The sequence below is a fragment of the Argopecten irradians genome, chromosome 2 (assembly GCF_041381155.1).
Source record: "Argopecten irradians isolate NY chromosome 2, Ai_NY, whole genome shotgun sequence".
NCBI lineage: Eukaryota > Metazoa > Mollusca > Bivalvia > Pectinida > Pectinidae > Argopecten > Argopecten irradians.
The window spans coordinates 17679162-17927378 of NC_091135.1; the positions used below are offsets into that span (position 1 = coordinate 17679162).

Sequence of the window (248217 nt, forward strand, 5' to 3'; positions counted from 1 at the left end):
CTGAAATTTATGCATGAAACTTTAACACATGAAGAAGCTGAAATTTATGCATTTTTCTCCGTAATATTGGTTAAAATCCCTACGTTATCAGAGACAACTTTATCGTATTAATAAGATAGTATAGAGAAACCTACCCAGTGAACTCTGTAACATCATATGTGATGTTGTACCCCTTCGGTGTAGGTACGATATCGGCGTTTGTTAGTGACTCGATGACTATTTCGTCCTCCTCCTTCCAGTGTAAACCAATAATGTCGTACTCCCCAGTCCATGCACCTTTAGGTACTACCAGGTCCAGGCTCAGTCTGACTGGTTTGGACAGTTTGAATTTCTTACTGTGTCTCACCTGTACACAGTCACTTAGTGCCAGGATTGAAGGGGCGCTCTCGTTTTCGTCATTTATCTGGGACATGTCAACAGGAACGATCTGAAACATACACGTTCACAGCATCAAGGAGATTCAGAGTAGACTAGGACACACTTCCAGTTGAGTATATCGATTATACTGGTATAGAATGTTGTAAGATATTGATTTTAAATGATTATCTTTTTTCAAATAATGTTACTGATACATTAGTCGTGTTGTGAAATGAAAAGAACACAATGTAAAGAGTGCGTATTTTCATTGAAATTGTCTCAAATCTGACTGAAATCAATAAAAGTAGTCAAAAATCAAGCTTGACCTGTTTATTCTTTATTCCATTAGAAAAGATCAGTTAAATCACACTTGTAAAATAGTATGTTAAGTGTCCTTTAACCATTAAATTTCTTGATGCACACTTACCTGAATGTCTATCTTCTCTTTTGTTTTCACGGAGTTTCTAGGGAATCGTATCTCCACATTAGGATTTTCTTTCGATTTAAAACTCCCGCCAGTTGGCAAAACGTCAAACGCCTCCACGAAAGGCATACAGGATACACAGAATGTGTCTATTTGGACAGCGTGGAATGTCACAACACCACTCTACAATGTTGGAAAATGGAACATGATCTGCATAGTGTTAAGAAATATCGCATTATTATCAACAGTATAAACTGTTCAACAAGAACACCATATCAGATTAGGAAAGTGCCAAACACAGGTGAAGTATTAAGACGGAATACCAAGAAACTGTAGTAACTGTAAATTGCTGTACCGTTTGATAGGCCTGTAATCTTCCCCCACAATATTTGCAATATCGAAACTTTAACATAAACGTAAAGTCCATAAAATCAATAAACCAAAACTTCTTGTGAAACGTACACACTTCGTGGGAGACGAAGTCCTGTATAACAGTAACATTTATTCTCCAGATAGATATTCCATTTTCTTACATCTCAAGTATGTTTATTGCAATGTTTCTTGGAAACTACATTATTTCAGCGTATTCCGTATTTGCATATTACAGAGTTATAGGGTACATGTAGGTATTGATTGTGATGTCATGTTTTTGCGAGCGTAACGTCATATCTTTTCGAGAAAACGATGTGAATTGGGCTCACAAAATACCTACCTGCAAGGGAGCTAACTCTGTAATATGCAAAGACGGAATACAATATGTCGCGTCTGCATTATTTTCAACAGATCCGCTAATACATCAATTCGTGATCAAAGACTCTGACTAACAACCATGCTTTCACATGTACGCTTTAAGCATTTCAATATATTTTTCAATTCGAGTTCAAACTATCTCGTGAAAATACAGCTGTATGCAAAAATTGTATCTCGTGACATTAATGTTGTTTTCAGAATATAAAATTAAAATGAAATGGTTATTTTCACGATTAGGAATTCTATACCTTGTGTGAAGCTGGTATACGTTTCCATTGGCTGCCAACTTTAACATTTGCCATGTAAGATTGATTATCATGTAAAAGATTTAACTCATTCAGATTTACACCAACTATAACATCATCCAGGTCTTCAGGGTTAAACCTGAATGCGCCGGTCCTGCTGTCCGTTTCCAAACAGATATCGTAAATATTGCCAAGTATGATCTCATGAGGCCTCAGACAAAGTGAGTCGTATTCTGTCTGTAGCCGGGAGTTGTGTCCCTGTATCACAGGAGTTGAGACCATGCTTTTGATAGATGGGCGCTCTCTATATTTACATGGGTACCGTACCCTGATCCCATGCCCAAGTAGGTGGTCTGTTATTCTAAAACATAATATAGTTGTTATATTGTGAGTGGATATTTAATTATCTATGTTAAATTCGTGAACTGATACTGTTGAATTAATTTGCCATAGTACACTAGCAGCGTACATTTTCTTCATTATGTAAAGTACCAGGTACGCGTTTTGGCATTTTTACTAACTGAATGAATTTTACAGCTTGATCTGCTTTACATATAATTTTCCTCTATGAAATAGAAATGTACCGAGAATGATGTCTTTATTTTCCTTAATTTTCTACAGATGGCTGCAAATGAAATGAAACTTTGGCCCTATATAATAGACTAGGACCTACCTGTTCGGCCTATGGACTGTACATACACCTACCTATTTGGCACGTATCTTACAGGACTCTTAAACTCAGACCTGATAAAAAAACATCTAGCATTACCATATTAGTCAATTCAACAGTGTATTCCATATTCCCATAATTCTAGTAAAGGTTAAAGCATACTCTTTTGTGTGGGTCCGCTAATGCATAAACGCGTCTTGATGCATCAAAATATGACAGTGGTACATAAATATTTCCAAACAAATTTCGGACTTTTATAAACGGACTACGGATAATACATCGTGTAAAATGTTTCAAAATGTATTTCAAAGCTAATTTTTGTATTCTTTCAATGATTGCTCTATGAAGTTTGAAATATTGCCAATATTATATTGTTTCCGTATTAGGTAGCAGGCTTCTGACGAAAACACAGTATGGTATCTATATACTGGGAAACAATGGGGGAAACCCCTTACCGAGTTTAAGCTATCTGAGAAATGGGATAGAAAAATTAAATGCATGACTTTGAAGTTATGAAAACATAATACATGTATCTCTATCTAAATTCAACGAAGACAATATTTTATTTATATCTTTCCCCATTTCAATCTTGAAGTTAATGAAAGGTAGGGCATAATATAGTTTTTTACCACTCTCAGAATATTAACTATAAATATTGAGTCATTCAGATATTTTATCTTTTTTTTTTTTTTTTTTTTTTGCATTTTTTTTAAAAATTAGCTGTTTGGTCTCATTGTTTTTTTCTTTTTATGAATTCTGCTAAGTTACATTTTGCTCAATACGTTTTACATATTCTACCTAATACTTTTGCTGTATATACAGATTACAAATACAAATTAAGTGTTTGTTAATTGTTCTATGAATTATACATGCATTAGGGTTAACAGCCAATAATCTCACCTAAGCCGTGGACTTCTCCTTTCCGGAGAACTTCCCCGATGGTCCCCGAGACTATTCATGCTCCGGCAGGAATCTTCAACATCACAACGGATTGGTCGCCTAAACAAATGTTTTAAGTAAGCAAACACTACTATCTAATTGATAGATTCCACATTTCTTTAGTAGATACAAGACATGACCGCAGTTGATATAAAGCTACGGATTATCAATCGTTTAAAAACAAACAAATCGAAAAAGTTGACCCGTGCATAAAACCAAGATAAGATACTTGACAGCAGATTAAACAATAAAAATGTTTAACGGAAATAATTCATTAATTTGAGCGAGAATAATTCACAAAAAAGCAATGTTATCGTAATGCAAGTTTAATATTTGTCAAACATTAAAATAGTGTTGAATGAAATTTACAATCATTTAAAATATTTATTTTTTCATTCAACTCTTTGTTGTTACATTCATCAACATGTGGTCATGATGTTTTCATTAATATATAAGCAGTCACTGTAAATATACACTACATCCAAACAACTGTTTCTATTAACATAGTTTGTACATATCAACTTTTAACGAGGTCTTTTCCATATTGTCAATATAATAAAAAACCATCAAAAAATGTAGATACAAAATTCCGTTTTTGGCTTATTTTTTCTCTTTTCTTTACTGGATACGAATTCAAGTCGAAATCTTCATTTTTTTGTAGAAAAATAGATAGGTTTTCCACTCTTCAACTGAAGGAATTTTTTATTTCAATTTACAATGATATATATAATATTTCAATGATAAAATAAAAAAAATCAATTGATCCTCAAAACAATTGTCTACAATACCAAAGACCATTATAGTCGGGTCTCTATATAACTCTATATCATAATTTTTAAAGTAAAAACATAAAGGATAACCATATTGACTGTGAATGGCAACATTCCCAAAATAAGTGCATTTGTGTTTCTCTACAATCTTTACAAAAAGTACACCTTTCTGTTTCACTCAGTTTAAATTGCATTAGTTTAGTGTTGGTATAAATTATTTTATGAAGAAATTTGAATTGAAAGTTCTGGAGTTTTGTGTCATCCATCTGTGACATTCTGAGGTATGAGAACAATTGTCTGCCAAACTTCTTTGTGAATGTTGACATGAATTTTGAATTTTATATGGGGGTTCGAGTATAAATTTTAACATATGAAAATAAAAATACTTTGTAACTTAATCATACTTTTTTTTAAATATTTGATAAATATGTTTTGTTTTGACTCATTTTCAGGATTCTGTTGAGGCACTATATTCTTGCATTGCAATGTTATTGAATTGATTACTCCATAGAACTCAATAAAATTAGTTCTCAAATTATATTTTTCACATATTTTTTCAAAAGTTAAGAAAACATTATCTTCTACTAAATCCTTAATGGAACATTTGTTAATAAAAAATTTGTTATCAATTTTAATAGAATTGTTTAACCATAATCATTTAAAACATTGATGACGTATTTGATACATAACGATTATTGGGGAATCTGTTGGCATACGAATACAGCAATATGGAACAAAGACAAGAATGATAAATTAAAAATGGGAAATCGATTCATTGATGCATAATTTCAACACTATGCTAATATTGAAGTAATACAACAAGTCTAGGATTAATTTCAATGTGTTTCATTAAATCTTCAAACAAGACACAGCCACATACACGACATTTATACGACACAAGCGTTCAGATATCAATTATTTCTACTGATATAAACTTAATGTTAAAGTGTCCCATTACCTACCTACCAAGCCACCTCGACAGATCCCTTGATTTCTGATGATCTAGTATCTAGTCAGTAGTTTTACAGAACACGATCAATGGACCGTATACAGATCAAACCGTAACAATAGCACTATGTCTGGTTGTCAGAATGCTCGAGATAATGCTGAGTTATTTGTTTCCACATGACTGCACAAAGCAACATGACTCCACACATCTCAATGTATATCTTATATATAACATAAATATGTATCCTCAATTAAGACAAACGGACACAATGAGCCTTTCAACACCTATAAACACAGAGGTATCAGGTTGCGGGCATACACAGATTACAGGTAGATAGCTGTATTTTAGAATTAATTATGACGTATCTGTTCATCTACTTTGTAATTCCCACTGTGCTTTGTCACATCCATATATGAAACTGCATTGTTTTATATCTTACTATTATTAAAATATGGGACAGGGAAGTAATTCCAACCGTGTGGACAAAATAAAATTGTCAAATTTTCGAGGTGATTTGCCCCTTTATCAAGTTATACGAAACAAACACGATTACATAATAGGATACGAACAGTAAATACGATTACTATTAAATGTAGTAATAATACATATTATTAAAATATGTATTATTACTAATAATAATCTGAATTCATTTGAAAAATACAGGGTGTCCCAAAAGGTTATAATTTTTGTGATGCTAAACCATTTTTGAAAATTCAAAATACTTTTTAGAGTATGGGTATCCTAATTTAACTTACTTTAAATAAAAAACTGACTTTTTGGGACACACTGTATGTCATAATTATGAACGCATTTTAACAATTATTTTCGAGAGATACACATAAATGATTCAGCATTTTTATTAATCAATACAACTGAATTTTGTAAAGATACGATACTTATAGTCATATTAATTTCCTGATATATTTGGGAATAGCTTTACATATTTATGCATGTATATTAAAAGTTGAACACACACTGATAAATTATACCCAACAGATATTGTCGAATCGACTGGCTTATTTCAATCGTAAGGCTGCAGGAGAAGTAAACCCGCCATGATAATATATATTGAAGTATTGAATAAAGCAAATGATTATGAGGATACTATTTTGCATTTTGTTTGCGCAAAGTCATAAATGAATATGAGATATAATGTAATTTCAAAGTACCATGATAAAAGCATTGTGCTATGATAATCTGGTGGAAATAAACAGAACCATAAAATATAAGAATTTAGTATTTTGAATGAACATTACGATCTCTCAGATTTCGCCAACATATCATTTTTTCAATTGTAGAGTTAAAATGGTGATATCCACAGAGAATATTTAATTAAGTATACTTCTAATTTTACTACTTTTAACACTTTCTGATTTTAAATGTAATATAAAGTATTTAATATTTGGTAAACAATCTAACGTATTTTTGTTTCTATTCACTTTTGTTCAGAAACTCCGGTTACATAATAACTATACAATTTTGGCATCATTGATTGTCAAATGTATGTTCTGAAATTTAAAATGATAGACGCACAAACTCAAGTACTGACCGTATACATTGATGTTTGTCGTTATGACTTAGTATAACTGGATGGACGATGACCAGTTTGATAAAGAAGTAGAATGGAATGAATTGTTTTAAACATGGGTATGGTATGGTATATTTGTATGAATATCTCTTATTTGTCTAAAGATAATCGATACATTATAATGTTTGTAAAATATACTCTGCAAAGAAGATTATATAGAATGGAAAGGCAGCTAATATGCTTTATTTTGGCAAGGTGACAATATATTGGGTATTCACAGAACCGTAAGTAACGACCCCGACAAAAATGAAAGATAACAATTTAATCAATATCGACACCAAGGAATGGAAAATGACAGATAAACTCAGTAAATGTTTGGGTTGGCTCCCCTTGTCCAATGAAACAAGTTAAGCTTACAACGACTGAAGGCAAGGCCTTAAAGATCTCAGCCAGATGTTTCTCAGCCAGATGTTTAATTGTATGGAAATAATGGAGCCGACTGATGCATTTCACATTCTATCATTCGTCCCCCACCACCATTTAAGAAGAAGGAAAGGACATTTCAGTAAGTAAAAGATATTTCGTTTTTGGTCATTTGGTTATACCGGGAGCAAGTAAAGAAAGTGTATTATACGAGTACTACCCAGGAACATACTCCTAGAAAAGGGAATTTTAAAAATGTATTTCTGAAGCATAAAATAGTTTTAAACAACATGCAATTAATAGAAAGTATAATTTTCTTATCAAAAAGAATGTAATATATATGTCAAGTGTTCCTTCTAAATTACTTGAACGTTTGGAAATCAAATATCAAAGCTTTTGTCGGATTTATAATCACTAGAATCACAAGAGCATTTGAACCGTTCAGTAATATAATGAGCTTACTGCAAAGTATCATAGATATTTTATCAACAGTCTTTCATATGAATCCAGAATTGTCCCCGAAAACTTGAGCTCTTAGTGTGTAGGCCGGGGTGTTGAAGATGGTGGTTTCTTATATTTTCACGAATGTATACCTTATAGTAATTCGCACTTCGGGCACGAATATATTATGTTATATACAGATATTATCCTGCCTTTTCAAGGTCTCTTCTTCAGAATACTTTTGATATGGGTTTGATATTTATACCAAATTGGCTTATATGTGAAAATGCTATAATAAACAATTTTGAACAGTTTCCATTTTATCTGTTTTGTGTTAACTTATGCTTATGGATTCTGTTCTTTTATATATTTCATACAGTATTCGAGAGCTTCCGTTGAATATAACAGAAGTATACCTGGACGCATTTAATCTCCCAAAATGTCGTTTAGTAATTTGTGTGTCATACAACAAATTCTTACAACAAATGTATTATCGGTTTCGACAATAATTTGAATAATGTAAATTGTTTTTTATCATATTCTGTGTTTAAATTACAGAATAAGCGCTGCTCTGATGAGAATAGAGAAGTAGCTCCAGTTTAGCACAATTCCGGCTGAATGTTGATAATGACTCTCTATCAGAGTGTTATATGAAACCACCCTTCATGTATCCATACAAAGTAATCTATCTGATCAATATAGCGACAAACCTTTAAGATCAGTTGTACGACCTGTGATGCCAGTCCATACGATCCTGACTAATGACCAAGTAATCGTCTAGACTTAAGTATATCTGATCATCCCCGTCGTGCGTAAAATGGTGAAAACTGAATGAACATTACGATCTCTCAGATTTCGCCAACATTACATTTTTTCAATTGAAGATTACAAATGGTGATATCCAATAAGAATATTTAATTAACCACACTTGGGTAAGGATGGCAACAGGCTATCTACATCCACGGAAAAATAATTATTGCTCGTTTAACAACAGAAGTTGGATGCTGTGAAGACCTGAAAAATCTTATTTTCTTTCTAACGCAATAATAAAACCATTTCGTATCGTGAACCTTCATCTTATTAAATTAAATCGTAGTTACTTTAAGCAACATAACTGATGGCCTGTTTAAACGATTTGTGGTAAAAATAAAATAAAAATGTTACCATTTACAACATAATCCGCCTGATATCCAGTGCTTTCAGCCGTGTAATATTTTTACATATGTCACTAGTGTAGTATAATCTTGCGCTATTTTCCGCGGCTTTGTCAAGCAGGAAATCAATTGCGAGATGTCATTATATAAACAATGAAATGACACCAGGAAAAATGAACTTACGTCAGGAATTCGAGGACAGCGGGAAAAATGGCTGCCTCCACCGGAGTTTTGCAATACATTTCTATTTGAAAAGGTTACTGTAGTTAACCAAGGCTTAAAGTAAAATAAAAAACCAACTTTGTATTATCTCGTATGAAACGAATACTCATTTAGATCCTGTATATATCATACATGTAAATATATGGTAATATAAAGTTTACACTTTGTTGATAAACAAATAAACAACCGTGCATGTTTATGATTCTATGCTATAAAACATTTTAGTAAATAATTACGTTATCAATTTTATAAATTGTAAGAATTTTTTTCAGTATTTTCAACCATTTTGATGTTTTGCACGTTAGGTCGTGATTTTAAGACTGATTATTTCTTTTAAATGTATGCAAACTTCCTAAATCAATTTATAATAAAATTCTTGCCAGTGTGACATATATTTGCATGAATTAACTTTCATTTAAGTATATAAATAGTGTGCCTTTAACATAATTTCATTCATCATCCTTTTAGGAACATTTGATGTACTTGATTAAGACATGTTTTGGTGGTAAGGTGGTTGTTTAATGTTAAGAATATTCTTAAGTGTTAAGAAAAATCATGCAAGCCACTTAACAAGATAAGCAATATACTTAGCACAAAAAATAATCTGCTTAGCAGAATTTTTAACTTAAGCATATTCTTAACCATTTAAGATTTTTTATGCATACGAGTCATGGTGTTTATAATATTGAGGTTATACACTTAATGATCAGGAGGTTCATAAGATAAATGCGAATCGTAAGACAAGAATTTATCTTAAAATGATCTATTAATGTCTTCTATACAATTCTGACAGTAACCAAATGTTTAAACACATTCGAAGAAATTGTATCATTTCAACTTTAAAGGCCCACTACCTTTCCGGGGCAAAACACAAAGGTTTCTTAAAACATTGATAACATCAGAAAATATATACCGATGGCCTAAGATGAGGTTACAAAACCAAACATACGCAAGATATGCTGCGTAATATATGATAACAGTGGAGAGTCATTTCACTGTTTTGCCGTCTAACGCAATGATTATCAACTACCGCACGGTATTTAGGACGACGGCGGGAAACATAAGACGACCCGCGTTATGAAAATTAACATTTTATTTATCTTAATCACATTGTTCAGAAGGTGATGATACGTGTAGTATTAACGGTAAATTAATAACTTTTGCAACTCTACAAAATTATCAATCTCGTTTTACATTCCCATTTTAAAAATTAAAAGCCGTTTCGGAAAGGTAATGGGCCTTTAATGATATTGGCGGTGATACTGTAAAAAGTATAAATGGAGATGTAGCTCGAGAAGTGTTCAGTATTCTGTCTGACAAACATAGTTTGTAGATAGAGTATAGATGAACATTAAATGAAAATACATTGTAATCGTTTTGGACACCTAACTGATATTCCGAGAAGTGGTCACGTATAATGGTTTCTAATGATAGATAATTGTCTTTATTTTGAAACATGTTTGTACTTTATACATATAAGATGTTATTCTGTCGGAATCTTTCGTTATCACTTAAACTGATATTGTGAGCATCAGCGCCAATATACAAACTACACGCTTTCTTTAACGGTAAATGGACTTATGATCAATGCATATATATATATATCTTGATTTGTTTTATGTGTTTTTCCCATGTTTCGTTAATTGTTTTCAGTACACTTTTCGATGTTGTGGTATCAGCATTGATGCTACACAAAATGAAAGGCTTTTATTTTATAAAGATTTAAGAAGAAAACATTGGCGGATAAAATCAATGTGTTTAACACAATTTGTATGTCTGTCACAGCAATACAGTCATAAGATTGTCAACGGATATATGTGACCAATTTTCTGTCTGTTTTCACTCTTCACAACGATGCATCAAGATACTCTACAGTTATTTATTTTTTATGTTTTTCCCCTTCCTGTTCTTGAATCTAATGTTGATTCAAAATGCTTGTTTATATCTTTGCTGTTGGTTTCAATTTAACAAAATTGCACATTTGTCTTATAACAGTTCCATAGTTGATCTAGCAGCATCACACAAGGCCTGGCACTTTGGTTAACCATGTACCTTTATTTCCTTTAGAAAGCTGCGAGATATCTGCAGAATCATTTTCCTGTCTAGGCATTTGATATACAGTATGTATGTTATGATGTCGTTTGGTTTGATGATACACTGGAGGTGTATAAAGCACCAGAATTTAACCCCATATTGAATACTGCCAGGTCCTTTATGAAAGCAAGTAAACATAAGAACATGTGTCTCAGTCAGAATGTGATGCTTTCGAGGAGTATCGTAGAACGAATCATCATACATTGAGCATTCACAAGTGAAATTTGCTGTCGGTTTTCAAAGTAACATGTCCGAATTGGTCTCTACCAAACAACCATCAATAACATAACTGAAAATTAGTTTAGGAATTTAATAAAATTATATCAACATGCGGTCTGTATTGTACCGTAGATGTAAAATAGCAGAAGTAAACAAATAACAAAATGTCAATGATTTACGAGTATAACTTTAATTAACATTAGAATGGTTACGTTGTCTTTAATTACATCTTTATTGATAATTCAATCCAGACAACTGATCTGATAAGGCGCCGTTCGCCGATCCCAATCTGGATGATGTATATGGTACATTTTAAAACATTGGTTGGACTGACTTGCTGAAATACAATTATCTTGAACAAACATGTCATAACGAATGAAAACATAAATGAATCTCTACCTTAATTGATATCCGTATAGTTATTTGAAAACGCAATATCGGGTTTTCTTCGTCCTAATATATTACTGAAGCATCTATGGAAATGTGATAATGTTACTTAACGCTAGCTTTATAACATACTCAGTGAGCCTCTACAATCGCCACCTGAAGGGAGTGGTCATTAAAGAAGCAATGTATTTATCATGTGTTAGATAACGAACGGTGCTCACTCCATGATTGGCCTAAGAAGGTAGCTGTTCACAGTCGATTCAACATCGATAAATAACTTTGCACTATGTTAAGTATTCGAATCTGAACACATTAACACTGATTAAGATCTCCTGATATTAATCATCGTATGGCGATCTAATTAGGGGTCTCCTTAACAACGGGGGTCGGAGACCCATCTATGTTACTCGAGTACATGTCACTTGACCAGGGTTGTACAGACACACTTTCACCTCATTTCAATGAATTCCTGTCTGTTGGAATCTCTTTGTGGAAGACCAAGATAACAATTCTTAAACTCTGCCTCCCCAGGACGGGTTCTCATCGAACCATTCGAGTCCACAGCTGGGTCTCGTTTCCAGGACGACCTGGCATTATAGGGCTGTGCTCCTTTTTTGGCTGCATTGAAGTTGCCGCTTTTTCGCGATGAAAATAACAGTCGGCCGTTGACCGACGATTCACTGTTTTGACCGTTATTTGAAGGTACACGTGACACCTGCGATCCATGTCTCCATGACGACATGAATGCTGTTCTAGTGTAGACGTAACTATCATGGCGACCAAGAGCGTATCTGTGCCAAAAGCGCTGGAGTTCGAGGTGGACCTGGAATTAGATACCATACATTTAGACTTTAGCTACAAAACTGTATCAGCATTGACTTATCAAAATGCTGTCCAGAAATTAAAGGAAACATTGTAAGATTGGTAATAAATGCAACATTTCAAATCCATGGAGTAAGGTATGTTATAATGTTTACAAACATTTTAAACGATTTATGATAAGTGTGCTATATCTAGAAAGCAGTAGATTCGACGCTGTATATATTGATTTTTTTTCATTGGTTACTTTTAAGCATTGCTCTAGGAAGATTCCATACGATTTGAACACACACCGCAATGCTCAAACATGAAATTGTCACGGACAAAGAATGTTCAATTCTCGTTTGGTTGCAAAAAAGACAATTCATTTAAAATGTGGGTTATGTGAATGATATTATATTGAAATCAATTCTTCTTGTTATGCAGATAAATGTGTTATCCAACAAGTAGTATATGAAAGAAATTCGAGTATTGTACATTGACAACTGCCAGCAGTTCAAATTTAAACCAGCTAGTAAGAAAATTAAGGAAAGAGAAGGTTCAATTCCTAAAATTGAACTTCACATCAAATGTTTCTAGAACCTCCGGAAATTAGCCTTTTTCAAATCCTAGTACAGGTAAGTAAACTTGTCGTTGACATTATCAGTTAAAATATGAATAAAACATTTGTGCATTGGTTGTATAAGCTTTAAGCGCAACGAATGTCGTTAAGGGTAACATAACACGATGAATAGATAAGGATCCTATATTTGCTTTTACTTCTCTAATTACTTCTCCATTACAAAAAATAATATTTTCTTACAAAATATCGGCATACCACTTGCACGTCTGTGCTTCATGCAAGTAACAGTTAATATTCAAAACCTTTAATTAACTCTTACTGCTTGTGCAAACAAGTAGTTTCAAAATGCAGAGTTAAACAGCATAGAACGTAGAACGAAGCCAGGTAAACAGTATAGAAACGCAGAATAGAGTTAAGAGAGAGATGGTAAAACGAGAGACCACGGCCTAAATCAGAAGTAATACAACCTCAGATCACACCTCGATCAAAATTATGATTGATGAACGTTTATGTCAATGGCAAAGGAACGTGAAAAGGGGTTTATATAGAGATGTTAGCGCTACATGTAGAATATGTCTGTATCCCATTGCGTTCATACCACCTTTAACGCAATCAAAACACTATTCAATATTTATATTTACATAAATAAGTCTACTTTTACGTCAAATTTAAAACGGTGATGGTTTCTAAGTTGGTTAACTACGGTAGTCAGGATGACCGAAGATATAGTTCCGATTGCTGAATGTTATAGCTGCAGTTTGAATTGAAATATAACAATGATACCTCTAAATTATTATTAAATTATGTTGTTTTTTATTTGATGATATATCAATAATGTCCATTTCGAATAAAAATTGAGATAACCGAAGCGGAACGACTACCGGTATGTATCGTTGTCAGGGTAGTGATGCGGTCCGAAGTGGAGCGAGCCGCCATATTTGATTTTCAACCGAGGAAAGTAACTGTGATATATCCTATTGATGGTATGTCCATTGAGCTTCTGAATGTTTGTCATGTATGTTTCGGTCTACGAACGCGATATAGACTAAATTCTTTATAGTCATGACTATTATTTTATTGTACGGAGGATTGACAAGTGTTTGCATGGTGTGTGTAGGCCTATTTTGAATGCAAAGACGGGGGTAAAGCTGATGATACTGTTTCGGATAGGGTATTACCTGTAATTTTGTTTTTTCTTCTGGAAACCTGTACATGACCTGTTTACCTATTGTTCCCTTAGACGATCCCAGAATTGTTCTCCGACAATCAGATGTTCTGTATATTTAGGTTAAATGAGGGACCGTACACACATACTGACGTTACTACTGTAATGGATATGAAATTTCCCCGAGGAAAGCCTATCGGTTGTAGCTCCGACCAGCTATTCATTTTGTTGTTTATTACCGTTACAATGCTTGAATACATCTTTTGTTTTGATGTCAAATACATATATTTAATTGGATCTTATAGAAACTCTTTATTGCTATTTTGAAATCCGTCAAGACTCAACTTATGACGCAAAATCTTATCGAAGCGTGAACTAGAAGTAGTCCGAACCTGCACTGCGTTTGTATTCATACGTCATTGCGATTACGCTAATATGAACGCAACACCCCTTCCATTGACTATATAGGGGCATATGTAAATATCAGTATCTTACTTAGTTGAGGTAAGAATTCTGTCGTGTTCTCGTTGTGCTATTACTTTTAATAATAGTTCTATTATAGGCATTTAAATCAGTTCCATGTCAAATCTATGGCATTACATAAGTCCCAAGATTATCCTAAAATAGAAACTTAATTTAGTACTTTATCGTGAAATCGCATATCCCAGTGTATATATCTTTTTGGTATGTGGGTCACCGTGACGTTATGTCCATTCATTTACATATAGACAACATGGCGACTAGACGTTATCACCATTCCGCTACTATTGGTGTGGACTGGGCACTATATTTATTGAAATTCAGAGATCTAGTCACTTTTATTGTGTGAGATTTTATCAGCATATGCTCCGTAAATCCTGTGGGTAATGCCTATTTATAGGAACACATCGTCCTTTTTACATTGGTCTTGTAGAACCGATTCCTAAGCTCCTAAATAAGGGTCTCTTTTATTTTAATCAGCTTCAGCTTCAGATATAAAAATGTTGATGCAAGGCTTTACAAACTGTTGCATTAATATTAACCTAACATGCTAATACAATGCCAACGGTAGTATTTCGCAAAAAAAAAAAAAAAAAAAAAAAAAAAAAAATCGCATTCAAATTTTGTCATGAACCAAGACTTGGAAATACCATTTCGATTTACTGTAAATACGATACGTCCATTTGCAAACAATTTTGCAAGTTTTTGTTTTTTGTTGTTTTTTTTTTTTAATATCACTGCGGCATTTAACTGTAATCATTCGTTTGCGGTGATAATGTTGCGTTTAGTTTTAAAATTTTACGAAAGCTTACATTGGTTGGTATCCTTAGTTTGTGTACATCATAGCTAATATCTTTCTCCGCAGGAAATATGTATCTATGTTAACCATATGATTGATTCATTTTCATCGTTTTATTTTTTAATTGAAATAATGAATTCCCTAACATCTACAACGTAAGCAGCTGCAATATTTTGCTACACATTTCAGTATAACAAACTGATAGTAGGAGTATAATTCAACTTACAAGACAGATAAAATGATGGAGAAGTTAGACACTTACTACACATGCAAAACGAACAAGAGAGACAATGATACTTACCTCTTCATTCAAAAAGCAAAACAATATGGCTAGAATAAATCCCTGAAACATAAAGTCAATGGATATCAAAAGTTTAATGCACTTATGATAACTAGGGGATATAACATCATTTTTCTGGAGATACATGTAAGATCATGCATTTTAGTTTTAACACGAGACATAGTTGAGTGCTAAAACGGCAATTTTTTTATTACCATTTATTTCTTAAATTAAATATTGCTCAGTGAATTAACTGATAAGTCATCATTTAAAGGCTGTCTAATATTCAATAATTGATCCATTACAATAGATATCATACTTAAAAGTCTCAGAGTGCGAATAAAAATTGAAAATTGCAGCTATATCCAAATCAGGAACACCACGGGTGTCAAGTTATTTACCTGGAACGAGTTGTAGAACATCTCACCGTACAGGTACGGTATGTCTAAGTCTTCGTCCACTTCTATCCTTACCAACAGCACGGCAAACACAATGTAACATACTCCAAACAGCGGGATCAACACGCCGATAAACTTAGCTAGTTTCCTTGAAACAAAATACGAACAGGCATAGTATAACGAAAATTAAAATAAGATAAAATAATTTCCAGTATAGAAACTTTTCCAGGATTCTGAAGAATTATATTCTTTGTCTACTTACAGATTCTAGTGAAGATACAGCCACATATTTCGCAGTAAAGTTTGCTAATGACGAGATCAAGCTCTTCTTTTAAAATATATAATAATGTAATATATTATAATCAACATACCGTATACCAAACACGGCATTTTAAATGTTGATAGTAGGCTAGGAGGACTTACCTTATCTTTCTTGCACCGGACACATTTCTGTTCGTCTTCACTCGAGTGAATAACACACGCACAATATTTATGAAGAAAATGAAATTTATCTGAAAAGAGAAAAGTAATACATCCGTTACTATGTACAATATTATTTATTTCTGCTACTGAACATGGAGGCATAACACGATGTTTTGCAAATTTCACAAACCACCACATACTCGACACACGCAGCGCATCGTATAAGGTGAGTGTTATAATAAATTTTTGCGCAGTTGATCTGATATAAACCAATGCCAAACCTTACTAAATTCTCCTCAAATTTCATATTTTGTATAATATCCTATTAGCGAGTATATATAATTTAGTGTAATTTGTTCCTGGTGCTGTTGACGACCGTCATTACGAATGGACATAAAGAGCTACTAATTGCTCTTCACTCAGTTGTCGTATCATATTCCAGTTCTCTGTTTCCTTCCGTCGCGACCTACAGACCCAGATTATAACGTATAAATTTGTTATCATTTCGTAATTGCTACAGTAATATGTTTTGACATATATCCCTTACCACACAATATTTTATTTTATAACATGTCAGGCCAGTTTTTTGGTCATATACAAAATGATATAATTTAGATAATATAAAAATATATGTACTACGTAACATTAACATTGGTTCATCTTTAAATTGGAACTCTCCATACAGATATAAATGATCTTACTACAGTACTAATGAGCACAGGCCCCGTGATTATCCACATAAACTCCTTCGTAGGACTGGTGTTCCAGCATCTGAAACGAAGAAAACAGTCTTATATACGGTATGAAGACTTCACAAACATATTACATATCTTCACGGCATATTCTCTCTCGACATCAGTTGACAAAATTATCTAAATGCCAATGTTACATTATCATGAATGATAAACATCGAGATAAAGTACATATTTTTAATACCAAGTTTATCCTAATAGTGATTTATCTAAGTACAGTGTACTTACAGGAGATCCTCCTCCATGATCCGTACAATGACCCATGGTACTAGGAAAACAATCGGTAACACTGTAAACAAAGTACAACCATTAATGATTCGTTAATAATAAAATGGAAATGTTGTGTAATAACAGTCATACTTTCGTTATCCATGTTCTCGCAGAGGGTGGGTGGGGGGGACTGTGTATTGGTTGACAAGAAGATGTCAGATATTATTTCATTAAAACCACGAATATATCATTACGATTTGATGTAAATAACGTGACCAAATATCGCATAATTACATACCATATTAGGTTCACGAGATTGAAGTACAGTATACGTTCTTTTCGGTGTATACTACATATAACCTCCGCGTCAACCATGTTTTTGTATAGATTTATAATCAATTAGAAACTGTGAAAAAGACACTGTTATCTCATATTGAATTGATCACGTTGTTCAGTTCTTATTAGGACTACAATAAATACAGACGGGTAGAAGCAACCTAACAAACAACGATGTATGGAGTCAACCCTAATGTTTAAATCCATTAAATTGAAAAGTGCACGTCTTTAATGTGATTTTATCTAAAGATAATTTTCTTATAAAAGCAATATTTCACGGTTTAGGTAAGAGCTTTACATGTTGTTTGTAGCTCCAAAAGAGTATGATTAGGTATATTTAGCCTCGATATATAAAACATGCGTGTTTAAGGACACGTAACTGCCATGATGTATATATTTGTTCAGAAATAGATAGTGTTGAAGTAATACAGCTTCATACGTATCAGTGAGTGATAGATTGGCATTATTGTAACACATTGGACCTAAAGATAAGATGTACATATCAATAACACGTAGGGCCCTCTGACACTCAAATTGATAATAAAAATCCAGAGTGCACTTATTTTAAGACATGGTCAGAATTTAAGAATATACATTGTAGAGTATTGTCTTTATTTAAATATATTCATAATTAGGATGATTTCGCCTCATGCTTTCATAACAAATATTGACAAGTCCCATTTCCTTTCATTAAATGGACAAAATAAAAGAAACACAAATCATAGCATCCGACAACGCCTAAATGCTTTTGTACTGCTGTCAAAGAAAAAAATATATTTTTGTTGTTTACTACAAAATGGCACCGCGGTTGATAATCACTTAAAATAACAACTTATCTCTGTTTTCTAACTATAAGATATTAGATACAGCCACAATCAGTACATTATGTTTGGATTATAATTTATAGAAAGCCAGTGTAAATGACGATAATTTTCCTAGACATTGTAAATGCTTAATTTATAACATATATTAAATAAACAAACTGATTTTACGTATTTAAATGGTATAAGTATGAAGGTTACCGAGGATGTTGTCAATAACATAATGAAGTATATTGTATACTCACGCCAGCCGAGAAATATATACATTTTGACGCCGTGTCTTTCAGTGAAGAGGGTTCTATATACCAAAACATGTAAGTACAAAGCTTCCATGAAGATCCACATGCTGGAGGCCATCACGCCATACACGAACAACGTGAACAGCAGCTTACACTCCCAGTGCTAAGAAACAAAACAGTAGATACCTTACTCAAACGTCACAGCACTGCCATAATAATAAAACACATATCTTATATCAACTTATATTTTAATTTAAAATGTGTGTCAAATGTAGCTAAATCAATGATACGGTGCTTGCAAAATAGAGTTTAAGAAATCTGAAATTTGGCGCTTACATTAGATGTGTGATATTTATACTTTCGGCGATATTGTTGTCGGTGAGTTGAATTGTCTGATAAAGTAAATATTTTAGCCAATGGAAATGTTTGTTACAAGCAAAATTGAATATGGTCATACAACGTATACATGTACTGTGTATAAAATGTTCAATATTGAGTTTCGTTAATTTCAATATCGCCAAACAAATACTTCCTAGGCGTTCTATATGTATACTTATTCCTTACCATTTCACAAGTGCCACATAACATTGAACAATATTTATGATGTAAATATCGTTTATTTTCTTTGCGTGAAGTGTTCGAGACACTTGTTAATGTCTAGTATATTTTAATTTTACAGTTGGTATTTGACAGTAGTAATGTTGATATTATGTCCTCTTATCTAATGTTTATTACTTCTTTGAACTTTTATCGCGATATTTTGCAAATACACATCTAGACCTTGCCTTGATAGCATGTTTTTGAGTCTAGATTCATTGTGTTATAGTGTTGTGTGACATGTACGTACAAGTTTTATTATACATATTGGTGTTTTATGGGTAAATGCACTACATTTTATATTTCCGTATGTGCATTTTAATGTCGATGTTTTCCTGTTACGTACCGTACTACCATCATTCCGAAACATGATCCCCTCATCACCTCGGATTATATCCTTCTCCATTCCCAGTCCTTCCACAAATAAACTCTCCTTCAAGAAAGACATCAAGGCACGGAATATGAATGCAAGGAATAGGTTGATGTGTAGAGTATTGCTTTTCGAATTCAAACGCCTGTAAAATAGACCAGATCGCCCTTAATTAAGCTTATCATCATTCCTTTGATTTCATTAGTCACATTACTATAGAGAATTTAAACAAAATTGATATTTAGAACATATATATACATTTACTATCAGGTGTTGCAGAACAATGCCTCAAAGATGTGTTGGCACTTAGATCCGTCAATATTTTGGATATGTTATTTCGTGATAAAGTTGTTGAATTTCAAACATTGAATACATCCGCCAATACAATTTTTATGATATTTATGACATATACATGTATAGCAGCTGCTATCCTTAACATGCATCAATTATAAAAATGCATACATTTTGTCATTTTTAAGGTATATCTGAAGAAACTATATATTCCCAGTAAACATCAATATCATATTAGATAAAAAATGTAAAAAAGATCAACAAAGTTTCAAAATTCGCTTAATTTATGCATATGTTCGATGGTTACTATGGCAACTAAAGCTGCAAAATAAAACATTCATTACAATTTAAAGTGAATAGTCGGGCAAAGAAAACCAGTCTAAATGCGTTCATAGGCCTTCCAAAAGTTCTCACATAGTTAATACGACGGCCAAGTTCTGCTTAGTTTCCCAGTTCTGACCATTAAAGTAAAGGAAAGTTGAAAGCATTGAAAGCGAGGCTGCGTTGAAATGTAACCACGGACAAAGTCAGCCGGGAGGACGTTTTAGGATTCCTATACTTTAAATTAATTTCTTCGTACGAAGACAGATTTTGGCGAGATATTTTATTTTTCTATTTCATAAGAAATTATACTGGATACATTCACACCATTTTTACCGACTTTAGCCATCCTTGCCCGACTGTTCACTTTAATCAGTGGAGTTCTAAATGTTTCAAATACCACAACTGAATTTCTTAGCATTAAGTTTAACAAAATATGGATTTGGGAGCCACAATCTGTCCAAACCGTAGATAGTCCGTATATAAATGTCTGGTAATTTATATCCTACGTAGTAATGTAATATCATAAATTTTGATTAAGTTTGAAAAATAATGTCTACATGATGTGGTTTTGTTAAACACTGATAATTATCGTCGAGATGGTTATCATTTTCCTCTTGAAAAGAAATAAAAATGAGATTAAAGGCTTTTTGACAATATTGTCTATTAATTTCCATAGATTGTTCTATTTTTGGATACATGCTGTCGACAACAATTGTTATATCCTGTAATATCTCTTCATGTTTTACAAACATTTCCGGCATCGTTACATGTAATGTTGGTGCAAGTGGTATTAAAGGTTTCAGTTATTATAGTCTTAATTATAGATGATAGCGAGCCAGTGGTACTGAACTATAGATGGATTTGTAACACGAAATTCACACCAGTAAAGCAACATCGTGTGTCTTTAAACCAATTATATCTGCATTTCTCCTTTCCATGACGAAGTATGCCGTTCAGAGAAAATCACGAAGGCATGTTGATTCCCACGTTGTTTCAATTATCTTTAAAAAAACTATTAAAACATAAACGTTTTAGAGTATGTCATTGACATTTTCGCACCCATCAACATTATCATCACCTTTGAATGTTAGTATTCTCACAAGAATGAAACGTCCATGTGACTGGTAAAACCATTCATTATAACTATCTATGCGGTATGTGATATATTGGCATACCTGTCAACATCAGTTACTTACCTAGTTAATTACAATATCTAAATAAACGCGAGAAGGTCACTTATGCCGAAATACGTCAGTATTTCAAACTCCTATTCCTAAATATGTTTCTTTTGTTTATACCACGTGTTTAGTACTTTCTATAACATTCGCCCTTTTGATAACCAAAGAACAGAGAAACTTGCTTAATGCGACTTCCTATTAGTAGTGGTTTGGACAGTTTTGTCATTGGTGTTTCTGCTTTTACAACGTTTCAATATAAGAAGCAGTTGCACAAGCCATTCACGTTTTTCCCCATTCGCCATCTTCTTATTGTGACAGGCAATTTACTAATTTTCTAGAAATTTCGATCGTCTAGGAAATACTCATCAGATGCACCTTGTTCAAGTTGATACCTTTCATTCTAACCACGTTCGACCAATGGCAAACAAGTTCCAGATTAATTTAGAAGATGCCGTTACCTATAAAGATCTCGTCTTTTCATTAGTTCTTGAACAAAAGTGTGTTGTTCCCGTAATATGTTCTAAAAGTTTATTTTTTAGACAGTCTGGCATATGTATCGAGAATTGGTCCACTGGTAGTACCAGATTTGAAATCCTGGTGACACATTAAATCCTGATTGTGTTTATCAATGATTGGGCGATATGCGATGTTTGTTATTATTGCTGTCGTTGCCTGTTATCTATATCGAATATCTTCCAATCAGAAGTGTTCTGTCCGAACGCATATCATGTATATAAAGAAATAGCGCCTAAAATACAGCACATATAATGACTAAATATGATTATCAGTTAGAGGTTGATGATTACTCTGCCTCGGCATAATTGGTCGTACGTTTTAATAGTGTTATGACAATAAATGATCGTAAGATGTGGTCATTATGATATGGCTGATCAGAGGAAAAACATCTGTATCCCTATACAGTACCATGCACATGGCCATTGTCTTATACACTCATCACAGATCAATTGAAAAATCAATCAGGTCTTCACAATCATAAGACCTCTGTCTATTGAATGGAAATTTCCGTATTACATAATGGTACACACATAACATATGAGTGTCCATTCCGTATGCTTGTGTATCTTATATAGTACCTTATTATTTACTCGTGATAGTCCTCATCACGTGGAGTGACTTACCTGCAGCACAGCATTATGAAGACAGCGATGACTAAAGAACACAGTGATATGCCGTAACCTATGTTGTACATCAGTCTGATTCTCGGCAGGTGCTCCTGTGCATTAGAAATATCAAATATGTATTTTAATCAAATTACTTATTGCAAAAAAAAGAAACTTAATAGTAACACATAAATTGACAAATGCATCAATCAAGAACGAATTATATAAGCAAAAACTGTTTTTGTACAGGGAGCGTATAGAGCCAGGATATCACAGAAAACGTTATTTACTTACATATATTAAACATATGCAAATGAACAAAACATTTAGTGTCTACGTTATTATGATAACACAGTTTATTCTGTCAATCTTTGCTTTAAAAAGTTGTATTAAAGCTATGCATGATGATAATAATACAACTTACACCTATGGTTGTAAGCCCTTGGACTGGGACACATGGAGTAAAATCTGTCCATGTCTTGTTTGTCTTTGGGTTGATGAACCATGTCCCGTTTTCTGTACAGTGTCTGGTGGCGTACGCTGAAACGTTAATAAGGACAAACATGATCAGCACCATGATAATGGTCTAAATTTAGCTTTCTTTAGATATGAACAATCAATGATTTCGTTACAAAAGGTAAATACAATGTATTAATTTGATTCACTTTGCGAAAATTTAAGTCATTGTTCATGATCTCGGATCAATATACTTCAACACAACAATAAAACGTTTTCTTGGTGTTTTACCAGACTTCCTGAATCCGTCAATATAGCTGGCACAGCGTTGCTGAGCGATAGTTCCGGCAGGGGTAGCGTTCCAACACATCACATTATCCCACACCACACCACAATAAGGACCTATAGTATAGGCACAAAAGCGAACAATTATGATATTATCTCATGCAATAGAGAAGGCATTGTGTTTAGTTTCGACTTATTTGTATCATGTAACATAAAACATTCCAAGTGTCTTATGATGTCCATATCGCCATTTTAATAATCATCAAGAAAGAGTAAGTGTTTTCCGAAGTATATGTATTGATAAAATCAAATCCGTAACATAAATATTTTGATTCAGGTTAAAATAAACTTATCTTTAGCAACATAACCACCAGACATTTGGGGACCATCAGGATGATTTATCAGGAATTATCAGGAAGCCATTTTATTTACCTCCACTGGGGTTATGGTAACTCTCGTTACTAAACATCCTTTCAAAGCATTCAGCCTTCGCCTGTAGCAGTCGGAGCTTCTGTTCCCTGTGTGTCGCTATTGAATGTGTCTGAAAAGATACAACCGATACATACACTGTAATCATCTGACTTAGATAATAACAAACTAGGATAAAACTACGGTTATTTACAGCAAAACGCGTATAAGTAATGGTTACTCTGCAAATAGAAAACATGTTTTTGGTTTTCTTTTTAATGACTAATGTATTTTGTTTTGTTTTTGTAGACATGTTGCAGACGAATCCTATTCTATGTGCTTTGTTATAACTCTAAGTAAACACTAAGATAGGAACCACTATGAAGATTGCAAATTGCAAGAACGACAGACAGAAAACTCTCTTTCGCTGTACCTTACGAAATACACAGATCAGTGGGCTAATGACCAAACGTCCAAGCTTTTAGCCAAGGGAGTTTGACACACAGGATTGCATGTACTGTACGTTATTACAACATCGCAAATGTATTGTCGTGTTTTTATGATGGGTATTGATTAATAACTGTAAAAATGCTTTACAGCTAAATATTGATCATGCTTCATCTGAGGCTGAGAATTATTAGTTCGAAAATATTACATGGCATATCTTTTGGCTCCAATGATTCTTGTGCCCCAAGATTTATCATCGGGATTTAGATAGTATGTTCAGCAGCAATTATTAAAGAAAAAAATATGATATTCATGGTTAATACGTTAGATATCTATTATATTTATGTACGTTGGCGGATAATGAATAACCTTTAGTAAATCATCCGTGAAGTGTCTATCAATGTGAGGTTGTAGGCTCTTTATGGGAGAGTAACTTATGACAATGAACCACCAGATTTATTAGATGCATTAATAAGATGTTTATGAAGATAATACCAACACGAACAGGGTGATAAACATAAATATAATTAAATTGTCTTATACGTCAAGGAAATAATGACCAAACAAGATAAATGTCCTGAGTATATTGTTTATTGTCTTGCAGGCGCCACTCAAAAGGAATTAACTGTTGTAATCACAGACAGATGATGTCGAAAGGACCCCGTCATGTCACCCTATAGCCCGTACTATTAGATTCGTATATAATAGGCTATAGGACGATACGATAGTCTTAAGTCTTCGTAGCTGATTATTTGTCGCCGAATCTCTATAATCGTGTGAACTGTAACAGTGTAAATTATATTACCAATACTGTATCCTACCCAGTGATGGCCAGTAGTATTTCACCAGCATGTTGTGACCCATCTATACGTATTAGAAATCCATCTCACTACTTTGTTTCAATACCATTAAAATAAATTTCTTTCCTCATTAAATCACAATTAAGCCAATATGTTTTAATAAAACTTATATTTTCCATCGATCAATGAATTAGTAAATCAATATGGCTTTAAATCCAGATGTTGAATACAGATCCTGTTTGGTCATTTTCTAGTCGTGATAGCTATATTGTACAATATTCTTCTGTTTGATGCTTAAAACAACATTACTTTAGTGGTGAACAAACCGAGTGAGAGAATAGAGAAGTATGCAGTAAAAATCTTGACTTGATAACGTTAAACCAAGATTATATTCTTTAGCGTTTCAATTTCCCCCAAAAATCATTGATAGTGCATTATATAATTGTTTAATAAGTATTTTAAATATCGTCGGCGTAAATGAGCAAATCCTTGGTCACGCGCAAAAGTAACAATTAATACTAATGCTGATTGGCATCGCGTGTATTGAATGTTTGTTGAGAGCAAATAAACAGATCGGTAACATCTGTTAGCTTGATTGCATGAAATATGTACGTTTGACGCGCTGAGTAACCATGTAAACATTTCAGTGGCATACGCTTAGATTGCATCGTTAATTTAGATATTTAAACCCACTATAATAGACGCTCAAATACATACCATTTGTCATAAATCGGGAGTGGGTAGGGTTTGTCCGTACAGTTTGGTCTGGTTTACGTTCTATTAACACCAGGGTCATGTCAGGACGGCCTACATGCATGTGATGTCTTGTGTGTGCGAGGTGTGTGTTTCGGGAGACAGAGGTATATTTGTGGTGTGTGTTCTTGTATAGTGGAACTGTTGCCCTTTTTATTGTGCTATATCACTGAAGCATGCCGCCGAAGTAACAAGGAAAACACCCCATACGGTCACATTATACTGACAACGGGCGAACCAGTCGTCCCACTCACGGTATGCTAAGCGCTAAGCAATAGCAGAAACTACCACTTTTATAAACTTTGGTGTGTCTCGGCCAGGGGACATAACCCAACTGCCCCTGCTGCATGATCGTAAAAGGCAACTAAATTAAGGATCTTATCTGTTCTCTTCCTCTGTCAGTGTCCGTACGGACACTGCTGGTGTCCATATAAAATGTTCGCCATTAAAACTGTAATTTTAGATTTTAAACAATATCGTGTACGTGATTGCAGTCAATATATAGCTTTGATCATTATTTCCTCTCCAAAAGGCATAATATATTATAAAATTATTATTAAATTTAATATTATTAAGTCCTTGTGTAACACTTTTGTCGGTTCCATTGTCGTACAATTGTAAACTGCCCCGAGAAAACAATTATTGGGTTAACTTAAGAGGATTCCTGAATGAAAAAAAATTTGGCACTACTCAAGGCAGAAAAAAACATATAGAAGATGGATATAACTGCTTTCCGTCTTCTATTACTATTAATTTTGCAGGATAAAAAATAATAACAACTCTGTGAGTTGAATGAGTTTTGTCCACGATTAGTGTTATGATATGGCGACGACCCGATGTAACATCAAACAGTCCACGTGATTTCAATGACAAATATCAGACTAGACTGTAAACTAAATTCATCTTCAAGTTTGAAATGGCGTGATCAATGACATATATAGATTTTGCTCTTTTTATGATATCGATTTAGATTCCGGAAACTTGATTTTGCTTAATGTTCATGTGAAATCCATAATAGGTTGGCATTTGTGAATTTTTTTCTTAAATATTTCACTTTAGATTATTTATATTTGTGCAAAATAAGATACAATTACTACACAAAAAGATATTGTAAACGATGGCGACGAAAACAGAAATGAATTCAACATATTTTTATGTTACGATTTGAAAGCATGCCTTCTTAAGCACATCCTGATATAACAGTAATTGTACTGTTCACCAGTACCTGTACAGCGATTCCTATATTTTGTGCTCCTATTATCAAGGAAGTTTGTATAATGCTTGTATTTCTGTGTCGATATTGGTTATTTTCTGTACAAACTCCAGAAATTGCATGAATCTCCATTCAGTCATGAAGTCTTCATTCCACAGCCTATTTTCGTTAGCAGACTAGGTTCAAGAATATCTGCTATTGGCTACGGCTACGGCGTCTGTCAAAGTCTGTGTTCAGGCATGCTGGGTATGTTTTAGGATTAAAAAAAGAATCGAACACTTGTTGCATCTTTCGTCAAAAACTACTTGCAATTTGTGATCTCAACGTTTATCGATAGGCTGTGAAAGACATGTTGCAAACATATAACGTACTTGAACGTTATGTCTTATAAAAACAAAGGTGCATGTTAACAAACAATTGTCCCTAAGGCTGTGCATAGTATGCATGCAACAAATACTGTAATAACATCTAAGGCTGAATAATGTGCAGTTTTTCTTAATAAATATAAAATCTTGTAAATGTCATATATAAAAGAATTGTTTCTATAGATTTTTTTTTATAATTTATAGTTTATACAATTCTTCTATTAATGCAATGTACAATGCAGATGACAGTCATACTCACTTATCAAACTAACTAGTCGTTCTTACTCAATTACTAGACATGTATTGGATGTCATTCATCCATGCACATACATTCACAGAAATGAACGCAATCAATCAAACAACAGCATACCAACAATTTTTTTTATTTTTATGCAAAACAATGCGACCAATCAAGAAATGTGTACTACACGATCAGAACATACAATAAACGGCATTACTTCTACACAAACACGCAAACCACGATATTTTATCTACACAGAACAAGCTATCTATGGAATCACATTACCGCAAACATACACACAAAAAACTAAATCCCCATGTATTTGTATATTATATACATCCATTGACACATATGATCGTAGACAATGGATCTGCATCCACATCTGCATCCACATCATGACCATAGCTGTTAATAGGACGTTAATCAATCAAACAAACAAATAAACAAAGCATCCACATACCAAATATATGCACACATCCAGACATGCACACGTGTTATACATAAACTATAAATTACTTCTACTTCTATTAAGCAATCGGAAAAAACCCACCATCATATACTTTTGGAATTTCAATAATGGTTAGGTTATGCTAAATCTGCTACTTCAAGTGTGATTGGGACAGGAAGCAATTCATACAGATGACACATGTGTCACCGATTAGAGAAAAAGAAACATGTAATTATGTCATTTGACGAACACGCCATGCTGGCATTGTTCATTTGATATTTCAAGGGCAAATGTCATCTTTGATTAAGCTCTCGGTGCAAAAGTCATCATTAACATGAAAATAATGGCCATTCGGTAAAGCGTGAACTGGAGAGAAATGGAAAGTTCTGAACACAAATAAATTCAGTATTCATTAATGATCCTAGGCCAAGTTACCGAAATGAACACATTAATGTGCATTGTTTTACTTGTTACATGTAGCACCAAATTTTAAAACATATCATACGATTTACACTTTTATATGTGGTAACTTGACGATTGTAAAACGTGCCACTTGGTCGTGTTTATCATCGAGTAATGGTTTAATACTACCACACGCCGATAGCCAGTCATTCACGCGAATCAAAATCCATAATTAGAAGTGATAACGATAAAAATTAATTTAAAGCGGTTTTAAATTTTTGCGCTATTAATTTCAGGGTTAATATAGATGAGCCATTTTTCAATATTTTTTCCACAATTTCTGCGCTCATACTAATGTCGCGAAAATCGCATTGATATCATTACCGCTAAAATAACCAACTATACAGTATGTTGATGGAATAATATTTTAAAATATATTGGAGCGACCTCTGACTTCCAATATCACTTTAATACATCGACGCCTGATTCAGGGTATCAGAACTGTTTGATAAACACTCTGTCCGCACTGTCGACCTCTACTACCTTCTGCGCCTTCATGAATGTTAAATGCTTGATTGAAGGTTTGAAGCGCGAAAGGAAAAAAGAGAGAGTTTGAATGACATTTCTACAATTTTGAACAAAAAAAATCACAACGGAACACATCATTAAGAACACATGGAGCGCATGATAATTTATACTCCAATATGCTGTTGTTATGTGTTTCTGTTGTCAGAAATAACCTTAATAAACGTGATCAATATGGCTTTCCTTCGTGCACAAATGTCCTTTGATTTTGACAAGATCATTGCTAACCACCATGGGGAAATTCATCACCACCATAAAACCAGCCTTGTAATTTCAATTAGATTTGTAGTCCCAAAAATATTTTACTAGTATTAAATTCACAAGGATGTTGACAAACGTTTAAAAATAGCAAATTTAAACGAATGATTCTATTAGCAAATGCGATCTTTTATATTTTTCTTTATCCAGAACACGCATTCATTAACTGTCCTTCAACTGTCAGTAATAGTGTAGTGAGGACTTAACAGAACATCAGAAAACTTTTATGGAACAAATAAATGTAGGATCTTTTTTCTTAAACGCTAGTATTTTACTCAAGGGTATGAACCTCTTTTCCATGTACAGATAAATTTAAATTAACATCAATGAGCACAGTACAGGAGGACATAAGCATTTTCAGAATGTTCCTTGATTCGGTTAGATGTTTGGTGTTGAAATATATATATATAGAACAGATGGTGCAAGTGATTGCTGCATGTACTTAATTGGATCGGATTGCTGAAATGATATAAACAATCGTCAAAAAGTGAATTTTCTCCTTCCATATCTCTATTATACATAGGATTAACTATCTTTGCTTTTGATAAGAAAGATTAACAAAATGCAGCTTACATTCATAATTTTAAATGTGAAATACCTGTGAAATCGGCCTAACGCAAAATCATTTATTCTGAATGTAATCATTTGGCATGAAATACTTTCCCTAGAAATGCAATGTGAACTAGCTTACTGATGATTTTTCCAAATGACATCTGCCAAGGAAGTATGGTGTTCTTAGCTAAGCGAGGTATGCTCTGAAATTGCTTGACACGATTACTTTTGATCAATGATGTACCAGGATAAATAGGTCTGTCAACTGCTGAGGATATAAGATAATAGACTATTTGATCATTTGAATGTACGTAACGTAAGGTTACCAATCTATGTTAAACCTAAAATTAATACAAAACCTCCGCGTTCTTTACTCAAACGATGTAATTATTCTATTTGTACAGTCGATCAGGCGATAGGAAATGACATGGTGTTACTATGTATCGTCAGAAATACACGGAAAGTACATTACGGTTAGAATTTCTGGAATCCGTCGGTGATACTTTATTATCAAATCATAGCACACGTTTCCACTACGGCTTGGGTCACTTGCAATGATGCTAGCTTTAAGGATACATGTTTAATCTATCTAATCTCTTGGATTATTTGGTGTTTCTGAAAACAGAAATAACAAGCTTTGGTAAAAAACATAATGGTCAGCTTTACCAGCAGCGCTACGTCGGAAACTTTAATGCGTGTCTGATATCAGATTAGTATTGATATACTGATAACGAAATACAGCATGGCAAACAGTTTTGAACACACGAGATAAAGTGAAACGTGTCGTCTAATGTGATTAACCATTACAAAAACCCTCATATACACCAAGGATAAAAATAACATGGCATAAGTGCTTTCATGTCATCTTTGCGAAATCGGTCATCACTACAGCTGATTGGAAGACGCTGTCATGGTGACGGCGTATAGATGGTACCTTCCATGTAAAAGTAGTGGCATGACCCTTACGAGGAGAGTCACACAAAAGATAGTTATGAATAGATATTATGAGTTCCGACACAGATCCGACAGAAATGTTTGCTGCGCTAATTTGGCGAAATAATCTTTTAGTCAGGATCACGCCATCTGATGGGCGCTGTTGACGTGGTGATTGGGTTAATGTACCTATTTGCGTGGGTTATAACCACAATCTGCCGACCCACAAGGGAAGAGAAGTCTCCACATCTATTTAATCAACGTCTGAGAATAAATTCCCCCGGAGTGCTACAAGAGTAACGGCAACCTTATATAAGTATACACGATACTTTACAAAAAAAGGTTTTCATGCAAGGTTCTTCACAATCACTGCCACAACATAGAGAAATACTCAACTAAGGTCAATGGTATATTGGAAAGGGAACGGCCGAAATACATGTTCACATTATTTTTTAAATGAAGAGCATGATAGATAGGTCAGAGCAAACGACCTTAGAAAACCGAAATGAGCTTCAGCCACAACTATGTATTTATATTATAGTTATTGTTTGATTTTCTTTCATTTGAAGGGTACAGTTTGCCTTCTTGGTTTAAAAATAAATATTAATTTATCTAAATCCGGAATGATGTCGCGATCTGTATTTTTAATTACCAGACAGGTAACCGCAGGCGGTGATTTTGCTCAGGAATCCTTACTTACACTGATGTGGGTGCTATTAATAATAAAATGTTTTTTTTTATAATTCTATGAAGTAAATCCATCAAATGTCCCTACCAACCAATGCTTCTGTTAATATAAGCATAATTTAATGTAAAAAGTATTAATTGCGTGTATTTATCAATGTATAGCTACGATACGATAATTTAGTACTAGCAGATCAGTACTGATTATTCAGAATTTATTCCAAACAAATACCGGATTCTACCGAGTTTGGTCAGAAACCTCTTGATCAAAACCACCTCTTCTTGATAAAATCAGCTTTAAATAGTCAAGCAATTCTTGAATTATGAACCTTTACTCGTCAATCCTATATGTTACATTACGACTAATGGTTTAAGATAAATGAACGTATCAGAGAGATACCATGATAATACATTACCAACCGTCCTTAAATTCCGTCATGCAGGAAGCTAGTTACTGGTATCGAGTTTATTAACACATTACTACCGGGATTTGATAACATTTTATACAAATGTCAAATACTTCGGAAGAACGAGTAGATCAGGGTTGTAAATTTGAACTTACTTTCTATATGTTGAAGAAATGTTTGATAAAATTATTTATCCTGACCTGAAACGTTTGTTCTACTTTTCAAAATAAATGCTGGTTTTATCTATAGACTTGTCAAACAGATGCTGGTCCTATATGTATTGCTTCCCGTAGGTCGACAAGGAAGTGTAGAAGACAGATTACATGGATGTAGAACCTAAATTACAAAATACATTACACAAACCAATTAACAACTTACATAGCTCACATATACAGCATAAATAACATCCTGTAAGCATTGTAAAGTAACATCTTGATGAGATACTCTCTTCCTCTTCTTACCATTCGCAATATAATATGTTTATCAATCTAGCTCTGTTTACATCTCGTTACCGTTTTAAGATAACAGTTGTGAATCCCTTTACTGGAAAGCAACTTATTTTCGTATGCGATGCCAAATCACAAAATAAATCGCCACAAGTACAGTTGTTAGTTGTTTTTTCTGGAACACCCACTTATTTTGCCCATCTAAATTTACATGAGAGGTTTAATCATAATCACTGTACATATCGCTACTGTTGACGGGAATCTCCCATCTGGTCAGTGTTATGTCGAGTTCACGTGATCGGAATGGGAAGCCGTATATCACATGTAAAGGACATATATAACAGCAGTGGAATTCAATAGACTGGAGGATGATGGTCAATCTGTCAGTAAGAAATCTAATAAGCCTTCCCGGTGGTCAAGTTATCTACCAATCTGTCATTAATGTGTTTAATGAGCTTGACCAGACGGCATTAATTGCTAATATAAAACGATAGAGCTTCTTCAGCCAGCAGAAAAGGGTGTAAGTTTGGTCAGTACGATTAAGGTGAAGTTTTATCATTATATAATCTTCTTAAATAAGTGTATAAAATAATGGACTGAAATTATCAGTAAGTAACGAATTGAGGTGTATTGTGCATAGACACGTTTCGGACAGCGCACTAGTAGGACTACATTAGGTGCACATGGAATGAACAACAATAACCAGCACTAGGTCAAACACAACAGCAGGGTTAATGGTGTGATTAATATATCAAAATTAGGACTGTCAACAGAAAGCTAAAATAGACATTATTGATACATCAAAAATAACAAGACAGGAATAAGGAGAGTCTACATCTCATTGTATCATATTTTGTCGTGTATCGACTGTACAGCCCATAATACGTGTGCCGTCTACATAAAGAAGAGAATTTATTTCACATTTAATGAATCGCCAATCGAGGTTTGCAACGTTTTAAAAGTTAACTGATAGTCTAGTTACTGTCAACCATAAACTTATAGCTCCAATACTAGTACTGGGTACTATAAACAAATGCGACAAAATATGGCCAACGTAAATTTTAACACGGCATAAGATAATTTCTTTATGAAACAATATCTAAAGAATATATATCCCCTTTCCTATTTGTTCATAATAATCTTAAATAGGCAGTTTCTTTTTTCATTATATATAGAACACACCTATTATGACCGATATTGATAATTTAATATTTTCGCTTTCTTTTGTATCTCTCGTCAACGTAATCGAGATGTATACTGAGTTCAAATCAACAAAAAATGTTAGTGTGGAACATCTTTTGGTATCCCAATGCCCGTTATAGTAATGACGGACTACACCAAACTTTCACTCGTCATCATCTTTAGGTGGAAAATAAAAAAGTTGAACTTTATAGTTGCCATTGTGTATGCATTGCAATATAGCGTAACATCCGTCCCACAAACGCTGATTCTCCACGAGATAATTCTTTCTCTAAGGTATAACTTTGTAGCTATCACATCCTACAGGCCAATGATCGCATATCAGAGCATTAACGCCTCCCATCGACTCTCCAAATGATAACATTTTGATATTTAGGAGATTTACACACCAATGTAGCCCATGAAAATAATTTCGTAATAAGGAACAATTATCCTGGGATTTTGCCAGAGCTTGTGTAAATGTACTACTGGATCTCCGCATGGTGCCGAAACCATCGCCTGAACACATCATAGTCAGTAGGCTTATTCAGAGCCTGACAGATCTCGCCACCTATCGCGAGAATATAATTTAAGGTGTGAACGCCGTACAGTGAAATTTATTTTCTGCATAATTTCATTTTCACTTAAAGTAAGGTGCACGAACTTTACGACTTAACTCCATTTAAAAAATTATTTGTTATGAAAGGACGATTTATAACTGAACCAAAGTTGTTTCTAACGTCTAGAAGTGAATGATATATTATACAATGCTCATTATGTATCAACAATTCTAATCTACGAGTTTAACTGTGATTTATTTTGATTTGGTCTTTCATATTTACGTTTTATTAATAACCAGGGTCATTTAAGGACGGTCGCATGTGTCCTGTGTTAAGTGCAAAGTGCGTGTTAATTTAGGAGACTGTGGTTCATCCGGATTGTGTTTTCCTGTATAGAGGAACTCTTGCCTTTTTATAGATCTACATCACTGAAGCATGCCGCCGAAGACGTAAATCCGGTCACATTGATTGGCAACCGGCAAACTAGTCGTCCCACTCCCGCTATGCTGAGCGCTAAGCATGATCAGATACAACCACTTTTATTCTGCTTTTGCATATTTCTGAGTTAGCTCCCTGCAGGTAGGTGTCCATTGTTACGTCATTGTTTTGTAGGAGGTTTTCTTACGCTAGCAAACATATGACGTCACAATCAATATCTACCAACAAGGGCAGATGACTATGTAACTGCAAATACAGATAGACTATGTGTGTTTCGGCCAAGTGATAGAACCCAAAGCCAACTAAGGCCAAAAGTGAGGCGGTGTCAAGAGAGACGTTAAGAAAAAAGAAAGTGAAGAAGATGAGAAAATTTATGACCATGCAATAGGGACAGAGGAAACATTTCTATCACCTTACCTACAGGGCATAACCACATTTAAAAGTAAACTATAGTAAACTATAGTTTCTTCAAGTGAATGAAACACTAAATCGAATTAAGATCTTTGAAATGTTGACCTGTATTAAGGAGACTGTATATAGATAAGAAATGCAATATTAAATAACAGAACACAAGTGAAGAATTGATGGTGCCTTTAATTTCAATAACATCAGTAGACACGCGATCGACAGCACTGGCACAATCAGTGGTACCATGATAGTTCAATTATACCACTTTAGTAGCAAGTACAACAATGTTATCTGGTAAAGCGTCGGTTCCCAAGACCGGCACCATCAGAAGTAGCAACCTATCAGATAGGTTCAATTATACAACGTTATACAGCAAAATTATCTGTGAAAGCTTCGGTTCCTAGGACTGGCACCATCAGTGGTACCAGCATATCAGATAGGTTCAATTATACCACGTTATACACCAAAGTTATCTGTTAAAGCGTCGGTTTCTATCAAACAGATACAAGGATAACAAGTTGAATCAATATTCTATGTTACAGAGCAGATCTCGGAACTTCTAGGCCTTCACACTGAATGTGGTTAGTCTATTTAGTATATATAGTATATAGCTCTGTACTGGCTATTACTTCTTTGATATTTCATTAACATCCCTTAGAGCCCCCAAGCTTATTTTCTAAAGTGGTGTTATATAACTGGCTTTAACACATTGAAGGACTACTGGGGTATCCATTGTGTTGGCATAGCGCCAGTGTTTTAAACGGGATAAAATATTTGAACAGATGTGGATAAAACGATACTAAAACCGCAATGCAAAATCTAAAACACCGTCTGTATTTCATAACAATCATGGCTCAAATTAGAAATGCCAACATGTATTGGTGTACATTCTGTGGAATCAGGTATCAGCATCGATGAAGTGATGATATCTCAGGATAGATAGATGGACACACACTGATGTTCAGCATGTTCGCTTGGTGTTATATGGGGGTCACTTACTTTTCCCAGCGTATGATAGGCAAGAATGCCAGGGAAATATTAGTAAACAAAAGTAAATGTTAGGCATTGTTGACCGGTTTTTTCGGTTCGTCATAATCAATGTTAGGCAGTTTCCGTTTGCTCTGTACACGGACAGTGTGTGTGGCGAGTTCTTGTATTTGCAGATAATGTTATCTTTTGTTAACTTTATAGTGTAACCTTACCGAACTATGCTTCCTCAAAAATGATAAAGAATCTTATATCACTGACAGTAAATAAAGTCACAGCTTGTGAAGGACAGTTGATTAAGCGTGACAGCTAATTCACTAGTTGACGATTTTTCTTAAATTAACGTGTATTTTAAGCACGTATTGAAATAATATAAAAAGTTTATTTTTAAGGTGTTTTAAACGGTAAAAGTCAGATATCAATACTTGTAAATTACATCATTTTACATCATTTACACCAGTAGAGAGCATGCTCAATCATTTGAATGTTCATTATATCAAGAGTCAATAGATATCCCCTAATTGCAAGAACGATCAGATTTACGTTTTTCCCGCTTTTCTTTAAAACTGCATACGCACAAAACTGAGTTAGGTGTTTTTAGCAAAGATCGAAGTAAATTATTGCATTCGCCGCAAAACAAACCTTCCACTAAAGCGTGTGTAATTGACATAACAGCAACATCAGATGAATTATCACGTTGTTGACGTAACATAGATGACAAAGGTACCTGACTATAGTAATCCTAGATAGCTATTTAAAACAGAGAAGACGTTGAAGTTGCAAAGTCAGCATTTGGAATCTACACATGATTTTTTATTTTACCTATCGTAACGTAAATAATATAAGTCTCACGTAGACAAAAGTAAGCAGATCACGTGACCGGAAACCCTTTTGGTGAAAGATAACAGTTACTTTGGGGAGGTTGCTGCCAGATTTGTGGCGAGGTACACAGCTGATGTATACGGGGCGAGATAAGATGACGAGAGATTCTGTAACACAAAACGTCTTCGGGATGTTTTTATAAGAAACCCAAATAGTTTCCTAAAGTAAAAAGACATTTTAGCGGACAGCAAACCCATCAAGCCAGGTATTATCAACAGCAATAACATTTTATAAAATAAAATGATATATTTTTATAAAAAAGAACATTATTCTCTGAACGAACATAAAGAATAGATTAAGACAAGTTATCATATCCCTCCAGTATGTTAAAGGTAAGTGGTATGGTGTGTTATTGGAAGGAAGACAAACACAAGCAAACACTGATAGGACATTAAGATCTCCCGATTGCTATTGCAGTATGTATACCCCCGCTCGCCACTAATCTATCGGCGTATAATGCATTTTCGCAGCAGAGGTATCATATTATGAAATTTAAACAGTTGTTCTGCTAGCATAAAAAGACGAGATAGAAAATATGAGATGTTTTACGTTTGAAGATGCGAAATTAAAAAAAAGTTTTTGCCAGTATATTTACTTAATATTCTAACTTAGGTCGATTTGATTTGTTTCCGCTGACACAGTATCGGTTACTTAACAAATTTACCGACTTTTCTATACTATATGAAATTTGTTATTCAAATTTCAAGAGAGTAATTGCAATATAACTCTTTCAAAAGTCGGAGTTGTCCTAATCAATTTTAGGCAGTTTCTGTTTGCTCTGTATACAATTCAACAATTTTTTCATGACTGCAAAAAAGGTACAAGTTCAATAAATACTATTATTGAATTTTAGTTTCATTCAAAATTATAGTTATTTTAATAATTTTCTTGTTTTTGAAAACTAATTGAAGCTTTAACATTCCATCATGTTCGCCGGTTATCATCATGATTGTTTTAAAATTTCGTTCAAAGGATAGGTCTGAAACTAATGGGAGATTACCTGTTATTGAATTAGCTCAATAGAACAGCTTTCAAAAAATTGTTTTTATTCTTAAACTAAACACTTTTTAATTTAATGACGGAGAGTTTGATCTATGTCACTTTTTGCAATATTTTGTATGCATTTGTCAGCATTTCTCACTTATGCTTCTTTTTCTTGGTAGAGACTCCCTTCACAAATTGCTATATGTAATTGGCACTGAATTAGGTGGGGTTTTTCCCCACGGCTAACAAATGTTCAATACATGTATTTCTGTCCACGACATTTACGTTAAGGATGCAATAAACGCCAGTGTCAGGTAAGCCAACATCAACAAGAAAATAACAAGATAAGATAGGGAGTAGTAAAGCCTAATTTTACGTCTTCCAATTTGAAATCTTGGTGTGATGAGTTAAAATGTGATCAAATTGTTACGATGTTGATGAGAATTTGGTTTAGTTTGTGCTCATTACATGTACGCGTTTCATTGAAAATATCGACGTGCATGATAACCAGGTCGATATTATAAACTACACAGATGGATGGCTTTAGGTAGCGGATGATTAGTGTGACACAGACCAGAGACAGTTTTCTTTAAATCTGATATAGTTTACCCACAACAGGTGGATGTTAATGTCTCAAAAGAGATAACTATTCAGAGCACGGCGCTTCCTCTATTGCACACCGGAAAATGAGCAGTAAAAAAGGTGTTATGTAACTGGGTTTATTGTCGAATCTGATAATGATAACCTACAATTCAGTGTACGGTGTTTCGCTCCTGGTTACTATTGACTTGACGGTAAATATATGTTTTACAATTGAGAGGGCATGTTTAGGAAGATGGCGCCTTTGTATTTCCTTTCACTTTTAGTCTATTGTATTGAGTCTTGTCCAGTTATGAGTCTCCTTTCTCGGATTAGACTGCAAAAGATAAGGACAGCATACTCAACTCAGTCAAAATATACTATAACGAATAAAAATGTCGTCTTTTGGAGGTATAGTATTGCTCTCGGTAATGACGCGATACAGGGTAGCATACTTTTCAGAAATAATGCAATATCTAAATCAAAAATAAGTTGGTCTTGTGCTGGACGTGGGGGATTTTGTGGCGGTCAGTGATATCTTCGAGGGAAAGGTTAATAAATTCTTCTGTCTTACTCCAACGATGGTTATGAGTATTTTTTTCTAACACTGTTTACCACTTTGTGAAACTAATAAGGTTATGTCGGTACTGTATAGATAGGATATCGGGTATTCGTGACGAAATTGAATTGTCGTCGACGTCATAAGTCTGTGATGGTGACGTCATGCCATTATCAATGCGACAACAATGATATTTTTTCGTGAAATATTTATTACTCCGACGTAAGAGATATTTGTCTAATACTGGATCTTTTTGCTGTACTGAACGTATTTTATTGTCCATTACGCAAGGCTTATACTGCTGTAGCATTTAACAGCAATATAATTGTTGTTCGGCATCCTCGGATACAACTATAGTTAAAATATTGATGATTGGAGGGCATTTATTCATCTTCGTGGGCCTACATTTTCTGAACTACAATAAAAGTCATGTAGAGTTCAAACGTCTGATTTGCTGTAGAACGGTCTATGTATACACGTATTCTATAGCAAGGATCTCCCAGAACATCTACACAGTAAACGTTTGTTTAAGCGCAATGGAATGATTAGCGGTACATTTTCTAATTCCTCCAATATTTACGAAAGAAACATCTCTAGGCAGCTGGCATTCTGGACAATACTACCTATATTTGTATCGCTAAACTGTGCGTAGAGTTAGCACTCTCTCTTATTTCTCTCTTCACGCTAGTTTCAGTAACCGAAAATATGATACTATGTAAACTTTTCTTTTACATTGGCTGTAATGCACATCCTTAGGTGTGCATGATTAAAGAAGCATAATACAAAATGTAAAGTATCATTCTTGGATTGTATGAATTTAAAATCAAATCAATCCACAAGAAAAACTAGTTTTAATCGCTAATTCTATAAGTGAAACCATATAAATTAAACGTTCTGCAAATTCTGTAATTATTTTCAATATTGTTTTCTTGAAGTAAAATAAGAATTTATGAATTTCGTAGCTGAAGAAAATGTTAATTCGTCTGGTTCTGTATCGATAGAGAAAAACATTCGTTTGTATCTTTAACTTTGTTTTGTTAATGATAGAAGGCATTTGTTGCATAAATGTTATTTGTCAAGGCAACCATTATCTGTCTTTGACACCGCATTACTTTCAGCCCTGACATAAAGTTTGTCCTTATTAAGTGGTGGTCCTATCCATGGAATAACCTAATAAAATATATGAAATAGGGGAGATGGGGCTTCTGGGTCCTATCCATGGAATAACCTAATAAAGTATATAAAATAGGGGAGATGGGGCTTCTGGGTCCTATCCATGGAATAACCTAATAAAGTATATAAAATAGAGGAAGAGGGGGCTTCTGGGTCCTATCCATGGAATAACCTAATAAAGTATATAAAATAAAGGGAGAGGGGGCTTCTGGGTCCTATCCATGGAATAACCTAATAAAGTATATAAAATGGGGGAAGAGGGGGCTTCTGGGTCCTATCCATGAAATAACCAAATAAAGTATATAAGATAGTGAGAGAGATGGCTGTTGGGTCCTATCCATGGAATAACCTAATAAAGTATATAGTACAGTGTATAATACGGTAATCTTTTTGCTTTATAATTACTTTTTTGTTTGATTCAATTAACGTCCTATTAACCGCCAGGTTTGCCTTCCATGTATACAATGTATTGCGTGTATGTGGTGCGAGGTACGTGTTTTGGGAGACTGCAGTATATTCGTGTTGTGTCTTCTTTTATAGTGAAACTATTACCCTTTTTATAGTGCTGTATCAAGGTAGCATGCCGCCGAAGACACCAAGCAACACACCCCAACCGGTCACATTATACTGATATCGGGAGAACCAGTCGTCCCACTCCCTGTTTGCTGAGCGCAAAGCAGGAACAGAAACTACCACTATTATAGACTTTGGCGTGTCTCGACCAGGGGACAGAACCCAGAGCCTTCCTCACAGGGGCGAACGCTCAACTCAAGGATTAAAAGTAAGGCGGTAAGTTCATAGTCAGTGTAATTACTTGACCGGGTATAGCGCACTGTTCGGAGTTTTTGACAACATGGGGTTAGGTTGTCTAAAGTTGTAACGCAAGTATGTTCAGAAATGGCCGTGCAATAAATATGAATATCGTTGTTTAGTGCAAAATCAATTCACATACACACAAAAAGGTTGGGAATTGTCATTCTATTACTAACTACATCTCCGGTTACTGAAACAACGATAGTCCAGCATCATGGTAACGACAACTGTCAAACGACGGATTTTTCATTCATACCAGATGTATTTGTAAAATAAAGTACAACAAATACATAAAGTACAGTATTGGATAATTGAGATTTTAATGAGAAACTTAAACAGGCCTTGTCTGCTGTCTAATCGTTTTGAATGTATATAAAATATGTCAATAAAATTTGTTGAAATTGAAAATTGAAATTAAAAATGAAGAATTAAGATAAACTTACTGACTACAGAATATCGGAGTTGTAGGTATGTATTAATACACATCATTCCTCCGCCAGACAAAGCTTCTAGGGAATACTAATGGCCTGCTGTAATCGAAATCTCAGATTATAAAGATGGAATGCTGCCAGGTTTCAAACGTTTCACGTCTTTTACGTATACCGATATCGCATTTTACCAACGTTTCTTTTGCAATTTGATTAGCTATTTTTAAACCTTTAGAGACCTTAAAGTTCTTTATGGGTTTCAAATCTCCAGATCGCTTTCCTCGCCACGCTCGCTAAAACGTGGTTTGATAGAGATAAGAAAATATCCATGGTGAGAAATAATTTGGATGTCCAATGACCGCATTTTCTTAATTCTTATTTTAGGCACAAGAGAGACATTTTTATAATATGTATTTGGCATGACATACGTAGTATAGTTCACGGTCTAGGGAAAGCATATGCAGTTAAAAGTGTATTTAAAAGTCCGTTGTTGACACGTGTACTTTGTGAAATTTGTATGGATTTTTCTAGTGGTCGCTCTACACTTGGTCCCTTTGGCGTCCTAAAACCTACATACGATTCTAACACAGCGACATAAGTCAGCATAGGGAACTGTTTAAGTGGATTGATATACCAAAGGGACTTACTTTATTTAAGTTAACATGTATTATTCGTTCTATTTTTAACTTGGTGTTATGCGACAGAACACTTGAAGTTGCATGCATGAATGTAAGATGTAGTAGTTACAGGCTGTTATCCGAAATCCTCACATTTTTGGCAACAATGCTCCCGCATCATTTTCGGTAAAGAACAACAGGCTTTATCTTTGATAATGCCTTTTATATAATATTTTCATACGACATGTTCGCTGCTATAGTGAACAGAGCGATACCAAATATCTATAATTAAATATTGTCTACATAAGAAGTGAAAAGAAAAATATTGAATCGTAGTGGCATTCATGCCTGGAAGAACGGCAGCTGATAACGGATTTACTTCTGAACAGTTGAAAGTTAACGCAATGGCCCAATGTAATTGAAGCTTAAATACACTGTATTTGTTGAATAGTTAAATGACTATTTACATTGTTATCAGTTTGTTTATAATGGTGTGTTGATTGTGCCATAGTAATGTTACCATGGTAATACTGGAATAGAAAGTACGGGAACATTTTGTTCTAATATAAATGCCAATTTCTATCTCCAGCGGCGGCAAACTGTAGACAATGGAGATAAACAAGAATTATCGGAGGATATAAAGTTGTGTGTAAAACGGAATAGATAGTGGAATACCGGAGAATATTCAGTGATAGGATCAGTGCCACACATACACTGTAGAAAAGTACCTATAGTTAAGCTTACTGGGCCGCTATATAACAGTTACAAAACAATAAGACTGACAGTTAATTGTAATTGTGCTTCTGATAAGACACACACTCAACCAGAGAAATTCACAAACAGTCCTGATCAAACTTTTGAATAATAACAACCCTTATAAATAAAAGTTACGATAGGATATCGTTACGTAAATACTTATTTCTGCATTGTAAAAATAGTTATCTGTCAACGGTGTCACCTTAACCAGTGTGAGGTCACAAGGTCGGGCTCAGGTAATATAATTCATATATTTCAGATGCTAGATTGAAATAAATACTAGTCCATCAACCACAAAGACAGCTAAATAGCGCGTCGTTAATATATACTCACCTGTTATATGTGTAGAAAGTAATGATGATTATAAACAATACGTACTTAAGTGTCAGGACGTTCTGGTATAGAGGTCATCGCAGTCATTGATAACCATGTACTTATTTGTTTAATAGGGTTTCTAGTGCCTGTAGTGCAGGTGTTCCTTACTTTTTACCTCTTTATTGTCCCGGTTCTGCAATGTCATGCCGGTATAGCCTTTACAATATCAGAACACGTGTAAAACAAACAGTTAAATCATGGTTAAGTGACGTTTTATGACAAGTTATTGTCTTCATGGATGGAGTCATTATTATGCAGTGTTAAGAAAAATACACCTTGTTTATTTCACATCAACCATCGTATATTTGGTGTCATTTTAACTCAGATTTAATTAAACGAGAGCATATTTGTCTCTGAAGCCAAGGTGAGTGCTTGAGATAACCTCTAGTTTTAAGGTAGCCTGTCACAAAGTTTCAACTTTCGGATCGAAAGCTCTACAAGGACTCCGAATTCTTTCTTCCACCAAATATTGCTTGTCATCATCGCAATATCTATTTTTCATCACGTGTCAAGTATATGTGTTTATTCGTAATCCGGATTTGATATAGAAAATGAGTCTGCGTGCATTCATATATCATTTACATTTTATATTTTCACTTAGTTTATTAAATTTTGACTTCTAGAATTATTTATGTAGTTTACGGAAGTTTAAATCACTAACGGGTTCTTTGTTTTCTTGGTTTCACTTCGTTGTTCAAAGTTTGCTTTTCGTGACCTTTACGTTTTGTTTAGATTGGTACCACGTGTTATTTTGAAGTTAGTAATGACATTGACATTGAGTTATATCGGAGTAAATAAAGTCTATCGTGACTTTGACCTTGAGTTATGTTGGGATGCCCTAGAATGCTATACAGGTATCTTGGCTAATATAGATACCAATGCTGACGGTTATCACTCCCACCTGTTGGGCTGGTATGTCTGGTGGTGCCACTGTGATTTGTACCACCACTGATAACTGCCTGATGGTATTTTAGAAAAGTTCTCGGCACATGTAAGCAAAATTCAGTCATTATATTATTTAATGACATTCCAGCGGACTTCACAGGTGCATTGCCACTGTCAAGAGTAGTGTTGCACAACGTAGAATAGGCGGATTCTGGGACACAGTAACTCTTCTGTGAGATAATAAATTGTTCATGTGGTCGAGAAAAAATAAGGATATTTTTCCAACCAAAGCGCGCTGTTCCGTCTTTGCATATTACAGAGTTAACTCCCTTGCGGTTAGGTATCCATTGTGACGTCATTATTTTGCGGGCGCAATTCACGTCGTTTTCTCCGAAAAGTATGACGTTACGCTTGCAAACATGGCGTAATAATCAATACCTACCCCCAAGGCCAGATAACTCTGAACTATGCAAATACAAAAGAGGCATAGTTCAAATACCCGAATAAAGTTTATTGTCTGTAATAATATTACCTTCTGTCATAATATGTAATATTCCACCCGTGTGCAACCACTGAATATACTACCATTTTTTTCAAATATGCCCCAGATTAAAAAAAAAGTGTCACATGACTAAACCAATGTATCCAAGCAAACGACATTGCAGTTTGAAACTCTTCGTAAAAACCACTTTTATAGTATAAATTATTCTATTCTTTTGTAATTTTGCATGAAATAATATATGCTATTTTTTATTTTGCAAAATCTTATCAAAAAACGGAAGATCAAAGCAAAAATGATCGTAAACGGCGACTAAATTTAGAATCTTACCTATTCCTCATACAGAATTAATCATCATTTTTAATCCTTCCTGAACTTTCCTGACCAAGACATAAAATATTTGATCACTTATGGGATCCTGCGCATATATTTGTGGCGACGGCCGTTTTGCACCTTGTCAGTGTAATGTGACAATGATGATTGTGTTGTTTAGTGTCTTTGACAGTACGTGCCAGTGGGATAGAACGGACAATAGCTTTCTTATTACATGGGGACACAACCGGAAGGTACAACAGTCTACAAAGAACAGACGCCGTCCCCAAACGCGTAACGTGCAAACACGACTACACGTCAGTTAAAATCATCTGACTATATTAAATATAATTAGAATAACCTCCTATCAGACGAAAATACATAAATAGTGATCTATGAAGAGAATTGGCCCATTATGTCACGAAATATTTGCCAAGTTATATCCTGGACGTCGATACCTAATCAGTACATATAATAGTTACATTACACTGACGAGTCAATATAAATTGATATAAGCCAAGAACGAGAGCAACATCCAAAATATCTTAGGTTGTGTGAAGTTGGCTCGATATACGACATTCAACATTCAAATATCGTTGGCCACCGAGCGGAATTTCGAATGTTGCGCAGCTCGACATACGGCATTCAACATTCAAAACCAATAACTGGCCAACGACAACAGAATCTGAATGTTGCGCAGTTCGACATACGACATTCAACATTCAGCACTTATGTATAACTGACTAACGAACGGATTTTGAATGTTATGCAGCTCGACATTCGACATTCAACATTCAGAATTGATGTATAAGTGATAAACGAACGGAATTCTGAATTTTGTGCAGCTCGACATTCGACATTCAACATTCAGAATTTATGTATAACTGATAAACGAACGGACTTTTGAATGATGTGCAGCTCGAAATTCGACATTCAACATTCAGAACTTGTGTATAACTGACAAACGAACGGACTTTTGAATGTTGTGCAGCTCGACATTTGACATTCAACATTCAGAATTCAAAATTCCGCTCGGTGGCCAACGATATTTGAATGTCGTATATCGAGCCAACTTCACACAACCAATATCTTATCTATCTCCCTTTCTGGTGTTTTACTGTTATTTATGATTTTTTAATATTGTTTATTTCTTCGCAGTATCCTGGGCTTCATTAAAGCTTCAAAAGAAGGTTTGAGGTCAGAATTGAATGAACATGTAATATTAGAGTCTGGATCAATTAAAGAAAGATTCCTTTTACTATGAGGAAAATGGTCATTCATATAAAAAACATTTCCATATATGAGACACCGTCCATAAATAGACCTAGATATTAATTAGGGTGTTCAGGCCGTATCAATTAACCAACCAACCGTGAAACACATTTACAGTGTATAACCAACAATCAACCTTGTGCAGTTAGAAATATTATATTTCACATGTTTGCATTTTCATGTTTTATCCTGTTTGGATATAAACAGAAGAATGAAATTACGTGTGTAATTGCAACAAAACCAAAGATTTCGTTCGGATTAACGTCTCCAGAGATTTCACTTGAAATCTTCATTTTGATCATTTAAAAAATAATGTCGGTTGTTATAGCATACTGTACCGGAAACGGATTTCCGGGGTACAAATACCAAGTCCTGTCTAGTTGTGATTATATTATGTTTATTCAGCGGAGTTTGAAATGGAATATCAATCCCTGAATCAGATATCTTTATTCCAGACAAATGCTTAAATGCCTATTGGAAGCAGAATTAGTCCTTCTTTTTTGGAACTACATAAAATCACTAATCAAGATATCATGTGATCAACATGAAGACGCAATATCTGAAGTTCCAATACTCGCGTTACATTCTGACAACTTACGAAATAGGTTACCTGCCTATAGTAAACTTTATCTGGCGGCTAAAGAAACGGGATAGAGCTTACATTAAACTTTGTTTCTGGAAGATTAAAAAAAAACGGTGACAAGCTTTCACTGCACTATTTTCTGACAGCCTAAGAAACAGGTGACATGTCTACATTATACTATCTGAAAGCAGCCAACTAAACAGGTGACATGTCTGTGTACACACTACTTAATCTGACGGCCTATCTTGCTTAACCAATGATTTGAAACATAGTCCGTGTTGTATCGATATACATGATATCATTTCTAACACATTCGGATATCGTACATTCATTTAATGTGTATATGTGTCCGATAAACCAGCGGTTTTTGCAGCGGTGTTGGACTGCGTTGTAAGACTTTGACCCCGTTGTTTATAGAAACGTCAACACTGATATGTTATATCTACTATCTCTACTTGCAGTTCTAAGTTTGAGATGGAGTCGATAGTAAGCGGTTTTGTATTTTATGTAAAGTAAACATAACTTAAGGATTTTATAAGAATGCCACAGTTTGAATAGATAAGCCTTGTCTTTTCGAAACGCGAGATAGGAAACGTGTTTTACCCAAGTTTTTCGCTTTGCTGGCATACAGAGAAGAAGTCAACGCTTTTCTGCTACAATAAAATTCTATGTGAAATCGGCATTAATCCAGGAAGTTAAAACGTACGGAAATAGCAGGAATACTTCTATTACAATATAGCTGTTGATATGAAGTTTATCGTTATATCAGAAAAAAACCCATCAAATTAACCAAATTAGAGGGAGTTCTGATTCAACAGTGTTTACGAGCCAATGAAATATTGTATTAGTCACTTTTAATGATAAACATTAACGTAAACACACAAATTGTTTAGCAAAGTGTGTATGTTAATCGTCATTTTCTGCATTCCCCGTAAAGCCCGAAGGAAAAGACAGCAACGCTCATTTGGTCCAATAATCCATCTTTCAGTTTTTAAGAAACCCATTCCTGATATGTTAAAAAAATTATGATTTAAAGTTTTTGAAAGTTTTGTTTTCTGACCTAGGTAGGGCGTTAGAATTGTACCTGCTGCCCTTATTGCATGATCGTAAAAGGCGACAAATTTAGGAGCTTATCTTTTCTCTTCTTCCTAATTGACTTTATCTTTCCTAATGCCTCCCTCGGCACCGCCTCACTTTTGGACTTGAGTTGAGCGTTCGCCGTTATAAGAAGGCTCTTGGTTTTGTCCCCTTGCAGAGACGAACCAAATTATATAAATGTAGAAGTTTCTGCCCCTGCTTAGCGCTCAGCATACAGGGAGTGAGATGTCTGGTTCGCCCTTTATAGTATACACAGTATACTGTGAACGGGTGATGCTTGGTGTCTTCGGTGGCATGCTTCAGTGATACAGTACTAAAGGGCAACAGTTCCACTATAAAAGACACAACATGAATATACTGCAGTCTCCCAAAACACGCGCCTCGCACAACAATCACGCAGCGCACCGCAAACATGGGAGGCCGTCCTTACACAACCATGGCTGTTTACAGGACGTTTATTAATAAAGAAAAATCTGACAGAGACATACGAATGCTTATATTAAATGAAGTCAACATAAAGGGAGTACGTACAATTCTTGTGCGTTGTGAAAGAATAATGCCAATCTGTTTCTTTGATCATTAGTTTTAGGCAGAATGTGTGTGTAAAAGGAAAGTGTAGGAATTTTACGAATTTTACCCGCTGCTCCTATTGCATAATCACAAACGACGTCTCAATTTAGGATCTTATCCGTTTTTCTTTCTAACCGACTTTATTCCTCCTAACGTTTCCCTTGACATCACCTCATTTTTGAGCGCTCGCACCTGGGTTCTCTTTACTGGCTAAGACACACCAAAGTCTATAAACGATGTAGTTTCTACTTAGCGCAATGCATAACTGGAGTGGGACGACTAGTTCGTCCTTTGTCAGTATAATGTGATAGGATGGGCTGGGCTTGTTTGGTGTCCTCAGCGGCATGCTATATTGGGATGGCACTATTAACATTTCCTCTATTATAAGAAAACATAACACGAATTTTCTTACAAAACTGCCAACACACATTTTAAACCCACTACAAACTGCATACAAAGGAGACCGGCCTTACATGACTGTCTGTAAATTTAGTCAAACAAACGCAAAAGAATGTAGCTATAAATACTAGATATAAAGCACTGTGGAGTTCGTATGTAATTGATTCAGATGTTTATAAAACGTAAAGCGAAAGAAATTAAAATTAACTTCAACAAGGAAGAGGTCACTAAGAATCTATACAATCACTTGCTGCACTACATTGAACTTGCCAAACATGCGAAGGCCACAAGATGATTCCCGAAAGTGCTACATGCAATTTGTATATCCCAAATTGAATTACTTCAAATGTATTAAGCCAACTGTGATTATGATCATTTCAGCTACCTCTAAAGGACATGGCAGGTCATGGTAAGGTTATTTCGTTCACAGAGGCGGCCACTTTTGATGTTTCAACGTGGTTCCGATGAAGATATTATACAGTGTATATGTGAGAACTATTTTATTGATCAAGTGATGAAATCACCGAGTGCATGTCAATATACATTAAGATTGAAAACAAACATAAATCCTATACAAATTTTCATTTAAACGACGATTAAATCATACAAACAAAGTCAAATTTTATACAAGCCATTTACATTTTCATGACGTTATAATCTGTAAATCTCATCGTCACGCACACTATATTAGTTGGGAGTGGACCAAAGTGTGGCTTGGTTATGAAACTAAATTATTTTACGGCATTTTTACGCATATATATCTAATCGTTATTATTTCTGCACGGAATGCGTATAATGTAGCAACATACTACATCAGGAAGTTTAATGACATATATCCGAAACACGCAAATGGTAGTTTCTGCTCCTGCTTAGCGCTCAGCATTTAGGGAGTGGGACGACTTATTCGCCCGTTGTCAGTATAATGTGACCGGTTGGGGTGTGTTGCTTGGTGTCATCGGCGCCATGCCTCAGTAGTATAACACTTTCAAAAGGACAAGATTTCCACTATACAAGAAGACACAACATGAATATACCATCGACTCCTAAAACGCGCAACGGGCAATACATACACGAAACAAAGGGCATACATGGCAAAAACGTCCGTACACGACCCTGGCTGTTGATATGACGTTAATTCAATCAATCACGTAAACACAACCATCGGGGTTGCTTATTTATGAATTGCACTACTGGTGGTGGTTTCGTTTTTATACCCCCAAAATACGGCATTACTGTTTTTCTCTCTGTTGTAAAAGAAAATGATGATGTATTCTTACTGCGACATGAAAATGGGTCCGTCGTCTGCGCATCAATATCAATGAAAACATCGACAATGCGCGTCACGGTAACGCCGCATGAAGTCATGACATTTACCGAAACTTTCAAACTTGAGCGCGCTTAACCCCTGTGATTTAGAGTAAAAAGTAATACAAACAAGGATCTTGACATTTTACCTTCATTAATTTGTAGATATGTCCATGTTAGCTCATTGTGTGCCTAGTGTAGTGATTACTCAGTGACTATCACAAAAATATTTTCTGGTTTATGATAACAGCACACGATTATACGTTTAATTTAATCTTTGTTTTGTGAGCAGGTTGGGTTTCCATATGTGTATTGTAAGAAGCAAATGTTCTCTTTGGAGGTTAACTACACCTTATATTAATAGGACATGTGATATTAGAGAAAATAATGAAAACAATAGTTCCATGCAAACCTTGGCGTTTGAAGTTGTCATATGTTCTAATGATTGTATTGTCTATCTTATGCAATTTTCTTTGATGCGCTCCGTGGATAGATCGTAATGTATTTACCAAATAAAATTGTCGAAACACTGCAGATATGTGTCTCCAACTATCGTTCCTGAATTGAATGCCGTGCTAGAGGTGTCGCTGCAAGGCTAAATTTTGTCTTATCGCTGTCTAAATTTAGTCGACTGGTAGCCTCCATCGTAAACAAATATTTCAATGCGGTAAATCAAGTCTTGGATGACCTTCAATGTCTGCCAAACATCATATATGATGCCGTCATTTTCAATTCTCGCAATCGTGTGATCTGAATCAAATGTGTGGACCAACAAATTCCCACTTACAAACACACTTATTGTAAAAAGACAGATTTATGTTAAATAAAAGAATAATGGATTCCGCAGTATCAATGATACACGTATATCACATTTATGTATTTACATATGCCCCATATATAGCCAAAAGCGTATGAATACAAACCCAGTGCAGGACCGGACTCCTTCTAGTTCACGCTTTGATAAGATTTTGTGTCATAAATGTTAATAAAGTTTCCTCGTCAGAAGTTGACTGATTTCAAAATAACAAGAAAGTTTGTATTCAAAATGTACACACACCATGCAAACACCTGTCTATCCTCCGTACAAGAAAATGAAAGTTATTCATGACTATGAAGAATTTAGTCTTTGGATCTATATCACGTTCGTAGATAGATACATTTATGACAAACAGTCACAGTAATTGTTGAAATCAGTTGAAAATTAAATATGGCGGCTCGGACCGCATCACTACTCTGACAACGACATACCGGTAGTCATTCCGCCTCGGTTATCTTCATTTTTGTCGACATGAACATTATCGATATATATGATCAAATTGGAAAAAAACATATTTGAAAAATATATGAAAGGTGTTATTTTTATTTTTCAAATCAAACTGCATAACGTTTAACAAACGGAACTATATCTTCGGTCATCCTGACGACCGTAGTTACCCAACTTAGCAACCTACACCATTTAAAATTTGACATAAAAGTAGACTTATTTATGAAAATGTATAGATTGAACAGTGTTTGATTGCGTTAAAGGTGGTATGAACGCAATGAGATACAGACATATTCCACACGTAGCGATAACGCGCTACATTGAATATGTCTGTATCCCATTTCGTTCATACCACCTTTAATGCAATCGAAACGCTGTTCAATCTCTATATATTTGTACTTAAGGGGATATCTATTTCACCTACTGATATATATGGGACAAAGAAATAATTTCAACCGTATGGACAAAAAAATTGATATAGATATATTATGGTCCATTAGTACTTTCTAAGTAGATACAAAATATAGTAACACGACTTTACATGTTCAAGTAGCCTTCAGTCCTAGAATGCCACGGCGCTTAAAAAACTATTTCACCTGGACGAGTAGGTATCTATCATAAATGTGAAAAAAACACATCTGAAATCCGATATTTTGTATTTTATTATTACACAAAATATGTTATATGTTTAATTTCTCGTCATTAGATTACTTATAATTTCAAAAATATGTAACATACATGATGTATCTAATCGTGGTGGAAATGACAGTAAATTACGCCTATGTGTAACACAAGCTTTATACAATAATCCTTCATTAATCCTGCTCGAAATGCCATTATGTGATACCTTTGTAATTACAAAATTACTTCTCTGTTCATAAACCATTCATGCTACATTATTTAAATTTCCCAGCGACAATCTGGTAAATCTAACCCGTATGTGTAGAAACAGTAAATAAGAAGACATGCGGGATTTTTGAAAAATGGTCCTAAGACAGTTAATGTAATTAGAAGAGGCGCTTACTGTGATCTATATTAATTACATATATTGGTATGATTTGGCTTTGATAATCTCTGAAGTACCTTATAACAATACCAATCACTGCAAGCTATCTAAGTTAATTATTAACCTAGATTGCTTGCGGTTATTTGTATTGTTTACTCTTGATTTTAATGTTTCCTTTCTTCGGTATGGTGTGCCATAACTAGGTTTGAATAGTAACTCGTCCCATGGTTCCGTGTTTATTGATGGATGCACAATGTTAATGAGGGTATCGGGTGATCCATTGTAGTGATTAGATATTGTCTGAGGATCTGGAACCTGTCGAGGACGGCTGAATTATACCTAACATCTAAGATAATGACGTTATATATTATGTCGTCTTAGCTCGACATACCGGTCAGACATGATACATTGTCCATGGAAAAGTACAGTCCCATGGGCTTTATATGTCTCGCTATCGTACAATTATATAACTGATGCAATCAATAACCATTGCTTTAAACGACCTCAACTTTTATTGTAAAACACGTTATGAATACATACGTAAATAGAAAGATATGATCATTGTCTCTTTATTATATTATCTTTCACTGATAGTATTAAGCTACTTGTATCTGGCAATTTATACGTATACCTGTTCACTGGGATTGATTTTTCTAATCTCGCTCCCAAAAATTAGTAACTTTTATGTAATCCTGAAAGTTATATTAATACACAGGAATTGTTCTGTTAAGATCCAAACATAATTCAAAAATATATTTTTTGTAGAACATCCTGATGTTCTTAATATTCCAGGGTATAGAATCTTGTTCATTGACGCAACCAAGAAAGAACAAATCGGTCCAATAACCACACATGGACACTAAAATAAAAATGACACGAAATGTATATAATCCAGCATCCTGTCGCCGACATCCCGGTCATCGTTTATCAAAAGCTAGGTTTACCGTAATTGAGGTCCCCGCTTGCATTAATATTGCATGGGTACAAACAAGCCGTCAGTTTCCAAAGATATACTCCATCTAATACCTTAGCAATTTGTCATTTTATTTTACACCTCCTGATTTTTATGGAAACGTTCAAGTCGCACAAAGAAGAAAAAACAGTTACAAAATACATATAAATCGTCAGAAAGATCACGAAACAAATTTAATAAGCAGTATATTATGATTTACATAACTTACACAAAAAAATGTGACGCAGTTTTGAATACAAGGACATGATTTATAGACACATTGCAAAGGAACCGACAAGGGAATCGTGAGATTGATGAACAGTCACCCAGCATGGCATTGGGGCGGCTCGATCTATCGGGCTAAAATAAAGGAGAAAATGCTTTTTGTAGAAAGTGCAAGAAATGAAATGTACTTTAATGTAGAGTGCGCGGTAGATATGCATTATAAATAGATCCAAACGTTTTTAACCTTTCGACGCCCGCTCAACTAATCGTATTTCATTCCTTAAGTGCCTAACGCATAACCAAATAGAATTATTTATAATTACATATTGCACAGAACTGTATCAAAAGTGTTAAGATTATACCATATTGTATTTTATTTTATTTTTCTAAGACTCGTCAATTATGAGACCAAAAATATTGCGGAACACAAAAGTAGCGTAAGTGTAAGCGCCTTATCATAATATACATGTAAGAGTTGGTATAGTCAGGGATATAAATTGAAATGTAGTTAAATAGTGTTTTTCTTATGCAATATAGGCTATGTACATGAACGAGATGTTTGTGGGTGGATAATCAAATGAAACTATTGTATAAATTGTATATATGGGTTGATAAATAGGGGTGTTGATGGATGGAATAAGCCTCGTGGAGAAACACATTGAACGGAGGGATGATAGGGCTACCATTCACATCCTTTACGTTTCAACTGTTCAGTGGTGAATAAGGCGGATATGGAAATATTCATTGCAAAATAAAAATGAAATTATAAACAACTGCAAAAAATACTGAAATAAAGTGTTTTAAAGGTTATCTGTGGATTTTTTTTAATCTGCGACGTTGGTTTTGTTTGATTTTGAATACAAAAACAAACATTTTACAGACGTTGTAAGGTTGCCAAAAAGTTGGCCAGGATACACAATGAGTCGGTTTACAGGTAAATCAATTAAAATTTGGTGTTTTTGTTTGTTACGTCAAGAATCTCACCAATCAGGATAAGAACCTGTGGCTGATGACATAGTAATTAGCAATCTAGGGAATGCTTCGAGGTGAGACGTATCAGTACGGCGTGAATAGTACACCCATATAATGTACGTATTCTGCATAAGATGTAATTATATATGGTGTTACAAACCAGTGACATGGTACCATTAAATGGAATCAATGCGTGGCTTATTCAAATTGGTGTCAAATTGAAGTATGCTATAACCTGTCTTGCGTATGTCCTCACATAATTGGCGCTACAGCTCGAAACAGTCCCAGCACCTGTTAATTGCGCCCAACCCTAGTCCATTACGTTTGATCATCCCTTCTGGTTTCATCTGAAGAGTTTTTTTTTTTTTTTTTTTGCCTTTTAGTATTTTATTTTCAGGCATACCTTGATCACAAAAGCACTTAAACATCACATGTCTCTGGATAGTTTTCTTCCAAGTTCAGGATGGCTTAAAATATGTACTAGTGACTTAATCATCAAGAATTTAAAGACCTTTAAAGATATAATATGCCCTCCTTGTAACATTCTTTACCATATAAAAATATGCCCAAATCACGTATATAAGCAATATATAAGTAACTATGTCAAAAGAGCTAAATGGTCGCAATAAATAGAGGATATTCCTTGTTTGTTGATGGATACCAGTTATATTTCATAGAGAGAGGTGGAAACTTTTATATTTCTCACATGCACTCGTGCAAATTACCAAAGTATCCAGCTCACGAGATGAAATATTGTTGGTATTCATCAACAAACAAGAAATATTATATTTATAACATTTGTTTTCTCGCTACGATTTATAGACTATCCCTACTAGTTCCGTCATTGCACAGCTTTATTTGCCCTTGCGGTCATTACGTCGTATTTTTGTGAGCATAACGTCATATTTCTTCACAAAAATATGACGTCATTGTTGTGCACAAACTAATGACGTAACAATCAAAATGATGCATTATGATTGGTCAAAAACAAGTGGAAATGTCAAAATTAATAATTTCACTGGAATGAAGTATATCGCTTTTAATGATCCAACGAACCAGATGCTAAATGCCTGAGAGATATCACGACGTTCTAATTTAGAAATACAATAATAAAAAATGTGAAATAAACAGAACTTAAAATTGAGTTTGTGATGGCTTTGAACCTGTCGCAGTTTATAGCTTCAATAAGATCGTATATCAGAATGTCTCGCCCTGGTGATCTTACCAAAACCCTTCTCAAATGGAAGGAAGGTTTCATTGATGTCCACAAAAAAGCGAAATTGGAGATATTTTTACAACAAAAGTCTAAAAATAAACACTAATTCAATCTTTCATAGACTTTTCACATGAAAGCATTCTTAAAAGAAATAGAAAAGTTACATTCAATTCAATAATTCAGACCCTGCATTAGACACCACAGATTTATCTGTTTTATTTCAGATGGCACATGGCAGTTGAATTCGACAACAGGGAGCATATAATCTAATTATGCAATACTAATGTGTAATGATTTACTTTCTGATATAGAAAGGTGGTATCATTAATCCTCACCGCCTACGATTTTGCAACTGTAGGTACTAGTATACGCTGTCCGTTCTGAAGGACAGTAACGTCGTATAACACATGTTGTGAACAGGAACGACGTGACAAAACATCTGAAGGTAGTCCCGAAACCCATTATGTATCTTAATATTATGACTGTATTGAAGTAGAAATTTCCACGCAGGAAACAGCGGAGAATATCCTCCGCATTATTTACAATTGGTTTTTGTATATTTACATTATTTGCTTAAAAAACCCACGTTACTTAATTTATTTTATTTCTCGCATGTAGACAGTCGATATATCAGCTTGACATGCATTTCGTTTCTAATGCACATTGTTCCCCGGATGTTGATATTCATCTGACATTGTTTTAATGAAGTCATTTGATGCATTTGTCCTCTCTGTATAACAACCGTATTGTCCTTGATCAGTTACTATAATAAGAAACAAGTGTTACTTATTATGTCTAGACGAGAAGATTGCTTATCACAGCGAAATCTAGAGTTTCGGAAATCGTAAGTTCAGGAAAACATCAGGAATAGCTTAACTAATCAGAAAAGGTTGTGAACTATTGCCCGTTATGATAACATATTAACCTGAAGTTCCTATGAAGTCCAGTCGCTACTTTTAATGAGACACTTTATGTAAGTACAATATACTGACTGAGGATAATGGTGTTAAAGTTGTGCCAACTTTATCAGTGACACATATTTGTAAAAAATTGTTTCTTAATCATAATAACTCCCAGATATAGCTGTAGTCCTCCTCGTTTTACGTTTTTTACACAAGTTGAAAATATGAATTTATTGAATTAATGTCTATAGTAACCTTTAAAACAAAAAATGTCTAAGATAAAAACACAAACTTATATCTTATGTCGAGATGTTTTGGAGAAAATTGAACAATTGTATATTACTCTCTATGTTGTGAAATGTAAAAATACTATATATTTAGAACATGAGTTTGCGAGCGGTCAGTTATCTAGGAGACAATTAGCGTTAACATTTCATAAAATATCACCGCATTCACTCCTGATATTACCAAACCGTGGAATTGTTTTCATCATTATCCTAGTGTTTACATCGTTAGCAACATCAAAGCTTTGTCTAATGACTAGCGCAATAATCTAATTCAAGGGATTAAATGAGATAAATTGAAAAATGAATTACGTCTCGTGATGATAATCTCATAAAATCTCACAGGAATCCGACCATCATGGATGCATCTGATAATTAGCGTTCGCAATTGAGATTACATAACAATCCAGTTTTTGTAGATAATATCAAAACGCACGTGCCTCATTAAATTCGTGAAATAAGACATTGTCATATCATCAGCATAGTGAAATGTTACTTGACCATTTAGAGGTTGTATTTACTGGAAATCACTTCTGATGGGAGTTTTGGAGCTTATACATAACGGTGTCTCTTACGCAACACATGCATTTAAGTCAAGCAAAATTATCTTAATTGTTGTATTCAAAACCACTAAGAATTGATTTTTAGTCTAAAACATTATAAATGAGCGGTTCTATATATCTTAAGGTGGCACAACAAACAAAACATTATGCATGAGATCCGATAATTCTAATTACAGTAGGACAGCTGTATATGGTATGGCGTCTATGCTGATTACAGTATGATAACTGTAAAATAGGATAACTGTATTTGGTATGACGTCTATGCTTTGTTGATTTGATAACATGTCGCTGTTATCAATTTGTTTCCACAATATCAGATTTTGGTTACAATTGTCCTTATGTAGTCCAGTTTGAATTTGGATAATGATTTAAGTATTCGTTAATTTTATACTCGCATTTACATTGATTCATTTATCAATGGAATAGCTGTGTCTCCTACACATTGCACATAAAGAGATACGGGTTTCAATTTTTGAGATCTCATTTGTAGGATTTAATGAAAGTGATACATGTAAATGACTAGAGCATGGCACTGATTACAAGTTTAACATTTTACCAGTTGTTTTGATAGCATGTTGTATTGCCTTTATATCAGGAGCAAATACATTGTTATTGTGACGAGTATAGCACAGCTATGAGAGGTTAAATTATACTCAATATACATGTACTGTTCTGGTGTGATTATAAATAAGCATTTAATGAAAATAAAACAAAATATTAAAATTGCATGAAAATTAAAGTAATATTTAAAAAAGTAAAATATTCCAATCCAAAGGCAACAAGAATGGTGCGATACCATCATTTTAAAGTGAATATAATTGGACGAGTACCAATGCAAAGTGAAACTAAAGCTAAAATTAGGAGTCTGCATTCATCCAAAAATCATTAAAGAAGCATAACACCTGTTCGATTGTAAAAGATGAAACTGAAAACGAATCGCATGTTTTAAGGAGGCTCCAGATTACTGGTAAACAGGAGAAACGTTTCCTCCCCTGTGACAATAAATACTTTAACGCTGTTGATGTTTTTTTTTCTGTTTAGCAACTTACAAAGTAAACAGATGTTTTTTCATCTTGCAGACAGTGCCGGCGAACCGATTAATCCAACACAGCTCGCCTCTATCCTAGGAGTCTTAAACGGGCCGTATAATTAGTCAGAAAATGGTCTGTGTTGTGTTTTTATAATGTACTCCTGGCAAAGGATGTGTATTGATGCAGCGGGAGATAGATAAAAAATGAGTTATATTTGTATAGATGTTTTAAATAAAGTAACACTGAGTTTTATATAGTATTTCTTTCAATAAAGATTTTCAGTATGTATTTTGATCTAAGTAAATAAATAAACTTGAAACGGTATTATTTCTATACCTAAGGTAAACCCATATTATAGTGTGTTGCTTGGTGTCTTCGGCGGCATGCGTCAGTGATATAGCACTATAAAAAGGGCAACAGTTCCACTATACAAGAAGACACAACACGAACATACCGCAGTCTCCCAGTACACTCACCTCGCACAACATACACGCAACACACCGCATACATGGGAGGCCGTCCTTACATGACCATAGCTGTTAATAGGACGTTAATAAATCAAACTTGAAACGGTATTATTTCTATACCTAAGGTAAACCCATCATATAGTAAGACAACAAAATATATATTCTAATTAGCAATACGTTATAAACGGAAATCATTTAAACTGTCACAGCTGGTAGAAAATGATGTCCGTTGGTGAATTCTTATTTATTTGTTCACACAGTACAGACGTTACTCAACGTAAATGCCATGCATATATATAATTAAACCATACTTTTATTATTACAAAATTTGTGAAGCGCGGGGGTGGGGGGGTATAAGTCGGCCACTCTGGCGACAGTTCTAGCTGCATCTATGTAGCATATCAATAAAAGTACATACACTTGCATGTACCACTGCAAGGTTTGCAAATGTATTCCCACCAGGTAAACTTATAAGTATTCTGAAACGTCACATTCAGCCTCATTTACTACGCGTCTTTCAACCCAATATTGAAATAGACATTGACATTATAATTAAGTTTAGTGCCGTGTAAGATAAAAACAGGACGCAACTGAATTTAGCAATTTTCATTGACGCCCGTGATAGTGTGCTTTATTGGCTACTGTGTAGGATCTCGCTCGAAGGATGTCAAACTAGTACGTGTCTTTCAACCTCCGTGTCGTTTTGATGTATCATACACACGTTAGCTGTGTATATTGACACCTGTGTCTGTTATATGTAGACATGTCATTCACATATCTATCAGAAATGAATATAGGAAATAATCATTCGTCAAACACCAATTTTTCTATGAGATTTTGATATAAACTACTATAATTATGTAGATGGAACTCGGTGATAGAACTCTTGAAATCCAATCTTGTCGCTACTCAGTTATTTTGTCGATTAAACTAATCATCTGATCATATACAAAGGCAGTCAAAGCACAAACAAGGGAAAGGGAACAAATATATATACATGGTATACTGAAGCAAATTTTATATATTAAGCACTGATGGTATTTGATTAGCAACAATTAGCAATTTCTCGTCAAACCCTTCAGCAGATCAAATTAATTTTACCCACTTGTATTTTAACTATAATATTCAGGATGTATGTAAAGGACATACATTTTAAGCAAAATACCACTGAGTATGATTTAAAATAGTAAGGTACGATTTCTGCTATCAGAAACATATGTTAATATATGCTCATATTTATACTGATATGATATCTATTTAAAATATCACTTATAAAACATCTGTTTTTTCTATTAGTCTCTCATAAGGAATATTTGGTGTTTGATGTAATGCACCGTATCATCTGCGTGTACTTACGGTCTAGACCACAGGCCTTAAATCAGATGGACCTATGAAAATCTGACCACATCTTCAGAATGTTAGCATAACTAATATGAACCATCATTGACCATTGAGATAAAGAAGAATCCCGGCGGTCCGGTCCACTTGCTGCGAGCTAAGAACGCGCTGAGCGCTGAGTATGTAGAGGTCATGTAAAAGGTGAAAGTTGGGAAAACACATTGTTCCGCTAAATTAAAGCCATCAGAAGGTTAAGCCCACCAAGTTGACCTCTAAATGGTACAAACTTCAATACATGAGGCATAAGGAACATTATCTACAAGGGAAATGTAAAGCATGAGTTGGTAAAAGAAGTCAGTCGTGATCTTGGAACAGCCGACACGATTGTACTTGTTAGCAAATATAACTTAGGTTAAAGACATCATAAGTAGATATAATCGCTTATTTGGAACATTTAAACTGTTGCCACCATTGAAGAGGGAAAGGTATAGTCGAGTCATTGTAAGAATTGAGATTCTGCTTGCGGAACTGACATAAATTTGTGCGTGTGTATATACTTAGCTCGTTATAACAAATTGGTATTTGTATATCCTAGATGATTTAACTGCAATAGGACAACGATGGAACAAGAAAGAGTCATAATGTACCAATTCAATGACGTTTTTGTGGAAATATACAGTCAGCTAGACCAATTGAATATTGTTAGTATTGAGATCAGATAAAATCACACAGATGCTAAACGTGTAAATGATTAGTTACTTAATGCTATAAACATGATTCACTTAAAATACCGAGGTATAGGGGTTGAATTGAACATTACCATTAAAACATTAACAGCCTAAAGCATGATGTTTAATCAGACTTGTACACGTGGGTAATAGTAACGGCAATTCCAATAGAAGCCAGACAAGTACTGACATTACGTACGTGATAAACAACAAAGGTGTGTCCAAACATTTATTGCCTTAAATGATCAGATACCATGTTATATAGTTTTTCACCAAGTAATTAATGTAGTCTCTTGGAATGAATGTCGTAAATATCAGGCCAATTACCGGTATCAATTTATGTAAACTATTTGAGATTAAGTATCATTTGAAGAAACGTTAAATATAAGAAACCGCTAAAATCAAATGTATCAGTTATCTAGATGAACCACTTATCAACTTATATAAGATTGGAATGGTAATATCGACTAAAACTGATTCTAAAAACCCTAGATCTTTACAGATAAATACCTAAAAGTTGAAAAAGGCTAACTAAAGTAGAACCGGTGGCCAATGATGAGTAAAACATTCTTGTTTCCTTGCTGCTAATACGCAACTGTAGTCATCTAGAGTTAATGAAGGTAGAGGTAATCCCTTCCGCCATTATTAGGTAAAGATATGGTAATGAAGGTAGAGGTAATCCCTTCCGCCATTATTAGGTAAAGATATGGTGTCGACCATTGAACTCTAACATTGTCTTCATCCATATGCATATTTCGTTCCACTTCATGTTTAACGTCTTTCATTCGTTATATGTTGTATCTACTAACTTTGTTATATTTAATTAATCCCTATCGGGAAATAAGGAATTCAAACATTTTCAGTTCCGTTTTAACATTATCTGTACATGTTGGATATGATAATACAATTAACTCAATATTGGTAAGCATTAACACTCCAATCTGGCGCAGTAGTCAATCCCCGGAGGGAAAAAGATTACACAATTAGAGGGACTAGCTACTTTAATGGAGCTCTTACTATCCTTTTGTTCTAAGGCGGAAGTCTTCCGGTAACGACAACTGATTGCTTTAAATTATAAATGTTCCTTACATAATTATTCACACAGGATATTTATCCTATTATGAACTTTAAAAAGCCCAACACCTTATTAATTTTAGACTGAATCATGCTCATTATTAAACATAAATGCCTTTATGTTTTGGAGTGTAAATAGTTCATTCTTTCGATTTTGTTCCTTTCAACTAATGTACATATAACGTTTTATTTAACTATCCCAAAACCATATTATCTACTTTAAAATATAGCGGATAGAAAATCATTTTTCATAAAAACTCAATAAAAAAGTGTTAACTTTTATAATCATGGTTTACAGACTGTATTCAGTTTCATTTGATTCATTTCGACTATTTTGCTATTACATTAAGAATTGCGATTTCAGTACAAATGTCATTTCAATCGGCATTTCGCAATATAGAAATCGTGTTTAACAGTACCAACGTCGACACTACGCATGTCATTTTTTTAATGCAACAGTGGTTACATAATGAAAATAATCCAATCAAAACAGACGTTACATCGCCATAATTTAGAACTATTTTTTATCGTTAAATGTATCCTTGACTTGTATAGAGAAGTAAATTACACGGGAAACAATATGATATGTTCACAGAAATTATTTTTTAAAGATTGATTAGCTTCCAAGGATACAATGATAATCTCGAAGAGCTCGTAATTTATTTATTCTTTTTAAACTCCCATCACTATTATGTAATTTATAATACTTGAAATATTCATTATAATTTTATCTTGGTGATCGTGATATCATTAGTAGAAAAAAATATCAGTATATACATAATAGCATTACGTATAATATATGTAATAAAGTACATTTTACTCGGTACCAAGTATAATATATGTAATAAAGTACATTTTACTCGGTCACCAAGTAGTTTGTGACATTGTCGATTGGATGGTAATAGGGACACAATCGCTCACTGTTTCGTTATTCCAACCACGCGGTTGTTATTAAAGACTCTTGGAGTAACTAGAAGATGTCCGTACATTCACTTTATACGAGACAAGCCCCGAATGAAATCTAAACTCCAACGAGCGCATTGTCTCTCTGTTCTCAGACTGACAGTAAACATGTCCTGGTGATAGACGGATCCGTGAAGTCGATGACTTACCAAGCCCTTATATCCCAATCTAATTATACTGGGTGGCAGGCCCTTACAGGATTGACTCAGATTTATAAGATGAAGTATACCCTTAGTTCGAGTTAGGATAACGGTGATAATGAAATCAAATGCATATCGGTATTTTCGTGCATTTGGTATAAAAACTTAAGTTATGTCTTCAAAACAAAGATAAGTATAAGAATGATGCTCTGAGGAAATATATCGTGACATGATATCGCATGAAAATAAATTTCATAACAAAACTGAAACAACACATGTTTTGTTTTCTATTGCGTCGTCATTTGAACAACATCCGGACGACCTCTATGACACAGGATGTAAAGTATCATATTGAATACACAAACACTGTTTTTAAGACTAACCATTATATAGCGTACTTAACATTACATGTTCCTCCAAAATGTATGATAGAATCAGAACAAAACTATACGCGATTGTCTTATGTACTAGAATGATTTAGCTAATATTTTCATTGTCATTGATATGAACACAAGTGCTAGTGATCTTGGGCGTACACTTAAATTACCTAACGATCTTATATGATAATGCACAGAAGATTTTATATCTATTGCTCTGACCTTGTCCCAGTATTGTCACCAATATTACTTCAGAGACTCTGGCTGTCTGACGTGAAGCTCCAACAACCAACCAAAATCATTATTATTGTACACACTTTTATCTACTTTTGCTATCAATGTTACTAGTTATAAATATGTGTTATCCGTTTATATATCTACAAATAAGGCAGAAATTGTCAATTATATTTGTTTTTGTTGTCTTTAATTAAGTGTGTATTATAATTTGTCGGATCAAGTTTACTCAAATGCAATTTTCGAAAAACAGCATATCGACATAATACAATTACAAATATGATAATAGAAATATGTCAATAACGTTCTGTAGAAGATTTAAGTAATGCTTATTATAGCTTGACAAGTCTAAGCCCTATTAGTGTTTATGACGTCCAGCATGCAGACATGCAATTTATAGAATTGCAAAAATAGTATTAAGGTATTATCGTGTCAGATACAGATAGAGATTCTGAAATTTCTTTCTGTTAATTAGAACATAACTACAATATAGGACCTCGACAACAGGAAACAACGTCGGTATAGATTGATACACTGAAGCGATATATACCAGGCGCTGTAATACACAAACATACCAACTTTGATACAAAACAACCCTGCATTGCTTGGACTTTCTAGTAACAGTAAGGATGTTTTATAGACGGCTTTCTCTGTATGTAGTGTGATGCTGTATGACTGTTTTGGGACTCTCTGGCATAGTCGTGCTTTGTATGAGTGATAACTGTCTCCAAATTTGCCTTACGGACGTGTCCGTTTTAGAGTCATTTTGTCAAACAGCACACACCAACCGGTCATAGATTACTGAGCGGCGAGCAGGAACTCAAGAGTCTTCCTCACATATCCGTTTGTTCAAACCAAGGCCAAAATTAATGCGGTGACAAGGGAGATGTTAGGAAGAAGCGAAATCATAGATCATTTTAGTCTAATAATGGTCAAGCAGGTACCATACAAATCTAATGCCATACTTGCTTAAATATGCTCTATAAACGGGTTGTTTCATTTACATATTTGTGATATCAGCTCATAGAGGTAACATGAAATCCTTTTTCTTGACCATTTATGTAAAATCAAACATTACAAAAAACAGAGTAACATTCGACACTGATAGATCATTGGCAGTATTCACATACTCCGCCCAATATTTAGTTCTTTTTGTTCCACATATTATATATAGAGTCCAAAAGCAAAATTGAGTTTCGCGTTAGTTTTAACGAACAACGTCTTCACAATATCTTTTTCGTCTTTCTGATACAGAAATATAATTCGATATGTCGCTACGTATTCTACTACGAAGGCTAATATTACGCATATAAGATAGCTTTTAATTTCATTCCCAGTATGTAGTTATATTGGCTAACTATATATTCTGCTCTTGATTTTGCATTATTGGTTTTTCACCAAGTTCGTGGATATGCAAGAGACTCTTAATGTGTGATAAGAAAACTAAGCTGTTCGTACTAACACATATTGACATGTATTTCCAATATGCGAAGCCCAGCGCGGATAGTAATGCCATGTAATCCACTCGATTACATCTGGAAAGCATGGATTTCCATGACGTTCTTCAGAGTAAATGTTGTCGACATGTAGATCATTGGAGGTAAATTACGGTGAACACGAGGAATATACGGCATCAGCGCCTGTGACAGTGCTAACAGCTGCTTGTGACACCAGGATTGAAAAAACGAATATTAATGTTTCGGAATCATTCAGAACGTATTTTCTCCTCGTTACATTTATGTTGATTGTTTTACTTGTTAATCTTTGTACACAGAAAATAAAGTATGTCCGTCTGTCAATATAAAATTTTACACTATATCTGATTGTTTTCTATTAGCAATGTTTCCTTTTGGGATACATGGATTTTATTTAAGATAAAAAATGAATTGTTGACTACGCAACAAGTCAAACATGATTTCAAAACGATTTCTCAGTGTATTAACAAAATCTTGGGAACCTCAATGGATGAAATATATTAGATGTAAATCATTCAAAGCATGTTATAAAATGTGACATTTCATTTTTGTGTTTTCTTTGTGACCTTACATCTTGGATCGAAGAAAAATTTAAAATTCTTAGACTATAGATCTAGTCTCTTCTTAACTGTGTATTGTAAACTTACTACATTTAGCTCAAATAAAAAAATAGATTTATTAACTCGGTGGTAAAATACCGGAAATACCCGTTTAAAAAAAGCACTGAACAGGAGTACCGGTATGTGTCTCCAAAAAATGAATAAGAACTTAATTTAAAAAACAATCAAATAAGACAGTGGTCCGGTTGATATCTTTAACAGTGGACAAATGGACGCATTACAACATATGGTCAAGACCTAAACTAAACAAAATAAATTTAAAAAAAATGTATATCAAAACTGCCATAACGTATACATGCAACTAATCCTGTAATAATGTTTGTAAATCCCAGGGGATTAGAAAGGTCAGTCAACCGGGCTAGGGATACAAGTTATTTATTTTCTTCTGTCTATATATTAAAGACTTTTATTGGCATGGAGATAGTTTGGACTAATCTTCTGATAGGGACACGTATAAATATGTATGAACTTTATGGGGACGCGGTATCAGACAATTTTCCATCGTCTGCCATGGGATTAACATCAATCAAAGACGAAATGATTTTTTTTAAATGAGATATATCTGTATCCGGTTCCGGTTTACATTTGGTTCATCATGAGTCCAAACACAATCTTCACTAATATATATACGAATTAGACATATCGGTGATCACGGTATTGACTTTAATCGAAATTTCGATTTACAAAACCATTGGGGATGTTTATGTATAAAATACTTATTTACATTGTGAATTGGTATAATTTCAGTACCCCTGTAGCAACCAATTGCTACATACAGGGTCATCTGGCTGACAGATACATAGATGAAGACACCCATTTTCTCTGACGTACATGTATATGTCAGAGAACTTGTCTCTCCGTGTATGGACATGTACCATTTTAGGCAGTAACTAAATATATCTGCATCCTATAGCTGTCTACTCAAAGCCTTCACGGATGATTGACTCATGATATTATATATAATTTCGACGAATCTTACCACAACAGATTACTGCTCACAACATCTATATTTTACTATACAGAACTGATCATTTTTCTGTGCGTGAAAGGCATGTTATATGTAGATATTATCTATGTGGCGTCTGGGACGTTTATTATACAGAAAATGTACCTTTTAAGAAGGTTACTGTATATCTTAGTTTTATATATGGACGTCATGAGTTTGACATATGTCTCTCCCATCCTGTGTATTTGCCACCTATATAGACGCGAGTCGGCAGATAAATTCATAAGACTGGCTCCATACACATAGACAATCGCTAATTAAGTAACATCAATGCCAATCTCTCTCAGAACAAAGTGGTCACATTACGTCTATTTTAAAGCGCTGTATTATCTTATAATCATTTTGTAGTGGAAAGTAATTCTGTTCACTTACATACCAATGCTAGCTTGATCCATTATATACACCACATGGGAAAGGTTTGTGACATGTAGAAAATGTATTTATCCCGCTAATATGGCAACGTAACATCGTGAAAACCAGGAACTGTTGGTCAGGTATTAGTTTCTCTGGTATTACTGCGTGGATTCATACGATTCTTTCCCAAAATATCTGGTCATTGCGATAAAAAAGAACAATAATTTGCTACATGTAACTCTATAAATCCCTGCATGATACTATATAAGGATCATTAAATATTTCAATGCTAACACTTTTTATAGCTATATCTGATTTCATTAAAGACAGCGTTATTTTATAATGGCGGCCAGACACAACATCTTGGGTTTTAATAAGAACACGACTTTCAGCCTGGTACATATTCCTAGAGTAGAAATATTATTGCCCGTCTATGGAGCAGTTTTCCCGATTTCTTCAGGCATGTTTTGATAACGGAGGACAAAAACTCGAATAATCCGCACTTTAACGTCATATCCAGAATGTACTCTTTGCCATGGAAAGCCCAAGTAAATGGTACTAAAATACAAATGTACGATGCAACGTAACCATGGAAACATTTAGAAAAAACCTGGTTACGCATTACGCAACTTCGGTAGTATTACGTAATATTTACTTGTTACACAAACTTTTTTCTCGACAAAGTAAATGATAGCAACATCGTTTTGAATAAGGTACACGTTGGCTGGTTGGTTGTTGGATTAAACTTAACGTCCTATGTACAGCTAGTATCACTAAAGGATGGCCTCTCCTGTATGTAATGTGGGCACATTGTAAAGGACCACGATATTCAGTCTGATAGTTATCACTAGAGTAGGCGATGCTATGAGATAATTTTTGTATTTTGAAATACATAATGCTAAAACTAATATGTTGCGTGTGTTAATGTAGGTGGTTACTAATTTCGCAAAATTTCAAAATAGACCAGAATGGGGTTAAAGTGCTAAATATGTCTAATGTATTTTTCTACGGAAATATCTGCTTTGAATAATATTGAAGAATCTCTATTTGTCTTATAATTCTTAAATCATTGTATGAAAACTAACCTAGAAAACACCAAATAAAAAAACAAGCCGCCATTACATAATATCCACATAATCTAGTATTGTATGTTTGAGAGCACTCTGGTCTTCTAAATACGATAATTATTTTTGGAATGCGAACGCAATCTTGACATTGATCGCTCAAATGAGAAGAAATAAACGAAACGCTCCTTCTGTTTTCATTCATACACATTTTTTTCACTCTGGCTTGCTTGATTCGGTAGATGTTAGTGACGTAGGAAATACTCTATAAGTGAGAGTTATTTGATTTCGGCCACCTAATCAACAAACAGGGATTTCTAAGTACATGTTTACGTCTAGCGTAATCATATGCGTGTTTGTGTCTAGTTTAATCACGCGTGGTCATCAGTCCAACCAGACTGACCAGTCCATCAGGGCTATCGCAGACACGGTAAGAGAAACGGGATATACCTAATGATGGATGTAAAGTGTTTTCTCTCTTTTGATAAATTAGGCGATCGCCGTTCTAGATCGTTTCGTTGATAGCTGAATATCCCTACAGAGGTTCTGGCAGTGAGAAAAATGTATCAACACACTTGAAGAATTATATCTACCTAATATATACAATCTCACAAATGATGTCGATAAATGCATCTTTTTGTCAGCAACATGGGGGAGCTAAGACCAATGTTTGGTCTACCGAGAGCTGCGTTACAAGCGTAGTCTATAGGAATGTATGCAGTGAAGCAGGAAACCCTAATCAGAGTTAGGGTTGTAAACGCTATCTTGCAATGTGTTATCTCAATATCTGCAGTTGTTGAATTCTTGTATTTTTGCGATGAATGATTCTAGAGTAAACCCTCTGCAATTATAATATACCGTAAACTGACATGTTTTAGCGGTAGCTCCTTTTGCCTCTGGCATTGCACTCAGATATAAATGCGCTGATATTGCTTTCTGTATGTTGTTAAAATACTTTGACGCTAAAACATTATCGTGGTAAAATAAGTACACTTACATTGTCCATTAAAAGCATATAAAGTACGAGATATAATGGGGTTGAAATGATAAATGCATATCTATTTTTGTAGGCAGGAGGAAGAAGAAATGTGGAAGAAAATGATAATGTGATATTTCATATAAACAGAAATCGTATAGTTCCGTAAGAAAACATTGCGTTTGGTGAATAAAATTGTTATCGCTAAAACATTTATAGTACATCAGTATGTGCCAGTGAAAGGCGACGACAAACAAAGGATTAATAGAATATTACATGGACCTGTCAGGTGGACAGGGGTATCACAACCCGAGTGAAAGATTTTGGCTGGTCGACCCTAGGCTATTGGTGTTCAAAAAAAAATTACGAGGGTTGAGATAACCCCGTCCACCTGGCAGGTACATGTTTGATTCTTTTTCTCCAATACATTAACGAGAAACGGTGAAATCTCAGTTGATATGACATCAATGTATAGAAATGGTCGCCGCATGTATTTATGACGTCATTGTCTAGCGCATGTGAGGTGTCTTTTTCCTACCCCGGTAAAAGACAGAGTTATCTTTTCCTAAGCAGCCGCGGGATAATCATGTCAAGTATAAGAGAAAAAAGTCCGCTCGCTGAGGAAGGAAATGTTCATTGTTTTTTTTTGTTTTTTTTTGACGACAGCTGTATTATATTTCTTGGTAACATGAAATAACAATCAATAATAATGTTATCATAAATATAACAATACGTTTCCTAAAATTTTTGCCTTCCATCGTAATTTTATTTCATTTTTGTTTACCGATATGAGAATTTAAGGCATTGAAAACAACTTGAACCGTAAGATATGTAAATGGTTTCATTTATCTTGAAAAGCGCATGTACCGTAAATATGTATTTATCAAATTAAATAATTATAAATCTGCCTTTGTCAATTCCTCAGGCACAGAAGAAGACGGGTATTTAAGAGCAGAATTGATCGTTGCAAATTCAGTATCTAAAAGTGCTCGGTAAGTCAACGGAATATATATGTACTTTCTGTAAGACTTAGTGTTTGACTGTGATTCGTTTTGACGTGTTGTCTATCATTTTGCCGTAGGCTAGGTATATATTATAAATCGATGGCTTATCGAAATCTGGGTCGTGACATCTAATATACTAGCTGGAGGCAGTGACGGGCAATACCCACCTGCTATACAGTCATGTTCTGCTGTATTGGTCAAGTATTGACTGTAATTGCGGAGGTCATAGCAGGACACCTTTGTTTATAGTAGGGTTATGATACGTTTTATACCATATACTCATCACACAAGATTCTAATAATTTTAGATTAACCCGTGGATCTGAGATATCTTCTTAGGTGAACTACAACACATTAGTATAGAACTAAGGCTTCCGTTCTATATAGTTTATTTAGGATGCTGGATCGTCGCGAAAGTATTTAACAGTGGAGCGTAGGTTGTCTGGAAAACATTGCAAAAACCTTGTAGACAGGCAACCAAGAAAAATGTTAAATAATTTAGACACGGAATTTGGCATTGAGCAATAATCAATTGAGTATGTGATCGCATTATAGATTTAAAGAAGACGACAACAGCGTTATCGAAAAAGTAACTTCTATATCATGATTATATTTGTGATACATATTTGTATGTAAGTGATCTTCTCTGACAACACGTCATAAATTAGGCATTAACCATGACAGGTGTCAATATCTACAACGATATGACTCTCTACCTACTATCGTTACATACATAGGCTAATATCATAATTACACGTTCTAGGTATGTGAAGTGGATCCATTCACGTTTTCCTTTCGTCCTCAATCATAAGTAACAACCACTTACATAAAAGCATACATTATCCTTCAGACCTTCAGACAAGTAACATAACACCTGTAAAATGTAGTTCCAACACTTAAAGTGCTTCTGATATTAATCCTGCATACACAAATTAAGATCTATTTCATACCACGCAATCAACGCAGAGACAAACAACAGGAGGAGATAAATACTTTACAAACCTACGCCATACGATATATAGTTTCCTAAAGCATTGAATAAATAGCTTGATCACACCCCATACATTCCCATTCATCCTTACAGTGTGTCAAATAGGAGTACAATAGGAACAGTAATTTTGGAATATTCAAGGTATCTGGGCAGATAAAGTATTTGGAACGGGAGACATAAATAAATTATAGCACATTGGTTAAAACATTTCTTTTCTAATAATATTTACTTATTATTTCATTGAATCTCGTGTTGAGTTGTGCTTAATGAATGACGCAAGTCTCCTGTCTTCTTATTGAAATAAGAAGCAAGCGCCGGATAGTGTCGCAGTAAATTGTTTAAGTGTAATGACTTTGAAATGAAATTCACGAATATATTGTATTGATTCGATAGACAAAAGTATATTGTATTTTTCAAGAGGTCAGATTGTAATTGGGAACCTTGCTTGCGGTGGTTTTTTTTTATTTCTACAGTTTGTTGTTTAAAAATGCAATAAGATTTGGAGATGTTCTTTTTTGTCCGGAAATATCCGTCATTATCAGTATTGGTTTACGATAAGCACACATGCATATAAATTATTTGGCAACGAAAAATTATTAACATTGCTATATAGACAAGCACGATTAGACTCTCTATTTATCTACTGAAGTTCATCAAACAACCAAATTGTTGCGTTGGGTTCAAACAAATCTGTTAAACTCGTACCTTGTTAATGTATGCCATAAAGTACTTCTAATGTCTGTTACGCAGGCTAAAAACTTGTATTCGACTTCGCTTGCTAACAAATTCTGCGCATAACGCTGATACAAATTATAATTGTTTAGCTATGAAATAACGAAATAAAGCAGCTGCATCCGTTACATTGGCGTATATGGACCAACTTATGATACAGTAATATTATTGAAGTTGGAATACCGTTATGTTATGTGACTTTACAAAGCTTAAACAGAAGCGTAACTTTTCACAAGTTAACAAGATAAAACTACTCGGCATCACTTACAGTTGGCGTCACATTGTAGTTTCCCGTCATATTTTGATCCATCATGTCATCCATTGTGAGGTAAAATTTATGACAGTAATTAAATCCCAAAATGTTTCAGTTGGTAACAGAATGGATTTCAACAAGTTCTTGACATCCCTAGTTCCACACACTCAATCGACAACTGACAGCCTAGAACGGGGCTTCAGTAATGAAGATAGGAGGCTGTTTCACATAGACGGACTACTGATAGTAGCAAACATCCCTTTTCTCATTAAATATCAAATTGATAAGACTTCAGGTATCGCAACTCAAAGTTCTGATGGTAAACCACATGACCGGAGAGAGCGGGCTGTTCGCGAGCGAGTGAGTAGCGCGTGTGAAGTTCACTGTGGGTAACCCTATACGCATCAAATTAGCGCCCACCGGATACACTGTACACGGTCAGCCCGCTCGATCAGGCGACCTGTCTGATTAATGTAGGCGGAAAACCGGTAGTGACGAGAAAATTTGCATCCACCAAACTTCGTCTTACATCATCAATACTGATTAAAGAAATTAGGAAGGTTTTCCTGTTGCCAGGACAATACATAGAGACAATGAACATCAATTGGCTGTTTATCAAGTTCTGTCTAAGCGACATCCATCGAAATACGTATTTCCTTCATCAATCTAATAATATTGATTTGTGACTCATTGTGTCAGGTACTTAAAAGTAAAAAGTGAGACCAGAAGTTCCAGAAAAAGCACTTTCTACTTTACTTACAGCAGAAAACACATCTAGGTCATGACAGGTTTAAGACAAAATCCTAATAGACTAACATTATAAAACTTTCTTTTAGTATCTTTGTCACTAAAAAAGCAGAGAAAAGATGATATCTTAAAATTTAGTCACTTGTTACGATCATGCAATATGGGTAACACGTACAATTAATTCTACCACCCTAACTGATCTTCTGCTGCTGATCCCTGGATGACATACCAATCTACAAAACTAGAAGTTTCTACCCCTACTAAGCACTCAGCATATAATGAGTGGGACGACTGGTTTGTCCGAAGGCAGTATAACGAGAACGGATGGAATGTACTTGTTCGATATTCCCGACGGCAAGCTTCAGTGAAATATCATAATGAAAAAGGGCAAGCGTTCCTCTAAAATATACCACGGCCTCCCAAAACATAAATATCCACACACCCCTAACACAATATACCACAGCCTCCCAAAACATAGATAACAACACACCTCAACACAATATACCACAGCCTCCCAAAACATACAAATATCCAAACACCTCAGCCCAATATACCACAGCCTCCCAAAAACATACAAGTATCCAAACACCTCAGCCCATTATACCATAGCCTCCCAAAACATACAGATATCGAAACACCTCAACACAATATACCACAGCCTCCCAAAACATAGATATCCACACACCTCTAACACAATATAGTACAGCCTCCCAAAATATACAGATAACCAAACACCTCAACACAATATACCACAGCCTCCAAAAACATAAAAATATCCAAACACCTCAACACAATATACCACAGCCTCCCAAAATATACAGATATCCACACACCTCAACACAAATATACCACAGCCTCCCAAAACATACATATATCCACATACCTCAACACAATGCACTCATGGGAGGTCCTTAACTGTTATTAAGACATTATTCTTGCGAACCAAACCAATCTCTGTCACTGTGATAGTGGCACTAAATATACATAAGTAATATGATACTAAATGACAGTTCGCACGACTGCGTTGGAACCACTAAATATATCAACACATACACATAAGTCTGTTTTCATCGCAGAAAGAGACAGAAGTTGTTTTGTTTGCAAGCCTGACTTAGATTGCAAAATTATATATTTTAGTCGTCAACCAAGGCCAAGGAGATCATTGTACAAGGCCCTTAACATAACATTAAGTGGCGTACGTGATGGTAGGAATGACGCTATCTAGTAACGGACAAGTTCCATCTGAAATTAATGAATTATTGTAAAGTTACTTTATACAAGACTATGAAAATGCCAGACATGAATGTAAGGAAACCACCTGTTTTATTAAAGCATTTTGAGATCAGTTTTGAAATGCGTGGCTTTCACTAAAGCCACATTATACGTAACTATCAACAAAAATTCAAGTTAAATTCGACTCCGAATTTTGTAGATGTAGTTGAAATAAAGATATATTAAAGAATATTTATAATGTTTTTTTTAATAACTTTGGTACAGTAGTTGTTGAAAATCGATACATGTAAACGTGCCTTCATTTTAAACTGGTCGCCATAGAAGTTACGATTATTGCCGAACAGAAGTCGGAAAGTTTCAGCCCCTTTTTTCGGAAGAGTTCGGACAGACGTTACGTTGTTACGGTTTTCACATGACGTTCTCGGCAACGACGTTACAATATCGGCTAACTTCGGCTTGTTCGACTAAGTGGGACCCACCTTGCGATGTTTAATATCTATTTGATTTAAAAAAAGATATTCCGAATCATAATCGTTCATCTTGACTTCGATTTAGTCTTGTCTCTTCATAAATTTACAGCATGGATTTTTTTCAACATTCTTCTAAAACATGAAAAAATAAAAAAAAGATACGGATATTGGGCCTTTAAAGGTAAATAATTTTGTTCAATGATTTTATAAAGTGATACATGGTATCCTAAAAATACCATTATATCTAACATTCACTATGTATCCAAAAATTATTTGCAAGGCATATTGAAAATATAATCCCTGAACATACTACATTCTGAAAGTATCCAAATGTACAAAACACTTGTGCAAACTATATCCCGGAACACTTAAACAGACTTGGTGGTATTTGCTATATCGCAAGTCATTTGAATTATGTTTATTTTTATCTTTTATATTATTTGCTACATGACAAAGACTAAGATCATTTGAGGTCTTGTATATATTGAGATTTTGTGGTATGTCCGTATTGTACTTTGTTGTAATAGCATAAAGTCTAAACTAATTGAATTAAAATATCAATAATAAACGAAACCAGAAAATACTCAACATCCATGGAAATAGGCATATCATTCCCGAAAGTGACACATATCCCAATTTAAGACAGATTTTATCCTTTCCCTTCGTGGCAAAGTCGTTTTGTTGTCGATATGTTTTCTTAAAAAGTCTTTAACGAAATTGAATTATTAGAGATTCCACGAAAAATCCACACTTAATTTTGAACCGGGCATGCATAAACATTACTGATATTTATTTGTTTTACCTGAACTATAAACCATTGTTTTTCTTGATGATAATTATTGAGACAAAGGTATTTGGATCGTGATCTTATACATAGTTATCGGTAACAGAAAGAGAAACAGGAAGTCATACTTCATCACATAACCTGTACCGGAAGGACAAACACATTTCCGGTTTTCTGATCAACTGAACATTGAGGTAAATAATTATTTATCGATATATAACAAGACCGTCCAAATGAGAAAGCGATGTGTAAATGTCAAACGATGACAAAACTAGGATAAATACTCGTCAAAGAATCAACAAGAAATGCAACAAAATTATAACATCGGCTGAGAAAGCTTTCCCCTACAGACACTCAGAGGGGTAGAGAAGTGTGAGGATGGCGATGAGCTGTCGGATGTGGTGACGTGTTCGTGTAATATATTTTACATAACAAACACACCTTAAAACAATAACGAGGTTTGCAGCCGGTTTTAATCACAGGTCAAAGTATATCAAAATCGACAAGGACCTCATGGTAAAAATACGAAGTTAGCTCAATAATCTGTTAACGGTATATTTGTATTTAATGATCCAATGTATGACATATTTAAGAGAGCTTAATCAAAGTTATTTCGATATGAAATAGGTTGCATGTGATGTGAATCTATAAATTAAGTACAATCTATGAACAAAACATAAATATTGGATTTAAAATAAAAAACATATGTATGGACAAACTGTCTTATATTAAGTAGGTATTACATTTATATATAGCCAGGGACGCCTTAACCCACAAACCCCAATCCCGGGTCACCTAACATTGACCAGTTTAATGTAGAGCATATAGTCTACGATACAAGGAGATCAAGAAGCCTATATCTTTATCAAGCGGAAAAAATAAAAGACAAAAGTCATGTCTTTGGGAATCTGAATGGCTTATAATTCCACAAAACACATCATTATCACATACCGGGTCAGAGTCAAAATGACCAGAATCAATTATTCGCTTGTTATTTTTGGTCCAGACTACTCCGTAAATGGTTTAAGGCAAGTACTTCTGTTTCATCTATAGTTAATTAGTTTATCTGTCAATTCTTTTCTTATTAATATTTAATTCCATAGGTCACTAAAATGTCGATATCTTACTTAGCACCATCAACGTGTATTTTGAATGTTAGAAAATGTAAGAAATAAACTTGCCTAGTTGTCGGTTTTTCCAATTATTGAAACTCACGTTGGCCATCTTTACACTTTTACAGAAAGGCCACTTAATTTGCAGATGAAAATATCACGATTTATGCAACAGGAAAATACAATTGAAACAACGCGAAATTGCGCGATCTGAATATAATAAAAAAAAATCTAGTTCTCATCATTTTGTGATCTAAAGATATGATTATCCTGTAATTGCCATACAAACTTATGCTTTATCCCTCAATACGGATGAAACGCTGTATCCATCAATACCACTCACGTGAATTCGTGCCACTTCTGACGGAAGTTGGACCAGTCTTTAAGTGATTGTAGGCCTAATGTTATTTGGCCCCACCAAAGCATGACATTACAATCACCGGAAGGTTTCCGGTATTGTCGTTTTACTGTGTTCATGACAAAGATATGCATTGTTAATAATTATTTGTCGGAAATTATTGTTGGTTTTCGTACTTTTCGTGTTTATTTCAGTGACACTACTATACTCTGAATTCTAAAACCATATTACCAAAACTGTTTGCGAAGTCGTTTATATTTCCCATTGCGGTAGAAAGGTATAGTGAGTTTATCTTTTCCTGTGCAATAAAGTAACGACACGCTTTACGCGAAACTATGTAAATAAACGGCAATTTGCTTTCGTTTTGAATGTCACTTCTAAAAAATTGTTGAAGGATAACTAGAATGCACCGTTAGTATCTTACAATACACTGCACAATGTTTACTTTTTGTGCTCGACAGGCAATACCTCGGCATCTCGCCCTCCCACATGTATGTCTCGCACCAAAATAAACCTTGTATTATAAAAAACTAATCATGGATTTTTTTATCTATCAGCATTCTGTGTACATAAATATGTAAATTACCCAATTTACCAGCTTAACAATATAACAATTACAAAATAGAAATACAATAAACACAACCCCATGATCCTACAAAACAACACATTCCAATTGGTATTCTTCAATTTACAAACAATCGAATTATTTCTGTAAGCGTACTTGCTAGGCGTAATCGAATTAAGCTGTATTTTAAGATCAAAGCAATAGCGATTTCTAGATTTTTAAATCGTTGTCTTTACTCTTCATAGCGAATCTGCCAATCAGCGCAATTTATTGATATTTATGAACTACATCGGAAAAAATCTATACGTTGTATTAGAACTGCGTTTCCAGAATTACGTATGGAAATAAGACAATCTGGATAACGGTTTTATGGATCTTTCGTTGCTGATGTTTCAAAACACAGTATGATATTATAACAGAGTTTCTGATTTACATATGTAACCGTTTACATTGTCCTACTGTAGTGAAGAACTAGACAAGTGTTCATTTTCTGCCTTCAAATACGTCGAACGTTTAGATTGAAGTTGATACCTAACAGCTACCTAAGGCATACTGAATTAAATTAATTTACAACATCAGTTTGACGAAATTCATTTACATATTGCAATATAATTTGTTTAAGTGTTTAGAGAGTAAACCTGATCTCATTTCTAGGGAAATCCATATATGCCGTTTTGCCCTCGGTGAAAAATCACTACTTATCTCAACTCTCAAATCCCAATATTTTTCTCTGTGATTTGTTCCATTTTATTCTTTTATCAACTACTGATTGAGTTTAGGTTTCATGTTATTAATATATGTGATTTTCAATACAATTAATAGGCCAGTTACAACTAACTCAATAATAAAGGAATTTAAGTTTAAAGATTTGGACGTCGATTGTTAATTGGAATCCTCATCATTCTCACTTGTTATTGGGTTAGATACAAGCCATTGCTTAATCAATAACAATGTAATGCGACATAATCGTTTTATCAAAGTATAAGTGAAAATAAATGGTATTTATCGCTTTAGAATTCATTGTAATGAACTTGGTGCAAGGCCAGATTTCGTATCAAGCGAATCAGAACGGGTAGCACAATATTCTCAAAGTAAAGAAAGGTAACAAAAGCGTAAACAAATGTGTTCTTCAATAAGAATCTAACATAAATTGATCTTGTTGTCTGCTTTATAAGATACTTATATATTAACAGCCAACGTTTTGATACAAAGCATAGGCGTTTTCTCCATAGACAACTAAGGTATTGTCGGAAAAATCAAATAAAGCTTCGTTAGACTACAACCCAGTAACAAATGACTGAGCGAGAGGGAAATATAAATGTCACACTTTTATTAGTAAGGATAAGTTACCGCGTAATTAATAGCCGGGATTTGGTTTTTAATTTGCTGATTATTGCTAGGAAAGCTTTTCATCTGTTCTCGGTAGTAAGTGATCTTCCTGCTAACTACTACTGATGCTCCGTCAGGATGGATTCTCCTCAATAGAAACTCGATACGCTTCATCAAAGCACTACGCTGCAGTACGAGGTTTATGGGCGTATAAAACTAAAAAAAATCATCAATGTCTTCCGTATGCCTAATCTCTATAGCATTAAATCCTATCCTCCCTAGGGGACTGCTGCGCGTGCAGGGGACACTCCAAGGACGTCCTGACATTTAAGTCACAGTCAGGATATTACACGTGTTTCACTTAAGCATTAAAGACATTTGATAGACATGGTTCTGTCTTCGGTACTGCTTGTCGTCCAACATGAAAAAAATTAGGGTTGAAATTAATAAATTCATGCAATCAAGTGCAGACCGAACTATACACTGCCAATATCCAGATGTAGAGTCAATTGAATAGATATATTATTATGGGCAGGTGAAGAAATGATAAGTTCATTTTGAGCTAAGCTAAAATATTAAACCGAAAAAAGCTCAAATTCTATTAAGTGAACACATTAATAATACGTCTTAAATATTTTAGTTTAAGAAGGAGCAAAAAGACAAATGAGTTAAAACACACTTTGTCGTTTGGATTGTTGAGATATATATATATATATATATGTGTGTGTGTGTGTGTGGTAGAAATAGGCCCGACATTTATATACACAACTCTGATCTACACTTATAACCCAGTGCAGTGGTACTATTACCTTCAACAATAAAAGTGCAGGTTAATTGATTCGACAGAGCGTTATAAACAGTGCGTGTAGCTCAGCAAGCCGGTGGTTTGACCAATGATAAAAATGTTTACTACTGGACATATGTTTGTTGTTATTAATCGATTTAGTGTGTCCAGATTGACTACCACCTCCCGATCCTGGCCTTGGACTGGCACATGGTTAACATATGACTAATATAATCAGCTTCACGTGGATATCTAAGGACATGTAACATGATTAAAAACAAATGAGCGTGTATTTTTATTCCTTAGTGATTGTCACTGCAAACTTAAACTGCAGTTTTATAATCCAACCTACCGACCAAACCACCAACTTGATATAATTAAATTTGACAGTGGGTAAAAAAACATGACTCTGATGACAATTGCAAGTTTACAGACAATATATTAGGGTATCAATATATCCGTGAAAAGAAAGGTCAATTGCTATCTTTGCATTCGAACAAAACTTATTATTTATTGATATATATCTATAATAATAACTCCGCTAATATGATATTGGCACTGATTAGGATTCTTTATATTGTAAAAAAAAGACTATCCAAATTGAAACATATGACGCCAAATTTCGACACGAACCCTAAACATTCCAATGCGACACGTATCAGTTAATCCGTCAAACAAATAAAAATGAATAGCTATAAAAATGACTTGGTCGTAAAACAATCGAATAGTTATCAAAAAATCTAAACGTTAGTAGAAGAAATTCGCTTCGCAGATTCAGAGAACTTTATCACAGTTTCAATCCGAAATGGACAGCTTTGTCAATGACAGACCTAGCCCGCGCTAAAGTAGTTATAAATGCCGATAGGGGACACTAAATCTAAACGAAAGCTTATCTCACCAGAAACAGGCAAAGGGTAAATTCAATTTTAGACAGAGAAAATTTTGACGGATATTGAAAACGTGTTTTTATTCAAATTACGAGTGTTTTTCTGCATGGTCTGTGATTTACTCTTCGCTGGAAAGGATGATAGAATAAAGAACAAGAAAACGTGTTCAATTTTCGCATTATTTCATTTCATCAGATTGGAAATGGCATATACATCGATCAAATGGTAGTGTGAATCTAAAGACGCTTATTTGGGATAGTGTATTGAAGCATGGCTACTCTCCAAGATTATATATTATAACATTCTGTGATTATTTTTCCAATCATGCCTGCTTGTCAGTTTAAGTATACCTTACACCAGATAATAGAGCCAGAACTGCGTTGATGAGAGTGAATCTTTATCTTCACTCGAAACATCAGCCAACCTGACACATACATAGGGGTGTTTCTAATCCGTACCCAGTGAAATTGCCTAAAATAAAGAACTTCTAAATAGTTACGTAACTGTAATATCGAATTCTTCTGTAGTGAATGCACATGCTAAAACATGACATGAAATATAGTAATTTATTACATAATTTGTTTACACCAATCTATATATGAGGATATATAATATTTTCAACTATTACATGTATCCCGATCGTTCAATAAAACCTTGTTATATTATAAGACTCTTTCATATGTGGATATGAAGGATAGGGATATTCTACCCGAGGGTCACAAAATGTAGTAAAACCCGAGGCTTGCCGAGGGTTTTGCAACATTTTGTGATCCCGAGGGTAGAATATCCCTATCCTTCATATCCACTTATGAAAGAGTATTTTTCTTTCATACCACGACGTTTTACTGCAATTTTACAACTATAACATCCCGCCATTTTGAAATAAATTCGAAGAAATCCACGACTAGAAGTCAATTTCCATACATGAAAAATTACGTGATATTTTCAACACAAAATCCGTTGCTTGCATCTTTTATAGTAAAACCAGTCAATTTTGTGAAAAAAATGTTAAAATTTTACCGAGGAAATAGAGATTTTGTTGACGCCGTGACGTCACAATGCTTTATTGCATGGGTAGCCATGCAATACAGCCTCAGGCGACATGAGTGTATTGCCCTAGACCAGCCAGTATTACACGTGTAGGTATGAAAGAAATATATGTATTATTATATTGCACAGTTCGAAGTTATATTGCACGCTTCCATGGAAACGTTATATTGCACGGTTCGAGATGTTATATTGCACGGCTTTAGGAACACCTCGGTGTTGTTGTCAAGTTTTGTAGAAAACTTCCGAGGAATCGCGCGTAACAGTGAGTTACGTTATTATGACGTCACAAAGGTTCACGCTCAATTTCGCGCTAGCTTTATAGATCTCGAATCAAGCACGTCATGTAGACGTTTATCGAGTAGAGGACGGACACGGCGAATGTATTAGATTAAAATGCTGCATAGAGGTCTAATAATGTTAAAGACAATAAGACATCCAAACAGGAGTTACAACGTGACGTACGTGGGCTATACGTCAAACTTCAATAGGATATTAAGCTTTTCCCCACGGTACGGTGCTGATGATTTTGTTAAGTGATTGTCGTATTAGTTTTATAAAAATATTCAAATGAAACTGGTGATTATGTAATGAAACAAATATTTCATGGGTTACTGTGCTCTAGTTCATAATATTTACCCCTCGGTGGTGGTAATCAACAAATATTATATTTCACTCGGCCTTCAGCCTCGTGCAATATAACATGTGTTGATTACCACCACCTCTGGTTAAATATTATGAACTAGATGTAACTTGAATTTATTTTGCGAAACGTTTTGATTAAAATCTTAGATGAAATAAGATAACGTCTTTTCACTATGGTTTTTGATTTAGCTTACATTTTGTGGTAATTGTTTACTTATTTAAATGACATTCAACTCACATAGAACACATTCCAGTAATAGGGCCCAGTTGTTCAAAAGAGGTTTAAGCTAATCATAGTTTAACGAATTTTTTTCAAATCGTGAGAAAATGATTTCTTGACAAACGAACTTTTGATTTTTATTAAATTCTGAAGTATTCCATTATTTACCTACTTGTTTATTTATTCGCTAAATAAACAAATTTTGTCAAATATACTGAAATTGTGCAATATCGTGCGCATTTTTATGTCTGTTATATGAACCTATTTCTCTACTGAATCCCACTACCAAGGCAATGTGATGACGTGACGGTGATCGTTCCGCCGGCGCGTAGGGATACCTTGGTGATTGATTATATAATCGGAGACCATGGTAGCAAGATACTACGTATAAAATCAATGTTAACGTCCTGGACCCTGTTGGCACCTTTTTTACCGAAGCTATTACACTATGATGTGCCATTCTGTTATGGTATACCATTGCGTCATTAGTAATGACTATCCGGTAGACGCATCCTTCACTGACACGCCAAACATGTCTATACATATATAATAAACTCTAGTTTATACGTCGACAGAAATAATTATTATTTGCCAAAGTTACGACTAAGACAAAGATAATCCCAGTATCCTTAATGTGTTAGAATATATAATGTAAGCCGAAGCACGAAATCTGTCATATCAATGGCCGAACACGTTAACCAGATATTCAACACTCATCTATGATCTACACAGCTAAACATTCGTGATAGCTACAGTCGGGTGTCAAAAGTCTTCGTAAGTTTTATTCCCCCCCCCTATATATTCTATGTATTTTCACTTTTGTTCTTAGATTTGTCCTTATCTCATCAAGGCGCGGATTTTAATCAAGTTTGACTTACTTGTAGAAAATTATCTACACTTTCAGCTAATAATATTTACATAATTTTCCTTCGTGCACTTTTTGAGAAAACCGTATTTCATTATCACGCAAAACTTTTTCGTTGCCATTTTGGTGAAAACAAAGAAGGAAATGACGTCATAAGTTTAAGTAGTGCACAAAAAATTATTATTTTGAAAACGAAATATCGGGAAATTGTACAAATATTATGAGATGAAAGAGTAGATAGTTCTCTACAAGCATGCCAAAATTGATAAAATCCGCCAATAGACGAGATCAGGAAAATTCAAAGAAAAAATGTAAAAATACATATAATATATAGGGAAAAATAAAAATTACGAAGAATTCTGGCACGTAACTGTACATCACAAGACACAGCAAAGCGTGGGAAGTTTATATACATTGTTCTGTTTCTATTTATTAAACTAGTTACGTCCTAACTTTTGACGATTTGAAAGCTTCATGATTACGCATGTAATTCCTTGAATTACTGGAATAGAAATATACATCAATCAATGCAGTAAGATCAATAAAACCTTGGTATTGCATGGTTTGTTAGACTAACATCCTGTTAACATCCAGAGTCATTTAAGAACGACTTTCCTTGTATGTAATGTGTTGAGGTGTGTATTAAATTTTGGGAGGCTGCGGTATTGTGTCTCCTTATAATTGCCCTTTCTATAGTGCTATCTCACCGAGGCATGTTGCCTAAGATACTGTAGAAGCACACTCCACCCAGTCGCATTAAACAAGAGCTGGGTATTCCATAAACATGCTTTTAGTACATGCTTCTTTTGTATTTTATTCTCTACACGACGACAACGTTCAATGACTAGATATTGTCAACATGAATATGGTTTTAGTTTACAATCTAAGACTGTCCTCACATCCACACATTTCCGTTATTGAAGTGCAACACCTGGCTAATCCCATAGATAATGAGGTTATCATCAACCGTTATGTGGGCTTTAGTAATCAAATAATAGAATAATTCAAATCCTTATCAATAAAAAATATGTTTACATTTCACTCGAAGGCATGTGTCAACGGCATTTCGTGTATCATCCACCTGCATCACGATTAAATATTCGTAAACATTGCGTCATCAACAGCGAATTTACTTGTTGATTGCAAGTATTTCTCTAACTTGTCGCTTTGCAAAAATTGTTTCCAAGATAATTGGATGAAAGTTTTATTGAAGCTATTGCGGATGATTTTTTGTACTTAGATAATTAAGTCCGGAAATGGCCTGGGGTGACATGAATGCAACATGCATTGTCAGGCCTCATAATAAAGTCGGCCACACAGTGTCATTATGAGGAAAGCATATAATTGAGAGACAATACAAAACTATTGGAGTGAACAAGCAATATATGATTAGTCCTCACTGAGACTATCATTATTGTGAGGCAACACAATATTTCAGTTAAATCTTAAACGAGGACTCTTTTCTTGAGACATAAGAATTTTAATACTTAAAAAAATAACTCGATATTACGACTGAGCCACTCAAAGAGTTTGGGGTTGAAGTAGTTCTGATGAGTGTAAAGTGACTTGGCACGTCATCTCGTACGTACAGACAACAAACGGATTGTCAGCTATCACAGGATCCACCCTGGTACATACAGTGTACACGGGCGTATGCGAGCATGAGGTGTGACTAAATATCATCTTGCGATTGGTCAGTGCGAATGGCCCATTTGGATTCGTGCGTTCTGGTTGTATTCCACTAGAAATGCCTTGCTGCAAATGTCATGACAGTTTTCAGTCAAAAAGTGTCGGGCAAATACTTTTTTTAGTAAAGAAAAATAATTTTCATTGAAAAAATCTGTCTTGACACTTTTTAGTCTAAAAATGCCATGACACATTTTTTACTGTGAGGTAGAGGTATGAGAGGAATTTCACCCACCATTCACTGATATGTCACCGGTGTTAGCCGTGGGAGATGTCTCTGTCAAACTTTAGGGTATGGCAGATTGCACGTGCCTGCTTACCTTTTGAACCTGAAGACAATTACATGACGTTATGTCGATGGCGTCATCAATATTGACGTGCAGGCGATGGAACCATATTCATGTCGCAGTAAAATGCTTCTGTTTAGGCTATTATCTCTTCTTTTTTGTGTGTGAGAGAAATAGAATCATTCCCTACATCTGAGGGTGTGAAAACAAAATCACAAGCCTCGGGGGGAATTCCTGAATGTCCAACCCTCGCCAGGTCTCCAGTTGGACGTTCATGAATTACCCATCGGATTGTGATTTTGTTGTCACACATTCCTGAATTAACAAATAAAACGCATGTTCGGAGTCGCTTGTAAAATGTGAAACAAAGTCTTTGGAACCCTTAGTGAAAGTACACATGGTACGGTCCTGGTGCTCCAGACGACTATGTCATATTTGCCTAATCGTCGGTTTCATTTATTTAAATCCAATTAATAGAATATATCATTATATTTCATCAATTAAACTCCTAGAACTGTTGCTTTAAGGCTTTATATAATTTACAAATGCTAATAGATTTTTTTATTCAATCCCGTCGTCTTAAGATACCTAATTATTTGTAGATGACAATAAATTGGAATTGTTTACGGAAGTTTTTTACCATGTGATAGGAAATAAAGGCGAAAAACACCGCCGTTGGTATGACAGTGTTCCTTTTCCATGATTTGTGCCATCCAATAAAAGGAAAAGAGAATTAATGGTTGTATTGATTTTCAAAGCGAAGGCTTTTTAATTGATATGTGCAAGATTTTCCTCCTGAATTAGGTAGTCTGTCTGTAATCCCTTTCCTCAAGGTATTTTCTTTAATGCATAGAGCAATTTTTATCCTTTTTCTGAATTTCCCTGGAGAATTTTGTCGATGAATACAGCATGTCCACAATATAGTAGGAATTACATACACATAATCAAATGATTGTCGTTTACATGAATTTTCAGAATGTGGGAGCCAAGTAGTACGACCTATATTGTTCTATCTTTGTTAGCGTATATAATGTATTTTACAGCGGCAAAATTGTCACTCTCAGAATAGTACATGTTTCACAAAATGAAAGTCCTTGCCATCTCGTGTTGGTTACATGTACAACTATATTTGGCATTAAATAATACTTGACAGAAACGCGAAATACGAAATAAGCATTAGTGGATTTACAGGCACACATGTTGTATTAGTATAGTAGAGAGTCCGATATGTGTGTTACGTCAGTGTATCAAGGTAATGGTGGCCGGTTTAACCGGCAGGGGAATACCAAATACATGATACATATATTTCAGGTCAATTTTGAAGCGATATTCATGCCGTTTTATGAAAAGGTGTTTAAAATCCAAATAATGTATTTTCTTTATATAACATCTTCATTTTAATGTTGTCACTTTGCGGAACAATCGGGATGACATTGACATTTTTGTGTCCATTGACCAATCAGTAATTACAAATTCCTTTATGATTGTAGCACGCTCTTTTAGAGGTACTGTTCTTCGTGTGATCAATGCTATTTACCAGATTTGTATCTACTATGTTAGCACTGAATCAGTAAAATAGTAACACTGTAACTCGTGACTTTGAACTGAAAACTTCAGTAACATACGGCACCACCAGTGAATTGTACTAACATGAATCTCTTTAACATAAACTCCGTCTAGTACATGACAGAGCCTGGCTTTATAGCCTGCAGCGAAGTGTTGAAGTAAGAGGAATATAAGCAGTAGGATAAAAGGACCCTCACTCAGCAGGTCTAAATTACATGGGACATATGGTCATCCTCAATGTCATTATAAACTTGGCGTTACATTTACAAGGAATATTTAACTATATATCACTATAATTAAGCTCATTGAGTAAAACATGATTGATTAAATAATGATTTGTGTTACATTCTTTAAATATGTTGATGTAAGGTACACGCACGTAGAGCTGTTTGCCACTCACTCACATGTATTTGCCAATAATGTATGAATGTATGTGCTTTCTTTTTCTTCACAACCTACTACATTGATATCAATACTGAGGACCATAGTTATTATCAATAATCAGTAGATACCCAAAGGCTAGATATAGCCCTGTGTCATCGCCTTTTGCCCATCATTGGACGTGAGTCGTTCCGTAGTATCAGCATATTCCTAACGCCCTATCAATACTGCAAGGTTTGTTTGAAGATACTTTATTGGTCCAAAAGGCATGGACATTATACAAAAGTGGTCACTATTATTTACACAATGAGTCTGAACAATATATGTTTCTGTAATGGTCAACTTGAGATCATAAAATCTTTCACTTGTACCCCTCCCCGTTATCTCTATTTGGAGTCAACAACTATTATCAACACTTGAAATGATTATTGAAAACAAAATAGGAACCATTTAACTTCAAATGACACGTGTAGAGCTGTTAATATTATACAAATTTCAGATCTGAGAAAAAATATAAACAGATACAAAAAGTTTCGGCTTGTAAAGCATATTCGAAAAGGTTCAGAATTTCATTATTGTTTGTTATGGTGGATAGTTGCTTGGTTGATTAGGCGAGACATCCTATTACCATCCAGGGTAGTTTGAGGAAGGTCTCCCCTCTATACATTATTGTATATACATTATTTAACTGAGTTATATTCGCGTAATCGAGATTGTTGTGCAGCTTAATATTAGTTATTTCAATATAATATTATAGGCATTGTATAGTTATCATGCCAATACAGTATTAGGAATTTAAAGTATCATTTGCACTTGGCGAAAACAGGTTCGCGTCTCTAAAGCAAATAGTTGTGGTAAGACTTGATAAAACGTGGTTTTCAGGCATTCGTAAGTCACTTTTAAATGTATTGTTCGATTTCGATTTGAGCTATTATTAAACTTGCGACTTATTATGTCCTAAAACCTGCCGAATAAAGGTAAACCTTGTGTCGACATATATTTTTGTTTTATACCAATTACAAAAAAAAAAAAATCTCGATAATCCGTCGACATAAACTATTTCGTACCGAGACCTGCAGAACAGTGAGTCTAGCGATCTTTCACTGTAATTATTTATCGCCCGGATAGCCGGATCGTTGGCACCCTATGTCGACAAACGCATCTCTAGAGTAAGGAATGGCCCAGAAGACAAACGATTATCCCGGACAGTGCTGGTCGTTGGTTGGTAACAGTAGGCAGTGTAAGGGATCACCTTTAGGTGTCATGGCGGTCCATCGTCACATTGCATTACAATAAATGCCAGGTTGAATCTGAGTTTGCAAGGCAAGGTGAAACACAAGATCTCATGATCATTAATTCACTTAATAGAAAAGGTCGGTAAACATGTACCAATTAGAGAATTGTTTACTGTGTAAACGCGAATGTTTACTACAATACATTTACATGTTCCCTATTCAAACGTATGCAAAGTTTCCTTGAGAAGACAATAACCATCCGTACATACAGTTTCTGCCCATATATCTTGGACAAATTTTGTTATGGATTACAATTGTTTTGTTTTACATTCAATTGACTTTCGTTAACTGGAACACGTATAACTCGAGGACTAGGTTTAATGTGAACTGTGTTTGATCCAGAGCGAACCTTCCACTATATATTGTTTCAATATATTTATAGATAAAAGTTCAGTTGAAATAACACTTTACTGCAAATAACTGTAAATAATAATTCGATATTTTCCCGTAATCCTACCAACATGAAGTCGATTAAACATCAGGTACACTTTAGGTGTGGGCTTTGGGCTTTATTAGTTTAACGTCCTATTAACAGCCAGGATGATACAAGGACGTGCCAGGTGTGATGGCGGAGGAAAGCGGCCGAAGAAAAACCACCAACAAGCGGTCAGAACCTGGCATCAGGTAGGCAGTGATGTATATGTATTCAATAGACATTGCATATTCGCTTATGGAACTCCAAAGCTGTCTGGTAACGTTCCAATATATCATATGAATTTGTGTATTCATTTTATTATATGGTTTTGTCATTATATGATTTTATCTTATCAACGTATGGTATCATTTTATCAATATTTGATTTGAGTTTACCAATATATCATTTGCTTTATAATTTTTTCGTTATCATGGTATTGTTTTCTTTCATCTTTATATCAATCGTTTTCATCATTATTTGATTTGGTGACATATATATTTTATTTACATCTAACACTTTTTATTTGAGGCTATCATTATAGCATTTCCATTTATCGTTATATTATTTGATTTCATAGCATGCAGCCGAAGACACCAAGCACCACAACCCATCCGGTCACATTATACTGACAACGGACGAACCAGTCGTTCCACTCCCTGTATGCTGAGCGCTGAGCAGGAGCAGAAATTACCATTTTTATAAAAGAATGACTTTTTTCTGACTTTCAAATTTGAACTGTCGGTCATCTTGTTGATGGAACCGTCTCAAAATGCAGCATGCACAACAAGGGCTCATGTGGAGCCTATATATGAAATTTGAGAGAGATCCTGTCAGTATTTTCTGAGAAATAGCAGCTGCAATCGTCAACTATCAAAATCTAAAATACCAATAATTTTAAGAACACTAGATATTATACTGAAATTAAAATCAAATAACATTTCGATAGGAATCAAGTTCTCATTACAATCTAAATGCCTGATTCCATCAGAAATTTTAAAAGCAAAGAAGCTAGTTAATTTTCTTTTGAGGTGTCATTTTTTTCCCAGAAGATCGCAAATTAGATTAATTTGCGATATGCTCGATGCTTTATTTTTTTTGTTATCAGCTTTGTATTCACAAATAAAGTCGTATTTCAAAAAGCTTTTAGATCTATCGACAAGGGAGCTGTGGTATGGTAACACGTCTATGCAGGAAGCATTTAAAACGTATTTCATTTTAGATTAAACCAAGTCGATTTGCCTTAACCGTGATTCATATGGAAATGACATACTTCACTGAAATGCATTTAGGAACGCATTGGTTTCTGACCTACTTGTTTTATTTGATCTCTTGATGTTCAAGGATTGAAGACCGCCCTCCCCCACTCAAGTTTAAAGGATCGTGTCGGATAATTGAACGTTAAATGGCATGTTCATGTATATAGTTATACATTAGAAGTATAACGTCTAACACTTTCAGAAATGACTTAGATTAAAACATAATGATCTTTGACATAATGAAATCTGTAATATAATTCGTGACCGTTTTCATTGATATCAATAACTTATAACTGTTCTTATAACGTCATGTTTAATCTGATGCAATATCGCAGGTGACATAATACGGTCTGATATTGCTCCGAGTACTAAAATTGTAATATACGCGGTTGATAGATATGAAAAAGCACACATTAATAGGAATTTGTTTTAAAATCTTAATTAAGAATTAAGCAATTCTAGGCCAGTATTTCTTCATGTATTCCTCAAAGTACAGTCGTGACCAAATAGCACTTATTTCCAGCATATATTTTTACATTAATGTCTCGTTTACCAAGTATACTTTCTAAAACTAGAATTGATCACGCTGACATGACGAAATGGTGTACTTTACTTGTGGATTATCGCAATGTGTAGTTTCGATTTCAACAAACTTAAATATAATTGCTGTATTTGTTTCACGCTCCGCTTATTGTTACGTATTGAAGCTGCTATTACGACTATCTCTAAGTTTAGAAAGTGCCAGCAGGATCTAAAGCTCAATCTTGATTAAGAGGGGAGAACTCGGAACAGCATGATTCAGCATCATATTTCTAGTTTAATGAATTAAGCCAGGTAGAATTAATTCACTAATAAAGAGTAGGGGTCGTGTTGTTATTATTGCAACTGACACAACTTTTAAAAATAGCATCACCATCCAAACAGTTTAATCTTCTTTTGACTGAAAGTAGTCGTGAAATTACATGTAGTTACAGGGTTCAGGATTTTTGGAACATATTCCGGTCGACGTAATGATTATATTAGTGATTGGATCTTTTTAACATTCTGCTTGTTTGTTTGTTTGTTTGTTTGTTTGATTCAATTAACGTCCTATTAACAGCTATGGTCACGTAAGGACGGCCTCCAATGTATGTGGTGTGTTGCGTGTATGTTGTGCGATGTGGATGTTTTGGGAGACTGCGGTATATTCATGTTGTGTCTTCTTGTATAGTGGAACTTTTGTCCTTTTTATAGTGCTATTTCACTGAAGCATGATTCTGCAATGTTTTACTGGTATAATTATATATAAAACTGAGACATTAGTATAATGGTATAATCTTTGATTAAAATTAGCGTTAAAAATAGTTTTTTAGTACGTTTAGCTATATATAAATTGTTGAAAAGAAGAACGAGGTTTTATCTGTATGCATATTGTATAGCTAACCGATGATTTTGGTAGAGATATACCTTGGCGGGGAATGAAAATATCTATGCAATAACCATCAATTCATGGCAGGCTGTTTGTTATAAACGTATTACTTTATATTCATGGTTATTTAACAAAAATAGTTTGTAGTATTTTTATAATTTCAATTTGCATTTAAATAATGTCTGCCCGCCCATTAGAGTCAAGATTTTCAACTTATCATGTATCAGTTGGACAGAGTGTATTTCTATCTACTAGTTTAAACTCAATTGAACATCGCATACACGGCTGCTCCATTCAGCTGACAGGCATATTCTAAGTGTTTTTAACAACATAGTGTACTATGACACTATCAATGGCATACGACGCCTTAGCACTTGATCAATATAGCACTACCATCGTGTAAAGTCATGCAGATAATGGTACAAAAACGTTAGAACCCGAGAATCATTTACAATAGAAGGGAAGTCTCCCGGATATGTACTCCACTAGAACCACACTTAATTTAATTATCCTTTTTTATAACCAATCACGATTATACCGCTTATCGCGTGCAGTGCGGATTTAATCGGTGTCAGGTAGGGATTGTCAGCGGCTGAGGTGTGACATCATTGGCACGATTTATCATGTCTTCTATTATAGATAGTAAAGATATTTTTGACACACTTGATTTAGCTACTATTCAGTTTATTAACATTTCTGTTGACACATTTCATATACGATATATTGTTGTCAATGAGATATATTGGTTAACTTTGAGACCTGTACATATTCTGATTAGGATAGTTTATATCGACATTATTGTTTATCACTTTGAGAATAGGTCCATTTAGGTGTGGATTGTTCTCAGAAATGACCCAAATTAGGCTTAGTTAGGATACCATGCGCCGTGTAAAGGATATAGCATTGATAAACAATTGGTGAATCCTATCAATCAGATCCCCAAGAGTACATACATTTGCAATTGATATATTCCGTCGTTTTTTTGTCAAATGCTTACCAGCTCATACTTAATTTCGTTTTATGAAATTTTGGGCATGCGAAATAAATAACCAAATCGATTTTTCGGATTCTGTTTTTTTAAGAAATGGATGTCAATGAAATGTTCGTTTAGGGTTGCAAATTAATTTTGGTTTATACAGTACTGTGGGTTTGTGTCCATCAGTAGACACAGCCTGTCAAACACAATGAAAGATTACCTTCCTGACATTAAAGACACACTAACGGTGTTTTAGAGGAAGTCTTTCGAGATATAAAAATGGTTTCTTAGTAAAGCTCTTAAGTAGAAGATACATCCGCTGGAGACTGTCCAACTATTCTACAGCTGTTGTGTTCTCTTTTGTTCACAGTTATCTCGGTAATTACATCTTAAAAGGAAATAGCTTGATTTATTAATTCTATTTATCACCCATACTATCTCATGCTGGCTATAACAGAGAGACGGACGGCCTATACTTTATCGGTCGGTAAGTAACAGTCGTAGGCCAGGATATTGGGTATACTGCCTACCCAGTACGCCTAGCCACATACATCACCGGCTTCCACTCCTCACTGGACGCCATCCATTTGTAGAAACAATTCAGTTAAAATTGGTGCGTGTGCCTATTCCAATTGTTGATTGGCTAAAAGCGATCATATGTTCTGAATGCTATTTGAGATATTCCAACCATGCAATAAATCACATTGATGTTCCCTTAGACCATTGTACCGTGCATGGCACTAAAATATATACATCAGTATTACAAGTACAATGTATATGGATTAAAAGTCTAGTAGAAGCGTTAAACAGTATTTGTTTTTCTTATTCTCTTCTGATAATTTAGAAGGACATCAATATTAAAGCCGTGATTGAATCAGCGCTTTGTTTCCTTGAATACTCCGTAAATTTATATAAAAAATGATATGCAATATTTTAGACAAGTATACTGAAAATCCAAAAACTAAATCATCAAAATAATTTTACCGTACCATTGTCATTAAAAATAACTTTAATATTTGAAATGGAACAAAATGAACTATATTTTAACACTTTTGTTATGTTTTCAATATTCTGCAAACGATAGAATGAAAACTACAAATTAAGTCGCCATCCACTGTAAAAGGACACTGTGAACTATTGTTCTTATCGAAACTGAAGAAATATATAGCGCTATGTAATCAACGAATCAATCATCCTCACCTTCTATCGTTACGATGTAGCGATAGAAGCTAGTTAAGCTTTATAGAGCAGGTTCTCGTGTGGAAACATGGACTAAATATAAGTGGGTACCGTAATGAATATTGACATATAGTCGAGTCAAATGCAATCTGATGTTTAAGATAAGGCCTAACTGACGCTAGAATCCCTCTCACGACCGATAAACTTATCTAAGAAGTATTTTTTCTGCTGACAGTTGGTTGAAGGTTTAGACAGTCGATTGTCGACATAGTTTGTTTGGGAGCATTTTAGGGGGATAACGATGGGCACGTAGCATATAAAAATGTCTTAATACATGTTGATATGTCTAAAATAATGTGGCTCGTAATTCACATATGGAACTTGACAGCTGGATGTTTTTATTGATGTTGTTGCTAACTTCTCCGTCTTACTAAAACATAAAAGTGTGTTGTGAACCCTAGAATGACTGCAGTTGCATCCAGAAGTTCGTGGTGGCTAGTTTTTTGAAGATCGTTGACCTAGTGTTGATAAATAAATATATGTGTAAATGGTCCGATAGCGAGTTATATATCGTCAATTTAATTATCTGGTGTCAAATCAGTATTTGTATATTTGTAGGAACTAATAGATTTGTTTGCTTTGTTATGTGCATTCCTATTTCTAACGGCAGATAATGTATGTTAGTGTTGCTATTCATTTCTCAGCATGAACCATTCTAGTAACAGACATGACCATTTAAGGACGTTCCCCCATATGTGCAATAAGTTGTATGTATGTCTGTATGTTTTGGGAGACTGTCGTATGTTGTTGTTGTCTCCTTGTGATAGTGGAACCATTGTCCTTGTTATACTACTATCTCACTACAGAATGCAGCCGAACACTGAGAACTGACAAGTCAGTAGTAGTTCACTTCCTTTATGTTGTGTACCAGGAGCAGAAGAAACTACCACTTTTATAGTCTAATGTGTGGGTGTGTCTCGGCCAGGAGGCAGGATTCACACCCTTCTACACATGGGTTGGTGGTCCTCAACCGAATGCTAAAAGTGACATGGTGTCTAGGGAGACGATAAGAAGAAAAAAAAACCAATGTTATAATGGGTTTTTTTTTTCTCGATAACATTTGTTTTAGGTTCACACAATGAATAACTCTTGGAATATGTTGCAAGCGCATTAGCCATAAATCCATGCAGGAGTAATGCGTGCCTTGCTTTTGACATATAATTAGTTAAACTTTGTAATGTTTCCATGAGATTTAGATTTACATATACCCCTATATAGTCAACGGGAGGGGAGTTGCGTTCAAATTAGCGTAAACGCAACGACGTATGAATACAAACCCAGAGTAGGATCGGACTACTTAAGGTAATTTTGCGTCATGGTAAGATTTTGCGTCATATGATAATCTATATAAACTTTAATTACGTAATTTACAATTTACTTTTTAACAGATGGCAGATTTCCTTTGAATGAATAATAAACTAAAGAACGATTTCAATCTTCTATTTGTCTCAAGACTGATCTGTAGGCGACACAGACAATATCATGCTCCTCAGTACTCGGTTGACAGTAGGCCTACTGTATGAAATGTAAACAAAGTTTCCTCTTTGTCGGATTCAAAATAACAATAAAGAGTTGTTATTAGATCCAATTAAATACGTATTTGACATCAAAACAGAATATGTGTTCAAGCATTGTAACGGTAATGAACAACAAAAAGAATCGCTGGTCGGGGCTATAATATGCTCTCCTCAGGAATGTACGAAGAATCCATAGTTACGTCAGTCACACACCATGCAAACACTTGTCTATCATCCGTGCAATAAAATAAAAGCCATGACTATGATGAATTTAGTCTATATCGCGTTCGTAGACCGATATTTACATGACAAACATTCAGCAGCTCAACGGTTATACTATCAACAGGCTATATCACAGTTACTTTCCTCGGTTGAAAATCAAATATGGCGGCTCGCTCCACTTCGGACCGCATCACTATTCCGACAACGATACATACCGGAAGTCGTTCCGCGTCGGTTATCTCAATTTTTATTCGTATTGGACAGTATTGATGTATATATGTATGATCAAATTGAAAAAAAAAAAACAACATATTTTCATAAAATAATTCAAAGGTGTTATCGTTATATATCAAAACGATTAGCAACCAACATTGTTTTAAATTTGATTCCGAGCATGTAAAAATAGAATTATTTATGTAAATATATAGATTGAACGGTGTTTTGATTGTGTTAAAGGTGGTATAAACGCAATAAGATACAAACATATTCTACATATACTACATGTAGCACTGTTCAATCTCTGTGAAATACGCATTTAACGAGCGAAACATTTTGAATGGTAAATGTTGATAAATCCATGGACAAAAACCCCTTCGCTGCCATTTACAATACTAATGGGCGGTTATTATATAATGATAAAGAATAGAAGTGAATGTAAATAAAAAACAAATACCATAAATAAAACTACGCCCACTACAACATCTTGATAGATACACAAACATCCTTGGCATTCTCCTGCATACATCTTAATTGTATAATACATGTTCTTTGTAAAATATCTTAGTTTACAACTGCGTGCTATCTTTCTTTCAAACACTTTAACTCAATCCACTCATTGTGCACAGTTGTGTGATTAAACAAATATACTTTACCTACTAGCTGAACGTCAATTTATCAAATTAATTGTATCTCGACAAGGCATTGTAAAACACATACATTAACGCAATTAAAAAGTTAAAAAAATTGAAAAGCTGACTCAAGAAATATTAATATTTAAACGTATGGGTTCGTTTATTATTGCAAGCCAGAGACATTTAAGGACGACCCCCTGTAAGCAATGTATTGCGGTGTGTCATTGGCTGTATGTTTTGAGACACTGTGGTTTATTAATTTTGTCGCCTTGTTACAGTGGAACCTTTACCATTTCTATTGTACCATCTTAATGAAGCATCCTTTGAAATGTACTCGTGCACCAGACAAATGCTTTTTAAATTTTCTGCAAGTTTGGGCCAAATGTCATGATATTTTGAGAATTATGCTGTAAATACATTGTTCATGTATCAATAAACTAAAATCAGCCGTTGTTTTGAACAAAAAGGTCGTGATATATATGTGAAAATCGTAGGTGTTTCTCGCATGTATATCCAAATAAACACAGAAAAAAGGTTTAAAAAAGTAATGCATCAAAGTGATCTGGAAAAACTTGTTTAAAAGAAATAATATGAACTGTAAATATATTTATAAAGAAGATGTTCCACATAATTACGTACATGTATCAGAGGCATGTTCAATCGTAAAATGTTCTACACATTAACAGCTATGGTCAGCTACGGCCTCCCATGTATGCGATGTATTGCGTGTATGTTGTGCGAGGTGCGTGTTTTGGGAGGCTGCGGTATATTCATGTAGTGTCTTCTTGAATAGTGGAACTGTTGCCCTTTTTATAGTGATATATCACTGAAGACACCAAGCAACACACCCCACCCGGTCACATTTTACTGACTGACGAGGAAGCAGCATGAAGGGGACTGATAGGTTACATACATATTTCTTAGACAATCCGTCGTACAGGTCCAATGTTACTGTACCAATGGAACACGTGTATTGAATGTTTATAAGTAGATTTCAAAGGTACGTGCCTTATTTTCAACTATAGTACAAATCTTCTGTGGTGGGCAAACTAAGCAAGTTCATCAACTAAAGCCACATACCAATCGGGTAACAGGCCAATGATACAGGAAAATACATCAGCAAATTCAATTTTTATTTCAGAACTGCATGACCCGGTTGTGTCCTGATTATCATTATACATGTATATTGCTGCTTGCTTATCTAGCAAAAGGTCAACAGCGGAAGTCTACTATGGGATATGCATGCATCTAGAAGAGATTGGTTCAACACCGAATCTTTTTATTAAAGGCGCTTGGCTCAGTCATTAGAAACTTTAAGAAAGATAAATTCCTTTATTTATTTGCCTTACGATCATGTACTAGTGGCAAAATGTTAATTCTAACGCCTTACTATATTAGCAGGCCCGTGTTTCAATGTATAAAGGTCAACATTCGAAATATATTATCATTTGATATTTACTCTGTTATTTTCCATGTATTTTGTTTGCCAAACATCACAGTAAACCACGGAACGATAAAAGTGCTAATGCATATGATTGTGTACCAGTATAACAATATCTTCCCATAATAGAATTTTGCAAAAATTATGTTACTTATGTAGTGGATACATTATAAGATATATTCATTTACGATTACATACAAAATTGTATTTAATTTAGAAGAAATGTGTATCACATGCATTTTGTCGTATGTTTAAGAAGTGTAATTGTAAATCCTGATCCCTCACAAAATAATCGCCCAATACAGTCTTCCCAAATTCATTATTTTCAGTAGTGTTATAATACATTGACCCTATCTCTTGGTTATAACAACGTTAGGAAGGAAAAGACACATTCAAACATAAAATACTTGTTGATCAACTATGTCATTGTATTCTAAGCAGTTAAGGGCCATCGAAGATGTAAAATACTGCTGCACTAATGTGAAGCTGAAATTTAATTCACTAATCATTCTCCGTATAAGGCCCCTCGGCTTACGGGCACTGTGGTATTTACGACTGTCAAGTGCAATACAAGACGAACGGTTAGCTGATCCTTCGCATATAAAATTTCGATTCCATCACAATCGAGTTTAAATCAATGTCGCTGCCGGTCTGAAAGAGTTGCTTTACCATCGGACTCAGGAAGCAGCTGCTAAAAGCTTTCTCTATATTTATTTGTACCGCTAATGTTAAAAAATCCTAATGGCAAATAGTAAATCCAATCTAGCCATTTGAACTTTCATTATAATGCAAGATTTTTGGCGCAGAGGGAAAACATCTCGTCAGAGGCTGTCTTAAGTTTGTCGTAAATTAATAAATTTCTAAATGATTACAATATATTTATTTCCGGTGTGTTCTCCTTATTACGTTATTAACAAAGTTGATGTTCATTGCTTTAGGAACATTATTCTGACGCGTAGGAATATTAACAGTGAATGAGAACGATACACCGATTCGGCAAACACACATAGTCATGTCCTAATTTGAGAAATTCCATAACTATAGATACGGATCCAATTAATACAACTATATTATTTAGTTTACGTGCGTAATTTGTATTATCTATCAGCGAACAACAGCAAATAACATTTATTCCTTGGATATGACCTTCAAGTTACTTCATGTTCATTCTTATGATTCGTTTCTTCATAGAACCAAAAATCACATTTTGCAATATAGACTTCAAGGGTTTTCTTATGGTAGAATCGGGGGCGTCCGCCGCGACACGGCAGTGAAATTAGGTCACGTGCTAGGATGAAGTCTCGTCGTCTGTTAAACATGTCAAATAATGCAGAATACTACATTAAACGCTTGAAAAAAGGTCGAAAGGCAGCAACAAGAAAAAAGAAAATTGATTTTAAACAAGTACAAGTATCTATACGACGCAGAGAAATTAGAGTAATCCAACTTTTTTCAACTACTAAATTTCGCGATTTCCATTTCAAGACAAGTTCGCGATTCCGGTTCAAAACAAGTTCGCGAAGATTAACATTCACGGATTAAAAAAAGACTGGTAATTTCTACCAGTATCATGCTCTAGATGTAAGTTCGCGAGGATTAAATTTACTTGGATCACGAAAATTAATCGCAAGCGAAAAAAAGTTTATTTACAGTATTGAAAAAGTAAAGACTACCTCCGAGCGCAAAGAAATACCATGCAATCTGAACCAAGGAAACTTTTTTGCGCGTAAGTGTGAAACTATTCAGTATAAACAGAAATATAGCTCTCACAACTTCATATGGGAGGAGACAAGTGCAAAACATGTCAAATAATCGTCTTCGGATTAGGATCCATCAAACCACAGTTCGTACAACCAGAGTTTGTTGACAAAGGAGTTAAATTACTAGGAATCCATCAAGACCACGGGAACATGAAAACGGCATTGTGATGCAAACGGAAGACTTATAGTCTATAATACCAATTCTCTTGTGTTCATTCCTTCCTTGTAGACCAAAACCTGAATCAAAAAAGGAAAAAAATAGGGAAGTTATCAAACAGATGTGTCAGTGTGTTAACTTTCTGATCAGGCAAAATCGGGCCGTCACTGAAAACACTAACAACTGGCTAGATTTGTTGCCGATTTGGGACTAAAGGATCTGCTCTGCTAAGGTTTCAGTCTCGTAGGAGTCTCGTTTCAACATCAGAGAGTTTTTGTGATTTTCAAAAACTAATTTTCTAATTTTATTGCAAGTTGCCATATAAAACATGTATCAAAAATTAGACTTTTATTGTCTGTAGAATTTTTATACACGAATTAATTTAAAGAAATGACCTATATGGCGGCCATTTTGAAAAGGCGCATGTCTTACACTTTGTATGAGAGGTTAAATTTACCCTTTTTTTCTTCACTCGCCGTTTCGACAGCATTTTTAGCTATATCAAGTTGATTGCTGCTTTAAATGTTTCTTTAGTTCACCGAGATGTAAAGGATAAGCATTTGACTGTGGTAGCCATGCAGGTAGGGTGTTAGAATTGTCCTGCTGTCCCTATTGCATTATCGTAAAAGGCAACTAAATTCTCTTCTTCCTTTACTTTCTTGAGCGCTCGTCCCTGTGAGGTAGGCTTTGGGTGCTGTCTATAAAAGTCTATAAAAGTTGTAGTGACCTACTTAGCGCTTAGCATACAGAAATACAAGGAGTAGGACGGCTGGTTGGCCCGTTGCCAGTATAAAGAGACCGGTTGGGATGTGTTACTTTACCGGTTGGGATGTGTTACTTTACTATAAACAGGGCAACAGTTCCGCTATACAAGAAGACTTAACATGAATATACCGCAGTCTCCTAAAACAATCAATACGCACATACATACTACATACCGCATACATGGGATACAGTCCTTGCATGACCCTGGCTGTTAATATATAAGTAGGACATTCATTAATCAAACAAACAATAATAATAAAAAAATGAAATGTAAGAACTATTTAACGACTTTTTTTTATACTTTATGAATTAAATTGTATCGGATTTTGCATTCCATGTCTTTCAAGCTCGTTTTGCACTCTTTATGATCACAGAATTAAATAGATAATCAAAATAGCTCAGGTTTTTTCCCACGCCCTATGATAATAATAAAACTAGTTTTCAATCATGTGACATAATTTGAGGGTATATATTTTGGTCAAGATTCTTTGAAAGGAATATAGTGATAACTGCACTCTGGCCAATTCAAATTAAATGACTAACGGCATTAAAACAACAGGAAAACTCGCCATTTTCTTACAACAATATATATTATTTTACATCTTTACGTTCAAACGGTTTTACACCTCGAACATCAGTGGGCAGTAAAATGAGCAAAAAGTGTTTTCTTTTCTACATTAAACTGACAACAAAGCACTCTATGATGTGCTGCTACTTAATCAACATTTATCACAAAGAGAATAAAAGTTTATCTTTCCTGTAAGGAATTTAAGGTACAAAAAGAGCACTTCAGTTGGAGAAATTCTTGAACCACCATTTTTCTTACTTTCAACAGTGATATAATTTGCCATATACCACCTTTTCTTAAACCAAAGCAATATGGTAGGGATATCAAAAAGTGTTGAAGTGGAATACATCACTCTTAAGTCTGTCCTCTCTCCTTTCCTGCTAAATTGTCTCAGAAAAACCATGTAATGATGATCAATATAATACAGAGTTGAATCTCCGCAAAAGAACATGTGAATTAAATTCGAAGATTTACAATGAACTTCGGACAAGTTAACGGGAAATCTTGATTGTAAAAATGATCATAGTGCATGTTTAATATACCCTTTACCGATTCTATGGCTCCAAAGATACTGTAATTCACAAATCTCCGAAAAAACACAATCAAAGGATGAATCCTACTTCACAAATATTGGAGTAAAAACTACAAAAAGTTGTCACCTAATTATCATCTATAAAGAGACTAATCAGCAGCCTGGTGGCGTGGTCCTGGAGTAGTGAACATCATTACAGCCCTGTGGAGTCTTTTGTGGTGCGTAGTCAATCGCTGTACATTATCATGATACTGGATAAGTTAGTTTTCGGTTTGATGCAGCATGGCTGACGCCCGGTAGCATATGAACAATTGTATACGTAATCGAATAAAATCACATATACTCTTCATCTCTCTCGTTCTTAATATGCATATAACAATATCATAGCTTAAATCGTGTCCTGTATAATGGCGTTAGTTTTTGTCAGAATATCGATTTAAGCGTATCTGTTATTGAGCTCTAAACAAAAGATGTTTTCATATCGTTAGTATACGGTTGCACTACTACCAGTATATAGAAATAGACAAGAGTGAGATGAGCCACTAATGTTGTTATGTCAGGTAAATTGAGAGTTTACTCTGTGTAACCAATTGACGCTGATTTCAGATACCTCTTATATAATTGTCATTTTAGGATATTCTTTACTTAATTTGTACGATCTATATGAGCATGGCCTGTAAATAATTACAATCAATTGATAGTATTTATATTGGTTATATATCAATTAACTTCATCATTATTATATGTGTCTTACCAAGTAAGATAAAATCCATATGATTTAAACCATGAAGTAAAATTTCTTCTTAAATTATCAAAATACATGTACGTTTGAAAAAATACAAACGAAAGGTATTAACAAATATCAAAAGGTTCCAAGTCTTGATGAAAATTTCGTTTGAGACATGCGACGATCTATATGATTGTGGAAGTTTTGATTTCCGTCAGTGCGGCAGTTAGTTTTACGATTCAACTGCTTGACTGTGGTAGGGGGGATAACTGCTACTTTTGATGTGGTTGTATTTTGTAACAAAATATCAATAGAAATAGTATCCAAATTATCATGTAGTTTAATAATGAACATAACTTTATATGAACCATGGTTAAAATCATGTTTAAATATGTATTTTTATCATGACTCGATAGTGATAATGAATTGGCATTATACATATCACAGTATTTTTTCACCCTCGCTGAATAAACATATTAAATAAAAAAATAAATATTATATGAGTACAATCAGCAGCATCCAACACTTCCACTTGTGGAAAACGAAGTAACAATTCTTAATTCCAATTCAAGTGAGTTGTATGAAGTTAATTAGATTTGTTATCCGGTTATATATTTATAATTGCACGCTGAAGGACGACAGGCCAGAAGAACCTTAAGGCCTATACATATCATACTACCAACTAAATTTACGTTTATATCACAATTGAAGACTACAAACGTTTGTAACAGTTTAGCAATGGAATAAAATGATGGTGGCGACTACCATGATGATGCAGATAATAACAGATGATTAGCATGTATGATTAATGTTGACAATAGTGCTTTTGATCATTCCAGGTTGCTTCCCTTTCACCGATATCCCCTCTAAGTAACCAGTCTTCATGAAGATTACCAGAACATCGATCGTGATAAAATATCCGTTTAGTAAAAAAACATATAAATTTTATAATAATTATGAAATAGTTTTTAAATAAATCATATCAATATAATACCGAGGTAGCACAAAAATTGATTCAATACCCATTCATACATACCGAGTTATGAACGAATATTGATATAAACAAAAACAGTCGACGAAATAATTAACCGTTAAAGGTACAAAATTAACAAGTTAACATAATAAGCATATCTGGCATACCTAAAGCAATTTGGTCCGTTGTATGAGTCCATCAACAATGTTAAAACAGTACAGCTATAAAATGCTATTGAAGTGCATACGCAAGCTGAAGGTTAAACATAACGATTAAACTCCATAACAAGGAATGCTTGCAAATTAAATTCTAGGCTGAATTACAATGTTTAATGTATTACACGTCAAAAGCCTAGTTAAATAAAAGTGGAACTTTCTCAAAAAGAGTTGATTATCATTTCACAAATGAACACACGCTATGGTTAAGCCTTTGGCAGTTTATTAAGTTTGCAAACACTGATGTTGGCAGTTCAATTAAATCAGTTTCCATTTTATACAGCTAGTAAGATTTCTAATCACAATGTAACAATTTGAGTATGAGTACATCGGTTTTATACAATTAAGTGTTGCTTTGTTGCACTTGTAGCAATGGAGTAACCATTTGTTTTACGTTCAGATATTGGTATATACATACAAAGAAAGATAACTCGAATGCGTTTGTTTGTGATATTGCACGTAACTACATTGACGGAGTAAGGAATTAGCATATCATCCCTTAATTTATCTCGAATCTTCTCCTTTCTCCCTTTGTTGTGAACGCATTTGTTAATTAACTTCACTTGTAAGAATGCTTTAATTTTAGAAATAACTTAAAGACAGCTTATTTTCAATGACTAAGAAAACGATGCACAGAACAGCAGCATAAACTACTAACGATATTGACTATGTATAGACTATGGTTGGCTCGGCCACGGGACAGAACCCAGAGCCCTTCTTAAGGAAGCTTACGTTCAACTGAAGGCCAAAAGTGAGGCAGTGTTCAGTGTCTCGTTAGTCAGAAAGAGAAAAATAATATCTTAAACTTAGTCGCCTTTTGATTGTGTCGGTCTTCAATGTTGAATTCTCTCATAACATGCAACTAAATCCTGCTGCATCAACGTTTTAGTTATCAAAATTGGGATGCTGCTGACAAATTATCAAGTTCTATTTTCTTAAAAATCTTCAAGATCTAAGTTTTTAAGTAAACTATCAATAAGACCTAAAATGAATCCAACTATACCCCAGTTAGAACATATATAAGGACTAATGAGAAGTTTATTTGAATGAGAAAACATAGGAGCGATGAACACCGCATCGCTTGAGCTCGTGTTGCATAGAAATCAATGATAGCAAGAAAGTAAAAAAATATGCCAGTACTGAAAATTATCCTTCGTGGCTGCTGTAGTTATATTTTGGTAGCAAATTATTAAGATATTTTAGATTTTGAAAATACCTAGCGAGTCCTCCTTATCTAAATTACTTTTATCTTTGGTTAAAAGGAAGGGCGAAAACCGTTAATTCAACAAAGTATTACAACATGTCGGCGATAACTCCGACGTAGGATTAAAGCCAAAACACTTTCATGGTCGACCTTGGCCTGTTTCGTGCCTATGCATGTAAAGGTTTTGTGAAGTGTAATCTGTAATAACAAATATCTCCGTTAAAGCACGATATTGCTCATCTTTAGAGTTGAAAGTGTATTTCATTTTAATTTCTATTGAATTGTTTTGCTAAATGCTTAATTTACCGAGCTTGATAAGGGCGTGGGTGTTCCGGAGTTTATTTCATCTTTGCTAATATAAATCTACATTACAGAAAATCCTGACATTTGTGTGAAAATAAACGTTCCAGTGTACGTGTCGATTAAATAAAGAGACTTTTGAAAACAGAGTTTTATAAATGTAATGAGTTGTTCCCCCAGATGTTGAGTTCTATATATTCCATTAACCATTGCACTTTGTTATATACACGTCATGTTCTACTGACCTTTCAAGAGATCGTAAAAGTGCCGCACGTGTTTTGTAACTTGTTACCACATGTCTATTTCTATTACATCTCATATATTCCTAACATACCCTCTATATCGCTCATGTTACACATTATAATGTGTCTGGGTGTAAAAAATATCGTGTGGTACTATCTTAAAACTCAAACAAACAAACTATCCTGTATACTTTTTTCAGTTATTACCAGTGATTTTAAAACATTTTTTTTCTCATTCTTAGGTAAAAGATGAAAGAGACAGACTGAAAAGAAAAGGTAAGCCACATTGTGCCTACCCTAATAAAGCCAGCAATGTTGTTATACTGTTTTAAAACAGTACTGATTTTCAATATTGGGATGTTAGGTAATTGTGACCTTTTCGTACTAGTCTGGAGTAAAATATGTGATCTATAAATGGTAACTGTCAGCTGTCTATTGACGTCTAACCGAGGTTCCCTTGGTAGCTCTCAAATCGACCTCGAACGTATTGAGTGACATTATAACGTAGACGGTTTGGTTGCGTTGTTCGTTGCTTTTGACGTAATAGATGACAGTAGTTATCGCAGTCAGTTTGAATATACATACGTACACATCGCATAAAGAGATGTCTATATTAGTGGATAATGGTTATTTTCAATAGTGAAAGTGATATCTTAACAACCCGATGTCTTTTTTAACAAGATGCCCAGTGGGCCTGTATCGCTTACCTGTTGTTTTAGTAGTTATTACAAGAAATCTTACAATAAGAAAATTGACCCACACGATTGGAATCCCCACCATATTCTGATGCTATCAATACCATATGACTATAGATTCATTTTTATATTCAATACAAATTTTGTTAAATTCCGTCCTTTGGTTTTGAAGGAAAAGATACCCTATACCCCACGATTCAACATTTATAACCTACAAACCTTTTATGATAATGTTCCCAATAATTGCTTCATTGTGATTGTCTAACAATATTGTCAGGTATCAATGGGGATAATCTTGGTTTACCTTGAACATAAAGGGAGTGGGACGAATGGTTCGCCCGCTACCGCTATCAGTAAAGTGTGAACGGATAGGCTATGAGAATATACCGCAGCAAGATATCACATATATGGTAGGCCGTCCTTACATGGCTCTGGTTATTAATAGGACGTAAAATAATAAAACAAAGTAAACCTTGAGCGACAATATGGAACGTTACTTATTTTATTAGAGTTAATTAATCCTTGCAGAAACAATTGACACAGAAGTGTCGACCTGTGCCAGTCTTGATTATAACCAACTCGTTTGTCGTATATTTTGCTTTTACTGCAGTCATCCTTGACATGATCCCTGAGTGCTCCATTCCGGCGAAGTAATGGCATTTGTCCGTGACACGAACAGGAAGTTTCACACATTATCCGACTTTTCTGTTTCTTTCCGAGCACGAGTTGACTTCCATCTAATTAACAGTGTTAGTTCGCAACATTCCCTTCAGAATATGGAGAACGAATATTTTTGCCCACGCCAATAGTTCTCCATTGCTGTGAGTAGGAAGTGAAGATAGAGTAATACGGTATCAGAACATTTCGACATTTTCTCCTTATTATTCCGACAATACTATCATGATTTTTAACATATTCTTTTTGTCTGTTACTTAGCTAACATATCTTATTATTTTTGTTCTGTGACTTAATGGTTGATATACAACAATGCTAACATTTGTACAACATGCGACGATACGTGCTGCAATTTTAGATGACTAATATGCAAACAAGTTAAAATAACATGTTTGTTTGATTAAATAAACGTCCTATTAACAGCCAGGTTCATGTACGAAAATAAAGTATATATTATGCAGAATGTAAAGAATTTGACGTACATGTATTCGAAACTTAACTTGAAAATGAGTAATGTTTTTCAAAGAGACCAGCCTTATGATGTTATTTTAGATATAACTAATCTATACCAGGTGCTATTGTATACATCATTCACTCAGAGTAGCATTATGTTTTAATACCAGTACTTCATTTAGGGAACAAGGCATCGGCCAACAACGTGGGAGAGATGATACTTAGGATATGTTTGTTAAATTTGGATAAGAGCATGAAGCAGATATTATCCAAACTATGACCTCTGCTTTGGGGAAAACATTTTGACAAGATAATGCACGATACTAGCGAACACCTATATAGGAACGAATCGCAAAGCAAATTACAGAATGGAACATCAAAATGTTTATAAAAGGATCCGGCCTTTGTTCATTAATGATAACTGCAAACATGATTCACTGATGCCTAAAATCAAATACTCAAGTAATGTCGTGATGTCATTACGTACTATATAATTATAGTATACTCGGAAACCACCATCGTATTGCATCGTATTTACATAGTAACAGGGCGTGATTGTATCGTATTACATACCACTAGTACAGTGTATCGTATTTACATACCACCAGGCGTCGTGATTGTATCGTATTTACATACCACTAGGGGTCATGATTGTACAGTGTATCGTATTTACATACCACCAGGCGTCGTGAGTGTATCGGAATTACATACCAACAGTGGTCGTGATTGAACAGTGTATCGTATTTACATACCACCAGGGGTCGTGACTGTATCGTATTGACATACATGTACCAGCAGGGATCGTGACTGTATCATATTTACATACCACTAGGGTCGTGACTGATTCGTTTTTACATCCCACCAGGGGTCGTGACTGTATCGTAATTACATACCAACAGGGGTCGTGATTGTACAGTGTATTGTATTTAAATCTTACATTTACATTTAAAATTGGTTGTTTCTGCTCCTGCTTAGTGGTCAGCATTAAGAGGATGGGACGTCTTGTTCGTTCGTTGTCAGTGAAATATGATGGATGAGAGTTCGAATTCTGTGAGTAAACGGGGACAACGTACAGACCATTTCCTAAACATGACACGACCTTATATGAACTGAGCTACAAGCATCAATAGGACATCACGCCAACCACACATATCACACACAGCTAGGAGTCGTCATTTATACTGCATTTATATGACTATATATTATACTTACAAACCATAAGGGTCCATATGGTATTGGATCAACACACTACCAATATAGCAACAGGTTCTGGGGTCGTAATGATATCTTATTTCGTGACGTTATTGTATGACCAAACACATCGCTTAAAGTCAAGGTCATCACTACTCCCAATCTACTACTCTTCATGTTCTTACTTGATTTGATACCGAATATCTTACAACCGTAGTCGGATACGAAAACAAGTAATGCCGTGTTTACATTATTAGATGTCGTGAGGCGACTTAGTAAGAAAGAGATATCCATGATGACGTTTTTCCGAGAATCAAAGGTTCATCTGGATGTGATTGCTTTCTCTTCATCGCACATCTCCCGGTAGTCTCGTTTAACATGCTAAAATGACAGATGGCTCTGCCGGGAGATTTTTAAATATGGAAACCTTTTTGGAATGTGATACGGGTTGTTGTCATCTATGCACTAGCCAGTGCCACCATTCTATTTCCGGCGTTTCAATTTCATTATATGACCTTTGTATTTGATATGTGATCCAAATCAACTATCTGCCACTGGGAACCGTGAAGGGTAGACGTTAATTAAATTTTTTCCATCGGTGTCTGTTGTCTCACCTCAAAGATTGTGAAAACTGGTATTTGCGTTTTTCACAAGTGTATCATCTCGCCACAAATGTTGACAGTTAATTTTTGGAAAGTCGGTTACACTGTAGATATGTTTCTCCGCCGTGAGAGATGAATTATTTGTATACGCCTTATTGTAATTTAATTTTGATATATTTAATCATGTTTTCTGTGTTATGAATTCTAACAAAAACCTTTTACCAACAACGGCAGCGTCGTGTCTCTTTCGAAAACTTTTGCATCACATTAACATTCTCTTTTTCTTTTGTAATGTTGAAGAGAAAATCAATATTTCATATCTGGTAATTATCTATTGTATGGTACCAATGTCATACTCTTTAATCCCCTTGCCGATATACTTCCGTTTGTTGTAATTTTGAAAGTGCTTGTCCTGATGCTTGCCTTACAGCTACAATCGTCAGGCAGTCAATTCCGATTAGATGAAAACCACTTTCCTAGCTTAGAAAAAATAACGGGTATAAGTGTACCCGTAAGGAAATTAATATTGTCCTTGCAAAACTTGAAAGGTATTTCAAATACATTTTCTTATCCCCTGGGTGAAAAATGAATATATCGGTGTAAACTAGAGGGAAGCAACACCCTGTGGAATCAACAACATTTACTTCGGGGAAGTTCAAAAGCAAGCCGATTGTGCCAAAGAGAAGATCTCTCTAGCCGAGAGGTTATTGACCATATTGACCAGGGTTACATTTCTTTTAGCAAAATGTGATTGATTCTCCAGTGCAGATATAGATTTCTACCACAATGTGTCGATTTATTCAACTCTCAGGCCATTGGTTATATGTACACACCGTTGATTATATATATTGATATTCCACTAGTGGAATATAACCTTCCGGCGTTTTGATTGGTGGAGAAATTGACCTTTGACCGGTACTACTTTTTCTACCCCACGTGATCAATGTTTACGTCGTCTGCTTTCAACGTCAACATCATGGCTGCGATGGACGAAGATTTGGTCAATATTGGCGACAGAGTGAAGCTATGTGACGGGGAAAGGGGAGTAATCAAGTCTATTTCAAAGGCAGACACTAATTATGGTTTCGACCGATTTGAAATTCAGTTTGATTCAGGCAAAATAGCAACTGAAGCCCGGTATCGGTTCGACGTCATACCGTCATGCCCAGGTCGCGACGTTACAATATCACAAACTAACGTGAGATCTGTCACGATATCGGAAACCATTCAGAGTACATTAACACCCCCAGTTGATAAGCCCCATGATCCATATTTGTCAGACAAAGATTCATTAGAAGATTTTGATGTTGACAGATTCATTGCTTCAGAGGTCAACAAAAACACTAAGAAAAAAACTGATTTAGATATGAAAAAAGTACGAGATTTTTTTCAGTGTGTTCTCAAGGAAAACAGGCCATTAGAATCGATTCCGCCAGTTCAGCTGAACAAGTTACTTTGTATCTTTTTTATGAATGTTAGAAACAATCATGGAAAGGAATATGTACCTGCTACCATTAGAAACATGGCATGTAGCATTGATCGGTATTTGAAATCAAAAGATTACGGCAAACAACTAACAACAAGTGTAGAGTTTTCTAAGGTAATGGAGGTTATCAAATCTAAGCAAAAAAAGCTAAAACGAGAGGGAAAGGGAAATTTAGAAAAGAGGGCTGATGCTGTTTCAGACAAAGACATAGATAAATTGTATGACGTAGGTCAACTTGGTTCACACAACCCTGACAGTTTGTTAAGAACAGTTTGGTTTCTAAATACTGTGCATTTTGGCATGCGAGGTGTTACTGAACACAGGGATATGTGTTGGGGGGATATTAAGCTATGTAAAGATTCAGAGAATAATGAGTACATTGAATTTCGTGAACGGCAAACTAAAACAAGGCCTGGATCAAATCCTAAGAATGTAAGGGCCGTCCCCCCGCGCGCCTGGGCTACCCCTAAAACCCCATCACGCTGCCCTGTCGCCACTTATAAGGTCTACCAATCTCGCCGTCCGCCAACATACTGCCATGATGATGCACCCTATTATATCGCCACTAATACAAACATGGACAAATCTAGCAGGTGGTTTAAGTGCCAGCCTGTCGGCGTAAATAAACTGGGAAGATTCATGACTACAATGGCAGAAAATGCAGGTAATATTTTATGAATTCATCCTAAACTTCCATTATAATAAACAGCTGCTGTCAACAAAGTAACAAAAACTAAGCCCCGCCCCTTTCAGATTGTACACAGGCTATACAATGTATTACAGTGTGTACTGAAACAGTACACGATGTCATGTTGCATTTCAAAATTTCACACAACAGGTCAAGGTCGATTGTCCTGGTTATTTGCACTTTAATACTAAATGATTACTGAATTATGACCCGTGATACAGGATTTTTCAATATTTGCAATAAATATGTTTTAGGCTTGACGAGCAAAACAGGGGGAAATGGAAAGCGCCTCACGAACCATAGCGCAAGAAAGTATCTTGTACAGAAGTTGAATGATAACGGGTTGCCTCCCAATCAGATTATGCAGGTATTAATAAATATTCTTGTACGTTAAATAATAACAAAATGTATGTTTTTAATGCAGACTTACCTTTATTTAAGAAAATTGCATTTAGACATCCCATCACAAATATTTCGGTTTACAGTTCGTAGGGCTACTGTAACTTTTTTACGAATCACTTGCATATTTTTGCATTTTTTTTATCCTTTCAGAATCAAGCTTCGGAATTCATTCCAAATATCGATACCCTACAATTTTTTTACTTCGGTAGAACCACAAAAAAAAAAAAAAAAAAAAACGTGAATCCGTAAATAAAATAATTTATTAAGAAAAAAAAAATCAGTACAAAACCCATACAGTGACTGACATGTACATCCTCAAATTCTTTCTTGTATACAGTTTTGTTTGTTTGTTTCTTTGTTTGAGTTTTATGGCCCATCGACAACTTAGGACTCATTTACGGCCAAACTACAACGCAGGCATTAATGTTAGGATATATTTACAGTCAGTGGTGAATTGATAGTAAATAAACCCCGTTTATTTCAACCAAAGGCTACTCAACTTTATTTCTCGATAGATTGAGTATGTCACGCGCAATTTGGAGTCGCGCGGATGAATTTATGATGGTCCAAATCAGAAAGGCCGAACGTACGTTCGATGAACATGGAACACATATACATGAATGTGTGTAAATACAAATGAGAAAAGTACCCACATGCACAATGTTTACATGTTGTGTGTCCCTAGATCCCCCCCAACCCCCCCCCAAACCTCCGAACCAATATTTTTCTGAACCCTTATGACCCACTGATCACAAATCAAAATGTTAACATTGCATAAGTTGGGATGAACTTCCGGTTATGACGTCATCAAGATGGCCGCCATCTCGAATTTCACTAAAAATTGAAAAATAGTCATAACATTAACATTTTTCAACCGAAGTAGACAAATGAGATATCAAAATGACCACAATAGAACAACAAATACATATCAGGGACCAAAACATCCAATATATGTAGTGATTTCTACACAGGAAATGAAAAAAATCGGATTTAAAGCTCAAAAATGGTGATTTTTCAGCAAATTTTTCATATTTTGTTTGACGCAGCAAAAATGTTTCCCAACAGCAATCTATTATTTCTAACAATTTTTTGACCACTTGTCAATCAGTTTAAGCAACAAAAACAACCAAAACCAATGTTAACATCGTATAAGTTCCGGTTATGACGTCATCAAGATGGCCACCATCTCGAATTTCACTGAAAAATGAAAAATAGTCATAACATCGGCATTTTTCAACAAAGTAGACAAATGAGGTATCAAAATGACCACAATAGAACAACAAATACATGTCGTGACCAAATAAGCCAATATATGTAGTGATTTGAACGCAGGAAATGAAAAAAAAAATAATATTTTAAGCTCAAAAATGGTAATTTTTCAGCATTTTTTCATATTTGGCTTGACGCAGCAAAATTGTTTCCCAACAACAAATTGTTATTCACAATCAGTTATTTGACCTCTTATCAATCTGTTAAAACAACAACAACAAAAATATATAGAAATGCAAAAGAGAATTGTTATACCATCATTTGGTTTACAAAACATCACCGGATGCGGCATATGGATTGTTATTTTTTTCCAAACCGCTAACACTCCGTAAATACCATGACACTTTTCGAAACATATTGTGTCTTTTAGAATGAGCACATCCATTGTTTATTTCCTGTGTATAACGCAAGGAAATATAAGATGGTTACTACAGTGTCACATATTTCTTTCACTAGTTCTTAATGCTTATCATTTTCGTTTGTGCGTGCTTTCTCGCCAGAGTGTCGTCTTCGACCTCGGTGACCTGATGTGACATTAACATTATCGGGTTACCATCGTGGTTCTAACTTGTCAACTGTCCATGGTCAGAGTTAAGATCAGAACACATCGGCTTCAGGGATGTGGGAGCTCTTCCTGTTTCCAACCTAGTTTCACCTAGATTCACATATCGTATATGATTTTCCAGACTTCCACGGCATGATGAAAAAGACACCAGATCAACATTCTGCGGAGGGTTGAGTTGGTTCTCCTTAATTCGTATGAAACACAATTCCTATTTTTTGTGAACCATAGGTGGCACAGGTGGATTCTTTGAGGTCATAAATGAGGTCTGCAGTGAAGTTTCACTCTTGCCAAGTCTGGAAAGCACTTTAGAGAACTTTTTACTGGAGAGTCTTCAATGGTCTCTTTGCGCATACACCAGATGTGACACAACCAGCACCTTCAAGGGAGTGGGAAAAAGTCAGACCAATGAAAAACATTTAACATTTATGCCCTCATTAATGACCTCGATGATATCACCAGTGCCATTTATGGTTGCACGAGGGTCCACAAGATTGATGAATAGTACTTCATACGAATTATGGAGTTATGTGCTTAAGAGAACCAATTCCACCATTGGAAGAATGTGCATCTGGTGTAATTTCCATTAAGCCGGAGAAGTCTGAAACAGCATATACGTACGATATGTTAGAATCTGAAAGAGATCCCACATCCCTGAACCTGTTGTTCCTAATATGAACTCTGGTCATGCATGGGTCATAAAAGGCTAGAACAACACTGGTAATGCAGTGTCACATGAGCTCATCAACATCGAAGACGTCGATCTGGCTTTCGACGAATTGGATACTGATATCTCGAGTACTCTGATTCGGACTGCATGTACCAGCTACCAGATATGCCGAGTCTCTTCAGTGGATAGGTCAGTGAGGCGAGAAAGCACGCACAATGATAATGGTTATCATTGAGAACCAGTGAAAGACATATTAGTGACATTGTAGTAACCATATGACATTTTGCTTATGCTATGCATAGGAAATAAACAATGAATGTGCTCATTTTCAAAGACACAAACGCTTTGGGAACTGTTAATGATATTAACGAAAACACAGGCTTAGCTTAGGTTACATTTGTTACGCTATCAGTAGGTGTTGTGTTATTTTTGAGACGCTGCTAATCAATAAAATTGAGGGTATAACAATCATTCTTTTTTTTGCATTTCTATATATATTTTTTGTTGTGTTGTTTTAACAGATTGATAAGAGGTCAAATAACTGATTGAGTGAATAACAATTTGTTGTTGGGAAACAATTTTGCTGCGTCAAGCCAAATATGAAAAAAATGCTGAAAAATTACCATTTTTTGAGCTTAAAATATTATTTTTTCATTTCCTGCGTTCAAATCACTACATATATTGGCTTATTTGGTCACGACATGTATTTGTTGTTCTATTGTGGTCATTTTGATACCTCATTTGTCTATTTCAGTTGAAAAATGCCGATGTTATGACTATTTTTCATTTTTCAGTGAAATTCGAGATGGTGGCCATCTTGATGACGTCATAACCGGAACTTATACGATGTTAACATTGGTGTTTTGGTTGTTTTTGTTGCTTAAACTGATTGACAAGTGGTCAAAAAAACTTATTAGAAATAATAGATTGCTGTTGGGAAACATTTTTGCTGCGTCAAACAAAATATGAAAAATTTGCTGAAAAATCACCATTTTTGAGCTTTAAATCCGATTTTTTCATTTCCTGCGTAGAAATCACTACATATATTGGATTTTGTGGTCCTGATATGTATTTGTTGTTCTATTGTGGTCATTTTGGTACCTCATTTGTCTACTTCGGTTGAAAAAATGTTAATGTTATGACTATTTTTCAATTTTTAGTGAAATTCGAGATGGCGGCCATCTGATGATGACGTCATAACCGGAAGTTCATCCCAACTTATGCAATGTTAACATTTTGATTTGTGATCAGTGGGTCATAAGGGTTCAGAAAAATATTGGTTCGGAGGTTTGGGGGGGGGGGGTGCATGTGGGACCCTCCTAGCCCATGGCCTAATAAGATATGTCAGAACAACATCAGTATTTGAGTTGGATACGTTATCGTAGAACTCTACTGTTTACAGTAGTGGGCCTACCTGTGTTTTGTACATTTCCTCGAAACGACGTCCGATACATTTGAAAATCTCTAAATCCGGAAATAATGACATGGAACTATGTAAACATTCCGTGTATTCAAGAAATTTCAAACGAATCGAACACTGTATTAAGTAGAACTCAAGTGATCACTATAAATTGAAGAAACTCTCTGTTTGTCACACTCCTTGACACAGGCGTGTTTGAATCGGACGCGCTCGTTCACAACTACGTTGAAATATCCTGCCACGTTATGAATTGTGTAAGCGTGTTGAAATCATACGAAGCAAAATATTAAAACCGAAACTGCTTTTGCACCATTGGTGTTTTTAACAACATATAAATAAAATGATTTATAGACCATACCGGGAAAACCTCAGATATACTGTATGCTTCATCAGACGGAACTTCATTTAAATTGGTATGTTCATTGATAACATTTGGCGGGAATTTCCGCTCACTTCAATCGAAATAATAACACGACGTATAGAACCAATCTTAAACAGGCACTCACTTACACACACAAGAAGATAAAGAGGATGATTTAGAAAAGGGTGGTGTTAAGAGTGCTAAAACATTTAAAAATCATGGTTACGGAATGATACAAAAAAAAAAAGATATAGTAAAAAAATGATTGAAGATAGAGAACATAGCAACCCCTAGATATTTGCTTCACTACCACGTCGGCACGGAGAGGTGGGGCTGAGGTCAAAAATACTTGGAGTGTATTGAAAAACATTTAATATACTGATGGTGGTAAAACAATATGATTGATTACAATACATAAACCTGTCTTCGGATGATGTATGAAAATAATCGCAACCAGTCATATTTAAAACTGCAGCACGATGTTATATTAATGACATGTCTACACTAGTTATACTAGCTCTATAATAAATGCCATTCAAAATCGTTTGGAAAATGGCAAATGTATGGGCTGACGGCACGAAATGCTGGTATTTTTTACAATACAAGTTGAAGCAGATTAATACATTCTCGTTTTCAACATTGTTTTGTATGTACATTGGTATACTTCCTTACAATGTACGAAGGAATACAATCATGGTAAACATTCTGTGTACAGGATTAGAATGAGTCAAAGGGTACACAAGTATTGTGTTGGATAAAATTCTGTGTGAGGCAACACACATATATCGCTTGGCCCTTCCTCCTTTGAAAACACGTGTGGAGCTTTTGTCTAAACAAAACAGCTTGAATACAATCCAAGGGGCAGATGTGCTCAAATAGTAATAAAGTCCATATCAAACGCGCATACACAAGATCATGTCACTATATACAATGCGGGGGCCGCGGTGGCCGAGTGGTTAAGATGTACCCCGACATAATTACCACAAGCCCTCCACCTCTGGGATGCGGGTTCGAATCCCATGTGGGGCAGTTGCCAGGTACTGACCGCTGACCGGTGGTTTTTCTCCGGGTACTCCGGCTTTCCTCCACCAACAAACCTGGCACGTCCTTACATGACCCTGGCTGTTAATAGTGACGTAAAACATAAACAAACCAAACTATATACAATGCAGTTCTCTCAATTTAAAAAACAAACAAATCAATCCTCAAGACGAAAAGTTTGGCGTTCTAATTTTGTTTCATGTCAAAACTGGCATTAGATATCTTGAATTTCTCATACAATTTTGTTAAGACATGAAAATTTCATTAACGAGGAAGTTTGGTGTACTAATTGTGTTTCAAGTGAAAACTGAAATAAAGTGTCTTCAATTTCTTCACAATTATGTTAAGACATTAATATTTTCTCACATCCGAAACGAAACCATTGATATAAAATGCCAACTCTCCATCGTCTTTAATGAGAAAAATTCTTCATTTCGTGACAATAATACCAAATTATAGTTCAATGATTTATATTTCTATCAATACAGTAATTAGATATTGCCAGCTGGAATATCGTTTTTCGAACTCGCTTTTAAGAACAAAACTAATGGTTGTAACTTACACCAAGAAAGACACTACCAAGAGGGTACCTGCTTGCAAGTCGCAGCTGGGGCTCTGTAAATTCAATCCCAAATATAAGATTTTTAGGGTTTTCTTCTCCCTTGTTCAGAAGTTAGATTTTTCATTTTTCATATCTCGAGATGTCTAAATTAATACTATTTATGTCAGTCCGTCACGGTGACTGGTCTGTGCCTCAGTAAGGGATGTACTTGTCCATACTAATCAATCGAGGGGTTCTGTCTGTGATGATTTGATAACCACAAGGCAATCTTTGTACTATTACATTTTCGGGTCAGACACGAGATAGATTGATCTACTATATTGTTTATTCCCTATCAAAGTGACATTCACAGCCATGTGGATGTATCTTCGTTATCAAGTTATACGGAATAACTCTAATCATCCAGACGGTGATCAAATCATCGACGCGTTTCTTGGCTTATATGAAAGAACTGAACGCTGTCAACAGACAGCGAGATTTAACTCAGTGAACTAAGAGCATCGTACGCAGTGAGTGTGACATGTAAGTCTTCATATTTGGTTTTCTACCATAATTTTAACTGTGCGTAAAAATTTATTACCTGTAGAATATAAAGGTGCGCTCTAATTTGATTACATGAAATGTAGAATGTACATATACATACAATGTATATATGGCAGTTAAATAGCTTTATTGGAGTAGAATATAGGGATAGTAGTACTATCAATCAATTTTATAAAACAATCATCTTTTTTTATAATAATCATAAGCTCGGGATCTAAAGTAAACAAAATACTCGCCCATCCACTTGACGTTACTCCGACACTTAATTTGAATTTGTTTTCTTTGATTGATTAATTAACGTCCTTTTAACAGACAGGGCCGTGTAAGGACGGCCTTCCATGTATGCAAAGTGAAGAGTGTATGAATTGAGTCGTGCATGTTTTTGGAGACTGCGGTATATTCATGAAATGGGTTTTTGTGTAGTAGATCCCTTTTTAAAGTGCTATCACTGAAGCATGCCGCCGAAGACACCAGGCAACACAACCCACCCGAATACATTATAATTGTGTATTTGTTTGATTAATTAATGTCTGATTAATAGCCAGGGTCATGTAAGGGCGGCCTCCCATGCATGCGACGTATAGCATGTGTGAAGTGCGTGTTTTGGGAGACTGCGGTATTTGTTGTGTCTTCTTGTAAAGTAAACTATAGTGCTGTATCAATGAAACATGCCGCCGAAGACACCAAGCAACATATCCCACTCGGTCACATTATTAAATGATAATTCAACACTTTCCTTCTTATAAAGTCTGTTCTTTACTCAAAGGATGAAATACTTTTCCATCATGACATATACAGTGAACATGCATGTATATTTTACAGGTATTCAGAAAATAACATATTAATTGCAACATAAATCAACTTATGAAACAACATAATTATAAAACAATGATTTAAACAAGTTGCAGATTACAAAAAGTACATCCCTCCCCCCAGCTGAAAAATTCAATACATGGATGATACTGAAGGAATATGGAAAAGGATGACGGCTACCAGAACACACAAAGATAATGGTTAGTTATCTCCTCCCCCAAGGGCAAGTTTTTATGGGACATATAAAACTGAAATAATAGTCTTGTCCTGAAGTCCCACATGCACATGTATGAGAGTTAATATCACGACGATGAATCATTTGGTACAACTCCTGCACTATGACGAGGTCCGTGTGGTTCCAGTTCCTTTATACCTGGCTTGTTGTGTGGCTGAAGTCGAGAGAGAGCTCGTGGTACTCGCGTTACAACTGGCTCAATTTGCTGAGGGATGTTGTCATGGTCACCTGTTGTATTAAAGTTTAACCGACGTGGTGTTGGTGGGGGAGTGGCCCCCTGTGACGGTGTTGTCATGCTACTCATAGGAGCTGGTGTCCCGCGCACATGTGGTGACAGTTGGGGGAGTGGGGCCGGTGGTGATACAGGAGCCGTGGCCTGTGTCGTCCGTGGAGGCGGCGATTGGTCACCTTGTCGTCGTGGGGCTGCAGCTGCAGACGGAATTTCATCGGAAGGCAACATCACCTTAGATGGCCGTACGTCTGATATGGGTGGCGAAACTGCGGCATAAGGCGAAGTGGTGTTGAAGGGAGTGAACTTGCGGAGATGCTGACGATTTCGTAATGTCACTCTACCGGTGCCATCCACTCGAACCACGTATTGGTGAAACTGACGTACTTCTACAACAACTCCTGTTCGCTCCCATCGGCGAGGGTGGTTCCCAACAAGATTTTGTAGGTACACGTTGTCTCCGACTTTGAGGGGTGGAAGCTGGTGAGTATGCTCTTTCCACCGTTCGTGTTCTCTGGTGTGGCGGCGCGCGGAGCCTTCTTCCGATGGGACATTAATTCCGTCCAGGTCTCATGGGGAGAGTATCGACCCATCGGTATTGGGATGGCTTCACGAATGGGTCGACCAAACAATATCAACGCTGGAGATGCCTTCGTTTCGGGGTCGTTGGAGTTCCTGTAAATCAACAGAGCCCTCTGAAACTTGTCCACGTCAAGGGATCCGGATGCGTTGATATTGTCCATGAGCATCCGTTTGATCGTCTTAACAGCCAGTTCAGCCCTGCAATTTGCATAAGGATTCGCCACCGAAGAAATCCTGTGTCGGACACCCCAGTCTTTAAGAAACACCTGAGTTTTTCCTGCAGTGAACTGTGGACCACCATCAGACGTTAATTCCTCGGGGATGCCAAATGTTACAAATGTCTCACGCAACCGCTTAACCAGACCATCTGCACCGGACTCCGATCTAAACACTATCGGCCAATTAGAGTATCTGTCAACAATCACTACAAAGTCCTTGCCATTGTATGTGAAGTAATCACTACAGATTTTCTGAAATGGGTAGTCCGGGGGCGTTATTTCAGCTGGCGGTTGCATTGGGTTGGACTTGGCCATCTGATGGCAGTGAGAACATTGATCCCTAACTTTGGCAATGTCGATCGTGATGTCCGGCCAATACACAGAGTCAACTGCACGCGCACGCATAGCACTAACACCCTGATGGGCTGCATGGAGAGCCTCGAGTATAGGTTTTCGTAGTACCGTAGGGATAAGCACGCGCTGGCCCATAAGAATAACACCATCCACAACACACAGACTAGACGAGAAACGATGGTATGGTCGTAGTGCCATCGGTATCTTTCTGCATTCGTCGGGGAACCCAGTTTTTTACGTAATGGATGAGGTCGGCGAATGTGGTGTCTGAGGCAGTTGCCTCCCGAACCATGTCCCACGTGACCACTGTACCGGCGGAGGACAAAGCAGTAGTGGCGGCAGCAACGGTGAGCGAGTCATCAGCCAGATCTACATCCTCACTTTGTTGACAAAGGCTATGGAGAGTGTCGTGTAGAGGAACAAATGGCTCGATGTCCAAATCCAGATCTTCCGGTTCACCAGGCAGGTGTAACTGATCCGCTTTGCAAACAGGGTGTCTAGAGGCGGCATCGGGACCTTGATTCTTCTTTCCAGAGACATGCACCACTGTGAACCTGTACCCGAGCGTTTTTTCCTTGAGGTTGAGGAGGCGTCTGTTAGAGATGTCCGCGAGTGATCGATCATTCAGTATTTGGAGGAGCGGCTTGTGATCGGTTGCTACGAGGAGGTCTTTGCATCCCAGGACGTAGTACCGAGTCTGGTGTAGTGCGTAAACAACAGCCAATGCTTCACCTTCAATTGGGGCGTAGCGGCTTTCTGCAGGGTGTGTGAATCTGCTGCCAACTAGACACAGATCCAACCGTCGGGGGAGCAGGCGGGAGTCCTTTTCGTGCACGAGCAGTACTTCTGCATCAGGAGGAAGCCTATCCCGTCAACAGACCAGTCGGTGGCCAAGCAGGTAGGTCGGTTAGGGTCAAACAGACGCACACCTTCTTTCATTTCCTGAGTGATGACTTCTTTTGACCGACGGAACAGTTGATCCAGCTCATCTGTCCAGACAAACTTTGTGGACGGTTTCAATAAAGCTCGGAATGGTTTCATCTGTTTTGTCATAGAGAAGGCATATGCACCCTGGTTTATGAGTCCGAACCAAGCTCTGGCGCCTGTGATGTCTGTCGGTGTAGGGAAGTTCCTGATGGAGTCTCTAAGAACTTGGCACTTGGTCGAATGTTCGTTGGTGTGACCGACAATCCCGCGAAGTCAACGGTATCCTGGGCGAACTGGAATTTCTTGGGATTGAGTGTGATGCCGTTGCGAGCACATAAGTCGAGCCATTTGCACGCCTGAAAGAATGCCGCTTCAATGGAGTCTTCCCACATGCACGTGTCATCGACGCATTTGACCTTATTCGGGAAGTCTGAGATTATGGCATCGAAGCGTTGGTTGTACGCATCACCACTCGCGGGAAATCCTTGCGGAGCCACCTTGTATCTATAGCGTCCCCATGGTGTGATGAAGGTCGTGAAGTGTCTGTCTTCCTCTCGGATGGGCACCGAGTGGTACCCATTCCAGGCATCTGTAACCGTTTTCTTGGTACCTTGTGGAATGCGGTCTGCCAGGTGAAATGGGCTGGGTACATGATGGGTTTGGCGGACGGAGTGTCGATTCTGAGGCTGTAAGTCTACGGTACGTCGTGGGGTTCCGTCGGCCTTACCAGTGACGACCATCCTAGAACACCATGTTGTAGGTGTGTTGGCGCTGACACGTTTCAATACACCAATGCGGACGTCACGTTGTAGATCGGCATACACTTTATCCTGCCAGTGAATCGGAACGATCGCTGGTTTATGGGTCGCGACTGGCGTTGCATCAGGGTCGACATGGAGTTGTAATGGCTCACCCTTCATCAGAGGTAGTGGCTGGTGCTCGCATACGTTGAAGGTTGTAGACCCGTAGTAGTCAAGAAGCCATTCTTTAAGGCTCTCGACATTATCCTCTGTTGCCTGGATCCCTGGCGGTAGCGAAGTGGGAAGTGGAGGAGGTTCACTACGACGTCTGGGGCACGAACACATTTCTTCCGCTGTGTCAGCCGCTGAAGCAGTTGCATCTCGTGACTGTGCAGTCTTCGGGAACTCTTCAGGAATGGCCCCAAGGGAGACCAACGCCTCTCTGCACAGGAAAGTTTTTCCATGGTGTCAGATACATAGCAGAAAAGACGGGTCGATTGTTCAGATCCGTCAGTGTCTCTTGTAGAAATGTCAACTGCGACTGCTCCTATCACGCCAAGATCTTCTTTTATGGCTCCTCGCATGATTAACTTAACTGGAAGCAGGTCACGTTTCCGTACCCCCATCGTGTTGGCAGATTTGAGGGGTATAATAGAACTCTGACACCCTGTGTCAGCCACCATCGACATTGTCACTGTTTTAAGGTCAGATTTGTCTTTCATGGGATGTCCAAACGCCGCGTGATCGTCCGGTGAGGGTGTCATCTGAACCGATATCATTGGATGTGGTTTGGATGGACGGGAAATCCATTGTCCGTCGAACACATGATGGTCAAGCCTCGGGGCCTGACGTTGAGTCTCATGACCACGTTTAGGAGCGTCTTGCGAGCAAGTGTTTGTGTTTGATTCACTGTCCTCGGTAGTTCTACACAGTTGATCGTAGACATAGGTGGCTTTGTCCGTGTTGACATCCTGCGAAGATGTTCCTGATGCACGACTTTTGGAGTTCTTGCGAATTGTTTGTGATTGCGGACAAGCTCTCGACGACGCATCGCGATGACCCCAACTTCCACAAGTTGTACATTTACTGCACGATGATGTGAAGTGGCCTTTTCCTGAACACTTGCCACAAGTGAATGTCCATGCTTCACAATGTTGAGAACGGGTCTTCCGGTCGTTCAGTTACTGCCATTCCGACTTTATACATGTCCCACTGTCTAATGAACGCCGACCATTGATCAGGATCGCATCCTGCGGAAACACGTGCACGGTGGGTCCAGTTTTAGTTTCGGTGGAGTTGGATTGGCCGGAGTAGCATGGGCAGTTCTGTCGTGGATCTGAAGGGCCGTCGTGAGCGCCGCTGCGAATTCCTCTCCCAGATCTTGAGAAGACCATGCACAACCTTCGACGGGGCACTGAAGTCTCGGCATCGTGTAGCGTGGGAATGACGAGGTATAATCACAGACAGGAAACAAGTTCGTCTCCAGTAGCCGTCATAAATGATAATTCAACACTTTCCTTCTTATAAAGTCTGTTCTTTACTCAAAGGATGACGGCTACCTGAACACACCAAGCAACATATCCCACTCGGTCACATTATATTGACAACGGGCAAGCCAGCCGTCCTTATCCCTGTATACTGAACGTTATGCAGGATTAGAAACTTCAATTTTTATAGGCTTCGGTGTGTCTCGGCCAGGGGGACAGAACCCAGAGCCTACTTCACATGGGCGAGCGTTCAACAAAAGGCCAAAAGTGAGGCGGTGTCAAGGAGGACGTTAGGAAGAATAAAGTCAGTTAGGAAGAGAAAATATAAAATCCTAAATTTAATTAGTCGCCCATACGGAAATAGGCATAGGCATAACACTAATGTTACGGCATGCAATAGGGGTAATAGGAACCATTCCCATTTAATAAAATGACAACGGGAAACCAGTCGTCCCACTCCCTTAATGCTGAGCGCTAAGCAAGAATAGAAACTACCACTTTGATTGACTTCGGCGTCTCGGTCTACATCATAGGGTAATCAGTTTGTTGATATAATGAATGATCTGTCTGTAGTGACTAATGTTCTATTGTCGAACAGTCATGTTAAGTAGGAGAATAGCTTTATCCTCCTCCTACAAATAATCGAAATAATATCACCTATTTCAAATTTAAAAATTTCTTATTAACCTACCAAAAGTAAATATCTGTATATAATTAAACCAATAAGAGTTTAGTATCCTTTTCCGAATGTCAGAAGATGAAAAGAAAACCGAATATAGAAGATGAAAAGAAAACACTTTAAATATAGGTCAAAATAAAAAAAAAATATGTCTGATCCGAAATTAAGAGCCGTTTTGTGTATCAAGTCTATGAAGACACATGAGCTCAAGGCCATTGTAGATTGGGCGATACTGTCGGTATCAAACAGTTGATGTAAATGTGATTAGTCTGTGACGGTGAGCCACACAGCAATTTCTTTACTTTAGCCTCTGATGAGCACTCCGTTGGAATCGAGAGACATTGCTTATATACTGCGGTATTTAAAAGATTCGGCGGTTTGCGTGACACTGTAATTGATAATTAATTGGGTTTTTTATCCAACTTGAGATTTTGTCAATGTTTCGTTCCCAGTTATGTATGTCAGCATGATGTCGATATTTGATCTATTTTGTTGGCGTCGTAACTGGAAACGAAAACACCTGGTACCAATGCATTTGACTTGCTGAGATACGTTGTAATAACAATTGTATTTTTGCACGTTATCTTTTTTTCTGTGTACGATGTTACAACAAGGTGTCACTCCCACAACGGGGATGCTAAAATGTGAACACCAGGGAGTGTAAACTAAACCGCTTAAAATAAGGTCAGGTAGGAGAAAAGTGTGTTTTCTCCTAAATTATCTTGTTTAAGCTTTTAAATTTACACACCCAATTGCTCAGATTTAAGCATCCCCACTGCGGGGGTTATACACAGTGTCAATATGTTATCTATTATACGAGTGCTTTATCCGTTTTAGATTAATCACGGGTGATTATGCGTCTTCTTGTTAATTCCAACTTGCAATACTTAATATTGAAAGAAGTAAGGATGATTATTTTGTGTTAAACGAAAAGCTGTCTCTCAAACATCAGCTTGGTATTCAATAAACAGTAAAGTAGTCATATTACACACATGTCGCAATTTTCAAATGAGAAGTCAAGCTGTTAATGTAGACTCTACAGAAAAAACTGCATTGGCATCGAAAGTTGGGAAGCCATTGGACATGTAATATATAATGTAATATACAAACCATAATTCCCAAGCTAACTATTTAGTAAAATGACCTACATAAGGTTAAGAATAGTGATATTTTGTATGCCTATATACCTTTTCTTATGAGTACTTGGAACATAACTAAGTTGATAAAAATCCAGGCATTCTATTGTTTCCAAACTTTAATTTTAGATGTTAATCTATACTCGGCAGAAAACTTCCATCGTTCTAGGTTTTAATAATATGTCCTCTGATTACATTGAAGCCGCACAACACGATCGGAAATATAATTAATTTTAGAATTAGAAGTAATAATTCACTCAAGAAGTATTGACTTTTCCTCATCGATTTCCCTGTGATGAGACCGATATTGAGCTAGAACTTATTTGAGAAACCGTTGCCTTTTGACAATCACTGCATTTTAATATTGCATTTGTATTAATATTGTACCAAAATGTGTTTCCTGCTGTAAAATAAACCAACCACCTGGGCAATCAATAGCAGTCTTAATCTTAAGTGTTAATCTTGAAATGTGATAACTTCTTTGTCAGCTGGAGTTTTTAGATTAATAATCTGAATGAAGTAAGTAGAGAAACATCGATTTGAAATGTTGACGGTTTCCACGGAATCGTTTCGTTGATAATAACCTTAGGCCTAATGTCAATGAAATGCACATGTTTATAATTTGAGCGTATTTCCATGAAATCTATCGTTTTTACATGCATGTCACCGTGCAATTATCGTAACGTTTGGCGTTCGATTATGCTTAGGCCTAGATGCGTGGTGAATATCAATATGCGTCCAGTGGACTGCAGTAGCCTAAGATCACTGTATGTTCAGCATTTTTTCTATGGACTTCAGCCTAAGTCAGCGTTTCACCAAAGATGACGTGTATATTAGACTACTGACAATTTCTAATATCAATTTATCAAATGTTTCTGTCTGTTTCTAAATGTACAACGATATTACTAAAAGGCTTCATCGCAGAAAGTACATTCAAAACTGAAGCGGCGTAAAACTAGGTCACAATGTAAACAATATCGAAATGTATTCTCATACCGGTCAGAGGTCAGCGCGTGACCAAGCATCTTCATTGGGAAATGAAGTGATCGGAGCATAGTTATCGCTATTTGCCAAATCAAATGTCCCGCTATCCCCCATCAGCTGAACCCCTTCTTGTGACCCTATAAGTAGCCCCGACGTCATTCGAGGTAGAAAAATGGAAATAAACATAAAATCGTATGTAAACTTCCAACAGCTTTATGATATTCATCATTTTAAAATCATAACTACACAAAGTGTTGCGGAAAAGAGAACAATTGGTGTTTTTTTTCATTCCGGTAGTACGCAAGTACGCCAACAAATTCGCGCATTGCGTTATGGTGTCGTCGGTCAGAACGACGTCACAATACATGATTTACATATCACTACGTCAACTGGAGGAATGTGATATTTATGATCTCATACAGTTATATAGTGTCAGGTCCGAGCAAATGGAAAATACTGGAATAAAATAATGCATCGTTGATAAGCACTTCTGAGTTGTCACTATTAAATACGTCATGAGTGACAAATACAATTGTGACAAACTCAAGATGCTCGCGTTCAAATATTCAATTTGAAAAAACAAATCAAAGATACATGTACATACGAAGGCTGTTTCGACTCGGAGCAGACGAAGATAATTATTTTATCTGCTGAAACTCCCATATATTCAAGTATAGCCAGAGGGTTTAGTCATAAAAAGTAATATTTTCAAGTTTAAAATAAGAGAAATGTAGATCCGTCACTGAACTATACGTCCAACGAAGAGGCACAAAGAGACTAGTAAACCTCAAAGATCTCTCCTATCCAGACCGATTGAAGACCCTGGGTATCCCAACACTTGAATATAGAAGACTGAGGGCCGATATGGTGGAGACCTTCAAAATTATCAACAAAATCGATATTGTTACCAGTGAGAACATGTGTACTCCAATGAGACACACAGGTACAAGAGGTCATAATAAAAAAACTCTACAAGAAACCTTTTCGTCTCAACTCGGCAAGAAATGTTTTCAGTAACAGGATAGTGGAGTCCTGGAATTCTCTCCCTGTTGATGTGGTCAATGCTGAAAACATGAATATTTTCAAAAATAGGCTAAACAAGCACTGGAAAAACCACGCCACGAAATTTTCACCATCAACCTAGGAAAGACAGTATATTATGCATAAACCTAGGACATACTATTAAGGATTTTTAGCAATCACTTTAAATATTTTACCATTATTGTAAATATCACTATACATCTTTACAAGCCTTTTGTGGCTTCCCAATGATGTTGGACTGATGATGAGATATATTGGTATTGGATAGGATGATGAAATACTGAGGACATTGAATATTGCTACATTCGTATCATGTATTTAAAATGATTTTATTGCAGGATGTTGTACAACGTTTTGGTATATGACTTTATCTTGGTGATACTAATTCTATAAATATCTGCCTGGCAGTATTTTGAGGTGGTGAAATGTCATTTGTTTGACAGATCCCTACGCATCGCTGCTTTCGATGGTCAGACGAATGGATCGGGGACAATGCTATATAACTTACAGAGAAACATCCCGTGTTTACGGATGATTACTCAGGTCTAATGTGCTGGATTAATAGGAATCAATTACGGAGACACCCGCGTGATAAATGACTGAAAACTGTTAAACAAACCAGAGTCTGTAATGCAAAAGAGGGGCAAGCTTTCCGCACAGCTTATTGTATCGCAATTTTCCATAATAAAACAGGGTTCTTCGGTTGCATTTTCCATACGATACTCCCATAGTTTACTGTGTCCTCTCTGTCTTACTTGACCAAAAGTTGATCTGCAGTTGATTGTATGTGTCTGTTCCAAAGATCACGGTGCATACATGCATATACATAGGAAGCACACGGGTTACCAACATGACTCCGAGACAAACATCAACCGCTGTATAATTGGACTTCATTCATGATCTCATACCAATCGTGCCATGAATAGCTCTCAGAGCGAACCAATGTATAATCAACTTGATTTTATGAGACCTTCTGGAGCATTAAAGGATCTGACCACTGACCATGCCCTAGTTGGCTTTAGGATAAATGAGGTTGGCATTCGATAGATAGGAGCAGGTATCAATGTGAGTAGGGTATAGACTAACACTATTGATTAGGAAATATATTCAGTTTGATGTTTTGTTCATCTGGTTTAAAATAAAATTTCGAATTTCGTATGATTCACAATTTTCAATAAAATGGTTCATTGTCTTTTTAACACTGGATCTGTCTGATTTATAGGCTTACTGCCATTGAGCAACCTATCAATACTATACAATTATCGACCTATTTTCAGGTGGATACGGTGAGTTATCAACTCGAGTAAGTGATATATCCCGAGGCCGGAGGCCGAGGGTTATATCATTTACGAGGGTTGATAACTCACCGTATCCACCTGAAAATAGGTCGATAACTGTTTTATTATATGAAACTTACATATATTTACCCGGCTCTTCAAAAAGAATTAACTATAAAAACAGGATGGTATTTGCAAACTTTCTGTTTACAAAAGTAGTTACATGTATACGTAGTATTAATGGTAAATATCCAAATGCTCCTTGCTCACGGTGCAGACTCACTGACTGGTAGAACCGAAATATTGTAACAACTGCAGCCCGTCTGGCATTCTTGAACGTTTTTCCGTAAATTGAAGTTTGCAGTTCATTTCTGTTGATAACCGTTGATCGCAGTAAACTTGCTGCCTTCCGCCATAATAATGACGTCACAATAGACTGTCTCGACGTCATTGAATGAGGGAAACTCCCGTTATATTACGATATGTATTTATAAATTCCACATATTATTTTGTTTTGTTAATTTCATTTTTCATTTCATTGTGTTACACAAGAACCCTTTTTAAGACCGCAGTTTTTATTTTCATAATTCCATGTGTATGGTTCCTATAAAGGTTGTCATTAACATATATCAGTGGTATTGAACAGTTCGGAGGTTTACTATGCAATGTGTTCGTGGTAACTATGGTAATGCCAACATATCATTACACTGCGTCATATAACTTTATACTGCTATGTATGTCATAGAAGGACAAGACAGTTCTCTGTCATTTGATAGGGGCAGCAGCTGTAATTCTAACGCCCTACCTGCAGGGCAAGTTCTGTCACATAATCAAGACCCATGAAACAAACATCACATAACACTGTTTTTATACCTCCCGTATGAAAAACGAAAGAAACGTCGTTGACAATGTCAACGATGTGATAACGATTTAAGCAGATATTGTTAACAATTTTAAATTCGATCAATCAGGCACAATGTGTACATACTCGATCCGAGTTTTCGTATGGTATAAAAGCCATATATATAAAGCAATCGCCTTAGAGGGATTTGAGATAAGGTCATGCAGTTGAAACAGGTAGTGTAGATATGCTACTATAAGAATGGTTTGTGTAGTAATATTTACATTTACTTGTCACTTCTACTATATAAACTAACAAAAGAAAAGTGAAGTGTATGTGGGTATAACCGACACCAAAAACGTGGCCATTATGACGTCACTAATGTTGACGTGGTGACGTTAACTGATCATCGTCAAAATAGCTGTTCTATCTCGTGGATTAAATCGTCGTTGATAAACGGTTTCTCTGGTCTAGCTTAAACAATGTTAATACAAAGAGCCCAAAATGAGTTGGTAATGTAAATATAAGCATTAAACTATCTTTCTTTCTTGTCACTTAATTATTTATCATTACGCTTTATATATTTACCAGAGAAAAACCTGTACAAAACTCTAACGTCATACCGTTTCATTGAAGGAAAATTAGAACCTGTATTGTCCAGCCGTATCAGGGGAATCATATCTTTTTACTGGTATTGTTGAAAATTTCATTATTATTAAAACAATCGAAGTGGGTGGTTGAGTTCACTAGTCGTCAATATATTTCGATACTCATAAGACCTTCGGAATAAATTATTTACATGTGAATCCTTTTAACAGTTACAATTACATAATTGGAGAACGTAATACAGTTCAAGTCCCCATTCGAGATAATTGCCACAAGGTTGAATACAGTATTAACGTATATCAAAATAGGGGTTTCATTTTGGGATACAATACTTTCCATTTTTAACAGACCTTCAATGTAACCGTTATATTCCAATATTCCACAATGGTATGTTTTCCAAATCGTATCCACATGAGAAAATAGTAGACGGTTATTAATAATGCATTTGAGTATCAGTATCATATATATGGACTGAAGGATGAAGGACTTAAAAAAAGTGGAAAACGTGAAGACGATATGGAGATGGAGAATAATTCCCGCTAATACAAGGACACATACAGCATTTCCCCAACATATACACCGAGGCTTACCAAATACAACCCGTTATGGTATGTTTTATTTATTTAAATACCGCCCTAAACATATGGGGCCATCATTGACGTTAAAATATACGTTAATATTAGAGGCGGCAAACTGTAAATCCTATAGACAATCGTGTCATAAGGCAATGGTGTAGTGATACCATTTCTCTTCGTAAGTCGCAAGTTTTAATTTCTGTATTTGAGATCGATTTCAACTATTTCTGTGAGGACGATTTAAGGTGGTTCGATACAGTAAGGCCTAAAATTTCCTCTCGTTTAATTTTCTTTAAAATTTGCTCACTGAAAGATTGGTTGATAAACTGTTTATTAAGGCTTTTATTTGAAATTTGACCGTGCGGTTTTGGAAATATTGTACTCTCAATAACCCTACTTTACCGTCTGTTTTTCTCAAAATACAATTTTACACACATATATTCAAAGCTTGATAATTGACTGAAATATTACAAACAACAACATTTTTTATCTTTAATATGTAAGTTTATATGGCTATCAATGACCTCAATGTCGTTTCCACTCTTAAAAATACAATAATTGTGAATTTTTCACGCGAATGCGTGTAAATTAGGCCTAAAAAGGGCCAATTTTTGCATTTGAATTTCAACTTAAATACCTAATTTCAAAAAATTGTGTCGTTTAATTTTCTTTATTTTTTGTCCACATAATAAAACAGTTGTTTGGGTTATGATGAAAGAATATAAAAAAAATTGACCGCGGAATTTTTGAGTAATTAGCCTTTCTATACCCCTACCCCCTAAAAAATGACTTTTTTCACAATTATATTATTAGACCGAAATCGAGCGGTAATATTTTTATAAAGAACATCTTATATATTGAATATCATAAAGTGTAATAGTCTGATAATATAAATTTGTATACCTGTTAATTTTATGTCACGATGTCACCGATTTGATGCTATACAAAGCTAAGAAATGGCACAAATAAGCCATTATTTTGCCTGGATATAATATCTGAAAAATGAATATGGAAAATTCCGTGTAAAGATTCTACTTCAATTAACATTTAGACAATCCATGATTTTATATTGTTTAAGCTGAAAAATATTTTATCAAAATCTATCTTTCCATCGTCAAGATATCTTAGCTTCAATAGTCGTTTGAGTCACATATTCAAGCATATATTTGAATTTGGCTCCAAAATTGTAACGATGAAAAGCGTCTACGTGACAACGATCAAAGTTGATAACTTCAACTTCATCACAACAATGTCGATAAAATCGATGTCATCATACACAACTGTATGTCTTAGTATGTTTTTTTGAGGAAATATCTGCATATCTAATACATGTAGATATATATTTATTATCCGAAGTAAACTAAATCAGATTTTTGGATCCTCAATAACACCTATACGGCAAGTATACGCCTAAGAAAAAAATCTCTTATTCTGAATCCTCGATCTACGTTCAGCTCATTACTGTAGACAGGAAAATAATTAGTCTATGCCTACATGTACATGTTTAGTTTCTACATCACAGATATAATACTGATGTTGACACTAGCCTTCATGTGCTTTTTCGTAAGATAGTATTTGATCAACTGAATGAGAGTACTTCCATGCATTTTCTCAAAACGGGAAATACAGGCATCATCTAATTACAGTAGTTAGGCCTATGTCTTATCGTACATGTATACAGTAAATAAAATCTTGTTTCCCGAACGTGTTAGTGCTTATTGAGGATCATATTAGCTAAACATGATACATGTAGACATCTACATACGCAATATTCATGAAATATACTAGCTTGTACATGTACAAATTGAACGAAAAGTAGGGGTGGGGCGATGGAGAGATGAAAATATTTCTGTATCTGTAGTTTTATACTAGAGTATTCGGCAAAATTGGAATATCTTGATTTAATTATGCATCTCCTTGAAACACATGTATATTAATTTAAGTGTCAAATATTCACAGTTTAACGGAGTTGAACTGAAAATATTTTTATCACTTGATTGTTATGAAATCTCATTTTATTCAGTACAAGATCAAGACCGTATCGGCATATATCAGTCCGTTTGTATGAGTTATGTAATTTGCATCTCAAAAGATACATGTAGCTTTATGTTATATTAGCCTTGCCAAATTAAAATATCTGACAATATTATTTTTTCTAGTAGGCCTATGTCGAAACTAGGTCCTACACCTACCATACAAACTTTGATTTTCACCCGGTATCAAGCTTTCGGCAAACCGAACTAAGTTCAATATCGACAAATACTTCGTTTATCGACTATATTATCCTGATTTTAACGTTAAAAGGTAAGATATCGTTAGACGGATAATATATAGATCGCTATTCTTCATAATCTTAGTCACAAAAGAGTTTTCATGTGCAGTTCCGAATGCACGCATTGACCCGAGGAGGTCCGAACGAATGGCGCATTCGATCACTGTTCGGAACGTCCTTAAGTCTCTTATCAAAATTTAATCGACAACATTAAATTCCCAGGCTGATAACATAAACGAGCTCGATATTTACAGCTGGGTAGTCGAAAGTCGATTTTGGAATTATACTGAAGAATCAAACCATTTGCATATCAAGTGACGTTTATGCCTGAGGAAAGCTAACCATTCTTATTCATACTCATTTAGAAGATATCAGAATCAAAGTGTTATTGGAATGCCAAAAATATTCTTATACGATACCTGCTTTTATATATAGAACGTGGTTACGACGGCTGCTATTACTTCCACAGTATCAATTACTGTGGTTATATAGCCATGATATTTATATTGCTGACAACGAAATCGGCATGTTGTTAATTACGAGCTTAATTAATGTGTCTAGAAGCTTTCGTTACATCAAGGTTACCGCAGTCACATCGTCAATAAACAAAAATAAATAAAAGCTAAATCGTCCAAAAAGCTGGGCTGGTTGGTTGGTTGATCAATTAGATGAACGTTCCCCTAAAAACCATGATCATTTAAGGACTGCCTCCTATGAATACGACATGTTAGGTGTATGACGTGAGTCGTGCATGTTTTGGTAGACAGCAGTATGTTGGTGTTGTGTGTGTGTGAAGTACGTGCATGTTTTGGGAGACTGCAGTTTGTTGGTGTTGTGTGTGTGAAGTACGTGCGTGTTTTGGGACACTGCAGTATGTTGGTGTTGTGTAATATTTAGTGAGCTAGTTGATTGGCATTTAAGGACGCCGACTCAGTATGCAATGTGTTGTGTGTATGTGTGTGGAAGCCTATGTTTTGAAAGGCTACAATATATTCGCACTATGTGTCCTTCAGCAATAGTGGAACCAGTGCGAACCAGTCGTCCAACTCTCTTTATACTTTGCAGAGGCTTCCAGTGTTATAGACTATCGTTATTTCGATCCATAGAGAGAACCCAGAACCGTTCACAAAGTACTTTTTGCGGCAGTGACATACAAAAACTAAAGAAGATCAGAAAAAAGTCACGGCATTAAGTATTTCACAGTAAAAATAAACTTTACAACCAGCTATTTCATTTTTATTTTAGAAAACATAAATTATTGACCTTGCTGAGGTTTTTATGGCGTTGTATCATCCGGGTAGAATATGAAATAATGATTTCGGTTAACGCCCTCGGTCATTCGGTAATCCTACCAGAGTGGTATAACACCATATGGACATAGTTAAAGGTCCTGAATGTTAATATTAGTCAAACTAAGACTTGATAATTAAAAAATGTTGCCGTCATGCTAAAATATCAGGGATCGCTCACATCTACAGCTTGGTGTGTATTGGGGTCAGATCCTGGAGTCTTCCTAAAAGGGGCGAGCATTCAACCTAAGGCAAAAAGCGAAGCGGTTGCAAGAGAGACGTAAGGAAGAAGAGAGTCAGTTAGAAAGAAGAGATATCCTACATTTATTCGCCTCTCAACGCCTTAACTGCAAGGCAGATAAACGATGCATATCTCACCAGGTTTGTTTTTTCATGTCTATAATCGAGCATAGGCTGTCGGAGTGCCCAAGGAGGCAATCAGAAACGATTGAGACAAAGTAAGGGTTTTAAGACTAACAATTCATGTATTTACGATCAAAGGCGTCCTTTCCTTTTCAGGAAAAAGCATATCCGCTTAATTGGTTCACCCAAAATAGCCATCGAACAGAAGCCAATTGCGAACATTAATGCGGAAGTGTTGATATTACAAATTTTCAAGATAAAAAAGGTATTAAGCGTTAATCGCTTAATTGATGACCCACCTAAAACCTAAGCGTTAATTAGACTGTATACAGCTTAATGTATGACTTATACATAAGGTCCTCAACAGTAGTCTTCTCGGTAGTCAAAAGGTGCAAAAACGGTCATCTTGATTGCTTCTTCAAAACAAAATAATTCGTTGCAAGTGTACACTAACATATATCCAAAAGTTAATCATAATTCAATGGAACAACTAAAACTTTTTTCCGGTAAACGTGACAACAAAATTTTGTCCAATACTCCTTTGAGAAATAGAACTCGCATATTGACAAATCTCACAGCATTGTCAAATATTTTAATAAATACAGATGATGATACATTATATACCTCCCGAAAAGTTAATAGGAGGGAGGGGATGGTATATTGCAATCGGGTTGTCCGTCTGTTTGTTTGTAAACATAACTTTATCCGACGAACTCCTTCTCAACTACTTGACATATTTTAATTATATTTGGTAGACAAAACATGGAGAGTTTGGTTTGGGTTTTATGTTACAGCCAAGTTTATGTAAGGACGTATCAAGTTTGTTAGCGGAGGAAAGCCGGAGTGCCAGGAGAACAACACCGGCAGCGGTCTATACCTAGCAACTGCCCAACATGGGATTGGGTTGTGGTAATATGTCGAGATATTTGAAGCACTTGGCCACCTCGGCCCCCCCAAAAAAAACCATAAAGTTGTGTTGAGTAAACTACATATGGTTCTGCAATGTCCCTTATTAGTTGAGTTATTATTAAAGTTGTGCAGCGGGGGTATTAGTCGTCAATTCTGGCGACAGTTCTAGTTATTATAGCTGCTACAATGTATTTGTATTATAAGCTTTTGCTATGCCCGAGCTGTCTGAGAGTTGTTAATTCTCTTCAGCCTACAAGACATTACATATAGGTATCACCAATGTGTATAGCGGAGAGCAATCTTTTTAACTGTGCAAAACCTGATCGCTACAGCTAGTTGTATGCAGGAAAACAGTAATACCTGATTTCATTAGAGCCAGGTTATAAAAACATTTTTTCACGCTTTTCAGAGTTTTTTCTTGTTTGCTTAATAAAATTCTATAATAGTTCTGTCGTTTTACGCGACCAAAATACGTCACGGTACATAAGGTATGGAGTTCAGTTTGTCTCAACAAAATTATAACCCTAGTTTTGGTGTGTTGTATTGGGCATTATATTTTACTGAGAAAGCACTATCAAAGAGTTACTGCATATTACAAGAAGACAAAACACGCACATACCAAAACATCCCTGGGCAGACACGCACCGTCAACGTGTCGCTCAGAGATAAAGCTGCCCTTAGAAGAGTTTGTCAAAAGCAAACAAAATCGTACTCCACAGCCAATGATTCAATTGACAATCTGGATGAAATGAAAAGTTTAAAATGCTTTTTGCTGTAATGTAAGTTTACTAAATATCATAATATATATAGTTAAAGAAATCCTATATGAAACATAATATCGTGACAATTCATTCTAATAGAAGTTAACCGTAGTTGGTATGGTTTTCCTTTTGTCAAAGACGATTGCTAAACAAACTTAAGTGGAATTTAGGCCGGATCAGATAAGAATCTGGTTATGTCAAATTAGTAGGAACAGATAGGTGAACAACAGATAAGGAAATCGTATAAACTTCATCATTGTGTGAGGCGCGGAAAACCTTACGGCGGCCGTGTGTGACAATGGCGATATATTCTTCTTACTATATTTAGCTATTCTGATAAGCGATATCAGTAGAAGTATTTAAAAGATATGTCAAGACTGCGCAGCGAGTTGTCGAGCAATTAAGGTGTAAAAAGTCAGTTTCTACAACCTGGTACCAGGTAATATGGAGTTAGATTCGATGTGACACGTGAATATACAAGATATGATCAATATGATTATTGTATAAATTTGCAAGCATCGAAAAGTAAAACGTGTGTTGTTTGGAATCGCATGGACTTAAAAGGAAGGTAACGACAGTGTATATATATAGTGGGGTTACGTTCCGGTAGCTGCCAGTAATCGATTTCCAATTAGCCATAAAATCAATTATTGTAGACGATATTTCTGTGTTATCAAAATTCCGGCTCCCGTGGTTCAAGATCTATAAATCATGACAGTTAACACACAGTCTACATTCCTACGTTTACAGTTTGCACAAGTGGACATTATTTGAAACGAATGACATTGTATTCAGATTGAAAAACCTATTGAAATTAAATGAAAACCCAATTGATGTAAATGCAAGCATTACATCTAAGTGATTTCTTGGTTTATTTTTGGGGTAAAATGTCTGAAAAGATGGAGTCAAACATTCATCAAACACTTATTACGGATTTACTCACACTTAGCCGAAAAAAGGTGTATTCTTACCAACATTTTCCATTTAAACTTGCATAAACTTATCAATAGTGTCATTTCATGATTGCCTGCGTTCATGACTCTGGCTGTTAATACAGCGTTATTTGAATGAATCGAACAATTATTTTTTTTTATTATGATATGAAATTCTTAAAACGAAATTGGTAGTATGTAACAATACCCGCCCATTCTATTGTCAAATACTTGTGTAACTATGTAAGTTTTTATTCACTTGCAGACCAAACATACGATAACCCTAATTTTAAGGGCCAATGCTATCGAACGAACACCACGATGCAGATCAGGTATTTGATGTGATAAAGTCAATCCCATTTCCTCACATTGTCTCTATACAATACAATACTATTATCAACTAGAATCGTATTAAATCAGATCTCATTCATTGTATCGACCAATCAAAGCTCATCTGTCCCTCAACCACAACTACTGATTGTGATTGACAGGTACGCCAAGGATATGTGTTCATGAATTGCAAATGTCCTTAATCCAATTTATACTGTTCATCGCCCTGAACTACGATGTACTTTATAGTTTGGTTTAATGTTTATTTCAGCTTTTTTGCATCAATCACACATACTTACACTCGGAAGTATGTTTTGGGTCAAAGACTTCTTCGGACGACATTTAACAATACTCGGTCACATAAAATTGGCAATCAGATCAACGCGAGCGGTTATACGCTCAAATAGTTTTACGATGTTATCTTTCACTATATCGATTAAACTCACTTTCTGTTTTTCTCTGTACTATTTTTTTTTCAAGAATCCGATTACCATCAATTGGGATTGGTACAATGTGTGTGAAAATATACATTAGAGCAAACAATGTAAAATATTTTAAATGTCTTAGCATAAGGATTTTCAAAGAAAGAATTATTGGTAACCATTATATTATCTGCAGCAAATACATTGAGCCAGCTTAATGATTAAGGATGGTTTGATTTTATATCGATTGACTACAGACTTAACCGTGACAAGAAGTTTGTTTTAATAGGCATACATTAAATTTGATAAACGATTTCAACTTTAAGTTATATGTGCCGTAACTGGGCAAAAATTTTGACATGTTATTTTTTCTTCATTAATCTATTGAAAACCACAAAGTTTGATGAATTAAGTTGTGAAAGTCATTCAAATTACTTCAGATGCCTTATAAATATTAGCTACAATACATACATTATATACTGTAAAGTTGTTGTATTTTATGCGTTATGTATGTTTAGATGGAAACATACCTGCAGAAATCACTCTTAACAATTACTAATAACACTGTAAAAATGTGAAATGAAATTGTAGATCACAATTTGGCGTCATGGTCTGACTGTATGTACTCATTTCAATTCACTATAGATGTAAACATCATGATTTTTGGCAGTACTGCCAAAATCATTTTCGGCTCTTATATGCGCTTGTAAAATAAAAACCTATAGATTGAAAGTAGTGTAATTCTCAAAATAATGGTTACTTTTGGTAGTGATTAACATATTAAAAGCTCATCTTGATTCGTGAGTATGAAAAATACGGCACATATAACTTTAAATGTCTTATTTTCATATATTATCCGGTGAGAGATCTTGAGATGTGGTCCTTTACTAAATGATCTCTGATTGTGGCAATGAAGCTGGTAGCAAAAATATTATCAACCAAAACTATAAATCATTTTAGGTCCTTTAAGTATAGCAAATCTGTATAGGGAATGAAAAAAGCTTCTGGTATCTTCAGCAAACCAGGGGCGTATATTGTCGATGCAACATATACCATTGAATTGAAGACGACACATTCAGGAAATGGAAGGATATGAACTTATGATATAACACATATTAATAGATGAAATATCGCTACAACATTAAATGTGAGGCAGCATATTTTCTTTAACTGTCGAAAACATAATTTTGGACCAAAGGTGGGTTTTCAACTTTTCCAAACTGAGCAGACTGTTCCTGGGCTTATATATTGATATTCTAATTGCAAATAAACCTTGAGTCATTATTTAACAGCGATGCTTTGGTTTGTTGTGTGGTTTATTTACGTCCGACTAGCAGATAGAGTCTTTAAAGTCGGCCTCTCCTGTATGCCATGTGCTTGTGTAAGTAGATACTCATACTCTCAAAAACGATAAAGAATGCAATAGCTACCAAACTGTTATCCCGAGAACTCTTGTTTCGAGACTCGAGTTTTACTTGTATTTTGATATCATTCATCATTGTTTCTAAACAAAAACAGTAATATTGATAATTTATCAATTTTTACGAATATTTCAGACAGAGACTAGACATGCAAGTAATTTGTTGATTAGCTACAATTTTGTAGCTCAAAAGACTTTAGACAGATAATGGTGCCGTCTTTAGAGCAGCAATTGGTGGAGTCTATTACTGCTAATGGAGCAAAGAAATGTTTATGCAAACCATTATCAAAATGTTTGTAGGCATTTTATCATACTTGTTTTATATCGCTTACCTACTAGGCAATAAAACTGAACCGAAAAAATTCAAATTCACAACGAAACATTATTTTTTCCTAAATACTTATGAAGGTCTTTCTGAAGGGAATTTAGACAAGTCTACAAATTTTGATTTTTACGTCTTGTGAGCGGTATGGTAGATATGAAGAATGGCCATTATATTTGTTTTGGACAAAATAATGTATAAATGCAAGTATACGCATCAAATAATTGGAAACCAGCAAAAAAGTATCGAAAATTGGGCCCGAGTGATTTTCTGAGGCAGTGCTCCTCTAGGACACATAGGAAACAATTTGTACACGGCCGAAAGGTATAGTCGGCCGGGTCCGTATATTCGTCCTATTTGTGGATATGACATGATGTACAATGATGTATAAAATGTGACTGTAATATGACTTATACAATTATAACATGATTTATATATAAATAGAGATACAGGCGGGCAGGAATTTTACACATGGAGACATGAATTGCTACTGCACAAAGATCATTCATTGGAGACCATTAAATCATGTTTGCTTTAGCGTCAAAAAGACTATAACAATGTTCGTTAAGTTTTTTCCTGCATTTGATGCAGGCATGATGTTATATGTTAAAAACACAGATACATTTTTGGTTTCAGAATATTCATATAAAACAGACAAGGAAGATGCTGGAACTGAATATAAAGCATGTGTGTTGGCCTAGTTGCGATCGTGATGATAATCGTATCATATGCTAGTAATCAGCCGAGTAAGCCATATGATATATAATATATGTGTGTATATCATTTTACACATAAACTACCTGATAACCGGTGTTTGGATGGAAATAAATCATATATACAAATAAGCAGTAAATGTATTTTTAGCAGTCATTTACCTCTGAGTGAACTTACAAACATACAAGCCGGTATAATATTATCTTATATATTTACTAAATGAAAATTATTGTCAATATTTCGTTTTCTTAAATAATGACTGCCTTGTTTAACGTATATTGGTTTGTTAATTCAGTTTAATTTAACGATATTTTGGTAATATGTGGTCAATGTTACACAAAAAACTACTAAAAAACATAGTCGTGATCATTGTTGATTATTTGAATGTTGTAAGTAATCTACGTATTCTGAGAAATTTTGTTTTAATTTCTAAAAAGTCGTTTTTAACTATTGATATAAACATACCAGAATATGTAAATCTGTGTAAAGCGAACACATTTTACAAATAAACGCACTATTGACTTTTTCTTCGAATTTATTATATGTCTATATGTTTATTCGTGTTGTGTTTCTTGCATAATGGAATTGTTGTACTTTTTATAGTGCTATATAACTGAAGGAATCTGATTTGGGGTTTTGCATCGAGTTTGTAAAAGCGATGATACATTTCTTATATCAGAAGATAAATGTTGTATAGTAATTTAGCGGGACAAACACGTCATGTTATTGAACTGAAAAGAAATAAGAATGATTTGTCTCAAGATATATATGACTTCAAAAGATCATCATAAAGCAAGAAGGACGACATACTTCGTCGGTAGTTTACCGGGCTCACAGCATAAAAGCATGCTTCAGTCTTCCAAAACCTAGACTCACCTGATCAGTGCTCGAACACCTATTTTATTGTTCGCTTCTATTTTTGAAATCAGTCGATCATTTACATGTAGTTCATGGTGCATGACAATCGTGGTATGCTAACCAGTTTCGTAATTTGAATATGTGCAGACTACGTCTGACGACAAATCATCATCATATGAAAAGTTTGAAATATTATAAAAAATGATACCAAAACTTATCTTCTTTAAGAAAAACTCACTTCCAACATGTTTTTGGCGTGAATAACAAAAACATGTGATTTTCACAATTTTGGATCACTTCCCGGCCCGTGTAAACCCGTGTTTATCCATGTTTTCCGATGTATTAGCCACGAAATAGTTGGCTTGGTTTTTTTTTATCGAATATGAACAGGTTATGGATTTAGAAAATATTTTTGATGCTGTTTTGAGAAATAGAGGTACATATAGATCAGAATAGGTCAAGAATATTTCAGAAATACAAAGGTTAATTTTTTGTATTTGGGTGTTCGAGGACTGGTCCCTTCTAACCCTATTTTCACCATTTTGACAGTGGTCTTTGACTCGCTGCCGTAAACAAACAAAAACACGTGAACGTAATTTTTATTATGTTGAAAATATTCGCCATAAGGCTAGAATAACATAACCTTTTATAACAGCCAAAACAAGTGTTTTTGTTCTTGCACTGGTCAGGGGAGTCTACAATCAATCACTATACTCACATTTAGGATATTGAGACCATCCTTTAATGGCTTTTACATAATGAACAAACCTATCTAAAAGTCTAATAATACGTACATCGAGTGGTATATTGGTTTAGCAGCTCACCTTTAACCACGACGGCCGTTCCCAAACACGAACATGAAAAGGTCAAGGGTCGCCGACTTTGTTTACAATGTTCCAAAAATGTGTGCAAACTTTGCCATTGATAGTGAGGGGACCTGTTTAATTTTGTAAAAATGAGATAATGACTATGCCTTATGTGTATTGAACAAAATAAAATATGTTATTTATATCTATATCACTTTTGGAAACACATGTAGGAAGATAAGTAATCTACAAAATGTCTCTAACATTGGATAAGAAGATGAAAGAAGATTGAAAACCTTGCATATGACGGATACCTACAATATAAATATAGGCTATTATTTCGTGGCTTTTTCAGTGACGTTCACTGGCTAAACCTGAACTCGATATCATTCAACCTTTTTCAATGATAATCTATTGTATTAGGTTTCAAAACAATAACCGACGATTCGCATTAAAAGATATGACAATACAAAGAATAAAAAGACGTTCACACATACGCATATTTTCCACAAATATTTACTCATTAGCTTGCTTTCGCCTAAGTTTCAGCAAAATCAATAACCCATGTCGGGAGTTATTATTTCATTTCACAAATCTGAATGGAACTTCAACACAAACTCGACTCACAAGCCTGCATTTCCTGAAGTAACCTGAACATCCACATCCGGACGTTAAAATGATCAGATAACGACACACATTGATATGGAATATTGCCAAATGGAGATTACATTTAATTGTACTGAAGAACAGGGAGCGTGAGGGTCGCCAGAACGAGAACTCTTAAGGTAGATTGGCAGATCCTCATTGCACCTCAGAGCAAGAATACGAATCAACATGTTAACAAGATTGTTAAATGATAATATGATATACCATTGCTTAGGGCACAATAACAAATACCTTAACACAAACATAGCTGTCCAACCCGAAATACATTTTAGATGAAATCCGGTCAAAACGTGGAAAAGATACGGAACTCATGTGTACCCTATAAATGGGATAAAGACACTACAATGAGTATATACAATGAGTACGACATACAAGTCTTGACGAAACATTTCGGGAATGCGGTCACCACTGCAACAACAATTGGCATCAGACAGACAAAATTTGTACAAAGTATCCACACCATATATTAGTCAACTAGATTAATCAAGACCTTCATTTTTAGCGAATAGATAGAAGTAAATGCGAAAAAATTTGCCTCATTTGAAGGACATTCTGCAGTATTCCCGTGGAATAGGATAATATCATTTTATATCAACAATGTTATCAGCAACTCATGTCTGAATAAATCTACCTTGCATTTCACTGCACGAAATCACCAGATGTAAGAAATCGTTTGCAAATATTACATTATTATTTTTGCTTGTAACGTACAATGACTGGAAATCACAACACCGCATATTAAACTGCGAACAGGAAATCGTACACCGAAAACCTACCATTAGCTTAGTGTTTATATTCGATAACAGCATTTAACGTCTTCAACGTCTAAGTGCATTATCGATATCTACATAAACAAATGTGTACATCTGAACATGCCATCAAAGTCATAAAGATCCTTGAAATCAATATACAGACAAGCTATCGTTTAATACCATCGGTAACGCTGATTATGTGTGCCGGAAGTTAGTTAAACGATCACTGAAAATCATTCCATAAACACATCATAGTTAACTGTTTGATGACTTTGTCATTCAGCTTTTCAACATAAGAATATCAAAATGATAAATGTTAGGTTTGTCTGATGATTCATATTGTGTAACGGCATCGCTTGGTATACAATGTATAACTATTAAAGCAATGGCCAGTCTACTATTTGATGATAGCAATAAAATATTTGATATATGGAAAACTGATAAGAAAATGATATGCTAACCAAATCGTAAGATGAGAGAAAATTAAGATACAATCAAGGATCCCAAAGAGGAGTGTCTATTTTATTTCCACTTGATAATTTACTTGAAATATTTCAATGTGCTGACGGGAAGTAAAATGAACTAGGTTTTGTTCTGAAACGTAGAACGTAAAATAATAGCATAATTGCTACAATGATTTATTGATTTTTAATGAATACATAAATTCACAATCAATGGGTCTTACTAACAACCGTGCATTCAGTTTACATTTTATACAATTAAAACTAACATTTTCTAATTTATAGCTAGAACTTGTTTGATCATGAAAAAGGTCAAGTTCATAAATTTTAACAAAACGGCTTCCAACTGCTAAAAACTACCAAAACATACTTAACGTGGATTTTTAAAGACAATAATATACTTTGAAAAAAATATAAAGTACGCTTGATCGAAAATTGCACCTTAAACATCGACTCCTCAGACGAAACCTTTTTTTATTTTCCGTAACAGTTTAGCGTTTTATTATTGTCATATCTGGTCTTACTATCCTAAAGTTGGTCATTCATCACCTACTATATGGAAGGTGTATAGCCCTACAACGTCCAGGAAGAGGGGGCAGGCCACTGGTTTTACACCGGGATCACGAAACGTCACAAAAACATATTCTCAACAAGTTGAATGTGCGTTCTTCAAATGGCATGGGATTTACTGACAAAAAATCCGCTTTAAGTGGTACTGAAAATACCCATATTCTGAGATTTGGTTTTGTAGAAATAATGTGTAATACCTGATTTTCGACGTTTTCTTTGTACTTAATTATTACAAAATCATTTCACACAGTGGTTGTCAAAAATAGAGTACACTTCCTTAACCTATGATTTTCACAGTTATCCAACCATCCTTTGGTTGATATATATACGTATCTCCTCGTGAATTCCGTGTCTTGTGAAAGGTTTCTCTAGACATTCAATAGCTTTTTTCTGAATACAATCTAATGAAATGATAAAAGATACCCGGAGTCCGTATAATATTTGTCATATCTAACAACAAGTGTTTAGTATGATTGTCTGACTGGAAAGGTAAATTGGTGGAACGGAGATAACGAATCCATATGAATTTGTTATGTAAGTGCTTAGGGTTTCTATTGCAGGGAAAACAACATGTTAACGGAATCATGTCAGACATCATAAAATAAAAAAGGATATGAAGTGCTTTGGTAAATCAACAGTGTCATTTTTTATTACGCATATTTTGTATTATACACTAGATCACTGTGTTTGGTTCATTTATTTCAAATCTAAATTTTAGTTTTTATTAGGTCACCTGACTATAGGTCATGGTGACCTATTGCGAAAGCCGTTTGTCCGTCGTTGTGCGACATCAGTTTCCATTTTCTTGTAAACGCAATAACTTGAGAAAATATAAACCGAGCTAACCGAAACTTTGCGTGTAGACTAACATTGTTAAGATCTCGAACGAGTTTGAAAACCAGCTTGATTCGACAAATAACGGAGTTACGACTATTTGCAGTAATAATTACTATTGGACCTCGTTAACATACTAACTTCAGTAAGTATCAACCGAGCTTAATGGAACTTTGTATGTAGACTAATATTGGAAAGATCTCGGACGAGTTCAATTTAAGGAGTTATTGCCCTTTGCACTAATAATTGTTATTGGAATTTGTGAACACGATAACTTGAGTAAATATGCATCCAGCTTACTGAAACTTTGTATACTAACATTTGAAAGATCTCGGACGAGTTAAAATTAGCTTAATTCGACTGCAACTTAATTACGAAGCTATTGCCCTTTGCAATAATTATTGAACCTTGTGAACATGATTAATTAAACTTTGTATGTAGGCCTATTAGATATTTGTTCCTATTTCTTGAACAAAAGAATCGGTTGACTGGTAAATAATATAACTAACTTTGCATCAAATATCGGGAGACTGTTTATGACCATTGGCCTCTTTTATATCGAGGAAAATTAATTTTGATTCGGTAATGATGAACGTCAAATCAGCAGACAATGTCATATTGTCATATAATGCGTGTGTGTGTTTGTTTTGACACTCTGTGGTATAACCATGCATGTTACATCATCTTGTGATAATAACTCTTTCCCAAATATATGATGGGTTCTCTATGAATTATACTACCAAAATACTGGACTATGCACCCCAGCCCATAGGCGCATTATTCCGTCCCACTTTATTCATGCAGAACACTGTCCAATACTAAACCAATTATCACTCCCACACGAACGCTTAATCCAAAAGTGAAATAATAAAAGCTAGAATAGGATAATCGGAATAAAAATACTGAAGGCGGTTAAATGTTTTACGTTTTTCTGAAAGCAAGATGAAATAGGACATTAATGTTTGATACGTTAATGATGCTTAAAGTCCCAATATCCGTATCTGTCTTAATTTTTTTCAAAGTTTAGAAGATTGATGGTAAAAAAATCCTGTTGTAAATCATGCAAAGACAGGACTAAATCGAAGTCAATATATGAGCGATAGTAATTCGGAAAATTTTGATAAAAATCAAATAAATGAACATCGGTAAGTGGGTCCCATTTTGTCAAATAAGCCGAAGTTAACAGTCAATGTAACGTTGTTGCCGAGAACGTCATGGGACTATCGTAACTACGTAGCGTCTGTCCGTACTCTTCCGAGAACGAGTGATGAACTTTCCGACTTCCGTTCGGCAATGATTGTAACTTATATGGCGACCAGTTTAAAATGAAGGCATGTTTACAAGTATCGACTTTCAACAACTGCCGAAACAACCAAAATTATTAAGAAATCATTATAAATATTCTTGATATATAAGTGAATTTCAACTACATCTACAAATACTAACAATATCGGTCTTGAATCTAACTTTACTTTTTGTTGAAAGTTACGTATAGTATGGCTTAACGCCTACTGTGTGTACATACCAAATTAGGATGGAGTCACTGGTATGCAATGTGTTGTTTGTGTTAAGTCTGTGTAGATATTATATCTACATTTCTACCTCCACATGTATAGCTTTCTAACACCAATATCAAAATGACATATCCAAGGTGTGTAAAAATGAATTAAAAAAAAAACGATTCGCGATCAATTTTATTTTTTCCTGTGCAATATACAGAAATTCATTGACTACAGTAGTGTTTATTCATCATATACGAAGACAAATTGTCAATTTACCGATCGATCATCGCTAAAAACGTACGTACAAATCTTGATCTGAGATACTAACAGATCTAGATAGAACAAATCAGACCAGATGGCTTATGTTCTCGTTAAGAGCGTTGAATAATTCATGTTTTTCCTAAAATGTGATAAACAATGATTACCGACCAATGTGTGTTCCACGTAGCTTGCAATATTTGATTAGACGCTCGTAGATACCTTCCCGGTCGGACTTGGTGTATACACAGACGAGGAGGAACAAGTTGACACCATGAATGGCTTTCCTCTTATTGTAATAGAGAATAATAGTTCATTGTTCATTTCACAACCAGTTTCATGAAATGAGTCCCAGAAACTATTTTAGATTTGTCAAAGAACAAAATGAATAAGTGATAAATCATAGATAAATATACTTGTCAAAAAGCAAAAAGGACGTAATAATCACACCGGATGCTTCGTTTTGTTCTTCTTTATGAAAGAGCTTTTCTCAATCGTATTCAATCGCGTCTCTTTTAATATTGGCCTTTACCTAATAAACCATTCCCCGCTATACGTTTGATAAAGCAATTAATAAAATATTAATTCTGAACTCAGAAAGACATGATGTCTTACACAATTTTATTCTGTAACATTTACTTTTTTTCCTTCATTATATCGTTTAATTAACCATGGTATTCACTTTAATATATTATACTTCAAATTCAACTTTAAGGTACCATTTTGAAAAGAATTATGAAATAAAGAATTGTTAGTATGTTTTATCATGCTATAATATTGGTATTTAATTTTTTGTGGATTAATCGACACAATGATTTTGAAACGAAACCATATAAAAAGCAGCTATGAATTTGCAGCATCACATGAACGACTACTACAAATAAAGAAATACGTAGTCGAAGTAGGTTAAATGGAGATGGATTTCTAATAGGTGTATGATCGATTTTGGAGTTAAATTATGACGAAAGTAATAATCTATTGACCTTTATAGTTGTACTTACGAAGATTCAAGTTTTACTTACATACATATTGTATACTTACATAAGAAAGGATTATTCATTGGTTGTCAATTCTTTTAAGAACGGCTATACATAAAAATGTCAATTGATAATATGTCGTGCGAAGTCCTTAATTGAAATATAACAAAGTTGAATGTTTATAATTGAGACCTGTCAAACTGCTTCTGCATTAGTTGGATGTCTATCCACGGAATATATTTATTGTAACCTTAATTTAATTTCAACGGTGCGTTAACGAGGTCGCGTAAAGTAATACTGGTAGAGCGGTGCACTACAATTGCTCTCCTATAATTTGTCGGAAATTTCTAAAAGATACAAAGCTTCATCAAAGGAAACTTATTATATCCATCTTTGCAATTGATTGCAATTAATTCGTAGTACATATAAATAGACTCATTGTTTCGAGATGTATACATTTTCTCTTATAAATATGTCCAAATGTTATATGATACATTTTTTTTAAATCTATTTGTTTTATGTTAAGGTGCCTATCGTATAAACAATCGTTTTTCGGGTTTTCTCCCTGGTAAACATTGGAAAGGTACCAAGTTAGTTACCATTGTTTCTGGTATCTTTCCAATGTTACTCATTATTTCGAGATTTATACATTTTCTCTTATAAACATGTTCAAATGTTATATGATACATTTTATTTAAAATATGTTTGTTTTATGTTAAGGTGCCAATCGTATAAACAATTGGTTTTTTTCGGGTTTACTCCCTGGTAAACATTGGAAAGGTACCAGAAACAATGGTAACTAACTTGCAATGCATTAATCAAAGATTAAAGTATTAAAATAACGGTTAAATTGACAATACATGTTGCATAATAAATACTTAATAATACAAGATAAAAAACATCTTACCTCCTCTTTAGCGTAAACGGGTAATATGGAAAATATCGACATTGTTTCTCGTCGGTGTTCTACTTGGTAATGGTATCCCTTATATAAGTCCGTAGAACAACCACGTGTTCTGATAATTGCAGGTTACTCTTTGATGATCAAAGTCAGCTGACGAAAAGCCAACTGCAGTCTCTGATGAAAATCTAAATACGTCACAGATGTCACAATGTAATCGATAAGCTGATGCCAAAAGCCTTCCGCCGGGGAACCTTGTGTGCAATTCATAGGTATGGTCTCATGGCTTGGACAACGCAGCGAGTAGACACAAAAATGTAAAAAAAGAAATGTCAAAAATTATGCAGACCATCCGTGCGGAAATCCTGGTGTATATGCTGCATTTTATATATTAATAATCCAAAATCATTCACAATTTCTGCTTTAATTTTATATTAAAATTTATTCTAAAGTAAAGTGATATTCCGTATGGAATTCAAATACATTATACAATATGCATAAATGGTGCTGTATGGCTATAGACTAAACAGAAGAATTTATCTGAATGTTTTAGCGTTATTTTCGGGCAAAATGGTAAGGACGGCAACATGCTGAATTATTCATAGTGTAAGTTGTTATAGTGTAAGTTGATAATGAAATACGCGGAAATACCAATATATCCTACAAATTACATGTTTTTCAAAATTAAAGACGTCCACCAAGAACACTGACAATATACAAATTTAAAGTTTTTCGGTGAAATTTTGGACACAATGAACAAATCCAATATGCTGAATGAAATATATAGTGATATGTAACCAGTATTATTTCCACACTGTTATCAAAAGCCGTTTTCAAATAACACATGTTATGTATATTACATCACATTCGACACCAGCCGTAGTGGTCCACGAACCATGCACGAGTGTGGAAAGGCAGTCTTATGCTTTACTATTCGATGTAAAGCAAAACCAGGCGCCTTACGGTTGGCTATGACTGTATACAGCCTTGAACTGGGTAGTAACCATCGTATGTAAACTTCGAAATTATTTCGATGAATAAACATTATGTCTGTTTCACAGACGACTAAACATTACTATTGTAGGACACATCCGCCGTCCTAAGTTCTAATTACCTAAGAACTTATAAACGATTGCCATTTTGTATTTCATTGATTTTCTATTCATCGTCGGAACCGAAGAATTCGTTCGTTCGGCTGGAAATCCGCCAACGGGTGGTTTATTCGGGTCGATTGTTTCATAAATCTGTTCAGTTTATGTTGTTGTTTTATATTACGGATGTTAGGAGACGATTGACTGTTTTATCGTTCGTTTGATAGAGAAAAAATTAACAATCAGAAAGAAAAAAAAACACCCAAAGTATAACAACGGGAACACACGATTTACACATGATCAAAGTTCATCCTTATTGCAACGACATGACATGTACATATAAAACAATCTTATCTCAAAAAAGTCAATACGGATTTCAATGCTCATGACTAACAAGTTTGCTGAATACCTCTCGTGAGATAAGTGCCTCCAGTCTCAGGCCAAACTTACACAAAATGTATAAAGATTAAATGTTTGTTTAGATGATTGAACACGCGTATTATCGTATTAAGAATACTGTCATTCAAGGATAGCCTGTTCTATATGCGATGTATTACCTGTGTTGAATAGTATTTGTTTATTGAGACTGCTAAATATTCGTGAGTCTCAAGATATCTTATCTTTCTGTCTCACTGAACTGCTCTTCAATTTTCTTTCTTTCCTTAAAAAAATCAAATATAAATGCATCATCGAAAAAATCAGAACAAAAGATAAATTAAGATTGATATGCTACGGGAATTACTACACGTCCTTTAATCGTTTCATTGCTATACATAATTTCAAACATGTTGTAATTGACGAGCACTTTTATTTATTGATGTATGTCACGTTAAATGCCACCGTTTCGTACCATGTGCGGTACTCCCTATATGGTTATAGTCAATAAAAAATAAACATCATTCACAAGCTGTGTTAAACCAGGAACCATTCAGTATCTAAAACAAGGAGTTTTGTTGTATTATGGGTAGTCGTTTATTTTATAGTTTATTTGATTAGTTGGCCCTGCAGGTAGGGCGTTAGAATTGTACCAGCTGCCCCTATTGCATGATCGTAAAAGGCGACTAAATTTAGGATCTTATCTTTTCTTTTCTTCCTAACTGACTTTATCTTTCCTAATGCCTTCCTTGGCACCGCCTCACTTTTGGCCTCGAGTTGAGCGTTCGCCCCTGTGAGGAAGGTTGTGGGTTCTGTCCCCTGGCCGAGACACACCAAAGTCTATAAAACTGGTAGTTTCTGCTCCTGCTTAGCGCTCAGCACATGGGGAGTGGGACGACTGGTTCGCTCGTTGTCAGTATAATGTGACCGGGTGTGGTGTGTTGCTTGGTGTCTTCGGCGGCATGCTTCAGTGATATAGCACTATAAAAAGGACGTTAATTAATCAAACAAACAAATTATTTGATTAGCACTTATTTAAGTAGACTAATTCAAGATAGTTCTTTTTCTTGAATAAGTGTCTCTATAATGGGCCCGACAGTGTATTGTTCTTTTAGCCTACATCATAACTTAGCTATATCTCTGGTATGTACTTATTATTGTCCTTTGTAAAGAGACATCTTTTGACAAGACACATCATAGTGGACAAAACAAAGGAAGAAGATATTAGTAACCTAAAACCGCACCATCGAAGCACATAAGTGAACTTTGCTATTTGCTGTGGTAGGCATCTAAAGTCAAATAAAAAATAGACATTATTGACACGAGTTAATATTATTTCTTTCCACAAGTCAATAATGATTGAGGATTATAATGGGAACACTTACAGATGACCCTCCCCCCAAACTACTCCTCAGTCATATTGTGTTAATCATCCCAATAACCCTTATGTACCATTTGTATATGTTACAATTCACAACAAAAATATTTCCTTTCGTCATTCCTTATAACTGCTATGTATTTTTTTTTCTTTCGTTACAATGACCACAAATCTTCTTGAAAAACATGATATGTTGGTCAGCATCCCTGCAAACCCCTGACACCAGTTTGCAACATCTATATACCTTATATACCGATGCTCACCAAGACAGAAACGATAACCTGAAAAACAAAAAGCGAGTCCCAGTGACTGATCTGAATTTTTGCACATTTAGTGGCGATCCGACGGTAGAATGTGCAAGAAAAAATAAATATTAGAAAACACGGAGCAAAATAATATGTTAATCCCACTTCGTTTGGAAGGAATGGTTAAGATAAAAAAAAACTGTCTTGTGTATTGCGAATTAACAATAATACAGAAATATTCAGAGCAAAAACATTAAAAATCGATCCAAATCTTACAGTCCAGGAATAATTGGATCATGTTGATAAACAGATTGACACCTTGATTTGATGTGTATGCCCATCTCCGCGTAATTAATTCTGCTGATACAATTAGTTATATGTCGATATCTGTTTTATGTCCTATCAAAAATAATTGTAAATCAAGGGCACTTGTCGGCAATACATCGTCCGCATTGGCGAGGTTTTCTTCTTGTAACTAGACAGCTACTTGCAACAAATCCCAATGCCAATCATAATTATTAATCTTTATATAACAGTGTTTGTATTAATAAAAAACGCTTTGATAATAGTTTAATACTACGAAACAATTTTATTCAAGTCATATCGTCATGTTTAATGACATAGTATTAACATTTGTGATTAAATTCATGATCATATCTTGTGAAATACAATTGCTTTTGTCATTTAAGAATGATTTTTATTGTTTGTTGTTTACTGGTGTGTAATCTGCATTTTTGTACATTTCTTTTAAATAACGCGAGATGTTGAAATATCTGTACAAAAATGCGTTTTAAACACCTGTAAAAAACAAACAATGAAAATCATTCCTTATATTTACATTTCGACCGAACATTTCATAATTCTGAGAAATAGTGGTAACAAACTTCAATTGTCAAAATCCAAGATGGCGGCCTGTCGGCCATCTTGTTAACCGATTGGTCCCAAAATGCAATATGCACAACTAGGACACTAGGGGAACCTGCACATGCAATTTGAGACAGATCCCTTCAGTACTTTCTGAGAAATAGCGGTAACAAACTTCAATTATCAAAATCCAAGATGGCGGCCTGTCGGCCATCTTGTTCATCGATCGGTCCCAAAATGCAATATGCACAACTAGACCCCTAGGGGAACCTGCACATGCAATTTGAGACAGATCCCTTCAGTACTTTCTGAGAAATAGCGGTAACAAACTTCAATTGACACAAGAGATCCCAGAGGGATCTTGGCGCCCACCAAAGAATGATCTATGTCTGATAACAGAAAGAGGGATCTTTTCCCTGCTTTTCAAACTTTTACTACATGCTATATATGAAACTTGAGAAAGATCCTTTCAGTACTTTCTGAGATATGTAACAGTAATAAACTTCAATTATTAAAATCAAAGATGGCTACTAGTCGATCATCTTGCTGACCGATAAGTCCGAAAATGCACTTGACCCCTTCAGGAACCTGCACATGAAATTTGAGAAAGATCCCTTCAGTACTTTCTGAGAAATAGCGGTAACAAACTTTAACTATCAAAATCCAAGATGGCCGTCGGTCGGCTATCTTGTTGACCGATCGCTCCCAAAATGCAATATGCACAACTAGGGTTCAAGGGGAACATGCATATGAAATTTGAGAGAGATCCCTTCAGTACTTTCTGAGAAATAGCGTTAACAAACTTTAACTATCAAAATCCAAGAAGGCCGTCGGTCAGCTGATCCCTTCAGTACTTTCTGAGAAATAGCGTTAACAAACTTTAACTATCAAAATCCAAGATGGTCGTCGGTCAGCTATCTTGTTGACCGATCGCTCCCAAAATGCAATATGCACAACTAGGGTTCAAGGGGAACATGCATATGAAATTTGAGAGAGATCCCTTCAGTACTTTCTGAGAAATAGCGGTAACAAACTTTAACTATCAAAATCCAAGATGGCCGTCAGTCAGTCGGCCATCTTGTTGACTAATTGGTCCCAAAATGCAATATGCATAACTAGGGCCCTAGGGAAACCTACATATGAAATTTGAGAAAGATCCCTTCAGTACTTTCTGAGAAATAGCGGTAACAAACTTTAACTATCAAAATCCAAGATGGCCGCCTGACGGCCATCTTGTTGACCGATTGGTCCCAAAATGCAATATGCACAACTAGGGCCCTAGGAGAACCTACATATGAAATTTGAGAAAGATCCTTCGGTACTTTCTGAGAAATAGCGGTAACAAACTTTAACTATCAAAATCCAAGATGGCCGCCAGTTGGCCATCTTGTTGACCGATTGGTCCCTGATGATGGTGGGCTAAAAAATAAGTGTTCAAATGAAAAAAAAATCAATGTTTTAATTTTATACGATTGTAGGAACAGCCGGTCAATTGATGGAATGCCAGAACAGCTGGCTTCAATTTGGTGGGAAATTCAGAGAGTACACAAAATATAGTTCCACATTAACTCTATCTTTTTTCATTCTTTTTATACAATATTTGTTAAATATATATTTGCTGATATATAATTTAAGATTTACATTACATTCATGCATGCAGTTTATTGAAGATCTGTCAAACAGATACAATAGGTATAATTGGATGCGCATTCACACTACTTGTGGAAGTCAGTGTTTCGATGTGTGTATTCTTGCGCGGCAACCACTGCGTTAACGCAAGTGTAAATGACTTCGCAGTTGGTAAGGTTATATAGCAAAGAGAAAACGGAAATGTAAATGTTTTTTTATTTATTAACTAGTCCTTGGTTATCTGCAAACGATAAAGAAATGTATATCAACGACATCCGTTTCATTTTTTATTCTCATTGTATCACACAAGAAATACAAACTTAAAATGTGTGACGTTAGTGACCTCCAATTTCTTTTAACTGAATAGTGAATATATGCTTTAGACCTCACTGAATCGGCGAATCGAGAATCGTCAGACCTTGATTTCTTGAGACAATAATCACAGCTGCTAAGCACGATCGAGCAAAACATGGTAAAATCAGTATAATTCTTCTGTTTCAGAAAAGGACGAGATATGGTTCCTGACAAGGAAATTAGGAGAATTAGAGCGGTCTTCGACAAGGTAATCGGAGACAAGTAGTGGGGAGGTTATGACTAATGAAGAAATAATCGATTTCTTGAGCTTAACGAACTTCCATTTTAAGGGTAAACAGTTCATAAGGAAAACCCAGTGTGGTTAACAGGATATTATCACCCTAACTTGTATTTCGTTAACGTTTTTAGCTTATCTAAACAAAATAATGGCGTTAGGTTAAATATCTCCGTAAACTTCATCATTACGTTTGAAATACACGCGTGTTTTCCATACAAAGTTTTGTTAAATATAGTAATTGTTAGGTGAAAAAGTTGATATATCAAAGTGACAACCACATGACTCCTACACAATGCGTTTATCATTATTAATAGTGAATAAACGCGAACGAGCAGCGAAGGTACGAGCTCGTTTAACAGAAGTTTAAATTTGTCAATATCCGTTTCCACCGTTCCGTAAAGCTTCGTACGCTTTTTCTCCAACGACGATTGCTTCCATCTTGTGAAAAAAAAAATCGTAACGTTTCGTAATTTGGAACGGACTTTAATTGTATATAATCAGTGATTCACGTTTTATATTTACTCACGTGTTCTGATTTCTGTAGAAGATGTTCTTTGTGTTCTTCTCCATTTTGCATGCGATCTTTTCCGTTAGACTTGGTCAATGGACGCATTCTCACTAAACAGGAAATAAAAAATTATCACTTGTTAAAGTAATAAATACATATGCCACTTTTGATTTCTTTGCACTTATCGTTGTATACGGTAGAAGCGAGTTTCTATAACGCTGTCTTTATTTGGTGTGGTTATGCGGTCACTGCCCGTTATCGAGGGAGTTTTTGCCACCGGAAAACGGTTTACGACACTTTTGACGTCCGTCAACACAAAAGTGTGAGAAAAGCCTTAATATTCAAATCAATATTTCACCACCTCCGCATTCACGTATCAGCAATGCGTTTGTATTTAAGAAGTAAGCAAGACTATAAGATAATGCGTCTGAAAATTGTAACATCCTGCTTATTCGCGATTGTCCGATCGACTAGTTGATTTAGTAATGATATAAACCTTTATGCGTGCTCCACATTAAACTCGACACAAATCTGTGAATTGAAAATGACCATCTTATAAAGATGATAACATCTTATATAAGATGACGGTTTATTAAAACTAAACCATATTATATGTGTAAAAATCACATGGAAGTTATCAATTAATACACACAAAATAATGGAATGGTCATAACATCATAATAATTAGTACTCCATATTCAATTAACACATACATTGTAACTGGAGACTCTAAAATGACCATTCCTATAAACATAGCTGTTCTCTGTTCAAATAGAGAACAATAAAGATAAAAAATCTAAATTTACAAATTATTACGAAATATTTTCCCTATTTTGGGAATTCGTCAGAATTACGCCGCCTTCGTCAGAATTATGCAAAAGAGCCAGCTTCGACAGAATTACGTCAAAATGACGTCACCCAAGATGACGTAAAAGAAAAGCTTGAATTAAAGGGTTGGAAGTAGGGTGGGTTTTAAACTTTCCGAAATTGTAAAAATTAATCGTAAAATGAGGTGAAAATGATGGTTCCTTCTCCTTTGTATCTATTGCGTATGATAAATGCATGAGGGAAAACATGAATAGAGTAGAAATATTCAAGTTTGTTTCTGATTGTTATAGAACCAAATCAAAACATTGTTTTAGCCCTTCCACACTGACGTTTATTGCTAAACCAGTGATTTACATACATGGGCTCTCGAAAAATAATTGACTAATCAACGCCGAGAAAACAGATGTATTATATACATACTAACAAGGCGGCTTGAGACACAATTTTATCAATTGAAAATTGTAAAAGGCTGAGTTGAGCAAATGGATGGTATTTAGATATAAATATCAAGTGATAATAAGTGAAGATATAGATCACCAACACCGGAGACGATGCATGTACATCATAACGCCACTCAACCGCGTCTTCCAAGCTCATAAGAAAACAACGTCAATCGGAAAGGTATTTTCTTAGATATAGTTCCATTAAGTATTTGAATAATAACATGAAACAGTTTTGTGTTACTTCCAATATGGAACACAAGTATGGGAACTTTTATCACAAAGTTGCCCTATTATATAAAAATGCCTTTTGGTTCGTTTCTCTGTCATTATTTACAAGTGTGCGTTTGGCTTTGTATGACCCTTAAACAGATCTTAATTTTGTTTGTAGGATGTAAGCATCACTGATGGTTGGACGTTAAGAACTACGAAAATGTGACGGCTTTTCTTACTACAGATGATTGATAGATGAGGAAGGCTGTCCTGATCACACGCGAGCGGTTCGACAGTAGCACTGGTGACAGTTCTATCACCTCCTATTAAAATCGGTAGATAAAATTTGCACCCAAATTTAATATAGTGCAGCTGTATATATGTAGGTGGTACAAGATTGAAACGAAAACAATTTTATGTGATATTTGTGATCATGCAGAGGTTATTGTAAAGAAAATGGTTTTATTTTGAAAACTTGCATGGGATCAAGTCGCTGATTGTCTGTGAGAGGCCTTTGTCAAACTATTGTTTCTTTTATTTGTTGTTTTCTATCGGGAGTGTTTGTAATCGCTTCTCCACCATTTTTAGCCGTATGTTTTGTTTGGATTCACTCAATTTACGCAGTGCATTTTAGGAAGTCACACGAAAGGCACTTTATGTGAGATATGAAAAGGAATTTTTATTAATTGGTTTTTATTGTGGGCAATAACCAAAAAGTGTCATTTAGGCCACGGTTATTTTGCTTAAGAATCATTGACCAATCGAAAGATTATTTTCCATTCGTTAGAAAATCAATTCGCTTGATAATGATATATAAAGTGCACATTTTTATTCACAGCAGGGGAAAATCTATGCTCAGCAAATTTTATGATTACGTTTGCATGCAGTTGTTCTGTTGTCAAAATTAAACATGAAAACCAACAGCTGAAACACATAATATCGACGGAATTAAAAGAAAATATAATGAAAACTTTCAATTTCCTGTGTTTGAAGCCATCTCAAAACAATAGAAGTTCAATACCAAGTGTATTAGAAAACGAGGTTTTTGTAATTTTAATTAAGGCAAAGGTGCTGCTGATTGCAAAATAAGATCCTTCAGCACGTTGTAATTACTTTAAATCTTTAAGTCATTGTATGGTCGATAAATCATTATCAATATCAGTACAAATAAAAGTATATTTTCACATCTTACGCGAAACCACTGTTGAAAAAGATTAACTGTAGTATATTATGCTATTTTTATCATTAAAACTGGTATTTAGTATAGATTGACGGTGCTTTATTTTTTAGATTCCGGTCCAAGAAGCTGAGTGCTTCCGAAATACATAGTTTTGGTGTATCATATGTACGTCCTTTCACAGTCAGGGCCATTTAAGGTCGGTCTCTCGTTTATGTGGTGTCGTGCGTGTATGAAGTGCGTGGTGCATGTTTTGGGAAATAGTGGTACATTAGTATTGTGTTTTCTTGTTTAGTGGAACGTTTTTACTTTGTATAGTGTTATTTCACTGAAGCATGCCGCTGAGATGACATTGGGCGAAATCAGTTTTCGATAAATTTTAGCAAATTAATTTTATTCTCTACAATACTCTCAAGTTATTCATATGATGTAATTGAGTATTAAAACTCGCGGATGATAAATCTATGATAACTACCAATTGTATGGAAATGCATCTCATTTCACTGTCAAATTTATAAACATCAACGTCAAATTTGCGACGTTTATTTGAAAATTACTGGTCGTTATTACTTCGTCATAATCCTAATGATGCACCGGCCCATTATATTCACATACTTTGATATATCTATACAAACAATTATGATTATTTGAGATGTTTATATTTATACAATACAATGAATTATAGATCATACTTGTTAATTAAATAAAATGTTCAGCATCCATTTTTAAGCACAGCCATATAAAGTGTTATATGCATGGCAATATACGAAACGATACATATGTTCTAACGATAACTTTGATGTTAGCATTAAACCTAAAATTGTATATCAGATGCATTCTTGTTTTTAAAATATCATTGTGCCTTAGATATTACTTCGGTAACGAAGTAAACAGAATACGCATCTCGCACTTCAAACACAGAAGACACCACATCCACGGGAGTCCGTCGTTAAATGGTCCTTAATGTGCTTTTGGCAGATACTTGAATTGTATTCTTGGCAGAGTACAATTCATCCTTAATAGATCTAACAATCTAAACGGATACAAAATGTGGTTGTTTCATTTGGAATTATGGATTGTAATTTAAATGACGGTTTCGATTACTTCCAATTATATATAACACGGAAGTGTTTGGTTGGCTGGTTTTAAGAACAGATATGGTTTAATTTGGCTTACATCTTCAGCTTTATCGCCATAATTCTTTGCGATTTAATTAATTCTAACTACAGTACATTAATTTGATTTGGTTATACTTCATGTCGTTCTTCAAATGGCTTCGGTAGATATGTAAAACATTTAAAATCATTTTATCAGCAGACACTATTGTGTCCGTATTTTTTAAAAGAAAACGTAAGCAAATCAACCGTCGACCGTTCTCGCATGACTGTGTTTAGGTAAGCTTGAACAAATCGTGTAATCTTGACTTCAATCAAAACATCTCATCGATGGAATGGAAACCATTGAACATGCAAAACCTGCTGGTTTTAAACTGTCCTCTCAAAATCTTTGTCTATGATCGCATCAACAATGTGTGTACAACCGTCGTCTACCATTTTCTCGCTTCGATCTCATCCTAATGCCGTCGAAGTCAAAGGTACGCAACTTCTGGGAACCCGCATTTCGTTAATCTTTTCCATGGTGCTCATGTTCCAGGTGAATCAGATCCAATATTGAGACAAATTGTGTTCTCCGTCCTTCAAGGATGTTTCTGGCCAAATGGTTACAATTCACGCAGAACTCTTAAAGAATACAGGAAAAAGTGCATACACGTTTTACGTACGTTATAAAACGCATGTAAAACGCTTGTTGAGGACCACGCATGTAAAACGTACGTACCAAACGTATGTAATACGTGTGTTAAACATGCGTAATACGCATGGTAAACTGGCGTAAAACATAAACGCATGTAAAACGGACGTATCAAAACATATGTTATACATATATTTGATCCTATTACAAAATCCACCTTGTTATTTTTATGTACATTTACATGGTCTTTGAAGTTGCACCATATATTTGGCATTTTCAAAAGTAAAGTTTAATACCATTTTATTTGTGTTTTCGCTTCCTGTCCAATGACTGATATCTTTTCATACATATGTTGTATTTACAAATGAGTGACTACATATTATTAATTTTCATAACCTTAGGATGAGTTTATTTTCCTTCATCAATTTGTCCTTAACGTCACTTCATCACTTACATTTTTAATAAAGGCTATATTTTACTAAAGTCGTGCCCAATGTTCAATTGTTTTCAAATTTTGGCTCAGTGAGTCCAGGAATCAATTTATGTTGTGGTTGCAGAAACTTCGGATGTTTACACAGAATCTCAGATTAACGTTTAAACGTATTCTATGAATACAAATTAAAGTAATTGATCTATGAATATTTCCATATTTTTAAAATCGTGAAATTATCTCATGATGTAACTTACATTTGACAAGACCTGCGCCCTTTGCATTGGCACTGATTGTATCATTGTAACTTTGGAGATAATAATCGATATTAACAACATTGTATAATGTACTGTATAGTTAAGATACATTTTAAATGTCGTCTCGAACAAAACCTACATTGTAAATGTACCGCATTCAGCGCTCGTCCGTATACCGCTATGCAGTCCGTACTCCGAACGCCTCGGATGTAACTCTCGCACATTTACATTTGATAACATTGTGTACGTGTTGAGCAGTTTTTTTTACATAGCTACCTTTATTTATGTTCAACTAATTTTTAAAATACAAATAAAATCAACAAGAATACAATCGGAACTCCTCGGATGTAACTGCCGATATGTTTTACATCCGAGGAGTTCAGATTGACAAGGATATATACAAAAATAAAGATTTCCGGAATGTAAGTTTGTCCGGCTATTAGAATCTATCATATAATAGCACAGGCGTCTGCTTCTGGTTTTGAAAAAAATACAATAACCTATCCCTACTATATAGTAGGGAAGGCTATTATTTTTTTAACCAGAAGCAGACGCCTATGGTAATAACGATGTCATCGATGTAGACTTGACAAGTCCCCAAAGGCCTCAAATGACTTGAACATTTCAAGAAGAATTCTAATGAAGATCTGAAGTAAAAGTCAGTAATCTATGTTCTAGTTAACAAACTAAATACATTTCAATACATTTTTCCTTTACATATGCATAATGTAGCTACGCGTATAATCATTAGCTACATGTATAATGACAATTCTAGGACATTTACTCATGATCTCGTAGATCAAACAGCATCCTCGAGGATGATCGAACAGCAGTTGTAGACATACTACATTGTACATCATGAAGCGCTGGTCAGCTGATATTGATCAAATGAATTCAGAGCATTAGTCTTCAAAACTGTTAAAATCAAACTTAAAAAAAACCGAATCCACATTAGCAGTTTTGTTTCTGTTTGTTTGTTTGTTTGTTTGTTTGAGTTTTACGGCCCATCGACAACTAAGGTCATTTAGGGCCAAACTACAAGTCAAGCATTATTATCAGGATAAAAGATCAGGGTAAAAAAAACAAGTAAGGATTAAAACACAGATTGTAAACGTGTATTTGATAAAAAAAGGTTTGCATGTGATAAAATAGTTTTGGCTAAAACACACGAGAAAACTCGTGCAAAATGTTGATGAAACGATGAAATATTGAGTTGATACGATGATATGATGAGAAAAACGTTCATATTTTATCTAAAATACCGATTTCTTTGAGATAATTAAAAATACGATTATGTCTCACGGCATGAAAGAAAGTGTACATGTCACAATCAGTAGATGTACATATAATTGTAGACCTACATGTTTCATTATACGATATTGAAGCTGCATTATTCTATCATGAGGCTAGTATGAGGTTCACTATAAGTTGGTAGAAGATATATAGATAAAATGAAACCAAAACAGAGAGGCTATTAAACATGTTTATGCATATGGGAGAATCATTTTCGAAAAAAACAACGACATAGTCATTCAGATCCCCCGCCAATAGAGATATCAAAGCTGAAGTAAGTTTGATTGTGGAGACTTATGTGTATGAGAAAAAAAAACGGGAAAAAGGAAGTTGAGCTAAAGAAAGATGGAGTATAATTCAAGTAAAGTGGGGCTGCAATTGTTGAATCAGGTATACAGCCTTGACATTTATATTAGACTATATACACAAAGATGGTTGGAGTTTTGCAAAGTAACATTTACCATGATATTTTCAGCAATGTTTCCATGGTAACGGAAAAAGTGCAAAAAATGAAAACCTAAAAATAGCAAAAGTTACTACTAGACCATAAAAAGAATGTGTCTATGAAGTTTTGTGGAAATATCTCTGCTGGTTTTAGAGTTGTGCTCCGGAAACGATTTTTACAAAAAAATCTGCCATTTTCAGCAATGTTTCCATGGTTACAGAAAAAAAGTACAAAAAGTGAAAACCTTAAAATAGCAAAAGGCACTACTAGACCATAAGACTAATGTGCCTATGGAGTTCCGTGCATATATCTCAACCGGTTTTCCAGTTATGCTGCGGAAACGAACCTGGTACAAAAATATGATAATTTCAGCAATGTTTCCATGGTTACGGAAAAAGTGCAAAAAATGAAAACCTAAAAATAGCAAAAGGCACTACTAGACCATAAGAATAATGTGCCTATGGAGTTCCGTGCATATATCTCAACCGGTTTTCCAGTTAGGCTGCGGAAACGAACCTGGTACAAAAATATGATATTTTCAGGAATGTTTCTATGGTTACGGAAAAAGTGCAAAAATGAAAACCTAAAAATAGCAAAAGGCACTACTAGACCAAAAAATAATGTGTCTATGAAGTTTCATGGAAATATCTTTGCTGGTTTTAGAGTTGTGCTCCGGAAACGATTCTTACACAAAAATCTGCCATTTTCAGCAATGTTTCCATGGTTACAGAAAAAAGTACAAAAATTGAAAACCTTAAAATAGCAAAAGGCACTACTAGACCATAAGACCAATGTGTCTATGAAGTTTCGTGGTAATATCTCTTCTGGTTTTAGAGTTATGCTCCGGAAACGAACCTGGTACAAAAATATGATATTTTCAGCAATGTTCCCATGGTTACGGAAAAAATGCAAAAAATGAAAACCTAAAAATAGCAAAAGGCACTACTAGACCATAAGACCAATGTGTGTATGAAGTTTCGTGGAAATATCTCTACTGGTTTTAGAGTTATGCTCCGGAAACCATTCGTACGGACGGCCGGCCGGAACCCATTTGTATATCCCCCGCCAACTTCGTTGGGCGGGGGATAAAAACCACTGCAGGTCTTCAATAACAGTGATAAAACTAATGTTTTGCATGCAATTAGTAGGGTTATTTTACCAGATGTCCGTTTTACATCTGGTGGAAAACAAACGTATGTAAAACATATGTTAAACATACGTCTAACGCATGTTTTGTTCAAACGTACGTAAAACGCATGTTTTAAACATACGTTTACGCATGTTTTTTTTTCAAACGTATGTAAAACATACGTTGCACTTTTTGCTGTGTAGGAGCCACTGAACGGAAACGATGACGGACGGCGAGCTCAGCGCCATGACAATCTCACCGACCCTAAAGCCTTTTGAGTTAAATAACAGAGCTTATGCACACACAATGCGTTACACATTTGGCCAGATTACTAAAATTATATATTACAGTAGTCTGGGCTTAATTCGTTTTCGTTATGGAATATGCAAATTCATGCAAATGCAGTTTAACCAAATATTCGAGTTTTACTATGAATGCAAACAATACAATGGTGTTCTTTCATCTCTAACAGCCGCTCTGCTATTGATGACCATTGGTAATGTGGCGGGATTTTATTTCCTCTCGGGCCATTAATACAGCTGAAATCATTGCTTTAATTTTTGTTTTCTATCTCTGAAGAAGCGATGTAAACTTGTACTTTTATTTTACACATTTCATGTAACGTAGGCCGTGAGTTTCGCGAGCAGCAGGACATATCTTTATGACCAGCTAAGGGAAAGAAAACCACTTTTCTTATCAGCGAAGCGGAATAACTGTCCGATCATAAACTTGTCTCTTTTAGATGTATTGAATGCTAGCCAGACTGGACTGTAGTGAAGCATCTAGGGTAGACATATGACTGTCAGCGTGCTTTACGCCTAGACTGCTAATCAAACTCGTAGTGCTTCTTAGGTATGATCGAGTGCAGGTACGCTATTTTCATATTGAATCAATCATCATATTCTCTTATCTCGTACATCCATTCATTTTCCCGGTGATTTATCTAATTTTTAGCAGCGACATAATTCATCATCAATGTATTGACAAGGTGTTGAAAAACCATTGCTTTTTGAACAATGATATACCAACATGTAAAATGGAAATACCATACATTTGGTGATTAGCATATCACATAGAACACCAACTGTATGTTTCCTACCAATGCATGTCAAAACATGACAACCAATGCTTAAAATTAAACTACATGTATCGTTCTATTTTTCAATTAGTTTCATTCGTTATGATTCATTAGTTGCATGGCGAATACAGTACTTCACAATAACACCATTTAGGTTCGCAACATTATTCCAAACCCTTTCTGTCCCAAGACTTTAAATGCTTCTATGTCTTACAGAAAACTTACCAATTTTGTATTTTATAAAATGTTGTTTTGTTTACTTTATATACATACTACCCAATTTTGTAAGATGTTACTAACTTCACATATTGTACATGTATTGGTTTAAACAAGTACACACCATTTTTCCTTTTAAAAATCTTGTTTTATTCATGTTTGATGTCCCCAGTCTATAAATTATATTGTGTAAAACACAACTGTAAAATCATAATAACATAAACATGTTTGTTTCCCTGATCTTCATTAGATAAGCAATATCATGGTTTTTTGATTGTCTCCGTTTTAACAGGACATTAAGATACATGTAGATTTATTTTTCTGAAAAAAAACTAATTCATAATTAGTGTTTTCCGTTAAAGGCTGTGTAGATGATGCTAGCCTAAATATAGTAGAGGTGGTCAGTTAACACTTATCAATGTGTTGAGGATTGGCCGTAAAATAGTTTGAGTTACACACTTTTATATTACAGCAATCATACTAAAACCCAGAATAGGCTTGCAAGTAACTTAAAACATTAACTTATCAGCAATCGGGGCCATTTTTGAGGACGTCCTTCAATGTCCTTGATGTTTGTTGTAAGTGTTTTCTTTGAGCTACTATTATGTTTCCGTTGTGTCTCTTTCACGTTTGCTGAGAGTGAGCGCTTAACGCCAATGACAAATGTGAGGCAGCACAAAAGGAGGAATTTCAGACATCAAAAGAGTTAAATAAGCAGACCACGGGTAAAAACAATACGGCATTTCACTCAGAATTAATTGATCAAAACATGTCATGTGTAATAAAACTAATGTTTTCGATTGAACATAATCCATCAAAGGCATTGAATTAATCTACATGCGGAATGCTTATGAATTATTCTCTGCCTTGAGCAATTCGAATCAATTCCACAGAATTGCACTAAGACCGTGCTTCATTTGGTAATCGTCTTTAACATCGACACATATTCCTCAAAATTGTTGAAAACAATTTGGATCATAATCTGTTAGCCGTTGTTGTTTGATAAAGTTGATTTTGTATCTGTATTGTCACCTTTGCAAACCGAAGGCCAAAACCATGCGGTGTAAATGGAAGAAGAAAGATAGTTAGAGAAAAGATAACAGATAAGCTACTAGTCGCCTTTACGATCGTCAAAAGGGGCAACATAACACACCTAATGCCCTACCTGCAGGACACATATATACAACACATGAAAACCTGCTAAAAAGGGCACCTGTCTAAAAAAACACAGACTCAACAACTTACTTACTAATCGAACTCTGTGTAATATATACCTGTCTATAAACGACATTTACTGCTATGTACATGTCCTTTATAGAATGTTTGACTGTAGTCCTTGGCGCAAGTTAATCAGCCATTTCATAACATTTACAGAGTTGTGGGAACGTATTGATGTAACTTCTTTTCCTTTTCACTTAACATGACAGTTGTAGAAAGTATCATTCTAATTTTGTCTCAAAGTATTACGATGTCCGTGACGATCCTTGCTACTTCGATCCCAGTAGGCAGGTGCTAATGGGAACGTTATGTCCAGCATCATCGAAAGACATGGTTCATAAACACCAGAGAGAACCGACTGACCTTACGGTTTTCGTTTTATTCGAAAACACCATGGCGATCTAATGATGACATACGCTCTTGTGGCCATCTACATTAGGGCTGAGTACGGAATGGTGTAATTTCCTGCATACTGTGCGGTTGTGATTATCGAGGTCATAAAGCATAGTAAAGTGATCTAAGTGGACAGCAGTATTTCGCCCACACTGATGTTAGGGCAACGCCGCGATTACACAAAACATCACATACATGTAAATCAAGACTATCTTGTTAAAAACAGCCATGTAACAGTTCATTGGACATTGTGTTGTTTTAAATAAAATATATTCTTGTGTTGTGCGTTAGTTAATGCCGTATTTGAGTAATTGTTGAATTCTTTTAGAAATGTTCTATATTATTTCAGAAATCTCTTTGTTTTCTATGTAATTATTGTAAATCTGTCTGCACTAGGTTTACATCCCCGTCACGTATTTGAAAGATATTTCTGTCTGGCGTACTCGTAAAAAACAACTATCTGTTAAGTGTTCAAGTTCACAATGAATTTGAAGTAACGTCATTTTGACGTTCTTGTATAAAACTGAGAATTGTGAATATTACTAGCAAGGAAACAAAATATGAACCCTTTTCACGTTCAATATTTTGACTGCAAGCTGTTTAGATGTTCTTTGGGTCAGCCAATCTGTTTGTTTGTTAGATTATTTTAACGTCCTATCAACAGACAGGGTAATGTTAGGACGTCCTCCTATGCTGTGTGTAGCGTGTCCGAAGTGCGAGGTGCGTGTCTTAGGAGACTGCGGTATGTTCGCGTTGTGTCTTATTGTATAGTAGAACTGTTGCCTTTTTACAATGCTATATCACTGATACATGCTGCCGAAGATACCAAGCAACACAACACAGCGGTCACATTATATTTCCATGTTTGCCGAGTGCTAATCAGGATCAGAAACTAACACTTTTATAGACTTTGGTGTGTCTCGGCCAGGGGACAGTACCCAGAGCCTTTCTCACAGGGGCGAGCGCTCAACTCAAGGCCAAAAGTGAGGCGATGCTAGGGGAGGCATTAGGAAACAAAGTCAATAAGGAAGAGGAGATCCTAAATTGAGTCGCCTTTTACGATCATGCAATAGGGGCAGCAGGTAAAATTGCAGGGAGGGCCATCGAGTCACCTTTAAATTACTAGTGAACACTGCAACCGCTAATTCATACAAATAATTCTGACAACATTTGACTCATTTCCTATAACAAATGACTAAAAATGCTCAAAAATGTGTTTTCCCATTATAAACTTTAACCCCTCCCAGTGGAAAACGCGATTTTTGTAAAGGACCTTAGACCTTTCCATCTATGAAGAGTATTTGATTCTATCATTTCGGGAATTCAATAGAAGATTTTTGAAGTTTTAGCCCATTTGACCCCAGTCCTCAGGCTCCTGGGGGTCAGTCATGGAAAATGGTTAATAGGATTCAATGGTCATCTTTTAATAATATGTCTAACAATATTTTACTCGTTTCCTATTACAAACTACTATAATGTATATATGATACATTTATTTGTACAACCATCCACGTGTGTAAATGTAATTGTTTCGTGATGTGTTGTCTCCCTTCTCTGATAAATGAGTTAATAAAGTTATGACATGAAAGAAGACGGTTTTTAGATTTCCTTCATATCCAAGCGACAACTCATAATCCCCTGGTCAACACGACTTAAATCCAGTACAATATTTTTCCCCTATGTAAACTATAGTACACTTGACCCACTAACCAAAGGACAACAAGAGACCCTAGGGTCATATAATTCACAATTTTCGTAAATGACCGTAAAACGTTTCCATTTATGAGGAGAATCTGATTCGACCATATCTGAAATTTTAGAAGATTTTTTTTTCAGTTTAAGGCTATTTGACCCACTTTTGCCCAAACCCTCAGGCCCATGGGGGCTGCCACCATATAGTCACAATTTTGGTATACCTTTGGTCATTGAAGGTACCTGCACAAATATTTTGGTTCAGTGATTTTGAAGAAAAAGACGAAAATGTAAATTGTTTATCGCCATAAGACAGGCGACGACGGATAAAAGGCGCTTGGAATAGGTCACCTCATCTCAGATGACCTAAACAGTGAAATTGTAAAAACAAACTTAAAGATATGAGAGAAAATTATACTTTTTGTGTCGCGACACATAGGTATCACAGGTATGTCGGAGCCCGTATAACGGTTTCCGTGTGTTAACCTAAGTATTTATTGTCCGATTTCAAAGGAACTTGCTTTATATCAATGAGATCTCGGATGACTTCGATGCTGGTCGAAATCCTTGGAATCGTCAAAACAGATAAATCCATGGCTTCCGCTCGAAAACTTAAATATTTATCGTCCTATTTCAACCAAATTTTATAAATTGTTTTATATCAATGCGAACTTGAGTATTTACTGTCTGATTTCAACTAAATTTTGTAAATTGCTTTATATGATTGAGATCTCAGATGGGTATGATACTGGTCAAAATCCGTCAATGTGTTTGCAAGAGTTACGGGACCTGATAACTTTACTTAGTTAATAACACTATTTTCAACTTTAAATAACTATTTTCTTGATGTTTTACACTGCTGTGCAGGTGACACATCCACTTCCGTGGAATTCTTTAGAAAGGGATGGAATATTGCACTATCGGGATCATAAAACGTTGTAAATCAGCCGGCAAGTCTCGAATTATAAATGTTGTGACCCTCGGGTAGAATATCTCTATTCTTCATATCTACTTATGATAGACATGAAGAAGTATTTCCATTTATATATATTATTTCTCGAAAGAAAGAGCCGGTAGCTATCCTCTGGGACATATTCATATAAGGAAATCAGCAAACAATATCGCTTTTATTTTAAATTGTTGTCAAATTTGCTTAGTAAGATCCCTTCTCATTTCATATCAATTTAAAAAGGATACGAATGTTTCAAAGTAGCAGGTCTCAAGGATGGAGATTCAGAAGCTTGTAAGAAAGGTTGATCGGACTGATCCCACCACGGCATGATACATTTGTTGTATGGGTATAAACATACATATATCACTCATATTTCACAGCTAACATATCCATGTACATAGGATTAGGATTAGAAAAATAAATTAATCATACCATGACCACGAGCTAGACTATTGGATGCTTAAAATATTTTTTTATAAAACTATATATTTAATATGTGGGAATGGGCCTACGAGATTGGTTACGTTGAATTGGTATAAATTATGTTCGTTTGTTTGCATGATTAATTAACGTTCTATTAACAGCCAGGGTTATTTAAGGACGGCTTCCCATGTTTGTGGCGTGCAGCGCGTATGAAGTGCGCAGTGTGTTTTGGGAGATATATTTTCATATTTGAGTGAAACTCTTGCCCTTTTATAGTGCTATATCAATAAAGCATATCGCCGAAGACATCAAGAACACACTCCATCCGGTGACTTTACACTGACAACGGGCGAACCATCGTCCCACTCCTGGTCTGCTGAGAGCTAAGCAGGAGTAGAAACTACCACTTTTACTGACTTAGGTAATACTACAATGTATATCAGAGCCTACCGTCAGTTATTACCAAAGGTGAACCCTGTACAAGACATTAACGCGTTTGTCTCTATATGACCTAAAAATATAGAATGGAAGAATCGACTTGGTTATATACTATATATACCCATTCTATAAGGAGGATAATAGGTAAAACAACCACGTTAATGTCGACAAATTGTCGTTTAAAAGCCCCCCCACGATCCTAAACTTTTTATTGAAAATCTTGTGACGCAACAGTTTCGTTTGCATCCGTGGCGAATTCCCCCAACTTTTGGGACTTTGCAATCGAACGCACCCGAAAAATGGCAGCCATGACAGGTGAGCCGGCTGGCCAAACTAACCGAGGTGCACACGCAAAACGCCAACCAGACATGACAATTGGATTATGAATGGCGACCACCAATTAATTAACACCTCAGGCACAATATTCTAGGTCCTGTCAGTGGGTATTTTTGGCATCATATGACCCTTAACAGACATATTAATTTTTTTGGCCTTAAAGGGCGTATTCTATCAGATATGGCTTCACAATATAAACATTATATTCTTAATGTGAGTGTCACTCTTATTTTTGACTTCGTCGTGACGTTGCTAAGCGTTTACATCCCATGAGATATAGATAATTAAGTACTTTTCATGAAAATTTATACCTGAATTTGATTACCTGGATTACCGACAGCTGAGGCCATATCGGATGTGCATATATCATACACTAACAAGGAAGGTGTAACCCATTGGTTATCCTAATAGATAGACTTTTGTTACCTTCCTGAATCCATAAATAACGTATGTGGGCTCTAGAATATGCTTGTTTGTCTTGCGTCCGGATTTATATTAATATACTTGTAGCCGTAGTAATCCACAATAGCTGTATCCAAGGTCATGTGAATGTGATTTAATACTATTGCACACAAGACTTCCAATCTTATTTCATTAATGCAGTCTAGATCGTTTTGCAGATTTACTCCCTAACATTTCACCTGATAATCTGTAAAATGGATTCTTTTGCATAGGTTTGGTGTGGTTTAACGCCCCATTTACAGTAGTTATGGTATAGATGTCTGTATGGTTTAGGAAGCTGCGGTGTATTCTATAATTCCAATCGTCCCTCCCAGTAATAAGGAAGTCTTGTCCTTTTAATAGTGCTATTTCACTGTTAAAGCATGCCGCCAAAGGCACTGAGCTAGCACACTTCATCACTTCATAGCCATAAGTGTAGGATCTTATCTTTTCTCCCAGAGGTTAGGGGCTAGCGCTCAACCGAATGCCACAAGTGAAGCGTTGTCAAGTAAACGTTAGTCGGAAGAAAGTCAGCTAGGAAAAAAGAAAAGATAATATCCTAAATTTAGTCGCCTTTTACGATCAAGCGATAGGGACAGCAGGTAACGTGCTACTTTTAGGGCTAACAAGTCAAGGTCAAATATTTGCTTCTATTCACAAATGTCATTGTCAGCTATTTAAATGCTTCATTTCAATTTCCATATATATTTTAAGAACCAAATATGAAGGACATTGTACTGCGTTTAATTATCATCAGATCACAAACACTTGATATTTGAAGAAAACAAGTGCGGTCAAGTGTCTTCCTTTCTTTATCATTGGGCAGCTTGCATCGGACAAAGAATACCGCAGCCTCTGAAACCAAACAGAAATTCACACATACACATCTCATATAGTATATGATCCTGGCTATTGATTGGACGTCAATACAACAACCAGCAAGACAACTTTCTTTATGGCTGTGTAAAGGTTAGGATCACTGTAATTGCTCTCGGGATCAGCAGAGGAGATACCGTTGTTTCAGCAATACTCAGAATATATGTTGTACGATAATTCACTTCAATGAAAGGATTGTGCGTCAGCAATGTCCAACCTAACACCTTATTTGCGCATTTTACGGCGAGACGACTACCTAAGATTGTCTCTAAGGAAAGCATTGCATCACATACAAGTCTCAATCGACCATAGTTTTGGATAAGACATTATTCCAAGTTGCTGCACACAAGGTCGGGTTTGTGAGCATCCTTGATCATTTCGCAATATAAATTGGCCAACGGAAACAGTTTGTTCACCAATTAGGAAACAACCTGACACAACTAATAATAATGGCTATCGTTGTTTATTAAAATACCGGTAAATATGCATTCAACCTTCATAAATTGTATCGATTCGAGCCCTTATATATCTCTCATGCGCTTGCAATAACCTCGGAAAATCGTCGTTTATTACTAATTAAAGTTAGTTGTGTTCTGTGTTGTACATTATTTTATAATTTACCTGCTAGTACCTATAACAACAGTTACCATCATGCTAAGTCCCAAACATCTCCGAATTTCAAATATGCTGCCTCGTCGATATATTGCACTCCTAGTGTATCCACAATCCCGTGTGAAGTACAGTTTAAAATGGCAATATACCGTCAGTTTACAACAACACCATCGGCAGTAACGGTAATATCCGTTACACTCAAGTACATATCACTCCGTGTCCTTTACATCAACTTCTACAATTATATATATATATATATATATATATGTTGTTACATATCACTTCGTGTCATCTATATATCAACTTCTACCATTATATATATGTTGTACATATCACTCCGTGTCCTCTCCATCAACTTCCTCCCCTGGTACCGCCTCACTTTTGGCCTTGAGTTGAGCGTTCGCCCCTGTGAGGAAGGCTCTGGGTTCTGTCCCCTGGCCGAGACACACCAACGTCTAAAAAAGTGGTAGTTTCTGCTCCTGCTTAGCGTTCAGCATACCGGGAGTGGGACGACTGGTTCGCCCGTTGTCAGTATAATGTGACAGATGGGGTGTGTTGCTTAGTGTCTTTGGCGGCATGTTTCAGTGATGTAGCACTATAAAAAGGGTAACAGTTCCACTATACAAGAAGACACAACATGAATATACAATGTACCGCAGTCTCCCAAAACATGCACCCAGCACACCATACACGCAACACACCGCATACATGGGAGGCCGTCCTTAGATGACCATAGCTGTTGATAGGACGATACTTAATCAGGTGTTTGGTTTAACACCAGTGCGATGGCATATTTAGCAATATCAATGTCGTGTATGTTGTTACTCAATATGATGAACATATCAAACATCTATTCGTGACGTATCAGACAACTAATTTGAAAGATTGCCTCAGCTTGTTCTGGTTATAATCAAAACGATGAAACACCCATACAAAACATTCATTGTGCCACGATAGGTCAAACTCAATCACACAATCAAGTTTTTCTTCCGTTTTTATTCATGCATGTTACTGAACACGTTTTTCCAAAATGTAAAATAGGACTTCTCAGTCGAAAAGACAAATCTTCAGTATTTGAAATAAATTGGTTAGTTGACATGCCAAAATAGCTTTTACCGTATTGCAGATCCAAAGCGACTGGCTTATAACACGACTATGGTATAAATCTTATTGTATGAGTCTCAGAACTTTAACATATCCCCAACACAGAAGTACGTAAAACGATCGATCGACTACCCTGCCTAAATTACTGATGTGATGTATGAAACTTAGTGGCAATAATTAAATATACAATGTAGATATGCGTTATTTATATTGGAACAATATTCATCAACCTCTTTCAAAGTTACTTGCCTTTGTTACAAAACGGGGTAGCCGTAAAGCGTTCATTACAGTTGCGACCAACGTCGTCGGGTATACAATACACAAACAAGTTGTCTCCCATAGTACATATGTATGTCAATATTCCATATTTACCACGTCTTGACACATGTTTGAAGTGTGCGCCTATTGTGAAACAGTGGTGTGTCTCAATAAAATGGCGCGACTTGTCCATTAACTACGGCGTATGGTAAAATACTGAACAACACGCTCCATCCGGTCTCATTTTATCGCAAACCCTCGGTTGGTTGCACTAGCCTACGCTACAGTTATCATCCGTGGGTCGTCTCACTCAAAAATCTCGTTTCGATGACAATGCTAAAAATAAAAAGAAGCATAAAACCAACTTTCAGAATACAAACTCTTCAGATGTTGAGGGGAAGAGTGATCAGTATAAATGTTGCACTATTGTTATTGTCGCTTTTTATTGTTTCTGCTTCTCCATTTATACCAAAAGTAGTCTCCCGTTAATATAATATATATATTATTTATATCGATTTGTAAAAATAAACATGGTGATTTCAGTAATATGAATGACTACCAAGTTCATGAGTTTTTCCAAATCGAAATTGTGAGTGAATGATCATGATATGCAAACGTTTCCAGCAAAACATCTAGTAGTGTGCAAGAAAATGAATGACATCCCTTATTTCTTGCATATGTTCTTATATAGTAATATTATGTATATGTATTTTAATGTCTATACTACATGTAATTTGATTTGTTAATTACCGTAGGTATCTCATATTTTTATCAATGCAATACTTAACTATCATATGTGTAAATACTAACTTAATGAATACATGGTTTTGCTGCCAATATTGTCATTTTATAATATAGCTGTTATTTTTTTCGATGGTCACTCGACGAATCTCTTTGCCAAAAATTTGTAGTTTTTAATTAATGGGCTATCTCAAAGGATTATTTTCAGAACGGTCTGTAGTTTACATTGAAACTTCAATGGTGTTGTTCCGCGTGTTAAATATTATTAAATCAAGAATAACAAAATTGTAAATTTTGTTCAGTAAAAAGGTGATTTGTGAACTTGGAGCTTTGACCTTAACTACCATAAAGATCAAAGGTGAAAACTATATTAGACAAATGAAATGCAGGTGATATACACTTCAATTATGTATAACACTTTATGGTTCTATGCAGCAAAAGTGTAGAAATTAAAAACCATATATACTAAAAATTGAGCACATCAAAGCGCCCGAACAGGAAGGTGTTAAGGACGTCCTCCAATCTCTACAAAGGGTTGCGGTGTAATGATTTGGAAGGCTGTGGTATATTCATGGTGTGTGGCCTAACACAAAAAGGACAAACCAGTCATCACACTACTGTTATGCTTAGCAGGATTAAAACCTATTTTTTTTATATGTGACAAAGTGATAGAACCAAGACACTTCCTTACAGGGGCGATCGCTAAACTGAAGAAAAGATGTTGTCGTGGGAGACGTTAGATAGAAGAACGCCTGTTTGGAAGCAGAGAACAGATAATATGAGATAAACGGTGGTTGCTTGTAAATTTTATGGTATTTCTATTTAGCAAAAAACAGTAGGTTATCCTATTTACTCTTATTCTTTTTTATTACAAAACCATTGTGATTTACACTCATTTTAAAGATGCTCCACCGCTGACAAATGGTATTTTTTCACTATCAAAAACAGGAGCAGACGATTTGGTATTTTTCTTTAATTACAAGAGTTACTTATTTCACACCATTACCACTATTGAAAAGTTTGAGCTTCTAATTTTACTTCTAGTTAATAATATGGAAAATAATTAATTGCATCCCGAAAAAATTCAATCTCACTTTATCCTATATGGAATGAAGTACTGATTGCGCATGCACGAAAGGCGAAATAAATTATTTCATTTTATTTTTTGTGTTAACTAGTCATATATATAGACGATTAAACACCATTATTTATCCTCTGTCGGCGTTGGAAGATCTTTAACATTTCAAAAATACGATCCTTGTATTTCAGCGAAAAGTTCATGGACTTGACACAAAACAGTATATAACTTTTCGTCGTATACACAGTATCTTTGTTTAATTTAGACAGAGTAGTGTTATTTAGGTTTGCATGTCTCTTCCACAAAATACATTTCGGAAACGATAGCTCATTTAACGCAGACTATACATATTTGTACGCGTAGTCCAATCACTGTGCTGTGGTTATAGCGTTCCTCTAAGTTAAGCCTACCTTGTTTTGGGAAAAGTCCATAGGTTATGTCTACTGTACGTGCCACAAACATATACGACGGAATTCTTTGTTATCAGTTTGTTGTGATCGGATGTGGAGTAATGTTTGGTGTCTTTGATGTATGCTTAAGTGCTTAAGTGAGATAACTCACTGAAACTGTCAAACGTTCAACTACCACAGGCAAAACGGCACACCAATAATCTAATGCTACCTCCCAAAGTACATACAACGAATAACCTGATAATTTTAACACTAGCTAGTGTTATTTGAATAAAGATGGTCCACTATGTTATATCTAAACTGGACTTCCGGATCTTGAAATTTAAATGGGGTAGTTATCAAGCACTGGTTGAAGATGCTTTTTTTTCCTGGGTATTCCAGCTTTTCCGACCTTACAAGCCTAGCACAGCCTATGTAAAAGCCAACTATTAATATGTTTGAGAAGATAAACATAAAACCGATTAAATGATAATGAAATACGTTACAGGTCACCGTACAGCGTATAATTTCATTTGTCATCGAATATAGATACACACCAAATATTGGAACGTATCCAACGAATCTGTTGTGAAGGTAAATTATGGTGATTTGTAACATGGTTTACCGTGATTTGTGTATCCAGTGTCTGATTTAAAAAGGAAAATGTAGAAACCCTGACAACGCTTTTAACCGTTTCTCCATCGGTTTTAATGTGCGTGTTCTATAACCATATATTTCGACTATCAGCTACATGTTAACAATTCAAGCCAGGCATAATGTTTTCTATTACCTTTTTTGTTGAAATGATTTAAAACAGGGCGATATGACAGGTGCTATTTACAAGGAATTAAATGTATAATACACTGTTTGTTATTTACGCATGGTTAATACAATTAAAACATTATACCCAAGGGTACAGTAAATATTAATTTGAAGATTTATCATACAATTTTGATTTATTTAACGAATCTTCAGAAATTACTCTAAGGGATTTCATTGATTCATACTTTAAAATCACATATTTTTATCTTCAGCGTTTTATTTGTGTTTATGTGTAGAATCAGACAAGCTGATATGCGACAGACGCGATGAACAATATCACGAACATTATAAAAACACCGAACTCAATGAAGACAAATGTAAATATCGACTGATCTGACTGTGTTGTGATATAACACTTATATAAATTCATTATGTTTTGACGGGCATTATAAGAAATAATAATTTGGTTCCCTTTGCTATGAGTTAGAATTTAACTTATAAATGTAAAGACTTGTCTTTGCTTTGATGGATTTTGCCATTTGTTACATTATTGTAATATTTATCTTACAGAGAGAAAAAGGTTTTGCTTCACATTTTGCTATCAGTTAGTATTTAACTTACAAATGTGAAAAGACAAGTATTTGTTTTGATATATTTTGCCATCAGTTCACGGTTTCCAATTTCCTTGGCACTATAGCCAATAACGACTCTACATGTGTGTCATTGTTTTAGCATGTTCATCGGAATTCAATGATTGGTTAGTTGATCTGGCTTAACTTCCTATCTACAGCTATGTTTATTTGACCAATATCGGATTATTATCTGCGTTTCCCAAACTTTTTATCTTTGTAGATTATACTTTCATTGTTAATTCTGTATCAAGTAACTGTGTTTGTTTTATACTCTTCTTGATTCAGGGCAGACTGCCTTGTAAATCTTTTTGTCTACACAATTATGATGCCTGTCCCATATATAGTATTTGAAATAAATCCCATGTTACCAGAAACATGCTATTGATATTACTTCTTTGGTTCAGAACAATTATTTTATAGATACTGCATTCATGAAATTGTAATTTACATCAAATTTGATTGAATGGCGGTGGGCAAATACCTTGAAGGCGCTATTTCCCATTAAAAAGAACTTTCCACTTCTCACACATAAGTCGGCAGTAATTTAGTCACACTGTCTTCTCGTCTCCCTGAATGGACAAGATTTTTTATATGACGAATCGATTTATGCTGTAAATAGTTGTTTTCCGTTGCACGGTGGAGCGTAAGTTCCCTCAGTTGTCCCAGAGGGAATGCATGAAGTGACATACAACGAACCAACATAGTGATTCGAAAAAAGCTGTAATAAATGTCATTTAATTTGAAAGATTGGCTGAAGCTGCATCCATTACTTCTATTCCATTTTAACTCTAGACATTATACATAAATCTGTCCAATAAAGCTAACATACCTTTTTTTACCTTGTACCCAACACTAAATAGCATTCTACTTTGCCTTGCATAACATGTAGACAGCTTTGTCCGACGAACTGCTTCAAAACTACTTAACAGATCTACCGAAATGACTCCCCGGGTCCAACCGAAACTCGGCTCTGCAGGTAGGGTGTTATTAATGTACCAGCTGCCCCTATTACATGACATCGCAAGTCCGACTAAATTCAGTATCTTATATTTTCTCTTTTAACTGACTATTATATTAGTATAGCGTCTTCCTTGACACCGCTTAACTTTTGATCTTTTGTTGAGAGCTCGCCCCTGTAAGGTAGGCTCTGGGTTCTGTCCCCTGGCCGAGACACAACAAAGTCTATAAAAGTGGTAGTTTCTGCTCCTGCTTATCCCTCGATTTAACGAGAGTGGAACGACTGGTTCTCCCGTTGTCAGTATACTGTGACCGAGTGGATTGTGTTGCTTGATGTCTTCGGCAACATGCTTCAGTGTTTTCCTAAAGAATTGTACCTAACGTCTTATCTATAAAACAAAGAACATTGTTTATTTCTTTTATTTCTGCATATTTGCTAGGCATTTCCATCCTTTTATTTTCTTTATTTTCTCAAGCAAAATTAGTCAAAATCAAAAAGATTTTCGTGCAGAACTCATGACCATGACTGTGCATGGCCTGGGAATTTAACTCCATATTTAGATTTATTTTTTTCGAGCTGGTATTGTTTTTCCTCGTTTCATTCGGGGCCGCGGTGGCCGAGTGGTTAAGATGTCCCGACATATTACCACAAGCCCTCCACCTCTGGGAAGCGGGTTCGAATCCCATGTGGGGCAGTTGCCAGGTACTGACCGCTGATCGGTGGTTTTTCTCCGGGTACTCCGGCTTTCCTCCACCAACAAACCTGGCACGTCCTTACATGACCCTGGCTGTTAATAGGACGTAAAAATAAACAAACCAAATCATTCGGACACGGAGGTTTTGTGCGTGACGGTTCCAATTGTTTGTATGATTAAAAGATATTTTGTAATAAATAATTGTAAATACTATAAAGGGTCTGGTTCCAAATTGTACTATGCTCTGACTCAAATTATCTGTTTATAGTGCATTTCCCATGCCGTTGTGTTCACAAATGTATAAAGTATAAAGATTTAGTTCACTTGGTTTCTATTTAATGGCTCCTCAAAGTTGTTCCTTTCAGAAGCTGTCTAAGTTTTCATTAAAATATACATGTTATGCAAAATATTAATGAAGATCTAATCCAATAATGGACATCGTAAAGAATACATTCATGGCAGGATTATGATTAAATAAAAACCGTGTTTCCATCGCGCCATTTGACTGTTTTATGGAAGAAACAATCTAAAAAAAATCGATGTTTAACGTTTTAGACACAAAAAACTGATTTTTAGAAAATACATTACTCTTTTCAAGGAGTTGGATGCAAACCAAGTTCTATTCTATTAAAAGGGAAGATCATCAGATATAAGTGTGGACATTTTCAAATCTTTGGTTGAAGAAGCCTATGCTTGAATTCCCGATTTCCACTCTTTTTAGACAATTAACCAAAACAAACAGTAATTGCTCGATATGTTGAGAATATGTACAATGATATAATATAGATTAATAAGTCCCCGTGTTTGAAGATATTGGCTGACAAATAGACAGATCAACAAACAAAACGTGTTCCTAATGATTTTGTTTGGTTTTCGCATTTACGGAAGTGTTCATAGCTACGGGCGATTGTATGATACATACATTTAGGCCTTTTCAGCTATGGGTGTTTTTGTTCTGTTTTTATTATTCTTCTGCACAGAAACTTGCATACAAAGGATATCGAAATGGTAAGAGATATGCCAATGAACTTGTCACCATATTGTGGGGCATGAACATTTCTTTGTTTTGAAGGTTATGTAGAATAAAAAATGGAGCAAAAAACTAATGTAACACTTTTCTTTAAAGTTGTATTTCTGATAATTTTCACTGTAACGATATATTGCTTAAACATTTGATATTTGAACATGCACGTGTAACTTATTGATAAAGCTCCCAAAAAGAATATGTAGGCCTATAAGAGCGCCGAAATCTAGGGATCATATATTCCTGGTTTTGAATACAGCGCCTTCAAACACCGCCATGTTCAGTACCTTCGGCTTTTGTCGGCATTCCGAATCGTACCACGTGACTTACGTCCACACGTCCTGCACGTAGTGATCCAGGTTACTAGCGTAAGCGCACATGTGTTTATTTACGTTTTCCTTCTGGCTAATATGAGCAAATTGTGCTGGTATATGTCCACAGAGCGAGTATTTGAAACATCTAACTCACACATTGCCGTAATTCAATATTGTGTGTATCAAATATTGTAATGTGCATGCATTATTTTCTTTATAAATCCGGTCTGCTGAGGTCGACCACATGTTTTGTTTATGAAAAAATTGTTGACATTTGGTTTCACATCTCTCGTGTTACTTCGAGATTGTCGCGACGATGTTCGGAAGAGTTCGGAATTATTTGGCATCTTTCGAGCTTATTTTGGACGTGTACACGTTAAAAAGATTTTTTACTTCTATAATTAAAAATACTTCCAGTGCTGCAACTTTATACAAAGTGGTAAAAGTAGAAAATTTAAACCTCGGACAGACGGGGGAAAATGTGTATAACAGTTTTCACTATGACAAAAAGAGCGAAAGTGATAGACCATACAACTTTAAAACGTCACCTTCCGAATGGAAATAAGGGTCTAAGTAAAAGTGCAATTTTTCGAAAAAACTCATTTAAAATCTTGTTCTAGAAGGTTCAGATACCTAATATTATTTCTGTACCATACTGATAGAAATAGCTACCACGTTTGTTACTATGAATAACCTTGACCTTCATTCAAGGTCACATGGGCAAAATATCCTGAAATCTTCAAATAACTACTGATAAAGTTCTAGAAGACCTAATATTAGGCATGTAGCATGCTGACATAATCTTCAAATGACTATTTTGTGAAGTTCTAGAAGGCCTAAAGAATAATGTCATTATTTAGAAAGATAAATACATCAAAATACCAAAGTACCAAATACCTTTATTGGAGCCTCATCACCGGGTGAAACGGTGAACCGTATCCAAACATTATATCTCGTTTGGTGTTTGTGCCGAGAATGTATTTGACGTGCGACACTTCTAGAGAGAGACAGCATTTGTTGTGTGAAGATGACTCATTCAAAAGATTGAGAAGGGTCACCAACGGCAGGATATGGGACGAGGATTCGTCTTCTTCCTCGATTTATTGTTTCTGCTCGGGCTGAGGTCCAGGCTGATTTTTGTTCCGAAGATACTTCATGTAGCACTTCTGACAAATAAGTGCTTGTTCCTTTGCTGACATCAATCCTTGTTGACCAGCTATCTAACCATTTCTATTGTGAACTATTTCTCCAACACATTCATTCTGTCTTATCCAACACATTTTACTCTCCATCTAGAAAAAACGTGGAGTCGACCAGAGAAAATTTCCCCGAGGTGAAAGGGACGCTATAAAGTGATAAAGGGGACGCGGACAGACTCCGGCCCTAGTAGTGTGCGCCGATCTGATTGTTCCTCCATAGATGCGAATGACACTGACTGACACTGAACTTGGGTCATTTTTCAACGTCCTCGGGTCATTTTTCAACGTTTGAAAACTGAACATTAAGCACACTTTTCACACCGACCCCGTTGAAAGGTGACCCCATATAAACTCGTTTTTTATAACGTAAAAAACGAATGCCAAAATTCAAGGTCTTTATTTTTATCAAAGGCCAAGATTATTTATTTTTATATTATGAAGAAAATAAGTTCAGAAATTAGCAAACAGTAGTCGGACAAATGCATTAGTTAGTTTGGTTTGGTTTATTTTTGTTTTATTTCCAATTAACACTCAGGGTCATTTCAGGACGTGCCAGGTTCAGGAGGTAGTGGAAAGCCAGAGTAACTAGAGGAAAACCACACAACACCATACAAAACAGCACACGTGAACACCATACGACAACAACACAACACATAAGCAAACAACAAAACACCACACGAAAACACATTATCATACATGTACGACAACATAACACCACACAACAACATAACACACAAAAACATACAACAAACATCACACACACAACAAAACAGTACACAACAGCACACACAACACACATCACCATATAACAACACCGCAATACACAACATCACCATACGACAGCATATCACATCAACATTACAAATAACCTCACACAACATCACATAACACCATACAACAACACACAACATAACACCAGTTAACAATATAATAACCTAAAATACGACAACACAATCACACAACATCGCACAATACAACAACACACCCCAAAAACACACAACACAACACAACACAATACCGCACACGACAACACAACAACACACAGCAACACAATACAACCATACGCAGAGCACAACAAAACTGATATAGAATACATGCATTCTTGTTTTGCAGGGAATAAATATATATTAACATTTACTGAATACCTACTGAATCATCCATTGAATAAGTGTATGGAAGCTAAAACTCTCATATCCGAGCAAGGGCGCAAATTTTTCAACGTAATAAAAGAAGGTCTTTGCAAAAGAATGAGAATACAGCACCGAATAGCTTCTCCTTATATCACCCACAGTCCGAGGGCCTTACAGAGGTATAACTGGACAATATGTACAATTATTTCGTCATATACAAACGGGAATAGCGACGACTGGGTAGAGAAATTGGATTTTGTCCGGTTTGCATAAAGAACGGCGAATCACGAATCTAACAAAATGGACCCATATTCATTAGTTTATGATAGAACAGCTGTGCTGCTAGTTTAAGTGGATTAATATGTTGTTGGAGAGGATTTACCAAATGAGCCGCTCAGCAGTTGAGGTTGGAGTGTTTTGTCAACTTACCTGCATAACGGAAACAGGCATGGAAACACGTGAAGCGGGCACAGGGTCGACAAAAGCATTATCATGACAAAAAAGCGTCAAGAACAATATTCCATAAGTCCTTTTTCATAACACCAGGAAAAGCACGAGAAAAGGAAATAAACTTGATTCTCCGATGGCTTGGCCCATACAAAATTGAATATGTTCTTCCGAAAGAGGCATATCGCTTTGAAGGTTTGCGTAGCATCATCAATGCTAGTAGACTGAAGTGCTACTTGCAGGACACCCGATGTTCTGATGCGAGTAGTAGTGACATTATGGAAAAAAACTGATCTGATAACATTATGTAAACATGGGAATGTGGATATGAATTTTAACTTTACAGAGAAGGAAAGGGATCCTTCTCCGGATTCTGATTATTCAGAAACAACTTGTTCGTACGTGTACAAGTCAGATTTACATGAAGGAGACGACACAATTACTTGCACGCATGTTGAAACGGAACACGCAAAACCTATTTTGTTTCCGAAGGTTGACAGAAAACTGCAGGATGATAAATCCGCACAGTTTGGAATGAATAAGGATAAAATATTATCACCTAGACTCCGCGTCCTAAACCACTGATGTATGTACCCATCCCGGGGATACGATTCCAAAAAGAGCAGAAGGAAATTGCATTTTTAGAGCATTCAGTTACGTATTGATTTGGGTACATTCATATCATGTGTTGATACTCGATTGCATAATTGATTACATGAAACAAAATGAAAACGTTTTCAACAATATCACCTCTACACCAGTACACGCATACATTAAGGAAACTCAAATGGGAGAAGTTGGCACATAGGGCACGGAAGTAGAAATATTGGCTATGGCAACGAAACTGAACACAGCGAGGATGGAGAATGTCCGGGGCTGTTGTATGCATCACTTAGAGATACGGGTATAAAAACATTAATTTTAAAAACATATACGGACATTTTGAGCCCGTCGTGTATGTCGAAACTGAGGAAAACGCATTAATAAAGAATCCGCACATTGGAATAAAGCACAGTTTATATATTTATACTCGGGGACTCTGGGTGGAATTCTTGTGGACAATCACCACGACGAGGATATTTTTATGGAGCAAGGCCATGTCCAGTACATCTTTGTGAAGTCGAACATAGATGTTCCATACAAAATTGAGTTAACGGAACAATAGATCCGAGCGTATTTAATCTTCTATGTGACACCGAGAATTTCGCTGAGAAAGTTGTTGTTAAGTTGAAGTACTTGTAAGCTGCATGTACGTATTTATGCACAACAGTCATATTTCAGATTATTAAGGGACTTCTACCAAAATATTGTGTGAATTTGAGTCTCGGGAAGATATTTTTGTTAATGTCGAAATAGTTTTCAGTACAAACTCAAAGAGATATGTGAACGCGCATCTGTCACGAAAACTTGTATTAAATTTTAGTTGTATTGTCGGTCTTGTTATGTATATATATATATATTAAACACCTCCTGAAGAGCAGCGATAGCTGCGAAAGCGCTAGAGATTGCAGACTTGTTTTGATTTTTGTTTTAATGCCTACAAATTGTGTTCCTGTACGCAACCCTTCTTAGGCGAGTTCAGTTGTTTATCAGTTATAATTTTGCGTAAAATAAATCGTCGTCGAAAATATAATCATAAAACAAACATTAAAAATTAAATTAATAATATCCCATAATTAAAGTTTTTTGTAACACTATCCACTGGTACTCGAATGTGAACATCACATAGTACAAACTTTGCATGCAGTTTATAACAACATTCCTTTTTATTTACTGCGTTACATATTAGGAATGGCGATAACAGAATTCGAGAATTATATATATGTTTGTGTAACAGCTATATATGTGAATGTACTAAGGTTATTTTTTTCAACAGACCATCCGTTGAGAGTTTGCCTAGGTCATTTTTCAACAGACCTGCCGTTGAGAATTGACCCTAGACACTGTCAATTTTCAACGGCATGTTCAATTTTCAACGTTATTCGGGGTCCGTTTTCAACGTTGAATAGTGACCCGAGGTCAATTTTCAACGCAGGTCCATTTTCAACGTTACGCCGGATAAACTTGTGCTTGACCCGTCAATGCAATCACGTACATTTGTTCCACATCTGACGAAACATTTTCCAACTTGACCCTGAACTTAAAACTTGCGGTGAATGAAACGTCATTCAGTCCCGCTAAAAAGTGACATCACATTTATTGGAATGACGTCATTTTTACGATATTGAAAATTTCGCATGGCGATGTCGTCTTTTTCTTGGCTCATGGTAAAGGTATGTACTGTAAATTAACTCTTTGATGGGTAACTATTGTTTTTCAGTATTTTCAAATTATTTCAGTGATATTACACTGAATTGAATTAGTAGTACTGTCCCACGATAGTAAAAAGGAGTATACTCTCTTTCAGTTACGTGAATGAATATTTCCTGCGCATCAGGAAGTGTCTCGCTTCGAGCGAAACCAAGTAAATAACTGGCAATTTGCTTTCGTTTTGAATGTCATAATGTTTGCAGGATAAACAGAATACACGGTTAGTATCTTATCTTACAATACAAGTTTTATTTTGTTGCTCGAAACGGAAAGCCGAGATGACTCGGCAAAGTCTCCTCATCTCGGCTCCCCTAAGTCTCGCATCCAAATAAACCTTGTATTGTAAGATACTAACCGTGTATTCTCTATACTTTAGATAAGTGGTAACACCTCCTTACATATATGTGTATAACAATATATGTAAGGTACCAATCAATTAAATTAAAATATAATAAAAAAAAATATCATACTGTTTATCAAGTCGTTAAATATCATAAAACGGTCATAAAATAGATATGTCCACTCTGATATTCAATATAAAAGTTTGTATATAATAAGCTATATAATAGGGTGTCGGACAAGGTGTAACTCATTTCCCTTTTCTTTCAATTTACAACCACATTCTGGCGGCAATATGAGAACGTTCCGCTACATGGAATTAGCTGATTTTTTGGTAGACGTATGAAACAAATAAAGCTCTATCCGATTTCCTGATGGAAATTTGTATCCAAAACTAAATACTGTAACGGGAGAACATTGTACTTACTATTTCGACATAACCTTTTATTCATGACCTTATGTCTTTCATGCTCAAAATGACAACTTTATAAAAATAAATTTTCAGTGAAAATATGAAATCTGTGTGTCGGAAAGATGTGAAATTATTCTTCAGAAAAGAGAAAAACAGTAGTTGAGCTTGAAAAGAAATTATACGGTGGCAGGTTCCTATGGAAAATTGATATTACTGGAAACAAGCCCTTTACAAATGCGAACCGAACCAGTAAAGACATAATCCAACGTGGCCACCATTCTGAACACAACTATCGTACCATGTGACCATATCACGAGAAATATTGTTTTAAAATAAACAAGTAGGTCGGTTTTGGTATTGAGGCGTATTTCCGCGATATTACCCGATGAGTTCAGGATGTCCAAGGGTCCCTCCTACGACAAGATAAACCATTTAACAAAAGACAATTATGGATTTTGAGTCGATAAGTCATGGTACGAATGGAAACATGAAAAATTCCGACGGCGTCACACATCCAGTTTCAACTGTTTGATCGGCAAACAGCGATCGAAGTACAACAACATGACGTCATTTGATAAAAAAGTAGTGCGGGTCAAAGTTAAGACCGGAAGGTGTTATTTCGGTTGTGAAAAGTCCATATAATTACCCAAGACCCAGCACATACATACAATGATATGAGAGTGAATTGCACGACTTAATGTGTTGTGTGTGAAATAATATTTCACTCACCATTCAATAATTCACACACAAAAAAAAAATAAAAAAAAAAACAATGAAAAAAAAATTAAAAACAAATACAAATGTGCAACATCGTAATAATTTATTCAGCGGTCGTGCAAAATAAATTCACAAGATAAGATAAAAAAAAACAAAATTTACACTGAAAGGTGAACGAGTGTCAACCTGTCAAAAGGAATATCCTTCACAATGCTGATGTTGATGCATCGACATGTCACGAAGATAGATTTATGTATTCTGCTACAAATCATCTAAATCGTACGCTGGTATTATCTATTTACTCAATACAACTCGTATGATATATGAAAATAAAGGAACAAAATATCTGTAATATTGAGTTAAATATTTTTTTTAAATATTACTGAATTCCAAATTTTTATATAACTTGACAACACCGAAATGGCAATGGAAGAGAAATAAGCAATACTAATTTCAATTTCACAGTAATTTAGTTTCTTCATTGTAACATATTATAATTGAAATTACGATATATATATCACTTTTCTACATTCAGAATAACTAATCAAACCAAATCGAACAGTATCCTGTAACATATGTATTGCCCATGTAATATTTTACATATCGCACTATTAATATAAGTGTTACATAACCTGGGGCACTTTTAATTGACTAAAAATCCTTTATGACATATTTAAACAATGACCTGACATTAGGATTCAAATACTAATTGTAATTATAGTTTTAAGTTTTGTAATCAAAAGCATCTTAAATCGTCTCAGACTTCTAATTTATTGGATACATGGGATAATTACAAATAAAAAATCTTCATCAAATCTTATATGAAGTGCACAATAATTTAAGATTCCTTGATATACTGGATTTTTCTTTTGCCGTTTAAAGGATATCCTTAATGGTATTTGGAAATATTGTGAAACTTTTCAGTGAGTTATGGCGATACATGGTATAAATACGTTGGAATCAATAAAAAAAACATTTTTTACACATACACAACATCCGGATGTTTTCAAAGCATAATTAACCACGAAAAGAATAATTCCCATTAACAGTTACATAATATGAACGATACTTCCTGATTATTTTAATAAACATTTACGATGCAGGGAAAACACATACGATTAGATTGTATATGCAATACATATAACTCCAATGTTTTGCACTATACATGCTTTAACTTACACGATCTATTCCAAATAGTTCTGGAACAAGCAATTACATTTAAATATTTTAGATCTTACATAAAGAGTTTAATTATAAAATTCAGAAAAAGTTGAAAAGTTCCATTGTACTTTAATCAACAATTGTATTGAATTTATTTTACATAATCAACCTTGTGTTAAATAACAAGGTAAATAGAATGATGTGCGACATGTCAGAGGATCGTGGCCTTGTGTCAATTACACTTGTCAGAACGTAAATCATAGCAATAAACGAGCTGCTAAATCCCCACATTGTTCATTCAAACTCTACATAAATTAACCCTTTATATTATGTGCATTGCATTTATTATTTTCTAAAGGTACATTTGTACATGGTATTGTTGTCAATGTCCTATCGTAATGATACAATTACTTCATACGTTGATCTACTGTAATTTAGTTAGTACACGTTCTGTGGTGTAGAGTATGTATTCAGACGGACTGGTACGCATCACATTGACCCTGTTAAAAGGACTTTAATATAATGAACCAAACCCATCTATGTTCAAATATTTATACGATAAAGCAGTGTCCTTTATAAGAGAACATGACAAAACATTTTTGGTGCTGGACTGCCTTTCTTGCTACACATGTATTTGTCGATGTTTAAGCGTTAATGTACCGAATTTATAAGATTGATTCAAAGCTGTTAAAAAGCTCCAATACCACTTCAAAATGATACACCCGCAGTAAAATGCTCTGACAAAATAGCAATTGAAGTATATTGAATCTGTTTTCTATTCTGAATTAATGATGAATTGAATTTCTTGTTTTGTCGTACAACAAGAAAAATGAAACGTTATTAATGAGCTCCATCTGGGATATGAGTTAGGAAAGGTATTCATTAGGCGACTTAAACGTTACTAACACGATGTCGTCTTCCGCGTTAACACTAGCACAGACTGTGTAAATATATTCATTATGAAAGGAGACCGGGCCGACGTATTTTTACCTCATTTGAACTATTTTAGTACGCCACGTCCATTTGTAAGGTTACTAATGTCACTGAAGGTCCAAATACTCACGACGTTGATAAATGGATTCATTCATTTCTATCCAATGGGTTAATTAATTTTCACTTTATTCTAATTAAGAACTGCCAAAACGCATTCCTACAAAATAATGATATCTAAGCTTTCTTGCTTTATTTGTGTCTTGACATAGAACAGATTTAGATATTTACTCTGAACACTAGTTGTTTTATGTTAAAACGTATTCATGGTAGTTATTGTTAACATTGTTAATTTTGGTAGTGATTAACATAATCAAAAGCTCTTCTTGATTCATCAATATGAAAATAACGGTACATATAGCTTTTAAATAACGGAACATGGAATGCATCAACTAACAACCAAATCTCAAACTTCCACGTTATTTTCCGGGAACCTTTAAAACATTGTGATCAAAAGCAAAACTCATTCCGAAAAACTAGCTACGCGTGAATGAAACCAAACGTTTATGTATTGCGTTGTCATTATTTCCATATAATAAATTCATGCTTGCGTGGAGTTTGACTATTTAGATTTTAAGGAATGCATGCATATGAATGAATCAATTGTTTATGCGGAGAGAACTTTTAATAATGGAAATATATATTCAACACCTACATCAATTAAACAATTATCAGTTACGAGGTGTTATTTTAACCTGAAGTACTAAGCTACGATGGAGACCATTGGCTTGCCGTCATCCAATCACTGAGAGTCCTAGGGATCCCCAGAATTTCTTATATAGTCATCTAAGTCCATTGAAGAGTGTATCTGTGTTTTAATACAAATCGAGTTTCGACAACAGCGTTGGTACTTATGTAAACTGTACATAGCGTGAAAATGTTGTTCCGCTATTATTCATTGTTGGTGGTGTTGACCATTCTTCAGACCGTCTATGGAGCTGGAACTCTATCGGGAATTATCAGGAGGGCTAACAAAACAGAGGTTTGTAACATACTTCCATTCATATTTGTTTTTAAATTTCTTCCCAGGTAAGACATAGCAGGATTTGTTTTAGTTATATGTGCCGTAACTTGCTTCAGTAATCTATTGAAAACCATAAGGTTTAATTAAATAAGTTGTGCAATCATTCACATGGATATATATGATGATTTATAAACGTTATTTACAAGAAAAAAAAATGCACTGTAAGATTCGTGATAGTATGCCTTATGTATATTTAAATGGAAACACTTAACAATTAATAGTAACTCTGTAAAAATGTGAAAAAATCGTAGACTAAAATTTTACTTCATAGTTTAACCGTATGTACTCATTTCACTGCTGATACTTGGCAGGTTCGCAAAAAAAACCCAATACACATAACATGATTACTTAGATAGTCAGTTACTGACCCCCTATAAAAGCATAGATGGTCAGTAAGATTTATAGGAGGCGCGGGCGTAGCTTGCGTTGTCAACATAGCCCGAGCCTCATATATTTCATACTGACTCTCTATGCCTATTTAGGAGGCCAATATCTGACTATATCATGAATTTATCGCATCGAGGACCATTGATATGTTTCATTATGTCTTTGTTTCCTATTTGTTTGTCAAAAATCTAAACAAACAAAGAACAAACAATCGCTTTGAAATAATTGACTTAGGTCTACCTACATATTTATTATTATCCCACCTCAGACATTAATATCGGAAATCAGTTGGGATATATACTTTTGAGCTATTTTAAACGTGTACACGTTAAAAATCAATATTTTTATTTAATTGTTTAATAAATTTACGTATACGAACTTAACAAAAGTTGGTAAATATCGAAAGTTTAAAATTTAAAGAGGTGGAGAAAAATATGTCAAACACTCTAAATACTTTTTCTATGCCAAAAATACAACAAGTCACAGGCTATACAACTTTAATCAAGTATAATTATTTTTTCTATATAATTACAAACTGTATCAACCAATTATGATGACTACATAAAGATATCGTTAAGATAAGGTTTTGAATATTGAAATATATATACCCCAGGAAAACCCATAGCTAAAAATTTTGTCCACAAAATAGTTTGTCCCCGTAATTTATGGTCACAGCGACATTTTAAACAAATGGAATAACACAAAAGTTCATAAGGCTTCGATTATTCACTATTCATGAGTTACATGATCGAATTGGTATGCGCATTATATTAAATAACTGATTGATTTAAATAACTGATTAATAAATTAATAAGTTTTCTCGAAAACTGTCGTATTTTTTCATATATCAAACTTTGATTACCAAGACTAGCATACTCTTTCTAATTATTATGGATGATTTAAGCATGTTACAGACAATTCGGCGTTTTATTTACATCTTTTACTTTACTGTTAGTGAGCTGCAATCTGCAAGGGGTTCAGTAACGTTTCCCGATATCATTTTTTTTCTTGGACAGGTCTGTCAAATAATGCCAAATATCAAACTACAAATATCAATAAAGACTTCAGGCTATTCGTCCTTATATATTTACCAAATTAAAGAAATGTGCCATAAAATGTTAGAAAATCTTGACAAAATTAAAGCCACTAGTTTTTATTTATATATATATATTTATTTATTGAGTACCGAGTAAGGTAAAAAGGATTGAGTGCAAGAAAACAAAAATTATTATTTGACAAACACGGTAAATCTAGTGTCAGATTTACAAACGCTAGTGTACTTTGAAACGTTCTACAATATGTTCTCTGTTGTTTATTGCTTAGATAAATGATATATGTATTATTACCTTGATAGTCCATAGATATACATTTTGTGCAAATAACTTCCAATGGCCCGCGCGCGTGTGGTCTTAGAGAGGGGGAAACCATAGTGCCAGTAGAAAAACCCACATGATCGGGCAGATGACCCTTAACCTTGACGGTGCATCCTTCCGGGGATCGAACCCGACTGTCTTTGTGAAAGTCTACCGGCTTAACATTAACTCAGTCAACTGTTTGCTGACAGTGCATCCTTTCTGTGGTCGGAAAATCCTTATTGTTAATAGAAATAACCTACTGCAAATTCATGAGTTGGGTAGAATAGTGGGTACAATTCTATCTCGTAAAGAAACTTGACTAGGTTCAAACGTTGAAAAGAGTCCTATATATTAAATTAATTAATGTGACTGTGGATAGAAACTGGAAATTATGTTAGAATCAAATCGTAAATGGAATAATCATATTGAACATACAATGAGTATATATCCAAATTTATCGAAACATATTATTGTTCCTCGTAAACTTAAATATATCTTAAGCAAATAAAGCCTTAGTCAAAATACATAACTGTTATAGTCTCCCACTGTCTAAATATGGTTTGATGTTTATGATAAGTGTTCTCGCGGTGAAGCAGATAAACTAGAAAACAAGTTAAATGCAGCAAGAACAATAACTAGATTGTCATGATAAAGTAGTAGAGGATTTTTAAATGCTGAAAGTGGTTTATAACCGTTATCAAATTGTCGCACCGGAAACCTTTTTGTTATTAACCCCAATAGTATCAGAAAATACAGATTACCTTGCTCACTTCTGGCTAAAATTGCCTTGAAATACCGTTGCTAATTGGTCGCATTGAGAAGTTATAAAGTTTCGCCTTGTCCATTGTAAAACTTGTAATGACATTATATATTCTGACATTGATTGTTTCCCAAATGTGAGGCGAAAGTTTTGACTTTGTCAAGATTTAACGTCGGGTTACGTTATAGTAAGCCGCCTTTTATGAGATCACTATCCCACATTATCCATATTCAACTTGCAGTGTGAATAAATGCACTTAAAGTTCAGTTTTTAACAGCATTAAGGGTTCATTTTTAATGTTACACTGACTCCGCAATTTTGAATGTTTTAATAGTTTAAAATCTCTAAAATTAATTGTTGGGATTTCACCTATAATGGTTACCTCGACGTGTGAGATATCCTGTAGGTCCTTTGACACTTGCTGTGGTATAGCATGCTAATGGTAAAAGATTTAACATCAGCTTGTATTATGTAACTGGCTCTCTCTGTACTTTTTAAACATATAGTATACGCTTAGCCATCGATTATATATTACAACGGCAAATGACATATTATGGCACGTAAATTCTACGTATTTACATATTTTTTGTGGATATGATTCATTGTAGCACGTGTGGGTTGTCAATTCAATGGTGATAAATTACTTATGGTAGTAATTTGTTTATTAATCGTATAATTTTATTCTAAAATCAACATGGTTACTTTAATAATTACATAATGACTAATTCCTTCACTCGTGAATGACTGTTCAAGGAATATTTTATGATAACTAGAATACTGACATGTCAGAAAGGGCCCCGCTAAGTGACAGACCCACCATAAAAGACTCAACCGCATGCAACCTCCAATATGCAATATGCAAACTAAAATGTTTTAAACATTATGTTTGATTCTAAGCAAGTGTCGGTGAACTCTTTACGTAATACATTACAGCTTCACTTGAGGAAGCTATAACCGCACATATTGATTTTTTTTGGCTTCATAATGTAAGATACTTATGCTCATCTGAAAATCAAAATTTAACAATGTCCATTGCACTTATGCCCTTCTTCCTTGTCTACAGTGTACTTGTTAATACATTTCCTTCATAATGCTATCAGCAAAATGTGAATCAGCAACAAACCTTTTTATCCGTTGTTGAAAATTAAGAAAGCCATCGAACAGCCATTTTGAAATTTGGTTTTGCAAAATCATTACATCGCAGATCTAGATGCATGGAGAATCATCCATTCATATTTTGTCATAATTGTATAAAAGAAAACCCCGACGTAAGGACGGACAATTTGAATTATTGATAAGATTTTCGCAGCTGAAATATAACACTAATTTATCTCCTCCTAGTTTAGAACTGTAAACAGACATTCTCATGCCAAATTATAGTGACATTTTTTAGTAGTATAAAGTAATATCTTGCTAAATTCGGGGACCTGATAACATGCAACTTGCATTGGTCAAAAAAATTCTATTATATTTTGAAAAGTAAGTGTATGCAATGTTTAATACCATTATCAATGTAAGACATGAAAACGTCTTTTATTAGAAATGTCGTAAGGTTTGGATCAGTAAAGTCGGTATTACGATTTAACGTTCTGTGAACAACAATGATACCTAATGTAGTAGGTGAAACCGGCTAGCAACCCAAAGAAAAACTACTTGTGTTTCGATAAATCGGGGCCTGCTGTCATACCGAGTACCTGCCCAAAATGGATTTCCGCTATCAAGAGATGCGGGGCTTGATATACATATATCATGACATCATAACCTTTCGGCACCGTGTTTCACTAAGAGTTAATTAGAGTAAGACATTATATCAGTTAAAAAAGGAAACCATCCTCTCTGTTTATTAAAGTATTCGTTTACAATAATAACAAGGTTCATACGATAAATAGAATCAGAATCCAATATTTGAATAAGTCATACTTATTTATTGCTAATCAGGTACAACTAAGTGGCGACAAACCGGGCCTCGGGACTCAGATGACACGCCATTCAAGCAAAGGGTCACATATGAGTAAGGAAGAAATCGCCAATTATATCAGGCTGCTAAAGCACAGGTTTGAAGCCTTAGGTGTATCGTTGGACAATTACTTCACTCGTGGGCAGACGACGGATACAACAGGTCTAGTTAACTGCCTTACAAATGAACCGGAAACCCCAGATTCCAACATTCCAGCTATTCTGGCACAACTACAAGAGTTCATATCGATCGAGAGTACACCAGAATACCCTACGGGTTCAGGTGAGAATATGCAAGATATATTTTAACTGAACAATCCTTTTCAAGACCTCGACGGTTAAATGCGTTTCTCTTACTATTGTAAGGTCAGATTTTTTTTTTATCGAAACTTGGTTTTTCCTTTTTCGTCCTAAGATAGATTTGCTTATTGGGTCTGTTATGTCCTGTAGCTCCGTTGGCGTCACTCCTCACTAGATCGTAATGCGAACTGGAGGATAAGGAAGCTAGCATGGTCTAGATTCGGAAGTTAAACTAGGGTAAAAGTAAGATAGCTACAGTTAAATGTAGTTTTTGTTTTGAGTTAATGTTTTGGTATGGTGTCAATACCAGTTGTTCGCAACAGTTTTTCCTTATTTTGATTTTCGCATTGCAAAGGTTAAGGAATACTTTTTATATTGAGTGTTACCATTTTAATTGGCATGGTTTTTTAGACCACCAGATTAAATGTATTTAGTATTAACATTTTTATCCGACATTTCAGACACACACGATCCACAAGACGTAGATACAGGACATTCATCAGACCTTGACAAATTGAAAATGGAGGTATCAGAGTTCTTCTTATATAATCCGAAAGTCATCGACATGTTTGGCGAAGAAGGTGAGTGAAATTAATCAATACCTGCCGTAAATGCCATTTATATTTTGCCATATAAGTAGAGGTGAAAGTTATTTTAGATAAACCTAGATTTGTACACAATTGCTCTTCAAATGTACCTGTGTGAACTTCTCTGGTTTTGTAAAGAAAACGATATACCGATACGTTTGTTGTCTACATTCGTTGACTTTCGATTTCTTATTTTAAGGTTGGACTGCTGAAAATGTTAAAGACAGCAAAACAACCGGCGCTATCGATGTCCCACATGACATCGCTGAGTCAACTTCGATAAGTGAAACTGATCAACCGACACTCATCCCTGAGCCGTTCTTTGATTACCCATTCTTCATAGCCCCCTTTCTACTCAGGAAATTTCGAGGACGTGACCCATCCAAACACAAGATTATGGGCGTAATACTGCAATCACCCAATGTTAAAAAGATCTTATCAAAAATGGCACAATATTCTGAAGAATCCAAACATCGACAGAGGCGATCATCTAGGTCTCGTAGGCGTAGTTCAAGAAGGAGAAACAGTGAGTATAACTGTTACATATTTTGGAAATTATAACAAAAATAGCATTGCAACAGTATTCGTTGAGACTATCCGAGTAAAATATGCATGGCTTTATGTTCCTAACGGTATATATGTAATAACAATGATTTGCTACCACTATTTCATTGAATTAACACTGGTCTTTGATATGTCTAAAGATAACAAATGTTTGATGTCGTTATTGTTTTTGTTGAAACCTACAGGTAGTATAATTATCATAGATTTATGTAGAAAATATTATGCTTTTCTACGGTTTTTACATGACACATCAAAATTTTATTCGAATAATTTTGTTATTTAGGAAAAAACAGAAAAATTAGAAAGGAAGTAGAAACAGTCATTAGAGAAGAGAAAAGACAAGAACCAAAGAGAAAACAGTGCATTCTAAGGACTAAGACAAGAACGAACGACACAATAAATTTGAATAACAACACTGTCAAGGTGGAGGTTTATAACAACACTGACAATGCGAAGACTAATAACAGTACAGACAATGTTACGACAAATATCAGTGGTGTTGAAATCGGAAATGACACCACTGAATATTACAGTACAACACAGAGTATGAATGATAGAATTGAATTCAACAGTATCGAAAAAATAAAAAGCACACGAAAATATAAGAAACATTGGCTCAAACATAAAACCGCTAGTAGCCAAAAGAGTAGTGGGGCCCAGACTATTGTAAACAGTCGCGAAACCAGTGTTGAGAACACCAGTAGTGAAGAATACAGTAGTGTTAACGATAGTGATAGTGATGAGAACAGAAGTAAGAGTGCTAGTAATGAAATAGTAACTGATGAAAATAACGGAGAATACTGATGAAGATGACGATGATGACGATATAATTGATTTTAAAGGCTATTTACCTTTGTCGTAAACGTTATTGGTGTGTGCTATTTTTGTTAAAGAAATTACTATTTTCTGAAGAAGCGTTACGTTCCGATATATATAAGTCCCAGTATTGTTCATATAGATATATGTTGTGAGAAATAAAAAAAAATGAATTGCTGAGTCTCTTTATTCCTATATGTTGTGTTTATACCATTTTATGTTTTGTTGCTATACTACTAATGCTGGAGTCGATTTTCTTCATATATATACCCATATACCAATGCAAAAGACAAGGGGACCACGAAAAAGTTATTGCAACATATGAAAGCTTTGTAGTAACAAACTGTGCAGTACAAGACGGAGCAAGAGACAATATACACATACAATATTGATAAAATCAAATTATAAAACTGACGTTTTATATAAAAATAAAAATATAATGCCCATAAATGCCTCCGTTGGTTTCATACAACACATTGTGACGCTGAGATTCCTCGAAATGTAGGTTACTGTAGTTATGTAATAAAAAAAAGTATCTTGGAGTATTCGTGTACATATCATATTAGAGTTTATGAAACCCGTCTACTCGCCAAAGCTCGACAAAACGTGTAAGACTAATTCCATAATATATAATATAATAGGTAATATATACATATTCCAATAACATACACTGCGAGTTACTAGATAAATGTTGTATAAACGTAATGTCATGATTTACGCATCACAGAAGAAATACAAACGATGGCATTTTTTGGGGGAAAATGAAAAATAAACTTTAACAATTACGACATATTTATATTATATATATTATATTTCATTATATTCATACATTCTATATAGGTTCATAGCTACTCGTGTTTACCGTTAAAGGGGAAGAAATCTTGCAGTCTTGACATTTTGAGTCGCTGGCTTATCAGTAGTGAGTCAGTTATACTTGTGAAATGGGAAAACACGTTTGAGAAATAAAACGACTTACACTAAGGACTTCGCGCAGTTCATCAATTATCGCTGTACATCAGCCATGGTTGTTATAATCTTCGTACAAGAAACATTCATTTAAAAATAACGAAGATAACAGTTTAAACATTTTTTAATATTTCGTACCTGTGGAATATAAAAAACAACGACACAAACGCAAAATTAAAGTGGTTTTTTTTTTGTTATCTATGAAATATTCAGCGTTTAAACCCGAAATAAAAACTTTAAATGAAATATGTCACTATAGGAATCATTCAAATACATAATTCATATTGCTTTTCAGTGTAATATAAAACAAGGATTAAACCATTAACAGTATATGTGCAAATGTAGGTCAAATTGGAAGACTAGTTAGATAAACTCCAAGAATATAGTATTACATAATAATCAAGTGCAAATATGTTTTTTAATTGACTTAATAGAGAAACTGTATAAATCTAATAAGGCTGTGGAGATTTTCTTTTTTTAAAGATTCGGTCGAAATGTGATAGTTTAAAATCAAACGACGTTTATCTTCATATTTTCCACTATAGTAAAAATGACAATAATACATGATAGCGTCTAAAACTACATACAAAAGTAAATATACATGGAATACCAAAAAAAAAATATATATATACCACTTTTGGAAATACAATTGATACAAGTTTATACAATTGATGCCTAATACATCTGAATAATGTAAAAAGAGTGTCACAAGATAATTTTATTTCAGAAGTTAAAGTTGCCTAACGTGCATTTTGTGTACTATTACCTTATGTGATTTTGTGTACTATCATCTAATGTGATTTTTGTGTACTAATACCTAACTGCTTTTTGTGTACTATCACCTAATGTGCTTTTTCTGTACTATTACCTCATGTGTTTTTGTTTACTATCACCTAATGTGATTTTTGTGTACTATTACCGAATGTACTTTTCTTGTACCATTACCTAATGCGCTTTTTGTGCACAATTACCTAGTGTGGTTTTCGTGTAATTTTACCTCATGTGCTTTTGAGTACTATTACATGATGTCGTTTTTGTGTACTAATACCTAATCTGCGTTTTGTGTACTATTACCTAATCTGCGTTTTGTGCACTATAGGGGATTTCAGAAAAGATGGCGTGACGTCACAGAAAGTTTACATCCGGGTCCTCAAAGGTACAAACACAGTATGGCGACTGATAAAAACAATAACAGATACGTACATCCCTGCTTCATAATCGATACTTTGTCAAAAGTTTACGCTTTCATACTTGCAAATTCTGATTTTGAAATGGTTTCTTATTGTTTCACAGGTTACGGATGTTAACATTTTTATATTTTCATTTGTTTATTGCTAAATTTTAGTGTCGAAGCCACCTATCGAAGCGCTGCCGGGCCATCACACGTAGGCCTACCCGATTTTGTTCATACGTATAAATTCAGGTTGTGAAAAGGTGTTTATGAAAAGATGATCTATTTCAATGATAATGTTTCTGTTATACATGAAAAACTGATCACAATACGATATGATATAAACAAAACGTGCACCTGACCAGACCACGGCCGCTCGTGTATGGCTTCGTCGCTGGTAGATCACCGCAGGCAACAGCATTGTTGGGGAAATAAATCATATTAATAATTACCAACACTTTTATCTCAAAAAGTATTTGTTTAAGATATATATTCTTTATTTAATATGTACATGTTGTTTTAATGGAATACTCTTTATCATAACAAAATTACGAATAGTAATTAAACTACTGTTTTACACGTATGACTGCCGATCTCGTAAAATAATATGGTGAAATCGTTCAGTTTTCATGCTGCAGATTTCATTTTTAATATTTTATTTTCAGTCGCTTTTATGCCATGGACTGCTGTGTTAAGTCTCAAACTGAAGTGGTATTACTTTTAGATAATTGGAATACATATTAGGTAGGTAGACTTCATTTAAATTGATATACATGTAAATTACAGATCGTAGTACTGTAAATGCCGACCAGGATACATTGCGCACGACTTCGAGAATCCTAAATACTCAAAGTTTTGTTTAAAAATATGATAAAAAGAACCTACAAACTGACTCATTTGTATGTTATAAACTAAATCCCAAAGTTGATGACAAAAAATAACCAGAATACGTAATTTAATGACACTGAAAATGGACGAAATTCGGGTTCTCGGCTGTACTGTAATGGCTGCCGTGGGCTTGGGGTAATCTACGAAAGCAAATGTTTAATTTTGCACTAATCACACAACGTAAAGTGTTTTATCAAGAAACACTTCGAAAGCAGTAATTGCTTATAATTACATTTTGAGGGACTTTGTATTTAATTTGTAATTTCAAGTTGATATTTGCAATATATCTGTTAATGTTTATACGTAATGGCGACCGTGTTTTCTCGTAGCCGTCGAAAATGGAGTATAAACAGAGTAAAATATATGAATACTATATGTTTAAATTTGTATAGTATTATAAAATATTTTTATTTACACTTTTTGAAATGCAAATAACGCAATAGTTCTCGGATTGGCGTACTATTTATTACAATAAAATGTAAACAAACATCGCAAGCCGCTGTGTTCCCACAATGTTTATGTGTACAGATATAAGAGTTGTACCTTTGAGCGCCCGGATTGTACCTTTGTGTGACGTCATCGCCATCTTTTCTGAAATCTCCTATTACCTCATGTGTTTTTGTGTACTTTTACCTAATGTGTTTTTTTATGTATTAATACCTTACTGTGTTTGTGTACTATCACCTATTGTATTTTTGTATACTATTTCCTCATGTTTTTTTGTGTACTATTACCTCATGTGTTTTTTGTTTACTATCACCTAATGTGATTTTTGTATACTATTACCTCATGTGTTTTTTGTGTACTATTACTTGTGTTTTTTGTACCTATAATGTGTTTTTTGTGTACTATTTCCTTAATGTGTTTTTTGTGTACTAATACTAATTGTTTTTTTTTTACTAGTGTACTATACCTAATGTGTTTTGTGTACTATACTATCTTTTTGTGACTATTACCAATGTGTTTTTTTACTATTACCTATGTGTTTTTTTATATACCTTATGTTTTTGTGTACTATACCTAATGTGTTTTGTGTACTATCTAATGTGTTTTGTGTACTATTACCAATGTGTTTTTTGTGTACTATTACCTAATGTGTATAATACTTGTTTTGTGTACTATCACCTAATGTGTTTTTGTGTACTATACCTATGTTTTTGTGTACTATCCTAATGTGTTTTTTGTGTACTATTACCTAATGTGTTTTTGTGTACTATTACCTTACTGCGTTTTGTGTAATATCACCTAACGTGTTTTTTGTTTACTATTTCCTCATGTGTTTTTTGTATACTATTTCCTCATGTGTTTTTTGTGTACTATTACATGATGTCGTTTTTGTGTACTAATACCTTATCTGCGTTTTGTGTACTATTACGTCATGGGGTTTTGTATACTATTACCTAATGTGATTTTTGTGTACTATTACCTAATGTGGTTTTTGTGTACTATTACCTAATATGCTTTTTGTGTACTATTTATCTATTATGGCCTGGTTGAGAGGGCACTATTGCCTCATAGTATTGTCGAGGGATGAAATAATCCCATCATGAGAAAATACTATGAGGCAATAGTGCCCTCTCAACCAGGCCATAATGGGTTTAGTACATCACCCTGACATGAGACCGTTTTCCATTATATCGCAATAGAAGCACGTCAAGCGATAGGCCTACCTCGCAACGCTATCTTCATTTCCACACCACGTTGTTACATTAAAAGTACAATATATAAATTGTGGCAGAGACATGGGATTCTATAAAAACGGGATTCAGCTTCATGAAAATTAAAAGTAGATCAATATAGAACATTAGTGAACAGTCTTCTGTAGAAAAGCAAGATTTGCTTCCATCCCCGCACAAATCAGCCTGTCCGCATCTTGACGTCTTGGTCGAAGCGCAACGTTATAATGACGTCATGTAATGGTGACGTCACAATACATTCACGTTCAATTTCGCGCCACTTCAATAGTGCCCGCTTGCCCGGGCACTATTGCAAATAGTATCCATGTGTGTAGCCATTCAAATCAGATCCATGTATTCTGTTATTATATCTTTTATTGTATACTATTACCTAATGTGCTTTTTGTGTACTATTAGCTTATTGTGTGCTTTTTGTGCACTATTACCTAATGTGGTTTTCGTGTACTATTACCTAATGTGTTTTTGTGTACTGTTACCTAATGTACTTTTCGGTTACTATCAACTAATGTGATATTTGTGTACTATTACCAAATTGTGTACTATTACCTCATGTTGGGTTGTTTTGTGAGTACTATTACCTAATGTGCGTTTTGTGTACTATTACCTTGTTATTTTTGGGTACTATTACCTAATTATTTTTTACTTTTACCTAATGTTCTTTTCGTGTAATATCACCTCATGTGCTTTTCGAGTACTATAACCTATTGTCATTTTTGTGTTCTATCACATAACATGCATTTTATGTACTATTATCTATTTTACTTTTTTTTGTACTATTTCCTAAATGTGCTTTTAGTGTTATTTTGCTAACTACCTTTTTGTGTACTTTTGCTAAGTAGCTTTTTGTGTACTTTTGCTTACTAGCTTTTTGTGTACCTTTGCTAACTACCTTTTTGTGTACTTTTGCCAACTACCTTCAAATTGCAACTTGTGTTCTATTTAGTGCAGGTATTCGTATAAAGCATACTTCAATCCCAAGAGACAAAGTGAATATAGTAGCCTCCCTTAGACCATAGCACCTTCAATATACAAAAACGACTACTATCACTTCACTCTATATATGAAGGATAGACACAGAGACAAACAACAGACAATCTTTGTTGTGTACACAACTTAACGATATTTGTATTATCATTGCATTTTCGAAAATCTAGCAATAATAATTATATTAATATTACATTCATTTTTCAGTGTAATATTTTCTCGAAGGGAGACAATCAGTGTAATCTTATATATATTTAGCCATTGGCCAAATAGCATAAACACTCACACACGCAGTCCATTACATGCCTCTTCATCTGTTCACAGTGCGTAGGTTTTATTTTGTCTGGAATAAGACATAACATAACAAATTAAGAGAACTACAATACGACCATTTAAAAAAAATACATAAAAACAAAAAACAAAACATAATTGAATTAAATCAAAAGGGATCATTCGAGAAAATCTAATGGTTGGTACCGTCTGTAGCTAAACAAGGCATTGATAGAATACTATCACAAGGCGGTTTTTCCTTCTTTTTTGTACATGACAACGGAGTACGATAATAAAACACCCATATGTGACAGTATAATTTCACATGTAAACAGATTATCAGTCTTATGACATTAATAAAGATACAAACAGGCAGTAAAGCATACTCATGATAAATGTAGTTAATTGAAATAAGTAGTTAAAATCAACCTTAAACCTGCAACAGTTGCATGAATAGATACATATCCAACGATGGTATGGACGTGCCGAATTCGATACCATAGAAACTGTTCGAGACATTCGCATCCGTAATTGTCACTCAAGCCTTCGATGTCGTAGTCACTAAACATAGAGTGGTTCCGATCTGTGACGAATTCTTCCGTTGTGACAGCACATCATGGCCGCTCTTTGGTATTTTAATGACATTAGCTAGCTGAAATATCGTCGACCTTACTTGTCACTAGACACTGATCACGACAGCCAGGAAAAGGTCTAATCCTTTTACAATTAACGTTACAAGACGAGAGGGTCTGGGGAAAAGTGAACGCTGAATATGTTCGCGTGACTGACATATTCTATATGGAGATTTATCACATGTATTTACTACAGACGTGTCAGTGCTGTCAATAAAACTAAGTATATTTAAGCCCAGATATATCAAGTTTTAAGCCCAGCAGTTCCATGTCCCTTTGTATAGATCAAATAATATAATGTCAGAACGTATTTTAACTTTAGTTGCATGAATTCAAAAATACAGACGACGTGAATGGACTGAATACAAAATAAATTTTATCGTTTTAAAATACTATATCAGCCCTGACCATGGGAAAAGTCCAAGGGTTAACATTTCCTGATATTAATGACATTACAATAGTTTTTCAAACCATTTTAACTATGTATGGTATAGTTTATATTGATATGTTTTAAAAAAAACTGTCCTCCAGGGGGAGAAATTATATGAATAATTCAATAAGAATGTCTCTTCCGTGGCACTTTTTCGGCTAGTCTAAGGAACATGGTATCAAAAGCAATTAAGTAAAATCCACAGCTGACTTTCTATAAGGATATTAATCATCACACTAGCAAAAATGGAATATTATCCTAGTTGTAAGTGGCATAAATTAGGTATTACGAAGATAATTGATCCATTGCTGTTTTAATACGCAAAATTTGATAATGTTTTGGAGATAATAGATACATCGAACAGGTGATGTGAAATAATGGCCCTGTAAATGTAAGTTGTCATTTCTTATACATGAATTATCACAGATCTAGTGTGCTGTGTATTGGATGCATTGGATGCTATTCCCAGACATAAAACATCTTAATTATTATAACCAAATATCAGTAACTCAATTAACGTCAATAACTCGACGAGAAAAACAGGGTTTCCTGAATACAGTCCAAACTTCACGTGCTGTTTAACGCTGTTCTGATATTTAATAATTACATAATTATATGTCAGCACGAGATTACTGCCGTGATAACGGCATGTGATTTTCATTGTTCTCAATCTTAATCAATCGCTTGTGTAAACATCTGGTATTTGTTTTTCTTTGAAGTTGATCTGAATAACATTCAACGAGATTATTTAGTTGAAAATGAAATGAGTTAATGCGTTTGAACACGACCTTCAATGTAATTGAGATAGAAAAAACAGGTTCGCTACTACAGGTGGGAATCCTTATTGACAATATTTGTAAACGTGCGATGTTAATATTTATCAAGTAAAAGCCATATTTATTACGTATCATTGATCAAATAGAAATAGAAATAGCGACATTATGTAGTTTTGTTCATTCTGTTTGTCTTTACCTTTATGGCACTTTATATTCATTACTGACGAAGATATTATATATGATTTTTTTCTCATTATTCTTACATTAAAATTCCGTTACTTTTCATTCAAAATTTTCCCTTTATTAATTTTCCTCAATTTAATATTCTATGATAATAACACATGTTCATATCTTGTTACAAACAAAAAAGCGTGATTTAGACTTGACAACACATGTGTAATATAACTTAAAACCTACAGGGGCTAATTTGCCCGTTTTCCTTTTTCCCCTATTTGTACTGAATGCATTTCACTAGTTGAGTTTATTTGTTCGAACGTTTGTTAATACACTAACAATAAAATTGACTGAAGTAATCATACCATACAAGATATTTAAAAAGATGGTTTCTTATGTTATTTCGTATAAAGGATTGACCATAATTCAATATGAATTAAAAGACATGGCTTATCCTGAATATGATTATGTTGAAATATGTTCAATACTCGTTAATTTTAAGTATTGAGATTTAGTATGTGGTGAGATAAACCACTGTGATCGTCGGCGACCAGGAAGATAAGGTGTGACTGGGTAACCCGATACTGTTATATATATCGCTTTGTTTACACACACCTCAGTACGGGTCAAGATAAAAGGTGTATGTCACGTACGTAAGGGGTTAACATCATAACAGGGGGACCGTCAAAACTACATCGTTAAAGTAAATAGGATGTTTACCACCATTGTTTTATATAGAATAATAAATACTTTACAATATATTTTGGTTTTATTAGTTTAATGTCATATTAAAAGCCAGGGTCATGTAAGGACATACCAGGTTTGTTGTTGGAGGAAAGCCGAAGTACCGCGGCCCTTGCACAATAAAATTAACAAGCGATAAAAGTGCAAATTTGCTTTGCTTGTTGTGGTAGTGCATTAACGGTCGTTTAAAGTAGTTACATGTATTACAAAATGGAGAAAATAAAAATTGGGGTATTACTATATCATTAAAGTGTGATTTAAAATGTGGCTTCAATAAATGTCATTGATCAAGTTTGACATTTCCGCTTGCTTTAGTATCTCCACGCCTTTGAATTGGTGTGCATTTAATCATATATGATACATAAATTATTATGTATATACACGTTTCTCGATTTAGGTGAGCCATACCAATGTTATAAATGATGGGAAAGTGTGGTTGTCAATTTAGCGTGAACATCCGCGTTCATACCCCTGATTTATTTACAATTCAATTTCTGAGAAATAAGAATCAAACTGTGAAGATTTCGGGTGGGCCCAATGTCCACAGTCGTCATTCCTTTTACCCGTGATCACCATCACTCCTGAGATATGTTGATTCTCAGAATACCTTATTCCATATTTGGTAATGATTCATACCTATATCCGTATCTGAAGTGTTGGATCCGGAGTCAAATTTGTATATAACCAGAATCGAGATACCTTTCAATCATTCATTTGCAAGACAAAGGTTGCAGGCACAACGGAAGTCTTAAGGTTATCATGATGCATTCTCTTAGCCGTTTATCGCTGTTTGTGTTATTTGTAAGAACGCTAACTACTGCTCAAGCTCAAGGGCAGTCAGTTTGCACAGATTCAAGGATCATGCATAAGTTTGTTACCCTTGATTATGATTGGCCAAACAGCACCGCTAAAGACTCCGCAATTGCCAACGAGGGCTACATTGTAAACAACAATATCATCAGCGGTATGAAAGTATACAATGACAATGTTTATGTCACAGTTCCACGATGGCGACGCGGTGTTCCATCAACTTTAAACAAAATTATTGTAAGTGATGGAAATTCTATTTTAGAGCCATTTCCTAGCTGGGAGATGCAGACGATAGGAGACTGTCGGGCCCTTCAGTATGTACAGAGTATGGAGATAGACCCTACCACTGGCTGGATGTGGATCATTGATACTGGCAGGATCAACTTCTTCGCTGCTGATGGATCACCGACACAAAATCTCTGTCCGGCCAAAATTATCATATATGACATCAATAATGGCATTGAAATAACGCGATACGAGTTTCCAAACGAGGTCGCAGCAAGGGACACAACTTTCCTCAATGACATTGTTGTGCAGTATGTTAACGGTGAATCCCGATATGCTTACATTTCCGATGCGTTAGCTTTCCGAATGGTTGTGTATGATCGAATTCTTAACACTTCGCATTATTTCTCCCATCCAGCCTCTATGGAGCCAGAACCAGGAAACGGAAACATAACCATCCTAGGCGAAACACTACCCGTGGCTGCTGGAATCAATGGTATGGCCTTATCACATGACATGAACTACGTGTATTATGGGCCTGTAGCTGGATATGGTCTGTACCAAATACCTACTAGCGTTGCGTCAAAACCTGAAGGGGACTTTGCCGGTTCTGTGAGAAAAGTTGGAAACAAGCCTTCCCAAGCAGCCGGAATGGCTTACAGTAAAAATGACTTTCTGTATTTCCCTGCTCTCGGTGAGAACGCCATATACAGGTGGGATGTGAAACTGGACATGACACTTCAGAATACCGACATCGCGAACGTCGAAATGTCTGCACTAACGCGGGTTCTACAAGACGACCAATGTATGGTGTTTGTGGACATTCTTAACTTCAATAATGACGGTTCTTTGTGGTTTTCTGTTAACAAACTCAACAAGTTTCTCTTGACATCAATGGATTTTACTGGAAACAGTGGAGCTAATGTTCTGATCTGGAAGGTGCCTATCGGAGATACTGGCTACTTGGATCGTACCCCAGCACCAACGGACCCTCCCGGCACGGATGACGGTGTTAATGGAGCCGGCATTACATCCCGTCCAGGTTTTGTTCTGTACTCATTTCTAGCATTTTTCACGTCATTTTTCTTTAAAAAGACATCGTAATTCTTGATTAGTTTTCATAAGAACAAAGACTATCGATTCGATATTTAAGTAAAGATGAGTTTTATTTCGGTAATCTGCTTAAAGTTACATATGCCGTAACTGGGCGAAATTGTCGACATGTTATGTTGTATTCAGTAAGCTATTGAAAACCATAAGTTTTAATGGCTAAAGATGTAAAGGTTATTGAAATGGACAAACAACTATATATTATGTTTTATAAACGTGAATTACAGCTTAAAATTATGAAATGTAAAATTATTGTTTTTCATGTCTGTTTTGATGGAAACATACGTGCAAAAATCAATTTATAATTAGTAATACCGATGTAAAAATAATAAATGAAATTACAGACCACAATGTGTCTTGATGGTCTGATTGTAAATATCAAATTAAAATTAAAATCTTTGCATTGAAAGTAACTTGTGGTGGTGAATAACATATCGAAAACTATTCTCGATTCGTAAGATAAAAATACGGCACATATAACTGAAATTTAAACTTAATTTTTGATCTATGATTTATGAGATGCGAACTTGCTATGAATTAATTGACGGACTATTACTTGTTGAAAGTTTCATACAACTAAATGTATTTACATTCATTTATTTTGACAAATAATGATTCAAATTGGAAATCAAAATACCAATAACTTTCATGAACATTTTGGGCAATTATCATTATCTGTATTCATTTAATAAAGTTAGTTCTATTACAATTAACTGGATCATGGAAATCCTATTGTTGTGTATATGATTTCATATCTATAAATACTTTGTAAATATGAACGGAAATATTGAAATCAAGATTACTCATGTAAATATACTCGATAATATATTGTTATGTTCATGAATGGTTATGATAAATAAACAATTTGCGTTTTAGTATTGTTCTTCTCATTTATGTATATATCCCTATAGATTGTTAATTTCCATAAGGACTGTTATTGAGAGCATCCTTTATTGCGTTTCAACTCCAAATATATGCAAACGTTTGACTGACCTTTACTTTATTATTCGTAGATTTTGTAAATTCGTTTTTAATGAAAATACTCCTGAAGTGATTCACTGTCGAAAATGATACAAGCTCGAAAATAAACTCCATTTATTGTGGCAAAGTCAAAGCAATACATTTTAATATTTGTTTTGGTGTAAAAAAAACTTCTTTTTTATGTTTTTAAAACCATTTTAACTACACATATTTACTTCACTACATAAAAATATGTTTCTTAATCTGTTAATATTTCATTTTACATGTATTTCATTAACCGACATTCGAATGATAATTTCTGTTAACCATGCCTCTTTGCTTTTGCCGCTGTCTCAATACCAACATGTATCCCCTTTTAGAGTCCCGAGTTCCAGAGCCAGTAGGTTTGTTCTAATGGTGTGCAGTAATGCAGATTCCATGTTTTCGTAAAGCAGAACCCAGTGGAGATATCGAACATGTTACCAATGTGTTATTGGATAAAGCCTGATTATTAGGTAGGGAATATACCTAGTAGATCGTGAAATGTACATATCCCGAAATCAGAAAATGACATAAACGTTTGTTCAATCAACTTTAATTGAATGTATTTTCAATGCTTATCTAGCGAGTATTGCTGTTTTATACTAAATGAATGTATAATGCCAAGAAAACTACAAGTAAAACACCTGTTATTATTTATTAAGCAAGAGATATTAAAAAGAACGAGAACGTATCTACAAGAAACCAAAAACACATACAAATAACATGTATTTTATTACAAGAATATGTTCAATTACTAACAATTAAAACTATTTGTCATCTGTTTAGAACTATAATAAATATTGCAAATATCACATACATACTAACTCGAGTAAAAGTATTTCCTGTTTGGGTGGAGGCTGTGTTACACAAGTCCTTGTCGGCACAGCAGGATTTCTCAATACACCCACGTGATGAGAACATGTCACGTGTACAGTTAATAAAATCATTTTTATCATGACAATCCCACGCACAGCCACGAACCGTTGATTTATACTTCCTGTTGTCAGTGGTACTGAACATTTCAAAGAATATTTTCTGTAAATAGAAACAAACGTTTAGTACACGAAGAACATTTAGTCATACATGAAATAAATGATGTATCTTGATAGATAAAATGTCAACAAAATTTACTGTACACCAATTTTTTTCGCGGCTATTAAATTTGGTGGTTTTTTAAAACAGGTTTGCGAAGATTGAAATTTAAAATTTGACTGGAAATTCCTATATTTAAATATGTTGAAGATGTTAATTCGCGGAAAAAAACTTTGGCGAATTTACTTTGATCGTATAATTCGCGAATATAAATCACACTCGAAAGAAAGTAGGCCCACAGTAACTAGTTAATATAATCATTCCGAAAAACATTGTATATTTTCCTCTAAATGATAGAAACAAAATTTTAATCGAACAGTTGACTATGTATTACTTTCCTACAAATGTTTTTTTTATCTTTTTCTTTTTATTATCTTAATGAAAACATCTTGATTATGCGGTAGACCTAACACGTCGTTTCCTAAATGTAGAAAAAATATTATTGGTTCAGCGAGTCCTTGAAAATCACCAGTACCTCTTTTGTTTTGCACAACTATCAAGATATGGTGTCAACGACTAGTAAACATACTTAGAACATTACATGGGATACGTATTGGTTGTCATGTTTTTGACATGGAATAGTGTGTAACATACATTGGGTGTTCTAGCATATCTATCATATTGATCTAACGCGCACCATTTACTAGGATACAACACCCAATGCATGTTACACACTAAAGCATGTCACGAATGTATAACCAATAATAATATTTACATTTATATAGTTATTCCTGTTCATAAAAAAACGATAAAAATAATGTATGAATAACAAAAGATGAAATAGTCCCATCAATAAATCGGTATATACGACGATAAATGCATCACTTCAATCCATTTCAAATATTTCAATTGGAAATATTTTCATTTTGATCAATTTGTAATAGATGCTATATTATTCACTTAATTCTAACACTGACATAAAACCCAGTCTTTTCATGACCTCTTGAATTTTGATTCAGAAGGTATTGGTACGTCAGAGCCTAACTGCTAATGTTTACTTAATTTAATCTTTTTGGCAATGGTTAATAAGGCTACCCCGTTAGAAAAGAAGATAAAAGTTATTTCCCTTGAGCGTTCGTATTTGTGAAGAAAAGTCTTTTCATGGACGAGGCCTACGCGAGACTTACACTGATGGTATATGATACCCCTGTTTAGCGGTCGGTATGAAAAGGTTACTGTTTTACCTAATGCTATAATATGGTGATTGTATCCCCTGAGCTACTTTGCATTTGGAACTGAAACCTTCAGCGATATCAGGTAAAGCTACTGCTGACGTAACCAGATGTAGCACGTCTCTTCCAATACCAACAAATTAAGAAGACGAAATCCTGAAATTATTTATTTTATAACAAACTAAATTACTTAGCAATATATATAGACCATATAACAGCATACCTGACAGAACTGGCCGGCCTCACAATTCCTCTTCACAGCCTTATAGTTTCCGGCTGGATCGTTTTCACAGTCATCAGCAATACAATGCCAGCACTTCAGTGAACACACACAGTCTGAAACAAGTAAACATATCCCATAAGATTAAATAAATGTAATTATCAAATTAACCGATGTCTTTATTGCTAATATGCTGTTGTGCGAATTGAACATTTTATGAAGATGCGAAACGAATTATAATATACATTGGTTTTTTAAATTAAGAAAAATAAAATATCATTAATCAATAATTTAGAAAGAAAATATTACCACTATCACCGAGTCATATAACTTAATCATAACAACCGTAATGAATTCCGATCTTTAAAAAAAGTTCAATATGCCCAACATTCAATTACGCTGCGTCTGTATCAAAAGTGTGGGACAAGTATCGTTCACATCACCATGTTCTGTGTACAGAAATATTGATTTAATCACAACTTAACAAACATCACAGTTAAAAGCCTACTAACATAAGGACATCCGCACTGAACCTTAAACGAGCGTGAATATTGTGGCGTATGGTGGTGGGCATCTGTATAATCTTATTAGTTTCGTACACATGAACTATTTTTTTCAGGAGTATTGTGTATCTGTTGCAACAGGAAAACGTGTTTTACGAAATGTCTGTAGTTGCTCCAAAACATGTTGGAACCACCTTTGCATTTCGTCTGATGACGGTATCAAAGATTAACTTGATACACGAATGTTAAGTTCAGAAAACAAAATTGAATGAATTGGAGCTTTGATTTATGGGAGCGTTATTTTATTAGAGGTATTTAAGGTAACTGGTCTGATTTACTATGGCTATTACCCCGTGTTTACTGTATCTACAGATGGTCTAAGTAGCATGGTATGGTTCTCGGTCGGCTATACCGACCACGCTAGGTCGGAAGCAAACACGGCTTTATTCTGTTTTTATAACTGAAGATGAAACTTGTAGTCAGGAAACATACTACACGGTCTACCAAACACTTCGGAATATACCATTAATGATACGAGATTGCCTTGCATTCCTGTCGCATATGTTGATGCTATGTTTTTCCGTTTTTCCAAACACGTGTTAATTAAACGATATTAATTGCTAGAAATAATGGAAACATATTTTATGTCATATCTATGCTTGTAATCAGTTACCTTTGGTAATTTTTTATAAAAAAGAGATCTTAACATGGTACGACATTATTTCTTGAAACATTTGCATTTCGGTTTGTACTGTAGATTCCAGTTAATACTTAATGATTTTCAAATTGACTAAACAGGGTTTGCTTAGTCAAATGTTCAAGTGATGTACAATAACCGACGATATATGTGAATAAACATTCCACACGTTTACTCTGTGATCATTCTATGAGGCACTTTAAAATTTTATATGTCTATCCCTACCACATCTAATCGAAGTACCTATTTGTATTATTTCTTTTACGATATGCATAAGCAGACGATGTTTTACTTCTTCGGTTATGATCTGGTTATGGTGAAAAGAATGGTAATGGTAACAATAGGAATAGAAGAAAAAACCACTTTGATGATTTATTCAGCGTTCTTTGCTTTTTTTAATTAAATGAATTGCATCATCTCATAAAAAGTTGTTCTAACATGAAATAGCATAAGAATGAAATATGGTATTAACGCGATTGCCTTTCACAACAATATATCCTAGGTGGCACGATTATGAAAAACTTTATGTCAAAATATAAACATGTTTGATAAAAATCATTGTGGTATAATACACATCAAGATAAAAATTCAAACTATTGACCTCACACACACACACACACACACACACACACACACACACACACACACACACACACACACACACACACACACACACACACATGGTACAGTAATGTAGAATGAACTGTACGTAGTGTTCACGTCTAAATAAAAAAAAAAACATCTTGAATACGTAGGAATGTTTAACGATAGAATTAACATATTACCGAACAGTTTACGCATTTTGTTGGCCGGTAGCGATTGTCATGTTAACTATAATTTATACAACCGCTTTCGATGGATATCATAACAATTAATATTCAAACGTGAATAATTTTCGTCACGCTTAATTATAACAGAAATGAATCATATATATTTCAACTGTACATTTTACTTGTGCAGTACAAATAGTTCATGCTCATTAGGGCATAAATGCACACATGACAGGACGCAGAACCATCCGTCATACGATCGTCTTCAAGAGTTGTTCAAAAGAAAACATTCTTGTCGAGTGGTCGTAAAATTTATTTCCATGCTTAGAAACAAAGTTATGAATCATAAAACGTAAGCAATGAGGAAGAACACTTCGGGATAATAACAATAAAATCCAAACATATGGATATGAATGTTCACACTGTATACTGCTGAGGATGATGTATGTGGTAATACCGGTCAACAAGAGAACGGCAGACACTTTCGATTAGTATTTTATGTCTTTGGAAGAACACGTCTATCATTTACGTATATGTCCGAGATATGCAATGAGAATTTCCCAGACAGTAAGCAAACCTTGGGAAAAGGTTGTTACCTCGCATCGTAATGAAAAAAATCAACGTTGTTAACTGGAATATAAAATGGGTTAATTAATCCTTTCTCATTCAATGCGTCCGTTCATTTTCATATACCGTTGTTGTGAACAACTGAAATGTTTCTATTGGAAATCTAAAATTCCTGGCATAAAAATGTCTCTTTTATGTAACAATTAAAATTACACTACAGCAACAAAGGAATTCATAATGCGAGTCCACCACAAAGTGTATCAAAATAGAAAACAATGGATATAAGACTCCCAGAATGTTTATCTAAAACGTGGGTGTATGTAATGAAGGCCGGATGATTGCTTGCACTGCTCATGAAATGTAGGCGTACCTTTGATGCATTTGATTAAAATGTGTAACTAAATTATCACAACAAGAAAACCCTAAACAATAAAAGAGTGTAGAATTCCCTTCGGTTAATGACACAGAACAAAAACAAACATGTGTAGTTCACTTGAGACAATGAAAGAGAGATATAAATTAGACGTTTAGTGATAACAAGACATTATAAAGTGTTGTTTGAATTTTAACGGCAAAGCGGTGACATTCCAATGGTATCAGCGCCGGGCACATTGGTTGATATTCAGGGGGATGATATGATAATTGTATATAGTGATACACAATGCAGGATTCTGAAATGGTATTACTTGGTTATTTAACAGTACTATGATTGATACAGATGTTATACTATGTTGCACTGTCAGTATGTGTTGGAATGACGTTTTAATGGCGCTAAACCGCTGACGAATGCAAGTTTGTATCTATCAAAACAGTCGCAAACGAATACGTACGTACACATTGTTGTTCTTCAGTAATAAAAGTTGTTGAACCATTGAAGTATTATATAAATACTACCTGCATTAGAGGGTGACAGTGCCTGGTGTCACCCCGAGGATATCACTGTGACAGTGTTATTCCGAGGGGTGACACTAGGCACTGTCACCCTCTAATGCAGGTAGTATTTATTTCATTATACCAAAAGTCTAGAAACAAAACTAGTCTTCAAGTATTTGCAATCTATTGAAACATTTAACTGATTTTAGCAAAAGTCGAAAAGTCACCGTCGGCAGTAGAATAGCATAGCTTCTACTCAGTAGCGCTAACTATCATTGCATTATAAAAAAAGAATACTCACAATAAGCATTTAGTGAAAAATTCTTGTTGTCTTGTCTCCTGCGTTTGTAAAAATATCAACGTTTTTGTAAATCTCGTAAATCTCAAGGAATTTTGGTTTCGTCCCGTCGTCTGTTTACAACATTAGCAACGTCACGAAGACGCTTGAAATCGCATGTCTTCCGTTCACCTAATCACCGACGAGTTCATAAAATCCAACATATAGCGCTTTGACGGTAAGCGAAAAGGTGTGAACGGAAAGCTCCGTCCTTAATATGAAAAACAATTATTGACAAATAGACTAATTTGGCAAAACTACAATGTATTACTAAATAGCTCCAGATAAATTTTGAAGCGTCGCTTCAAAAAACAAAGATGGCGTCGAAAAAAGAAACGAGTGCGCATCTTTTTCGGGCGGTTAATATTTTGCACTGTCAAAAATACACTATCAACCGTTGCTAGGGGGTTGCTACGAACGTGTCTATTGTTTCTTATTGTTCTAATGTTACCTGCCGTGTGATAGTGTAAAATACCAAATATCTCTCGACCAATCAGAATGCAGGATTCTCACTTGAGGCATAATAATTAAAATTACTGACTGCAACATGATTAAAAACATCGCGCCTTGCCATATATAGGAGGTACTGATTGTGCAGATACCAAAAGCAGAACACATTATTTTATATGTATTTGTGTGATAATTAAACATATATAATTACACAAGTTAACATCAATTACTGTCTAATTGATAAGTATGTTAATACTCTGTCTTAAGCTTACTCAAAATTGTAATTACTACACGTAATAGTGAAAATGTATGGCGAAACCTACATAGTAGCTGCTGAAAGATCCAGTAACTGCTGAACACAGTTACTGTATCATAACACCAACGCTATTTGCGAACACCTTCATCCCGGGACTTATATTGTGGTGCGAGAAAAAAAAGCTTTCAATTTAATAAGCAATTAATTCCCTGGTTGTAATGAATCGTAACGATTTGTTTATTTAAGATAAGTCACATTCCTCGGAATAACGACATAATGCCCTGAGTAATCAAATCGCCATGTCTCTCCACAGTCAGTGCAATAAATGTATATTATAATTAAATATTGGATCTACAAAAATCATTCTTGATATCTTTCAGAAGTAGTAAAAAATGCTTCATTTTTTTATATTATAAAGTAGTACTTGTATGACAAAATTATAAAAAAAGGTATTAGATACATATCGCTGAAGAGTTTCGTGAAGCTTCCGGAAAGAAATGATAGAAGTTTTACATGAAAATTTTTACAACCCTCTCCATACATATATTGCATATAAATCTTTAATGAATATAATTGGTCCGTGTTATTATAGTACATAAGCCGCTTAATCATATAAACGTGTGAACAAAATGTATTTATACCGTGCTGTAAAACGATTAAATATTAAAATGTAGAATTGTAATACTCTGGATATCACAATGTCCCCAATAGGTGAGTTGTATGAAAATTTGTTTTGAATTCAGCTATGTATTTGTCCTCGGATCAGCCTTCTAGCCATATACCATTTGTATACCACAGGTCATATCTCACTGCTTGTTTCTATCAAGGACATGTTTATCACAGATAATATCTAATTAATCAATGTTATTCATAAACCTTAAATAAATAATAAAGGCATTTAAATAATTGTACTTTATCATCGCTCACACTTTTGGCGTCAAACGATTTCGTGCTAAGTTATTGTCATCGAATCAAAGCTTTTCATAATCATTTGAATTGTAAGGCAATGCGGATTGTATAGGTGTGTGATGGTTTGTTCACTTTTCATTTTTCGTACACCTTATTTTCTTAAAAAAATATGTTTCTTATGAATGAGGATTTGAATTATCTTTAACAATACAGAGGTATTTTTGGCGTCTCAGTATGGGATATGTTTCTAAATTAGGAAGCATTAAACTATTCATGTGTATATATAACAGTAAGCAATTAATCTTTCTTTTAGATGGAGATTAGTTTGAAATCGGTATTATTCATCAACGTTAATGTCAATGATTAAATACACCAAAGTTAGAAGGAATCATTTCACATGGAAATACTGTGTAACAGTAATGTCAGTCTGGGTTGTGATCGTATCGTCAACTTGATCATCTAGGTTACAATTTTCCTCCTATCAGAGAATTAGTCTTTTTTAACAAAAAGTAGAATTTTTTAAACCGTAATTGATATGAAGTTCCAACGGATAATGATTCGCCCTGAATTGGAACATCGACTGTGGTACCAGGTCTAAACTTCTTTGGTCGATATGTGGAAACAAACTGACTCGATGGCGAATTAAGTACTTTATACGAAAAATTGAATCAATTAGGAAAAAAAGCTCGGTTATATATAACATTTCAAATAATGACTCGGACCGTAATGACTTTAATTTATCCATTGTATCGCGTTTCTATTTCAAGCCACAGCTCTGATAAGATCAGATGACTGACAATGATGACTTTAAAATTACAAAGCACGATCACCGCACGCCATTTAACGTTCGTCTGACTAGGTCATTTTGAATGTGTATATCAATATACTCCAACCTACATGAACAGTTATTTTAAATGCCGAGCGAATTTATGATTACCTATACATATTTAAGAAGTTAAAAAAAACTTGGTATTGCTTGCCATTGTTATTGATACTGTACTGATCTTAATTCACTTATAGTCCGACAAACGAATAGAGTGGTACATTTATAACAAACAATACTGCAGTTACCGACATCATACCTGGATTGTACTTCACCGAAAAACATATTCAGTGCTATACATTTGGTATAAGCGCTTTTACTGTTCTAAAATTATTTGATGATACCATAAGAAAATTATATTTCATCAATGAGTGACATTAGGTTGGTTTTATTTAATTGATCAATAACGTTATTTATTACCTGTTACGATCCAAGACCATTAAAGGACGGCCTACCCTATGTGAAACACCGATGACCATTATTTGGTTCGGTTAATTGGGCTTAACGTCCTATTACCAGCCATGACCATTTATGGACAGCCAGCACTGTTAAAACAGCCATCATTTTACTTATCGTAGCTAGACACATAGCACCAACCGAGGATGGACATATTGGGTATCGGCTGTCCGATTTGTTCATAAACTCTCCGATCGAAGGTCGAAACATCAGACAACAGCGATATTTTTTCAGTATCGAGATACGAAATTGTGTGAAGTAGGATACACATATCGAAGCTGAAGTTTGATAGATGTTTGTACAAATGGGCCAAAAGCTCGTTTAATCATCGCCTGTGCTTACAAACCGATCAGACGAATGTTTTCATGTGTTTTCAAAATGAATTTTCTAAAAATGCTTTTAGCATGTGTCTGTATAATCGATCAAAACAGGCGTTGTCTTGACGTTAGAAGTAGTCTAGACACAATTCTATCAGCCCAATACTATTGACATCTGTACTTCTGTTATCGTATGTGTCGAGGTAGTCGAAACAAAAATATGTGACATGTTTTATGTAAAGAACAAGATCAATGATGTTTTTTTCAGTATCTGGTCGGTTTGAGCTCGACATTATCCAATGTGAAATCATTCGTTTTTTTATGTTTAACTTTAAAGCATCCTCTTTCATAAAATATCTTCAATGGTACTTCACGATAAATACGTGTAACCTACTAATCACACGTACCATTGTTTCAAGTTTGCAATTTTAAAACGGCTTTCTTATTTAAATAAATTATTCTGCAGTCAGATAATTAAGAAAAGCTTTTGTGCACCAAGGGAAGGACATTCTGACTACGAATGGTAGTATTTTACCTGTAAAGTGACTAAGATGCATTTTTTTACAAGTTGTACATTACCTAAACATATCCCACCTTCATAAATGAGGAGAAAACTTCATTTGAACAATTTATATTAACACTAACGAATTCGATATAGTGATGATTTACCCTTCTTAAACATCTGTAAATGTTAAATTACCATTTTCAATGCCGCCTTTGAATTGGTGTTGGTATTAGATTTGAACATTTACCGCCGTCTTTGTGTTGCGTAGCATACTATAGAAGGCTCGACAGAAGTAGTAAAGGGGAAAGCAGATATAAAAATATCAGAATAAAGAACATGTACTGGCCCTATAAAATAAACAACTTTACATTACTGTCAGTACCATATTATACATATAAATATTGAGCTGGCGTCACTCTGTCTTTCAGATATAAACTCCACATACCCCAAGAAATAAAGTATCGTCGTAAAATTGAAACATACCTCCATTTGAAAATGCAATTAATGTCAATATGAGATATTAGAACACTATTTAAACTTCTGAAACATTCTGATATTTAATTTACGTTCTGCATTATGCAGTTGTAGACAAGAAGACCTCCGTGTTAAAACACACAGGCATCCTTTATAGTTTTCATTTTTCATCAAGTTAAGTAGTCCCCCAATCAAGTTAAAGGAGAAGGAGTCTCGATCCTAAGTATGGGGAGATAACCCACTCAGACAGGGCAGTAAACCCGTCAGTACACGAGAGGACGATATACACACACCGCCTTATAGAATTCACCAGTACAATCCATTTGCTTTGAGCACACTGCGTTTTGAAACGAAAAAGAGGCTTAATGTATCAATCAAGTGTCTAAACGCACATTCTCTTTATGAATAGACAATCACCAGAACAGGACCCGATACACTTTTTCTTGACGTAAGCAGTCATTGATGAGTTTGGGACTACTAGATACTCTCTGCTCCTACGTTATACAAATGTGTTTATTTTATATTATGACAGGCGGTGTCTGTGCTCTGAAGGACACGTTTTCTTAATTTGTGTTTTAAGGTCCGTTTTATTTCACATGATATCTTTAAAATGTCACTCTAGAAAATTCAATGCCAAAATTAGATCCAACTAATGCATTGCACTATAATTCGTTTTAAACAGACGTTGACACGAGCTGATCTACTGTAATTATAATACTCATGTACTCTGGTATTATAAGATAATGAGAGTTTGTATATTCCTCGTCATTGAATGAGAATAATAAAAGGTACACAAGTGTACACAGGTGATGACACATGCATACCATTTCTTTAATACTTTGGGTAACCAACTAATAACCTTTCTTCATATTAATGCACACCTTTTATAATTTGTTATTAGTATATCTTCAATAACATCAGCTAAATCAGGGTGTTTGATTTATTTTCACTCAGCTCAATACATGTATAAGCAAAGTAATTTATTATAAAAAAGCAACTTTTATTTTTTTCATTTGTTACATTCCTATGAACTAAACAGTGAATTTTAAGATGAATGCGGTGAAATCATACGTTTTTGTTTGTTTGAAACATAAAATTGAAAGAAAATTGTTTGTTCACTTGAAGGGTAAAATACCTAAATCTGAAGAACAAGACATCAGATTGGAATGACCAAATCAATACCAAAGCGTTATGCAATATCGATCCCGACTGAAAGTTATATAAAATAACAACTATGTTGTGATACGAGTGACAACGAGTAATTTAGACAGTGGAATATGTATGTCATTGGAATGGGTATACTTTAACGCAAATAAGAAGAAGTGTCATATCGAAAGCAAAATTGCTCTTCCTATTGTATCGAACGTGAATCACGAATATTGAAAAAAGCAAACGAAAGAGTGCATAATTCAAAAATAAACAGTATAAAGAATATCCGTGTGATGTTATATATATTGATAATATAGTTTGTGGTCGTACAAGTGTCATATGACTTGTGCAACTGGTTATACCTTGGTCCAGAGGTGACCTAGATTTATGTTATGCTTTGAAAAAGTGTTGATTAACACAAACACTACGCTGATTGTTTTCAAAACAAAATCTGTTGTAATGTACTTTTCCTTGTGTTTCTGTAGCAATTATCTTCATAAAGTTGTTAATTTGTTCTTTTGTGGTCGATTTTCATTTGGATTATTGCTTGTTATGTTTCTGTATTCATTAATTCTGTCTTGTATACCCTGTAATATGTACTTTACAACCGGCACAGGTTATTGATTGAAACATATAATGCTTCAGTTGTCATTCTGATTAGGGTTCAGGCAAGGGAAATATTAAAACCAACGTAGAACATCTGCTCTAAATATAACAGATGAATCTGCCTGTCGCGCTGATATGAACACCAACCTAATAACGCGACTTAATGATAGGCCAGTAACACAGCTCAACGGCAGGAGTCTCGGAATGTGAAGAAACATAACGTTATCCGTATATGTATAATAATGGAAAACGATTTCAAAACTAATTTGAAGCTATTCAGTTTTTGAATTGATATCATCAAGATAGGATATGTGAAACCGAATCTTACTGTTCTTGTATTCATTTGTGCTGAATAAGAAAACATCTGATTTAATTTCAGCCTATGGAACAGTGCGACGAAGGTCATCTAGAGGGAAATAAATTAATGTTGGTTGATTGACTAGGTTTAAAGTAACATTCACAGCTAGTTGAGGACGGTGTAGTGTAAGACGGGCACCAACGAGATGAAATATAGGAAACTACGCCAAATATTTCAATTAATGAGACATAAAAGATCATATCTGAACCACGTGCTGCTACATATATAAATTACTTATGTTACTTAGGTGAAATAACTTTTCTTTATTTCTGGAAGGGCAACAATTCTACTATACAAGAAGACACAACATGAATATACCGCAGTCTCCCAAAACACGCACCTCGCACAACATACATGCAACACATCGCATACATGGGAGGCCGTCCTTACATGACCATAGCTGTTAATAGGACGTTAATTAATCAATCAAACAAACAATCAAACATATAAACACCATTTGGCGATGTTTTGTAACATGACTACTGTTTGATCATTAAGGCAAACAAAATCCACATATAAAAAATACATGTAATAAGCTCCTATCGAATCCGCAGGAAATACTGGTTATATTCTGATGAAGTATATTATTGCTCCACCTACTGATCGAGATTATGAATAAAACAACTGCACGAATTAGTAGTGTTAGGACATTAAAACATTAATGTAGTTATGATGACATATCACGGTGCCATTCAACTTCAATAGCTGTTACACGCCATCTTTATACAGGCGCAACAATTAACGTTACCACACTGACCAGTTTCTGACCTGGCGCCACTGTATCGCTGTCAGAGGATTTGGACGTGAATATAGAACACCAATTTAGTGGTGTAAAGTAATATGGTACCATCTATAATACAAAGGATAATGCATAATGAAAAGTACTTGTAAAAGCAAAAACAAGATTATATGACAATTCGCCATCGATGATTATCGCTGATTGTATCAAATTTAAATTAGAAGGACGTAAATGCAATTTGCAATAATATTAACTGAAGGTTATTCCGTGCAATGGAACCCATCACTGTTTATTTCATCGTTAAAAAGCGGTACCGTTCATATTGTATGTCCCAACCTCCCTGACAAACGTACCTAGGGGATAGCTGCAGACATAACCCACAAGATAAAATAACAATTTGTTAATATTAGGACCCAATTCATTCATCACGTATCGCGAAAAATATTGTATTAAATACGCATTACGTCCACGTCATCTTAATTGCTTTGTTCCACTTGCGCCTGATGGCACACCATGTACATTTCACAAATTATTTTCGGTTCATCAAGTATAAAAGTTATATAAATCATTTTTATACAAAAAAAATAAATAATAAGTTGAATCTTAGCACAATAAGTTCAATAAACATGACTTAATGGGCCCGATAGGTAAGTAAACATTTTACCTTAACTTGTTATTTTCGATTTCGTATTCGTGTAATATTGAGTGTAATTGATTTGTATGGGACGGATAAGGTAGTTTCCATTCGAGTTGGAATGTAATATCTGCATTTGCAGAAATAAATTATCTAAAACGAATGCTCATTTTACAGATTTTATGAAACGAGTTTTTTTTCTATTATTTTAAATACCATGGCGAGCACATAATTTAACATCGAGATGGTTAAAATAACCGTCGCCACATTATTTTACAATAATATTTTAATGTTACTAGTTGCGATAATTAAGAGTAATGATGTCGACTATAGCATGACTGTCATTTAAAATAAATTATCCTGAACTACATTTATGATATTTTAGTTTGTTTCGGTACTTTCCATGGTATATTTTGTGTTGGGATTTTATCGTTCTTGGTTTATATTTAAAATTGTTATCCAGATTTCCACAACCGGTGTCGTTCACGGAGCACATAAACATGATCTAAATGAGCATGTCCAGAATTCTTCAGGATTCGATTTATATATTTGTACATTAACCTTCTCCTGTGATCATTAGATACGAAATAAACGGTTATACAACGAGCATAGACAATGTATTATAAGGCTAAATAGAAGTTAAATGTCCTCGTATACTATTTCCGTTACGTCTTACGCAAGATAGATTAATTAGACAAAACTCTTACTGGCAGCTGGGATATATTGAGGAAGGAACATGACATCAACTGTGTTAAGTATGGTGACCATTACCGAAACAAACACATAGTGTCTATTTTCAAAGGATAACATTGATTAAGGAGTGTTAATAACATCCCAGTGATTATTTGTTTCCTGGCACTTTTGACACATGCTCATCCATCTTAGAAGGGTTACTGACTGTAATAAAGAAGAACGAGGACTTCGTGTCTCAAAGGTCTAATATGTCAGCATTCAGGGTGAGGTCAACGTCCTTAGTGCGTAATTGTAATTTGATCATACAACATCCTACTGGTACTTCTTTCGGGAGAGAAATATATTTTACTCCTTGAAAAATTTGTACTATCTTTCACTTCGCATTTCGAAACAAGCATAGTCTAATCATTGTTATTGTGCATTTTTATTCATTCTTTTAGGATAACTTGACAATTTCAAGATGTTTCTAAATAGTACTTGATATTGGAACTCATCTAAATCAGTCCATCACTCAAATTTCCTATTTTTTTAATGATTTAGTCAAACTATTTCCATCGTGAAATCGAATAACTAAGAATCGCAAAAAAGTCTATACAAATGATTTTGATAGTACGGATATAAGCGCTATCTCACCAAAGCATGTCATCAAAGAAACCAAATAGTACACTTCACTTGGTGATCTTACATTGACAACCGACAGGCCTTTCGTCCCACGACATTCATTGTGAGCGCTTAATAGAATACGAAACTAACATTTCCATAGATAATGGTGTGTAGCAATCGGTGACCGAAATCAGAACTCTTCTTTCCAACGGCGAGTGCACAACTCAATGTCTGAGGCGGTGGTAAGAGAGACGTTAAGAAGAAGAAAGTAAATTTGGCCCCATTTTTTTTCAAAAAAAAAAACCTGCTAGTGTATTAGTCTCAGCATGGGTTGATCATTGTCATTGCCACGAATGTCTGCCTTCATTATTACAACTAACTACAAATTATCTCTTTGCCATGCTAAGCCCCGACGGATAGGTCCGATTATTGGATCTATAGTCGGTCACCTTTCCGACACACGACCATTCCGTTGGGGTTGCCATAAAGTGAAACACGATAGGATTGGGTACAAGTATGTATCACAAGCAGCATGGCGTGCGCCTCCAGCTGACACAAGCATTGTTTCCGTCGTGTAAATTAATCTAACTAGTTTATATAGAGCGATATTATCTGTCGCCCTTTGGATACATGCATAGTTCAGAAAGACGTTGTCTTAGCGATGGTGTTTGCTTTGGAAGAAGAATGTAACCACTATTAATTACTTATCACCGTTCCTACTAATATTGAATTAATAATGTGTAAAAATTAACTAATGTAGGTTATTGTAATGATCTATACAAGATATGTCGATAAGGCTTAAATCAAAAATCGAGTCGATCTTATTAGATTGTCTTACTTATGTATTAAGAACAGTATGCGTTGTGGCTTAGCCTGATTGGCAATGCATGTGCATCTTTGATGAAATCAAAATAAAATATAGAATATCTTTTTGACTGCAGTTATAAAAACCGGGCTATTTGAAATTTCACTATTTTACTTGAATAGTTATCATATCTTGGAGAGATTTTATTCAGCTTATTGATATTACAAAAATAGAAATAAACGACTCAATAAGTCAGCAGACATGCAAATGCTGAATGAATCAATTGATTGCTTGGTTGGTTTGGTCTAACAACAGTGGCGCTATGGCTAATTAACCCTAAATACGTATGGAAATCATGCATATATAAAATCATCTTCTACGGAAAACTTTGGACCACCAAGTAGTTTCACAGATCGATATGCAGGGGTAAACTAATGAAAACCTTAATAATCATGTTATCATGCATGGGGATATAGTTAATACGTGCAGATTGAACAGAGATAAGGAGGCTGGGCAGACGATTGTACCGACCGATAAGGCTGGTACGAATCATTAACACCAGTATTTACCGTCAGACGTCAATAAATAAAACAGACAAACGTCCATAAACAACCAGTCGCTAACCCAAAGCTATTTTTACACGGACACGCAAATGTCTCAACTATGTATTGAAAAGTGTCACTATAACTTGACGAAAATAGTTCAAGATAATTGAAAATGACAATTCTTAAATATAACTGATGTTTTTAAGTGTAACAAAACATCCACCTCTGTTAATTATGCTCATATAGCAATGATTAAGTAACTGCTACGTGTTTTTCTTTTTCATGTTTTTTAAAGCTATATGAAACGAATAACATTGATGTGACGATCGTCAACCCGTTTTTGGCCTTTAATAAATTTCATTGGAATTAAATAGTATTGTTGATTCTTTATTAATGGTTTCTTTTTCGGAGTGACTGTTGCGTTACACATTTTTATGAAACGTATACAAACACCTGGTTTAGGGCGTAAATAATCTCTAGAGTATACTTATTTAGGTGTTATTAATACAGAATTATTTTCACGTAATCTTGATACTGGAGATATTCGTATCAAGATAGATTAATATGAATTTAACTATATTTAGCCCGCAAATTTAATAGTGGGATTTGTATCAATCTACACCAAGTGGTGTGTTTTTCAAAGTATTGCTATATTTAACAAAAAAATCAGTTAAAGTACTGTCATTTAATACTGATTCAATTGGCTTTATTTATATAACAACCAAATATCACGAGCCTAAAAGGGTAATTTGAGCGTGATTAATAGTCGTTGTACTTTAATGGAATCATTAATTGAACTCTATTGTCATTAAAATGAATATTACTGTGTTTTATAAAAGCAATACTTTACGAAAAAACCCGGTCCGTTTAATTGATTCTCTCTTTACTGAGACGAAATGGTGGTCAATCTTTTTTTTCATTCAACGCTGTTAAGTAAATGCATTTAAACATTTCAGTCATCTATAGTTATTAGCATACTTTCTTTTACCATGCCAATATTATTCAATTGATCCAATACGACTGAAACATAATATAATTAACTTTGTTCAGTGCAAAAGTGGCATTATATTATCGGCGGTATTTACGTTAGATAAAGCTAGTTATGAATGGATCGTGTGTGCCGTGTGTGCTGATGAAATTATCGACAATCAGATTAATGCCAATCTTTATAGAGAATCTACATATCATTAGTATATTGTTTACCAATGTTACGTTGCTGATAAATGGCGATTCACGCAATGGAATGTGTTCTTATTACATGATGTAATTTGAAGAGGATTGTGTTGAACATCGACTGCTTTAGCCATATATTTTGACTTCGATTCCTTGTGGAATCGTACATTACAATTGTACAATTCATATCGCCTGTAACAATGAGTAAAAGTATGCAAACTTACCTGTAAGGAGAAGCAGCAATGACAACGAACACAGGGTTATTTTTGAATTCCAAACATTCACCATGGTCAGTAGTTTGTAGAGCACTTAAACATATTGTCTCTCACTTCTTTCCAAACAAAGTATTCCACCATACTTATTTAATGCAACAGGGGCTAACTGGAGTGTAAAACACCGAAATGCTCGACTGTCGTTGGTTGTAGTGTTCCAACACAGGAGTTATCAGGATCAATGTTTAGAGGGGTCGATAGTGTAAAGCTCTGTATGTTATTAACCAAATCTCAGAGAGATACAGTAGGTGCTGACAGCACCGTTAATAAGCCCAACATAAACCACTATATATTCCAAGATAATTCCAAATTCTCTAACACACTAATATCGATAACTTGCATAGCATGGTAATCACAACGACATCATTAACGGTTGTACTTTTCCACTACCCAAATGGAAACGATAGCGCGATCACAGCATCACATTGTATTCGCAATAGGTGATATCCACACAAAACGTATTACTAGTTAGCCAATTATTTGGTTGATTTTTCCTGTTTAAATCACATGCATTCTTTAGAAATTTCCTTTTGAAGGCACAATGGGACTTACACTGATACCGGCGAGTTCACAATGTTCTTTTTATGTATACATTCGAGGTACTGTTTTGAGTTTTATACGTGCATATCAGGTGTCCGTGGTAGAAGAGAATTGTTATTCCGTCTATAGTTTATGAAGTGGCCTTGGTCTTGCTGTGTAACAAACCACTATCTATATAGACAACACATACAATAACCCCCGTCATTTATGTGCATGTAATGAACTGTTAAACAACTAATCCAAAAGTAGAAACTGGCACGGGTGGTACGTACTCAATACTGATGATCAGAGATACCCCAGTATAGTATTCTGCACAAGTCTCTCGAAGGACTCGAATTACGTGTATATCTCTCAACCGACCATTGTCACATACATTAATTATGGAGACCATTCAATTGTAGAACGGAAATCCAGTTGCCATAGCGATTCACACAAATAATAGACTTTTCTGACTGCCAGACCTCCTCTGGGTCTGTTTGTGTTGGTATTTGAAACGTATAGGATCTGTATCCGTGAGAATCAGAACTTTTAGGAATGACGGTCTATTTTATAGTCGAGTATCCTCCAGGGCTGTGTTATGATTCCTTAACCTGACGGACAATACCGCCGAACAATGGCCAATGCCAATCGCTGCCTTAAGCACGCAGACCAAAGTAGCCACCTCCACTGGGAAGTGTGCTTGAATGTCACGGAATCCCAGTCCGAGATCTAACGAGCACTCTCCAACTCAAAGCCTGTTGCTTTCTCACATCAATATTGTACAAATATTATCTATAGAATCAATTATATCTGTATAATATAATGGTCCGGTTTTAAACGTGGCTCACGGTTGACTGGAGGCCACTGTCTATTTCCACCCTATGCTGCTCTCGTATTTATGTAGTACTTACTGTATTGTTGTAATGGATTTATCCGGCCCTTTCTGATCGACGTACTTCACACATCTACACGGTACCCCGCTCCGTTCGATTAGGCTGTTTTGAAAACTATTCCTCCGCCTGCGAATGTGTTATTCTAAGACATCACCCCTAACACTGGCCCTGTTCAGTCCTGAGAGAACGCTCTCACCAAACTCCACGTCTTGTCCGATAACTTTATAATTCTGAGAGGTGATAACTCCGGAATATATTATTAGAGTGTTGATATCCTGTCCAGCCCTAGTACGTTATCTCAGTAGATCTAGACCTGTGTGTATATAGACTATAGCACATGCAGTGAAGCGAATGTATTTAATATACCGACAGCGAGTTTCCCCCAATTACTTTCACAAGGAGTTAGTACCTGAAGAAAATAGGCCATAATTAATACATTATAGTCACTGATCAGCCGGCATTTGTTAGGTCGACGCAACGGTACACGGAAAGATTTAAAGGTGTCTGGATCATTTAAGTATATCTTCAACAACACCCATTAACTACCTGATAATTAACAGCACATATGTCTGGGGTCACGCCGAAATGTTTAAATTTCACCAGACTTAATTAACATCCTACCATTGCTGAAAAAAACATGGTCAAAATAAGACCAATATACTAATAGCTGTTCACGAATCTGCTTCTTTTCTACTATAAAAAACCTATGTCAAAGTTTCAACCAAAATACTCTTGTTATGTTTCTTTTCAATGTTTAATTAAAAAAATGTAGCGATTGTCTACGTTGAAAGCAAGGATTGATATCATCTGTGTTCTTTTCAAAGTTAATAATATCATAAAATTAATGAGCCAATAGAATGAAATTAATTGATAAGATTGAAAGGGGCCTTTAATATGTATTCCAAATCATCTCTGGCGGTCAGCTGGTCATATCATTACCATTTTGATGAATGCAACAGGTTTAGCTTACTGAATTCACCGACAAATTTCAACAGATGTAATCGATGATTAGAATGCGTACATGGAACAAAAAAAAAAGAATGATGATTAGATATAGAATATTTTAATTTATAAGATACAAATACAGTATTAAAGTGGAAATAGTATTCAATCAAATTCGAAAGTTGCATACCATTTAGTATTTATCTTTTCCTACGTTTATATTGCCGCATTGGCTTGCATTACTTAATTTATCTTATGTTTAGTATTATTATTTTAAATTACACATAATATAATGTAACTGATTAGTCTTGAACTTCATTAAATATTATGATATTAAAAACAATATATTTTGGAGTGGTTACATCCCCATATCTCGCCTTGTGCTGTGTATATACCATGTTATATGTCAAGAATTGCTAAGATTATCGTCGCTCACCCAGGAATCAGAACCATTGCTTTCGCTTTTAGGAATTTTTAAGATTTTTTTTGTTTAGCTGAAAATCACAATCGGGATACAATTTATGCGTTCTAATTTTGTAAACACACCTTTTAAAACTAGGGGCTACCATGTTATTTGTCCTTAATCTACCGGGTATATGATCATAAAGAGTTTACACACGTGGCCAAATCAGTCGAGTGTTTAAACGGCAAAATGTAGGATTCAATATCCTTATATTATGAAAATAATCCAAGTTGTTAATAGGGCGATAGGCCATATCACAAAACTACCTACCCTTCGTAAATGATTTAACACGCAGTCTAACTAGTAGGCATATCTAAAGAGGAAATTTGAGAGAATGGACCTTTCTTTCCTTTGGGCAATCATATTAATAACATAGAAACAATGTATTTCCTATCAGAATATTCATTTCTGTTATTTATCAGTACATCTATCCATTCCGATAAAACGACTGATATGATTGTGATATTTGCTCTATTGGCCTTTAAGTTTGTGACGATTTTGAAAAGACAATGTTGAACCTCATTAACATCATCACTTATATGAATATAACAGGAATAAGATCGTGAAAATTAATCAAAATCAAAACGAACCTTATATCAACATAACTTTAGAATAACTTGTGTTTTTGTTGTTTTTATTCATTTTTTCCAGACTTGTATATGTATACCATACAACACACAAAACTTCATTCTCAGCAGGTGCTAGGATTGGTAGAGGGCTGGTTTAGCTAGAGGTATATTTTAAAGATTCTTGGATATTTAAAATACATTATCAAATAGTTTGAATTTAATTTGTATTAAGAATGGAACTTTAAAAAACTTCTTATCTCTAATTTGAGTCTGCCAACTGCCATCCATTTTTAGCTCGCCTATTCGACGAATAGAGGGAGCTAATGTTGTCACCCCGGCGTCGGCGTCAGCGTTGGCGTAATGTCACGTTAAAGTTTTTGAGCAAGTTTCTGTTTCTTCAACTGTTTAAGCTTAGTCATCATAAATGTTTATGATTTTATTTTCCTAATGTGTACGGATGCTGAACGTGATAATACAACCAATTTGGGGCCCTTTAGGGGTTTTTTGAGTCTTAATTTGTCATATTTCCATGTTAAAGTTTTTGAGCAAGTTTCTATTTTGTCTATTGTTTAAGCTTAAGTCATCATAAATGTTTATGATTTTATTTTCCTAATGTGTATGGATGCTGATCGTGATAATACAACCAATTTGGGGCCCTTTAGGGGTTTTTTGAGTCTGTTAATTTGTCATATTTCCATGTTAAAGTTTTTGAGCAAGTTTCTATTTTGTCAATTGTTTAAACATAAGTCATCAAAAATGTTTATGATTTTATTTTCCTAATGTGTATGGATGCTGAACGTGATAATACAACCAATTTGGGGCCCTTCAGAGGTTTTTTGAGTCTGTTAATTTGTCATATTTCTATTTTAACGTTTTTGAGCAAGTTTCTATTTTGTCAATTGTTTAAACATAAGTCATCATAAATGTTTATGGTTTTATTTTCTTAATGTGTATGGATGCTGAACGTGATGATACAACCAATGTGGGGCCCTTTAGGGGTGTTTTGAGTCTGTTAATTTGTCATATTTCCATGTTTAAATAGTAAATACTTGAACATCAACTTCTTCTGAATAGGCGAGCTTTGCTGTTCTCCAACAGCTCTTGTTATTGGATACATATGACTTTTTTTATTAAGACTTTCACACTTGTACTTGATAAGAATAAGAATTACGTTGTCTATTTCGTAAGAAATCGGATTGTCTGTTCGTGAATCTAAAACAAAATAGAATCTTTGTTTATTAAAGGAAAATGGAAAAAATAATTAATAGAGCACAGAGAGGCGAGGCGGACAATCCTATTTTAAAATTATTTAAAAATTATTTAATGTATTAAACTATATGGAAACCACTGCTTTGATTTTTGTAATCTGAGTATACTGTTTTTTTCCTAACATTCGCATCTCCATATGTTTATTTTCATTAATAATAATCAAAAACAAAGAAAAAATATTAATACTTTCTTCTGGTGTCTGCTCATTCTCGTTATATTAATCATGTAAATGATTTACTGCATAATATCAAGGTAATCAATATAATTTACTTTGTTTTTTTATTTTTGTGTGTCAATTCAAATTAGTTTGCTTGAGAGAAATTCTTTGTGAGGACATAGTGCATTATGATATGATATATACATATGCACTATACAAAACTCAAATCGTTCTTCGATCTTGTAATCTGTTCCGAATTGGTTTTTAAGAGTCTGTTATCCAAGTATTTATAGCCTAACCGGTTATACATAATGACGTGCCGCATTGACGTATGACATGATTAATATCGGTAATATTAAATACATTAATTGCTGTTTTTACTGTAGTTAAGGTTTAAGTTCTACGTTTAATAGCATTAATTGCCAAAAGAATAGTCATTTCGATTATTTTAAAATACTAATCATTTCCGAAATGTTGAATTGATGAGAGACACATATATCAGACCAAATGTGTTTTGACATGAGTTAGGATAATAGAAGATTGCTTTCGATTTTTTTTCTTTTCATTACATGTCCCCAGGAATATATCAAGATCATCTACGGAGGCGTCTACCCATTCAGTGTTGGTTATCGATAGTACATACACACTGAATACAACGATAAGTCGGATTGACGTTATCTATAATAATGATAGTATATGTCTGTAAGGCACAAAACATTAATGAAAAGAAACGTGGAATTACCGGGGTTCGGTTAGATATAAAGATTATTTCACATGAGAAACATTTTTGTTTGACCAAAATAGAATCTAGAATAACGTTTTCAATGCTTGTCTACCATTAATTATGAATGACTTCTGCCTAGTCTATCAGGTTATAATTAGTATGTAATCATAAATTATAATTAAGAACATTTTATCTGGAAAGTTCTGTTACATATATATTCGTGTATGGTATTTGGTAAACAGAGAGGGAACGAAAGTGTGTGAGAGAGGTGGGGGATATAGCAGACATATTTATATAACTTATTTTCTATTTTAACATAGATTTTTATCATGCGATCCGCCTGATATCCAGTGATTTCTCCCGTGTAATATTTTTTGCATGTCATTAGTATATATAACCTAGAGCGATTTTCATTGGATGATAATTCATTGCGATGCAGAAAGAAACAATAAAATGACGTCACGAAAAATAAAGTGAGGTAAGAATTACGAGGATGGCGGGACAAAATGGCGGCTTCCGCTGGATTTCCGGAATACGTTTTTATGTAAAATTCTTTGTTTTTAATGTAGATTTTTGTAGTAATGTGATGTAATATCTTAAATTTGCGTTCATTTCATGTGAGATTTTATGAAACTCTAATCGAAAATTTAATTGATAAAAACTTCTCAGATTCGTTTCATAAAATCTCATGTGAAATGATCACTCATTAAAGATCCAATATATAGATTTATTGATAAAGTCATACGCCATCCAGCACAGCCAACTTTCTACGTTACTATATCTTATTACTGCCATCCATTCCTTGTTGATTATACATCTTGTTAAATTACGTTTAGTGTCATGCTGTAAAATGTTTCATATAATATTTGCAGTTTGTTATTATGAAGCTTCAGTAAAATAGCCACTGAAATAGTAATAGAAGACGAAAGAAATATGTATTTCCTATTTTCTTGTCCCTTGTGCTTCTTCTCTGTGTTGTCTATATGTGCTTGTGGGTGTGGGTGACTTGGTATGGATGTTCATTTTGTATATATCCTTGTCCTCTTATGAATGAGAGAGAGCATGTGTGAGTAATTGAGTGTGAAATATTTTTAAACCATACAATTCAATTACAGAGGTTTGAATTTAGGTGTATTAGTGCCCGTGATTATAAGTTTATTTGCAGTATTGATGAAATGCTTCTTTGAAAGAATAAACAAAAAAACAAAGAATTACACAAAATGTTATAACTGTACTGTATTAAATGAATATGAGCTTCAAAGACAGTGTAATATGTCTTGTTTTGATGGATAGATGTCAACATAATTTTGTATTTATATTTAAGGTCTCTTAGTTACCATGACATGGTGGAAGTTTTCTTTTAGTCTTCGGAAATATGTATGATATGTTTTGGTATCATGTTAGTCTCGTACTCTACGCATATATGTTACATTGATCTCCGTGTATTTTTCAATCTTCTGTTTCTCAATTTGTCAGCTGATAATGCTCAACGTCCTAATAACAGCTAAGGTAGTAAAAAGGCAACCCTCCCTGCGTACCTTGTGCTGTGTGCGATGGGTGAAATAGTGTTTTGGGATTATCCGGTATAGCCGTGTCAAACATATGTATATTAATTAGTACGCTATTAGATTACGCCTCTTTACACATAATACATTTACGAGAAGTAGCTTTTTTAAACATCAACCTTTAATTTTTGTCGATGACTAACCGTAGTATGTGAATTTACAGCACAATAATGTATTCTGTATTGGTATTTGACTCGGACATTCTACAATTTTGTAAACTTGGCAGTTAATGTTTTACATAAATCACACTGAGCTAGGTGTAATTACGACTATTTGTGTAATTCCCCAGAAATTACACTTTAATGCGGAGGATAATTAATAAATAATATTATGTAAATAGTTCAGCTATTAAAACCAATAATGCCGCAATCGGTATAACACGATCACCCTTAGCTATCTGTCGCGAGGAATTCCATTTAAAAGTCTCTATCAATTACACGTTAAGCTAACTCTTGTGACAAATTTCTGCAGTATAATTATTTTGCACGTATTAACCCTAACTTGTGTGACAATAGACTTTGTGTAAACTCCTTATCATAAAAAGGTTTTAAATTAATTTAATTATGCTAATAACCTTGATTAACAGTTCCTATTGGGTATACTGTGCGTAACACTTATTGCCCTTGATACTCACAGAAAAGATAACAACCCCATTATTGACGTCATGCAGCAGTATAAAACAGACCATAGAGAGGTTAATAATCTAAACACGTGTCATGTCTCGACTTATCCGACGGGATGACGACATATATATAGGACAATGGATATAGATAATGGATTACGACGACAGTTTATATCAAAAACCTTTGTTTCTCTTTCTTGAGACATAATATAATAGCATTTTCCAGATTAATCAATACATATATATATTTGGCACGAGTAGTGAGATCCGTGAATATTAAGTGATATCACATGATACAGATACGTCATTTATCGATATTGTCATGGTGACGTCATACGAAAACTTAAAATGCAAACTTTAGTATAGCGAGATTCTGATGAGGCACATGTTTAAGTTACAAAAGTTAACATATTAATGTCACTTTACAGCATTACATTATACAATGTACATCCCAGTCAATAAAGTGAAAACAAGAGATACATAAAAATATTGTCAATGGTAAAGTCAACAACAACTACATGAATGTCAAGTGATTTCACACGATAGAACAAACACCGATACGAATTGCCTTATGACGTCATACAATATACATACATATTCTAATGACGTTATATTACACATGGACGTACAAATCAGCATAAAGCTGCATATGTTGTTGACCGAACAATTCATGTTTTAACTGTACAGTCTTAGCGTGCATTGGAATTTTGATTGATATCACTATGGCCTAATTGCAAATGTCAACTTCAGTCAGTTTTTGCAATGATAAAACTGTCTATTTACTGATGTAAAACTGTCTATTTACTGATTTACTATTTACATCCCTATCAGCTTCTTCTGCATTAGATTAGGATACATTGTATTTCCTGAAAACAACAATTATACAAGTCCAAGGCATGTTGAATCTATGCGGAGTCCGACATTGGTGTGGATATACCACACACGAGTATAGTAGAAATCGTACGATCATTTGATTATGAATTTCCATCAATTAAAAAAATAAAAACATCATTGAATTTTTCAGCATTTTGTTTTAATTTCCAGAAGGGATATAAAACAATAGTTTTATGTAATACAGTGTATTTCGTTCATACATGTAGCTATATATATAATTATGCATGGAAGCATATGATCCCTTCAATTTTCATTTCTTTCCAAATGAACTTCTGTGATGTGAAAAGTGCTTTACCATTCTTGAATTAAATTCAAAAACAATTTTCAACGTACAATTTGATTTCATTGCTTTAATAAGGATTTCTTTTGAATGAATACGCATTATCAATTCTCATTTCTATAACGTCCCATTTCAACTACACGTAATTCATCATACCTGTACAATTGTCATTGAAGTGAAAGTACATGCAAATAAAAACTATGTAATTAATTGTTTTCAATGAAGGTTTTATAAATACAGAATACTCCCGGCAAATAAGCATCGTCTGTATTATCCAAGAGAGATAACTCTTGTAGTAAATAAAGCTGATAGAGTTTCCATCAATAATCAGGATAGATTATTTCAGTCGAAGCATAAACCCAGGCACATGATGTAGTAGCACCAGTGTTTTTTGATGATGTCACACGTAATTTCCTCAAAATCATCTTCGTTGTCGCGAGATTTGACTTTAGATGTGGACTTGGAGAACGTACTGTAATATATAAACACAAAATTGATTAGGAATATACTTCAAGCCTTAAATCAAGGACTTCAAAATGTGGCCCATAGTTCATCAAATACCACGAATATGTACCATTTATCTTTAACCTGATTAACATTCTATTACACATAAATCATTAAAGTTATATTTCAGGCTAATTTCACTGTAACGATATGTCGCTTAAACATTTAATATGTGAACATGGACATGTAACTTGGTGATTAAGCTCCCCAAACGCATATGTCGACCTATAAGGCCAAAATCTAGGGATCATATATTCCTGGTTTTGAATAAAGCGCCTTCAATCACCGCCATGATCGGTACCTTCGAGTTTTGTCGGATTTCCGTATCATATCACGTGATTGACGTCCACGTGGTGATCCAGGTAACCAGCGTAATGTGTTTGTTTACGTTTTCCTTCAGGCTAATATGAGCAAATCGTACTGGTATATGTCCACAAAGCGAGTGTTTGAAACATCTAATTCACACCTTGCCGTAATTCAATATTGTGTGTATCAATTTTTGTTACATGTATGTGCGAGCATTATTTTTCTTTGTAGATCCAGTCAGCTGAGGTCGACCACATATTTTGTTTACAATTTTGTTTTAACATTTTCTCTTGGTTTCACAACTCTCGTGTTACTTCGAGATTGTCGCGACGATGTTCGGAAGAGTTCGGAATGATTCGGCATCTTTCGGACCTATTTTTTACGTGTACACGTTATTTTTTTTTTACTTTTATAATCAAAAATACTTCCAGTGCTGCAACTTTATAAACAGTGGTAAACTTAGAAAGTTTAAACCTCAGACAGACGGAGAAAAATGTGTATAACACTTAAACAGTTTTCACTGTGACAAAAAGAGCGAAAGTGAGAAACCATACAACTTTAAACATAATCTATCTGTCATAAACGATCTATTAACATTTCAAGAGTTCAAATAAACGTATTAACTACATTATAATATGTGTGTGACGTATTAACTATGTGTAAATTTAATTATGCCTACCGTTGAACTCCGCATTCTGGCTGACGTATCACGGGCGGCGCTAATATTTCCTGTACCGGAGATGACGTCTCCTTCATGTGATAAATTTTGTAACTATTCATAAATGGTGAATAGTCATGGAACAGTGTGAGTTTCCCGCTACACAAGCCAGTCTTTGTATCACATGGATAGTCTATCACGGGAACAGGGTACGGGTCAACCACGGACGATAAATATCCCGGAACCTTCTCGTAACCGTTCGGAAATAATACTCGCGACTCAGTACATCCTGGCTGGTACTCCGGGTACTTAGTAGATGAATCCATTATGGAGTTCAGGTTTACATTAATTTTAAATTCTCAAACGTCAATCTGAAAAACAAGTATCAACACAAATATTATTTTTGTTGGTATTCCGAAGTGATTTTTGTTTCATTAGCATCTATCCGATTCGTAACAACTTAGAATTGAATTACATAAAATATGATTATATTTATATTTACTATCACAGTTAGTTGCTCTCTGCATAATATTTCATTGAGTCATTTTTATCCTCGAATGTTATTGTAAATATGTTATAAATAATCAAATGGCAATAAAATTGCTAATGTGTAAAACATTATGTTCAACAGCTTAAGTTTCGAGATGGAAGGTATTAGCTTTTTATACATCCGATTCTCGATTAATTACATGCATTATAGGAATAATCATAGACACATGCCTTTCTATTATGCACATGGTGCTAAATGCCTATATCATATCAAAAGAAAAGATAATTTTGCACATACACGTGGAAATTATTACTTTATCATCAAAATCTAAAACAAACGAACAAAAAACATGTTTAAACACATATTTGTAATCTTAGTTACTTACCATTTCATGTTAATCTATTTCACCGATTCCACAAACTGACCATTGGATCGCGATACTATACTGACCGTCGCTCGACAATACAAGACTACAAGTTAATCTGTTATTGCATGATCACTATGACAGATGATATATCTATACCGATATAATTTCAATAAAGAGACCCCAGGCAACGCATTATGATTGACGGGTCATCAATATATACGTAACGTTGACCTAATCATATAGTATAGGCCAGTACCTAAAGGGGAAACTCACCGATTGATGTAATATTGTCTTATAAACATTAGCTTGTTTTTTTTCCTTTTATTGGTGTATTTGTTGATGTTGTTTGTTTGTTTGTAGATACTGTAAAATAAAGAGATCAAAAAGGCTAATTCATTGTAGAAGTTCATTACTATTTGCCTAAATTTATGAACATCAACTTAACTGATAAAATATGTTGGACCGATCGAAAACTTCCCGCAACTCTTTCAAAAACACCGTCGGGTTAAAATGGACTCGCTAGAGATAGCGTTTATTTCATTAATCTTATCAATTTATTTTTTCTTATTTGTGCGAATCTTTTTTTATAAATTTCCATAAAGTTATTACATAAATGACAAAATAAGTTGCACCATAAGATAATTTGTCGCTTGTGTTCTCTAAATCAATAACATCGCATGGATTACATGGAATGTCATGGTAAATTACCCCTTTATGATAGCAGCTTTAATATGTGTGTATGTTTAAAAAGATGCTCCTTTAATGGACTACAAAGCGTTATCGAGAATACAAGAATTGCTAGAGAATATAATTATGCATTAACACTAAGAAGGGTTAATTATTTTGAGAAGTGTTTAAGATATAAACATTGAAAGATGAATTTGAGAAAAAAACACAGTTCATTTCAGCGTTTGCTTAAATCGAATTAAAATTTATGTGAAATACTATGGATTTAAACACAAAAAGTCATAAAATTAGTGATTCGTAAAGTTATGTAAGTGTTATCCTGATTTTCGATGATATTTATCTAGTTATACGAGTATCATTCAGATTAACATGTATACCAATGAATACCATGTATTCCTAACCAATGGGAAATTATATTACACTAGTATCATATGCAAAGGTATCTGGATAAGTTCATGTTTCCGTTAGTAGGGAGAACACATTTGTGGCCTGTTTACTACATCGCTTGATCATAAGTGTAGTATTTGAAGCCATCATTTAATGAACTATATTTACAATGCACTTATGTGACAAATATATTATCAATTAATTAGTTTTGTTTATGATAATTGGTTTATTCTGCAAACAATTAAAGACAATAGTTGTTTCATAGGGCCGGCTTAATTACAATGTTTAACGTTTCGTGTGGAATATTAAAATGTTATTACAGCTTTTCCAACTTTCACTAAATGTAAGGTTTGTCATATGAAACATCTACGATACGTTGAGCTGGACGTTTATTGTAGCGTCAGACATATGTACATACAATTATTATATAACTAGGTAAGATTTACTCAATTTGTTTTGAAGAATTTTAACATAAATTTATATAACTTTAGTTGAGCTGTTCCGTCACTAAAGATGACACTGTTGATTTTGTTATGTCATCATTTTTTTTTCGAGAATCCTTCCAAATCGAATGTGAATGTCACGCGTGTAAAATCAATGTTATTTAAGGATTAAAGTCTCTTTCTGGTGGTTCTATCGAAGGATAAAAGTTGAGTAGGGTCCATTCCAAATATCGATACCCTACTCAACTTTATCCTTCGATAGAACCACCAGAAAGAGACTTTAATTCCTTATATTTACAGTCCTGAACTATTATTTTCATAGCTCAAAATTTACCCTTAATAGTGTTTATGGCATTTATAAGACTAAAATTGAATTATATCGTTTGTTTTCCGACAGGCATTTGGAACAGCCACTTGAAGTGGCGGAAATTCCCGCCAATTTATCAATGAACATACCAATAAAATGAGTTCCGTCTGATGAAGCATATATCATTATATAATATAAATCATTTTATTTTATCCTGTTGTTAAAAACACCATGGTGCAAAGCAGTTTGGTTTTAATTTTTTGCTTCGTATGATTTCACACGCTTACACAATTCATAAACGTGGCAGGATATTTAACGTAGTTGTGACGCGCGGTGTCCGATTCAAACCGCCTGTGTCAAGGAGGTGTGACAAACAACCATGATGAATATTTTCTTTTGTTGACCAGTATACATTGTGCATTTTTACCAAGCCAGTGGATATAAAATGTATCTTCAAGCAAAAGTCTGCAATCAATTCTGAAATCAATTCCAGGTCTGATGGTCAACACATGATTAAAGCTATTGAGTCTGCCTATAACTTTAGATATCAATTTAAAGCACTACACAATGTGTCCGTTCGTTAATTACATATAAAATTACATTTATTGATTTCGACAATCTCTCGGTGATTGCATAATTCATTGTAGGTAACTTGATTAAAATACTGATTCTTATTAATACTCTATGTCATAGTTGGTTTGATTAATTAACGCCCTATTAACAGCTAGGATCATGTAAGGACGGCCTCCCATGTATGCCGTGTGTAGTGTGTATGAAGTGCGGGTGTGTGTTTTGAAAGCTGCGGTATATTCGTATTGTACTCTTGTATAGTTGAACTCTTGGTTTTCATGCCGCCGAAGACACCAATTTCAAGCAACACACCCCATACGGTCACATTATACTGACAACGGGCGAACAAGTTGTCCTACTCCCTTTTTGCTGAGCGCTATATAATATAAACTTTATTTATTTTACATCGATTTGGAAACAAGTTATACAACGTATACAAATCACTCTCGATGGTCCGGATGTAAGCTCGCGAGGAATCTTTGTGTAGGAGGAAACCGGAGTGCCCGGAGAAAACCCAGTTATCCGGCAGATGACCCCTGACCTTTTCACGTCCGTGTCGGGGATCGAACCCGGCCGACTAGGCGAAAGGCGAGCTGGGATAAAACTAAATGAAATAAACCTTTTGAAAGGATTTCGACAAAGTCCAGCTGATACTCCAGTTACAAAAACAGTGTTTTTTTACAATAAAATAGGTAGTTTTGAAGGTGAGAAATGTTATACAATATCAAAAAACAAGAACAACACCAACCTATGCCTTTAATGTATTTAAAACAATTCTTCGGGAAAATGTTCTGCTGTTTATGAAATTATACAATAAAAAAATTGAAATCGGCAAAGGTTACTGGTATTATTAGAAACTACTCTGAATTATGAAATATTAAAAACCGATAAATTTCAAATTACCTCCCCTTAAATTGTTGAAGTCAAGGAGCGCATAAGTAAATCCATATTAATAATGTAAAATAAGTGTAAATAAAGAGGTTATATATATAAATAACATTCGTAAGACACTAAATAATTACTTGATCATAATTAAAGAAGACAAATATACCGTTAAAGAGACAATTCACTCAGGCTAATTATTTTACATAACCAAGAAGCAAAATGTGGCATAAATGTATTGTTCTACATTTATTATGAAACATATAACATAAAATATTGACAAATTCCACGTAATTGTTTAGTATTTTAATTGATACCGTAGTAATTGCAAATCGTTATCAATGCGATTAAGCAGGTACAATATGTACGCTGTACCCATATCCGAGCCAAAGTCAATCACGTTAAACAAATGGACAACATAACCACTGTGGAGGTGTTAAAAATGTTTTTTAGGCAAGACAATGCACCTAATAAGGTAAACACACTACTGTCAGCGCGGTTTGAGCAATTCTAGACAAAAGTAGCATTACTCTACAAACAAGGGACTGGGTTCGGCATACAAGATGTTCGACCACAATGTGTAATGGCGGACAGCGAGCGAGTTTGAACATTTCACACGCATTTTACCACCATGGGGTTTTCTGGCATATCACAGTAAAACCGACTGATCTAATTTCCATTAGAACTGGGTTTTTTTCTGATATATGTACAAATTTAAATGTTCCCTTAGATTGAATTGTCCCTTTAAAACGAAACAAATGTAAATCGAAGGTATTTACCGAAGGTTTACTAGGTCAAAATCCAGATGCCGGAAACACAAAAATTTATAATTAACGGACTCGAAAAGGGAGACTCAAGTCCGGATTTAGAGTGAAAATAAAATAGGTTTTTAGAGTGGGGAAACCGGGATGCCCGAATGAAATCATCCATGTAGTTGAGCAGGCGACCCCTGACCTTTTCACGTCCGTGCTGGGGGTCGAACACTGGTCGGCTAGTTGAATGGCGAGTAGCTGGACCACGATGCCACTCGATCACCTATATATACGTGTAGGTGTGTAGCTAGATGAAGAAAATACATTTCATATAGAACGAAAACAACCATCGTGTGTGCTTCAAATTAGGAAAATAAAATGATCAAAAAGTGTAAAAACAATTTGTAAGATTTTATTCACATTCAGTTATTATTCATATTATTCCCAAAATTCAACCAACACTTCAGTAGCAAAAAAACACTGCCGAAATTACAGCAAATTTACAATAAACTATGTTACCGAAACTTCGTATATGACAAATTGGCCGCAAGTGAAATTAGTTAATACGTTTCCTTACATTGTACATGAAAATCACATCTAATCTTATCTGGTGTATCTTATCTTAATATCGAACACGATCAGTTAAAAACTTGCACACCTTTTCCATCCACAGTTAAAATTTAGACAAGGATAACATATACACAATCATCACATTCAATATAGACAGTGTCATTACCGGGAGAGTAGCTGCAGTACCACCTGTGTATGTCGTCGTTTCCATGACAACAGATGTTTCCATAACGACTGGCGTTGTAGTAGTTTCTGTTCTCATGTCAAGGTAACTATTATCTCCCATATGGACTTTCCAAATCAGAATATTCGTACCGCTACTATCGGAAAAATTCATCGAATCTAAATGAAACTTGTGCAGTTTGTTGACAGAAAACCAAAGATAGCCATCGTTGTCAAAATTTAAAACATCAACATAGCTCATACACCTATCACTCGACATAACATTCGTCAGTGTCCTCATCTCTACCTTATCAAATGTGTCCAGGCCTTGAAAAGTTTTGTCGTATTCTATGTTCCATCTATAAATAGAGTTTTCAGCAAGTGAGGAGAAGTATAGGAAATTATTCTTACTGTACGTCAGACTGGAAGTCTGTGATGGCCTTGTTCCGATCTTTCGGATGGACCCCGCGAAGTCTGCGCCCGGCTGCGAAATGACGTTTGTTGGAATCTGGTACATTGCGAAGCCGGACATTGGAGTATAGTATAAAAACTGCATGTCAGGTGACATAGCTATACCATTTATACCGGAAGTCACTTCAAAGGTTTCTCCTGAGATTGTAATATTTCCGTTCCCGGGTTCTGGCAACATTGATGAATGGGAATAATAATGTGACTGGTTCTGTACCCTATCATAAACCACCAGTTTAAAGCCAAGAGTATCTGAAATGTAGGCGAACCGTGGTTCATTGTTACTATATTGGATTACGATATCATTTAAAAAGTTTTTCTTGCGGCTGACAACTTCGTTTGGGAACTCATAGCGAATTACTTCTTCCATCTTGTTGATATCATACACCACGATTTTAGCTGGACAAATATTTTCTGTTGCTGTGCAATCTGTTGAGAGGAAGTTTATTCTGCCAGTATCAATGATCCACATCCAGCCAGTGTTTGGGTCTATCTCCATACTCTGTACATACTGAAGGGCGCGACAGTCTCCTATCGTCTGCATCTCCCAGCTGGGAAACGCTTGTAACACTGACGATCCGTTTTTAACAACAACTCTATTGAGAGTTGATGGTACACCAAGTCTCCATCTTGGAACAGTGACATAGACTTCATCTCCATAGGTTTTCGTCCCGACGATAATGTTGTTGTTAGGGATATATTCGCCGCTTTCGATCGCATCTTCGCGAGCAAACTCGCTCGGCCAATCGTAATCAACCATCGTGAACCTATGTATTATTTGCGGGTCATTACATGCACCTTCATCTTGTGACAGGGTAGTTGTAACAGTGCTAGCTAAAAGTGTTAACACAAATGCCAAGTGCTGATGCAGTGGTGCCATATCGAGTAACTGACAACAGGGTGGGCTCTCTGGTACTTATAGGGGAACAAACAGGATACAAATTCTGAGAAACTTATATTTATAAAAATCCGGGTATCGGGTTAGCTACAATATAGGTACCGTGATAAATTTACAAGATTATGGTGCATATGTATATAAAATCCGGGAGGAATCTTTTGAACATCCTGATTGTCAAGAGGAATGCATTCACTTTTGTAGGTAGGTATTTTTATTATGTTTACATTTTAATAGTTATCTATATGCAAACTCGATTTAAGTCACGTTTACATGTACCTCGGATCTCACTGTTTAGAGGTAAATCATATCTCGTGCCATATATCAGACACGTATTGTATTGGTAATTTTCAATACATAAAAATACAATTTATTTTTAATTAATAGTTGTTAACATTACGGAATAGAAAGGGGGAATGTCATATAATAAAAGTACATCTTAACTAACAAGAGGCCCAGAGGGCCTGTATCGCTCACCTGGTTTGTAATGCTAAGTAATGTTCTGAATACAGGTTCATTGTTTCTGAAGGAATTTAATATTAACCTCTAAATCCCCTATTGGGCCCCACCCCTTCTGCCCCAAGGGTGTCAGAGCCGAAATTTATACAAGTTCTGTCCCCCTCCCCCCAAGGATGTTTGTGGCCAAATTTGGTTACAATCCATGTAGAACTCTATGACTAGTAGCGATTTAAAGGATTTACCTATATTTCCCTTATTGGGCTTCGCCCCTCCTGCTCTGGGGGATCAGAGCCAAAATTTATACAAGTTCTGTTCCCCCCTCCCCCAAGGATGTTTGTGGCCAAATTTGGTTACAATCCATGCAGAACTCGATGACAAGTAGCGATTTAAAGGAAATATTAACGGACAGACGGACGACGGACGACGGACATAAGCTCACCGGCCCGGTGAGCCCTTCGGGCCAGGTGAGCTAAAAAACCGGATGGTCTATATTTAAGCATTTTTTAGTTTTGTTGTCGGTCGTTTATCAACATTTACTTTTGGCGGTCTGACTCAAAACCGTAAAAACAAGTAATTTAATAACAAAATTCTGCGTCTAAATTAAAACACTATTGATTTAATAATTTCCACTTATAATCAAAACGATGAACTTGGAGCGAAATGCCCGTCAAGTATTTAATTAAGGTAGCAAATATGTTTTGCTTCCTATCTGTATCGATTTAAACATAAAAATAATGTATATTATTGTGAAAACAAAAATAAATATTAAAATTTGATATATTTGGAAAAAGAATGTTTGATTGATTGCGCAAATATACATGATTGTTTATATTTTGTTTGTAAAATATTAATGAAATTACCTAAACGATGCATTAGTGTACGATTTGCAATTGCCAAGTGAGGAGTTTATTTCCTTTTTTCATTGTTCTTCCTAGATTATAAACGTGTTCATCCGATACGGTCTGGTGTCTTAACACATACATTTGTATATGTTTGCTACATTAAATTAGACTGTGTATATAAAAAAAGTAACACCATTTTAACACCGAGCCAAGGTATATACCATAGTATGTACTCACACATAAACAATGAACCTATATGAAGAGCTCCAATGGACATTTAGTGTAAAATACTTGTACCACATTAAAATGTCTATGAGTGTAGTGGACATATGTGATGGTGTTGTGTTTGTCATTTACATGTGCACAGACATACATTATTTATGCTTATTTATCTATCTTTGGAAATCAACAATGGGCTACCTCCATTTACACGTGTTAAATGCGCGTTTTTGACTAGGGAATCCACATACATGTACTTTTTAAGTATCAATTAGCCTTTAAGTTGAACGATGTTTTCTTAGCGTCGAGATCGGTGATAACTGGTATACATATGATCAAATTACGTATAGGCAAAGATCAGCACAGTGAAAGTGTGTCGCACCCCTTTAAGATGACTAGTAAAATTTATGTTGGGTCTCTACTTCACCGAATTATACTTCCCTGTAGACGTATCGCTTTTGTGTGGTTCATACATTCCTAGTGTGGTAACACAGAGACACATACACATATATATACATTTGTGCATATAAAGCACTCTCCTTTATCAATGTCGGTTGAATCATACAGGTGTTACGTTTGTGTACTACACTAACAACGATTTAAAGGTTGGTGTTTCAGGCATATTTTCTACGTTGTTATAAAATAGTCATCCATGTATAAATCAACGTAATAACAGTATTGTATAGGTCAACACCGACATTAACAATATAATACATTTGTTTGCTTGTTTGTGATTTATGGCCCATCGACATCTAAAGTCATGCAGCAGTTTCAAGGTCAGAAGACAAGAAATGATTGTATCTAAAAGATAGGGTTGAAACATAGGCAAGTAATAACTAAAAAACACGTATTGTAAATTTTGATTTTACATAAAAATATATATGGGATAAAATTGTTTTGGCTAAAACACATGAGAAAACTAATGCAGAATGTTGAATTGATAGGTAAGATGGGAAAATGTTTAAATTTTAATAATTAAAAAGATGATTATGTCTCATGATATGGAATAAAGTGTACATGTCGGAGACCTCGTAATACTTATCTCATATATGTTTAAAATCAATACAATGTACTTAGGGATGCTCTACTGTGAGAGAAGAATCACATGCATAGCATGTCGGAGGATCCTTCCCTCACAACAGATAGGAATGTGTAAAATATCAGTTCGGAGCGGAGAGAGAACAACTTCCTCTTTGCGGTCTCCCCAACTGGACAGTTAGGGATAAAGTGTAGGTTTTATTTTAAACAGTGAGTGGTAAACATATATTTGTATCACAAATATTGACCATGTGAGTTTTCACAGTCCGGTGTAAGACCAATTCAATGTCAACTTTTAAATGCTTAGTAGACACTTTCTGCACAACACATAAATGAAAGAAAGTTGAATTTACTCATTAAAAGATTCTGAAATATGAAGAGTTGTAGAAATATAATATGTACCAAATGATAGACATTGATAAAGTCGTTGTTTTCAGCCAGTGTGAGTTGCCCCCATATGCGATACAACATGTTCTGAGAACATATACCAGGATCTGATGCTTGAATGGTACATCCTGGAATAGTCAAGTGTTTCGTTTATTTCATAGCAATTAATCTCTCATACGTGACAGAATATTAAATATCATTCATACCAGATTGAGGCATACATAAAGTATTCTACTCCATCGAACAGCATATTTGCATTCCGGTGAGGGTAAGATTTCTCTGAGAGACTGCAGCGTAGAACATATTCATGTGCTAACCCGGAAGTTATTAAACGTCATAGGCAAATAACAACTAACCTTAGTAGTACAATTGGACATTTCATGTAAACTTTGACCTCGACCTCGTGTTTCACGCGCGTTCTGAACTTTGACCTTATGCACATCGCAGTCAGAAGTCAACCTCCCCTCGCGTATCTCGTTGATGTTTACTCGGCGAAAAGACTTATTTGTTTTGATACAATATATGTTAATATTTATTTGACTTAATGTATATCAAAATGATTTGGATAATTGCTTCTAAAAGGATAAACAGTTATTAAAAGAATAATTTGACAAAATGAAAAAATCCAATATACAGTTTAGTAAATAGATATTTGTCTCCCTTGATAATATTAGGACAGTGAAATATCGGTAACAAACCTCTCTAACCCACGGGTTAGACAGTCGTGAATCTCCTCATCGGATATAGATTTATCTGTTCTACCCCAAAGGTTGAGAAAGATCCTACTAATCTCAATGTTTTCAGTTCTTATGTGATTTTTTATCGTACAAACTGTGGAAATTATGTAAATGCATATCATTATTATCTTTAATGTCCAAATTATTAAGCTACCAATGCAAAGCTAATTTGTGAAATTACTAGCTATAATCCAGTTATACGCCTTAATTTACACCTTTTCAGCGATGGAAATTGGTTTTGGAAGTAAACTTATCTTACAAAAGTCGGACTTTTGAACATACATTTTAGCATTAACATACTCTTTATATACGTATTATTACACGTATATCTAAGTAAAGTAAAAATAAAATATTTGAATAGGTTAATGTTTATAATAATGTAAGTTAAAATAAACTGTGTCAGATACATGTGATGATACATTTGTGTTTTTACTTTAGCCATCATCTGATTTAGTACGAAAGTGAGCCGCCATTATGCTCCCAAGAAACTTATACGACGAGAACTGATTTAAACGGTGGCGTGGGTGAAAGTTACATAGACACTCGACATTCTGAAGAATTAGTGGGATGTGTATAGCTATGTCACAAGGTTAGAATGGGGTTT

General features: G+C 34.9%; 7 protein-coding genes across 8 annotated transcripts in view; 2 read left to right on the forward strand and 5 right to left on the reverse strand.

The window, feature by feature from the left end:
- Positions 1-5138, reverse strand: part of LOC138314665 (uncharacterized) — a 10171-nt gene extending 5033 nt beyond the window's left edge. Inside the window, exons 1-6 of the mRNA XM_069255121.1 lie at positions 5122-5138; positions 3347-3445; positions 2482-2520; positions 1780-2137; positions 785-964; positions 135-427 (exon numbers count right to left, since the gene is read on the reverse strand). Coding sequence (XP_069111222.1) covers positions 135-427; positions 785-964; positions 1780-2137; positions 2482-2520; positions 3347-3405 — 929 coding nt within the window. The 5' untranslated portion in view covers positions 3406-3445; positions 5122-5138. The remainder of the gene's footprint in view (positions 1-134; positions 428-784; positions 965-1779; positions 2138-2481; positions 2521-3346; positions 3446-5121) is intronic.
- A 6221-nt stretch (positions 5139-11359) lies between these two features.
- LOC138314668 (secretin receptor-like) lies at positions 11360-149245 on the reverse strand. 2 transcript variants are annotated; one of them, XM_069255125.1, is made up of 13 exons: positions 148990-149245; positions 23911-24019; positions 23485-23595; positions 23162-23277; positions 22756-22850; positions 19800-19968; positions 18863-19019; positions 17479-17539; positions 17200-17269; positions 16499-16587; positions 16079-16223; positions 15699-15740; positions 11360-12395 (listed from the first exon to the last, which is right to left on the reverse strand). In XM_069255125.1, exons 1-13 carry the CDS (start codon positions 149029-149031, stop codon positions 12021-12023), a joined length of 1581 nt encoding a protein of 526 aa, XP_069111226.1. In that variant the 5' UTR covers positions 149032-149245; the 3' UTR covers positions 11360-12020. The 2 variants fall into 2 exon arrangements, with proteins under 2 accessions (XP_069111226.1, XP_069111225.1); XM_069255124.1 differs by lacking the exon at positions 148990-149245 and adding an exon at positions 72307-72663.
- Positions 109709-111530, forward strand: LOC138314667 (uncharacterized protein KIAA1958-like). The gene is made up of 2 exons (XM_069255122.1): positions 109709-111086; positions 111365-111530. The coding sequence occupies exons 1-2, from the start codon at positions 109880-109882 to the stop codon at positions 111502-111504; spliced, it is 1347 nt and encodes a 448-aa protein (XP_069111223.1). The 5' UTR covers positions 109709-109879; the 3' UTR covers positions 111505-111530.
- Positions 149246-206084: 56839 nt separating the features above from the next.
- On the forward strand, positions 206085-208461 carry LOC138314669 (protein yellow-like). The gene has a single exon (XM_069255126.1). It carries the CDS (start codon positions 206201-206203, stop codon positions 207578-207580), a length of 1380 nt encoding a protein of 459 aa, XP_069111227.1. The 5' UTR covers positions 206085-206200; the 3' UTR covers positions 207581-208461.
- An 842-nt stretch (positions 208462-209303) lies between these two features.
- On the reverse strand, positions 209304-228346 carry LOC138314670 (uncharacterized). Its single transcript, XM_069255127.1, has 3 exons — positions 226539-228346; positions 211076-211188; positions 209304-209623 (listed from the first exon to the last, which is right to left on the reverse strand). The coding sequence occupies exons 1-3, from the start codon at positions 226600-226602 to the stop codon at positions 209363-209365; spliced, it is 438 nt and encodes a 145-aa protein (XP_069111228.1). The 5' UTR covers positions 226603-228346; the 3' UTR covers positions 209304-209362.
- A 6999-nt stretch (positions 228347-235345) lies between these two features.
- LOC138316901 (uncharacterized) lies at positions 235346-237435 on the reverse strand. Its single transcript, XM_069258548.1, has 2 exons — positions 236973-237435; positions 235346-235955 (listed from the first exon to the last, which is right to left on the reverse strand). The coding sequence occupies exons 1-2, from the start codon at positions 237275-237277 to the stop codon at positions 235826-235828; spliced, it is 435 nt and encodes a 144-aa protein (XP_069114649.1). The 5' UTR covers positions 237278-237435; the 3' UTR covers positions 235346-235825.
- A 4797-nt stretch (positions 237436-242232) lies between these two features.
- Positions 242233-243949, reverse strand: LOC138314671 (protein yellow-like). Its single transcript, XM_069255128.1, has one exon. The coding sequence runs from the start codon at positions 243914-243916 to the stop codon at positions 242510-242512; it is 1407 nt and encodes a 468-aa protein (XP_069111229.1). The 5' UTR covers positions 243917-243949; the 3' UTR covers positions 242233-242509.
- Positions 243950-248217: the final 4268 nt, after the last annotated feature.

What these genes read in the sequence shown, in the direction of transcription:
- LOC138314667 (XM_069255122.1), top strand. Translation starts at nt 109,880, where the DNA reads ATGTTTACGTCGTCTGCTTTCAACGTCAACATCATGGCTGCGATGGAC. An exon ending in TACAATGGCAGAAAATGCAG is followed by an intron (nt 111,087 to 111,364) that starts GTAATATTTTAT and finishes AATATGTTTTAG; the next exon opens with GCTTGACGAGCAAAACAGGG.
- LOC138314669 (XM_069255126.1), top strand. Translation starts at nt 206,201, where the DNA reads ATGATGCATTCTCTTAGCCGTTTATCGCTGTTTGTGTTATTTGTAAGA.
- LOC138316901 (XM_069258548.1), bottom strand. Translation starts at nt 237,277, where the DNA reads ATGGATTCATCTACTAAGTACCCGGAGTACCAGCCAGGATGTACTGAG. An exon ending in CCAGAATGCGGAGTTCAACG is followed by an intron (nt 235,956 to 236,972) that starts GTAGGCATAATT and finishes TATATATTACAG; the next exon opens with TACGTTCTCCAAGTCCACAT.
- LOC138314668 (XM_069255124.1), bottom strand. Translation starts at nt 72,360, where the DNA reads ATGGATGACATGATGGATCAAAATATGACGGGAAACTACAATGTGACG. An exon ending in TTCGGAATGATGGTAGTACG is followed by an intron (nt 19,020 to 19,799) that starts GTACGTAACAGG and finishes TTTGTTTCTTAG; the next exon opens with CACTGGGAGTGTAAGCTGCT. An exon ending in TTTGCTTTTTGAATGAAGAG is followed by an intron (nt 12,396 to 15,698) that starts GTAAGTATCATT and finishes ATCTAATTCCAG; the next exon opens with GTCCACCTCGAACTCCAGCG.
- LOC138314670 (XM_069255127.1), bottom strand. Translation starts at nt 226,602, where the DNA reads ATGGTGAATGTTTGGAATTCAAAAATAACCCTGTGTTCGTTGTCATTG. An exon ending in ATTGCTGCTTCTCCTTACAG is followed by an intron (nt 211,189 to 226,538) that starts GTAAGTTTGCAT and finishes TACTTGTTTCAG; the next exon opens with ACTGTGTGTGTTCACTGAAG. An exon ending in AGGCCGGCCAGTTCTGTCAG is followed by an intron (nt 209,624 to 211,075) that starts GTATGCTGTTAT and finishes TTCTATTTACAG; the next exon opens with AAAATATTCTTTGAAATGTT.
- LOC138314671 (XM_069255128.1), bottom strand. Translation starts at nt 243,916, where the DNA reads ATGGCACCACTGCATCAGCACTTGGCATTTGTGTTAACACTTTTAGCT.